Below are 288,358 nucleotides of genomic sequence, written 5' to 3'. Positions count from 1 at the left end.
ATCAACACCATAATGCTATGGGTGTTCGATACATCACAATGTAACCAGATTATTGACTCTAGTGCAAGTGGGAGACTGTTGGAAATATGCCCTAGAGGCAATAATAAAATGGTTATTATCATATTTCCTTGTTCATGATAATCGTCTATTGTTCATGCTATAATTGTATTAATAGGAAACAGTAATACATGTGTGAATAAATAGATCACAATGTGTCCCTAGCAAGCCTCTAGTTGGCTAGCTCGTTAGTCAATAGATGATCATGGTTTCCTGATCATGGGCATTAGATGTCATTGATAACGGGATCACATCATTGGGAGAATGATGTGATGGACAAGACCACATCCTAAGCATAGCACTAGATCGTATTGTTCGTATGCTAAAGCTTTTCTAATGTCAAGTATCTTTTCCTTCGACCGTGAGATTGTGCAACTCCCGGATACCGTAGGAGTGCTTTGGGTGTATCAAACGTCACAACGTAATTGGGTGACTATAAAGGTGCACTACGGGTACCTCCGAAAGTGTCTGTTGGGTTGGTACGAATCGAGATCGGGATTTGTCACTCCGTGTGACGGAGAGGTATCTGTTGGAAATATGCCCTAGAGGCAAAAATAAATTAGTTATTATTATATTTCTTAGTTCATGATAATCGTTTATTATCCATGCTATAATTGTATTGATTGGAAACACAATACTTGTGTGGATACATAGACAAAACACTGTCCCTAGTAAGCCTCTAGTTGACTAGCTCGTTGATCAAAGATGGTCAAGGTTTCCTGGCCATAGGCAAGTGTTGTCACTTGATAACGGGATCACATCATTAGGAGAATCATGTGATGGACTAGACCCAAACTAATAGACGTAGCATATTGATCGTGTCATCTTGTTGCTACTGTTTTCTGCGTGTCAAGTATTTGTTCCTATGACCATGAGATCATATAACTCACGGACACCGGAGGAATGCTTTGTGTGTATCAAACATCGCAACGTAACTGGGTGACTATAAAGATGCTCTACAGGTATCTCCGAAGGTGTTCGTTGAGTTAGTATGGATCGAGACTGGGATTTGTCACTCCGTGTGACGGAGAGGTATCTCGGGGCCCACTCGGTAATACAACATCACACACAAGCCTTGCAAGCAATGTGACTTAGTGTAAGTTGCGGGATCTTGTATTACGGAACGAGTAAAGAGACTTGCCGGTAAACGAGATTGAAATAGGTATGCGGATACTGACGATCGAATCTCGGGCAAGTAACATACTGAAGGACAAAGGGAATGACATACGGGATTATATGAATCCTTGGCACTGAGGTTCAAACGATAAGATCTTTGTAGAATATGTAGGATCCAATATGGGCATCCAGGTCCCGCTATTGGATATTGACCGAGGAGTCTCTCGGGTCATGTCTACATAGTTCTCGAACCCGCAGGGTCTGCACACTTAAGGTTCGACGTTGTTTTATGCGTATTTGAGTTATATGGTTGGTTACCGAATGTTGTTTGGAGTCCCGGATGAGATCACGGACGTCACGAGGATTTCCGGAATGGTCCGGAAACGAAGATTGATATATAGGATGACCTCATTTGATTACCGGAAGGTTTTTGGAGTTACCGGGAATGTACCGGGAATGACGAATGGGTTCCGGGAGTTCACCGGGGGGGCCCACCCACCCCGGGGAAGCCCGTGGGTGTATTGGGCGCATAGGAAATAAAATCAAAGAGGAAAGGGAAAAAAAGAAGGAGGTGGGAAAGGGAAGAAGGACTCCACCTTCCAAACCAAGTGGATTTCGGTTTGGGAGGGAGAGACCTTCCCCCTTTGCTCGGCCGACTCCCTTGGGAGTCCTTGGACCCCAAGGCAAGTCTCCCCCCTCCTCCTCCTATATATAGTGGGGTTTTAGGGCTGATTTGAGACGACTTTTCCACGGCAGCCCGACCACATACCTCCACGGTTTTTCCTCTAGATCGCGTTTCTGCGGAGCTCGGGCGGAGACCTGCTGAGACAAGGTCATCACCAACCTCCGGAGCGCCGTCACGCTGCCGAAGAACTCTTCTACCTCTCCGTCTCTCTTGCTGGATCAAGAAGGCTGAGATCATCGTCGAGCTGTACGTGTGCTGAACGCGGAGGTGCCGTCCGTTCGGTACTAGATCGTGGGACTGATCGCGGGATTGTTCGCGGGGGGGATCGAGGGACGTGAGGACGTTCCACTACATCAACCGCGTTCACTAACGCTTCTGCTGTACGATCTACAAGGGTACGTAGATCACTCATCCCCTCTTGTAGATGGACATCACCATGATAGGTCTTCGTGCGCGTAGGAAATTTTTTGTTTCCCATGCGACGTTCCCCAACAGTGGCATCATGAGCTAGGTTCATGCGTAGATGTCTTCTCGAGTAGAACACAAAAGTTTTTGTGGGCGGTGATGTGTGTTTTGCTACCCTCCTTAGTCTTTTCTTGATTCCGCGGTATTGTTGGATCGAAGCGGCTCGGACCGACATTACTCGTACGCTTACGAGAGACTGGTTTCATCGTTACGAGTAACCCCCTTTGCTCAAAGATGACTGGCAAGTGTCGGTTTCTCCAACTTTAGTTGAATCGGAATTGACCGAGGAGGTCCTTGGATGAGGTTAAATAGCAATTCATATATCTCCGTTGTGGTGTTTGCGTAAGTAAGATGCGATCCTACTAGATACCCATGGTCACCACGTAAAACATGCAAACAACAAAATTAGAGGTCGTCTAACTTGTTTTTGCAGGGTATGCTTGTGATGTGATATGGCCAACGATGTGATGTGATATATTGGATGTATGAGATGATCATGTTGTAATAGTTAATATCGACTTGCACGTCGATGGTACGGCAACCGGCAGGAGCCATAGGGTTGTCTTTATAACTAACGTTTGTGCTTGCAGATGCGTTTACTATTTTGCTAGGACGTAGCTTTAATAGTAATAGCATGAGTAGCACGACAACCCCGATGGCGACACGTTGATGGAGATCATGATGATGGAGATCATGGTGTGACGTCGGTGACAAGAAGATCGTGCCGGTGCTTTGGTGATGGAGATCAAGAAGCACGTGATGATGGCCATATCATGTCACTTATGAATTGCATGTGATGTTAATCCTTTTATGCACCTTATTGTGCTTAGAACGACGGTAGCATTATGAGGTGATCTCTCACTAAAATTTCAAGACGAAATTGTGTTCTCCCCGACTGTGCACCGTTGCTACAGTTCGTCGTTTCGAGACACCACATGATGATCGGGTGTGATAGACTCAACGTTCACATACAACGGGTGCAAAACAGTTGCGCACGCGGAACACTCGGGTTAAGCCTGACGAGCCTAGCATGTGCAGACATGGCCTCGGAACACATGAGACCGAAAGGTCGAGCATGAATCGTATAGTTGATATGATTAGCATAGAGATGCTTACCACTGAAACTATTCTCGACTCACGTGATGATCGGACTTGAGATAGTGGATTTGGATCATGTACCACTCAAATGACTAGAGAGATGTACTTTTTGAGTGGGAGTTCTTAAGTAATATGATTAATTGAACTAATTATCATGAACATAGTATAATGGTCTTTGCGAATTACGATGTAGCTTGCGTTATAGCTCTACTGTTTTTATATGTTCCTAGAGAAAATTTAGTTGAAAATTGATAGTAGCAAAACTTTGCAGACTGGGTCTGTAAAACCGAGGATTGTCCTCGTTGCTGCGCAGAAGGATTATGTCCTTAATGCACCACTCGGTGTGCTGCACCTCGAGCGTCGTCTGTGGATGCTATGAACATCCGACATACACGTTTCTGATGACTACACGATAGTTCAGTGCAAAATACTTAATGGCTTAGAAGCAAGGCGCCGAAAACGTTGTAAAACGTCACGGAACATAAGTGATGTTCTAAAGAGATGAAATTGTGATTTTATGCTTGTGCCCTTGTTAAGAGGTACGAGACCTCCGACAAGATTCTTTGTCCACAAAGTAAAGGAGAAAGGCTCAATCGTTGAGCGTGTGCTCAGATTGTCTGAGTACGACAATCAGTTGAATCAAGTGGGAGTTAATCTTCCAGATGAGATAGTGATAGTTCTCCAAAGTCACTGCCACCAAGCTGTAAGAGCTTCGTGATGAACTATAACATATCAAGGATACATACAATGATCCTTGAGCGATTCGCGATGTTTGACACTACGAAAGTAGAAATCAAGAAGGAGCATCAATAGTTGATGGTTTGTAAAACCACTAAGTTTCAAGAAAGGCAAGGGCTAGAAGGGATACTTCGTGAAACGGCAAAACAGTTGCTGCACTAATGAAGAGACCCAAGATTAAACCCAAACCCGAGACTAAGTGCTTCTGTAATGAGGGGAACAGTCACTGAGGCGGAGCAACTCTAGATACTTGGTAGATAAGAAGGCTGGCAAAAGTCAAGAGAAGTATATTAGATATACATGATGTTGATGTGTACTTTACTAGTACTCCTAGTAGCATGAGGGTATTGGATACCGGTTCGGTTGCTAAGTGATTAGTAACACGAAATGAAAGTTACGGCATAAACGGAGACTAGCTAAAGGCGAGGTGACGATACGTGTTGGAAGTGTTTCCAAGGTTGATATGATCAAACGTCGCACGCTCCCTCTACCATCGGGATTGGTGTTAAACCTAAATAATTGTTATTTGGTGCTTGCGTTAAGCATGAACATGATTGGATCGTGTTTATTGCAATACGATTATTCATTTAAAGAAAATAATGGTTACTCTATTTTCTTGAATAATCACCTTCAATGGTTTATTGAATCTCGATCGTAGTGTTACACATGTTCATAATATTGGTGCCAAAAAGATACGAGTTAATGATGATAGTACCACTTACTTGTGGCACTGCCGCTTGAGTCATGTTAGTATAAATTGCATGAAGAGGCTCCATGCTGATGGATCTTTGTACTCACCTGATTTCGAATCACTAGTGACATGCAAACCATACCAATGGGTACTGAGGCACGCAGTGGATATCATTATGTTCTTACTTCACTGACGATTTGAGTAGATATAGGAGTATTTACTTAATGAATCACAAGTCTGAAATGTTGAAAAGTTCAAATCCGTTTCAGAGTGAAGTTCGTCGTAACAAGAGGATAAACTGTCTATGATATGATCATAGAAATGAATATCTGAGTTACGAGTTTTGGCACGCAGTTAAGACAATGTGGAAATTGTTTCGCAGTTCATGCCACCTGGAACATCATAGTGTGATGATGTGTCTGAACGTCATAGCCACGCACTATTTGTTATGGTGCATACTATGATGTCTCTTATCGAATTACCACTATCGTTTATGGGTTATGCATTAGAGACAACCACACTCACTTTAAATAGGGCACCGCGTATTTCCGTTGAGATGACACAGTATAGACTGAGGTTTAGAGAAATCTAAACTGTCGTTTCTTGAAAGTTTGGGGTTTCGACACTTATGTGAAAAAGTTTCAGTCTGATAAGCTCGAACCCAAAGCGGATAAATGCTTCTTCATAGGGTATCCAAAACAGTTGGGTACATCTCCTATCTCAGATCCGAAAGCAAAGTGTTTGTTTCTAGAAACGGATCCTTTCTCGAGGAAAGGTTTCTCTCAAAAGAATTGAGTGGGAGGGTAGTAGAACTTGATGAGGTTATTGAACCATCACTTCAACCAGTGTGTAGCAGGGCGCAGGAAGTTGTTCCTGTGGCGCCTACACCAATTGAAGTGGAAGCTGATGATGGTGATCATTGAGCGTCGAATCAAGTTACTACAAACCTCGTAGGTCGACAAGGTCGCGTACTGCTGCAGAGTAGTACGGTAACCCTGTCTTGGAGGTCATGTTGTTGAGCAACAGTGAACCTACGAGTTATGGAGAAAGCAATGGTGGGCCCAGATTCCGACAAATGGCTGGAAGCCATGAAATCCGAGAGAGGATCCATGGATGAAAACAAAGTGTAGACTTTGGAAGAATTACTTGATGGTCATAGGACTATTGAGTAAAGATGGATCTTTAAAGGAAAACAGACGATGATGGTGATAAGTCACTATTAAGAAAAGCTCGACTTGTCGCAAAGATGTTTTCGACAAGATCAAACAGTTGACTATGATGAGACTTTCTCACTCGTAGCGATGCTAAAGGTCTGTTAGAATTATGTTAGTTGTTGATGCATTATTTATGAAATATTGCACGTAGGATGTCAAAACATTGTTTCCTCGACGGTTTCCTTGAGCAAACATTGTATGTGATACAACCAGGAGGTTTTGTCGATCCTAAAGATACTAGCAAGTATGCAAGCTCCAGCGATCCTTCAATGGACTAGTGCAAGCATCTCGGAGTTGGAATATATATACTTTGATGAGATGATCAAAGATTTTGGGTTTGTACAAGGTTTATGAGAAACTTGTATTTCCAAAGAAGTGAGTGGGAGCTCTATAGAATTTCTGATAAGTATATGTGGTTGACATATTGTGGATCAGAAGTAATGTAGAACTTCTGTAAAGCATACAAGGTTGTTTGAAAGGAGTTTTTCAAAGGAATACCTAGATTGCGCTACTTGAACGTTGAGCATCAAAGATCTATGGAGATAGATCGAAAGCGCTTAATAGAAGTTTCAACAAGATGCATGCCTTGACAAGTTTTTGAAGGAGTTCAAAATAGATCAGAAAGAAGGAGTTCTTGGTTGCGTTGTAAGGTGTGAATTTGAGTAAGACTCAAAACCCGACCACAGCAGAATAAAGAGAATAGACGAAGGTCGTCTTCTATGCCTTAGCCGTAGAATCTAAAGTATGCCATGCTGTGTACCGCACCTGATGTGTGCCTTGACTCAAAGTCTGTTGAGAGGTATAGAGAGTGATCCATGATTGAATCACTAGCAGCGGTCAAAATTTATCCTTAGTAACAAATGGACTAAGGAATTTTTCTCGATTATGGAGGTGGTTAAAGAGTTCGTCGTAAAGGGTTACGTCGATGCAAGCTTTGACACTAATCCGAATAACTATGAGTAGTGAAACGGATTCATATAGTAGAGTAGATATTTGGAGCATTTCCGAATAGCACGTAGTAGCAGCATCTATAAGATGACATAAAGATTTGTAAAGAACGCACGGATCTGAAAGTTTCAGAACCGTTGACTAAAACCTCTCTCACGAGCAAGACGTGATCAGACCCCATAACTATATGGGTGTTGGATTCGTTGGAATCACATGGTGATGTGAACTAGATTATTGACTCTAGTGCAAGTGGGAGACTGTTGGAAATATGCCCTAGAGGCAATAATAAATTAGTTATTATTATATTTATTAGTTCATGATAATCGTTTATTATCCATGCTATAATTGTATTGATTGGAAACACAATACTTGTGTGGATACATAGACAAAACACTCTCCCTAGTAAGCCTCTAGTTGACTAGCTCGTTGATCAAAGATGGTCAAGGTTTCCTGGCCATAGGCAAGTGTTGTCACTTGATAACGGGATCACATCATTAGGAGAATCATGTGACGGACTAGACCCAAACTAATAGAGGTAGCATGTTGATCGTGTCATTTTGTTGCTACTGTTTTCTGCGTGTCAAGTATTTGTTCCTATGACCATGAGATCATATAACTCACGGACACCGGAGGAATGCTTTGTGTGTATCAAACATCGCAACGTAACTGGGTGACTATAAAGATGCTCTACAGGTATCTCCGAAGGTGTTCGTTGAGTTAGTATGGATCGAGACTGGGATTTGTCACTCCGTGTGACGGAGAGGTATCTCGGGGCCCACTCGGTAATACAACATCACACACAAGCCTTGCAAGAAATGTGACTTAGTGTAAGTTGCGGGACCTTGTATTACGGAACGAGTACAGAGACTTGCCGGTAAACGAGATTGAAATAGGTATGCGGATACTGACGGTCGAATCTTGGGCAAGTAACATACCGAAGGACAAAGGGAATGACATACGGGATTATATGAATCCTTGGCACTGAGGTTCAAACGATAAGATCTTCGCAGAATATGTAGGATCCAATATGGGCATCCAGGTCCCGCTATTGGATATTGACCGAGGAGTCTCTCGGGTCATGTCTACATAGTTCTCGAACCCGCAGGGTCTGCACACTTAAGGTTCGACGTTGTTTTATGTGTATTTGAGTTATATGGTTGGTTACCGAATGTTGTTTGGAGTCCCAGATGAGATCACGGACGTCACGAGGGTTTCCGGAATGGTCCGGAAACGAAGATTGATATATAGGATGACCTCATTTGATTACCGGAAGGTTTTCGGAGTTACCGGGAATGTACCGGGAATGACGAATGGGTTCCGGGAGTTCACCGGGGGGGCCACCCACCCCGGGGAAGCCCATGGGTGTTTGGGGTGCCACACCATCCCTTAGTGGGCTGGTGAGACAGCCCAAGAGAGGCCTATGCTCATAGGAAAGAAAATCAAAGAGGAAATGAAAAAAAAGAAGGAGGTGGGAAAGGGAAGAAGGACTCCACCTTCCAAACCAAGTGGATTTCGGTTTGGGAGGGGGAGACCTTCCCCCTTGGCTCGGCCGACTCCCTTGGGAGTCCTTGGACCCCAAGGAAAGTCTCCCCCCTCCTCCTCCTATATATAGTGGGGTTTTAGGGCTGATTTGAGACGACTTTTGCACGGCAGCCCGACCACATACCTCCACGGTTTTTCCTCTAGATCGCGTTTCTGCGGAGCTCGGGCGGAGCCCTGCTGAGACAAGGTCATCACCAACCTCCGGAGCACCGTCACGCTGCCGGAGAACTCTTCTACCTTTCCGTCTCTCTTGCTGGATCAAGAAGGCCGAGATCATCGTCGAGCTGTACGTGTGCTGAACGCGGAGGTGTCGTCCGTTCGGTACTAGATCGTGGGACTGATCGCGGGATTGTTCGCGGGGCGGATCGAGGGACGTGAGGACGTTCCACTACATCAACCGCGTTCACTAACGCTTCTGTTGTACGATCTACAAGGGTACGTAGATCACTCATCCCCTCTCGTAGATGGACATCACCATGATAGGTCTTCATGCGTGTAGGAAAATTTTTGTTTCCCATGCGACGTTCCCCAACAGTATCTCTGGGCCCACTCGGTAGAACATCATCATGAGCTCAATGTGACTAAGGAGTTAGTCACACGATGACGTGCTACGGAACGAGTAAAGAGACTTACCGGTAACGAGATTGAACAAGGTATAGCTATACCGACGATCGAATCTCGGGCAAGTTCTATACCGACAGACAAAGGGAATCGTATACGGGATTGATTGAATCCTTGACATCGTGGTTCATACGATGAGATCATTGTGGAGCAAGTGGGAGCCACCATGGGTATCTAGACCCCGCTGATGGTTATTGGCCAGAGAGGTGTCTCGGTCATGTGTGTCTGTCTCCCGAACCCGTAGGGTCTACACACTTAAGGTTCGATGACGCTAAGGTTATAGGGAATTGTTATACGAGGTTACCGAAAGTTGTTCGGAGTCCCGGATGAGATCCCGGACGTCACGAGGAGCTCCGGAATGGTCCGGAGGTAAAGATTGATATATAGGACGGATGGTTTTGGATACCGGAAGTGTTTCGGGCATCACCGGTAACGTACGGGGACCACCGGAGGTGGCCCCGGGGGACCACCGAAGGGGGGCAACGACCCCGGGAGGTAAGGTGGGCCAATTGGGGGTGGGAACCAGCCCCTAGGTGGGCTGGTGCGGCTCCCCACTCAGCCCAATGCGCAGGGGAGAGAAAAGGGGGGGGGGCAAACCCTAAGCCAGGTGGGCCTAAGGCCCACCAGATGGTGCGCCACCCCTTCCTCCCCCTTCTGGACGCCGCACCCCCTAGGGTGGGAATCCTAGGGGTGGCACCCCCTCTCCCTTCCCCCTATATATATCGGGCACTTTTGGCCATTGAGAGATAGACTTTTTCCTCTCCCTCGGCGCAGCCCTGCTCTTCTTTCTCCTCCTCTCTGCCGGTGCTTGGCGAAGCCCTGCCGGGAGACCTCGTCTCTCCATCGACACCACGCCGTCGTGCTGCTGGAGTTCTTCCCCAACCTCTCCCTCCTCCTTGCTGGATCAAGGTGCGGGAGACGTCACCGGGCTGCACGTGTGTTGAACGCTGAGGTGCCGTAGTTCAGCACTAGATCGGAATCGTTGCGAGTACGACTCCATCAACCGCGTTCTAGCAACGCTTCCGCTTAGCGATCTTCAAAGGTATGAAGATGCTCTTACCCCTCTCTCATTGCTGGTCTCTCCATAGGAAGATCTGAATATGCGTAGGAAAATTTTGAATTTATGCTACGTTACCCAACAGTTCTGATAGGTGGTGCTATCGTACGCCCACGTTAGTGGAGACTTCAACCCATGAAGGGTAACAACTCTCAGAGTCCATGGATGGCTCCACCCACAAGTGGTCCACGAAGAAGCGGCCTTATCTATTCCACCATGACTTATGTCCACATAGGACAAGCCTCACTTAGGGTAGATTTTCATGAAGTAGGCGATCTCCTTGCCTCTACAAACTTCTTGGTTCAACTCCACAACATGAAGTAGGAGACTCTCAAGCGACACCTAACCAATCTAGGAGGCACCACCCTCCAAAAGGTAATAGATGCGGTAGAACGATGAATCCTTGCTCTTGTGCTTCAAAGATAGTCTCCTCAACACTCAATCACTCTCTCACGGATTTGGCATGGGTAGGAGAGATTGATTTGGTGGAAAGCAACTTGGAGAGGCTAGAGATCAAGTTTCAAATGGATGGATTGAAATCTTTTGATCCCAACACATGAGTAGGTGGCTCTCTCTCAGAAAAATGGATATGGCAAATGTGTGTGTGTTCTGAGTGCTTCATCTAGGAATGAGAGGTGGTGAAGGGATATATATAGGCATCTCCCAAAATCTAACTGTTACAACATTATTGCCCAACTCGGTGACACCGAAATGAATCTCGGTGTTACTGAGTTGCACTAAATGTGGCAACTTTTGAATTCTCGGTGAGACCGATGTATAAATCTCGGTGGTACCGATTTGATGACCTAGGGCAGTTTCCATTTCTCGATGGGATTGATTTCAAAATTCAGAATTTACGATTCTTGAAATCGACATACCATAAAGTTGGTCACTGTCTTTTGGTGGCACCGATATGAAAGTCTGTGGTACCGAGAGATTAGGGTTTGGCAAAGGTTCCGTCTCTCGGAAAATTGATAGGGCAGAATTGGAATTCTTGGTGGCACCAATTTTTGATGTTTAGGCCTTTGATAGAGATTTTGTGGGAGAATGGCTAAATATTTTTGGTGGTTATCTCTAGGCACTTGAGCAACCAATTCATCGTATATACCTCACCTCCCTTTTAATAGTATTGACTCTCCTATGGACTCAAATATGATTTCTCACATATATAAAATGCAGAGTCTTGTAGTTTGAGGCTTAGCCAATCCTATTCCTTTTCTTGGGGGCTTCTCCACACAATCCTTTAGCCAATCATCTCTATGGACTATACCCGAAATATGCTAAATAAAATTGTTATTCCAAAAAACAGTGTATGTTGTCATGAATTATCAAAACCATCAAGGGAGCATATATGTGCTTTCAGCATGCTCTTACTCATAGTGCGCCCCTTCCTTACAGCGCATCACATCACCGTTGACACTCCCTCGCAACATCGCCGACGGCTATGCAACATCGCCTTGCAGCACATCGATTTCTAGTGTCGAATGCTTCCGGCGAGCACATCGCACCACCGGCGCTCTCATCGACGAACGCCTTGCAACACTTGATACTTCCGGTGCAGTCCTTGCAGCATGGGATGCTTCGGCGAGCAACACCGACGTTCCCATGGACGAGTGGCCTTGTAGCATGAGATGCTTTCGGCAAGCATCGGCGCTCCAGCTGGCGAGTGACCTTGCAGCACCAGACGCTTCCCACGAGTAGTGTCGCAACATCGGCTCACAGCACATAAGCGCGTCGCAACATCGGCTCGCGGTAGGTCATCGGTTGTCGCAGCATCAGCATGAAGCACGGCGTCGTTGGAGCCAGGGACGATTCTAGGGGGGGCGAGGGGGGCCAGACCCCTATCAAATTGATTTTTTTCTACTATGATAGTAGTTATTATGGTAAAAAAAAATTCACTTCATATGAATTTTGCCCCTTCATAAATAAACTTACCGTCCTATGCTTACATGCTGGCTCCGTCCCTGGCTGCAGCACTGCCTCGCTGTACGCACTGGTCGTTGTAGCACGGGCGGTGGCGTCGCGGCACCGGCGTTACCGCATCCGGCTAGCCGCTGACCTCCAGCAGCTCGGCCTCGTAGCACAGCTCCGCGAACATCTCGTGTGTCTGTGTAACAAGAAAAGAGGATATGAAAATAAGAGGAGCACGGAGGAAAGGGATAAGAATGGAGATAGCAGGATGTAGGAGATAAGAGAGAACGGGACACGTGGGTGGGACTGACAGGCCACGCGTTGACATCCGATTCTTGGGAAACAATTTCCTTTTTTTTCTAGGAATTACCATTTTTTTAGCATTTTCGTCATTTTGTTAAAGCAGGAGATAAATGAAAACTATGCTCCTTCGGGACCCTCCAGTGTTCTGTGTTCAATATAAAAAATAAAAAATAGAAACAGAAAATCAGATGGTCAGTCGAACATTAAAAGACCACATGATTAGCAGTGCTGCCAGTGCAATTAATAAACAATAACATAAACACGCTACATGCCATGAATGGCCATCAACATCTCAAGAAGCACCGACTATTGATTTTCCAGGAAAGTACACTGTCTCCACTGTAGTAGTACTACTGGGAAAGTAACACAACTAGACATCAGAACACAAGGAAAGAAAAAACCCACAACCGACACATCTTAACCAGGAAAGTAAACCGACTTAACCAGTCGTCGTCACGAAGGATCCAATCCAATACAACCGACAGCAGTATTGTTTATGCAGCAAAGCAAGCCATCGTCGACCATGAATGATTTAGTAGTTTGTTGGTTGATCCGATGGATGCCTTGCCTTGGCGTGCAACCCTGGTCCGCTCGGTGCTCACTCGCGTGGCTGTGCGGCCATGGGCGGGATGCTCTGCTCGTTCCTGAAGTAGTTGGTGGGATCGACGGCGGCCTTCACCTTGGCGAGCTTCTCGTAGTTGTTGAGGAAGTAGCGCTGGCCCCAGAACCTGGCGTTCTCGGCGGCGCCGACCCCGAAGTCGTCCTCCAGCGCGTTCTGCCCGATGTCCAGGTCCCGGAAGTTGACGTACGCCTCCCTCGGGTGCTTGGTCACGTGGTGCGCCATGAACCCGTAGAAACCGTCCAGCCAGCTCGTCGCCGCCGGCCCGCCGTCGGCGCTCATCCAGAACGCGATGTACTGGATCACGTACAGCACCCCCCTCCGGTGCGGGTACGGGGTGGCGTCATCGGGCACGCCGCACATGAACCCGCCGTGGGGCTCCAGCACGATCACCCCGGCGCCCTTCATCGTGAACCAGCTGGCGTAGACCTCCTTCCACACCGCCTTGGGGATGGCGCGCCGGACGTAGTCCGACTTGCCCTTGCTGAAGGTGCTCGGGCTGGCCGGCCTCGGCAGGAGCACGTCCTCCACCGGCTTGCTGTTGGTGAAGCTGAAGAAGGACAGCGCCGCGGACTGCAGCCAGGTCATGGGCTGGCAGTCGGCGCTCGTCATGTTGAGCTCCGGGAAGCGGTCGCGCATCGTCGACGCCAGCGAGGCGCACTCGCCGAGGTACAGGGCCCGGAACACGGCCTGCTGCCCCGTCACCATCACCGTTATCGTGAGGTCGCTGGGGAGCGCCGGCGCCACGTCCTGCCATTTGGTCAGGATGTCGATGGCGCCCTGCTCCAGCGTCTTGGCGATGTTGAACACCGTCACCGTGGCCGGGACCGGCACGAGCTGCACCTTCCACGAGAGCACGACGCCGAAGTTGCCGCCGCCGCCGCCACGGATGGCCCAGAAGAGGTCGTCCCCCATGCCGGATCTGTCGAGGAGGTCCCCGTTGGCGTTCACCAGCTTGGCGTCCACCACCCTGTCGATGGAGAGCCCATACTTGCGCATCATCATGCCGATGCCGCCGCCGCTGAAGTGGCCGCCCACGCCGATGTTGGGGCACTCGCCGGACGGGAACGCGAGGCGGGGGTTGTTCTTGGCGACGGCGTAGTAGAGCTCCCCGATGGTGGCACCGGAGTCGACCCACGCCGTGGACGCCGCCTCGTCGACGCTGATGGCCCGGAGGGCCGCGAGGTCGAGCAGGCCGAACACCTCCTGCCGCGCTGACCGGTAGGAGAGGCCCTCGTAGTCGTGGCCGCCGCTGCGCACGCGGAGGCGCACGCCGTGGCCACGGCCGCACCGGATGGCGGCCTGCACGTGCGACGCGTCGGTGGGCGTCACGATGCAGAGCGGCTTGGCCGTGGCGTTGACGAACTTGGCGTTCTTGATGTAGTTGACAAGCACGCCGTCGAATTTGCTGGAGCACTGCGTGTACACCAGCTCGCCGGGGATCTTGTCCCTCACGCACTGGAGGAAGTCGTCGGAGGATGCCATGGAAATGGAAGGGACCGCGGCCACCCAGACGAAGCTCGCGAGAAACGCCAGCGCCACGCCTCTGCCTCTGCCTCTCAGCGTACCCATCTTTCGCTTCTTCTCTGGTCTGGCAGCGAAGAGAGAGAGCAGTGGTGTGTGTGTGTGCCTGAACCGGCTGCAGCTAGCTCCTCCTTATATACTGCTCTGCTGTGCTCTGCTCGAACACTATCTATATGTATGTCCCACTGGCTCACTGCGTGTGCAAGGAAGGAGCTTGGGATGGTTTTGCGTGCACGTCAGGCGAAGGCGTCGATTCTGGTTAGTTTCTACTACTAACTAATACTCCACATCCTATGGCGCGCACGTTAAACATCTTATTACGAAGAGATTCGCAGCCGATTGATTGGCAATGGCAAGCTTAAGCTTGAGCTTCACTCCGGGGCGAGCTTGCGCTTGGCGTCGACGCTTCAACCGACCGGCCGGCCGCCGCTTTTGGCGATTGATTTCGTTTCTTGGCCACGCGACGGCGCTTGCAAGTTCACAACGACTAAACTGGTTTGGTTTGCTTTCGTTTGGCCGATCTCCAAGCATACTCCAGTGACAGTCCATACACGCACGCTGAATGCGACCCAAGATTGAACCGCTTTTGACGGTGACACATGCTACATACATATATGGTACATGCAGCCATCAGTAAGGACGTTCGTTTTAGATTAAACGAGTTGGATCATCAGGATATTGGGTGACAGAATTCTGGTTGAAGCAGACAGACGCAAATGAATAATCTCTTCTTCTTCTTTTGCGTGTGGCAAATGAATAAACTCGCACGCTAATTGGCTAGCCAAGGCTGCACGAACAAACTATGTGAAACTTCGTTCCAGGTACTGCCAGAGTGCATTAGGTCTGGCGTAGGCACAACAAATAAAGATGACGACGGCCCATCAAAGCTCAGGTCGTGACTACTCTTGCAAAGACAATGCATGGATTTTATGAAAAATCTATATGATGTGAAAGTACATTCAATAATGAACCAATGGTATTTATTTGTTATTGTATATGTTAATAATTTTTCTGTAAACTTTGTTGAAATTCATAAATCTTGATTTTGACCAAAGCTAATACGTGTAGTAAAATAAAAACACAGGGAGTATTATCTTCGTCCACGTTTACTAGCCCCCTCATATTTTGAGTCATATATTTAATCATAACTTTATTAGAAAAATAAAATATAAGTTATACATAGAAAAAATAATATCATCAAAAACTACTCCAAAATAGGAATCCAAAATATAATTTTTGGTGGCATGCATTAATATTTTGCCCTTTAAATGTATGGTCAAAGTTTGACCCAAAATACAATGACGACTAATAAGTCCGGAGACACGAGTTGAAGATAGCATAAATAGCACGGCAACCTCGATGGCGGCACGATGACGGAGATCATGGTGTGGCGTCGGTGACGATGAAGATCATGTCGGTGCTTTGGTGATGGAGATCAAGAAGCACAAGATTATGACCATATCATGTCACTTATGATTTGTATGTGATGTTAATCCTTTTATGCACCTTATTTTGCTTAGAACGACGGTAGCATTATAAGGTGACCCCTCATTAAAATTTGAAGATAAAATTGTCTTCTGCCCGACTGTGCACCGTTGTGACAGTTCGTCGTTTCGAGACACCACGTAATGATCGGGTGTGATAGACTCAACGTTCACATATAACGGGTGCAAAACAGTTGCACACTCGGAACACTCGGGTTAAACTTGACGAGCCTAGCATGTACAGACATGGCCTCAGAACACAAGAGACCGAAAGGTCGAGCATGAATCATATAGTTGATATGATCAACATGGAGAAGTTCACCACTGAAACTATAGTCAACTCACGTGATGATCGGACTTGAGTTAGTGGATTTGGATCATGCGCCACTCGAATGACTAGAGGGATGTGTTGGAAATATGCTCTAGAGGCAATAATAAATTAGTTATTATTATATTTCTTTGTTCGTGATAATCGTTTATTATCCATGCTATAATTGTATTGATTGGAAACACAAGTACATGTGTGGATACATAGACAAAACAATGTCCCTAGTAAGACTCTAGTTGACTAGCTCGTTGATCAAAGATGATCCAGGCTTCCTAACCATAGACAAGTGTTGTCACTTGATAACGGGATCACATCATTAGGAGAATCATGTGATGGACAAGACCCAAACTATGAACGTAGCATATTGATCGTGTCCTTTTATTGCTATTGTTTTCTGCATGTCAAGTATTTGTTCCTATGACCATGAGACCATATAACTCACTGGCACCGAAGGAATACCTTGTGTGCATCAAACGTCGCAACGTAACTAGGTGACTATAAAGGTGCTCTACAGGTATCTCCGAAGGTGTCCGTTGTGTTAGTATGGATCAAGACTGGGATTTGTCACTCCGTGTGACGGAGAGGTGTCTCTGGCCCCACTCGGTAATACAACATCACAGACAAGCCTTGCAAGCAATGTGACTAAGTGTAAGTCACGGGATCTTGTATTATGGAACGAGTAAAGAGACTTGCTGGTAATGAGATTGAAATAGGTATGCGGATACCGACGATCGAATCTCGGACAAGTAACATACCGAAGGACAAAGGGAATGACATACGGGATTATATGAATCCTTGACACTGAGGTTCAACCGATAAGTTATTCGGAGAATATGTAGGATCCAATATGGGCACCCAGGTCCCGCTGTTGGATATTGACCGAGGAGTGCCTCGGGGCATGTCTACATAGTTCTCGAACCCGCAGGGTCTGCACACTTAAGGTTCGGCGATGTTTTTGTATAGTTGAGTTATATGCGTGGTTACCGAATGTTGTTCGGAGTCCCGGATGAGATCACGGACGTCACGAGGTTTCCTAAATGGTCCGTAAACGAAGATTGATATGTAGGTTTGTCTCATTTGGTTACCGGAAGGTTTTCGGGCATTACTGGCATCGTGCCGGGAGTGACGAATGGGTTTCGGGTATTTACCGGGAGGGGGGCAACCCACCGGGAGTGGCCCAAGGCCTTGAGGGTGGCGCACCAGCCCTTAGTGGGCTGGTGGGACAGCCCAAGAAAGGCTAGGCGCCACAAGGAGAAAAACCAAGAGAAAAGGAAAAAAAGGAAAGGTGGGAAGGTGGAGAAGGACTCCACTTTCCAATCCTAGTTGGACTAGGATTGGAGGTGGACTTCTCCACCTCCTTGGGCAGCGCACCTTGGGGTCTTGGACCCCAAGGCAAGCCTCCCCTCCCCTCCTCCTATATATAGTGGAGTTTTAGGGTTGATTTGAGAAAAAACTTTTGCCACGGCAGCCCGACCACAAACACCACGGTTTTTCCTCTAGATCGTATTTCTGCGGAGCTCGGGCGGAGCCCTGCGGGAGTAGATCCTTCACCAACACCGGAGCGCCATCACGCTGCCGGAGAACTCATCTACTTCTCCGTCTTGCTTGCTGGATCAAGAAGGCCGAGATCATCGTCGAGCTGTACGTGTGCTGAACGCGGGAGGTGCCGTCCGTTCGGCACTGGACCGGAGTGGATCGTGGGACGGTTCGTGGGACGGTTCGCGGGGCGGATCGAGGGACGTGAGGATGTTCCACTACATCAACCGCGTTTCTTAACGCTTACTGCTGTGCGATCTACAAGGGTATGTAGATCCAAACCTCCTCTCATAGATGGACATCACCATGACAAGTCTTCGTGCGCGTAGGATTTTTTTTGTTTCCCATGCGACGTTCCCCAACAGTGGCATCATGAGCTAGGTTCATGCGTATATGTTATCTCGAGTAGAACACAAAGGGTTTTGTGGACGGTGATGTTCGATTTGCTACCCTCCTTAGTATTTTCTCGATTCAGCGGTATTGTTGGATTGAAGCGGCCCGGACCAACATTATTCGTACGCTTATGAAAGACTGGTTTTCATCGATTGACATGCAACCTCGTTGCATAAAGATGACTGGCGGGTGTCGGTTTCTTCAACTTTAGTTGACTTGGTTTTGACCGAGGCGGTCCTTGGAGAGGTTAAATAGCAATTTGCACATCTCCGTTGTGGTTTTTGCGTAAGTAAGATGCGATCTACTAGATACCCATAGCAGCCACGTAAAACATGCAACAACAATTAGAGGACGTCTAACTTGTTTTTGCAGGGTATGCTTGTGATATGATATGGCCAATGACGTGATGTGATATATTGGATGTATGAGATGATCATGTTCTAATAGTTAATATCGACTTGCACGTCGATGGTACGGCAACCGACAGGAGCCATAGGGTTGTCTTTAAACTAATGCTTATGTTTGCAGACGCGTTTACTATATTGCTAGGACGTAGCTTTAGTAGTAATGGCATAAGTAGCACGACAACCCCGATGGCGACACGTTGATGGATATCATGATGATGGAGATCATGGTGTGGCGCCGGTGACAAGAAGATCATGCCGGTGCTTTGGTGATGGAGATCAAGAAGCACATGATGATGGCCATATCATGTCACTTATGAATTGCATGTGATGTTAATCCTTTTATGCACCTTATTTTGCTTAGAATGATGGTAGCATTATGAGGTGATCTCTCACTAAAATTTCAAGACGAAATTGTGTTCTCCCCCACTGTGCACCGTTGCGACAGTTCGTCGTTTCGAGACACCACGTGATGATCGGGTGTGATAGACTTGATACGTCTCCAATGTATCTATAATTTTTTATGGTTCCATGCTATTATCTTGTCAAACTTTGGATGTTTTGTATGCCTCCTTTTATATCTTTTTTGGGACTAACTTATTAACTCAGTGCCAAGTGCCAGTTCCTGTTTCTTTCCGTGTTTTTGACCCTTTTCAGAGGAGGATTTTAAATGGTGTCCAAACGGAATAAAACTTTCGAAAAGATTTTTTTCGGAACAGAAGATACGCACGGGACGTGAGAACCAAGGAAGAAGCCACCAGGGGACGCCACAAGCCCCCTAGGCGCGGCTAGGGGGGTCCGCGCCTAGCATGCTTGTGGGCCCCATGTGGCTCATCTGCCCTACCTCTTTCGCCTATAAATTCCCGAAAAATCCAAAACAGCGAGAGAGATCCACGAAAATACTTCTCCGCCGCCGCAAGCTTCTGTCTCCGCAAGATCTCATCTGGGGCATGTTGTGGTGCCCTGCCGGAGGGGGGATTCGGATACGGAGGGCTTCTTCATCAACACCATGACCTCTCTGATGATGCGTGAGTAGTTCACCATAGACCTTCGGGTCCATAGCTAGTAGCTAGATGGTTTCTTCTCTCTCTTGGATCTTCAATACAAAGTTCTCCATGATCTTCATGGAGATCTATCCGATGTAATCTTCTTTTGTGGTGTGTTTGTCGAGATCCTATGAATTGTGGATTTATGATCAGATTATCTATGAATCTTATTTGAGTTTCTTCTGATCTCTTATATGCATGATTTCATATCCTTGTAATTCTCTTCGAGTTGTGGGTTTTGTTTGGCCAACTTGATCTATGATTCTTGCAATGGGAGAAGTGCTTGGTTTTGGGTTCATACCATGCGGTGACCTCACCCAGTGACAGAAGGGGTAGCGAGGCACACATCGTGTTGTTGCCATCAAGGGTAAAAAGATGGGGTTTACATCATTGGTTTGAGTTTATCCCTCTACATCATGTCATCTTGCTTAAGGCGTTACTCTGTTCGTCATGAACTCAATACACTAGATGCATGCTGGATAGTGGTCGATGTGTGGAGTAATAGTAGTAGATGCAGAAAGTATCGGTCTACTTGTCTCGGACGTGATGCCGATGTGTATGATCATTCCCTTAGATATCGTCTTGACTTTGCGCGGTTCTATCAATTGCTCGATAGTAATTTTTTCACCCACCATAATATTTGCTATTTTGAGAGAAGCCTCTAGTGAACACTATGGCCCCCGGGTCTACTTCACATTATATTTTCAGCGTTACACTTTTACTTCGTTGCACTTTCCGCCTTCAGATCTCACTTTGCAATCAATCTTGAAGGGATTGACAACCCCTTTATAGCGTTGGGTGCAAACTCGTTTGTGTTTGCGCAGGTACTCTAGACACTTGGCTTGACTCTCCTACTGGATTGATACCTTGGTTCTCAAACTGAGGGAAATACTTATTGCTCCTTGATGGCCCACAAGCGTATGGGATCGCAGCAGTTTTCGAGGGTAGAGTATTTGACCCAAATTTGTTGATTCGCCAAGACGGGAAGCGAAAGAATATTCTCAAGTATTAGCAGCTGAATGTGTCAGATTCAACCACACCTGAAAGATTAGTGTCTGCAAGCAAACTATCAGTAGCAAGGTAGTATGATAGCAACGGTGCGAGAAACAATCTGTTGACATGACAGACTATTCCTAAGTGTTGTATCAATGGCGCCAGAAAAGGGTACGTGACGAGCAACTATTCTTCCCCGACAACAGTGTCAGAAAAGATCTTGCAACAAGTAACAACGGAGTAGCAAGGAACAGCAGTAGCAGCAGCAGCAAAGTAACAAGTAACAGCTGTAGTGACAGCAGCAGCAAAGTGGCCCAATCCCTTTTGTAGCAAGGGACAAGCCTAGACAAAGTAACATAGCGAGAACCAGTAGTAAAAGACTCGTAGGCAGCGAATAGGTGATGGATGAGTATGACGGATGTAATTCATCATGTAACACCTATAACACGGAGAGATATGTGACTAGCTCCCGTTCGTCAATCTAATGTAGGCATGTATTCCGTATGTAGTCATACGTGCTTAGGGAAAAGAACTTGCATGCCATCTATTGTCCATCCCTCCCGTGGCAGCGGGGTCCTAATGGAAACTACAGGATATTAAGGTTCCCCTTTTAATAAAGAACCGGACCAATGCATTAACACGCGGTGAATACATGAACTCCTCATACTATGGTCACCTCCGGGAGTGGATCCGGCTATTGTCACTCCGGGGTTGCCGGGTCATAACACATAGTAGGTGACTACAACTTGCAAGATAGGATCTAAAACACACATATATTGGCGACAACATAATAGGTTCAGATCTGAAATCATGGCACTCGGGCCCTAGTGACAAGTATTAAGCATAGCCAAGTAGTAGCAACATCAATCTAGAACATAGTGGATACTAGGGATCAATCCCCATCAAGAACTAACTCGATTACATGATAGATCTCATCCAACTCATCACCGTCCAGCAGGCCTACGATGAGATTACTCATGAACGATGAAGAGCATCATGGAATTGTCGATGGAGAAAGGTTGATGATGACGATGGCGACGATTTCCCCTCTCCAGAGCCCGAAACGGACTCCAGATCTGCCCTCCAGATGAAGAACAGGATGTGGCGGCACCTCCGTATCGCAAAACACGATGAAACCTTCTCTCTGATTTTTTTTCCAGGCGAAATGGAAGATATAGAGCTGAGATTGGGGTCGGTGGTGCCACGTGGGCCCCACAAGCCTGCATGGCGCGGCCATAGGGGGTGGCCGCGACCTGTGGGCTTGTCGCCCACTCACACGCCCCCTCTGGTGGATCTTTGCGCAGGTATTTTTCTTTTATTCCAGAAAAAATCTCCGTAAATTTTCAGGACGTTCCGAGAACTTTTATTTCTGCACAAAAACAACACCATGGCAATTGTGCTGAAAACAACGTTAGTCCGGGTTAGTTCCATTCAAATCATGCAAATTAGAGTCCAAAACAAGGGCAAAAGAGTTTGGAAAAGTAGATACGACGGAGACATATCAACTCCCCCAAGCTTAAAGCCTTGCTTGTCCTCAAGCAACTTGGTTGACAAACTGAGAGAGACAAAAGAAAAACTTTGATGAACTCTGTTTGATCTTGTTGTTGCAACTATGCCTAACTCACAACCAGAATTTCAGCAAGATCACAACCAAACCACATAAGAAAATGACATCTAGGTCTCACGGTAAACTCATATCAATGGCATAATTAACTAGCGAGCAAATAATAATAAGCCTCAAATGTCAACACTTCAATCAAAACAACATGAAGCAGTACGAATAGATGGTATCTCGTTAGCTCTTTCTGAGACTGCAAAACATAAATGCAGAGCACCTTAAAAGACCAAGGGTTGACTAAACATTGTAATTCATGGCAATGAAGATCCAGTCATAGTCATACTCAACACATTTAAAAGCAAAACATAAAAATGACAGAGATGCTCTCTAATTGGTGCTTTTGTAAGAGGAGGATGACTCAACAGGAACATAAATAGACATGCCCTTTGCAGAGGGAGGCATTGATTTGGAGAGGTGCCAGAGCTCAAGCTTTTAAAACAGAGATAATAATTTTGGGTGGCATGCTTTCAATGTCAACGCAATGACTAAGAGTTCTCAACATCTTCCACGCTACACATGCTATAGGCGGTTCCCAAACAGAAAAGTAAAGTTTTGACTCCCCCACCACCAATCAATCACACTCCACGGCTAGCCGAATCCTCGGGTACTGTCCATACCAACATCAATCCTGGGGGAGTTTTGTTTGCAATTATCTTTTCGATTTGAGCATGGAACTGGGAATTCCAATTACCGACCCCTTTCTCGTGAATGATAGTGAATAAACACATATCGAGGATAACACGCCTAGCATGGAAGATACCAATAGCCCCCTGTCACCACATGAGAGGTTTGGGCATGCAAAACATATTATTTCTTGAAGATTTAGAGAGTGGCACATACAAATTTACTTGGAACGGCAGGTAGATACTGCACATAGGTAGGTATGGTGGACTCAAGTGGAACAACTTTGGGTTTATGGAGGTGGATGCACAAGCAGTATTCCCGCTTAGTACAAGTGAAGGCTTGCAAAAGACTGGGAAGCGACCAACTAGAGAGCGACAACAGTCATCAAAATGCATTGAGATTAACTAACATTGAGTGCAAGCATGAGTAGGAAACAAATCACCATGAACATGAACATCATAGAGGCTATGTTGATTCTGTTTCAACTACATGCGTGAACATGCGCCAAGTCAAGCCACTTGAAACATTCAAAGGAGGATACCATCCTATCATACTACGTCATAGTCATCTCAACATTCACGTTGCCAACCAAGACAAACCATTATAAGCTCCTAGCTAAGTAAGCATGGCATAAGCAACTATGATCTCTAAGTTGTCATTGCAAACATGTTTCTCTCACAACAAAGCTGAATCAGGCATGATGAGCAAGTCATATTTACAAAAAAAAATAGATCGATTTCATACCAGCTTTTCCAGGCTCAGTCACTTCATCATATATCATCATTATTGCCTTTGACTTGCACGACCGAACGATGTGAACAATAGTAAGAGTGCTCGTGCATTGGACTAAAGCTGGAATCTGTAGGCAAACACAAAGGAGAAGACAAAGTAATATGGCTCTTTGAAAGCTAAAGAGGTATCGATGCAAGAGCCACTAAACATTGTAACCAATATCTTCTACCTTGACCCAAAGAAAAACAAAACTATCTACACCAGAAAGCTCCCAACAAGCAAAAGAAGAAAAAGAAAATCTTTTTATTTTTTCTCAAACTAGACAGACACACGAAAAGAAAACGAGAAAAAGAAAATAAACTGGCATGGATGATACAGTGGCAAAGTGTGAACACCGGCTAACAAAATGAAAGCATAAGCAAGAATGTAAAGTTGGTGAGAACACATACTCCCCCAAGCTTAGGCTTTTGGCCTAACTTGGTCTACTCCCAAGGATGGTCCTGGCGAAACCCAAAATCATAATCAGGGTTATACAGGAGCGCTGCAGCCACTGCCTGAATAGGTGCCTCACGGAGACGAGCAGCCTTTGCCTCCCTCTCATACTCCTCTGCCTCTCCTCTGGTTATGTAATATCTCCGTTTTACCTGAAAGTCAAAGAGAGCAGGAGCAGGAAGGGTAATATGGAAAACACGTTGCCGGTTAAATATCAAACGGTATAGGAGGGATTCGTCATCCCTCTCAAGGAACTGGTAGCGTGTCAAAGCGACGCGGTCAAGGAAAGCTGTATGGAGCGAGGGATCTCCTTCACGGATGGGTACTCCAAGGAAATTTGCTATGCGAGTGGCATAGATCCCACCAAAGAAATCCCCTTCAATAGCATTCTTATTCAGCCTCCTTGCTATAATAGCTCCCATGTTGAAGCTTTTGTCACCCATCACTACGCTCTTAAGGATACTAAGGTCGGGCGCGTAGAGGTGACAATGTTCAATCTTGCCATTAATGCTTCTGCCTATGAAGAGGGCAAAGTAATGCAAGGCAGGAAAATGAATACTCCCCATGGTAGCTTGCGTAACGTCTCTAGTTTCTCCAACCGTTTAATACCAGCGCAAAAATCTCTAACCGAAGATTTAGGAGGATCATTGAGGTTACCCCAAGTAGGTATTTTGCAAATTCTACTGAAATCCTCTAAATCCATGGTATACGATTTATCATAGAGATCAAACAGTACCAATGGCTCACGACCAGCTGAAAATTTGAATCTACGAACAAAATAGGCAGTGAGAGCAACATACTGTTCACATTTATCGGAGATGAATTCTTCGAGTCCGACGTTGCGAACAAATGCATCAAACTCATCTTTGAAGCCTGCCTCAATCATAAATTCATCAGAAGGCCATTCACATGGTTGAACCTGTGCGTCCCTAGGTTGGTAAGGATCAGACCCGAATCGCAAGACAGGGACCTCTCTTGCTTGAGGAACCACCATGAAAGTTTCTCCTGAACATCTTCCTTTTCTGAAATTTTCAGTGACCCAAAGGAAAGGTGAACAAGGTTCAACTAAACTTGTAGCAACTACTCCCACAAGTGCCTAGAGACCATATTACGCATCAAAACTACTTGGGACCAGCTAGAATCAGCATACAAAGCTCAAGAACATGGTCACCAAGGCAGCAAAAATACGCGGAGTATAAGGCACTAGAGCAAAAACTAATTGGACCAATGGAGGTGTCACTTACCAAGGAGTAATTTCCCCCAAAACAGTTCGGAGAACGGTGATTTGAGCAAAGAGATCGAAAATCCCAGCAAGAGGGGCAAGAACACGGGTTTGAGCTGCGAAACAATTTTTTCTGGAGGTAGGAGAAGCAGATGGGAGCAAGAATGAGTGGAGGGGGTGCCTGCGAGCCCCACAAGCCTGGGTGGCGCGGCTAGGGGGTGCCCGCGCCCCTAGGTCTTGTGGCCCACTGGTGTGGCCCCCAGACAGACTCTTTGTCCCAGTATTTTCAAATATTCCAGAAAAAATCATACTAGATTTTCACAGCGTTCAGAGAACTTTTATTTTCGGGGTACTTTTCCACCGGACGCTAAAACAGAAAATAGGGAAAACTAAACTAAATCTATCATTTTTCTTCTAAGCAACCTAAAGTGAAAGCTTGTAACAGAGGTTTGTGACTCCTCAATTCATCCATCCCGTGGTCTTCGAAAGAAATCCGTCAATGGGGTTGATCAAATCCCCTCGACAAAACTTTCTCGAATCGCAAAAGAGAGCGGAGAATTTTTGAATAGTCACTAGGTCACCTCAATGGGGATGTGTATCTCCCCGACCATCAAATCATACTTCATCTTGGCACGAGGAATAGGGCATTCAAAGCTCCCAATAAGAATCGATGAAGTTTTTTCGATAGCATTGATGCAATGTACTCGATATTGTTTCTTCGGAAAGTGCACCGTATGCTCATTACCGTTGACATGGAAAGTGACATTGCCTTTGTTGCAATCTATAGTATCCCCTGCAGTGTTTAAAAAGGGTCTTCTGAGGATGACCGCCATGGCATCGTCCTCGGGAATATCCAAGATAACAAAGTCTGTTAAGATAGTGGTGTTAGCAACCACAACAGGCACATCCTCGCAAATGCCGATAGGGAAAGCAGTTGATTTGTCGGCCATTTGCAGAGAGATTTCAGTGGGTGTCAACTTATCCAGTTCAAGCCTACGATAAAGAGAGAGAGGTATAACACTAACACCGGCTCCAAGGTCGCATAAAGCAGTTCTAACGTAGTTGCCTTTAATGGAGCAAGGTATAGTGGGTACACTGGGATCACCTAGTTTCTTCGGAGTTCCACCCTTGAAAGTGTAATTAGCAAGCATGGCAGAGATCTCAAGATCAGGTATCCTCCTCTTATTAGTCACAATATCTTTCATGTACTTAGCATATGGAGACATCTTGAGCATATCCGTCAAACGCATTTGCAGAAAGACAGGTCTGATCATCTCAACGAATCGCTCAAAATCCTCATCATCCTTTTTCTTGGATGGTTTAGGAGGAAAGGGCATAGGTTTCTGAACCCATGGTTCCCTTTCTTTACCGTGCTTCCTAGCAGCGAAATCATTCTTATCGTATCTCTTAGTCTTAGGCTGTGGGTTATCAAGATCAACACTAGGTTCAATCTCCACATCCTTTTCATTGCTAGGTTGAGCATCTTCATGAACATCACTATTGATATCATCATTAGGCTCATGTTCATCACCAGATTGTGTTTTAGCATCAGAGATAGAGACATCGTTTGGACTCTCAGGTGTAGCATCAACAGGGTTGCTAGCGTGCAGGTTCCTATCATCTTTCTTCTTCTTTCTAGGATGACTAGGTGCATCAGTGCTAACTCCTTGAGAATCTTGTTCAATTCTCTTCGGATGACCCTCAGGATACAGAGGTTCCTGGGTCATTCTACCGCCTCTAGTGACGACTCTAACAGAATTGTCATTCAACTCATTGAGCAAGTCATTCTGAGCTTTAAGTACTTGTTCTACCTGAGTAGTAACCATAGAGGCATGTTTACTCAGAAGCTTAAGGTCGTTGACATTTCTGTCCACACAAGCACTTAAATGACTAAGCATACGAGCATTCTTTTCCAATTGTCTGCTAACATAATCATTGAAACTCTGTTGTTTGGCACCGAAGTTATCAAATTCATCCAAGCATAGGCTAGCAGGTTTATCAAAAGGAATATCACTCTCATCAAACCTACGCAGAGAATTTACTTCTACTACCTGTATCGGGTTATCTAGACCATGGATCTCTTCGATACATGGTAGATTTTTGACATCTTTAGATTTAATGCCTTTCTCTCGCATAGATTTCTTGGCTTCTTGCATATCTTCAGGACTGAGGAATAGAATACCTCTTTTCTTCGGAGTTGGCTTAGCAGGTGGTTCGGGAATAGTCCAAGCATTCTCATTGCACAAGATGATATTCAATAGGATCTCTGCTTGTTCTACGGTTCGTTCCCTAAAAACACTACCAGCACAACTATCTAGATGGTCTTTGGAAGCATCGGTAAGTCCATTATAGAAGATATCTAGTATCTCATTCTTCTCAAGAGCGTGATCAGGCAAAGCATTCAGTAGCTGGATGAGCCTCCCCCAAGCTTGTGGGAGACTCTCTTCTTCAGCTTGAGCAAAGTTGTATATTTCCTGCAAGGCAGCTTGCTTCTTATGGGCATGGAAATATTTTTCAGAGAAGTTGTAGACCATATCCTGGGGGCTACGCACACATCCAGGAGTAAGAGAAGTGAACCAGGTCTTAGCATCATCCTTTAGCAAGAAAGGAAACAGCTTGAGCATATAGTAGTGGCGGATATTTTCCTCACTAGTGAATAGGGTGCCTATATCGTGCAGTTTGGTAAGATGGGCTACAACCATTTCAGACTCGTAACCGTGAAAGGGATCAGATTCGACAAGAGTGATTAACTCAGGGTCGACAGAGAATTCATAATCCTTACCGGTCACACAGATAGGTGAAGTGGCAAACTTCAGGTCGTATTTCATCCTAGCGTTCAGAGATTTTTCTTTCCACTTGCGCAAAAGTTTCTCAACATCATAGCTATCCTTACATGCAAGAAAATCCTCAGCTATCTCTCCCTCCATAACATAGCGTGTATCACACATAACAGGCAATTCAGGCATAGTAGCAGGTTCTACTTCAATATTATCAGTAGTTTCAGAAGTATCATCACATCTAGCAGCAACTCTAGCAATATGTGCATCAAGGAATGCACCAAGTGGCAAAGCAGTATCAGGCATAGCAGGCATAGTATCAAGCATAGCATCATCAGGCATAGTATCAAGCATAACATCATCAGGCATAGTATCAAGCATAGCATCATCAGGCATAGTATCAAGCATAGCATCATCAGTCATAGTATCAAGCATAGCATCATCAGGCATAGTATCAAGCATAGCATCATCAGGCACAGGTGACATATCAAGATTTCTAGCAGGAGGCGAAGTCGCAAACTTACTCAAAACTGAAGGTGAATCAAGTGCAGAGCTAGATGGCAGTTCCTTACCTCTCCTCGTAGTGGAAGGTAATATTTTAGTTCTTGGATCTTTCAGATTCCTCATAGTGATCGGCAGATGTCAATCCCAAGTGACTCAGAGAATATAGGTGTGCTTCCCCGGCAACGGCGCCAGAAAAAGCCTTGATGGCCCACAAGCGTATGGGATCGCAATAGTTTTCGAGGGTAGAGTATTCGACCCAAATTTGTTGATTCACCAAGACGGGAAGCGACAGAATATTCCCAAGTATTAGCAGTTGAATGTGTCAGATTCAACCACACTTGAAAGATTAGTGTCTGCAAGCAAAGTATCAGTAGCAAGGTAGTATGAACGGTGCCAGAAACAATCTGTTGTCACGGCAGACTATTCCTAATTGTTGTATCAATGGCGCCAGAAAAGGGTACGTGATGAGCAACTATTCTTCCCCAACAACAGTGTCGGAAAAGATCTTGCAACAAGTAACAACGGAGTAGCAAGGAATAGGAGTAGCAGCAGCAACAAAGTAACAAGTAACAGCAGTAGTGACAGCAACAGCAAAGTGGCCCAATCCCTTTTGTAGCAAGGGACAAGCCTAGGCAAAGTAACATAGGGAGAACCAGTAGTAAAAGACTCGTAGGCAGTGGATCGGTGATGGATGAGTATGACGGATGTGATTCATCATGTAACAGCTATAACACGGAGAGATATGTGACTAGCTCCCGTTCGTCAATCTAATGTAGGCATGTATTCCGTATGTAGTCATACGTGCTTAGGGAAAAGAACTTGCATGACATCTATTGTCCATCCCTCCCGTCGCAGCGAGGTCCCAATGGAAATGTCACATCCCTAAACCTTAAGCTAGATAGCATTGTGCTCATGTCTTCTTTGCATTTGCATCTAAGAAGTTTCAACAAAACCAACAAAGTGGCAAAGGAAAAACTCAAAACCCTAGCCACCATTTCAATTAAAGGAAATTTCAACTAGTTCAAAATCAATGAACCCAAAATGGCCTCAAGAAATGTTCAAACTTTCTGATAAATCATGAAAGTAAATGAGCATTGGAGAAAACTATTTTCTTGACTCTTTAAGCATTTGAAATAAATGCAAAAGCCACTGGTTTCAAATTTTAAAATTTGAAATCAGAAACTATAATTTTCCAAAAATGTTGAAAGTCTTGGAAATGAGTGGGGATATTATAACAAATATTTTAGGAGGTTTAAAATAGTTTTTACTTTTTGTTTTGGAGCTGAAATAATTAGCAAAGCAATTAATAGCAAAACAGAAAAACAAAAGCAAAAAAAAGGGAAAAGACTTACCTGACGCCCACGCCAGGCCCAGCCCATCTCGCCGCTCGTCCCCTTCCCCGCGCCAGTAGGCAGCAGGAGGTGGCCGCCGCCTCCTCCGGCGCGGCCACGCACCTGCGTGCCTGCCTAGCCGCCGGTTCGCGCTGGCGACGGCGGGGATAAGCTCCCCAGAGCCTCCCCTATCCATTCCCCGCCTCGGTTCTCCTCCTCCGCCCGGATCCCCTCCTTCTCCCTGCTGCCGCCATTAGAGCCGAGCTCGAGCTCGAGCTGGCCGTGCTCCTGGCCATAGGATCTCCTCCACGAGCACGCCATTAGCTCCGCCTCATCGCCCTGGTCGTCTCTGCAGAAGCCGAAGTCCCCTCGAGCCCTGCAACGCCCGTAACGCCATCGACTTCTTCCTCCGGCCGCCGGACCTCTCCCGTCGATTCGTCGCCCCCAGGCCTCCCCCGAGCCGTCTGAGCCCTGCGCTACTCCCCCTGTGAGCATGCAGTGGTTTTCCCTAAGTTTCCCCCCTCGATCCCCTCCTCTAGCCTTAGTTTCACCGGAGCCCGACGAGCACCGCCGCTGTCGCTCGTCGCCGGTAGCCCTCCGATGTCCAGCTCGTCCTTCCGAGAGCACCAGCAGCTCCAGGATGACGCGTAGATGCCGTAGCAGCTAAGATCTAAGCGTGGAACCCTCTGATTCGAAGCCCCCGACGACGCCCGAGCTTCGGCCGCCGCTCCGGCTCGTCGCCGACGCCTCTTCCGGCGACCCTAGCCTCCCCAGTTGGTCCTGCCAGATCGGCCGCTTCGCGAGCTTGCTGTAGCTGCCATCCGCGTGCGATTTGGTGCTGTGCAGCGCCGTCTAGGTCGCCTCCGGCGAGCCCTCCGCCGCGGGTTTGGTCGCCGGCGACCACCCTCCGGTGGCCGTCGACGTGGCCGGCCATTAGGGCCTAATCGCCCTCCTCTGAGTCGCTAACAGAGGGCCCCAGCCTGGTCAAACCCCAATTAGGGGCTGGTCAGCGCGGGATTAGTCCCAGAGAGGCTGACCAGTGGGGCCCCCTTGTCAGGTTTGACCTGCATAGGTCGGCTGACCTGCTGACGTCAGCCTGACGCAATAAAAGGAATTTCCAGTATAAAAATAATTCAGGAAATTGCTAAAATTTGCAAAAATCATAGAAATTAATCTGTAACTCCAATGAAAATAAATTATATATGAAAAAGTATCAGAAAAATTCAAGGATTCTGATTATGCTATTTTCAACTATGTTTGAAAAAGTTACAGAACCCTAAATTGTGAAATAAGGAATAATTCAATTCTTTAATCACTTTATAAATGGAATTTGCAAAAATATCCAAATTTCATTATAAATGCAATGATCACAAACTGCCCTAGATGTAAATCAGTACCATAACATGACATTTCATGCATGTTAACATTAGGTTGATCTGAGCATCAGGTCGAATCAATTAAACCGGTATCCGGGAATACCCGTTTGAATTGCTATTCGAAGGTGATTCAAATCAACGCTAAACCTAAAACATCTTGATTATAATAACCTATCATTTGCATTCTCATGCCATGCTCATGCATCATTTTGATTGCATATGATTGTTATTGAATGTTGCCATTCATTTCGGTAGGCTCCGCACCCCCGGATTCCACCGAATATCCGTCTGACGGATATCGTTCCTCCTCTGAGCAACAAGGCAAGCACCCCTTTTGATCATCCCGATAACTCCTATGTTCCTGCTCCCGCATCTAATTATTGCATTAGGATCAAATGCTTTAACTGCTTTTGCCACGATAGTTGAACCCACTTCCTTTGCATGACTTAACCTTGTCACAGTAAATAGCCGAACCTTGCAACCTAGCATACCTGGTAGTTGCTTGAGCTATGATGTGCCCTATCCTGCTATGCATGCTATGCTTAGAGTTGTGTATGGTCTGTCATCTGGGAGATGAACAGAAATGTGGAATGTGTTCGGTGAGCAAAGGTCGTGTGTTGAACTTGTTTTGGTAAAGGTACCGGTGAAAGGCTGTGTAGGAGTACATGGCGGGTTGTTTCATTGGAACCGTCCTTAGGAACTGAGTTCCGTGTATGTAATCCAAGACTAGATACTACCACATGCTGGGCCCTGAAATATGACCCCGCTCGGCCTATTAATCGCGTAGTACTCGGTCCAGGAGTTGCAAGTAGTTTCTGGTGTTTATAGAAATGCTGGAGGCGGTGCATGGTGCTGACCTGAGAGGTGGGCCGTGATGCGGTAGGCAGTGGCACGGTGTACCAAGTGGCACCCGGATGGTGGGCTTGGGAACCCTGCGCACATCGTTTGAGGCCGTGGCGGAAACCTCGGCCGGACTTCCGTACGGGTTACTCTCAGATAGGCGATAAACCTGGACTAGGTACTAGTGTGGTTAACGGTCGTGGCCGACTCCCTCGCTGGGCTTCCGCTTGAAGGTTGCCGAGGTGCATGACGTGCACGTGGCGATAAGTGGCGGAAGCGTGTGTGACGAAGTACACCCCTGCAGGGTTATGATCTATTCGGATAGCCGCGTCCGCAGATATGGACTACTTGGAGACATATATTGTTCATAGATAACTTCAATGGCTACTCATAAAATTGTCAAGATAAGCGTGAGTGTCGTGGACGGCATTTCCGTATGGAGACGGAATGATTCCACGATAGGGTATTGTTGTGGTGTTAGTGGACTCGTGTGCGAGAAATCGAATTGTCAAAACTAATTACAAAAAGCAAGTTGTCTAGCCACGAGTCAAATGCTGGCTTCCCGCATGAAACCCCACAATACCTTTTGACACCTTGCATGAGTAGTTAGTTCTCCTAAAGTCTTGCTGAGTGCCTTCGTACTCATGTTTGCTTAATAAATGTTGCAGAGGTTGCTAATGACCCTAATGGAGGGTTCTTCGTAGACATCGACGACGACGAGTAGCTGGTGTCCCAGCTACGATCTGGCCCTACGTCGGCTCTGTAGTATAGTCAGGCCATGTGCCTTCTAGTTGCACTGTCTGTACCCAGACAGTTTATAACACTTCCGCTGGCTTGTAATTGTATGACTGCTATTACGGGTCATGAGACCCTTGATGTATAATATTACGTGTGTGGCTCTTCTGAGCCTCTTAAATAAAGGTTGTATGTTTATGGTTATGTTGTGATGCCATCGATGTATCTATACATATCGATATGTCATGCGTACGTGTGTCGTACTTGATATGTATGGGGTTCGATTACCTAGTCGTGAACTTTAGTAGCACTCCTTACAAGGAAATGCCCCTTTGTGATCCAACGAGCCTTGGTAGTTCGCTACTGCTCCGGACACATTGGTTGACCGGCATGTGTCCTTCTTAGCTGCTGTGTCTGTCCCTTTTGGGAAATGTCACGCGACGTAATGGAGTCCTTGTAGCTTGCTACGACTCGTCTACGTTCGTTGATGACCGACACCTGCTTTGTTGGGTCATGTATGCCTGTCCTTGTGCGGAACTGCCACTTTGGTTTATGACTAGACATGTCGATCCGGGTTCTCTGACATTGGGATGCTAGCGACACTATCGCATACGTGAGTCAAAAGACGCAAACGGTCCCGGCTAAGGTAAGGCTGCAGCCGTGGAGTTAACCGTGCGTGAGACCACAAAGAGATGCGATGTGTTACAGGCTGGATTCCTATGGCTTAGGATCGGGGCCCCGACAGGAAACTACGGGATATTAAGGTTCTGCTTTTAATAAATAACCGGACCAACGCATTAACACGCGGTGAATACATGAACTCCTCATACTATGGTCATCTTCGGGAGTGGTTCCGGCTATTGCCACTCCGGGGTTGCCGGGTCATAACACATAGTAGGTGACTACAACTTGCAAGATAGGATCTAAAACACACATATATTGGCGACAACATAATAGGTTCAGATCTCAAATCATGGCACTCGGGCCCTAGTGACAAGCATTAAGCATAGCCAAGTAGTAGCAACATCAATCTAGAACATAGTGGATACTAGGGATCAATCCCCGTCAAGAACTAACTCGATTACATGATAGATCTCATCCAACTCATCACCGGCCAGCAAGCCTACGATGAGAGTACGCACGAACGATGAAGAGCATCATGGAATTGTCAATGGAGAAAGGTTGATGATGACGATGGCGATGATTTCCCCTCTCCGGAGCCCGAAACGGAGTCCAGATCTGCCCTCGAGATGAAGAACAGGATGTGGCGGCGCCTCCGTATCGCAAAACGCAATGAAACCTTCTCTCTAATTTTTTTCCAGGCGAAACGGAAGATATAGAGCTGAGATTGGGGGCGGTGGTGCCACGTGGGCCCCACAAAGCCTACATGGCGCGGCCATAGGGGGTGGCCGCGGCCTGTGGGCTTGTGGCCCACTGGCACGCCCCCTCCGGTGGATCTTTGCGCAGGTCTTTTCTTTTATTCTAGAAAAAATCTCCTTAAATTTTAAGGATGTTCCGAGAACTTTTATTTCTGCATAAAAACAACACCATGGCAATTCTGCTAAAAACAGCGTTAGTCCGGGTTAGTTCCATTCAAATCATGCAAATTAGAGTCCAAAACAAGGGCAAAAGAGTTCGGAAAAGTAGATACGACGGAGACGTATCACTCCTATGCTGCATCACCCTTTCCTCTTCAAGGGAAAAACCAACGCAAGCTCAAGAGGCAGCAGCAGGATTTCCCGCGCCTTTGTCGTGGATTTCTGACGCTGTAGCAGAAGGATTCCTGGCGCTGTTGCCGGGGATTTCTGGCGCCGTAGCAGAAGGATTTCTGGCACTGTTGCCGGGGAGGATCAAGTTCTAGGTGAAGCTCATCCAAGTAAGTGTCGCAAACTCATCTCTTGCATTTACTTTTTTGCCTCTCGTTTTCCTCTCCCCCACTTCTGAAAAACAAAAATTTACAAAAATATTTGCCTTTTTCGTTTGCCCTTTTCTCTCGCTTGCTTTCTGTTCGCTTGTGTGTTTGTTTTCTTGCTGAAGTCGCCATGACTGAAAACACCTAACTTTGTGACTTCTCGAATACTAATAATAATGATTTTATTAGTACTCCGATTGCTCCCACCACTAGTGTGGAATCATACGAAATCAATGCTGCTTTGCTGAATCTTGTTATGAAAGAGAAATTCTCCGGCCTTCCTAGTGAAGATGTCGCATCCCATCTTAATACCTTCATTGAGCTTTGCGATATGCAAAAGAAGAAAGATGTGGATAATGATGTGATTAAATTGAAGCTTTTTCCTTTCTCGTTGCGAGATTGAGCAAAAACTTGGTTTTTCATCTTTGCCCAAAAATAGTATTGATTCTTGGAACAAGTGCAAGGATGCTTATATATCCAAGTATTTTCCGTCGGCTAAGATTATCTCTCTCCGTAATGATATCATGAATTTTAAGCAACTTGATCATGAACATGTTGCACAATCTTGGGAGAGAATGAAATTGATGATTAGAAATTGTCCCGCTCATGGCTTGAGTCTTTGGATGATTATACAAATCTTCTACGCTGGCTTGAATTTCTCTTCTAGAAATATCTTGGACTCTGCCTTAGGTGGAACGTTCATGGAAATCACATTAGGAGAAGCCACAAAACTCCTAGACAATATCATGACAAACTACTCTTAGTGGCACACTGAAAGGTCACCTACTAGTAAGAAGGTACACGCTATAGAAGAAATTAACTCATTGAGTGATAAGATAGATGAGTTAATGAATTTGGTTGCTAGTAGAAGTGCTCCTTTGGATCCTAATGATATTCCCTTTTCTTCCTTGATTGAGAGTAGCAATGCGAGCTTGGATGTTAATTTTGTTGGTAGGAATAATTTTTGCAACAACAATGCTTTTAGAGGAAACTATGTTCCTAGGCCTTTTCCTAGTAACCCCTCTAATAACTTTGGCAACTCCTACAAAAATACTCATGGAAATTACAATAAATTACCCTCTGATCTAGAGAGTAATATCAAAGAGTTTATCAACTCGCAAAAGATTTTCAATGCGTCCATAGAGGAAAAACTACTCAAAATGGATGATTTGGCTAGGAGCGTTGATAGAATGTCTATTGATATTCATGCTTTGAAAGTTAGATGTGCTCCTCCCAAGATCAATATGGATGAAACTTTGAAAGCTATGCGTGTTTCCATGATTGAGAGCAAAGAAAGAACCGCCCAAATTCGTGCTAGACATGAATGGCTTAAAAAGGCATGTTCTCGTGATAAGAATCACGAAGATCTTAAAGTGCTCGGTGTGACTCCCATTGAATCCTTGTTTTCTAGCCCAAACCGAATGATGATGGGGCTGGGTATGAATCCACTTTGGTTGAAAAATGCCCAAATGATTCGGAGTCCATCTATCTTGATGCTAAAAGCATTGAAAGTGGAGTAGAAGATATCAAAACTTTGAGTAGTAATGAAACTACTACTTTGGATTTCAAGGAATTCAATTATGATAGTTGCTCCTTGATTGAATGCATTTCCTTGATGCAATCCATGCTAAACTCTCCACACGCTTATAGCCAAAAGAAGGCCTTTAACGATCATATCGTCGATGCTATGATAAAATCTCTTGGAGAGAAACTTGAGTTGGAAGTTTCTATTCCTAGAAAGCTTCATGATGAGTGAGAACCTACTATCAAAATCAAAATCAAAAACTATGAATGCAATGCTTTGTGTGATTTGGGTGCTAGTGTTTCCGCGATTCCAAAGTCTTTATGTGATGTTCTAGGCTTTAATGAGATTGAGGAGTGCTCTCTCAATTTGCATCTTGCGGATTCTACTGTCAAGAAACCCATGGGAAGGATCAATGATTTTCTTATTATTGCAAATAGGAACTATATATCCATGGATTTCATTGTGCTTGATATTGATTTCAATCCTACATGCCCTATCATTCTTGGTAGACCTTTCCTAAGGACTATTGGTGCTATCATCGATACGAAGGAAGGGACTATTAGGTTTCAATTTCCTTTAAAGAAGGGCATGGATAATTTTCCTAGAAATAAAATAAGATTGCCTTATGAATCCATGATGAGGGCTACTTATGGTTTGAGTACCAAAGACGACGATACGTGATTCCATCACCTTATGCCTAGCTAAGGGCGTTAAACAATAGCGCTTGTTTGGAGGCAACCCAATGAATTTATCCTTTTTATTTATGTTTTATTGCATCCACACCATCATAATTCTGTTATGATTGTGTTTTTTGTGTTTCTTTTTGTGTTTGAGCCAAGCAAAACCTTTATGATTAGTTTGGTGATGGTTGTTTGATCCTGCTGGAAAAAGACAGAAACTTTTCGCTCACGAAATTATTTTTAATTTTTATTAAGAAAGAGATTTTGAGTTGATTCTTTTTTGCTGCTGGTTTATATGCCTTTTTCCCAGGCTGTCGTAATGTTTCAGAATTTTGGAGGTACCAGAAGTATACGAAGTATACAGATTGCTACAGACTGGTCTGTTTTTGACAGATTCTGTTTTTGTTGTGTTGGTTGCTTGTTTTGATGAAACTATGGATATTATCGGGGGGGGGGGGGGGGTACTAGCCATGGAAAAGTGAGAATACAGTAACCTAACACCAATATAAATAGAAATCAAGATTTCTACAGTACCTAAAGAGGTGGTAGTTTGTTTTCTTGTGCTAATGATATCACGAGTTTCTGTTTAAGTTTTGTGTTGTGAAGTTTTCAAGTTTTGGGTGATGTTCTCATGGACAAAGGGATAAAGAGTGGAAAAGCTCAAGCTTGGGGATGCCGAAGGCATCCCAAGCCAAATTCAAGGACACCGAAAATCCTAAGCTTGGGGATGCCCCGGGAAGGCATCCTCTCTTTCGTCTTCAATCCATCGGTAACATCACTTGGAGCTATATTTTTATTCACCACATGATATGTGTTTTTCTTGGAGCGTCTTATATCGCAGGAGTCTTTTATTTTTGTTGTGTCACAATGTTCCTTGCTGCACACCTTTTGATAGAGACACACACTCATCGTGAATTTGCTAGAATACTCATTGTGCTTCACTTATATCTTTTGAGCTAGGCAATTTTGCTCTTTGTGCTTCACTTAGATCTTTTAGAGCACAGTGGTGCGTAACTTGGTAGTCGGCTTGTGCTATGAAATTAGTCCCAAAGGTGATAGGTACCCAAAGAGGATACAATAAAACTTCCATCTTCATGAGCGTTGAGTAGAAAGAGAAGTTTGATTCCTCTCAATTAGTTTTGAGACGTGGATTTGGTAATATTAAGAGTTATGTTAGTAGGGTGTTGTGAATCTAGAAATACTTGTGTTGAAGTTAGTGATTCCCGTAACATGTACGTATGGTGAACCACTATGTTAGGAAGTCGGAGCATAATTGATCTATTGATTGTCATCCTTTGTGTTCCGGTCGGGATCGCGTGATGGTTAACACCTACCAACCCTTCCCCTAGGAGTATGCGTTTAGCACTTTGTTTCGATTACTAATAAAAACTTCCGCAACAAGTATGTGAGTTCTTCATGACTAATGTGAGTCCATGGTATAGATGCACTTTCACCTTCCACCATTGCTAGCCTCTCTAGTACCGCGCAATTTTCGCCGGTGCACAAACCCACCATATGCCTTCCTCAAAACAGCCACCATACCTACCTACTATGACATTTTCATAGCCATTCCGAGATATATTACCATGCAACTCCCACCGTTCCGTCTCATGACTTGTGCCGTGATATGTCTCAAACGTATCTATAATTTTTGATGGTTTCATGCCGTGATCTTGTCAACTTTGGATGTTTTATGTACCTTTTATATCTTTTTTGGGACTAACTTATTAATTCAGTGCCAAGTGTCAGTTCCTGTTTTTCTGTGTTTTTGACTCTTTTCAGATCTGATTTTGGAACGGAGTCCAAACGGAATAAAATCCCCGAAATAAATTTTTCCAGAACGGAAGAAGATCAGGGGACTTGAGGGCCAAGGCAGGAGAGCCACAGGGGGCGAACAAGCCCTGTAGCCGCCACCAGGGGGGTGGGGCGGCGGCTACTAGGCTTCTGGCCTCCCTCGCGCCCCCTGACCCAGCTCCTTCCCCTATATATTCCCTAAAATCCAGAAAAAATTGAAGAATCCACGAAAACACTTTTCTACCACAGCAAGCTTCCGTTTCCGCGAGATGTCATCTGGAGACCCTTCCCGGTGCCCTGCCGGAGGGGACTTTGGAGTTGGAGGGCTTCTACATCAACATCATCGCCCCTTCAATGACTCATGAGTAGTTCACCTCAGACCTACGGGTCCGTAGTTAGTAGCTAGATGGCTTCTTCTCTCTCTTGGATCTTCAATACAAAGTTCTCCATGATCTTCATGCAGATCTATCCGATGTAATCCTCTTTGGCGGTGTGTTTGTTGAGATCCGATGAATTGTGGATTTGTGATCAGATTATCTATGAATTATATTTGAGTCTTTGCTGATTTCTTATATGCATGATTTGATATCCTTTTAAGTCTCTCTGAGTCTTTGGTTTTGTTTGGCCAACTAGAAATATGATTCTTGCAATGGGAGAAGTGCTTGGTTTTGGGTTCATACCGTGTGGTGACCTTTCCCAGTGACAGAAGGGGCAGCAAGGCACGCATCGTGTTGTTGACATCAAGGGTAAAAAGATGGGCTTTTATTGTAGATATGAGATTGTCCATCTACATCATGTCATCTTGCTTAAGGCGTTACTCTGTTCTCATGAACTTAATACACTAGATGCATGCTGGATAGCGGTCGACGTGTGGAGTAATAGTAGTAGATGCAGAAAGTATCGGTCTACTTGTTTTGGACGTGATGCCTATAGATATAATCATTGCCTTAGATAACATCACAACTTTGCGCGGTTCTATCAATTGCTCGACAGTAATTCATTCACCCACCGTCTACTTGCTTTCATGAGAGAAGCCACTAGTGAACACTACGGCCCCCGGGTCTATTCACAACTATCGTTTCCACTTTCGCTTTTACTTTGCTTTGTTTCTTTTTGCTTTCAGTTCTCACTTGGTAAACAATCTATAAGGGATTGACAACCCCTTCATAGCGCTGGGTGCAAGATCTTTGTGTTTGTGCAGGTACTTGTGACAATCCTTCACTGGATCGATACCTTGGTTCTCAAAACTGAGGGAAATACTTACCACCGCTGTGCTACATCACCCTTTCTGCTTCGAGGGAACACCAACGCAAGGCTCCAAGGCCACGGGGGAATCCTTTGCATATTTGCCAAGGAAGTCCCTAAAGGCGTAGCTGTAGCACAAGGATTCCTGGTGCCGTTGCTGAGGAGTATCAAGACAAGAATAGTCTCCCGTCAACACGCTTGTTTCTGGTGCCATTGGAAGGTCTTTAGTTGCAGTAGTAGAAGTATTTCTGGCGCCGTTGCCGGGGAAGGAGATATCTATCCAAGTAGGTGTCACAAACTCAGTTCTTGCATTTACCTTTTTTGCAAGTTGCCTCTCGTTTTCCTCTCGCCCACTTCACATTTACCGTTTTCATTTGCCTTTCTCCTTTGCCTTTTTCGTTTGCCTTTTTTGTTCGCCCTTTTCTTTCGCTTGCTTTCTATTCGCTTGTGTGCTATGTGCCTTAAATATGCTTGCTTCTTCGCTTGCTGAAAATCTAGTGATATGGATCCTCATCCACTTGCTAATCTCTTTAAGAGATCCACTTATGTGGAACCAATTGCTAGTGAATTGAGTGCACTTGACTATCTTTATGGAGTTTTGGTTGAGATGCGTGAATCTGAAAATCGTGATGAAGAAATTTATGAAGTGATTCACGAGGGCTCCTTGAATGAAAAGAATGATTACAATGGTTTCGCTATAAATTCTATTAGTGACAATCATTCTAAAAATATGCAAAACCCTAAGCTTGGGGATGCTAGTTTTTCTATGTCCACTACTTGTTGCAATAATCATGATTGGGGTGATGATCTTTCTTATGATCTTGAAAATTTGTTCAAACCTCATGATGAATATGATATTTGCAATAATATTGAAAGTGGGTTTGGAGAAGTCATGACTTTAGTTGATGATAATCCCACTATTTTTGAAGAGTGTCAACTTTGCATGCATGTGGATCATGAAAAGAATATCCTATGGGATAGCTATATTGTTGAATTTGAATATGATCCCACATGTAATTGCTTTGAGAGAGGAAAATATTGTGGTAGAAACTCTCACGTTACCAAATTACCTCTCGTTATGTTGAGATTGCTATTGTCTCTTTCTTCTTCCTTGCATTTGGTAACTATTGGTTGTCTTGCCAATTTGTTTTCCTATAAAATGCCTATGCATAGGAAGTATGTTAGACTTAGATTCTATCGCCTTATGCCTAGCTAAGGGCGTTAAACAATAGCGCTTGTTGGGAGGCAACCCAATGAATCTATCCTTTTTCTTTCTGGTTTGTGTATTCCACACTTTCATAATTCTGTTATGATTGTGTTTTTTGTGTTTCTTTTTTGCGTTTGTGCCAAGCAAAACCGTTATGATTAGTCTTGGGGATGATCGTTTGGTCATGCTGGAAAAGAAAGAAACTTTCTGGTCACGAAACGAATTTTCATTTTTTTCTGTAAGATATTTTGAGTTGATTATTTTTTCTGCTGATTGCTATGCAAATTCTTCAGACTGTCGGAAGTTTTTAGAATTTTTGAAGTACTAGAAGTATACTAAGTATACAGATTTCTACAGACTTGTCTGCTGTTAACAGATTCTGTTTTTGTTGTGTTGGTTGCTTATTTTGATGAAACTATGGATAGTATCGGGGGGTATTAGCTATGGAAGATTGCAAATACAGTAACCCAACATCAACGTAAGTAGAATTTAAGTTTTCTACAGTACCTAAGGAAGTGGTGGTTTGTTTTCTTATACTAATGTTTTAACGAGTTTCTGTTTAAGTTTCGTGTTGTGAAGTTTTCAAGTTTTGGGTGAAGTTCTTATGGACAAAGAGATAAAGAGTGGCAAGAGCTCAAGCTTGGGGATGCGCAAGGCACCCCAAGATGATTCAAGGATGCCGTAAAAGCCTAAGCTTGGGGATGCCCCGGGAAGACATCCCCTCTTTCGTCTTCAATCCATCGATAACGTTACTTGGGGCTATATTTTTATTCACCACATGTTATGTGTTTTTGCTTGGAGCGTCTTGTATCGTAGGAGTCTTTTATATTTGTTGTGTCACAATCATCCTTGCTGCACACCTAGAGAGAGAGAGACATGCACTCACCGTGATTTTGTTGAGCTTCACTGATATCCTTTGGTAGATAATTCAGCTCACATTTGCTTCACTTATATCTTTTAGAGCACGGAAGCGCGTGGCTTGGTAGTTGATCTATGGTATGAAAGTAGTCTAAAAAAGGGGTAGTTATCCAAAGGGATATGAAAACTTCCACCTTCATGTGCATTGAATAGTTAGAGAAGTTTGATTCATCTCAATTAGTTTTGAGTTGTGGTTGTGGTAATATTGAAGTTATGCTAGTAAGGTGTTGTGGATCTAGAAATACTTGTGTTGAAGTTAGTGATTCCCGTAGCATGCACGTATGGTGAACCGCTATGCGATGAAGTCTGAGCATGATTAGTCTATTGATTGTCATCTTTTGTGTGGCGGTCGGGATCGCGCGATGGTTTATACCTACCAACCCTTGCCCTAGGAGTATGCGCTCAATGCTTTGTTTCGATTACTACAAAAACTTTCGCAACAAGTATATGAGTTCTTCATGACTAATGTTGAGTCCATGGTTTAGATGCACTTTCACCTTCCACCATCACTATCTTCTTAGTGCCGTGCAACTTTCGCCGGTGCACAAAACCCACCATTAGCCTCCCTCAAAACAGCCACCATACCTACCTACTATGGCTTTTTAAAAGTCATTCCAAGATATATTGCCATGCAACTACCACCATGACATGTGCCACCACGTCTACATTGCCATTGCATGATCGTAAGATAGCTAGCATGATGTTTCCGTTAATGTCTATGCCATGCTAGATCATTGTCACGGTACACTACCGAAGGCATTCCATATAGAGTCATCATTGTTCTAAGTTTTGAGTTATAAGTGTGATGATCATCATTGATGGAGCATTTTCCCATGTGAGGAAATAAAAGAGGCCATCGAAGCCCATATACAAAAAGAGGCCAAAGATGCCCACCAAAAAAAAGAGGCCAAAGAGCCCACCAAAAAAATGAGAGAAAAAGAGAGAAGGGACAAGGCTACTATCCTTCCACACTTGTGCTTATTAAGCACCATGATATTCATGATTGAGAGTCTCTCGATTTGTCACCACCATATAGCTAGTGGGAAATTTTCATTATATAACTTGGCTTGTATATTCCAATGATAGGCTTCCTCAAATTTGCCTTAGGTCTTCGTGAGCAAGCAAGTTGGATGCACACCCGCTAGTTTTCTTTGAGAGCTTTCACTTACTCTTAGCTCTAGTGCATCATTTGTATGGCAATCCCTACTCATTCACATTGATATCTATTGATGAGCATCTCCACAACTCATTGATATGCCTAGTTAATGTGACCATCTTCTCCTTGTTTGCCTTGCAACCTCCACCACACTCCATTCCACTTATAGTGCTAAAACCATGGCTCACGCTCATGTATTGCGTGAGAGTTGAAAAGGTTTGAGAAAGTAAAAGTGTGAAAACAATTACTTGGCCAATACCGGGTTTGTGCATGATTTAAATTCGTTGTGCAAGGATGATAGAGCATAGCCAGACTATATGATTTTGTAGGGATAACTTTCTTTTGGCCTTGTTATTTTGAAAGTTCATGATTACCTTGTTAGTTTGCTTGAAGTATTATTGTCTCCACATCAATAGCAAACTATTGTTTTGAATCTAATGGATCTGAACAATCACGTCAAATAAGAGGAGTTACAAAGGACATCTATGCTAGGTAGCATGAAAGCATCAAAAATTCATTCTTTATCACTTCCCCACTCGAGGACGAGCAGGAGTTAAGCTTGGGGATGCTTGATACGTCTCAAACGTATCTATAATTTTTGATGGTTTCATGCTCTTATCTTGTCAACTTTGGATGTTTTATGTACCTTTTATATCTTTTTTGGGACTAACTTATTAATTCAGTGCCAAGTGTCAGTTCCTGTTTTTTCTGTGTTTTTCACTCTTTTCAGATCTGATTTTGGAACGGAGTCCAAACGGAATAAAATCCCCAAAATAAAATTTTCCAGAACGGAAGAAGATCAAGGGACTTGCGGGCCAAGGCAGGAGAGCCACACGGGGCCTACAAGCCCTGTAGCCGCCACCATGGGGGGGGGGCAGCTACCAGGCTTGTGGCCTCCCTGGCGCCCCCTAGACCTAGCTCCTTCGCTTATATATTCCCTAAAATCCAGAAAAATAGGGGAATCCACGAAAACACTTTTCCGCCGCCGCAAGCTTCCGTTTCCGCGAGATCTCATCTGGAGACCCTTCCCGGTGCCCTGCCGGAGGGGACTTTGGAGTTGGAGGGCTTCTACATCAACATCATCGCCCCTCCAATGACTCATGAGTAGTTCACCTCAAACCTATGGGTCTGTAGTTAGTAGCTAGATGGCTTCTTCTCTCTCTTGGATCTTCAATACAAACTTCTCCATGATCTTCATGGAGATCTATCTGATGTAATCCTCTTAGGCGGTGTGTTTGTCGAGATCCGATGAATTGTGGATTTTTGATCAGATTATCTATGAATTATATTTGAGTCTTTGCTGATTTCTTATATGCATGATTTGATATCCTTGTAAGTCTCTCGGAGTCTTGGGTTTTGTTTGGCCAACTAGATCTATGATTCTTGCAATGGGAGAAGTGCTTGGTTTTGGGTTCATACCGTGTGGTGACATTTCCCAGTGACAGAAGGGGCAGCAAGGCACGCATCATGTTGTTGCCATCAAGGTTAACAAGATGGGATTTTATCGTAGATATGAGATTGTCCATCTACATCATGTCATCTTGCTTAAGGCATTACTCTGTTCTCATGAACTTAATACACTAGATACATGCTGGATAGCGGTCAACGTGTGGAGTAATAGTAGTAGATGCAGAAAGTATCGGTCTACTTGTTTTGGACGTGATGCCTATAGATATAATCATTGCCTTAGATAACGTCACAACTTTGCGCGGTTCTATCAATTGTTCGATAGTAATTCGTTCACCCACCGTCTACTTGCTTTCAACAGAGAAGCCACTAGTGAACACTACGGCCCCCGGGTCTATTCACAACTATCGTTTCCACTTTTGCTTTTACTTTGCTTTGTTTCTTTTTGCTTTCTGTTCTCACTTGGCAAACAATCTATAAGGGATTGACAACCCCTTCATAGCATTGGGTGCAAGCACTTTGTGTTTGTGCAGGTACTTGTGACAATCCTTCACTGGATCGATACCTTGGTTCTCAAAACTGAGGGAAATACTTACTGCCGCTGTGCTACATATCCCTTTCCGCTTCAAGGGAACACCAACGCAAGTCTCCAAGGCCACGGGGGAATCCTTTGCATATTTTCCAAGGAAGTCCCTAAAGGCGTAGCCGTAGCAGAAGGATTCCTCGTGCCGTTGCTGAGGAGTATCAAGACAAGAATAGTCTCCCGTCAACACACTTGTTTCTGGCGCCATTGGAAGGTATTTTGTTGCAGGAGCATGCCGTCACTCTCATATTGCCATTGCATGATTGTAAGATAGCTAGCGAGATGTTTCAACGTCATACGCCAAGCTAGATCGTTGCACATCCCGGTACACTGCCGGACGCATTTCCTATAGAGTCATCATCGTTCTAAGCTTTGAGCTGTGAGTAAATAAAAGTGTGATGATCATCATTATTAGAGCATTGTCCCCTGTGAGGAAATAAAAAAAGAGAGGCCAAAGTTGCCCACAAAAAAAGGGAGATATGGAAAGAGGCCAAAGAGCCCACACACAAAAAAAGAGAAAAATAGAGAAGGGACAATGCTACTATCTCTTTCCACACTTGTGCTTCATAATAGCACCATGTTCTTCATGATTGAGAGTCTCTTGTTTTGTCACCACCATATTCTAGTGGGAATCTTCATTATATAACTTGGCTTATATATTCCAATGATGGGCTTCCTCAAAATTTCCCTAGGTCTTCGTGAGCAAGCAAGTTGGATGCACACCCACTAGTTCTCCTTTTGAGCTTTCACATACTTATAGCTCTAGTGCATCCTTTGTATGGCAATCCCTACTCATTCACATTGATATCTATTAATGGGCATCTTCATAGCCCTTTGATATGCCGAGTCGATGTGACCATCTCCTCCTTTTTTGTTTCACAACCTCCACCACACTCTATTCCACCATAGTGTTATATCCATGGCTCACGCTCATGTACTGCGTGAGAGTTGAAAAGGTTTGAGAAAGTAAGAGCGTGAAAACAATTACTTGGCCAATACCGGGGTTGTGCATGATTTAAATTAGTTGTGTGGGGATGATGGAGCATAGCCAGACTATATGATTTTGTAGGGATAACTTTCTTTGGCCTTGTTATTTCAAAAGTTTATGATTACCTTGCTAGTTTGCTTGAAGTATTATTGTTTTCATGTCAATAGCAAACTATTGTTTTGAATCTTACGGATCTGAACATTCATGTCACATGAAAGAAGTTACAAAGGACAACTATGCTAGGTAGCATTCCACATAAAAAATTCAGTCTTTATCACTTCCCTACTCAAGGACGAGCAGGAGTTAAGCTTGGGGATGCTTGATACGTCTCCAATGTACCTATAATTTTTGATGGTTCCAAGCTATTATCTTGTCAAACTTTGCATGTTTTGTATGCCTTTTATATATTTTTTGGGACTAACTTATTAACTCAGTGCCAAGTGCCAGTTCCTGTTTTTTCCGTGTTTTTGACCCTTTTCAGAGGAGGATTTTAAACGGTGTCCAAACGGAATAAAACTTCCGAAAAGATTTTTTCTGGAACAGAAGATACGCACGAGACGTGAGAACCAAGGCAGAAGCCACCAGGGGACACCTCAAGCCCCCTAGGCGCGTCCAGGGGGGCACCGCGCCTAGCAGGCTTGTGGGCACCCTGTGGCTCGTCTGCCCTATCTCTTCCGCCTATAAATTCCTGAAAAATCCAAAACAACGAGAGAGATCCACGAAAATACTTTTCCGCCGCCGCAAGCTTCTGTCTCTGCAAGATCCCATCTGGGGCATGTTCTGGTGCCCTCCCGGAGGGGGGATTCGGATACGGAGGGCTTCTTCATCAACACCATGACCTCTCCGATGATGCGTGAGTAGTTCACCATAGACCTTCGTGTCCATAGCTAGTAGCTAGATGGCTTCTTCTCTCTCTTGGATCTTCAATACAAAGTTCTCCATGATCTTCATGGAGATCTATCCGATGTAATCTTATTTTGCGGTGTGTTTGTCGAGATCCGATGAATTGTGGATTTATGATCAGATTATCTATGAATCTTGTTTGAGTTTCTTCTGATCTCTTATATGCATGATTTCATATCCTTGTAATTCTCTTCGAGTTGTGGGTTTTGTTTGGCCAACTTGATTTATGATTCTTGCAATGGGAGAAGTGCTTGGTTTTGGGTTCATACCGTGCGGTGACCTCACCAAGTGACAGAAGGGGTAGCGAGACACGCATCGTGTTGTTGCCATCAAGGCTAAAAAGATGGGGTTTACATCATTGGTTTGAGTTTATCCCTCAACATCATGTCATCTTGCTTAAGGCGTTACTCTATTCGTCATGAACTCAATACACTAGATGCATGCTGGATAGTGGTCAATGTGTGGAGTAATAGTAGTAGATGCAGAAAGTATCGGTCTACTTGTCTCGGATGTGATGCCTATGTGTATGATCATTGCCTTAGATATCGTCATGACTTTGCTCGGTTCTATCAATTGCTCGACAGTAATTTGTTCACCCACCGTAATATTTGCTATTTTGAGAGAAGCCTCTAGTGAACACTATGGCCCCGGGTCTACTTCACATCATATTTTCAACCTTACACTTTTACTTCGTTGCACTTTCCGCCTTGAGATCTCACTTTGCAATCAATCTTGAAGGGATTGAAAACCCCTTTATAGCGTTGGGTGCAAGCTCGTTTGTGTTTGCGCAGGTACTCTGGACACTTGGCTTGATTCTCCTACTGCATTGATACCTTGGTTCTCAAACTGAGGGAAATACTTACTGCTCCTGTGCTGCATCACCCTTTCCTCTTCAAGGAAAAAACCAACCCAAGCTCAAGAAGCAGCAGAAGTATTTCTGGCACCTTTGCCGGGGATTTCTGGCGCCGTAGCAGAAGGATTTCTGGCGCCGTTGCCGGGGATTTCTGGCGCCGTAGAAAGACTCAACATTCACATACAACGGGTGCAAAACAGTTGCACACGCGGAACACTCGGGTTAAGCTTGACGAGCCTAGCATGTGCAGACATGGCCTCGGAACACATGAGACCGAAAGGTCGAGCATGAATCATATAGTTGATATGATTTGGATAGAGATGCTTACCACTGAAGCTATACTCAACTCACGTGATGATCAGACTTGAGTTAGTGGATTTGGATCATGTACCAATCAAATGACTAGAGAGATGTACATTTTGAGTGGGAGTTCTTAAGTAATATGATTAATTGAACTAATTATCATGAACATAGTCTAATGGTCTTTGCGAATAACGATGTCGCTTGGCTATAGCTCTACTGTTTTTATATGTTCCTAGAGAAAATTTAGTTGAAAGTTGATAGTAGCAACTTTGCGGACCGAGTCCGTAAAACTGAGGATCGTCCTCATTGCTGCACAGAAGGCTTATGTCCTTAATGCACCACTCGGTGTGCTGCACCTCGAGCGTCGTCTGTGGATGTTGCGAACATCTGACATACACGATTTTGATGACTACGTGATAGTTCAGTGCGCAATACTTAATGGCTTAGAAGCAAGGCGCCGAAGACGTTTTTGAAAACGTCCTAGAACATAAGAGATGTTCTAAGAGATGAAATTGAGATTTCATGCTCGTGCCCTTGTTAAGAGGTATAAGACCTCTGAAAAGATTCTGTGCCTACAAAGTAAAGGAGAAAAGCTCAAATTGTTGAGCATGTTCTCAGATTGTCTGAGTACAACAATCGCTTGAATCAAGTGGGAGTTAATCTTCCAGATGAGATAGTGATGGTTCTCCAAAGTCACTGCCACTAAGCTGCTAGAGCTTCGTGATGAACTATAAACAAATCAAGGATATATATGATGATCCTTGAGGGATTCGCGATGTTTGACACTCCGAAAGTAGAAATCAAGAAGGAGCATCAATTGTTGATGGTTAGTAAAACCACTAGTTTCAAGAAGGCAAGGACTAGAAGGGATACTTCATGAAACGACAAACCAGTTGCTGCTCTAATGAAGAAACCCAAAATTGTACCCAAACCCGAGACTAAGTGCTTCTGTTATGAGGGGAACGGTCACTGAAGCGGAGCTACCCTAGATAATTGGTAGATAAGAAGGATGGCAAAGTTGACAGAAGTATATTTGATATACATGATATTGATGTGTACTTTACTAGTACTCCTAGTAGCATAAGGGTATTGGATACCGGTTCGGTTGCTAAGTGATTAGTAACTCGAAATGAAAGCTACGGTATAAACGGAGACTAGCTAAAGGCAAGGTCATGATACATGTTGGAAGTGTTTCCAATGTTGATGTGATCAAACATCGCACACTCCCTCTATCATCGGGATTGGTGGTAAAACCTAAATAATTGTTATTTGGTGTTTGCGTTGAGCATGAACATGATTGGATCGTGTTTACTGCACGATTATTCATTTAAAGAGAATAATAGTTATTATATTTGCTTGAATAATTACCCTCAATGGTTTATTGAATCTCGATCGTAGTGTTACACATGTTCATAATATTGGTGCCAAAAGATACAAAGTAATAATGATAGTACCACTTAGTTGTGGCACTGCCACTTGAGTCATGTTGGTATAAAATGCATGAAGAAGCTCCATAGAGATGGATCTTTGTAATCACTCTTTTTTGAAACGTTTGAGACATGCAAACCATACCTGTTGGTATAAATGCATGAAGAAACTCCATAGAGATGGATCATTTGGACTCACTTGATTTTGAATCACTTGAGACATGCAAAACATGCCACATGAAACAAGAGAGTAACTTGTTGGGAGTAATGCATTTTTGATGTGTGCAGTCCAATGAGTGCTAAGGCACGCAGTGGAGATCGTTATGTTCTTACTTCACTAACGATTTGAGTAGATACAGGAGTATTTACTTGATGAATCACAAATCTGAAATATTGAAAAGTTCAAAGCAATTTCACATTGAAGATCGTCGTGACAAGAGGATAAACTATCTACGATATGATCATAGAGATGAATATGTGAGTTGCGAGTTTTGGTACACAGATAAGACAATGTGGAAATTATTTCCCAATTCATGCCACCTTGAACACCATAGTGTGATGGTGTGTCCGAACGTCATAGCTACGCCCTTTTTGATATGGTGCATACTATGATGTCTCTTATCGAATTACCACTATCGTTTATGGGTTATGCATTAGAGGCAACCACATTCAATTTAAATAGGGCACCGCATATTTGCATTGAGATGACACAGTATAGACTATGGTATAGAGAAACCTAAGCTGTCGTTTCTTAAAATTTTGGGGCTGCGATGCTTATGTGATTTTTTTTTTCTGATAAGCTCGAACCCAAAGCGGATAAATGAATCTTCATAGGATATCCAAAACAGTTGGATACATCTCCTATCTTCATAGCAAAGTGTTCGTTTCTATAAACGGGTCCTTTCTCGAGGAAAGGTTTCTCTCGAAAGAATTGAGTGGGAGGGTGGTGGAACTTGATAAGGTCAGTGAACCGTCACTTCAACCAGTCTGTAGCAGGGCACATGAAGATGTTCCTGTGGCGCCTACACCAATTGAAGTAGAAACTAATGATGGTGATCAGTGAGCTTCGGATCAAGTTACTACAAACCTCGTAGGTCGACAAGGTCGCATACTACCGCAGAGGGGTACGGTAACCCTGTCTTGGAGGTCATGTTGTTAAACAACAATGAACCTACGAGCTATGGAGAAGCGATGGTGGGCCCGTATTCCAACAAATGGCTGGAGGCCATGAAATCCGAGAGAGGATCCATGTATGAAAACAAAGTGTAGACTTTGGAAGAACTACTTGATGGTAGTAAGACTATTAAGTAAAGATGGATCTTTAAAAGGAAGACAGACGATGATGGTGATAAGTCAAAATTAAGAAAGGTTTGACTTGTCGCAAAGATGTTTTCGACAAGATCAAAGAGTTGACTATGATCTGACTTTCTCACTCGTAGCGATGCGAAGTTTGTTGGAATTATGTTAGTAGTTGCTGCATTATTTGTGAAATATTGCACATAGGAGGTCAAAACGTTGTTTCCTCGACGGTTTCCTTGAGGAAAGATTGTATGTGATACAATCAGAAGGTTTTGTCGATCCTGAATATACTAAGAAGTATGCAAGTTCCAGTGATCCTTTTATGGACTGGTGCAAGCATCTCGGAGTTGGAATATATACTTTGATGTGATGATCAAAGCTTTTGGGTTTGTTCAAGGTTTATGAGAAACTTGTATTTCCAAAGAAGTGAGTGGGAGCACTATAGAATTTCTGATAAGTATATGTGGTTGACATATTGTTGATCAGAAGTAATGTAGAATTTCTGTGAAGCATAAAAGGTTGTTTGAAAGGAGTTTTTCAAAGGAAGACCTGGATAGAGCTATTTGAACATTGAGCATCAAGATCTATAGAGATAGATCATTACGCTTAATAGAACTTTCAAATGAAATGCATGCCTTGACAAGTTTTTGAAGGAGTTCAAAATAGATCGACAAAGAAGAAGTTGTTGGTTGTGTTGTAAGGTGTGAATTTGAGTAAGACTCAAAAGCCCGACCACGGCAGAAGGAAGTGAAAGGACGAAGGTCGTCCCCTATAACTTAGCCGTGGACTCTACAGTATGCCATGCTGTGTACCGCACCTGATGTGTGCCTTGCCACAAGTTTGTTAAGAGGTACAGAGAGTGATCCAGGATTGAATCACTGAACATCGGTCAAAGTTATCCTTAGTAACTAATGGACTAAGGAATTTTTCTCGATTATGGAGGTGGTTAAAGAGTTCATCGTAAAGGGTTACGTTGATGCAAGCTTTGACCCTAATCCGAATAGCTATGAGTAGTGAAATGGATTCGTATGGTAGAGTAGATATTTGGAGTATTTCCATATAGCACATGGTAGCAGCATCTATAAGATGACATAAAGATTTGTAAAGCACGCACAGATATGAAGGATTCAGAACCGTTGACTAAAACCTCTCTCACGAGCAAGACGTGATCAGACCCCATAACTATATGGGTCACTACTGGAATTCCTTTATTTGCCGTCCGCCAGATCTTTGCCGTTTGCTGACAGACGGAAAAGAACCTCTTTACCGTGTGTTGGCAGAAAACCGACGATAAAGAGGAGGCTGATGGCAAAATAAACATTTGCCATCAGCCACCTCTTTGCCGTCTGCTGACAGACGGCAAAGGAAGGGATGGCCGACGGCAAAGCTGTCCCACCCCACCCCTCCTCTCTCCCCATCCCACCCCGGCCCCACCCACCCCTTTGCCGTCTGCCTAAGTAGCTTTGCCGTCGGTGGCCGACGGCAAAGGGGATCAGTGGCAGACGGCAAAGGAGATGGACCCCCGAAAAGTTAACGGCGCCGCGCGCCTACCTCTCTCCTCTCTCCCACGCGCTCTCTCTCTCCCACGCACGCCCTGCGCCCCCCCTGCAGGCCTCCTCCTCCTCCCTGCGCCCCCAGCGCCGCCGCCGCCCCACCGCTGCCGCCGCCCCACCGCCGCCGCCCCACCGCCGCCGCCTCCCCCCCACCTCCCCACCGCCGCCCTGCAACCCCCCCTGCGGGCCTCCTCCTCCTCCCTGCGCCCCCAGCGCCAACGCCGCCCCACCGCCGCCGCCGCCCCCCACCTCCCCACCTACACACCCCACCGCCGCCCTGCGCTCCCCCTCCTGCGGCCTCCTCCTCCTCGGTGAGTCCTTTTTTCCTTTTTTCGTTTAATTCATTAATTAGGTTAGTTAGTTAGTTGTTAATTACCTATTGTTAGTTAGGTTAGTTAGGTTAGTTGTTAGTGGTTACGTACTGGTAATTAGGTTAGTTAGGTTACTTGTTAGTTGTTAGTGGTAATTAGGTTAGTTGTTAGTGGTATTACCCCTGGAGCTAGGTTAGTTGTTAGGTTAGTTGTTAATTACCTACCGTGTGTTAGGTTAGTTGTTAGGTTTGTAGTTGACCGTGTAGAGCCCTCCGGTCGCCGCCTATGCTTGCACTAGCCACAATGTTGAGGATATTACAACAGCTCGCAATAGTAGTTGTCGCACCGACACGACATCTCGACGACACCCCTGACACCCGTCACAATGCCCCGAAACCCCGACACGACGCCCCGACACGACATCTCGACGACACCCCTGACACCCGACACGATGCCCCGAAACACCGACACGACGCCCCGACACGACATCTCGACGACACCCCGGCATGAAATATTTTTTTATGGAACCTGGAAAGTTTTATAAAGTAGTATAGGTAACCTGGAAAGTTTTATAGGTAACCTAGAAAGTTTTATAGGTAACCTAGAAAGTTTTATAGGTAACCTCGACCCCCGACCCCCGACCCCCGACAACACTCACCCTCGACCCCCGACCCCCTACCCCGACCCCCGACGCCACTGACCCCCGACCCCCGACGCCCGACGCCACTGACCCTCGACCCCCGACCCCCGACCCCCGACAACACTCACCCTCGACCCCCGACCCCCTACCCCGACCCCCGACGCCACTGACCCCCAACCCCCGAGCCCCGACACCTCTTCCGCCTCTTGTTGACCGAAAAGACCCCAATCCCCGACGCCAGTGACCTTCGACCCCCGATGACACTGACCCACATAGTTATGAGTTAGGTCATATAGTTATGTTAATTACAAAAACATCATATTTGTGTTGATCGGGTGAATTTCAATGTGCAGTTGTTCGACGACCTCCACGTGCGTTGGACGAGCTCCGCCCTTGCATATTTATAACCGCCATCCTTTTGAATTGTCCAACATTATCCATGGACAGCCCGAGTATGTGTAGACTGGGTTCGTTTTCCCGTATGCTGTGCTCTGGATCCGATGCGGAATTTCGTCTGTGCCTCCCTGTTGTTCTCCGGATGCACATCCTCTCTATTTATTGCGGAGACGTGTATCAGGAGAACAGCGGGGAGGTGCTGCCGAAATTTTGCGTTGGATCCGGAGCAGAGCATGGGAAAACGAACCCAATCTACACATACTCGGGTGGGATTAGGACCTATCTTTACCTATTAGCGTGTAGGTTGCCTGGACGTAATAAAAATGGCGAACCTGATTAACCGATGAATATAGATGATGAATTATATATAAATATATTTCTTCTGTCTTTAGTAGCTACGCAAGATGAGTGATCGTGCGTGGATGTATACCGGTCACCCTAGTCAGAAAGAGATGACGAAAGAATGGTTTTTAAAAACAAAGGAATTTGTGAAAGCCGCATTCGCAAATGGCGAGGGAAGAAACTATTGCCCCTGTCCTGGATGCGACAACTATAAAAAGACGACAGAGGCTGTAATGATTAAACACCTGCAGAGGAGGGGTTTTAAGCCTAATTATACGTTGTGGACATTTCATGGTGAGTCTATACAACGCACAAGAGCTGAGGTGGTCCGTCGTCGCACGGACGAGCATGGTACTGGGATCGAAGACATGGTGCAAGACTTTGATGATGCTCGGGATTCGGAAGATGAGATGGAGGAATCTGCAAAGGCCTTTTATGAAATGTTGGAGTCTTCAAAACGTCCTCTCCATGAGCACACCGAGCTCTGTCAGCTGGATGCAATTGCACAAGTAATGGGTCTGAAGGCTCAGTTCAACTTGGGAAGAGAATGCTACGACGCGATGATGACACTATTTGGACGTTTCCTACCCAAAGGCCATGTCATGCCTGCAAACCTGTACTAGTCGGACAAAATACTTCGTGTACTTAAGATGCCCTATGAGAAGATAGATGCATGTGAGAAAGGATGTGTCTTATTTAGGATGGAGTATGCACACTTGGACTATTGTCCCAATTGCGAGTCTTGCAGGTATCTTGTGGTAGACAACGGTATGGGTGAGAAGAGACAGACCAAAATCGCAGTTAGTGTTCTTCGGTATATGCCAATCGTACCAAGGCTTCAACGTCTTTTCATGGTCGAAGAGACAGCCAGACAGATGACATGGCACAAATTGGGCGAAAGAACCGAACTAGATGCGGATGGGAATAAGATGATGGTACACACATCGGATGGGGAAGCGTGGAAACATTTCGATGGATTGCATCAGGATAAAGCGGCAGATCCAAGAAATCCTCGAGTCTGCGCCGCCACGGATGGTTTTAATCCCTTCGGCATGATGGCAACCCAATACAGTTGTTGGCCTGTATTTGTCATTCCACTGAATCTCCCCCCCGGGCAGATTATGCAAAGAAAGAACATATTTCTGACGTTGATAATTCCAGGGCCCAATTATCCGGGGAAGAATATGAATCTGTACCTGCAACCGCTTAAGGATGAATTGGAAGAAGCTTGGGAAAATGGGGTCAAGACATACGATGCCGCTAGAAAAGAAAACTTCAAAATGCATGTGTGGTACATGTACTCTATGCATGACTTGCCAGCGTATGCGCTATTCTCTGGATGGTGTGTGCATGGAAGGTTCCCGTGCCCCCAATGCAAGGCAGCTCTTCAGTTTCATTGGTTGAAGGAGGGTCGGAAGTATTCTTGCTTTGACTTGCATAGACAGTTCATGGATCCTGACCATCAGTTCAGAAAAGACAAGAAGAACTTTACCAAAGGTAAAGTTGTCAAAAACTTGGCACCACATGCGTTCACAGGCCAACAGATCCTGGATCAGTTAAACGCCCTCGAGCCTGATCCAGAGCGTCCAGGGTATTTCAAGGGGTATAATTCAAAACACGCCTAGACTCACAAGCCATGCTTCTGGGATCTGCCGTACTTCAAAGACCTCCTTCTTCCACACAATATCGACATGATGCACACTGAAAAGAATATCGGAGAGGCTATTTTTGGTACATTGTTCGACATAGATGGGAAGACAAAGGATAATATTAAGGCTAGAGTCGATCAAGAGACACTATGTCATAGACCGTTACAAAACATGCGAGAAGGCAAAGGAAAGCAGAAGTGGTCGAAGACAAAGGCCTGGTTCAATCTTGGAAGGCCAGCTATGAGGGAAATTATCTTGTGGGTCAAAATGCACTTAATGTTCCCCGATGGGTATGCAGCGAATCTAAAGAGGGGAGCGAGTCTTGAAAAATTAAAAATCTTTGGTCTCAAGAGTCATGATTGGCACATATGGCTAGAGCCGGTAATGCCGGTGATGTTACGTGGCTTTATTCCTGAGGATGAATGGCTAGTACTGGCGGAGCTGAGCTATTTCTTCCGTGTTCATTGTGCGAAAGGATTGTCGCCTGGCGTGGTAGAAGACATGGAGGAGTTTGCACCGGAGTTGTTGTGCAAGTTAGAGAAGATCTTTCCACCGGGCTTCTTTAATCCAATGCAGCATTTGATTTTACATCTACCGACCGAGGCAAGATTGGGTGGGCCGGTGCAAGATCGTTGGTGCTATGCAACTGAGAGGATGCAGAAGACCCTTCGAGCTAAATGTAAAAATAAGCGTAGAATTGAAGCATCGATGGCTGAGGCATTCATTACTGAGGAGGTGGCAAACTTTGTGACAGCACACTACGAAGCCAAAAATCATCATTTGCATAATCCGAAGCCTCGGCACAATGATGGAGACCCTAAAAAAGGTGGGTCCAACCTCAGCCTATTCAAAGGGAAGCTCGCACCAGCCGGTGCTTCGAAACCAATAACGTTGGATATCGAAGAATGGCGGAACATTTCTTTGTATATCTTCAACAACCTAACAGAAGTGCGGCCGTACATCGAGTGAGTTCTCGACACATTTTCCCGTAACTTCTAATTCATTTGAACTGCTCTTATTCCTGGATATTTCAAACAGCTGTTACGTCGTCAAATTCTCGGATGGAGCGGTGATCGAAAATGATTCCGTCGAAGAGTATGACCTTCTGTCAAAGACAGGAGGCGGCTATCCCGGTTTCATCTCTTGGTTCAAACAAACGGTAATTATCAATAATGGACCATTTCATTCTTGGTCTAACTTGCGGCTAATGCAACAACCGTTTCGTATTAAACTTGTAGGCTAATTCAGAGTCTATGGACGCCGAATTGAGACAAGTCGCTAATGGTTTTGACTATAAGGTCCGTTCATTTGAGAAATACAACATCAACGGGTATCTCTTTCGTACCTTTGGCAAAGATCTATCTATGCCCGACCGGAAATCTACAAATTGTGGTGTCTCTGCTATCGGCGAAGGTGTTATCGGGTATTATGGAAGAGTTGAAGCAATTTATGAACTTCAATTCTATGGTGAAAACCCACCGAACGTCGTAGTCTTCAAATGTTATTGGTTCCAGCCGAAGGAGACTAGAAGGGCTCATGAACATATAGGACTAGTCGAAATCAATCCAAACACCCATTTAGATGTTCCCGATGTCTATATTACGGCTCAACAAGCGACCCAAGTTTTCTACCTACCATGGGCATGCCAAACGGATAAGAATCTGGAAGGTTGGTATGTTGTTTATGAAGTGCCGCCACATGTCAGACCACCTCTCCCAAATGAACAGGATTATGAACCTCACATTAACCCAGACACATATGATGGAGAATTCTTCCAAGAAGCACGTTTTTCCAAGAAACGTTTCAAGAACCGCCGTGCTTCATCCAAGAACATGGAAGTAGACAGCGACAATGAATCCGACTCCAGCCCTGAGCCAGAACCAGAAGACCTGGAACTCGTAGAGGTTACTGATGCGGATGACCTGTCAATGCTTCAACGATTAAAGGAAGGCCTTTCACAAATTCATGCCGTTGAACCCGATGAGCACGTCATTCATGAAGACATGCGTGATAGTGATGATGATGATGCATTTATTGATGATGATTATTAGTTTGTAAGATTCAAAACTTAAATTATATATATTTTAATATTTACTATTCATGTACATATTATTATTCATGTCAGTCATTCAATTTTTTTATGTTGTACTAATTTCTTTTAATCTTTATCATGACAGGTGTTGAAAGATGGTGGGCGCGGGTCCAGAGCCTTCTCCAGGGCAACCGTCTCCAGACGAAGCCGGCGCGAGCAACCGTGGTGTTTCTCCTCCTTGATGACCACTACGGTAAGTTTCTCCTCCAAACTTAGCTTGTTTTCCTCTAAAATGAGATAATTAGCCAATTTAGCTCAAAAAAGACATAATTAGGTAATTTAGCTCCAACAAGAGGAGAAGAGGAGAAGAAATAGGCAAAATGAAAAGAAAGAAGAAGAAGAGATGAAGAAGAAGAGAATAAGGAGGAGGAGGAGGAGGAGGAGGAGGAGAAGGAGGAGGAGGAGGAGAAGGCCTATCCTTCTCCTCCTCCTCCTCCTCCTTCTTCTTCTTGATTTCTTCTTCTTCTCCTCTTCCTCCTCTTTCTTCTTCTTCTCCTCCTCCTCTTTCTCCTCCTCCTCCTCTTTCTTCTTCTTCTCTTCCTCCTCTTTCTTCTCCTCCTCTTTCTTCTTCTTCTCTTCCTCCTCTTTCTCCTCCTCCTCCTCTTTCTTCTTCTTCTCCTCCTCCTCTTTCTTCTTCTTCTTCTCCTCCTCTTTCTCCTCCTCCTCTTTCTTCTTCTCCTCTTCCTCCTCTTTCTTCTTCTTCTCCTCTTCCTCCTCCTTCTTCTTCTTCTTGATTTCTTCTTCTTCTTCTACCATAATAAGCTCAAAATGAGAAGAAAGAAGAAGAAGAGATGAAGAAGAAGAGAAGGAGGAGGAGGAGGAGGAGGAGGAGGAGGAGAAGGGAGGAGGAGGAGGAGAAGGAGGAGGAGGAGAAGGCCTATCCTTCTCCTCCTCCTCCTCCTCCTCCTCCTCCTTCTTCTACTTGATTTCTTCTTCTTCTCCTCTTCCTCCTCTTTCTTCTTCTTCTCCTCCTCCTCTTTCTCCTCCTCCTCCTCTTTCTTCTTCTTCTCTTCCTCCTCTTTCTTCTCCTCCTCTTTCTTCTTCTTATCTTCCTCCTCTTTCTTCTCCTCCTCTTTCTTCTTCTTCTCTTCTTTCTCTTTCTCCTCCTCCTCCTCTTTCTTCTTCTCCTCCTCCTCCTCTTTCTTCTTCTTCTTCTCCTCCTCTTTCTCCTCCTCCTCTTTCTTCTTCTCCTCTTCCTCCTCTTTCTTCTTCTTCTCCTCTTCCTCCTCTTTCTTATTCTTCTTGATTTCTTCTTCTTCTTCTACCATAATAAGATCAAAATGAAAAAAAGAAGAAGAAGAGATGAAGAAGAAGAGAAGGAGGAGGAGGAGGAGGAGGAGAAGGCCCCTGGCCTTCTCCTCCTCCTCCTCCTCCTCCTTCTTCTTCTTGATTTCTTCTTCTTCTCCTCTTCCTCCTCTTTCTTCTTCTTCTCCTCCTCTTTCTTCTTCTTCTTCTACCATAATAAGCTCAAAATGGCATAAGAACCTTGGTTAGCTCATGAATATTATATACTTAGCTTGTTTTCCTCTAAAATGACATAATTGAAATATTTAGCTCAAAAAAGACATAATTAGGTAATTTAGCTCCAACAAGAGGAGAAGAGGAGAAGAAATAGGCAAAATGAAAAGAAAGAACAAGAAGAGATGAAGAAGAAGAGAAGGAGGAGGAGGAGGAGGAGGAGGAGGAGGAGGAGAAGGCCCATGACCTTCTATCCTTCTCCTCCTCCTCCTCCTCCTTCTCCTCCTCCTCCTCCTTCTTCTTGATTTCTTCTTCTTCTCCTCCTCCTCCTATTTCTTCTCCTCTTTCATATTATCCTTGCTTTAATTAACCCAACAATGACATAATTAGCCCATTTAGCTCCAAAATACCATAATAAGCTCAAAATGGCATAAGAACCTTGGTTAGCTCATGAATATAATTTACTTAGCTTGTTTTCCTCTAAAATGACATAATTGGAATATTTAGCTCAAAAAAGACATAATTAGGTAATTTAGCTCCAACAAGAGGAGAAGAGGAGAAGAAATAGGCAAAATGAAAAGAAAGAAGAAGAAGAGATCAAGAAGAAGAGAAGGAGGAGGAGGAGGAGGACGAGGACGAGGAGGAGGAGGAGGAGGAGGAGGAGGAGAAGGAGGAGAATGCCTAGGACCTTCTATCCTTCTCCTCCTCCTCCTCCTCCTCCTTCTCCTCCTCCTCCTCCTCCTCCTTCTTCTTGATTTCTTCTTCTTCTCCTCCTCCTCCTCTTTCTACTCCTCTTTCATATTATCCTTGCTTTAATTAACCCAACAATGACATAATTAGCCCATTTAGCTCCAAAATACCATAATAAGCTCAAAATGGCATAAGAACCTTGGTTAGCTCATGAATATTATATACTTAGCTTGTTTTCCACTAAAATGACATAATTGGAATATTTAGCTCAAAAAAGACATAATTAGGTAATTTAGAGAAGAGGAGAAGAAATAGGCAAAATGAAAAGAAAGAAGAAGAAGAGATGAAGAAGAAGAGAAGGAGGAGGAGGAGGAGGAGGAGGAGGAGGAGGAGGAGAAGGCCTAGGACCTTCTGTCCTTCTCCTCCTCCTCCTTCTCCTCCTCCTCCTCCTCCTCCTTCTTCTTGATTTCTTCTTCTTCTCCTCCTCCTCCTCTTTCTTCTCCTCTTTCATATTATACTTGCTTTAATTAACCCAACAATGACATAATTAGCCCATTTAGCTCCAAAATACCATAATAAGCTCAAAATGGCATAAGAACCTTGGTTAGCTCATGAATATTATATACTTGGCTTGTTTTCCTATAAAATGACATAATTGGAATATTTAGCTCAAAAAGAAGGAGAAGGAAGAATAAGAAGAAGAAGAGAAGAAGAATAGAAGGAGAAGGAGAAGAATAAGGAGGAGGAGGAGAAGAAGAAGAAGGAGGAGGAGAAGAAGAGAAGGAGGAGAAGGAGAAGGAGCCCTCCTTCTTCTCCTTCTTATTCTCTCCTTCTTCTCCTCCTTCTTCTCCTTCTTCTTCTCTTATTTTTTCTCCTTCTCCTTCTCCTTCTCCTTCCCCTTCCCCTCCTCCTCCTCCTTGTTTTTCTTCTCCTTGTTCTCTTATTGCTTCTTCTCTTTCTTCTTCAATTTAGCTTATTTGTCATATATATGTTGTTGTTGTTCTTCTACTTACTTTCTTATTCCCATTTTGCAGATTGGATGTACTACATGCATGGAAGCTGGCGTTGGAGTGCTTTAGTTTCCGTTTTTATTTGAGTTGATGAACAATGTGTTGGTTCTTTGTATGTGTTGATGAACAATATATGTGCAACTATATGTATGTATATATGGATGAAACTTCGTATGTGTTGGTTCTTTTGATATATGGGATGTACGTTGATGAACAAATGGCATTGATGAGCTTTATATGTATATAATATATGTGTTGTGATCTATTTATGATATATGTGCTCTGAATTATATGTATATGTAATGTGAAATAGAAAAAATAAATAAAAAAGAGACAATATAGGCTCTTTGCCGTTTGCCAGCTGATGGCAAAGGCCTTTGCCGTCCGCCGGCAGACGGCAAAGGTGCCATGTGGCGCCCAGCTGTGCAACCTGGGCAGTAGCAGCTGGCCATATAGTCTCTTTGCCGTCTGCCTGATGGGTAGGCAGACGACAAAGAAGAGGGCACAGAGGAGGGGGCAGAATACAAAAGTGGAGAGAGGGGGGAGGGGAGGACACGGCGGACGGCAAAGGTTGCCGAGGAGGCAGGCGACAAAGGTTGCCGAGGAGGCAGACGGTAAAGGTTGCCGAGGAGGCGGACGACAACGGCTCCGTTAACCCCTAACGGAGGCAACGCCTCTCGGCTGCCGTCCCAAACTCTTTGCCGACTGCTCCTCAGGAAAGCTAACGGCAAAGAGCTTTGCCGTCCGCTTTACGGGGGCAGACGGCAAAGAAGGTCCTATGCCGTCGTAGGCTGACGCAGAAAATTTGCCGGCCGTGACAATCTTTGACGTCTGTTCTACGGTCTTTGCCGTCCGGTTATTTGTCTTTGCCGTCTGTGATGGCAGACGGCAAAGAAGGTGATTCCTGTAGTGGGTGTTGGATTCGTTGAAATCACATGGTGATGTGAACTAGATTATTGACTCTAGGGCAAGTGGGAGACTGTTGGAAATATACCCTAGAGGCAATAATAAATTATTTATTATTATATTTCTTTGTTCGTGATAATCGTTTATTATCCATGCTTTAATTGTATTGATTGGAAACACAAGTACATGTGTGGATACATAGACAAAACACTGTCCCTAGTAAGCCTCTAGTTGACTAGCTCAACGATCAAAGATGGTCCAGGTTTCCTAACCATAGACAAGTGTTGTCACTTGATAACGGGATCACATCATTAGGAGAATCATGTGATGGACAAAACCCAAACTATGAACGTAGCGTATTGATCGTGTCGTTTTAGTGCTATTATTTTCTGCATGTCAAGTATTTGTTCCTATGACCATGAGATCATATAACTCACTGGTACCGGAGGAATACCTTGTGTGCATCAAACGTCGTAGCGTAACTAGGTGACTATAAAGGTGCTCTACAGGTATCTCCGAAGGTGTCCGTTGAGTTAGTATGGATCAAGACTGGGATTTGTCACTCCGTGTGACGGAGGGGTGTCTCGGGGCCCACTCGGTAATACGACATCACACACAAGCCTTACAAGCAATGTGACTAAGTGTAAGTCACGGGATCTTGTATTACAGAATGAGTAAAGAGACTTGCTGGTAACGAGATTGAAATAGGTATGCGGATACCGACGATCAAATCTCGGGCAAGTAACATACCATAGGACAAAGGGAATGACATACGGGATTATATGAATCCTTGGCACTAAGGTTCAACCGATAAGTTATTCGGAGAATATGTAGGATCCAATATGGGCATCCAGGTCCCGCTGTTGGATATTGACCGAGGAGTACCTCGGGGCACGTCTACATAGTTCTCAAATCCACAGGGTCTGCACACTTAAGGTTCGGCGATGTTTTTGTATAGTTGAGTTATATGCGTGGTTACCGAATGTTGTTCGGAGTCCTGGATGACATCACGGACGTCACGAGGGTTTTCGGAATGGTCCGGAAACGAAGATCGATATATAGGTTTGTTTTATTTTGTTACTGGAAGGTTTTCGGGCATTACCGGCATCGTGCCGGGTGTGACGAATGGGTTCCGCGTATTTTTCGGGAGAGGGCAACCCACCCGGGAGTGGCCCAAGGCCTTGAGGGTGGCGCACCAGCCCTTAGTGGGATGGTGGGACAGCCCAAGAGAGGCTAGGCGCCACAAGGAGAAAAACCAAGAGAAAAGGAAAAAAAAGGAAAGGTGGGAAGGTGGAGAAGGACTCCACTTTCCAATCCTAGTTGGACTAGGATTGGAGGTGGACTCCTCCACCTCCTTGGCCGGTGCACCCGTGGGGTCTTGGACCCCAAGGCAAGCCTCCCCTCCCCTCCTCCTATATATAGTGGAGTTTAGGGTTGATTTGAGACAACTTTTGCCACGATAGCTAGACCACAAACACCACGGTTTTTCCTCTAGATCGTATTTCTGCGGAGCTCGGGCGGAGCCCTGCAGGAGTAGATCCTTCACCACCACCGGAGCGCCGTCACATTGCCGGAGAACTCATCTACTTCTCCGTCTTTCTTGTTGGATCAAGAAGGCCGAGATCATCGTCGAGCTGTACGTGTGCTGAACGCAGAGGTGCCGTCCGTTCGGCACTAGACCGGAGCGGATCGTGGTACGGATCGCGGGACGGTTCGTGGGCCGGTTTGCGGGGCGGATCGAGGGACGTGAGGACATTCCACTATATCAACCGCGTTTCTTAACGCTTCCTGCTGTGCGATCTACAAGGGTATGTAGATCCAAACCTCCTCTCGTAGATGGACATCACCATGACAGGTCTTTGTGCGCGTAGGAAATTTTTTGTTTCCCATGCGACGTTCCCCAACAGTGGCATCATGAGCCAGGTTCATGCGTAGATGTTATCTTGAGTAGAATACAAAAGGTTTTGTGGACAGTGATGTTCGATTTGGTGCCCTCCTTAGTCTTTTATCGATTTTGCGGTATTGTTGGATTGAAGCGGCCCGGACCGAGATAACTCGTACGCTTACGAGAGACTGGTTTCATCGACTCACATGCAACCTCGTTGCATAAAGATGACTGGCGGGTGCCTGTTTCTTCAACTTTAGTTGAATTGGTTTTGACCGAGGCGGTCCTTGGAGAGAGGTTAAATAGCAATTTTCACATCTCCGCTGTGGTTTTTGCGTAAGTAAGATGCGATCATACTAGATACCCATAGCAGCCACGTAAAACATGCAACAACAAATTAGAGGACGTCTAACTTGCTTTTGTAGGGTATGCTTTTGATATGATATGGCCAATAACGTGATGTGATATATTGGATGTATGAGATGATCATGTTGTAATAGTTAATATCGACTTCCACGTTGATGCTACGGCAACCGGCAGGAACCATAGGGTTGTCTTTAAACTAACGTTTGTGTTTGCAGAAGCGTTTACTATATTGCTAGGTCGAAGCTTTAGTAGTAATAGCATAGATAGCACGACAACCTCGATGGCGACACGTTGATGGAGATCATGGTGTGGCACCGGTGACAAGAAGATCATGCCGGTGCTTAAGTGATGGAGATCAAGAAGCACAAGATGATGGCCATATCATGTCACTTATGAATTACATGTGATGTTAATCCTTTTATGAACCTTATTTTGCTTAGAACGATGGTAGCATTATAAGGTGATCTCTCATTAAAATTTCAAGATGAAATTGTGTTCTCCCCGACTATGCACCGTTGTGACAGTTTGTCGTTTCGAGAAACCATGTGATGGTCGGGTGTGATAGACTCAACGTTCACATACAACGGGTGCAAAACAGTTGCACACGCGGAACACTCGGGTTAAACTTGACGAGCCTAGCATGTGCAGACATGGCCTCGAAACACATGGGACCGAAAGGTCGAGCATGAATCGTATAGTTGATATGATTAGCATAGAGATGCTTACCACTGAAACTATTCTCAACTCACGTGATGATCGGATTGGAGTTAGTGAATTTTGATCATGTAGCACTCAAATGACTAGAGAGATGTACTTTTTGAGTGGGAGTTTATTAAGTAATTTGACTAGTTAATCTCTGATTATCATGAACATAGTCAAAAGGTCTTTGCTAATTTTAGTTGAAAGATTTTATATGTTCCTAAAAAAATTTTAGTTGAAAGATGATAGTAGCAACTTTGCGGACTGAGTCCGTAAAACTGAGGATTGTCCTCATTGTTGCAGAAGGCTTATGTTCTTAATGCACCACTCGGTGTGCTGCACCTCAAGCGTCGTCTGTGGATGTTGCGAACATCTGACAAACACGTTTTTTTATGACTACGTGATAGTTCAGTGCGTAACACTTAATGGCTTAGAAGCAAGGCGCCGAAGATGTGTTGAAACGTCACGAAACATAAGAGATGTTCTAAGAGATGAAATTGAGATTTCATGCTCGTGCCCTTGTTGGGAGGTATGAGACCTCCTACAAGATTCTTTGTCTACAAAGTAAAGGAGAAAATCTCAATCGTTAAGCATGTTCTCAAATTGTCTGAGTACAACAATCGCTTGAATCAAGTGGGAGTTAATCTTCCGGATGAGATAGTGATGGTTCTCCAAAGTCACTGCCACTAAGCTGCTAGAGCTTCGTGATGAACTATAACATACCAAGGATATATATGATCATCCTTGAGGGATTCGCAATGTTTGACACTGCGAAAGTAGAAATCAAGAAGGAGCATCAATTGTTGATGGTTAGTAAAACCACTAGTTTCAAGAAGGGAAAGGGCTAGAAGGGATACTTCATAAAATGGCAAACCAGTTGCTGCTCTATTGAAGAAACCCAAGATTGAACCCAAACCCGAGACTAAGTGCTTCTGTTATGAGGGGAACAGTCACTGAGGCGGAGCTACCCTAGATACTTGGTAGATAAGAAGGCTAGCAAAATCAACAGTAGTATATTTGATATACATGATATTGATGTGTACTTTACTAGTACTCCTAGTAGCATGAGGGTATTAGATACCAGTTCGATTCCTAAGTGATTAGTAACTCGAAATAAAAGCTACGGAATAAACGGAGACTAGCTAAAGGCGAGGTGACGATAAGTGTTGGAAGTGTTTCCAAGGTTGATGTGATCAAACATCACACGCTCCCCTACCAGGGATTGGTGTTAAACCTAAATAATTGTTATTTGGTGTCTGCATTGAGCATGAACATGATTGGATCGTGTTTATTGCAATAGGATTATTGATTTAAAGAGAATAATGGTTATTCTATTTGCTTGAAAAATTACCTTCAATGGTTAACTGAATCTCGATCGTAGTGTTACTCATGTTCATAATATTGCTGCCACAAGATACAAAGTAATAATGATAGTACCACTTACTTGTGGCACTGTCGCTTGAGTCATGTTGGTGTAGAATGCATGAAGAAGCTCCATGTTGATGGATCTTTGTAATCACTCATTTTTGAAACGTTTGAGACATGCAAACCATACCTGTTGGTATAAACGTATGAAGAAAATCCATGCAGATGGATCGTTTGTACTCACTTGATTTTGAATCACTAGAGACATGCAAAATCATACCACATGGGATAAGAAAGTAACTTGTTGGATGCAATACATTTTTGATGTGTGCAGTTGCTACTTCTCAAACAGCAGCGCCAAAAATTGACACGTTGATGGAGACTTGCTTGCGTCGTTTTTTCCCTTGAAGAGGAAAGGGTGATGCAGCACAGGAGCAGTTAGTATTTCCCTCAGTTTGAGAACCAAGGTATCAATCCAGTAGGAGAATCTCGTCAAGTCCAGAGTACGTGCACAAACACAAACGAGCTTGCACCCAACACTGTAAAGGGGTTGTCAATCCCTTTAAGATTGATTGCAAAGTGAGATCTGAAGGAAGAAAGTGCAACGAAGTAAAAGAGTAAAGCTGAAAATATGGTGTGGCGTAGACCCGGGGGTGATAGTGTTCACTAGAGGCTTCTCTCAAAATAGCAAATATTACAGTGGGTGAACAAATTACTGTCGAGCAATTGATAGAGTCGCGCAAAGTCATGATGATATCTAAGGCAATGATCATACATATATGCATCACATCCAAGACAAGTGGACCGATACTTTCTGCATCTACTACTATTACTCCACACATCGACCGCTATCCAGCATGCATCTAGTGTATTGAGTTCATGATGAACAGAGTAACGCCTTAAGCAAGATGACATGATTTAGAGGGATAATCTCAAACCAATGATGAAAACCCCATCTTTTTACGCTTGATGGCAACAACATGATACGTGCCTCACTACCCCTTTTGTTACTGGGTGAGGTCACCGCATGGTATGAACCCAAAACCAAGCACTTCTCCCATTGCAAGAATCATAGATCAAGATGGCCAAAGAAAACCCACAACTCAAAGAGAATTACAAGGATATGAAATCATGCATATAAGAGATCAGAAGAAACTCAAATAAGATTCATAGATAATCTGATCATAAATCCACAATTCATCGGATCTCGACAAACACACCGCAAAAGAAGATTACATCGGATAGATCTCCATGAAGATCATGGAGAACTTTGTATTGAAGATCCAAGAGAGAGAACAAGCCATCTAGCTACTAGCTATGGACCCGTAGGTCTATTGTGAACTACTCACGCATCATCGGAGAGGTCATGGTGTTGATGAAGAAGCCCTCCGTATCCGAACCCCCCCTCCGACAGGGCACCAAAACAAGCCCCGGATGGGATATTGCAAAGACAGAAGCTTGTGGCGGCGGAAAAATACTTTCGATGATCTCCTGATTTTTTATGGAATATATTGGAATATATAGGCGAGAGACCTAGGGCAGGGGAGGCCCAGGGAGCCCACAAGCCCGGGAGGCGCGGCCCCCGTGGCCGCGGCTAGGGGGCTTGTGGGGTCCCTGTAGACCCCCTGCCTTGGTTCTCAAGCTTCCCGATCTTCTTCTGTTTCGGAAAATATCTTTTTGGAAGTTTTGTTCCGTTTGGACTCCGTTTAAAATCCTTCTCTGAAAAGGGTCAAAAACACGGAAAAAACAGGAACTAGCACTTGGCACTGAGTTAATAAGTTAGTCCCAAAAAAGATATAAAAGGCATACAAAACATCCAGAGTTTTACAAGATAATAGCATGGAACCATAAAAAATTATAGATACGCTGGAGACGTATCAAGCATCCCCAAGCTTAACTCCTGCTCGTCCTCGAGTAGGGAAGTGATAAAGACTGAATTTTTGATGTGGAATGCTACCTAGCATAGTTGTCCTTCGTAACTTCTTTCGTGTGACATGAATGTTTAGATCGTAAGATTCAAAACAATAGTTTGCTATTGACATGAAAACAATAACACTTGAAGCAAACTAGCAAGGTAATCATGAACTTTCAAAATAACAAGGCCAAGGAATTTATCCCTACAAAATCATATAGTCTGGCTATGCTCCATCATCCTCACACAACTAATGTAAATCATGCACAACCCCGGTATTGGCAAAGTAATTGTTTTCGCACTCTTATTTTCTCAAAGTTTTTATAACTATCACACAATACATGAGCGTGAGCCATGGATATAGCACTATAGGTGGAATAGAGTGTGGTGGTGGTTGCAAGACAAAAAGGAGGACATGGTCACATTGACTCGGCGTATCAAAAGGCTATGGACATGCCCATTAATATATATCAATGTGAATGAGTTGGGATTTTCATACAAGGGATGCACTAGAGATATAAGTATGTGAAAGCTCAAAAGGAGAACTAGTGGGTGTGCATCCAACTTGCTTGCTCACGAAGCCCTAGGGCAATTTTGAGGAAGCCCATCATTGGAATATACAAGCCAAGTTATATAGTAAAGATTGCCACTAGCATGTGGTGGTGACAAAACGAGAGGCTCTCAATCATGAAGAACATGGTGCTATTATGAAGCACAAGTGTGGAAAAAGATAGTAGCATTGTCCCTTCTCTCTTTTTCTCTCTTCTTTTTTTAATTTGGGCACTTAGGCCTCTTTTTTCTCTTTTTTTTATTTGGGCGCTTTGGCCTCTTTTTTTTATTTCCTCACATGGGACAATGCTCCAATAATGACGATAATCACACTTTTATTTACTCATAGCTCAAAGCTTAGAACGATGATGACTCTATAGGAAATGCCTCGGTAGTGTACCGGGATGTGCAACGATCTAGCTTGGCGTATGCCGTTGAAACATCTCGCTAGCTATCTTACGATCATGCAATGGAAATATGAGAGTGACGGCACAAGTCATGAGACGGAACGGTGGGAGTTGCATGGAAATATATCTCGGAATGGCTATGAAAATGCGTTAGTAGGTAGGTATGGTGGCTGTTTTGAGGAAGGCATATGTGGATTTGTGTACCACGAAAATTGCGCGACACTAGAGAGGCTAGTAATGGTGGAAGGTGAAAGTGCATCTATACCATGGACTCACATTAGTCATGAAGAACCCACATACTTGTTGCGAAAGTTTTTATTAGTAATGGAAACAAAGTGCTAAACGCATACTCCTAGGGGAAGGGTTGGTAGGTGTAAACCATCGCGCGACCCCGACCTCAACACAAAGGATGACAATCAATAGATCAATTATGCTCTGACTTCCTAACATAGCGGTTCACCATACGTGCATGCTACGGGAATCACTAACTTCAACACAAGTATTTCTAGATTCACAACACCCTACTAACATAACTTTAATATTACCACAACCACATCTCAAAACTAATTGAGAGGAATCAAACTTCTCTTTCTACTCAATGCACATGAAGATGGAAGTTTCCGTATCCTCTTTGGGTACCTATCACCTTTGGGACTACTTTCATAGCATAAGCCAACTACCAAGTATCGCACCGCCGTGCTCTAAAAGATCTAAGTGAAGCACATACATCAAAATTATCTTTCTCAAAAGATATAAGTGAAGCACGATGAGCATTCTAGCAAAATCATGATGAGTGCATGTCTCTCTCTAAAGGTGTGCAGAAAGGATGATTGCCACACAACAAAAAGAAAAGACTCCTACGATACAAGACGCTCCAAGCAAAACACATATCATGTGGTGAATAAAAATATAGCTCCAAGTAATGTTACCGATGGATTGAAGACGAAAGAGGGGATGCCTTCCCGGGGCATCCCCAAGCTTAGGCTTTTTGGTGTCCTTGAATATGGCTTGGGATGCCTTGGGCATCCCCAAGCTTGAGCTCTTTCCACTCCTTATCTCTTTGTCCATGAGAACATCACCCAAAACTTGAAAACTTCACAACACAAAACTTAAACAAAAACTCATGATTTCATTAGCACAAGAAAACAAACTACCACCCCTTTAGGTACTATAGCAATCTTGATTTCTATTTATATTGGTGTTAGGCTACTGTATTCTCACTTTTCCATGGCTAGTACCCCCCGATACTATCCATAGTTTCATCAAAACAAGCAACCAACTCAACCAAAACATAATCTGTCAAAAACAGACTAGTCTGTAGCAATCTGTACACTTCGTATACTTCTGGTACCTCAGCAATTCTGAAAAATTACGACTGCCTGGGAAAAAGGTATATCAACCAGCAGAAAAAAGAATCAACTCAAGCTCTTTCTTAATGAAAATTAAAAATCATCTCGTGAGCGAAAAGTTTCTATCTTTTTCCAGCAGGGTTAAACAACCATCACTAAGACTAGTCGTAAAGGTTTTGCTTGGCTCAAACACAAAAAGAAACACAAAAGACACAATCATAACTGAATTATGATGGTGTGGACGCAACAAAACAAAAAGAAAAAGATAAATTCATTGTGTTGCCTCCCAACAAGCGCTATTGTTTAACGCCCTTAGCTAGGCATAAGGCGATAGAATCACGTATCGTCGTCTTGGGTGCTCAAACCATAAGTGGCGTGATCACTCATCATCTTAAGGTCTTCATCTTTCTTACTAGATGATTCACCACTTTTTTTCGGAACAAAAACAGACTTGGTGACCTTATTGTGGGCACAATTTGGAGTATTCTGCACAGCGGCAAAAGTGGAACCCAAGTTGGTTATAACATCCTCTAGTTTGCCAATCTTAGCGGAATCATGACCTAGTTTTTCGTTAACCGTGGGTTCCTTCTCCTTCAGATTTTTCAAAACCATTCCCACCTTGGATCCGTACTGAGTGGTTTGGTTGTGGATCTTTTTATCCAAACTCTCAATGAGTTCGATCGTAACAACTTCATTTTCAATGACGTCCAGCCTACGCATCACATGTTCCAGAGTTAAGGTAGTTCCATTAACCATGAGTGGGGGTGAGCCTACCAAATTTATTACAGCTCCGTAAGAATCACCGGTATGGCTACCCAAGAAATTTCCACCTACGATGGTGTCAAGAATATACCTATTCCAAGGAGAAACACCAACAGAAAAACTGCAAAGCGGGACGGTAGTAGATTGCTTATGAGTAGATCTAGTCCGAGCATTGCAAATCCTATACCAAGCGTCCTTTAAGTTTTCTTCCTCAATTTGTTTGAAATTGAGGACTTCGTTCTCGGTAGTATCGTTCGAAGTGGTGGATCTAGCCATCAGGACAAGTAGACTCTCCCACACAAACGAACAGAAAGCAAGCGGGAGAAAAGGGCGAACGAAAAGGAAAACGAAAAAGGGAAACGAAGAAAAGGGCAAATCTTTTTGTAAATTTTTGTTTTTCAGAAGTGGGGGAGAGGAAAACGAGTGGCAAAAAAGTAAATGCAAGAGATGAGTTTGCGACACTTACTTGGATGAGTTCTTGACTTGATCCTGCCCGGCAACGGCACCAGAAATTCTTCTTGCTAATTCTCAAACAAGAGCGCCAAAAATTAACACGTTGACAGAGACTTGCTTGCGTCGGTTTTTCCCTTGAAGAGGAAAGGGTGATGCAGCACAGGAGCAGTAAGTGTTTCCCTCAGTTTGAGAACCAAGGTATCAATCCAGTAGGAGAATCTCATCAAATCCAGAGTACCTGCACAAACACAAACGAGCTTGCACCCAATGCCGTAAAGGGGTTGTCAATCCCTTCAAGATTGATTGCAAAGTGAGATCTGAAGGCGGAAAGTGCGACGAAGTAAAAGAGTAAGGCTGAAAATATGGTATGGAGTATACCCGGGGGCCATAGTGTTCACTAGAGGCTTCTCTCAAAATAGCAAATATTACGGTGGGTGAACAAATTATTGTCGAGCAATTGATAGAACCGCGCAAAGTCATGACGATATCTAAGGCAATGATCATACATATAGGCATCACATCCGAGACAAGTAGACCGATACTTTCTGCATCTACTAGTATTACTCCACACATCGACTGCTATCCATCATGCAACTAGTGTATTGAGTTCATGATGAACAGAGTAACGCCTTAAGCAAGATGACATGATGTAGAGGGATAATCTCAAACCAATGATGAAAACCCTATCTTTTTACCCTTGATGGCAACAACATGATGCGTGCCTTACTACCCCTTCTGTCACTGGGTGAGGTCACCGCACGGTATGAACCGAAAACCAAGCACTTCTCCCATTGCAAGAATCATAGATCAAGCTGGCCAAACAAAACCCACAACTCGAAGAGAATTACAAGGATATGAAATCATGCATATAAGAGATCAGAAGAAACTCAAATAAGATTCATAGATATTCTGATCATAAATCCACAATTCATCGGATCTCGACAAACACACCGCAAAATAAGATGACATCGGATAGATCTCCGTGAAGATCATGGAGAACTTTGTATTGAAGATCCAAGAGAGAGAAGAAGCCATCTAGCTACTAGCTATGGACCCGTAGGTCTATGCTGAACTACTCACGCATCATCAGAGAGGTCATGGTGTTGAAGAAGAAGCCCTCCATATCCGAATCCCCCCTCCGGCAGGGCATCAGAACGTGCCCCAGATGGGATCTTGCGGAGACAGAAGCTTGCGGCGGCGGAAAAGTACTTTCGATGATCTCCTGATTTTTTCTGGAATTTATGGGAATATATAGGCGAAAGACCTAGGGCAGGGGAGGCCCAGGGAGCCAACAAGCCTCGGAGGCGCGGGCCCCCCTGGCCGCGGCTAGGGGGCTTGTGGGGTCCCTGGAGACCCACTGCATTGGTTCTCAAGCTTCCCGATCTTCTTCTATTTCGGAAAAAATCTTTTTGGAAGTTTCGTTCCGTTTGAACTCCGTTTAAAATCCTTCTCTCAAAAGGGTCAAAAACACGGAAAAAACAGGAACTGGCACTTGGCACTGAGTTAATAAGTTAGTCCTAGAAAAGATATAAAAGGCATACAAAACATCCAGAGATTGACAAGATAATAGCATCGAACCATCAAAAATTATAGATACGTTGGAGACGTATCAACAGTCAGATGAATGTTGAGGCACGTAGTGGATATCATTATGTTCTTACTTCACTGACAACTTGAGTAGATACATGAGTATTTAGTTGATGAATCACAAGTCTGAAATATTGAAAAGTTCAAAGCTATTTCAGAGTGAAGATCGTTGTGACAAGAGGATAAACTATCTACGATATGATCATAGAGATGAATATCTGAGTTGCGAGTTTTGGTACACAGTTGAGACAATGTGGAAATTGTTTCGCAATTCATGCCACCTGGAACACCATAGTGTGATGGTGTGTCCGAACGTCATGGCCACGCCCTATTTGATATGGTGCATACATTGATGTCCCTTAACGAATTACCACTATTGTTTATGGGTTATGCATTAGAGACAACCACATTCACTTTAAATAGGGCACCACGTATTTCTGTTGAGATGACACAGTATAGACTATGGTTTGGAGAAACCTAAGCTGTTGTTTCTTAAAAGTTTGGGGCTACGATGCTTATGTGGAAAAGTTTCAGCCTGATAAGCTCGAACCCAAAGCGAATAAATGCATCTTCATAGGATATCCAAAACGGTTGGGCACATCTCCTATCTCAGATCCGGAAGCGAAATGTTTGTTTCTAGAAACAGGGTCCTTTCTCGAGGAAAGGTTTCTCTCAAAAGAATTGAGTGGGAGGGTGGTGGAACTTGATGAGGTTAGTGAATCATCACTTCAACGAGTGTTTAGCAGGGCGCAGGAAGTTGTTCCTGTGGCGCCTACACCAATCGAAGTAGAAACTGATGATGGTGATCACTGAGCTTCGAATCAAGTTACTACAAACCTCGTAGGTCAACAAGGTCGCGTACTACTACGGAGTGGTACGGTAACCTTGTCTTGGAGATCATGTTGCTAAACAACAATGAACCTAAGGGCTATGGAGAAGCGATGGTGGGCCCGGATTTCGACAAATGGTTGGAGGCCATGAAATCCGAGAGAGGATCCATGTATGAAAACAAAGTGTAGACTATGGAAGAACTACTTGATGGTCGTAGGACTGTTAAGTAAAAATGAATCTTTAAAAGGAAGATAGACGATGATGGTGAAAAGTCACTATTAAGAAAAGCTCGACTTATCGCAAAGATGTTTCCGACAAGTTATAAGAGTTGACTATGATGAGACTTTCTCACTCGTAACGATGCTAAAAATCTGTTGGAATTATGTTATCAATTGCTGCATTGTTTGTGAAATATTGCACATAGGGTGTCAAAACATTGTTTGCTCGACGGTTTCCTTGAGGAAAGGTTGTATGTGATACAACCAGAAGGTTTTGTCAATCGTAAGGATGCTAACAAGTATGCAAGCTCCAGCAATCCTTCTATGGACTGGTGCAAGCATCTCGGAGTTGGAATATACGCTTTGATGAGATGATCAAAGCTTTTGGGTTTCTACAAGGTTTATGAGAAACTTGTATTTCCAAAGAAGTGAGTGGGAGCATATTGTAGATCGGAAGTAATGTAGAATTTTTGTGAAGCATAAACGGTTTTTTGAAAGGAGTTTTTCAAAGGAAACCTGGATAGATCTACTTGAACATTGAGCATCAAAATCTATAGAGATAGATCAAAACGCTTAATAGAACTTTCAATGAAATGCATGCCTTGACAAGTTTTTGAAGGAGTTCAAAGTAGATCAGCAAAGAAAGAGTTCTTGGCTGTGTTGTAAGGTGTGAATTTGAGCAAGACTCAAAAGCCCGGCCACAACAGAAGAAAGAGAAAGGACGAAGGTCGTCCCCTATGCCTTAGCCGTAGGCTCTAAAGTATGCCAAGGTGTGTACCGCACCTGATGTGTGCCTTGTCATGAGTTTGTCAAGGGGAATCAAAAGGTGATCCAGGATTGAATCTCTAAAACAGCGGTAAAAATTATCCTTAGTAACAAGTGGACTAAGGAATTTTTCTTGATTATGGAGGTGATTAAAGAGTTAGTCGTAAAGGGTTACGTCGATGCAAGCTTTGACACTAATCCCAATAACTCTGAGTAGTAAAACGGATTCGTATGGTAGAGTATATATTTGGAGTATTTCCGAATAACGTAGCAGCAGCATCTATAAGATGACATAAAGATTTGTAAAGCACAAACGGATCTGAAATATTCAGAACCGTTGACTAAAACCTCTCTCACGAGCAAGACGTGGTCAAACCCCAGAACTGTATGGGTGATGAATTCGTTAGAATCACATGGTGATGTGAACTAGATTATTGACTCTAGTGCAAGTGGGAGACTGTTGGAAATATGCCCTAGAGGCAATAATAAGTTAGTGATTATTATATTTCTTTGTTCATGATAATCGTTTATTATACATTCTACAATTGTATTGATTGGAAACATAGATACATGTGTGGATACATAGACAAAACATTGTCCCTAGTAAGCCTCTAGTTGACTAGCTCATTGATCAAAGATGGTCAAGGTTTCCTGACCATAGACAAGAGTTGTCGCTTGATAACGGATCACATCATTAGGAGAATCATGTGATGGACTAGACCCAAAGTATGTAAGTAGCATATTCATTTTATTGCTATTGTTTTCTGCGTGTCAAGTATTTATTCCTATGACCATGAGATCATATAACTCACTGGCACCGGAGGAATACCTTGTGTGTATCAAACGTCGCAACGTAACTGGGTGACTATAAAGGTGCTCTACAGGTATCTCCGAAGGTGTCCCTTGAGTTAGTATGTATCAAGACTGGGATTTGTCACTCCGTGTGACACAGAGGTATCTCGGGGCCCACTCGGTAATACAACATTACACACAAGCCTTGCAAGCAATGTGGCTAAGTGTAACTGACAGGATCTTGTCTTATAGAACGAGTAAAGAGACTTGCCGGTAACGAGATTGAAATAGGTATGCGGATACCGGCGATCGAATCTTGGGCAAGTAACATACCAAAGGACAAAGGGAATGACATACGGGATTATATGAATCCTTGACACTGAGGTTCAACCGATAAGATCTTCGGAGAATATGGCCATCCAGGTCCCGCTATTGGATATTTACCGAGGAGTGTCTCGGGTCATGTCTACATAGTTCTCGAACCCGCAGGGTCTGCACACTTAAGGTTCGATGATGTTTTAGTATAGTTGAGTTATATGTGTGGTTACCGAATGTTGTTTGAAGTCCCGGATGAGATCACAGATGTCACGAGGGTTACCAGAATGGTCCGGAAACGAATATTGATATATAGGATGTTTTCATTTGGTCACCGGAAAGTTTTGGGCATTACGGGGAGTGTACCGGGAGTGACGAATGGGTTCCGGGTGTTTACCAGGAGGGGCCCACCCACCCGGGAGTGAGCCCAAGGCCCTAGGGTGGCGCACCAACTCCTTATTGGGCTGGTGGAGTCAGCCCATGAAGGCTATGGCGCCACAAGCAAAAATACCAAAGGAAAGAAGAACAAAAAGGAGAGGGAGGTGGGAAGGAAGGAGTGGACTCCTTCCCCACCAAACCGAATTGGGGTTGTAGTCCAACTCCTCCCCCTTGGCCGGCGCACCCTTGAGGGCCTTGAGCCCCAAGGCTAACCCCTCCCCTCCTCCTATATATAGTGGTGGTTTAGGGCTTTTTGAGACACAACTTTGCCACGTGCAACTCTAGCCTATTCCACACAGTTTTACCTCTTGATCGGATTTCTGCGGAGCTCGGGCGGAGCCTTGCAGGAGTATATCATCACCACCACCGGAGCGCCGTCACGCTGTCGGAGAAATCATCTACTTATCCGTCTTGCTTGCTGGGTCAAGAAGGCCGAGATCATCGTCGAGCTGTACGTGTGCTGAACGCGGAGGTGCCGTCCGTTCGGCGCTAGATCGGAACGGATCGTGGGACGGATCGCGGGACGGTTCATGGGACGGTTCGAGGGACATGAAGACGTTCCACTACATCAACCGCGTTTCTTAACTGTTCCCGCTGTGTGATCTACAAGGGTACGTAGATCTAATCTCCACTCGTAGATGGACATCACCATGATAGATCTTCGTGTGCGTAGGAAATTCTATTTCCCATATAACGTTCCCCAACGCTTACTTGTGGATCTACCGCTTGAGTCATGTTGGTATAAAATGCATGAAGAAGCTCCATGTTGATGCATCTTTGTACTCACTCATTTTTGAAAACATTTGAGACATGCAAACCATACCTATTGGTATAAACACATGAAGAAACTCCATGCAGATGGATCGTTTGGACTCACTTGATTTTGAATCACTTGAGACATGCAAATCATACCACATGGGCAAGATGAATGAAGGCCTCGTTTTCCAGTGAGATGGAACTAGAAAGTAACTTATTGGAGGTAATATATTTGGATGTATGCATTCTAATGAGTGTGAGGCATGCAGAGGATCGGTGTATAAAAAAAGTGTAGACTTTGGAAGAACTACTTGATGGTTGTAAGACTATTAAGTACATATGGATCTTTAAAAGGAAGACACACGATGATGGTGAAAAATCACCATTAAGAAAAGCTTGACTTGTGGCAAAGATGTTTTCAACATGTTCAAAGAGTTGACTATGATGAGACTTTCTCATTCGTAGCTGATGGGGTCATAGTCCTAGGGTAGGGTCATAGGCCTGCCATACAGGTCCTACGCAAGGACTACCCCATACAAAGGACAGGGCCCTAAGTCTGTCCCGACTGGATTAAGGAGTCCCCATCATCCAATCGGTAACAGATCCTCAATCATCCAGTCGAAGACTAGCATTCGGAAGATACCAAACTAACCGATTCGATACACTCGGTACACCATAACCTCTGTGGAGGGAAACTGCCGTACGTTTCCGGGTGCATTTATTAGCATTTAGGGCATACGTTACTTGTAACGTACGCATTCAACCCCCGTTACTCCACCCCTGTACCGGAACCGTTGTGGAGCACGGCCTCTATATAAGCCGCCCTCCCCCACTGGTAGAGGGGTTAGCAAATCATTGTATTCCATATTACACTCGACAACAAGCTCCGAGAGCACTGAGACGTAGGGCTGTTACCTCCACCGCAGAGGGGCCTGAACTCATACAACCTCGCCGTAGCTAGGACTCTGCCCATCTCATTCGTACCCTACACTTATACTGTTAGGCTTATACCCAAGACAGTTGGCGCCCACCGTGGGGCAGGCGTCTAAGCGACTTCCGGCGAGTTTGCGACTACTTCCTTTCATCATGTCGACCGGTGCAGATTCGAGCATGGGTCACCAGATCCTCTTCGGCGCTCTCTCCTTCTTCGTCGACGATTCGGCATGGCTTCGGGATGCGCCCCTTGACGTCGAGGTGCTTCCCCGTCGCGGGGCTACGCACTTCCGTGCCGGCGCTCGCGGCGTCCTTCTTCTTCAACAGTCGACTCCGGTGTCGACGTGCACCGCAGCCACGCGCCGCAGCAAGCGGTCCCGCCGTCCGCGGCTCCAGCGTTGGGTGCAGCACGCCCAGGCACGCCAGAACGCATCTTCGCAAGTAGCAGTTCTTGAGTCCGTTGTGGTTGCCCCGTCGGCCCAGCATTCGGACTCGGTTCCGACTGAGTTTCCTTCCGAGTATGCGGGTCACGGGCCCGCAGCAGAAGTACACATGGCCAACTCCCATGAAGATCCCCGTCAGGCTGGCCTAAACGAGCACGAGATCGGCGAAGCGTCCGGCGCACGTCGTCCACCTCGCCGTTCCGCTAGTCGGCACACTCGGCGGAGCAACGTGGAGCTGTTCCGCACACCCCTCCTCAACTTGGCTGCGGCTGCCAAGATAGCCGATTCCCTTCAGCCGAGTGATTCGGAAGCTGGAAGAGGGATCGAGCAGATCCGAGCCCTGTTGCACATGACGCAGCAGCAGAATTCGGCAGTCTCCCAGTCGCACAACCGGATCTACAATAGTTCCGTCCACGCAAACACGCATCGGTCGGTTCACAGCCCTGGATCCCATCAGCGCCACAGGGGAGGCAGCCGTTCCGTGATTCATGAAGATCGTCGCTGCTCACGCACCCCTCCGCGGGGTGGGCCCTGTGGGTCCCGACATCATGATGATCGGCGTTCAGTCGGCGACACTTACGACCCAAGACCCGACGCAAGAGGACGTATCGCCCAGCGAAGAGTCGACAGAGGTCGAGCCCACCGCGATGGTCGCGATATGGACCGTCCGAGTGGAAGCAGGGCCATCGTGTCTGGTCCCGAGTGTTTTAGTCGAGCCATCCGCTCGGCTGACATCCCGCCCAACTTCCGATTGGCAGCGGGAATCAGTAAGTTTACAGGAGAGTCCAAGCCAGAAACATGGCTGGATGACTACCGAGTGGCAGTCCATATCGGAGGAGGGGACGACCATGTCGCTATGAAGCACCTCCCTCTGATGCTCGACGGCTCGGCGCGAGCGTGGCTGAACCAGTTGGCCCCCTCGAGCATTTATAGTTGGGCGGATCTGGCCCGAGTGTTCATCAGGACCTTCGAAGGAACGTGCAAACGCCCTGCAGGCCTTGTGGAACTCCAGCACTATGTCCAGAAGCCGAATGAACCCCTGTGCGACTTCATCTAGCGTTGGACAACTCTCTACCACACGGTGGAGAACGTCACCGAGCATCAAGCAGTCTGCGCCTTCAAGGCAGGCGTACGGTACAGAGAGCTGTACCTAAAGTTCGGTCGAACAGGCGACATCTCCATGAGTAAGATGATGGAGATAGCGGCTCGCTACGCAAACGGCGAAGAAGAGGACCGCATCCAGAGCGGCAAGCACAAGACAGTCGGCGATGTTGACGGAGGTAACACTCGGAAGCAGAAACAGAAAGCTCCGCCCACGCCGCAAGCAGAAGCTGCAGCCGTGACCAATGCCAAGTTCAAGGGCAAAGGGAAGGCGCAGTTTACCCCCAAGAAGAAGACGTTCAATAATCCCATCTTGGACCAGCCCTGTCCAATTCACACGAAGATGGACGAAGAAGGCAACCCCATATATGCGAAGCATACCACTCGACAGTGTCGCCTCCTGATCCAGGGGTTCAGCGAAGGGCAACCGAGTGAGAAGGACCATGAGCAGGATGAGGAGGATAAGGAGGATCCGTTCCCCCAAGTCCATGCAACCCTGATGATCTTTGCTGACGTCGAGAGCAAGAGCCGACTGAAGCTGGTGAACAGAGAGGTGAACATGGCCACCCCTTCCAACCCCAAGTTCCTCAAATGGTCCCAGATTGCGATCACCTTTGACGAATCGGATCACCTGATACATGTACCCACCCCGGGAAGACAGGCCCTGGTCGTCGACCCGGTGGTAGAAGGAGTCCGACTGCGCAAAGTCCTCTTGGATGGCGGCAGCGGCTTGAACATCATGTACGCCGACACCCTCAAGGGGATGGGCATCCCGATGTCCAGACTCAGCGAGAGCAGCATGCAGTTCCACGGAGTCGTTCCTGGACGGAAGGCCAAATCACTCGGCCAGATCGCGTTGGACGTCGTTTTCGGCTCCGACAAGAACTTCCACAAGGAGAAGCTGACGTTCGAAGTGGTTGACTTCCAGAGTGCTTATCACGCAATTCTGGGTCGCCCAGCGTATGCGCACTTCATGGCCTGTCCATGTTACGTGTACCTGAAGTTGAAGATGCCAGGCCCGAAGGGTGTGATCACCATCGCAGGCAATCGGCAGCGAGCTGAAGAGTGTCTACAGCAGGGATCAAGGATCGCCGACCAGCAAATGGTCGTCCTCGAGCTGGACGAGTACAAGAAAACAGTCGACCCCGCCAACCTGATGCGCTCGAAAAATCCGGCTTCAGAGTCTGCATTTCAGTCGGCGGGAGAGACGAAGAAAGTCAGCATCCACCCGACGGACGCCACTGCTGCCCCGACGAACATCTCCACCACCCTCGATCCTAAATAGGAAGCCGAGCTCACCCAATTCCTCCGTGAGAACTGGGACATCTTCGCATGGAAACCCTCTGACATGCCACGTGTACCCAGGGAGTTGGCTGAGCACCGACTGCACGTGGATTCCACGGCTCGGCCTGTCCGAGAACGCCTGCACCGGTCCGCCGCGCACAAGAGGAAGGCAATCGGGGAGGAGGTGGCCAAGCTGCTGGCAGCCAACTTCATTCGCGAGGTTCACCACTCCGAGTGGCTCGCCAATGTTGTCATGGTGCCCAAGAAGGACAAGTCGCTCCGAATGTGCATCGACTTCAAGCATCCCAATAAGGTCTGCCCGAAAGACCATTTTCCGCTCCCCCGCATAGATCAAATTGTCGATTCGACTGCGGGTTGCGAGCGTCTGTCATTTCTCGATGCCTACTCGGGCTATCATCAGATCCGTATGTATGGTCCCGATGAGTTAAAGACAGCCTTCATCACCCCATTCGGGTGCTTCTGCTACATCACTATGCCTTTCGGTCTGAAGAATGCAGGAGCTACCTTTATGCGCATGATCCAAAAATGTCTCCTCGACCAGATCGGTCGCAATGTGGAGGCATATATGGATGATATCGTAGTCAAGTCACGCAAAGGTTCCGACCTGCTGACTGACTTGCCAGAAACATTCGCCAACCTTCGTAGGTACGATATCAAGCTCAACCCAGCCAAATGTTCATTCGGTGTTCCCAGCGGAAAGTTACTCGGTTTCTTCGTTTCTGAACGAGGGATCGACGTCAACCCTGAAAAGATCGGGACCATCATCCGAATGGATAGGCCGGTCAGAATACACGATGTTCAATGGCTCACAGGTTGCCTAGCGGCTTTGAGCAGGTTCATCAGTCGACTCGGTGAAAAAGCACTTCCTCTGTACCGACTCATGAAGAAATCAGATACCTTCGAGTGGACAGACGAAGCCCAAGTCGCATTCGACGACCTCAAAGTCCTACTTTCCACCCAGCCGGTTCTTACTGCTCCGCTCAGTAAAGAGCCCCTTCTTCTATATATCGCGGCTACAAATCAAGTTGTGAGTACTGTTCTTATAGTCGAGCGAGAAGAAGAAGGCAAAGCATACAAAGTTCAGCGGCCAGTGTACTACGTCTCCGAAGTCCTGACTCCTTCCAAGCAGAGGTATCCCCATTATCAAAAACTTATCTATGGGATCTATATGACTGCGAAGAAGGTGGCTCATTATTTCCAAGACCACTCGGTATCTGTCGTTTCTGATGCTCCGTTGTCGGAAATTCTCCACAATCGAGACGCATCAGGCCGAGTGGCGAAGTGGGCAATGGAGATGTTGTAGTGTGATATCAAGTTTGAGGCCAAGAAAGCTATTAAGTCTCAAGCCCTGGCTGACTTTATAGCAGAATGGGTAGAACAACACCAACCGACTCACATCTACTCGGCTCATTGGACAATGTTCTTCGATGGGTCTAAGATGTTGAATGGCTCCGGCGCTGGTGTTGTGATCATATCACCAAAGGGCGACAAGCTCAAATACATACTGCAGATACACTTTGATTCCTCCAACAACGAGGCAGAATATGAAGCTCTCCTCTACGGATTGCGCATGGCCATCTCACTCGGCGTCCGTCGCTTGATGGTCTACGACGATTCGGATTTGGTGGTCAATCAAGTGATGAAAGAGTGGGACGTCAGGAACCCCACCATGACCACATACTGCAATGCAGTGAGGAAGCTGGAGAAGAAGTTTGAAGGTCTAGAGCTCCACCATGTTCCAAGACTGAAGAACCAAGCAGCTGATGAGTTGGCAAAACTCGGATCCACTCGGAGACCAGTCCCGAGTGATGTCTGCCTCGAGCACCTCCACCTTCCCTTAGTCAAAGAAGATCCCTTCACAGAGGAACCGGTACAACCCAAGAGCACAACAGATCCGACTGAAGTCGATCTACCTGCTGTGGTTGATCTGGTCATGGAGATTCTGGCTGTCATTCCCGATTGGACTGTGCCGATCATGGCATATATCTTGAGGCAAGAACTTCCAGAAGACAAAGTCCAAGCCAGGAAGATAGTCCGCAGGTCGAAGTCATTCACTGTCATTGAAGGCCAATTGTACAAGGAGAGTATCTCAGGCGTTCTTCAACGATGCATCTCCCCAGAGGAGGGGCAGCTGATTCTGGAGGATATTCACTCGGGAACCTGCGGTCATCACGCTTCTTCAAGGGCAATCGTCGCTGTCGTGGTTTTGTCACGGCAGATGTCCTCGTGAAAGGACTTAGTACTGGAGCCATCGCACCTTGGTGGCGACTCAAAGGGGTTAAGCAGGAGAAACATGGCGATTTACCCAGGTTCGGCCCCTCGAGAGGAGGTAATAGCCTACGTCCTGCTTTGTGTGTATTGATATGGATTCGATTACAAGGGAGGCGTAGCTCGCCTAACCTAGCACTCGATCATTTCTCCCCTCTGTCCCCCGGGACTCGCCTTTATATACAGGTCGATCCCCTAGGGTTTACAAGGATTCTTTCCTTCCTACAACAAGTGACCCCTGCGGTTTCTAAGTCGCCATCTTCCGAAGCTTGGAGACCTTCCAAGAGCCACAACCGTCATACAACCTTGATTCAGCCACAACGAGGCCCAACTAAATGTTTGGGTGAATCGCCCAATGGATGACCCGGCCCAGCTAGGGCGGGTCATCCACAGGTAATATCCCCAACATTAGGCCCCAAATTGACTTGAACCTTTTAGCTTCATGCCAATATTTTTTCTCCATTAAAGGCGATTCATTCCCTATTTTTTCCTTCATCTGTCAAAAAAATGCAGACCCGCCATTGCTTCCCGGATATTGAAAATTCCTTGAGTCGCCAGATCCTTACCAATCGGCCTTTTCTTACTCCCCCTTTTTTTAGGAAGATCACCACAACTCCAACGGATCTTTAGCGCATCATTATCCCGAAATTTTTGGCGCACATTTATAGCGAATCTTTTATCCCCCAACGGTTCCCGCCCATGGTGCCTCGATTCCAGCACCTTCCTCGATAAATAGGCCCGGGGGGGAAACAGAACTGTCACTTCCCACCTACCAGTCCTGTCACCTTCCCCCTCACCGGCGCAACGAGGAAACCGCATCGTCCCGAGGAACACGCCGCCGTCCGCGCCTTCAACCTTCATACGAAGAGTTCTGGTGCTACCTGTGGGCGTCCGCCATCGCCCATCCTCGTGCCGGAGTCATCACCTCTACCACCATCTTCTTCAACCACACCACCGTCGGTCACCTTGTCATTCACCGCGAACCTTGCTGCCGCCGGAAGCTTCTTCGCTCGACGGGACGTTCGTGCTTCTTCAACAAACCCCGTCATCACCGGTTCTTCTCACCCGACAGTATCAGGTTAGGCCTTCATTCACTTTTTAGGAGTAGATTCATTCCTCGCTTGAACTTCCGCCATTGCCGTACCTTTGAAGCTTTTCGCTCATAATCGCTTATCCTTTTCGAATCGATTAGCACGAGTGCCGATTGGATAGCCAGTGCCCCGAATACCTTTACTTATCCGCTGTACTCGCGAATCTTTGGACACAATGTCTCCATCAAACAAGGGGCATCACTTCATAATAAACTGTTCGTGCCCAGTTATATTCCGTAGGTTTTCATATTTGTCTGGTAGATCCACTCCTTATTTACTGTTTGCGAAAAGTTGTTTGTAGTCTTCACCCCCTAGCGCTTCAGGACGAAATGACTTTACCATTCTCAGAGCGTAGCCTTTGGGAATAACCATACTTCCATAAGTCGTCATAATAACCCAACTCAGCCCTTTGGACTGGCGGGTTAAATCTTTCTTTAATCAAAGTATTCGGCGGGTTAAATGAACCGATTCTATCCCATATAGTAGGTGTCCAAGATATGTATTATCATACTTTTACTTACTTGTAGCATGGGCGCCGTCTTAAAGAGTGACTGGCTTCCTACCAAGGTTGATGACGCTGTTTTAGCCAATTATGTGAAAGCGGGCTGTTTGGATTCTCAAGATGCCATTGGCTGGCGCACCGGGTTAGGAGAAGATCTCCCTAACCCCAGAGAAGGGGAAATAGTAGTTTTTGTTGAACACCTGGAACGGGGTTTTAAGCCGCCCGGATCGAAATTTCTTAGGGACGCTTTGACCTTTATGAACGTCCGACTCTAGGATTTGGGACCCAACTCCATAAGCAAATTGAGCCAATTCCAAGTTCTTTGTGAAGCTTATCTGCGGATCGAGCCTTCTGTCCCCCTATTTTGGTATTTTTTCCATCTGAATCGCCAGACGGAATTCCACAATGGCCCTAGTTTGGAACTCGGCGGCGTCAACGTCCAGCGCCGTAGGGATAGTCTGTTCCCTTCACTCACCATGCCTAGCCATCCCAAGGGCTGGGGCGAGTCTTGGTTTTATTGTCAAGAGACGTCTCCTTCTGGTGAGAACAAGCTTCTGGGTTACAGGCCAACTCGCCTTCCGGTCAACTTCAAGCTCCCAGACAAGCTTACCGAGGAAGAGGAGTCGGAGTTCATCCCCATACTATCTGAGCTAAGATCCCTGACGAACAATGGTCTTACCGGGGTCGACCTAATCCGCTGCTGGGTTGAATGGCATATTCTCCCTCTGAGCCGCCGAGATGGTCTGATGTGTGAGTTTGACGGCACCCTGGATCATCCTCAATGCTACTTTCATACAGCTTTAACGGAAAAGGACATTGTTACCATCATCAAAAAATTGACTGGCGAGCCTGCGGGAAAATGCGGCCAAATCGGCCTTAAGCCGTTTTGCAAAATTAACCCAGCGCCCAAGGTAACCAAACCTGACTCGCCCTCGGTATTTATCCCTTATGCTTTACTGCTATCGTGGTTTCATAATATTTGCCATTTCAGAAAGGCGATAAGTTCTGGTCCAGGAGACCCAAAAAGCAAGCCATGAAAAATGTCAAGCCGCCTTCTAAGAAAGCCAAGGGTAAAGGAAAATCTGCTGCGGCTGAGCCATCCGAAGTCGACGAATCTCAAGTCGGCGATGCACTTTCAGAGGTACAAATCCGTCCTCTTTTCACTCGCCACCTGTCACCATTTAACCTTTTATTTACATCTTTCCCTTTCCCTGAAATAGAATGAAGATAACGAAAGCCAGGAAGACTCTGTTGAGGTACTTTCCGTTTCCTCCGATTCATCTCCTTCTCCACCTAAGCCGGCCAGGCGAATTGGTGGGAAGTTCCCCTCTCTCATCCAAATGCTTATCTGGACCCGAATTTCCTACTGAAGAAAGCACATCACTCCTCAAATCGGGAAACGTGAAGTCACTCTGGCGACCTGGTATCCGGCTTACCGGCAACAAACAAAAGAAAACCAAGCGAGGTACTCTTTATGAATAGCCATTCTCCATTTCTCTTTGGGTCACGCTTGTAACCCGCCTGTATGATTGACATATAACTCTTTTGCAGAATTCTCCTCCTACCTCGGGCGACTCAGTGATCTCAACACTTCCGCCAATGATTCGAGTTCCGGGATAAGTCTTTTGATAATCTTGTCGTGACCTTTAAGAATAATGAACTTTCCAATTCCTTAACGTGCTTATTCTCCTTTTTTGTAGGCCACAAGCCAAGAAGAGGAAAGCCAGTGGATCAACTCCTGACGCAGCGCCAGACCCCATGAGGGAAACAACTCCAACTCCCGATCAAGCTGAGCCCGCGACTCAAGTAGATCTCCCTGAGTCGCCGAGAGAAGCAATGGACGCCCCCAAGCCGTCGAGCCCATTGACAACAACGGAAGACCCAGATGCCGTGGTTATTACTGGCTCTGGCTTTTCTAAACCGCCGGCGACAGTTTTATCCAAACATGTGGCATCCTCTTCCCATGGCATTCCCGAGTCTGGACTTTGCAAAGAAAAATTGTCCGAATATGCAAATTTGGATTTTAAGGAACTCTGCTCTGGCTTCGCAAGTCGCCTGGAGGCAAGCTATGAGTTGGAGAAAAACCTGCTGCAGATGCTGAACAAAAAACATGAGGTAAGTTTGTAAGCTTTGCTATACTCCATTACTCCCATTAACCCCCAAGGGCCGGGTCATCAATAAAAACGATGAGCCGGGTCTTAAAATTGTTAGAAAAACATCTTGCGACCAGTAACCCCCAAGGGCCGGGTCATCAGTAAAAAGATGAGCCGGGTCTTGATTTTTGTATAATTTAATCTGAAAAAAATTATACATTAGCCCCCAAGTGTCAGGGATATTGCTTTGCAGTAATTCTGGGACTTGCCCTTATCTTAAATTTTTAAATATGAAAATCTTGCTCAGACCGAATCAGCGCTGGGTGACTTAAAGAAGAATTTAGCTAATCAACAAGACGCCCGAACTCAGTCGGAAGAGAAGTGTCAATTGGCTCTGGACGAACTGGTGAAACTCAAGGCCGAGTTAAAAAAGGCTCAAGCTGATCAAAACGCCGCCTTGAAGAGAGCAGAGAAAGCTGAAGCTAAGCTGGCGACTGTTCAACAGGAGTTATCCGGCTTAAAACGTCATATCTCCAACATGACGCAAGCCGTCTTTGGTAAGCCTTACTTAAATCTTCAACCTCATCCCCCTTTTTTTTTCTTCTTTTTTTTACTCATAATACTGATGTTAAGTCGCTAATCATCATAATTCAGGTCCAAGAGCCGCGAACCTGCAAGAAGACTGTGTGTTGATGCTGAAGGCGATTTATACGCTCACAGAGCAGCTGTACACAGGCAGTGTGTTGATCGTCAAAGCTGTGATGGGTGCCAAAGAACCTATTACTTCCATCAAGAAGGTACTTGGATGCTTGTCTACACTTCCCCCCAGATTGGCGAGTTAACTCGGTCAGCCGCCCGGAAAGGTGTTCTGACTGCCCTGAGTGGCTGCTTAGCGTATGCTCCAGAGATTAACTTAGAAGAAGTAGCCGTTGGCTTCCCTCAGCTCAAGGACGATGGATCAGAATTTGTTGAAGAGGATTACCAAAAAGTCGTCATGGATTCTCGGCTGGCTGCAACTCAACTCGCCGCAAGCCTTGATTTAACAAAATACCAGGTGGCTTACGATAGCAGAAATAAGAAAGTCAGCCCGCCAACCTTCGTGACGACCAGCCTAACTCCTCGGCAGCCCAAGAATCCTTTCGACTTGGAAGCAGACTTGGCATCAATTCTGACCGACGAAGACGACTTTGTTGCTTTGGCCAGATGCAATTGGGTATTGGGCGATTTGCAAATCGAAGTTGGCCAGAGCTCACGCCAGGATGATCCCGAGGCGTTAGCGAAGTAAACTTTATTAAATTTGGCCTGCGAGCCATGTAATAGGTCCTTTTTCCGCAAGTCAGTACTGTTTTTGATGATACCTTCTGCGAGAACCCTTATATCGTCCTTAAGGCAATTTGAAATATTTGACCCGCCTTAATGCTTAATTCACCGAGGATGGAACAATTCTTATCACCCTCCTGTCTTAAACTTTGAAAACATCATATGTGAAAACAAACAAACTATGGATATTTTCAACAAGCATCAGAAAGAAAAGGCTTAAAACCTTCAGGACTATGCCACAACGAAAAATAGCAATAGTAATTTCGTCGGCTCATAAGGTCGTGACAGGGGGAGGCGAGTCAGAAAGCTCGTGCACGCACCCTAAATGCAAGTTTCGTCGGCTCATAAGGTCGCGACAGGGGGAGGCGAGTCCGAAAGCTCGTGCACCCACCGTAAATGCAGGTTTCGTCGGCTCATAAGGTCGCGACAGGGGGAGGCGAGTCAGAAAGCTCGTGCACCCACCCTAAATGCAGGTTTCGTCGGCTCATAAGGTCGTGACAGGGGGAGGCGAGTCAGAAAGCTCATGCACCCACCCTAAATGCAGGTTTCGTCGGCTCATAAGGTCGCGACAGGGGGAGGCGAGTCAGAAAGCTCGTGCACCCACCCTAAATGCAGGTTTCGTCGGCTCATAAGGTCACGACAGGGGGAGGCGAGTCAGAAAGCTCGTGCACCCACCCTAAATGCAGGTTTCGTCGGCTCATAAGGTCGCGACAGGGGGAGACGAGTCAGAAAGCTCGTGCACCCACCCTAAATGCAGATTCTGTCGACTCATATGGTCGCAACATGATGACACAACTTGCTTTTTGATAGAGAAGCCCCCAAGTCGGGGAATATTTTATTACTTCATAATGAAACTGAAAAACTTACAAAGTGTAAAGCTTAAGAGCTTAAGTGTAATAAGGCTGCAAATGGGCAATATTTCAGGGGCGAGTTGACTCAGCCTCTGTGGTCGGTCGATTGGGCCGAAGATCCACAAAATAGTAAGAGCCATTGCGGAGGTTCTTGCCGACGACGAACGGCCCTTCCCAAGGGGGTGACAACTTGTGTATGCCCGCTCGATCTTGTTTTAGACGAAGCACTAAGTCGCCTTCCTGAAAGGTCCGACTCTTAACCCGACGACTATGATAACGCCGCAGATCTTGCTGGTAGATAGCCGAACGGGCCGCAGCCAGGTCACGCGCCTCCTCCAAGGCATCCAAAGAATCTTGACGCGCCAGCTCATTATCTTGTTCCACATATGCGGCGACTCTAAGGGAGTCATGCCTTATGTCCGTAGGAAGAACAACCTCTGCTCCATAGACCAAAAAGAAAGGGGTGAATCCCGTGGACCGGTTCGGGGTAGTCCGAATACTCCACAGTACCGAAGGTAACTCTTCAACCCAACACCCTGGAGTCCTTTCCAGGGGAACCATGAGTCGGGGCTTGATCCCTCGCAAGACCTCCTGATTCGCCCGTTCTGCTTGCCCGTTAGATTGCGGGTGAGCAACCGCAGAAATATCAAGTCGGATATGTTCTCGACGACAAAAATCCTGCATCGCCCCTTGGGACAAGTTAGTACCATTATCAGTAATAATGCTGTGCAGATATCCAAACCCGAAAATCAGCTTCTTCAAAAATTTGACCATTGTCTCCGCATCGCAAGCTCCAACAGGTTCCTCCTCAACCCACTTGGTGAATTTATCATCCGCCACCAATAGGTGGGTCTTCTTGTTGGAGGACATTTTAAAGGGACCAACCATGTCCAGCCCCCAAACTGCGAAAGGCCAAGTAATGGGAATCATGCTCAATTCTTGAGCCGGCGCGTGAGCCTGCCTCCCATAACGTTGGCATCCTTCGCACCGACGAAACTATGTCTTCTGCATCTGCGTGAGCCGTCAGCCAAAAGAAACCATGACGAAAAGCCTTTGATACCAAAGAACGTGACCCGGCGTGATGTCCACACTCTCCGAAATGAATGTCATTTAGGATCGCGCATCCTTCTTCGGGGGAGACACATCGCTGAAAAACCCCAGAAGCGCTCCGTTTATACAACTCGCCATTAATGATGACCATGGATTTGCTGCGCCGAATGATCTGGCAAGCCAAAACTTCGTCGGTGGGTAACTCGCCGCGAGTGAGATAATCCAGATAAGGGAGAACCCAATCCGGAATGACACGGAGAGCTGCCACGAGCTGAGACTCGGGATCTGGTATCGCCAATTCCTCCTCTGAGGGTAAGACCACGAATGGCTTATGCAAGATATCCAGAAAAACATTAGGGGGAACCAGTTTTCTCTATGAGCCAAGTCGCGAGAGGGCGTCAGCTGCCTCGTTGAGTCGCCGGTCAATATGGTCCACCTGATAGCCATGAAAATAACACGCTACGTCAGACACAACTCGTCTGTAAGCCGCCATCATGGGATCCCGAGAGTCCCAGGTACCCGAAACTTGTTGCGCCACCAAATCGGAATCGCCAAAACACCTGACTCGTGTTAGGTTCATCTCTTTCGCGAGTCGTAAGCCATGAAGCAAAGCTTCATATTCCGCCGCATTATTAGTGCAGGGAAACATGAGTCGGAGAACGTAACAGAACTTATCTCCTTGAGGGGATACTAACACCACACCAGCCCCCGAGCCTTCCAGCTGCCTAGATCCATCAAAGTAAATAGTCCAGTAGGTAAGGTCAGGCCGGTCTTCCTGAACCTGTAGCTCGGTCCAGTCGTTAACGAAATCAACTAGTGCCTGGGATTTGATAGCTGTGCGGGGAGTATACTGTATGTGATGAGACCCAAGCTCTATCGCCCATTTGGCGATTCGCCCTGTTGCCTCCCGATTCTAGATAATATCACCAAGGGGAGCAGAACTCACCACTGTGATCGGGTGCTCCTGGAAGTAATGCTTAAGTTTTCGACTCGCCATAAACACCCCATAGACCAGTTTTTGCCAATGCGGGTATCGCTGTTTGGAAAGAGTTAACACCTCGCTGATAAAATATACTGGGCATTGCACTGGGTATTCCTTCCCTTCTTCCTTTCTTTCAACGACCACAGCCACACTTACTGCCTTGGAATTCGCCGCGATATACAGAAGCATAGGCTCCTTTTCAGTCGGGGCTGCCAGGACCGGCGGGTTAACCAATTGGCGTTTTAGGGCCTCAAGCGCCTGGTCTGCCTCATTTGTCCACACGAATCGATCAGACTTCCTTAATAATTGATAAAAAGGAATCGCCTTTTCCCCTAGGCGACTCACAAAACGACTTAAAGCCGCAATGCGACCTGCCAGCCGTTGAACTTGATTAACATTCGCCGGCTTTCCGAGAGAGGTAACCGCTTCAATCTTGTCCGGGTTAGCCTCGATGCTGCGCTCCGATACCAAGAAACCCAACAATTTTCCTGCAGGTACACCAAAAACTCACTTGGTAGGATTTAACTTCATCTGATATACCCATAAATTATCAAAAGTCTCCTTAAGGTCTTCAAGAAGTGTCTCCCCCTGGCGGGTCTTGATCACAATATCGTCGACATAGGCATGAACGTTGCGACCAATTTGGTTACGAAGACAATTCTGGATACAACGTTGATAAGTCGCCCCCGCGCTTTTGTGTCTGAAAGGAATGGACACATAGCAAAAGGCCCCGAAGGGGGTTATGAAGGCCGTCTTCTCCTGATCTTCCACGGCCATCTTGATCTGGTGATATCCTGAATAGGCGTCCAGAAAACACAATCGTTCACATCCCGCCATCGAGTCAATGATTTGATCGATGCGGGGAAGAGCGAAAGGATATTTGGGACAAGCCCTGTTGAGGTCTGTGTAGTCATTGCACATACGGAAAGTGCCATTCTTCTTGAGTACCAACACCGGGTTAGCCAGCCATTTGGGGTGAAAAACTTCCACGATGAACCCGGCGGCTAAAAGGCGGGCGACTTCTTCTCCAATCGCCTTGCATCATTCCTCGTTGAATCTGCGAAGGTACTGCTGGATAGGTTTGCATTTTGGGTCAACGTTAAGATGGTGCTCAGCGAATTCTCTCGGTACACCAGGCATGTCAGAAGGTTTCCATGCGAAGATGTCCCGATTCTCACGGATGAATTCGATGAGCGCGCTTTCCTATTTGGGGTCCAGACCCGTCCCAATGGTAAACTGCTTGGATGAATCGCCAGGCACGAAATCGATTGTCTTAGTGTCATCCATCGGTTTGAACTTGAGGGGCGATTCAGAATCTGTAGTCGGCTTCTTGAGTATTGACATGTCAGCTGGGTCAACATTGGCCCGATGGTGCTTGAGCTCTTCCGCCGCATAGGCGACTTCCGCATAAGCCGCGTCCCCTTCTTCACATTCCTTTGCGATCCTTCTATCTCCATCAACCGTGATGGGTCCTTTAGGACCAGGCATTTTGAGCTTGAGGTAGACGTAGCACGGGCGGGCCATGAAGCGGGCGTATGCCGGTCGCCCGAACAGCGCATGGTATGGGCTTTTCAGCTTGACCACCTCGAAGATTAGAGACTCCGACCTGTAATTTTGTGCAGTTCCAAATGCTACTGAGAGCCTGACCCGGCCTATGGGATAAGCCGACTTGCCTGGGACAATTCCGTGGAAAACCGTGGTCGAAGGCATCAAGTCTTTCTCCAATAGATTCATCCTCTCGAAGGTGTCGAAGTATAGGATATTGATGCTGCTGCCACCATCCATTAATACCTTTGATAGGGTGTAACCCCCCACTTGGGGAGCCACGACTAATGCCAGGTCGCCCGGGTTATCTATTCTTGGCGGGTGATCCTCCCTGCTCCATGTTATGGTCTGCTCGGACCAGTGGAGATATCTGGGAATCGCTGGCTCAGTTACACTGTACGCCCGGTGACTTACCTTTTTATCACGCCTGCAAGCATTAGTGGTGAAAACGTGGTACTTCCCATTACTTAGCTGTTTGGGATTGCTGCAGAAGCCCCCATTGTCATCCTGGTCCTGTGGAGCTCCCTGTGGGGGCGGCTGCTGGAAAACTCCCGGCGGGTTGTACCGCCGCTGGTGGTGCACCGAGTACTGGCCGCCGCCTGGTTGCGCGCCTCCCTGAGCCCCTTGTTCGGGAAAGCCGCCGAAGGGGTTCTGCCTTTGGTTGGACGCGGCGAGTTGGTCCTGGCGCCGGTTTGGATCTTCGTTTTGGCTCTTCTTGATTGCCTCCGCCCAAAATTCTCGCATCACGAAATAGTTTTCCCAAGAATGACTCGCTGGGCCGTCAGCCGTGGCGTGGTGCGGGCAAGGGCCCTTGAGTAACTCTTCCTAGTTACGCGGCCTTTTCCCACTGAAGCCTCGGTTCTTCTTTTTGCCATCATTAGCCTTGGTGTTGGCGACCAAGTCCGAGGGCTCCTCCTGCGGTCTACGCTTGCATTGGTCCCCTGATTGTGACGGTTGCGTCCCTGGAAACGGGTATGGTTTTTGGACGACTCGCCCTTTTTGGGCGAGTTAGCCTTGCCATCCTCGCCGGGATCCTTAGTATGATCGGTCTCGGCATACCTAGTGAGGGTGTCCATTAGTTCGCCCATGTCTTGGACCTACCGTTTGAGTCGCCCCAACTTCTGTACTAAGGGCTCTTAATGACAATTGTGCTCGAGGATGAGCACAGCTTGAGCCGCCTTAATACCATCTGACGAATGAATAATTTCTGCCACCCGCCGCGACCAATGGTCGGCCGATTCGTCCGGGCGCTGAACTCAGTGTTGTAGATCGACAATCGTCATTGGACGTTTGCAGGTTCCCCGGAAGTTTTTGATGAAACGCTCTTTTAACTCGGCCCAGGACTGGATGGAATTGGGAGGCAAATTTTTCAACCAGGTGCGTGCCGACCCCTCGAGCATCATAGTGAAGTATCGGGCGCAAACCGCCTCGTTTACGTCGAGCATGTCCATGGCAATCTCGTAACCCTCGATCCATGACGTTGGTTCGAGGTCTGGTCCTCCGGCCCACTCGGGCGGGTTGTCCTGCGGGAAGTGTCGCGGCCCACTGTTTACGGCAGGCTGGTCCTCCGGCCTGCTCCTGGTATAGCTTGCCTGAGGGGTGGAGTGCAACCTCTCGAGGCTATGCGAGAACTGGGCGTTTTGAACCACCGCTGTTTTCAACAACTCGATGCCGTTCGTCGCTTCAATCTCAGCTGGGGTGTTGCCGTGAATCGGAAGGGACTCCACGTGGCGAGTTGCGGCAAGCACGTTATCCACAGGGTTGGAGAAGTGGCCTTGAGGGGTCCGGAAACGAGGAATTTGACCCTCAATCGGCTGAACCGGCGGGTTAGGTGGGCGGCCCGGTCCTCCTGCCGGGGCGGCTCCCATCTCGGGAGTTCGGGGAGTGTCGAACAGACGGGTCGGGTTGAGGTCATGGGGCGGGCAACCCTGGTGTCTCCGCTGATGGACGGCGTCGGACGCGCGCTGCTGTCTTTCGAGCCGCCAGTTGTCAGTGTTTAATCGCATCCTTTCGGCCCTGATTTGGGCTTGTCGAGTCTCGATCCTGGCAGACTCCATCTCAGCATCCTGGTGGGCCTTTGCCACCGCCTCTCTGAGCTTTGCTAACTCTGCGTTTATCTCCTCTTGGTTCTATGGCGTGAGGGCAGTCGCCATTAGTCTCGTGATTTCCGCCGCTAAATCCACCAGGACTGCGGATGCACTTCTGGATGTCCCGCCGGTCCCATCGCCTCCGGTAGGGTTTTGTGCGGGTTGAGTTGCCCCAGCCATGTAGATGGCGATCTGGCGGCGGGTTCGATCAAGGATTTCCGGATCCATGGCCAGCGACAAGCCTCCGAGACCGTCCCCATGGAGAGACCGGATGGAATCTGAATCGCCCATGGATGACTCGTCGTCAGAGTTGACCGGGGTAACTTCCTGAGTCGCCAAGTGTTCTGGTTCCTCCGATCCCTGCGTGAACCCCACAAAGACCGGGCGAGTTAAATTCTGTTTTATGACTGGGCGGACGTACCTGGCCGGCTCGACGATGTCGATGGAGATGTCCGGCTCAGGAACGGATGATCCGATCATGCCGATGAAGATGTTGATCTTGCCGAAGGGGACCCTGTAGCCAGATTCGATCGAATTCGCTTCAGGTCCCCATCGCTGGTTGTCGATGTAGGTTATCCCGCGGCGGCTCCGAGTCATGAGCGCCGTCGCGTAACTCCCAAACCCTGGTAGGGCTCCCTTTGAGAACTCAACTCCACCGTGCGTAGCCAACTGTCGTGGTTTTGTCACGGCAGATGTACTCGTGAAAGGACTTAGTACTGGAGTCATCGCACCTTGGTGGCGACTCAAAGGGGTTAAGCAGGAGAAACACGGCGATTTACCCAGGTTCGGCCCCTCGAGAGGAGGTAATAGCCTACGTCCTGATTTGTGTGTATTGATATGGATTCGATTACAAGGGAGGCGTAGCTCGCCTAACCTAGCACTCGATCATTTCTCCCCTCTGTCCCCCGGGACTCGCCTTTATATACGGGTCGATCCCCTAGGGTTTACAAGGATTCTTTCCTTCCTACAACTCGTGACCCCTGCGGTTTCTAAGTCGCCATCTTCCAAAGCTTGGAGACCTTCCAAGAGCCACAACCGTCATACAACCTTGATTCGGCCACAACGAGGCCCAACTAAATGTTTGGGTGAATCGCCCAATGGATGACCCGACCCAGCTAGGGCGGGTCATCCACAGGTAATATCCCCAACAGTCGCCAAGGCGTTCAGAGCCGGTTTCTTTTGGCTGCAGGCTAACGAGATGGCTAAGGATATGGTTGATCGATGTGAGGGCTGCCAGTTCTACTCCAACAAGTCCCACAAGCCAACGTCCGCGTTGAAGACGATCCCTCTGGTGTGGCCGTTTGCAGTGTGGGGATTAGATGCAGTCGGCCCGTTCAAGAAAGGCCAAGGTGGATACACACATCTGTTGGTGGCAGTCGACAAGTTCACGAAATGGATCGAAGCGAAGCCCATCAAGAAGCTCGACGCTTCGACAGCCGTCAAGTTTGTCAGGGACATCATCTTCAGATTCGCTGTACCTCACAGCATAATTACGGACAACGGGACAAACTTTGACTCGGACAGATTCAAAGGTTTCTGTACAAGCCAGGGCATCCGAGTGGATTTTGCTTCCGTAGCACATCCTCAGTCCAATGGACAAGCAGAGCGGGCAAACGGGCTTATTTTGCAAGGATTGAAGCCCCGACTCCTGCGAGAGATAGGACATGCCGTTGGCGCTTGGGTTACCGAGCTACCTTCAGTGCTTTGGGGACTTCGCACAACCCCGAACAGATCTACAGGGCGATCACCGTTCTTCCTCGTTTATGGAGCAGAAGCGGTCCTTCCGAGTGACTTGCTTCACAACGCACCACGAGTCGAACTCTTCTCCGAAGCCGAAGCAGAACAAGCAAGGCAAGACGGAGTAGATCTTCTGGAAGAGGAGCGCGAGATGGCGTTAACTCGCTCGACCATTTATCAACAAAATCTGCGGTGTTTTCATGCACTCCACGTCAGAAGTCGGACGTTCCAAGCAGGCGACCTGGTGCTCCGAGTGGATCAACAAAGAACTCACAAGTTGGCTCCGGCCTGGGAAGGACCCTTCATAATCTCCAAGGTGCTGAACAACGGAGCATACAGACTCTACAACATTCAGAGGGAGACAGACGAGCCGCGCGCATGGAACGGAGGCCTCCTGAAGCGCTTCTACACGTGATCGTCGACTGAAGCGATGTAAAGAACAAGTATTGGCGAAATAATATAAAGCAGATTGAGTTTTTTGCAGGTTCAAAGTTCTTCCGCGGTCGCAGACTCCGGTCTCAAAAAAAAAAACTTAGCTGCGATCCAGAATCGCCTAAGTAATAACGTTCTCCGAGTGTGTACTTCACGTCACACTCGGGAGCTTAGCTGCGATCCAGCATCGCCTAAGTACTAACCTTCTCCGAGTGTGCACTACACGTCACACTCGGGGGCTTAGCTGCGATTCAGCATCGCCTAAGTACTAACCTTCTCCGAGTGTGCTCTACACGTCACACTCGGGGGCTTAGCTGCGATCCAGCATCGCCTAAGTACTAACCTTCTCCGAGTGTGCACTACACGTCACACTCGGGGGCTTAGCTGCGATTCAGCATCGCCTGAGTACTAACCTTCTCCAAGTGTGCACTACACGTCACACTCGGGGGCTTAGCTGCGATCCAGCATCGCCTAAGTATTAACCTTCTCCGAGTGTGCACTACACGTCACACTCGGGGGCTTAGCTGCGATCCAGCATCGCCTAAGTACTAACCTTCTCCGAGTGTGCACTACACGTCACACTCGGAGGCTTAGCTGCGATCCAGCATCGCCTAAGTATTAACCTTCTCCTAGTGTGCACTACACGTCACACTCGGGGACTTAGCTGCGATCCAGCATCGCCTAAGTATTAACCTTCTCCGAGTGTGCACTACACGTCACACTCGGAGGCTTAGCTGTGGTCCAGCATCGCCTAAGTATTAACCTTCTCCGAGTGTGCACTACACGTCACACTCGGAGGCTTAGCTGCGGTCCAGCATCGCCTAAGTATTAACTTTCTCCGAGTGTGCACTACACGTCACACTCGGGGGCTTAGCTGCGATTCAGCATCGCCTAAGTACTAAACTTCTCCGAGTGTGCACTACACGTCACACTCGGGGGCTTAGCTGCGATTCAGCATCGCCTAAGTATTAACCTTCTCCGAGTGTGCACTACACGTCACACTCAGGGGCTTAGCTGCGATCCAGCATCGCCTAAGTATTAACCTTCTCCGAGTGTGCACTTCACGTCACACTCGGGGGGCTTAACAGCGATCCAGCATCGACTGTTTGCCTTTGGTTCACCAAGAAACGCCAAACAAAACTTAAATCAACATTGCAACAAAAGAGCAAAAATCGGATTCCAAAATCCTCGCAAAGATAGCTAATTTGGTGCGGATCAAGCTTACCCGCACCGATTTAAAAGTATGACGGCCAACAGAAGTGGCCAAAGTACCTTACAGATAAACACTCAGCATACCGAGGATAAAGTTTTTTACGCGTCAGGTGGGCCCGCGCCAGGACTGGGGGGCTCCACGAAAGTGTCCAAGTCGATTCCATTGCCGATGCGGGTAGCACTCTCAAAGAACGTCTCCATGAAGTCTTCGAACCGAAGCTTCTTCGTGTTGGCGACCTTCAGCGTCTTCAGTTTTTCCTCACACACCTCCTTGCAATGGACTCGGACCTGGGACAGAGCAACATCTGCACCGCAACGAGCTGCAGATTTCTTCCACGACTGCACTCTGTTCGGAAGCTCCGGCAGTCGGGTCATCAGGTTCTCCATCTCCCGTCGCGACTCATCTTCTGACCAAAGGTCCTTGTCGATTCGGCCGACGACTTCTCTCAGTCGACCGATGAAAGGACCAACTTTGCCCACGCGGATGTGCGCACGGAGGAGATCCCGATTGGCGTCGTCGCCGAGTGGAACGTTCTCAAGAATCGAACGCTCCACGTCAGCTGCTTCAGGACAAACAGACAATAAGCGTCGAGTGCTACGCGCATAGCACAACCACTCGGAAAAATAAGGACTTACCAGCCAGACGCGTCATCATCTACCGAGCCCAGTCGCTGACATATTTCTCTTGTGCTCTGCATCGTTTGTTCAGCACATCCATCTGACTCATCAGCGCAGTCCTCTGCTTCCCCATCTTTTCCACTTCCTCAGTCAACACCTTGTTCACTTCACGCGCCTGCTCCAATGACTTCTCCCGTTCCGCCAGAGCTTCCTTCATGCCGACCATTGCAAGCATGGCCGCATCAAGTTCACCAGCGAACTGATTCCTCTCTGCCTTGAGAGCCTCATAGGCCGTCCCCATTTCACAAGTTTTCTGCCAACAAGAAACAAGGGACAATCAGAAAGTTCAACAGTTAACAGTCTAAGTTCTTCAGACCCCTGCCGACGCAAGCAGTCGACAGCGGTCTCGGGGACTACACCCAGTGGGTTCACTAAGAGTGACCCCACTGGCATGCACCTCAAGCAGGCCTGCCCTCTTGAAATGCATGTTATCTCCTACGCCTCCGAGGCCAATACTACCCGACCTGAGTACAACTTACTCTCGGGGACTCTTACCGTAAGTGCACTCCGACTGCAACAACTACTCGCACTCGGTAATCCTATCTACAGACACAACCAAACTCAAGGCAAAGTGCATAAAGACAACTGTCGGTGCAAACACTCGACAGAAATCTCGGGGACTACACCCACTGGGTTCACTCAGAGTGAACCATTGCAAACAACAGCTGATATTCAATAACACCCAGTGGGTTACAGGGGAAAAGTAAATACTTACTAGACCACTTACTCGGATATCATCGCGCAGCTCCAAGCTCCGCTGGTACAAGGCCGCAATGGAGTCATAGGCCCTCTTGGCTTCTCGAGTCATCAGCTCGGCCTGCACCATAGCCCCCTTGTCCGCTCCCACCTGCTCCTCCGGAAGACGCTGGATGCTGAATTCAGCATGCGACGAACCTGGAATCGTCGGAGGTTCCTGACGCATCCCAAGGCCCGCCCCAGTCGGCTCCTCCTCCACCAGCACTGGTTCAGTCGGTGGCGGTGCCTCTGTCGGAAGCACGTCGGCGGCGAGAGGGGCAGCGGGAGGAGCAGCCTCAAGAACAGGCTCCACAGCTGGGTCGGCTCTCCCCTGGTCGCCCTCATCCACGCAAATCGCCCCTGATAGGCCGAATGACACGAGGTCTCAGAAAAAGAAAGAAGCACCTGGTTGGGACGCGATGGTATAAAACACTCGACGTTCCTACAACGCACCTGGCTGAGACGAGACGACGTTGTCCGTGTCCATGGGTCGTCTTCCAGACGCGCCGGGGAGGTGGCAGAAGTAGCGACCGTGTCGAGTGAGATCCAGTCGGCCAGTAAACAGAAGTTCACTCGGATATCAGAAAAAACTGAAAGCTGAGTACACTTACATGGAGGTGACGGGGACAGCGACCCTCATTCGCAGCAGAGCCTTCCGAGGTTTATGCCCACTCGGCTTGGGCGCCTTAGAAGATTGGCTCGCACGCTCAGCGGCGGCATCCCTGGTCCTCTTAGCGCTTCGAACACTCGGGACCACTGGAGCAGTAGGCGGAGCACTCGAAGACGTGGGAGGAGCTGAGGGGACAGCGAGCTCGTGTTGGCGCTTGGTCCGATGCTCCAGTTGTGGAGGTGGCGAGTCGTGCCCTCGTCTTCTTCCTCCTCCTCGCTGGACTCTTCCTCCGACTCCCCACTGTCGGAGACATATTCAGCGCTCTCCACGCCGCCCTCCTGGCTGCCCTCCTCCTCCTCGCCCGAGTTCCGGTTCGAGACGGGAGAAAACCAGTTGGTCCACTCCTGCATAAAATTCAGTCGGCGACATCAAACATCACACAGAGATTCAAGCAAACGACAAGATTAAGACAGTTAGGAGCACTCGACAAGAGTCTCTCACCTGATTCGGCGGAGGATTATCCGCGCAGAAGGGCTTCACTCGCCGTGATCCTTTGGGATTCTCGCAGGGCCCGTGATCTGGAGCACCCATGAGGTCACCCTCTCCTTAGTCACGCCCACAACATTGGTCCGAGTGGAATCCTCGGGCCCCGTGTAATGCCACATGGCATGGTCGCGAGCTTGCAGATGTTGGATCCGCCAACCAAGGAAGACTTCCAGCAGGTCTATACCAGTGACCCCCCTCCTGAGGACGTCCACGAGCGCCTCAACCAAGGGTTGTACGTCGTTCTTCTCCGCCTTCGAGAGCGCGAGCTGCTTAGGCGGGTCGGGCCGGTCTAGACTAAAAGGAGGCAGCCTAGTCGATGCATTCGGACAGGCGATATCCTAGCAGTAGAACCACGTCGACTGCCAATTTCTAACCGACTCACTTAACTTGAGAGCAGGATAATTACTCCGACTCTTCTTCTGGAATCCTAAACCCCCGCAGAGCTGGAGGAGGTCCCTCTTATCATCCGACTGGCTAAGTCGTTTGATAGTTTGGGATCGGGCGGAGAAGATGTGTTTAAACAAACCCCAATGTCGAGGACAACCGATGAAACATTCGTAGAAAACTATAAAGGCAGAAAGATGGGCGATGGCATTCGGAGGAAAATGGTGAAGTTGGGCCCCGAAGTGGTTCATGATGCCCTTGAAGAAAGGATGCGGGGGCAGAGAAAAACCTCAGTGGACATGGCTGAGGAGCAGGACGCGCTCCCCCTCCCGGGGCGCTGGCTCGACCTCGTCCTCCGCCGACAGTCTCCAGGACTTGTGCACGAGCACTCCGTGCTCCACCAGCTGCAGCAGATCTCCCTCCGTCACCGTGGAGGGGAGGAAGTCTCCTTGGATCCACCCCGCCGGCAGCAGCCGCTGCCGCCGCTGAGCAGGCGCCGCCGCCTTGCCCTTCTTCTTCCTCGCCTCCATCTTGCTGGTCTGACCCTTGGTCATGGAGGCGACGGCGAACTCTCGAGAGGAAGGAGAAGGAGGGAGCGTTGGAGCGCTAGAGGTGGCGAGGAAGACGGAGCAGGGGAGAGCGAAAGATTCGGCGAGCGTAACAAAGAAGCCTCGCCGCCCAGATTTAAATAGGGTTCCGACTGGGTCACTGGCGAGTGGCCCCGAAACCTTATCCGCCCGACCGGCCGCGGCGATATCAGTGGAGGACTTGAAGGCGCGAGATTCGAGGCGTCAGGCGCTACTCGAGTGCGCTGACGTCGTCCCCGCTGAGCGCGCGGAACCCGAAATTTGAGATCCCGGAATATCCACCGCTGTCAGTTGACCGGTCGCGTCAAAAGATGCCGCGGAAACTCTCGGCTCCCGACAGTCGGTTTCGCAAGCACTTCCACTCGGATCGTTAGTCAGAAAAGATAAAATGGATAGAGGCAAGCAACGCCCAAGCCGAATCTAATCCAGTCGGATCCGAACTTCAAGCACCGCTTCGTCGTTTCAACCCCAATCCATTCGGGGACTAATGATGGGGTCATAGTCCTAGGGTAGGGTCATAGGCCTGCCATACAGGTCCTACCCAAGGACTACCCCACACAAAGGACAGGCCCTAAGTCTGTCCCGACTGGATTAAGGAGTCCCCATCACCCAGTCGGTAACAGATCCTCAATCATCCAGTCGGAGACTAGCATTCGGAAGATACCAAACTAACCGACTGGATACACTCGGTACACCATAAACTCTGTGGCGAGAAACTGCCGTACGTTTCCGGGTGCATTTATTAGCATTTAGGGCATACGTTACCTGTAACATACGCATTCAACCCCCGTTACTCCACCCCTGTACCGGAACTGTTGTGGAGGGCAGCGGACTCTATATAAGCCGCCCTCCCCCACTGGTAGAGGGGTTAGCAAATCATTGTATTCCATATTACACTCGACAACAAGCTCCGAGAGCACTGAGACGTAGGGCTATTACCTCCACCGCAGAGGGGCCTGAACTCATACAACCTCGCCGTAGCTAGGACTCTGCCCATCTCATTCGTACCCTACACTTCTACTGTCAGGCTTATACCCACGACAGTAGCGATGATAAAAGTCTGTTGGAATTATGTTAGCAGTTGCTACATTATTTATGAAATATTGCACATAGGATGTCAAAACATTGTTTCCTCGACGGTTTACTTGAGGAAAGGTTGTATGTGATACAACTAGAAGGTTTTGTCGATCCTAAGGATGCTAACAAGTATGCAAGCTCAAGCGATCCTTCTATGGTCTGGAGCAAGCATCTCGGAGTTGGAATATACGCTTTGATGAGATGATCAAAGTTTTTGGGTTTATACAAGGTTTGTGAGAAACTTGTATTTCCAAATAAGTGAGTGGGAGCACTATAGTATTTCTGATGAGTATATGTGGTAGACATATTATTGATCAGAAATACTGTAGAATTTCTAGAAAGCATAAAGGGTTGTTTGAAAGGTGTTTTTCAAAGGAAAGTCTGGATTAAGCTACTTGAACATTGAGCATCAAGATCTATAGAGATAGATCAAAATGTTGAATAGAACTTTCAATGAAATGCATGCCTTGACAAGTTTTTCAAGGAGTTCAAAATAGATCAGCAAAGAAGGAGTTCTTGGCTGTGCCGTAAGGTGTGAATAGGAGTAAGACTCAAAGTTGGACCATGGTAGAAGAAAGAGAAAGGACGAAGGTCGCCTCCTATGCCTTAGTCGTGGGCTCTAAAGTATGCCATGCTATGTACCGCACCTGATGTGTCCCTTGCCATGAGTCTGTCAAGGGGTACAAAGAGTGATCCAAGATTGAATCACTGAACAGCGGTCAAAGTTCTCCTTAGTAACTAGTGGACTAAGGAATTTTTCTCAATTATGGAGGTGATTAAGGAGTTTGTCGTAAAGAGTTACGTGGATGCAAGCTTTGACACTAATATGAATAACTATGAGTAGTAAACCGGATTCGTATAGTGGAGCAGTCATTTGGAATAGTTCCAAATGGTGCGTTGTAGCAGCATCTATAGGTGACATAGAGATTTGTAAAGCACACACGGATCTGAAAGGTTTAGACCCATTGACTAAAAATCTCTCTCACAAGCAAGATATGATCAACCCCCATAACTGTACTGGTGTTAGGTTCATTGCAATCACATAGTGATGTGAACTAGATTATTGACTCTAGTGCAAGTGGGAGACTGTTGGAAATATGCCCTAGAGGCAATAATAAATTGGTTATTATTATATTTCTTTATTCATGATAGTCGTTTATTATCGATGCTGGAATTGTATTGATTGGAAACTCAAATACATGTGTGGATACATAGACAACACCCTGTCCCTAGTGAGCCTCTAGTTGACTAGCTCGTTGATCAAAGATGGTCAAGGTTTCCTGACCATAGACAAGTGTTGTCACTTGACAATGGGATCACATCATTGGGAGAATGATGTGATGGACAAGACCCAAAACTATGAACGTAGCATATGATCGTGTTCCTATGACCATGAGATCATTCAACTCCCGGACACCGGAGGAATACCTTGTGGGTTATCAAACGTCGCAACGTAACTGAGTGACTATAAATGTGCTCTACAGGTATCTCCAAAGGTGTACGTTGGGTTGGGATGGATCGAGACTGGGATTTGTCACCCCGTGTGACGGAGAGGTATCCCGGGGCCCACTCGGTAATACAACATCACAACAAGCCTTGCGAGCAATGTGACTAAGGAGTTAGTTACGGGATCTTGTATTACAGAACGAGTAAAGAGACTTGTCAGTAACGAGATTGAACTAGGTATGGAGATACCGACGATCGTATCTCGGGCAAGTAACATACCGAAGGACAAAGGGAACACCATACGGGATTAACTGAATCCTTGACATAGAGGTTCAACCGACAGAGATCTTCATAGAATATGTGGGAGGCAATATGGCCATCTAGGTCCCGCTATTGGTTATTGACCGGAGAGTGTCTCAGGTCATGTCTGTATAGTTCTCGAACCCTTAGGATCCGCACACTTAAGGTTCAGTGACGTTTCGGTATAGTTGAGTTATAAGTGTTGGTGACCGAAGGTTGTTCGGAGTCCCGGATAAGATCCAGGACGACACGAGGACCTCCAGAATGGTCCGGACATAAAGATTGATATATAGGTAGTCCTGTTTTAGTCACCGGAAAAGTTTCGGGCTCATCGATAGTGTACTGGCGGTGAAGGGAGGGTGCCGGGGGACCACCGGGAGGGGTGTGACAACCCAAGAGGCTCATGGTCTATGAGAGGAGGTGGATCAGGCCTTGGTGGGCTGGCCTAAGTCTCTCTCAAGGGCCCATGCGAAAAGGATAAAGGAAAAAAGGCAAAAAGGCCAAATTAGGAAGGAGTCCTAATAGGATTCCACCTCCCTTGTGGGAGGTGGATTCCTCCCTTGTGGGTTCGGCCGAACCTCCTTGGATTGGACGCCAAGGCTGCCACCTATCCTCTCCTCCTCTTATATATACTAGAGGTTTTGAGGGTTTTGGTGCAACAATTGCCACGTGCTCCTTCTACTTCTCTCTAGATCTATTCTTCCTCTATATCGGATTTCTGCGGTGCTTAGGCGAAGCCCTGCAGGAATAGATCACCACCACCACGGGCACGTTGTCACGCTGCTGATGAACTCATCTACATCCCTGTCTCTCTTGCTGGATCAAGAAGGCGGAGATCGTCATCGATTTGTACGTGTGCGGAACGCGGAGGTGCCGTCCGTTCGGCACTTGATCGGGACTGGTCGTGGGACGGTTCGTGGGAGAGATTTTGGGACGGTTCGTGGGACGGATCGTCAAGATGTACCACTACATCAACCGCGTTTATTAAAGCTTCTGCTTAGCGATGTACAAGGGTATGTGGATTGAAACGTCTCCGTCGTATCTACTTTTCCGAACTCTTTTGCCCTTGTTTTGGACTCTAATTTGCATAATTTGAATGGAACTAACCCAGACTAACGCAGTTTTCAGCAGAATTGCCATGGTGTTGTTTATGCGTAGAAATAAAAGTTCTCGGAATGACCTGAAAATTTACGGAGAATTTTTCTGGAATTTATGAAAAATACTGGCGCAAGAATCAGCGGAGGAAGTGGAGCCGTGAGCCCACAAGCCCACCAAGCGCGCCCCCTTCGCCGCGTCTCGCAGGCTTGTGGAGCCCACGACGCTCCACCGCCTCCAATCTCAGCTCTATTTAGTTCGTCTCGCCCGAAAAAAAAATCAAGAAGAAGAGTTCATCACGTTCTACGATACAGAGCTGCCGCCACCTCATGTTCTTCATCTCGAGGGCAGACCTGGAGTCCGTTCTGGGTTCCGGAGAGGGGAAATCGTCGCCATCGTCATCACCATTCTTTCTTCATCGCCAATTCCATGATGCTCTTCACTGTTCATGAGTAATCTCATCGTAGGCTTGCTGGATGGTGATGGGTTGGATGAGATCTATCATGTAATCGAGTTAGTTTTGACGGGGATTGATCCCTAGTATCCACTATGTTCTGAGATTGATGTTGCCACTACTTTGCCATGCTTAATGCTTGTCACTAGGGTCCAAGTGCCATGATTTCAGATCTGAACCTATTATGTTGTCGCCAATATATGTGTGTTCTTGATCCGATCTTGCAAGTTATAGTCACCTACTCTGTGTTATGACCCGGCAACCCCGGAGTGACAATAGCCGGAACCACTCCCGGAGATGACCATAGTATGAGGAGTTCATGTATTCACCAAGTGTTAATGCATTGGTCCGGTTCTTTATTAAAAGGAGAACCTTAATTTCCTGTAGTTTCCATGAGGACCCCGTTGCCATGGGAGGGATGGACAATAAATGTCATGGAAGTTCTTTTCCCTAAGCACGTATGACTACATGCGGAATACATGCCTACATTAGATTGACGAACTGGAGCTATTTACTTATCTCTCCGTGTTATAATTGTTGCATGATGAATCACATCCGGCATAATCATCCATCACCGATCCATTGCCTACGAGTCTTTTCCTACTGGTTCTTGCTATGTTACTTTGCCGCTACTGATGTCACTGCTGCTACTGTTACTCTGTTGCTACTGCTGCTATCACCCTACTTTGCTACTGATACTTTGTTGCAGATACTAAATCTTTCAGGTGTGGTTGAATTGACAACTCAACTGCTAATACTTGAGAATAATCTTTGGCTTCCCCTTGAATTGAATCAATAAATTTGGGTTGAATACTCTACCCTCGAAAATTGTTGTGATCCCCTATACTTGTGGGTTATCAAGACTATTTTCTGGCGCCGTTGTCGGGGAAGCACATCTATATTCTCTGAGTCACTTGGGATTTACGTCTGCTGGTCACTATGAGGAATCCGATAGATCGAAGAACTAAAGCCTTGCCCTCAACTACGAGGACAGGTAAGGAACTGCCATCTAGCTCTGCACTTGATTCACCTTCAGTTATGAGTAAGTTTGCGACATCACCTCCTGCTAGAAATCTTGATATGTCGCCTATGCTTGATGATGCTACTTCTGTTGCCCATGATGCTTATGATGATGCTATGCTTGTTACTGCTTTGCCTGATGATGCTATGTTTGATACTGCTTTGCTTGATGATGCTATGCTTGATACTGCTTTGCCACTAGGTGCATTCCTTGATGCACAAATTGCTAGAGTTGCTGCTAGATGTGATGATACTTCTGAAACTGCTGATACTATTGAAGTGGAACCTGCTATTTTGCCTGCTAGAACTAGATCTCCTAGAAATGAATTGCCTGATATGCCAGAGCGTTATGTTATGGAGGGAGAGATAGCTGAGGATTTTCTTGCGTGTAAGGATAGCTATGATGTTGAGAAATTATTACTCAAGTGGAAAGAAAAATCTCTGAACGCTAGGATAAAATACGACCCGAAGTTTACCACTTCGCCTATCTTTGTGACCGATAAGGATTATGAATTCTCTGTCGACCCTGAGTTGATCACTCTGGTCGAATCTGATCCTTTTCACGGTTATGAGTCTGAAACGGTTGTAGCCCATCTTAGCAAACTGCACGATATAGCCACCCTATTCACTAGTGAGGAAAAGATCCGCCACTACTATATGCTCAAGCTGTTTCCTTTCTCGCTAAAGGATGATGCTAAGACTTTGTCCACTTCTCTTGCTCCTGGTTGTGTGTGTAGCCCCCAGGATATGGTCTACTACTTCTCTTAAAAATATTTCCCTGCCCATAAGAAGCAAGCTGCCTAGCAGGAAATATACAACTTTGCATAAGTTGAAGAAGAGAGTCTCCCACAAGCTTGGGGGAGGCTTGTCGAGCTTCTGAATGCTTTGCCTGATCACCCTCTTGAGAAGAATGAAATACTTGATATCTTCTATAATGGACTTACCGATGCTTCTAGAGACCACCTAGATAGTTGTGCTGGTTGTGCTTTTCGGGAACGAACTGTAGAACAAGCTCAGATCCTATTGAATAACATCCTGTGCAATGAGAATGCTTGTACTATTCCCGAACCACCTCCGAAGCCAACTCCTAGGAAAATAGGTATTCTATTCCTCAGTCCTGAAGATATGCAAGAAGCTAAGAAATCCATGCGAGAGAAAGGCATTAAATATGAAGATGTCAAAAATCTACCACCTATCGAAAAGATCCATGGTCTGGATAACCCGATACAGGTAGTAGAAGTAAATTCTCTACGTAGGTTTGACGAGAGTGATATTCCTTTTGATAAACCTGCTAGCTTATGCCTGGATGAATTTGATAACTTTGTTGCCAAACAACAGAGTTTCAATGATTATGTTAGCAGACAATTGGAACAGAATGCTCGTATGCTTAGTCATTTAAGTGCTTGTGTGGACAGAAATGTCAATGATCTTAAGCTTCTGAGTAAACATGCCTCTATGGTTACTACTCCGGTAGAACAAGTACTTAAGGCTTAGAATGACTTGCTCAATGAGTTGAATGACAATTCTGTCAGAGTCGTCACTAGAGGCGGTAGAATGACTCAGGAACCTTTGTATCCTGAGGGTCATCCAAAGAGAATTGAACAAGATTCTCAAGGAGCTAGCGTTGATGCACCTAGTCATCCTAGAAAGAAGAAGAAAGATGATATGAACTTGCACGCTAGCAACCCTCTTGCTGCTACACCTGAGACTCCAAACGATGTCTCTATCTCTGATGCTGAAACACAATCTGGTTGAACCAGTTGATCTTGATAACCCACAGCCTAAGAATAGAAGATTCGATAAGAATGACTTCTCTGCTAGGAAGCATGGTAAAGAAATGGAACCATGGGTTCAGAAACCAATGCCATTTCCTCCCAAACCATCCAAGAAAAAGGATGATGAGGATTTTGAGCGATTCATTGAAATGATTAGACCTGTCTTTCTGCTAATGCGTTTGACCGATATGCTCAAAATATCTCCGTATGCTAAGTACATGAAAGATATTGTGACTAATAAGAGGAGGATACCTGAGGTTGAGATTTCCACTGTTCTTGCTAATTATACCTTAAAGGGTGGAACTCCTAAGAAACTAGGTGATCCCGGAGTGCCCACTATACCTTGCTCCATTAAAGGAAACTACGTTAGAGCTACGTTATGCGATCTTGGAGCCGATGTTAGTGTTATGCCTCTTTCTCTTTATCATAGGCTTGAACTGGACAAGTTGACACCCACTAAAATCTCTCTGCAAATGGCCAACAAATCAACTGCTTTCCCTATCGGCATTTGCGAGGATGTGCCTGTTGTGGTTGCCAACGTCACTATCTTAAGAGAATTTGTTATTCTGGATATTCCTGAGGACGATGCCATGGCGGTCATCCTTGGAAGACCCTTTTTAAACACTTCAGGGGCTGTTATAGATTGCAACAAAGGCAATGTCATGTTCCATGTCAACGGTAACGAGCATACAGTGCACTTTCCGAAGAAACAATATCGAGTACATTTCATCAATGCTATCTAAAAAACTTCATCGATTCTTATTGGGAGCTTTGAATGCCCTATTCCTCCTGTTAAGATGAAGTATGATTTTCTTGTTGGGGAGATACACATCCCCATTGAGGTGACCTAGTGATTATTTGAAAATTCTCCGTTCTCTTTTGCAATTCCAAAAGTTTGTTAAGGAGACTTGATCAACCTCATTAACGGATTTCTTTCGATGACCATGAGACGGATGAATCGAGGAGTCACAAACCTCTGTTCCAAGCTTTCACCTTCGGTTGCTTAGAAGAAAAATGACAGGTTTAATTTAGTTTTCCCAGTTTTCTGCTTTTAGCGTCCCGTAGAAAAGTACCCCGAAAATAAAAGTTCTCCGAATGTCCTGAAAATAAAGTATGATTTTTTCTCGAATTTTTTAAAAATACTGGGACGAAGAGCTAGTCTAGGGGCTGCACGAGTGGGCCATAAGCCCTAGAGGCGCGGGCACCCCCCTGGCCACACCTATGAGGCTTGTGGGGCCCACGTGCACCCCCTCCACTCATTCTAGCTCCCATCTGCTTCTCCTACCTCCAGAAAAAATCATTTCGCAGCCCGAACCCGTGTTCTTGCTCCTCTTGCTGGGATTTTCAATCTCTTTGCTCAAAGCACCATTCTCCGAACTGTTTTGGGGAAATTACTCCTTGGTAAGTGTCTCCTCCATTGGTCCAATTAGTTTTTGCTCTAGCGCCTTATACTCCGCGTATTTTCCTGCCTTGGTGATCCTGTTCTTGAGCTTTGCATGCTAATTTTAGCTGGTCCCAAGTAGTTTTGATGCATAATATGGCCTCTAGGCACTTGTGGGAGTAGTTGCTACGAGTTTGGTTGAGCCTTGTTCACTTTTCCTTAGAGTCACTAAAAATTTCAGAAAATTTCAGAGATAGAAAAGGGAAAAGATGAGGAGGTTCTTAAGAGGCTCTTCAAGCCGTGACCCCAAGGATGATGGAAGTGAGAAGAAGCCCAAGTATCCGGTCCCTCGAGTCGCAGAAGTTCGAGCGTGGGAGTGGCCAAGCGATGTGTTCTTACGCGTCGCCGGAATTTATGAGGACTTTTACCATTTGGTGCAGAACGCAGGCCTTATCGCCTTCGTTGAAGATAAGTGTCCCTAATACCTCCTCCTCACTAATATCTTCGTACAAAGCTTTAACTTCTATCCGAGGAAGAATTCTCCTATGGTTGAGTTCAAATTATATGATATCCCCCAGCGCATGTCACTCCAGGATTTTTGCAATGTTTGCAAATTGCCTTTTGTTGGGGATATTCATGATCCTCGTCCACGGGACTTGGAGGCTTTCATCGATACAATTGCTGTAGGAGAGGAGAGAGGAGTGTCTTGCGCTAGAGCCGCTAGCATACATTTTCCCGTGCTTCGGTACTTCTCACTATTCGTGGGAAAATGTTTGATTGGTCGTGGGAAAGCTGGGTCCCTTAGCTCACCAGATCTTGCGGTCTTGCACGAAGCCCTTTATAATGATAAAACTTATAGCTTGGGCGCTATAGTAGCTCAACGGTTGAACATGAACCGTTCTAAAGGTGTTGTCTATGGAGGTTTTTATGCTACTCGTCTTGCTAGACACTTTGAGATACCTATTAGACTGGACGAGGAAGAAGAGATTCTTCTTCCCAAGAGATATCTAGATTATGCTAGCATGGTTCGCCATGACTTTCTTGATAGAGATATAAATAGAAGGACGATTTATAACCTGGTATTTAGTCAGGGTACTCGTGAGACTATTACTTTGCCTGCTCCTTCTTTGTTCAATATTCATGCAGGCAGGTACATTATTATGCCCTCGGACATCTACGCATATTGGGGCTTAGCCCAACCACAGGTGCCCGTGCCCGAGCCACCAGTCGAGTACCAGACGCCAGTTTATCAGTGGGAGCCATAGGAGCTCACACAACAGTGTCATCCTCAGTCCACTCCAGAGTACCCCGGAGCTGGTTATTTCCCTCCGTGGGAGTAGACCTACTTAGGCCAAAAGCCTAAGCTTGGCGGAGTACGTGTTTCTCACCGACTTTACATTCTTGCTTATGCTTTCACTTTGTTCGTCGGTGTTCACACTTTGCCACTATATCATCCATGCTAGTTTATTCTCTTTTTCTCGTTTTCTTTTTGTGTGTGTGTCTAGTTTGAGAAAACCCAAAAATATTTTCTTGTTCTTCTTTTGCTTGTTGGGAGCTTTCCCATGTAAATAGTTTTGTTTTTTTTGGGTCAAGGTAGAAGATAATGGTTACAACGTTTAGTGGCTCTCGCAGGCATATCTGCTTATCTGTTAAAGAGCCATATTACTTTGTCTTCTCCTTTATGTTTGCGTGCAGATTCCAGCTTTAGTCGAATGCACGAGCACTCCTATTATTGTTCACATCATCTGGTCGTGCAAGTGAAAGGCAATAATGACGAAATATGATGAAGTGACTGAGCCTGGAAAAGCTAGTATGAACTCGATCTGTTTTGTTTTTGTAAAATGTGACTAGCTCACTATTCCTAGTTCAGCTTTGTTGTGAGAGAAACATGTTTGCAATGACAACTTAGATATCATAGTTCTGATGCCATGCTTAATTAGCTAGGAGCTTATAATGGTTTGTCTTGGATGCCCACATGAATTTTGACATGACTATGATGTAGTATGATAGGATGATATCCTCCTTTGAATGTTTCAAGTGGCTGGACTAACGCATGTTTATGCATGTAGTAGAAATAAAATCAACATAGCCTCTATGATATTCATGTTCATGGTGATTTATGTCCTACTCATGCTTGCACTCAATGTTAGTTAATCTCAATGCATTTTGATGACTGTTGTCGCTCTCTAGTTGGTCGCTTCCCAGTCTTTTGCTAGCCTTCACTTAAACTAAGCGAGAATACTGCTTGAGCATGCACTTCCATAAACCCAAAGTTGTTCCATATGAATCCACCATACCTACCTATATGCGGTATCTACTTGCCGTTCCAAGTAAATTTGCATGTGCCACTCTCTAAACCTTCAAGAAATAATCTGTTTTGCATGCCCGAACCGCTCATGTGGTGACAGGGGGCTATCAGTATCTTCCATGCTAGGCGTGTTATCCTCGATATGTGTTTATTCACTATCATTCACAAGAAAGGGGCCGGTAATTGGAATTCCCAGTTCCATGCTCAAATCGAAAAGATAATTGCAAACAAAACTCCCCCTGGATTGATGTTGGTATGGACGGTTCCCGAGGATTCGACTAGCCGGGGAGTGTGATTGATTGGTGGTGGGGGAGTCAAAACTTTACTTTTCTGTTTGGGAACCGCCTATAGCATGTGTAGCGTGGAAGATGGTGAGAACTCTTGGTCATTCCGTTGACAATGAAATCATGGCACCCAAAATTATTACCTCTGTTTTCAAAGCTTGAGCTCTGGCACCTCTACAAATCAATGCTTCCCTCTGCGAAGGGCATGTCTATTTATGTTCTTGTTGAGTCATCCTCCTCTTAAAAAAGCACCAATTAGAGAGCACCTCTGTCATTTTTATGCTTTGCTTTTAACTGTGTTGAGTATGACTGTGACTGGATCTTCTTTGCCATGAATTACAATGTTTAGTTAGCTCTTGGTCTTTGAAGGTGCTCTGCATTTATGTTTTGCGGTCTCAGAAAGAGCTAGCGAGATACCATCTATACATACTGCTTCATGATTGTTTGATTGAAGTGTCGACGTTAGAGACTTATTATTATTTGCTCGCTAGTTGATTATGCCATTGATATGAGTTTACCGTGAGACCTAGATGTCATTTGCTTATGTGGTTAGCTTGTGATCTTGCTGAAATTCTGGTTATGAGTTAGACATAGTTTCAACAACAAGATCAAACAGAGTTCGTCAAAGTTTTTCTTTTGTCTCTTTCAGTTTGTCAACTAAATTGCTTGAGGACAAGCAAGGCTTTAAGCTTGGGGGAGTTGATAAGTCTCCGTCGTATCTACTTTTCCGAACTCTTTTGCCTTTGTTTTGGACTCTAATTTGCATGATTTGAATGGAACTAACCCGGACTAACGCTGTTTTGAGCAGAACTGCCATGGTGTTGTTTTTGCACAGAAATAAATGTTCTCGGAATGACCTGAAAATTTACGGAGAATTTTTCTGGAATTTATGAAAAATACTGGCGCAAGAATCAGCGGAGAAACTTGAGCCGTGAGCCCACAAGCCCACCAGGCACGCCCCTCCCCCCCCGCCTGGCCGCGCTTGGCAGGCTTGTGGAGCCCACGACGCTCCACCGCCTCCAATATCAGCTCTATTTAGTCCGTCTCGTCCGAAGAAAAATCAGGAAGAAGAGTTCATCGCGTTTTACGATACAGAGGAGCCGCGACCTCCTGTTCTTCATTTGGAGGGCAGATCTGGAGTCCGTTCTGGGCTCCAGAGAGGGGAAATCGTCGCCATCGTCATCACCAACCTTTCTTCATCGCCAATTCCATGATGCTCTTCACCGTTCGTTAGTAATCTCATCGCAGGCTTGCTGGACGGTGATGGGTTGGATGAGATCTATCATGTAATCGAGTTAGTTTTGACGGGGATTGATCGCTAGTATCCACTATGTTCTGAGATTGATGTTGCTACTACTTTGCCATGCTTAATGCTTGTCACTAGGGCCCGTGTGCCATGATTTTAGATCTGAACCTATTATGTTGTCGCCAATATATGTGTGTTCTTGATCCTATCTTGCAAGTTGTAGTTACCTACTATGTGTTATGACCCGGCAACCCCAGAGTGACAATAGCCGGAACTACTCCCGGAGATGACCATAGTATGAGGAGTTCATGTATTCACCAAGTGTTAATGCGTTGGTCCGGTTCTTTTTTAAAAGGAGGACCTTAATATCCTGTAGTTTCCATTAGGACCCCGTTGCCACGAGAGGGATGGAATATAGATGGCATGCAAGTTCTTTTCCCTAAGCACGTATGACTACATACGAAATACATGCCTACATTACATTGACGAACTAGAGCTAGTTACTTATCTCTCCGTGTTGTAACTGTTGCATGATGAATCACATCCGGCATAATCATCCATCACCGATCCAATGCCTACGAGTCTTTTCCTACTGGTCCTTGCTACGTTACTTTGCCGCTACTCCTGTCACTGCTGCTACTGTTACTTTGTTGCTACTGCTGTTACTTTGCTGCTACTGATGTCACTACTGCTATTGTTACTCTGTTGCTACTGCTGCTATCACCCTACTTTGCTACTAATACTTTGCTGCAGATACTAAATCTTTCAGGTGTGGTTGAATCGACAACTCAACTGCTAATACTTGAGAATATTCTTTGGCTTCCCCTTGAGTCGAATCAATAAATTTCGGTTGAATACTCTACCCTCGAAAACTGTTGCGATCCCCTATACTTGTGGGTTATCATGGATCCGATCTCCCTCTCGTAGATGATGATCACCATCATAGGTCTTCGTGTGCGTAGGAAATTTTTTGTTTCCCATGCGACGTTCCCCAACACGCCGGTGCTGGGTAGGGGGCGGTGAACGGGGAGGGGGTCGCCGGCGCGGGGGAGGTGGGTGGGCACGGGGAGGGGGTGATACGTTTCTGTCGTATCTACTTTTCCAAACTCTTTCGCCCTTGTTTTGGACTCTAATTTTCATGATTTGAATGGAACTAACCTGGACTAACGCTGTTTTCAGCAGAATTGCCATGGTGTTGTTTTTGCGCAGAAATAAAAGTTCTCGAAATGACCTGGAAATTTACGGGAAATTTTTGTGGAATATATAAAAAATACTAGCGCAAGAATCAACACAGGAAGTGGAGCGTGGAGCCCACAAGCCTACCAGGCGCGGGCCCCCCTGGCCATGCCTGGCAGACTTGTGGGGCCCATGAAGCTCCACCGCCTCCAATCTCAGCTCTATTTAGTCCCTTTAGTCTGAAAAAAAATCAAGGAGAATTCATCGCGTTGTACGATACGGAGGCGCCGCCACCTCTTGTTCTTCCTCTCGAGGGCAGATCTGGAGTCCATTCTGGGCTCCGGAGAGGGGAAATCGTCGCCATCGTCATCACCAACCTTCCTTCATCGCCAATTCCATGATGCTCTTCACCGTTCGTGAGTAATCTCATCGTAGGCTTGCTGGACGGTGATGGGTTGCATGAGATCTATCATGTAATCAAGTTAGTTTTGACGGGGATTGATCCCTAGTATCCACTATGTTTTGAAATTGATGTTGCTACTACTTTGCCATGCTTAATGCTTGTCACTAGGGCCCGAGTGTCATGATTTCAGATCTGAACCTATTATGTTGTCGCCAATATATGTGTGTTCTTGATCCTATCTAGCAAGTTGTAGTCACCTACTATGTGTTATGACTCGGCAACCCCGGAGTGACAATAGCCGGAACCACTCCCAAAGATGACCATAGTATGAGGAGTTCATGTATTCACTAAGTGTTAATGCATTGGTCCGGTTCTTTATTAAAAGGCTAACCTTAATATCTCGTAGTTTCCATTTGGACCCCGCTGCCACGGGAGGGATGGACAATAGATGTCATGCAAGTTCGTTTCCCTAGGCACGCATGACTACATACGGAATACATGCCTACATTACATTGACGAACTGGAGCTAGTTACATATCTCTCCGTGTTATAACTGTTGCATGATGAATAACATCCGGCATAATCATCCATCACCGATCCAATGCCTACGAGCTTTTCCTACTGGTCTTTGCTATGTTACTTTGCTGCTACTACTGTTACTCTGTTGCTACTGCTGTTACTTTGCTGCTACTGTTGTTACTTTGCTGCTACTGGTTACTGTTGCTATCACACTACTTTGATACTGATACTTTGCTGCAGATAGTAAATATTTCAGGTGTGGTTGAATTGACAACTCAACTGCTAATACTTGAGAATATTCTTTGGCTTCCCCTTGTGTCGAATAAATAAATTTGGGTTGAATACTCTACCCTCGAAAACTGTTGCGATCCCCTATACTTGTGGGTTATCAAGACCTTTTTCTGCCGCCGTTGCCGGGGAAGCATAGCTATATTCTCCGAGTCACTTGGGATTTATGTCTACTGGTCACTATGAGGAATCAGAAAGATCCAAGAACTGAAGTCTTGCCCTCAACTACAAGGACTGGTAAGGAACTGCCATCTAGCTCTACACTTGATTCACCTTCAGTTATTAGTAAGTTTGCGACACCACCTCCTGCTAGAAATCTTGATATGTCGCCTGTGCTTGATGATGCTACTTCTGCTGCCCATGATGCTTATGATGATACTATGCTTGATACTGCTTTGCCACTAGGTGCATTCCTTGATGCACAAATTGCTAGAGTTGCTGCTAGATGTGATGATACTTCTGAAACTGCTGATACTATTGAAGAAGAACCAGCTATTGTGCCTGTTAGAACTAGTTCTCCTAGATATGAATTGCCTGATATGCGTGAGTGTTATGTTATGGAGGGAGAGATAGCCGAGGACTTTATTGCTTGTAAGGATAGCTATGATGTTGAGAAATTACCGCGGAAGTGGAAAGAAAAATCTCTAAACGCTACGATGAAATACGACTCGAAGCTTGCTACTTCGCCTATCTTTGTGACCGATAAGGATTATGAATTCTCTGTCGACCCTGAGTTAAATCACTCTGGTCGAATCTGATCCTTTTCACAGTTATGAGTCTGAAACGGTTGTAGCCCATCTTACAAAACTGCAGGATATAGCCACCCTATTCACGAATGAAGAAAATATCTGCCACTACTATATCCTCAAGTTGTTTCCTTTCTCGCTAAAGGATGATGCTAAGACTTGGTTCACTTCTCTTGCTCCTGGTTGTGTGTGTAGCCCCCAGGATATGATCTACTACTTCTCTAAGAAATATTTCCTTGCCCATAAGAAGCAAGCTGCCTTGCAGGAAATATACAACTTTGCGCAAGTTGAAGAAGAGAGTCTCCCACAAGCTTGGGGAGGCTCGTCCAGCTACTCAATGCTTTGCCTGATCACCCTCTTGAGAAGAATGAAATACTTGATATCTTCTATAATGGACTTACCGATGCTTCTAGAGACCACCTAGATAGTTGTGCTGGTTGTGTTTTTAGGGAATGAACTGCAGAACAAGCTGAGATCCTATTGAATAATATCTTGTGCAATGAGAATGCTTGGACTATCCCCGAACCACCTCCTAAGCCAACTCCGAAGAAAATAGGTATTATATTCCTCACTCCCGAAAATATGCAAGAAGCTAAGAAATCTATGAAAGAGAAAGGCATTAAATATGAAGATGTCAAAAATCTACCACCTATCGAAGAGATCCATGGTCTCGATAACCCGATACAGGTAGTAGAGGTAAATTCTCTTTGTAGATTCAATGAGAGTGATATTCCTTTTTAGAAACCAGCTAGCTTATGCTTGGATGAATTTGATAACTTTGTCGCCAAACAACAAAGTTTCAATGATTATGTTAGGAGACAATTGGAACAGAATGCTCGGATGCTTAGTCATATAAGTGCTTGTGTGGACAGAAACGTCAATGATCTTAAGCTCTTGAGTAAACATGCCTCTGTGGTTACCACTCAAGTAGAACAAGTACTTCAAGCTCAGAATGACTTGCTCAATGAGTTGAATGACAATTCTGTCAGAGTCATCACTAGAGGCGTTAGAATGATCCAGGAACCATTGTATCCTGAGGGTCATCCTAAGAGAATTGAACAAGATTCTCAAGGAGTTAGCACTTATGCACCTAGTCATCCTATGAAGAAGAAGACAGATGATAGGAACCTGCATGCTAGCAACCTTGTTGCTGTTACACCTGAGAATCCAAACGATGTCTGTGTCTCTGATGCCGAAAGACAATCTGGTGATGAACATGAACCTAATGATGATATCAATAGTGATGTTCATGATGATGCTCAACCTAGCAATGATAAGGATGTGGAGATTGAACCTGTTGATCTTGATAACCCACAGCCTAAGAATAATAGATACGATAAGAACGACTTCGCTGCTAGGAAGCATGGTAAAGAAAGGGAACCATGGGTTCAGAAACCCATGCCCTTTCCTCCCAAACCATCCAAGAAAAAGGATGATGAGGATTTTGAGCGCTTTGTTGAAATGATTAGACCTGTCTTTCTGCAAATGCGTTTGACAGATATGCTCAAAATGTCTCCATATGCTAAGTACATGAAAGATATTGTGACTAATAAGAGGAGGATACCTGAGGTTGAGATTTCCAGCATGCTCGCTAACTAACCCTTCAAGGGTGGAACTCCTAAGAAACTAGGTGATCCCGGAGTGCCCACTATGACTTTCTCCATTAAAGGCAACTATTCTAGAACTGCTTTATGCGACCTTGGAGCCGGTGTTAGTGTTATGCCTCTCTCTCTTTATCGTAGGCTTGAATTGGATAAGTTGACACCCACTGAAATCTCTCTGCAAATGGCTGACAAATCAACTCCTTTCCCTATCGGCATTTGCAGGATGTGCCTGTTGTGGTTGCTAACATTACTATCTTGACAGACATTGTTATCCTGGATATTCCCGAGGACGATGCCATGGCGGTCATCCTCGGAAGACCCTTTTTAAATAGTGCAGGGGCTATTATAGATTGCAACAAAGGCAATGTCACTTTCCATGTCAACGGTAATTAGCATACGGTGCACTTTGCGAAGAAACAATATCGATTACATTGCATCAATGCTATCTAAAAAAACTTCATCGATTCTTATTGGGAGCTTTGAATGCCCTATTCCTCCTGTTAAGATGAAGTATGATTTGCTTGTTGGGGATATCCAAATCCCCATTGAGGTAATCTAGTGACTATTTGAAAATTCTCCGCTTTCTTTTGGGATTCGAAAAGGTTTGTCAAGAAGACTTGATCAACGTCATTGACGGAATTCTTTCGATGACCATGAGATGGATGAATCGAAGAGTCACAAACCTCTGTTCGAAGCTTTCACCTTCAGTTGCTTAGAAGAAAAATGATAGATTAGCTTTAGTTTTCCCTATTTTCTGCTTTTAGCGTCCCGTAGAAAAGTACCCCGGAAATAAAAGTTCTCTGAATGCCGTGAAAATCAAGTATGATTTTTTTTTAGATTTTTTGAAAAATACTAAGATGAAGAGCTAGCCAGGGGGCTGCAACAGTGGGCCACAAGCCCTGGAGGCGCGGGCACCCCCTAGCCGCGCCTACCAGGCTTGTGGGGACCACGTGCACCCCCTCCACTCATTCTAGCTCCCATCTGCTTCTCCTACCTCCATAAAAAATCGCTACGCAGCTCAAACCCGTGTTCTTGCTCTTCTTGCTGGGATTTTCGATATCCTTGTGCAAAGCACCATTCACCAAACTTTTTTGGGTAAATTGCTCCTTGGTAAGTGATTCCTCCATTGGTCCAATTAGTTTTTGCTCTAGTGCCTTATAGTTCGCGTATTTTTGCTGCCTTGGTGACCTTGTTCTTGAGCTTTGCATGCTAATTTTAGCTGGTCCCAAGTAGTTTTGATGCGTAATATGGCCTCTAGGCACTTGTGGGAGTAGTTGCTACGAGTTTCGTTGAGCCTTGTTCACTTCTCCTTTGAGTCCCTGGAAATTTCAAAAAAAGGAAGATGTTCAGGAGAAACTATCATGGTGGTTCCTCAAGCAAGATAGGTCCCCGTCTCGCAATTCGGGAACCCGATCCTTATCAACCGAGTAACGCACAGGGACAACCATGTGAATGGCCTTCTGATGAATTCATGATTGAGGCAGGTTTCAAAGACGAGTTTGATACACTTGTTCACAACGTCGGGCTCGAAGAATTCATCTCCGATAAATGTGAACAGTATGTTACTCTCGCTGCCTCTTTTGTTCGTAGATTCAAACTTTCAGCTGGTCGTGACACATCCGTACTGTTTGATCTCTATGACAAATCGTATACCATGGATTTAGAGGATTTCAATAGAATTTGCAAGATACCTATTTGGGGTAGTCTCAATGATCCTCCTAAATCTTCGCTTAGAGATTTTTTCTCTGGTATAACTGTCAGAGAAACTAGAGATATTACGCAGGCTACCATGGGAAGCATTCATTTTCCTGCCTTACTTTGCCCTCTTCATAGGTAGATGCATTAACGGCAAGATTGAGCATTATCACCTCTACGCACCTGATCTTAGTATCTCTAAGAGCGCAATAACGGGTTATAGAAGTTTCAACATGGGTGCTATAATAGCAAGGAGGCTGAATAATAATGCTAATGAAGGGGATTTCTTTGGTGGGAGCTACGCCACTCGCATAGCAAATTTTCTTGGAGTACCCATCCGCAAAGGAGGTCCCCCGCTCCATACAGCTTTCCTTGATCGCGCCGCTTTGACACGCTATCAGTTCCTTGAGAGGGATGATGAATCCCTCCTATACCGTTTAATATTTAACCGACAGCGTGTTTTCCATATTACCCTTCCTGCTCCTACCTTCTTTGACTTTCAGGTAAAATGGATATATTACATAGCCAGAGGAGAGGGAGAGGAGTATGAGAGGGAGGCAAAGGCTACTCGTCTCTGTGAGGCAGCTATTCACACAGTGGCTGCAACGCTCCCGTACAACCCTGATACGTCCATTTTGCATCATGCTTTCATGTTGATATTTATCGCTTCTTGGGCTGTTATTTCACTTCATGGTACAATACTTATGCCTTTTCTCTCTTATTTTGCAAGGTTTACATGAAGAGGGAGAATGCCGATAGCTGGAATTCTAGCCTGAAAACGTAGCAAGTTTGAGATGCCTATTCCGCGCAACTCCAAAAGCTGTGAAAATCAACGTGGATTTTTTTGGGATTTATAAAATACTGGCCAAAGAAGTACCGGAGGGGCGCCAGCAGGGGGCCACAAGCCTGCTAGGCGCGACCACCCCCCTGGCCGCGCCTAGGGGGCTTGTGGGCTCCCAGCTGGCCCTCTGGCTCCCCCCTTTTGCTACAAGAAGGGTTTCGGTCTGAAAAAAAATCAAGAAGAGGCTTTTCGGAGGATTCGCCGCCGCCACGAGGCGGAACTTGAGCAGAACCAATCTAGACGATCCTGCCAGAGAAACTTCCCTCCTGGAGGGGGAAATCATCGCCATCGTCATCACCAACACTCCTCTCATCTGAGGGGACTCATCACCATCAACATCTTCATAAGCGCCATCTCATCTCCAAACCCTAGTTCATCTGTTGTAACCAATCTCCGTCTCGCAACTCCGATTGGTACTTGTAAGGTTGCTAGTAGTGTCAATTACTCTTTGTAGTTGATGCTAGTTGGATTACTTGGTGGAAGAGTTTATGTTCAGATCCTTGATGCTACTCATTACCTCTCTCGTCATGAATATGATTATGGTTTGTGAATAGTTACTTTTGTTCCTAAGGACATGGGATAAGTCTTGCTATAAGTAGTCATGTGAATTTGGTATTGATTCGGTAATTTGATGTGATGTATGTTGTTTTTCCTCTAGTGGTGTTATGCGAACGTCGACTAGATAACACTTCACCATTATTTGGGCCTAGAGGAAGGCATTGGGAAGTAGTAAGTAGATGATGGGTTGCTAGAGTGACAGAAGCTTAAAACCTAGTTTATGCGTTGCTTCGTAAGGGGCTGATTTGGATCCACTAGTTTAATGCTATGGTTAGACTTTGTCGTAATTCTTCTTTCGTAGTTGCGGATGCTTGCGAGATGGGTTAATCATAAGTGGGATGCTTGTCCAAGTAAGGGCAGTACCCAAGCGCCGGTCCACCCACATATCAAACTATCAAAGTAACGAACTTGAATCATATGAACATGATGAAAACTACCTTGACAGAAATTCCCATGTGTCCTCGGGAGCGTTTTACCTCCTATAAGACTTTGTCCAGGCTTGTCCCTTGCTACAAAAGGTATTGGGCCACTTTGCTGCACCGTTGCTACTTTTGTTACTTGTTGCTTGCTACAAATTATCTTGTCACACAACTACTTGTTACCGACAATTTCAGTGCTTGGAGATATTACCTTGCTGAAAAGCACTTGTCAGATCCTTCTGCTCCTCGTTGGGTTCGACACTCTTACTTATTGAAAGGACTACGATAGATCCCCTATACTTGTGGGTCATCAAGACTATTTTCTGGTGCCGTTTCCGGGGAATGAAGTGCCTTTGGTAAGTGGAACTTGGTAAGGAAACATTCATATAGTGTGCCCAAATTTATTGTCACTTGTCACTATGGAAACTAAACCTTTGAGGGGCTTATTTGGGGTATCTTCACCTCGAACGGAAGCAAAGAGAGTTGCTCCTCAATCTGCTGCACCTATTGAAAATATTTTCTTTGAATTTCCTTCGGGTATGCTTGAGAAACTGCTGGCTAATCCTTTTACAGGAGATAGAACATCACATCCAGACTTGCATCTAATATATGTAGATGAAGTTTGTGGTTTATTTAAGCTTGTAGGTTTGCCCGAGGATGAGATCAAGAAGAAGGTCTTTCCCTTATATTTGAGGGATAAGGCGTTGTCATGGTATAGGCTATGTGATGATACTGGATCGTGGAACTAAAATTGGTTGAAATTGGAATTTCATCAAAAGTTTTATCCTATGCATTTAGTACATCGTGATCGGAATTATATTTAAATATTTTTGCCTCGTGACAAAGAAAGCATCGCTCAAGCTTGGGGAAGGCTTAAATCAATGTTATATTCATGCCCCAACCATGAGCTCTCGAGAGAAATTATCATTCAGAACTTCTATGCTCGGCTTTCTCATGATGATCGCACCATGCTTGACACTTCTTGTACCGGTTCTTTTATGAAGAGAGATATTGACTTCAGATGGAATTTATTGGAAAGAATTAAACGCAACTCTGAAGATTGGGATCTTGATGAAGGTAAGGAGTCAGGTATGAATTTCAAGTTTGATTGCGTTAAATCCTTTGTTGAAACAAATACTTTTTATGATTTTAGCGCTAAGTATGGACTTGACTCTGAGATAGTAGCTTCATTGTGTGAATCATTTTCTGCTCATATTGATCTCCCCAAAGAGAAGTGGTTTAAATATCATCCTCCCTTAGAAGTCAATGTAGTTAAACCCAATCCAGTTGAAGAGAAAGTTATTGCCTATAATGATCCTATTGTTCCCAGTGCTTACATTGAGAAACCACGTTTCCGTGTTAGGATAAAGGATCATTCTAAAGCTTCAACTGTGATACGTAGAGGCTACATTAGAACACCTACACCCCTTGAGCAAATTAGAGTTGAACCTAGCATTGCTATTATCAAGGATCTCCTGTCCGACAATGTTGATGGCCATAATATTCACTTCTGTGAAGATGCTGCTAGAATTGCTAAACCACACGCTAGGGACAAACATAGGCCTGTTGTTGGCACGCCTGTTGTTTCTGTTAAGATAGGAGATCATTGTTCTCATGGTTTATGTGATGTTGGTGCTAGTGTTAGTGCAATACCTCAATCCTTATACGATGAAATTAAAGACGAGAATTGCACGTGTTGAGATAGAACCTATTGATGTCACTATTCAGCTTGCCAATAGAGATACTATCTGCCCTGTGGGAATTGTTAGGGATGTTGAAGTCTTGTGTGGTAAAATGAAGTATCCTGCTGATTTCCTCGTTCTTGCTACCAACCAAGATAGCTTTTGTCCCATCATATTTGGCAGACCCTTCCTCAATATCATCAATGCTCATATTGACTATGAGAAGCAAACTGTCACTGTTGGCTTTGAAGGTGTGTCACACGAGTTCAATTTCTCCAAGTTTGGTAGACAACCTCATGAAAAAGAGTTGCCTAGTAGGGATGAAACTATTGCCCTAGCTTCTATTGTCGTGCCTCCTACTGATCCTTTAGAGCAATACTTGCTTGAGCATGAAAATGATATGCATATGGATGAAAGGGATGAGATAGATAGAGTTGTCTTAGAACAATATCTTATCCTTAAGAATAATTTGCATGTTGAACTGCTTGGGGATCCACCCCCACCAAAGGGTGATCCTGTGTTCGAGCTTAAACAGTTGCCAGATACTCTTAAGTATGCTTATCTTGATGAAGAAGAGATATATCCTGTTATAATTAGTGCTAGCCTCTCAGAGCATGAAGAAAAGAAGTTACTAAAAACTGTGAGGAAGCACTGTGCTTCCATTGGATATACTCTTGATGATCTTAAGGGCATTAGTCCCACTCTATGCCAGCACAAGATTCAGACTGATCCTGATTCGAAACCAGTTGCTGATCATCAACGGAGATTAAATCCTAAGATGAAAGAGGTAGTAAGAAAAGAAATACTAAAGCTCCTGGAAGCAGGTATTATCTATCCTGTTGCTCATAGTGATTGGTGAGTCCTATGCATTGCATCCCTAAGAAGGGAGGTATTACCGTTGTCCCTAACGATAAGGATGAATTGATCCCACAGAGGATTATCACTAGCTATAGGATGGTGATCAATTTTAGGAAATTGAATAAAGCCACTAGGAAAGATCATTACCCTTTGCCTATTATCGACCAAATGCTAGAAAGATTGTCTAAACACACACACTTCTTCTTTCTAGACGGTTATTCTGGTTTCTCCCAAATACCAGTTGCACAATCTGATCAGGAGAAACCACTTTCACCTGCCCTTTCGGTACCTTTGCTTATAGACATATGCCTTTTGGCTTATGTAATGCACCTGCCACCTTTCAAAGATGTATGATGGCTATATTCTCTGACTTCTGTGAAAAGATTGTTGAGGTTTTCATGGATGTCTTCTCTGTTTACGGGTCTTCTTTTGATGATTGCCTCAGCAACCTTGATCGAGTCTTGCAGAGATGTAAAGACACCAATCTTGTCTTGAATTGGGAGAAGTGCCACTTTATGGTTAATGAAGGCATCGTCTTAGGACATAAAATTTCTGAAAGAGGTATTGAAGTCGATAAGGCTAAGGTTGATGCAATCGATAAAATGCAATACCCCACAGATATCAAAGGTATAAGAATTTCCTTGGTCATGCTGGTTTCTATAGGAGGTTCATTAAAGACTTCTCTAAGATTTCTAGGCCTCTTACCAATATCTTGCAAAAGGATATTCCTTTTGTTTTTGACGATGATTGTGAGGAAGCCTTCGAAATACTTAAGAAGGCTTTGATAACTTCACCTATTGTTAAATCACCTGATTGGAACTTACCTTTTGAAATCATGCGTGATGCTAGTGATTATGTTGTTGCTGCTGTCCTAGGGCAAAGAGTTGATAAGAAGTTGAATGTTATTCACTATGCTAGTAAAACTCTAGACAATGCCCAAAGAAACTATGCTACTATGGAAAAGGAATTTTTAGCAGTCGTGTTTGCATGTGAAAAGTTCAGGTCTTACATAGTTGATTCCAAAGTCACTATTTACACTGATCACGCTGCTATTAAGTACCTCATGGAGAAGAAAGACGCTAAACCTAGACGTATCAGATGGGTTCTCTTGCTACAAGAATTTGATTTGCATGTTGTCGACAGGAAGGGTGCTGATAACCCCGTAGCAGTTAACTTGTCTAGGTTGGAGAATGTTCTTGATGACCCACAACCTATTGATGATAGCTTTCCTGATGAGCAATTAAATGTCATCAATACTTCACGTAGTGCATCGTGGTATGCTGATTATGCAAACTATATCGTTGCCAAATATATACCACCTAGTTTCACATACCAGCAAAAGAAGAAATTCTTCTTTGACTTAAGACATTACTTTTGGTTTGATCCTCACCTTTATAAGGAAGGAGTAGATGGTGTTATTAGATGTTGTGTACCTGAAGATGAACAGGGACAGATCCTACAGAAGTGTCACTCCGAGGCCTACGGAGGACACCATGCGGGAGATAGAACTGCACACAAGGTATTGCAATCAGGTTTCTATTGGCCCACTCTCTTCAAGGATGCCCGTAAGTTTGTCTTGTCTTGTGAGAATGTCAAAGAATAGGTAATATCGGTAAACGTCAGGAAATGCCTATGAAATATTCACTTGTCATTGAACCATTTGATGCTTGGGGCTTTGATTATATGGGACCTTTTCCAAAATCCAACGGGTATACTCTATCCTAGTTGCTGTTGATTACGTCACTAAATGGGTAGAAGCTATCACAACCAGTAGTGTTGATCACAACACTTCTATCAGGATGCTTAAAGAAGTTATTTTCCCTAGATTTGGAGTCCCTAGATATCTGATGACCGACGGTGGTTCACATTTCATTCATGGTGCTTTTCGTAAAATGCTTGCTAAGTACGATGTCAATCATCGAATTGCGTCTCCCTATCACCCTCAGTTCAGTGGTCAAGTAGAGCTAAGCAATAGAGAGATTAAACTAATTCTGCAGAAGACTGTCAACAGGTCTAGAAAGAATTGGTCTAAGAAGCTCGATTATGCACTGTGGGCTTATAGAACTTCCTATAAGAATCCCATGGGCATGTCCCCATACAAAATGATGTACGGTAAAGCATGTCATTTACCTCTTGAGCTAGAGCATAAAGCTTATTGGGCAATCAAAGAGCTCAACTTTGATTTCAAACTTTCTCGTGAGAAGAGGTTATTTGACAATAGCTCACTTGATGAGTGGAGAACTCAGGCATATGAAAATGCCAAGTTGTTCAAAGAAAAGGCTAAGAGGTGGCACGATAAAAGGATACAAAAGCGTGAGTTCAATGTAGGTTATTATGTCTTGCTATATAACTAGCAGTGTCACCCGCGCATTTGCGCGGCTAGATTTAATGGTTTATTCCATTTGGTATTTTAAATATATGTTAGATTATATTGTATTGACGATTAAATATGATAACTTGTTATTAAAATGAACAATTAAATAATTTGCTTGTCAATAAAAATGGAATCATTTATGAATATATGTTTGAATATCAAATTTGTAAAAAAATAATGGCTCGGTTAATTATTGTGCATTAGAGCTCCAAGTGCCCTTATAAGATGAGTGACGTTCGTGTATTCCATTATTTAAATACTTGTGGGTTCTTAATTAAACAATTTTTGTCACATAGTGTAGGCTGCATTTGGGTGAAGCAATCATTTACATCTTCATTTGTATTATATAGATACTTATCTCTGATCGCTATGTTATTACGTGGAAAAAAGCATTTATGTCTCCATTTTTTCAGTAGCAAGACCATGGTCACTACCTATCAGTCTACTATATTTTTGTAGTGACATGAGACACTATATGTTTTCTATCTCAGCATGGATAAATTAATATTCCTACAACAAATCCCATGTGTTTCTTCTCTTTGTCGCTCCTCTCTTGGCTCCCTCGCCATCTGCCTCATGTAGATCATGCTCCTTTTAGCGAAAGAAGTTCATTGTACGTCTCGTGAATTTGATTTTACATTGTTTTTACTTAATGATTTACTCAAAAACTTTACATGCCTAAGGGAAAGCAAATAGTTTGCATGTTTCTATTTTATTTTGCAAGTTTGAACATGTGTTTTCTATTAATGTGTCGGATATTTTTTGCATTCTTATTTGGAAAATAGCCCTCACATCTGAATACTTTTGTTTTCCTCAGAAAAATGGAATGGTCTAGTTGATAAATGTGACCTCATTAATAATGGTTAGGGGAGTAAATATGATACACTAAGAAAATGCTTATGTTATTGCAAACCTTCAGTAGTTGCAATGTAATTTGAAGTATGAAATGATATTGCTCTGTATTGATGTCGAGGTAAGCCTGCAAGACGACATGGAGAGATCATGCAACTGTTCAACTAAGCTAAAGCAAATACATATTTATATAGATCAATCCCACACACTAAAAAATGGACCTGTCATTATAGTTGGTTCATCTATTTTTTTTCTTTTGCATCTAGCAAAAGACAATTGGAATTCCTGTATTCTTCATAGTATTACTTAGCATTACCTATAAGTCAAACAACTAAAAGTGCAACTCATTTTTTTATTTTTTTTCTTGTTAAAAATTATGGCATGTTTGGATAGGGTTTATTTTTTGTGTGCTCCATGATAACATAGTCTAAGTTTAAGGTAAATATCTTAGGGCACAAAATAATACACTTATTATGATAGAGCGTAAGATATGTTAGTAGGTTCATATATTTATTGATAGAGTTGGTTCAACTCAGAAGATAACAGTAGCGAAAATATGTATTAGGGTGACCTACTCCAGCCTGTGGTGCAGCAGCATACTCAGAACAGTGAACCAATGACGATGAGCTATATAAAAAAATGGTGATGCTCCCAGGGGTACAAAGTGAATGCTGGTTCATGGTCACATCATCGTAGTCTTTTTTTGTCGTGTGGATATAATGCAGTTGCGTGACAAATCGAGTTTAGGAGGAGCGAGGCAAATATAATGGATTCCTGATGTACTCAACATTTTAATTTTCATCGCCGGCAGCACCAAGCCATAAATTAAGTACTGCTATATGCAAGACATGAATATCAATCTTTTTGACTAAGCCGGTCGGCCGAGACGTGCTTTGCTCCCAAGCCAATAATTCCAGTAGATATAGTCCCTATGAGAATTGATGGATTGTGTTTATAGTAGTACGTAAATGTCAAGCTTCTTTCCTTTTAAATTTTTTTTCCTAATCAGAACATGACTTCTTTTAGCGGATGATTTCTTCCCAATTTCCTAGTCAATCACTTCTTCCCTAAGAAAATAATCACAGTCGTGGATATTTGGTGTATTAGAAAAATATTGGTGGGCCATACAGAGTCTGTTTAGAATAATTTAGACGTGCATGCAATAGTCTGGTTCTACACCATTGATGCATGCATGCGTGCATGTCCTAGAACGTTTTCCATTAATACGTGTTTAGTTTACCCCTTTCAATGCTTTTTATAGCTTGCACGCGTCGTACTGCGGAAGGAAAGGTCCATCCCCAATATCACAGTATAAAAAAATAGTACGTGTTTCCTGAAAAAAATAGTTCTGTGTACGTGCTTAATCATCACCGTTGATACATCTTTGTTTTTAGACTGTCAAATCTTCATCGTTCGTTTTCTATTGTTTTAAGTATATAATAAAAGATTCTTGTTTAAGATTTTTTGCAGGCAAGCTTCTCTCTAAATGGGAAGGTCCCTATATTGTTGAGGAAGTATATCGTTCCGGTGCTATCAAGATCAACAACACGGAAGGTAATTGTCCGAGAGTGGTAAATGGGCAGAGAATCAAGCATTATATCTCACGTACTCCCATAAATGTTGAAAGCAATATTATCAATACCATAACTCCGGAGAAATACCTAAGGGATATTTATCAGCCTGTTTCAGACTCCGAAAACAAAGAGGTATGTGTTTCTGTAAGTAAACAGACTCCAAAACTTTTCCAGTAGGAATTTTTCTCCGTGTTGGAATATTTAGAAAAATAGAAAAATTGGAAGTAGTCCGGAAAGTGCACGAGGAGGCGACAAGCCTGCCAGGCGTGTGCCACACCTTGGCCGTGCCTGGGGGGCTTGTAGCCACCTCATGTGCCTCCCGGACTCCGTTTTCTTGCGGAGTACTCCTTCTGGTCAGAAAAAATTATTATATATTCTCCCTAAAGGTCTGACCCTTGTATCACGCGAATTTCCTCTATTTTTGTTTCGAGCCTGTTTCTGTTGCAGATCTAGATTGCTATGACGTCCCCAAAAGCTCCGAAGGACAAGATCTTCGAGAAGGTCATCAATCCCTACCTCACGGGAGTGCTGCAACACCCTCAATCTATCGAGATGCGTGAGGGGATGTTGCACATCCGTGATGTTGAGGGGCCTAAGAAGACTGGAAGCGTGGAGGCGAGGCTCGAAGCAATGGAGCAACATGTCTTCAAGTGCCAAGGGATGGTGGAGCGTGGACTCAACGCCAACCACATGATGATCACGGAGTTCACCAACAAGCACAAGATCGATGCCAATGACACCGGGAAGCACCTCTCCAGGCTCTATGACAGAATTGATCACCTCCAAGCCCAGATCTATGACCTGTAGAACCAAAACTCTGAGTATGAGTATAGATTTAAATGAATATGGTTGGTTGTAGATTTGAGGATTCCGGAGACTCGGTCATCTTTCCATGATCACCTATGCCTTGGAAGACGGAGGATCAAACCTATGTTGCAACAACTCCACCACCATCACCTCCAAAGGAAGACAAATGAGCATGGGTATGGGCAATCCCCTTGGCTTGTGCCAAGCTTGGGGGAGTTGCCCCGGTATCATATCACCATCACATCTTTTGCCTTTACCTTTGTTTTAGTTTGTTCCTTTTCAGTTTTCTCTTTCTCTAATATATTAAATGTCTTAGTGTTTTAGTCTAGAGTTTTTCTTTGTGTCACCCCCGATGTATTCGAGCTCGTGATCCATATAATAAAGAGTGTCTTAGTTGAGGGCTTTGCCTCTTGCCATGATCAAAAGAGTGAGAAAAGAACAAAAGCATGAAAGATCATGTAATGATCTTATTGGAAGTGATGGCTTCACATATAAAAATAATGATGATTGAAACTTGTTGAGGGTAGACAAACGTAGACCTTGGTCATTGTTGCAATTAATAGGAAGTGATAAAGAAGGAGAGGTTCACATATAAATATATCATCCTTAACATCATCTATGATTGTGAACACTCACTAAACTATTGCATGCTTAGAAGTAGATATTGGACAAGGAAGACAACATAATGATTTGTGTTTGCTTGGTTTCGAACAATGTTATATGACTAGAGATCCCTTAGCATGTGACGATTGCTTCCACCTCTTATTAGCCAAACCTCCCGCACCAAGTAGAGATACTACTTGTGCATCCATAAACCTTCAACCCAGTTTTGCCATGAGAGTCCGTCATACCTACCTATGGATTGAATAAGATCCCTCAAGTAAGTTGTCATCGGTGCAAGCAATAAAAATTCCTCCCTAATACGTATGATCTATTAGTGTGTGGAAAATAAGCTTTGTACGAACCTGTGATGAAGAAGATATAAAAGCGACAGACTTCATAATAAAGTTCTTTATCACAGGAGGCAATATAAAGTGACGTTCCCCCACACTAAGAGGACACACATCCAAACGTCAAAAGCGCATGACAACCTCTGCTTCCCTCTGCAAAGGGCCTATCTTGTACCTTTACTTTTTTCCCTTGAAAGATTCATGGTGACCTTCACCAATTCCTTATTCCGCCTTTATCTTAGATAACGTCATATGCTAGGGAAAGATATCTCAACTTGGAGGTAAGCATTCATGAGTTATTATTGTTGACATTACCCTTGAGGTAAATGGTTGGGAGGCAAAACTATAAGCCCCTATATTTCTCTGTGTCCAGCTGAAACCTTGATCTCATGAGTACCACGTGAGTTGTAGCAATTGTAGAGAACTAAAAGATGATTGAGTATGTGGATTTTCTTTACAAGCTCTTATTTGACTCTTTCCGATGTTGTGATAAATTGCAATTGCTGCAATGACTAAAGGCTATCAGTTGTTAATTCTCGGTAAGGTTCTTGATCCATGCTTTACCTTGTGAAGGAATTGTCACTTTAGCATAAGAGTTCATATGATGGTATTGTTGTTCTGATCATGATCATGATGCCTGCATGTTCGTATCTTGTTTTGTCGACACCTCTATCCCTAAACATGTGGGCATGTTTATTGATCTAGGCTTTCGCTTGAGGACAAGCGAGGTCTAAGCTTGGGGGAGTTGATACGTCAATTTTGCATCATGCTTTCATGTTGATATTTATCGCTTCTTGGGATGTTATTTCACTTCGCGGTACAAGACTTATGCATATTCTCTCTTATTTTGCAAGGTTTACATGACGAGGGAGAATGCCGATAGCTGGAATTCTGGCCTGAAAAAGGAGGAAGTTTGAGATGCCTATTCTGCACAACTCCCAAAGCCGTGAAAATCAAGGTGGATTTTTTTGGGATTTATAAAAAATACTGGGCTGAAGAAGTACCGGAGGGGCGCCAGCAGTGGTCCACAAGCCTGTTAGGCGCGACCACCTCCCTGGCCGCGCCTAGGGGGCTTGTGGGCTCCCAGCTGGCCCTCTGGCTTCCCCTTTTGCTACAAGAAGGGTTTCGGTCTGGAAAAAAAATCAAGAAGAGGCTTTCGAAGGATTCGCCGCCGCTACGAGGCGGAACTTGAGCAGAACCAATCTAGAGCTCCGGCAGGACGATCCTGCCGGGGAAACTTCCCTCCCGGAGGGGGAAATCGTTGCCATCGTCATCACCAACACTCCTCTCATCGAAGGGGACTCATCACCATCAACATCTTCATCAGCACCATCTCATCTCCAAACCCTAGTTCATCTCTTGTAACCAATCTCCGTCTAGCGACTCCGATTGGTACTTGTAAGGTTGCTAGTAGTGTTAATTACTCTTTGTAGTTGATGCTAGTTGGATTGCTTGGCGGAAGAGTTTATGTCATGAATATGATTATGCTTTGTGAGTAGTTACTTTTGTTCCTGAGGACATGGGATAAGTCTTGCTATAAGTAGTCATGTGAATTTGGTATTCGTTCGGTAATTTGATGTGATGTATGTTGTTTTTCCTCTAGTGGTGTTATGTGAACGTCGACTACATAACACTTCACCATTATTTGGGCCTAGAGGAATTCATTGGGAAGTAGTAAGTAGATGATGGGTTGCTAGAGTGACAGAAGCTTAAACCCTAGTTTATGCGTTGCTTCGTAAGGGGCTTATTTGGATCCACTAGTTTAATGCTATGGTTAGACTTTGTCTTAATTCTTCTTTCGTAGTTGCAGATGCTTGCGAGAGGGTTCAATCATAAGTGCGATTCTTGTCCAAGTAAGGGTAGTACCCAAGCCCGGTCCACCCACATATCAAACTATCAAAGTAACGAACGTGAATCATATGAACATGATGAAAACTAGCTTGACAGAAATTCCCACGTGTCCTCGGTAGCGTTTTACCTCCTATAAGACTTTGCCCAGGCTTGTCCCTTGCTACAAAAGGGATGGGGCCACTTTGCTGCACCGTTGCTACTTTTGTTACTTGTTGCTTGCTACAAATCATCTTGTCACACAACTACTTGTTACCGACAATTTCAGTGCTTGCAGATATTACCTTGCTGAAAACCACTTGTCAGATCCTTCTGCTCGTCGTTGGGTTCGACACACTTACTTATCGAAAGGACTATGATAGATCCCCTATACTTGTGGGAATCAAACCCCCATTATGATTTTGGGTATCACCCGGACCATCCATGGGAGTAGACCAACTTAGGCCAAAAGCCTAAGCTTGGGGGAGTACGTGTTTCTCACTGACTTTATATTCTAGCTTACGCTTTCACTTTGTTAGTCGGTGTTCACACTTTGCCACTGTATCATCCATGCTAGTTTATTTCTTTTTCTCTCTTTCTTCTCGTGTGTTTGTCTAGTTTGAGAAAAACCCAAAAAGATTTTCCGTTCTTGTTTTGCTTGTTGGGAGCTTTCCCGTGTAAATAGTTTTCTTTTTCTTTGGGTCAAGGTAGAAGACAATGGTTACAATGTTTAGTGGTTCTTGCATGCATATCTGTTTATCTGTCAAAGAGCCATATTACTTTGTCTTCTCCTTTGTGTTTTCCTATAGATTCCAGTGTAGTCCAATGCACGAGCACTCTTATTATTGTTCACATCATTCGGTCGTGCAAGTGAAAGGCAATAATGACGATATATGATGAAGTGACTGAGCCTGAAAAAGCTGGTATGAACTCGATCTATTTTGTTTTTGTAAATATGACCAGCTCATCGTTCCAAATTCAGCTTTGTTGTGAGAGAAACATGTTTGCAATGAAAACATAGAGATCATAGTTTCTGATGACATGCTTAATTAGCTAGGAGCTTATAATGGTTTGTCTTGGATGCCAACATGAATCTTGAGATGACTACGATGTAGTATGATAGGATGGTATCCTCCTTTGAATGATTCAAGTGGCTTGACATGGTGGATGTTCACGCATGTAGTTGAAACAAAATCAACATAGCCTCGATGATATTCATGTTCATGGTGATTTATGTCCTACTCATGCTTGCACTCAATGTTGGTTAACCTCAATGCATCTTGATGACTTTTGTCGCTCTCTAGTTGGTCGCTTCCCAGTCTCTTGCTAGCCTTCACTTGTACTAAGCGGGAATACTGCTTGTGCATCCACTTCCATAAACCCAAAGTTGTTCCATATAAGTCCACCATACCTACCTATATGCGGTATCTACCTACCGTTCCCACTAAATTTGCATGTGCCACTCTCTAAACCTTCAAGAAATAATCTGTTTTGCATGCCCGGACCACTCATGTGGTGACAGGGGGCTATCAGTATCTTCCATGTTAGGCGTGTTATCCTCAATATGTGTTTATTCACTATCATTCACGAGAAAGGGGCCGATAATTGGAATTCCCACTTCCATGCTCAAATCGAAAAGATAATTGCAAACAAAACTCCCCCTGGATTGATGTTGGTATGGACGGCGCCCGAGTATTCGGCTAGTCATGGAGTGTGATTGATCGGTGGTGGGGGAGTCAAAACTTTACTTTTCTGTTTGGGAACCACCTATAGCATGTGTATCATGGAAGATGCTGAAAACTCTTAGTCATTGCGTTGACAATGAAAGCATGCGAGCCAAAATTATTATCTCTGTTTTCAAAGCTTGAGCTCTGGCACCTGTGCAAATCAATGCTTCCCTCTGCGAAGGGCCTGTCTATTTATGTTCGTGTTGAGTCATCCACTTCTTATAAAAGCACCAATTAGGGAGCACCTATGTTATTTTTATGCTTGCTTTTGACTGATATTGAGTATGACTGTGACTGGATCTTCTTTGCCATGAATTACAATGTTTAGTCAGCCCTTGGTATTTGAAGGTGCTCTACATTTATGTTTTGCGGTCTCAGAAAGAGCTAGCGAGATACCATCTGTTCGTTCTGCTTCATGATTGTTTTTGATTGAAGTGTTGACGTTTGAAACTTATTATTATTTGCTCGCTAGTTGAGTATGCCATTGATATGAGTTTACCATGAGACCTAGATGTCATTTGCTTATGTGGTTAGCTTGTGATCTTGCTGAAATTCTGGTTATGACTTAGACATAGTTGCAACACCAAGATCAAACATAGTTCGTAAAAGTTTTTCTTTTGTCTCTTTCAGTTTGTCAACTGAATTTTTTGAGGACCAGCAAGGTTTTAAGCTTGGGGGAATTGATGCGTCTCTGTCGTATCTACTTGTCCAAACTCTTTTGCCCTTGTTTTGGACTCTAATTTGCATGATTTGAATGGAACTAACCCGTACTAACGCTGTTTTCAGCAGAATTGCCATGGTCTTGTTTTTGCGGAGAAATAAAAGTTCTCGGAATGACCTGGAAATTTACGGGGAATTTTTGTGGAATATATAAAAAATACCGGCGCAAGGATCAACGGAGGAAGTGGAGCGTGGAGCCCACAAGCCCACCAGGCGCGGGCCCCCCCTGGTCGTGCCTGGCAGGCTTGTGGGGCCCACGAAGCTCCACCGCGTCCAATCTCAGCTCTATTTAGTCCCTTTCATCCGGAAAAAAATCAAGGAGAAGAGTTCATCGTGTTTTACGATACGGAGGCGCCGCCACCTCCTGTTCTTCCTCTCGAGGGCAGATCTGGAGTCCGTTCAGGGCTCCGGAGAGGGGAAATCGTTGCCATCGTCATCACCAACCTTCCTCCATCGCCAATTCCATGATGCTCTTCACTGTTCGTGAGTAATCTCATCGTAGGCTTGCTGGATGGTGATGGGTTGGATGAGATCTATCATGTAATCGAGTTTGTTTTAACGGGGATTGATCCCTAGTATCCACTATGTTCTGAGATTGATGTTGCTACTACTTTGCCATGCTTAATGCTTGGCACTAGGGCCCGAGTGCCATGATTTCAGATGTGAACCTATTATGTTGTCGCCAATATATGTGTGTTCTTGATCCTATCTTGCAAGTTGCAGTCACCTACTATGTGTTATGACCCGGCAACCCCGGAGTGACAATAGCCTAAACCACTCCCGGAGATGACCATAGTATGAGGAGTTCATGTATTCACTAAGTGTTAATGCATTGGTCCAGTTCTTTATTAAAAGGAGAACCTTAATATCTCGTAGTTTCCATTAGGACCCCGTTGCCACGGGAGGTATGGACAATAGATGTGATGCAAGTTCTTTTCCCTAAGCACGTATGACTACATACGATATACATGCCTACATTACATTGACGAACTGGAGCTAGTTACATATCTTGCCGTGTTATAACTGTTGCATGATGAAGAACATCCGGCATAATCATCCATCACCGATCCAATGTCTACGAGTTTTTCCTACTGGCCCTTGCTACGTTACTTTGCCGCTACTGCTGTTACTCTGTTGCTAGTGCTGTTACTTTGCTACTACTGCTGTTACTCTGCTGCTACTATTACCGTTGGTACTGTTGCTATCACACTACTTTGCTACTGATACTTTGCTGCAGATACTAAATCTTTCAGGTGTGGTTGAATTGACAACTCAACTGCTAATACTTGAGAATATTCTTTAGCTTCCCCTTGTGTCGAATCAATAAATTTGGGTTGAATACTCTACCCTCGAAAACTGTTGCGATCCCCTATACTTGTGGGTTATCAGGGGGCGCCGGTGCATGGGAGGGGGCCGCCGGTGCGGGTGAGGGGGTGGAGCACGAGGAGGGGGTCGCCGACGCGGGTGAGGGGGTCGGGGGGGGGGCAACGCACGGGGAGGGGGTCGTCGGCGCGGGTTGGTTGTGGGTGAGAGAGAGAGAGGTAGTGGTGAGTGGGTGTCGTGGGGGGAGCGTCGGTCGTTATGTGCCCAACCCTTTGCCGTCTGGGGCGGAGGGCAAAGAGGTGAGCAGTGGGAGTGCAAACGGTCGTTATGTGGAACTTATTTGACGTCTGCCTTGAGGATCTTTGTCGTCTACTTTGAGATCTTTGTCGTCTGCTGGCAGACGGCAAAGAACAGGTTGACGGCAAACCATCTCTAGGCCATCAGCCTCCTCTTTGCCGTCTGTTTGTGGTAAGCTGATGGCAAAGAACTTATTTGCCGTCCACCAGCAGACGACAAAGACTAGACAGATGACAAATTCTCTGTTTTCTGTAGTGAGACATTCAACTATGTTGTTGGTGAGTGTGCCCTACAATATAGTTAACAACTTGGCAGACTCCATGTTCAACGAAGGCATGGCAAATTTCACCAGCGCATCAGGGTCATCATGCCATGAAACAACCGCTGCTTGCCTATCGGCATCCTGGTAACTAGAAGAAAAAGAATGATCAGGCTTCATTGCCTGACGGATGGCCTTGTGGACATGAGCGTCGCTCCTGAACACATAGGAGATTTCATCGTGCTTCAAGATAGAGGGGAGACATGTGCTTATAAGTGCGTCCTTCGTCATCTTCTTCAGCATCTTGTTCACGTGAGCTCGGGCATGTAGTGTTTTTGCTTGGCGAGGTAAGATGTCAGACGCCAATCCTCTCCACCGGCTTGCGGAAGTTGTTACGGCAGAATTGTTGTCGCCGCACCCGACCTGTGTAGGCTGATCTATTGATGTATTCAACTTGATTGAAAAACCCACCTTGAAAGCATAGCGATTGTAGTGTTCCCTTGAAACAACCAATGTGTTGAACCGCATGCCAACATAAGGTTTTAGCGGCTGTGACCAAGCTTCTTCGTCTTCCTATTGGAAATATGCCCTAGAGGCAATAATAAAGTGGTCATTATTATATTTCCTTGTTAGTGATAATTGTCTATTATTCATGCTATAATCGTATTAACCGGAAACAGTAATACATGTGTGAATATATAGATCACAATGTGTCCCTAGTGAGCCTCTAGTTGGCTAGCTCGTTGATCAATAGATGATCATGGTTTCGTGATCATGGACACTGGATGTCATTGATAACGGGATCACATCATTAAGAGAATGATGTGATGGACAAGACACAATCCTAAGCATAGCACTAGATCGTGTTGTTCCTCTGCAAAAGCTTTTCTAGTGTCAAGTATCATTTACTTAGACCATGAGATTGTGCAACTCCCGGATACCGTAGGAATACTTTGGGTGCATCAAACATCACAACGTAACTGGGTGGCTATAAAGGTGTACTACAGGTATCTCCGAAAGTGTCTGTTGGGTTGGCACGAATCAAGACTGGGATTTGTCACTCCGTATGACGGAAAGGTATCTCAGGAACCACTCGGTAGAACATCATCATGATGAGCTCAATGTGACTAAGGAGTTAGCCACGCAATGATGTGCTACGGATCGAGTAAAGAGACTTGCCGGTAACGAGATTGAACAAGGTATGGGGATACCGACGATCGAATCTCAGGCAAGTTATATATTGGTAGACAAAGGGAATTGTATACAGGATTGAGTGAATCCTTGACATCGTGGTTCATCCGATGAGATCATCGTGGAACATGTGGGAGACAACATGGATATCCTGACCGTGTTGTTTGTTATTGACCGGAGAGGTGTCTTGGTCATGTCTGCATGCTTCCCGAACCCGCAGGGTCTACACACTTAAGTTTTGATGACGCTAGGGTTGTATGGGAACAATGTACGTGGTTATCGAAGGTTGCTCAGAGACCCGGATGAGATCTCAGAGGTAACGAGGAGCTACGGAATGGTCCGGAGCTAAAGATTGTTATATAGGAAGTCCTGTTTTGGTCACAGGAAAAGTTTCGGCCTTATCGGTAGTGTACCGGAAGTGTCGGGAGGGTGCCGGGGGACCCTCGGGAGGGGTGTTACAACCAAAGGACTTCATGGGCTGTTAGAGGAGGTGGTCCAGCCCTTATTGGGCTGGACAAGTCTTTCCTAAAGGCCCATTCGGCTAGGGATAAATAGACAAGGCAAAAGAGGATTTAAAAGGAAGGGATCCACCTCCCTTGTGGGAGGTGGACTCCTCCCTAGTTCGGTCGAACCTCTCCTCCTTGGAAGAGGGGCCAAGGCAGACCTCCCTCTCCCTCCTCCTATATATACTTGAGGTTTTGGCCCTTTTGAGACACACAATTGATCTCTCCACGGCGCAGCCATACTCCTCCTCCTCGTCGTCCTCCGTAGTGCTTGGCGAAGCTCTGCCGGAGTACCACATAGCTTGCTAGTTCAAGGCTTGGAGACGTCATCGGGCTGCACGTGTGTTGAACAGGGAGGTGCCGTTGTTCGGCACATAGATCGGAATCCACCACAATCTGAATCGCTCCGAGTATGACTCCATCAACCGTGTTCATAACAACGCTTCCGCTTAGCAATCTTCAAAGGTATGAAGATGCTCTACCTCATCACTCGTTTCTGGTTTCTCCATAGATGGATCCTTGCATGACGTACGGAATTTTTGAAATTACTACGTTCGCCAATAGTGGCATCCGAGCCAAGGTTCTATGCGTAGATTCTATGCACGAGTAGAACAAAAAAGTTGTGGGCGATGATTTTGTCAATTGCTTCACGTTACTAGTCTTATCTCTTTTCGGCGGTATTGTGGGATGAAGCGGCCCGTACCGACTTTACACGTACGCTTACGTGAGGCTGGTTCCACCGCCTCACATGCACTTGGTGCATAAGGTGGCTAGCGGGTGTCTGTCTCTCCCACTTTAGTCAAATTGGATTCGATGAAAAGTTTCCTTAGGAAGGGTAAATAGCATTGGCAGATCAACATTGTGGCTGTCACGTAGGTAAGAAGCATTCTTGCTAGAAACCAAATCAGTCACGTAAAACTTGCAACAACAATTAGAGGACGTCTAACTGGTTTTTTTAGGGTATGCTATGCGATGTGATATGGCCAAAAGGATGTGATGTTACATGTGTGATGTATGAGATTGATCATGTTCTTCTAATAGGATTCACGACTTGAATGTCGATGAGTATGACAACCAGCAGGAGTCGTAGGAATTGTCTTAATTTATTGTATGAGATACAACGCCATGTGGTTACTTTACTTTATTGCTAACGGTTAGCTATAGTAGTAGAAGTAATAGTTGGCGAGACGACTTCACGAATACACAATGATGATGGATATCATCGTGTGATGCCGGTGACAATGATGATCATGCGATGTCCCGAAGATGGAGATCAAAGGAGCAAAGATGACAATGGCCATATCATGTCACTATATGATTGCATGTGATGTTTATCATGTTTTTCATCTTATTGCTTAGAATGACGGTAGCAAAGGTAAGATGATCCCTCATAAAATTTCGAGATAAGTGTTCCCCTAAGTGTGCACCGTTGCGAAGAATCGTTGTCTCGAAGCACCACGTGAGGATCGGGTGTGATAGATTCTAACGTTGGCATACAACGGGTGTAAGCCAGATTTACACACGCAAAACACTTAGGTTGACTCGACGAGCCTAGCATGTACAGACATGGCCTCGGAATACGGGAGACCGAAAGGTCGAACATGAGTCGTATGGATGATATGATTAGCATGGAGATGCTCACCATCGATGACTAGTCCGTCTCACGTGATGATCGGACATGAGCTAGTCGACGTGGATCATGTTTCACTTGGATGACTGGAGGGATGTCGATCTAAGTGAGAGTTCATTATATAATTTGATTAAGATGAACTTGTTATCATGAACAAAGTCTAAAATTGTCTTTACAAATATTGTAGGTCACTAGCTCACGTTGTAGCCCCTGTTTTAATATGTTCCTAGAGAAACTAGGTTGAAAGATGATGGTAGCAATGATGCGGACTAGGTCCGTATACTGAGGATTGATCTCATTGCTGCATATAAAGCTTATTTCTTTGATGCACCGCTCGGTGTGCTACACCAAGTGTCGACTATGGATGTTGCGAACATCTGCAGACACGTTTTTGATGACTACATGATAGTTCAGTGTGTCATACTTCACGGCTTAGATAAGAGGCTCAAAATGTTTTTTGAAACGTCACAAAACATGTGAGATGTTCCAAGAGCTGAAATAGGGATTTCAGGTTTGTGCCCGGGTCGAGAGGTATGAGACCTTCGACAAGTTATGTCCCTACAAGATGATCGAGAATAGCTCAATCGTTGAGCGTGTACTCAGATTGTCTGGTTACTATAATCGCTTGAATCAAGTGGGACTTAATCTTCCAGATGAGATAGTGATGATTCTCCAAAGTCACTGCCACCAAGCTACTGGAGCTTCGTGATGAACTATAGCGTATCAGGGATTAATATGATGATCCTTGAGTTGTTCGTGATGTTTGACACCGCGAAAGTAGAAATCAAGTAGGAGCATCAATTGTTGATGGTTAGTAAAACCACTGCTTTCCAGAAGGGCAAAGGGTGAGAAGAGATACTTCATGAATAGCAAATTAGTTGCTTCTCTAGTGAAGAAACCCAAGGTTTAACCCAAACCCGAGACTAAGTGCTTCTATTATGAAGGGGGCGGTCACTGAAGCGGAACTACCCTAGATACTTGGTAGATAAGAAGGCTGGCAATGTCAATAGTAATATATTTGATATTCGTGTCATTGATGTGTACCTTACTAGTAATCCTAGTAGCACTTGGGTATTAGGTACCGGTTAGTTGTTAAGTGTTCGTAACTCGAAATAAAAGCTACGGAATGGATGGATACTAGCTAATGGCGAGGTGACAATGTGTGTTGGAAGTTATTCCAAGGTTGATGTGATCAACATCGCACGCTCCCTCTACCGTCGTGATTAGTGTTGAACTAGAATAAAAGTTATTTGGTGTGTGCGTTAAGCGTAAGAATGATTTGATCGTGCAATACGGTTATTCATTGAAGTCACGTAATAAAGGTTATTCTGTTTACATGAATAATACCTTCAATGGTCATGCACCCAATGTGAATGGTTCATTGAATTTCGATCGTAGTGATACACATATTTATAATATTGATGTCAAAGGATGCAAAGTTAATAATGATAGTACCACATACTTGTGGCACCGCCGCTAAAAGGTCATAGTGGTGTAAAGAGCATGAAGAAGTTCTGTGCTGATGGATTTTTGGAATCAATTGATTTTGAATCACGTGATGCATGCAGACCATGCCTATTGGTGTAAAACACATGAAGAAACTCCATACTGATGAATCTTTGGACTCACTTGATTTTGAATCACGTGAGACATGTGAACCATTCCTCACGGGCGAGATGACTGAAAGCCTCGTTTCTTCAGTAAGATGGAACGGGCAAGTGACTTATTGGAAATAATACATGTTGATGTATGCAGTCCAATAAGTGTTGTAGCACATGGTGGATATCGTTATTTTCTAAACTTTCACTAATGATTTAAGTAAATAGGAGGATGTTCACTTAATGAATTACTAGTCTGAAAAACGTTTGAAAGGTTCAAAGCAAACTTCATAGTGAAGTTGATAGTCGTCAAAACAAGAAGATAAAGTTTCTACGATGTGATCGTGGGAGTGTATGTCTGAGTTATGAGTTTGGCACTCATTTAAGACATTGTCGAAATTTTTTCACAACTCATGCCACCTATAGTGTGATGGTGTGTCCGTACGTCATAGTCGTGCCCTATTGGATATGATGCGTATTGTGATGTCTCTTATCGATTTGCCACTATAGTTTTGGGGTTATGCATTGGAGACAACCACATTCACTTTAAATAGGGCACCATCAATTTCCGTTGAGATAACACCGTATGAACTATGGTTTCACAAGAAACCTAAGCCGTTGTTTCTTAAAGTTTGGGGCTGCGATGCTTGTGTGAAAAAGGTTTCAACCTGATAAGCTCGAACCCAAAGCGGATAAAATGCATCTTCATAGGATACCCAAAGGAGTCAGTTGGGTGTTCCTCCTATCTCAGATCCAAAGGCAAAGTGTTTGTTCCTAGGAACGGGTCGTTTCTTGAGAAAAGGTTTCTCTCGAAACAATTGAGTGGGAGGATGGTGGAACTTGATGAGGTTATTGAACCGTCACTTCAACCAGTGTGTGGTAAGGCGCAGGAAGTTGTTCCTGTGGCGCCTACACCAATTGAAGTGGAAACTGATGATAGTGATCATAATGCTTCAGATCAAGTTACTACAAAACTCGTTGGACGACAAGGTCATGTACCGCTGTAGAGTGGTACAGTAATCCGGTCCTGAAGGTCATGTTGTTGGACAAACGATGAACGTACGAGCTATGAAAAAGCAATGGCGGGCCCGGATTCCGAGAAATGGGTGCGGGCCATGAAATCCGAGAGAGAATCCATGTATGAGAACAAAGTGTGGACTTTGGAAGAACTACTTGATGGTCGTAAGACTGTTAAGTACATATGGATTTTTTAAAAGGGAAGACAGACGATGATGGTAAATGTCACCATTAAGATAGCTCGACTTGTCGCAAAGATGTTTCCGATAAAGTTCTCACCCGTAGCGATGCTAAAGTCTGTTGGAATTATGTTAGCAGTTGCTGGTTTTGAATTATGAAATCTTGCAGATGAATGTCAAAACATTGTTTCCTCGACGGTTTCCTTGCGGAAAGGTTGTATGTGATACAACCAGAAGGTTTTGTTGATCCTAAGGATGCTAACAAGTATGCAAACTCCAGCAATCCTTCTTAAGGACTGGAGCAAGCATCTTGCAGTTGGAATAGGAACTTTGATGAATGATCAAAGCTCTTGGGTTTATACAAAGTTTATGAGAATCTTGTATTTCCAAGAAAGTGTTTGGGAGCACTATAGAATTCCTGATAAGTATATGTGGTTGACATATTGCTGATCGGAAATGATATAGAATTTATAGAAAGCATAAGGGTTGGTTTGAAAAGAGTTTTTCAAAGGAAAACCAGGATTGGGCTACTTGAACATTGAGCTTCAAGATCTATAGAGATAGATCAAGACGCTTGATAGAACTTTCAAATAAATACATACCTTGACAAGATTTTGAAAGAGTTCAAAATGGATAAGTCAAGGAAGGAGTTCATGACTGTATTGTAAAGGTTTGAAATTGAGTAAGACTCAAAGCCTGACCACGGCAAAAGAAAGAGAAAGGACGAAGGTCGTCCTTTATGCATTAGCCACAGGCTCTATGGTATGCTATGTTGTGTACAACACCTGATGTATGCCTTGTTATGAATCGGTCAAGGGGTACAAAAATGATCCAGGAATGAATCACTGGACGGCGGTTAAAGATATCCTTAGTAATTAGTGGACTAAGGAATATTGCTCGATTATGGAGGTGATAAAAGGGTTCGTCGTAAAGAGTTACGTTGATGCAAGTTTTGACACTAATTCAGATGACTATGAGTAGTAAGCCGGATTCGTGTAGTGGGGCGGCCAGTTAGAATTGTTCTAAGTGGAGCGTAGTAGCAACATCTTTAGTATGACATAGAGATTTGTAAAGAGAACACGAATCTGAATGTTTCAGACCCTTAGACTACAATCCTCTCTCGCAAGCAAGATATGATCAAACCTGATACGTCTCCAACGTATCTATAATTTTTGATGGTTTCATGCTATTATCTTGTCAAACTTTGGATGTTTTGTATGCCTTTTATATCTTTTTTGGGACTAACTTATTAACTCAGTGCCAAGTGTCAGTTCCTGCTTTTTTCCATGTTTTTGACCCTTTTCAGAGGAGAATTTTAAACGGAGTCCAAACAGAATAAAATCCCCGAAAAGATTTTTTCTGAAACAAAAGAAGATCGGGAGACGTGAGAACCAAGGCAGGGGGTCCCCAGGGACCCCACAAGCCCCCAACCCCGGCCAGGGGGGAGGCCGGGCCTCACGGGCTTGTGGGCCCCCTGGACCTCCTCTGCCCTAGGTTTTGCGCCTATATAATCCCTAAAATACCAAGAAAAATCAGGAGATCATCGAAAATACTTTCCGCCGCCGCAAGATTCTGTCTCCGCAAGATCCCATCTGGGGAATGTTCTGGTGCCCTGCCGGAGGGGGATTCGGTTACGGAGGGCTTCTTCATCAACACCATGACCTCTCCGATGATGCGTGAGTAGTTCACCATAGACCTACGGGTCCATAGCTAGTAGCTAGATGGCTTCTTCTCTCTCTTGGATCTTCAATACAAAGTTCTCCATGATCTTCATGGAGATCTATTCGATGTAATCTTTTTTTTTGTGGTGTGTTTGTCGAGATCCGATGAATTGTGGATTTATGATCAGATTATCTATGAATCTTATTTGAGTTTCTTCTGATCTATCTTATGCATGATTTCATATCCTTGTAATTCTCTTCGAGTTTTGGGTTTTGTTTGGCCAACTAGATCTATGATTCTTGCAATGGGATAAGTGCTTGGTTTTGGGTTCATAACATGCGGTGACCTCACCCAGTGACAGAAGGGGTAGCGAGGCACACATCCTGTTGTTGCCATCAAGGGTAAAAAGATGGGGTTTTCATCATTAGTTTGAGATTATCCCTCTACATCATGTCATCTTGCTTAAGGCATTACTCTGTTCGTCATGAACTCAATACACTAGATGCATGCTGGATAGCGGTTGATGTGTGGAGTAATACTAGTAGATGCAGAAAGTATCGGTCTACTTGTCTCGAACGTGATGCCTATATGTATGATCAATGCCTTAGATATTGTCATGATTTTGCGCGGTTCTATCAATTGCTCGACAGTAATTTGTTCACCCACCGTAATACTTGCTATTTTGAGAGAAGCCTCTAGTGAACACTATGGCCGTCGGGTCTACTCCACACCATATTTTCAACCTTACACTTTAACTTCGTTGCACTTTCCGCCTTCAGATCTCACTTTGCAATCAATCTTGAAGGGATTGACAACCCCTTTATAGCGTTGGGTGCAAGCTCTTTGTGTTTGTGCAGGTACTCTGGACTTGATGAGATTCTCCTACTGGATTGATACCTTGGTTCTCAAACTGAGGGAAATACTTACTGCTCCTGTGCTGCATTGCCCTTTCCTCTTCAAGGGAAAAACCAACGCAATCCCAAGAGACGACAGAAGGATCTCTGGCACCACTGTCGGGGAAGAACTTTTGTTGCCTTAGCAAAACCCCATAACTGTATGGGTATTTGATTCATTGCAATCACATAGTGATGTGAGCTAGATTATCGACTCTAGTGCAAGTGGGAGACTGTTGGAAATATACCCTAGAGGCAATAATAAACTGGTTATTATTATATTTCCTTGTTCATGATAATTTTCTATTATTCATGCTATAATTGTATTAACCGGAAATAGTAATACATGTGTGAATATATAGATCAAAATGTGTCCCTGGTGAGCCTCTAGTTCGCTAGCTCGTTGATCAATAGAGGATCATGGTTTCGTGATCACGGACATTGTATGTCATTGATAACGAGATCACATCATTAGGAGAATGATGTGATGGACAAGACCCAACCCTAAGCATAGCACTAGATCGTGTTGTTCATCTGCTAAAGCTTTTCTAGTGTCAAGTACCATTTCCTTAGACCATGAGATTATGCAACTCCCGAATACCGTAGGAATGCTTTGGGTGCATCAAACGTCACAACGTAACTGGGTGGCTATAAAGGTGTACTACGGGTATCTCCGAAAGTGTCTGTTGGGTTGGCACGAATCAAGACTAGGATTTGTCACTCTGTATGACTGAAAGGTATCTCAAGGCCCACTCGGTAGAACATCATCATAATGAGCTCAATGCGACTAAGGATTTAGCCATGAAATGATGTGCTACGAAACGAGTAAAGAGGCTTGTGGTAATGAGATTGAACAAGGTATGGGGATACCCATGATCGAATCTCGGGCAAGTTATATACCGGTAGACAAAGGGAATTGTATACAAGATTGAGTGAATCCTTGACATCGTGGTTCATCCGATGAGATCATCATGGAACATATGGGAGCCAACATGGACATCCAGACCCTGTTGTTGGTTATTGACCGGAGAGGTGTCTCCATCAAGTCTGCATGCTTCCCGAACCCGTAGGGTCTACACACTTAAGGTTCGATGACACTAGGTTTGTATGGGAATAGTGTACATGGTTACCAAAGGTTGTTTGGAGTCCAGGATGAGATCTCGGACGTCACGAGGAGATCTGGAATGGTCTGGAGGTAAAGATTGATATATAGGAAGTCCCGTTTTGGTCACCGGAAAAGTTTCGGGTCATCGATAGTGTACCGGGAGTGCTAGGAGGGTGTTGGAGGACCCCCGGGAGGGGTGTGTCGACCAAAGGACTTCATGGGACGTTAGAGGAGGTGGACCAACCCTTATTGGGCTGGCCAAGGACTTCCCTAAAGGTCCATGTGGCTAGGGATAAAGAGATAAGGCAAAAGAGGATTTTAAAGGAAGGGATCCACCTCCCTCGTGGGAGGTGGACTCCTCCCTAGCTTGGCCGAACCTCTCCTCCTTGGAAGAGGGGCCAATGCAGCCCTCCCTCGCCCTCCTCCTATATATACTTGAGGTTTTGGACCTTTTGAGACACACAATTGATCTATCCACGGTGCAACCATACTCCTCCTCCTCCTCGTCCTCCGTAGTGCTTAGCGAAGTTGTGCCAGAGTACCACATAGCTCCACCGTCACCACGTCGTCGTGCTGCTGGAGCTCTCCCTCAACCTATCCTCCATCCTTGCTGGTTCAAGGCGTTGGAGACGTCATCGGGTTGCACGTGTGTTGAACACGGAGGTGTCGTTGTTTGGCACATAGATTGGAATCCACCGTGATCTGAATTGCTGCGAGTACAACTCCATCAACCGTGTTCACAGCAACACTTTCTCTTAGCGATCTTCAAAGGTATGAAGATGCTCTACCCCATCACTCGTTGCTAGTTTCTCCATAGATAGATCCCTGCATGACGTATGGAAATTTTGAAATTACTATGTTCCCCAACACTTCCAACTCAGATGTCTCATCAACTATAGCATTAGTAGTCTCAACCAAAGGTGGGGGAGCAGCCAAAGGGGTTTTAGAACATGAGTAGCATTAGAGCCAATGTCTGGGTCAGGAGACTCACCAACACTCTCATCCAAATGCCGAACCTCCTGCTCATAACCTGGATGTAAGAAGGGCGCATCCAACTCAACTGAAATGTTGACAGACTCTACGTCAAGTGGTGGTTCATTCAGATCAATCATCTTCTTTGCACTACTACTTGTCCGTTGTTCACCACATTAACCTGCAACTAACTTTTCTGTTATTGGAAAACATAAACATGCACCATTTTTTGCACAGAAAAAAAATGTTTTTGCGATGAGTAATGGTGGGAAAATTAGTTATATAATATCGGAGCAACTATATGTAGTTTTTTGGGCAACTACATAGTTAAACAGAGGCAACTCTGTGTCTCTTTTTTTCTCACTAGTGTTTATTTTTTCTTTGTAACTTTCTGTTGCTAGCTGTATCACACCCATATATTTGACAACTTTTGTTGTTTTTGTATTTTTTCAGCAGGAGATGACAACTTTTGAAGGAGGAAGAAGATCAACACATATCTGACGTATAGCTTAACATGGGGGGGGCAGAATGCATATCTTTGTTGTAGTTTTCACTTTTTATTTGGAACTTGTGTATCTATCTAAGTACATGACTTCGTGTGTTGCTTGGTTCTTTTGTGGTTAGCGAGAACCGTACTGAACACACAAGTTGTGTTTTTTACCGTACGCATATATATGCACTTATTTCCAACATAAGTTTTATGTCTTACTATATAATTCATGTGTTGTTTGTTTGTTTTGGATTATCGTTATTTTTGGTCTGAATTTCTTTTTTTCTATACGGAGTCATGCGGAAACGTTGATGCAAAATGTAGCTAAATCATGCGCAGGACTTGACTATGTTTAGTACTGGAGTTGCCTTTTATCTATCCTCCTAAAGCACATGCAGGGTATGGAGGTTTCACATTGAAGCTTCATTCATTTTTTCCCAAACAAGTTGCTCCATGCATACCACATAGGTGCCTGAAATTAGAGGATTAGTTGCATATACTTTTCCAAAAACAAGTTGCTCCATTACCAGCTAAACCACAGAGGTGTCGCTTCATTTTTTTCTTCAAGGTTTGATGCTATTTTTCTCCCTAGTTTCTATAAACATACAGTAGGGTTGCCTGAAAACAGATGAACTATTGCTCGTTTTTTTACAGGAAACCACTCCATCTATCTGGGGGACTCTTGCTTTGTTGTTAAATTGGAATTGTGCTACTTCATATCTAAGGAGGGCTAAGAACAAAACTACTTCGTGTTTCTTAGCTAGTTTATGATCAAGTAGGGAGAGGGGGATGCCTAAGAGAGGTGGATTGGGTGGGAGGGGTGGGGAGGGGAGAGGGTGGTGGTGCTTACTGATGTCAGTTGTGCTTCCCCGGCAATGGTGACAGGAAAACTTCCGCTACGGCAACGCCTTAAGGGACTTCCTAGGCAAATATGCAAAGGATTTCCCCCGTGGCCTTGGAGCCTTGCGTTGGTGTTCCCTCGAAGCGGAAAGGATGATGTAGCACAACGGTGGTAAGTATTTCCCTCAGTTTGAGAACCAAGGTATCAATCTAGTGGAGGAGTATCTCAAAATCCTGCACAAAACACATAAGCTTGCTCCCAACACTATGAAGGGGTTGTCAATCCCTTATAGATTGTTTGCCAAGTGAGAACTGAAAGCAACAAAGTAAGAAGGCAAAGTAAAAGCGGAGGTCTAAACGATGGATGTGAATAGACCCGGGGGCCGTAGTGTTTACTAGTGGCTTCTCTCATAAAAGCAAGTAGACGGTGGGTGAACAAATTACTGTCGAGCAATTGATAGAACCGCGCAAAGTCGTGACGATATCTATGGCAATGATTATATCTATAGGCATCACGTCCAAAACAAGTAGACCGATACTTTCTGCATCTACTACTACTACTCCACACGCCGACCGCTATCCAGCATGCATCTAGTGTATTAAGTCCAACAGAACGGAGTAACGCCTTAATCAAGATGACATGATGTAGATGGACAATCTCATATCAACGCTAGAGCCCATCTTGTCACACTTGATGGCAACTACTTAATGTGTGCCTTGCTGCCCCTACTGTCACTGGGAATGGTCACCACATGGTAGAACCCAAAACCAAGGACTTCTCCCATTGCAAGAATCATAGATCTAGTTGGCCAAACAAAACCCAAGACTCGGAGAGACTTACAAGGATAACAAATCATGCATATAAGAAATCAGCAAAGATTCAAATATATATCATAGATAATCTGATCACAAATCCACAATTCATCGGATCTCGACAAACACACCGCCAAAGAACATTACATCAGATAGATCTCCATGAAGATCATGGAGAACTTTGTTTTGAAGATCCAAGAGAGAGAAGAAGCCATCTAGCTACTAACTACGGACCCGTAGGTCTGAAGTGAACTACCCACGAGTCATTGGAGGGGTGATGATGATGATGAAGAAGCCCTCCAACTCAAAAGTCCCCTCCGGCAGGGCGCCGGGAAGGGTCTCCAGATGAGATCTCACGAAAACGGAAGCTTGCGGCGGCGGAAAAGTATTTTCGAGGCTCCCTTGATTTTTTCTGAATATTTGGGAATATATAGGCCAAGGAGGTCAGCGGGCGGCCAGGGAGGCCACAAGCCCTGACACCGCCGCCTCCCCCAGGTGGCGTGGTGGGAGCTTGTGGGCTCCCTGGAGCCCACCTGGCTTGGCCCAGAGGCCCCCTGATCTTCTTCCATTCGGGAAAAAATCATTTCAGGGTTTTATTCCATTTGGACTCCGTTCCAAAATCAGATGTGAAAAGAGTCAAAAACACAGAAAAAACAGGAACTGGCACTTGGCACTGAATTAATAAGTTAGTCCCAAAAAGATATAAAAGGTACATAAAACATCCAAAGAAGACAAGATAACAGCATGAATTTTTGAGACGTATCAAGCATCAAAAATTATAGATACTTTTGAGACGTATCAAGCATGCCCAAGCTTAACTCCTGCTCGTCCTCGAGTAAGGAAGTGATAAAGAATGAATTTTTGATGCTTTCATGCTACCTAGCATGGGTGTCCTTTGTAATTCCACTTATGTAACGTGAATGTTCAGATCCATTTGATTCAAAACAATAGTTTGCTATTGTCGTGGAAACAATAATAATTCAAGCAAACTAGCAAGGTAATCATGAACTTTCAAAATAACAAGGCCAAAAGAAAGTTATCCCTACAAAAGCATATAGTCTGGCTATGCTCTATCATCATTGCACAAAGAATTTAAATCATGCACAACCCCGGTATTGGCCAAGTAATTGTTTCACACCTTTACTTTCTCAAACCTTTTCAACTCTCACGCAATACATGAGCGTGAGCCAAGGTTTTAGCACTATAGATGGTGTGGAATGTGGTGGAGGTTGTAAGACAAAAAAGGAGAAGATAATCACATTAACTAGGCATATCAATGAGCTGTGGAGATGCTCATCAATAGATATCAATGTGAATGAGTAGGGATTGCCATAGAAATGATGCACTAGAGCTAAGAGTAAGTGAAAGCTCTTAAAGAAAACTAGTGGGTGTGCATCCAACTTGCTTGCTCACGAAGATCTAAGGCAAATTTGAGGAAGCATATCATTGGAAAATACAAGCCAAGTTTTATAATGAAAATTTCCCACTAGCTATATGGTGGTGACAAAACGAGAGACTCTCAATCATGAAGATCATGGTGCTTAATATGCACAAGTGTGGAAAAAAGTGGTAGCATTGTCCCTTCTCTCTTTTTCTCTCATTTTTATTTTTATTTTTTTGGTGGGCTCTTTGGCCTCTTTTTTTTAATATTTTTTTATTTTGGTGGGCTTCTTTGGCCTCTTTTATTTCCTCACAATGGACAATGCTCCATTAATGATGATCATCACACTTTCAACTCAAAACTTAGAGCAACGATGACTCTATATGGAATGCCTTCAGTATTGTACCGTGGCAATGATCTAGCATGGCATAGACATCAATGGAAACATCACGCTAGCTATCTTACGATCATGTAATGGCAATGTAGACGTGGTGGCACTTGTCATGGTGGTAGTTGCATGGCAATATATCTCAGAATGACTTTCAAAAAGCCATAGTAGGTAGGTATGGTGGATGTTTTGAGGGAGGCTAATGGTGGGTTTTGTGCACCGGCGAAAGTTGCACGGCACTAGGAAGATAGTGATGGTGGCAGGTAAAAGTACATCTAGACCATGGACTCAACATTAGTCATGAAGAACTGATATACTTGTTGCAAAAATTTTATTAGTAATCGAAACAAAGCATTCGACGCATACTTCTAGGGGAAGGGTTGGTAGGTATAAACCATCGAGCGTTCCCGACCGCCACGCAAAGGATGACAATCAATATACTAATCATGCTCAGATTTCATCACATAGTGGTTCACCATACGTGCATGCTACGGGAATCACTAACTTCAACACAAGTATTTCTAGATCCACAACACCCTACTAGCATGACTTCAATATTACCATAACCAGAACTCAAAACTAATTGAGATGAATCAAACTTCTCAAACTATTCAATGCACATGAAGGTGGAAGTTTTCATATCCCTTTGGATAACTACCCCTTTTGAGACTACTTTCAAAGCATAGATTAACTACCAAGCCAGGCACCGTTGTGCTCTAAAAGATATAAGTGAAGCACATAGAGCAAAAGTCTCTAGCTCAAAAGATATAATTGAAGCACATGTGAGCTGAATTGTCTACCAAAATATATAAGTGAAGCTCGACAAAATCACGATGAGTGCATGTCTCTCTCTCTAGGTGTGCAGCAAGGATGATTGTGACACAACAAAAATAAAAGACTCCTACGATACAAGACGCTCCAAGCAAAAACACATAACATGTGGTGAATAAAAATATAGCCCCAAGTAACGTTACCGATGGATTGAAGACGAAAGAGGGGATGCCTTCCCGGGGCACCCCCAAGCTTAGGATTTTACGGCATCCTTGAATCTCTTGGGGTGCCTTGGGCATCCCCAAGCTTGAGCTCTTGCCACTCTTTATCTCTTTGTCCATAAGAACTTCACCCAAAACTTGAAAACTTCACAACACGAAACTTAAACAGAAACTCGTGATAATATTAGTCTGAGAAAGCAAACCACCACTTCCTTAGGTATTGTAGCAAACTTAAATTCTACTTATGCTAATGTTGGGTTACTGTATTTTCAATCTTCCATGGCTAATACCCCCTGATAATATCCATAGTTTCATCAAAATAAGCAACCAACACAACAAAAAGAGAATCTCATACAGGAGACTAGTCTGTAGCAATCTGTATATTTCGTATACCTCTCTTACTTTAAATATTCTGAAAAATTAGAACAGTGTGAAGAATTTTCGTAGCAATCAGCAGAAAAAGGAATAAACTCAAAAGCTCTTACAGAAAAAAATGAAAATTCTTTTCGTGAGCAGAAATGCATTCCAACAAGGAGCAATTATCATAATTGAATTCCTTGAAATCCAAAGTGGGAGTTTCATTACTACCCAAAATTTTGACTTCTTCTACTCCACTCTCCACACCTTTATCATCAAGATAGGTGGACTCCAAATCATCGGGGCGTTTTTCCACCAAAGTGGATTCATATCCAGCCCATCCATATATAGGTTTGACACGCGAAAACGAAGATTCAAGAGGAGACACACCAAGCACTTTAAGATCTTCGTGATTTGCATCACTAGAACACACACATTTAAACCATTCATGCCTAGCGCGAATTTGTGTGGTTCTTTCTTTGCTCTCATTCATGGAGAAACGCATAGCTTTCAAAGTTTCATCCAAGTTGACCTTGGGAGGAGCGCATCTAACTTTCAAAGCATCAATATCACAAGACATCCTATCAACGCTCTTAGCCAAATCGTCTATTTTGAGTAGTTTTTCCTGTATGGACGCATTGAAAATCTTTTGAGAGTTGATGAACTCTTTGATATTACTCTCTAGATCAGAGGGTAATTTGTTGTGATTTCCATAAATGTTGTTGTAGGAATTGCCATAATTGTTAGAGGAGTTACTAGGAAAAGTCCTAGGAACATAGTTTCCTCTAAAAGCATTGTTGTTGCCAAAATTGTTCCTAGCAACAAAATTCACGTCCAAACTAGTGTTGCTACTCTCAATCAAACAAGATAGTGGCATGTCATTAGGATCTACGGTAGCGTTTCTACCAGCAACCAAATTCATCAACTCGTCCATCTTAGCACTAAGCGAGTTAATTTCTTCTATAGCGTGCACCTTTTTGCTAGCAGGCGACCTTTCAATGTGCCACTGAGAGTATTTGGTCATGATATTATCTAGGAGTTTTATAGCATCTCCTAACGTGATTTCCATGAACGTTCCACCTCAGACAGAGTCCAAGATATTGCGAGAAGCAAAATTTAAACCAGCGTAAAAGATTTGTATAATCATCCACAAACTCAAGCCATGAGCAGGACAATTTCTAATCATAAGCTTCATCCTCTCCCAAGATTGTGCAACGTGTTCATGATCAAGTTTCTTGAAATTCATGATATCGTTACATAAGGACATGATCTTAGCCGGCGGAAAATACTTGGATATGTAAGCATCTTTGCACTTATCCCAAGAATCGATACTATTTTTAGGCAAAGAAGAAAACCAAGTTTTTGCGCGATCTCGCAACGAGAAAGGAAAAAAGTTTCAACTTAATCACGTCATTATACACATATCTTTTCTTTTGCATATCACAAAGCTCAATGAAGGTATTGAGATGGGATGCGGCATCTTCACTAGGAAGGCCAGAGAATTGCTCTTTCATAACTAGATTCAGCAAAGCGGCATTGATTTCATACGATTCCGCACTAGTGGCGGGAGCAATCGGAGTACTAATAAAATCATTATTATTAGTGCTCGAGAAGTCTTAAAGTTTGGTGTTTTCAGCCATGATGACTTCAACAAACAAACAAGCACACAAGCACGCGAGAAAACCGGCAAAGGCAAAAAGAAAACGGCGAAGGAGAAAGGCAAATGAAAACGACAAATGTGAAGTGGGGGTGAGGGAAACGAGAGGCAACTGGCAACAAAAGTAAATGCAAGAGAAGAGTTTGTGAGACCTACTTGGATAGATCTTGATCTCTCCTCCCCGGCAACGGCGCGAGAAATACTTCTGATGTCAGCTGTGCTTCCCTGGCAATGGTGACAGGAAAACTTCTGCTACGGCTATGCCTTAAGTGACTTTCTAGACAAATATGCAAAGGATTCCCCCCCCCCGTGGCCTTGGAGCCTTCCGTTGGTGTTCCCTCGAAGCGGAAAGTGTGATGTAGCACAGCGGTGGTAAGTATTTCCCTCAGTTTGAGAACCAAGGAAATCAGTGGAGGAGTATAATTATTAGATTGATTGTTTGTTTGTTTGAGTGATTGAAACTGGAGTGAAGTTTGAAACTTTTCAAAAACTTTTGGATGAGAGGGAATAAAATGACTTTCCCCTTTTTCCGGTGAATTCAAATTCATCCATTTAAAAATCAATGAGAGAAGATGACATGACTTCTTCAACAATAAATAATTTGAATGAAGGTGGCATTTGAATTTCTTTCAATTTTTGTTTTGCAATTCTATTTTTTTCCCACTCAAGAAATGTCGGGAATAAATTATTGCCAAGCAAGAAAAAGAGAGGAGAAACATGACCCTCCAAACCCGGGGATATTCTTTGAAATATTTGAGCCATGACACCCAAGATTTATTTGAGTAATTATTTGCAAAAATAAATAAAGCATTTAAGGTATTTTCTGAAAAACATTTTTTTAAAAGTTTTTATTTTGGCCGTGGAAAATGTCCATCGTTTAGATTTTATTTTTTTGATAATTTTAGTATATAGAAACTCTATATTCAGAATTTATTTTGTTTCCCTTTTATCATTTACTTTCATGTTTTTGAAAATAGGAAAGAAATATCATTATTGGGAAACTTTGAGCTGGCCCATTAAGACCTTTCCGAATGTGGCCCATTATTTCCTTCTTCTAGCTCCAGAGTTTTCCTTCAATAACCATGGCACGCACCTCACAGGAAGGTTCCTCCTCGGATTTCGCGAGATATACTGCCTCGCCGCACCTCCCACCACCCCTATAAGAATCCCCTCGGCTTCCTCTTTCCATTCCCATAGAAAAGTCTCCATTTCCTCGCCCGACGCCGCCACACCATGCCACGCCAGTTCCCTGCTAGGAGGCTGCCGACCAGGAGCTTGCTGGAGCCCCCCGTCGCCCCAGCGCCACCCCCTCCACCACGTGGACCCCGCTGTCGCCACCCCCCACCCGCCGCACCTCCCCACCGCCGCGCCTCCCTCCACCTCGCCCCTGCAGGACCCCCTCGCCGGAGCCCCTGCCCAGGACCGAGCCAGGAGCTCGCCCAGGAGCGCCCCACGCCCGGGAGTACCCCCGACGCCCCTGGAGCCCGACCGCACCCTCCTCCGCTGTTCCCCCCTCCCCGCCGGTGACCTCCCCCTCGCCGGAGCAGCCCCACCTCGCCGGAGCACCTCCAGCCATGTCCATCCACTCTGAGCTTCAAATAAATCCCATCACAGTTTTTTTCAGAAAAAGAGCAAACTTATAAAATTCATATCTATTAGTCTATAACTCCGAATTAGGTGATTCTTTTTGCGTTAGATCACAATTTTCTTGTAATTTCCGAAAAAATATTATTTTCTATGTTTGAAATTATAAAATTAGATTAGAACAAATTTGATTTAAATCTTGTTTTGCTTATACCAGGAGGTTAAAAATAGCTTTTAAATTAATTATTTTTGCTACTGTTTCCTATTGATCATATATTTCAGTAGTTTAAGTTTCAATTTTTTTTATATTTTTACTTGGGGTTTTTACCAAAACAGATTCTGTTTTAGTTCTTTTAGGATTATGACTATTTATTTTTCTACAATTGTTTTTAAATTAGTTTATTTTATATTTGAGAAAGATTATACTTTGTTTTCTATTAGTTAACAGCAGGTTTTCAACAAAAACAAAATTTTATTTTTATTTGTCATCATGAAATCAATTCTAGTTCTCTAATAACTTGCAATTGATTTCCTTACTAGTTTACTCCCATTTGAAAATACTTTCAAATAGTTTTATGAAAAATACTTTATTTTATCATAGTCAAATTCATATTTTATTCTCTGTTATTTTTAGTATTTTAGTGTTTTATTTTTCAGTTAGAACAAAAACTATTTAGTGTTTGATGTAGTAGAAGACTCCCTAGTTTTCTTTGAAATTGTCTTTGGATTCTTATTCGATCTTTCTTATTGTTTTGATTGCGTCAACTTTTATTGTTGTTTGTTATTTGATTGCTAGAATGGCTGCTAGTGTGAGTGCATATGTGAATACTATGTTTTACTATATAGATTTCATCGGAGAGTGACGAATAGTTCTATCACGTATTTCCGAGAGCGATAATTCTTCTTCATCAACCTCACCAGGCAAGTCACATTGATCATATTATTACCTATGTTTTATATGCATTGTAGTTCTACCTTTCTTCACCCAATTGCATGCAAAGTAGGTACTTGGAAATTTGGATCTTGATGTAGTATCATGTGGTAGACACCCAACACCCTTGTTACTTGGCCCGAGACGATGAACTTTATTCTGCTACGCTTTTAGTAGACGGGGTTTTGGTTGAGTGTTTACCATGAGTGTTGTGAGAACTTAATAATCAAGACCTGAAGACTCCAAGACTTGCAAGACCTCAGAACAAAATATACCTCTGGGTGAAGGGCGGTTTAGATGGGCTCCCTGGAGAAACCAGTGGACGACCCGGGATGCATGGGGAAGCGCCATGACATCTTGCGGAAAGCTTCACCCAGGCTCAAAGAGACGGACGGATATTTTCAAGACCCAAGGCTTACCTGCACAGCCACAAGTCATTATTGGCTCTCGCTTGGTTGGACAACGTGGCGTCTCTGGACAGGCGGTGCTAGCAGATGTAGAAGAACGGTAGGATTGGATGGGCACCGACAGGGGATCAGAGGGACCCGTTGAAAGATCATGTTTTGATCATCCGGTCTTCAAACACCCTGAAGTGCGAGGACATACACGGAGGCGATCAAATCTTGTAGGGAATGTGTGCAAAACTCTGCAGAGTACTCAAACCTAATCGATTAGCCGTGTCCACGGTCATGTTCAACTTGAGCCAAAGGAACTGAAATTATCAGGAGTTCTCAACACCATTATATAAACTTGATGTGGGTAATATTGACAACTTGGGTATGAGAACTGGTTGGCGCTCATTAACAACCAACAATGTAGTAAATTTTGCTTTTAGCCCTCTCTTGATGTAGGATAAAACTTTGCTTTCCGCTAAAAAAAAACTTATAGCCCCACCTGCCATATATGCATATAGTATAGATGATATTTTTACCCTCTCTTTTCTGACTTGCCAGCATATTCAATATGCTGACCTACACGGCTGCAACGTCTTATGTTGCAGATACTTTCTTCGACGAGTAAGAGTACGATTCAGGGTTACGGTCTGCACTCAACTTGCCGTTGGTGTTTATTGGGACTCCACTCCCTTGACTGTTTCCGCTGAGATATTTAAGGTATATATCAGTTTTACGCTATTTTCATGTGATTGCACTTTGATATATACATTGATGTACTGTGTGTGCCGGCATACTGATCCAGGGATGGCACAAATACACAGAGGCTTGACTCGTTTTGAGTCGGGTCGCTACACTCAAGATCCTGCACAAACACAAAAGCTTGCTCCCAACGCTATGAAGGGGTTGTCAATCCCTTATAGATTGTTTGCCAAGTGAGAAATGAAAGCAACAAAGTAACAAAGCAAAGTAAAAGCGGAGGTGTAAACAATGAATGTGAATAGACCCGGGGGCCGTAGTATTTACTAGTGGCTTCTCTCATAAAAGCAAGTAGACGGTGGGTGAACAAATTACTATCGAGCAATTGATAGAACCGCGCAAAGTCGTGACGATATCTATGGAAATGATTATGTCTATAGGCATCACGTCCAAAACAAGTAGACCAATACTTTCTGCATCTACTACTATTACTCCACACGTCGACCGCTATCCAGCATGCATCTAGTGTATTAAGTCAAAAAGAACAGAGTAACGCCTTAAGCAAAATGACATGATGTAGATGGACAATCTCATATCAACGCTAGAGCCCATCTTGTTACCCTTGATGGCAACTACTTAATGTGTGCCTTGCTGCCCCTACTGTCACTGGGAAAGGTCACCACATGGTAGAACCCAAAACCAAGCACTTCTCCCATTGCAAGAATCATAGATCTAGTTGGCCAAACAAAACCCAAGACTCGGAGAGACTTACAAGGATATCAAATCATGCATATAAGAAATAAACAGAGACTCAAATATATAACATAGATAATCTGATCACAAATCCACAATTCATCGGATCTCGACAAACACAACGCCAAAGAAGATTACATCGGATAGATCTCCATGAAGATCATGGAGAACTTTGTATTGAAGATCCAAGAGAGAGAAGAAGCCATCTAGCTAGTAACTACGGACCTGTAGGTCTGAAGTGAACTACTCACGAGTCATTGGAGGGGCGATGATGATGATGAAGAAGCCCTCCAACTCCAAATTCCCCTCCGGCAGGGCGTCGGGAAGGGTCTCTAGATGAGATCTTGCGGAAATGGAAGCTTGCGGCGGCGGAAAAGTATTTTCGAGGCTCCCCTGATTTTTTGCTGAATATTTGGGAATATATAGGCCAAGGATCTAGGTCAGGGGGCGGCCAGGGAGGACACAAGCACTGACACCGCCTCCTCCCCCCTGGTGGCGTGGTGGGAGCTTGTGGGCTCCCTGGAGCCCACCTGGCTTGGCCCAGTGGCCCGCTGATCTTCTTCCGTTCGGGAAAAAATCATTTCGGGGTTTTTATTCCGTTTGGACTCCGTTCCAAAATCAGATCTGAAAAGAGTCAAAAACACAGAAAAAATAGGAACTGGCACTTGGCACTGAATTAATAAGTTAGTCCCAAAAAAGATATAAAAAGTACATAAAAACATCTAAAGATGACAAGATAATAGCATGAAACCATCAAAAATTATAGATACGTTTGAGACGTATCACTTACCATTGTTGTTTTTCTCAGGACGACATTGATGGATGTTTCCAGATCTGAGGAGGAAGGAGGGGGTCCTGCAGGAATTGCTGCTCAAGGAAAAGAGAGGAAGATGGGGAGAGGGAGGCTAGGAGAGCGTGAGGGGCGGGCGAGGGAAGCGTGTGCGTTCGAAGTAGGACTGCGACACATGATCGGCACGTCGGCACGAGTCATATGGGCCTTTTATTTTCTAGAGTGTCCTCACGCGTGCACGATTGGAGCTTCCTCTTATGGGAGTGCGCTCGCGCCCACGAACAGGCGCCCGGGCGCCTGCGAGTCACGTCCATAAAATATTTACCCCAATTCCCGGACTTGCAGTTCAAACCTCAATTCAGGGGGTTTTGAAAGCCTAATTTGAATAAATGTATTTTGGCCCAAATATTTTTATATAATAGTAGTTTTATAACCTTTACACATAGTATGATCATTGGGGAAAGATTTGAATCAAGGAAATGAGTTTTGAGAGTATGAGGATTTTTATGAATTAAACCACAAACAAGCAAGCACATAGCAATCAATCCAAACAACTCATGCACACACACAAAATTTGTTGGTCTAAATTTTTGAGATTTTTTATTAACTTAGTAATGTGATGCAAAACTCATGGTGTGACAATTTCATGTATCAACGGTGCAATTTACTCACGTATTGCCCTCTAACGAACATATCATGCATATAGCACTCGGCGACAAGGCAACTCCGACAAAATGTCTTGCATATCGCCTTGATGCTAGGAAACACGATGACGTGTTCATGTGCAAACACTATGTCGTCTCGTGAAAAAAACAGAAGAGGCGGTAACAGGAAATCAGGTCAATTGAGAACCATATAGGCCAGAAATTGAGAACCATACAGGAAACACGATGGCGTGTTCATGTTTCCACGTTCCAATCCACACCTATAACAACTAATTTATGATCTTTCATGCAAGCTAGAAACATATCACAAGATTCTACCCTTAAAGCCTTTCAACTCCCTAGCCTCATTAGAAATAGGATTCATCTTTGCAAACTCTGAGTCCATGCTGGGATCAAAATAGATGAAATATTTTATCAATGAAGCCATCTTGTTAGAATGATAATGGCAGGATCTGATAAGAAGATCATTCAGAGTGCCATGTGTTCCCTGAGCTATGATCACTAGTGGAAAACGGGCCTTTGGCCGGGACCCTTTAGTCCCGGCCTGCCTTTAGTCCCGGCCACGTCGCCCCAAATCGCAATGTCTCCCTCGAGGCTTTAGTCCTAGCCCGTAAGGAGCCTTTAGTCCCGGTTTGTGTCCCAAACCAGGACTAAAGGGCTATGCGGGCTGCACCCCGCATGTGCGCCACCTTTAGTCCCGGTTTGTGTCTCAAACAGGGACTAAAGTCCTCTGCCTATATATAGCACAGCCCCCCTCTCCCCTCTTCCTTGCATTTTTCTTGGATGGAAGAGTGTGGGTGTGTGCTTGCTCTCCATTTTTTTCATGCACTAGAGGTGTTTGTTGAAATGTGTGTTAGAGCGATGCCGCTTTAGTTCACCGAATACAACTACGATATGAGATGCTTGAGCCACGCTTAAACCTCTTCCTCTTTATTTCTACTTATTCTAAAAGGTTAGCAACTATATTTCCTCGTTTAGACTGTGCGGTACTAATTTTTAGGATCGTGATTGTATTTGATATACTGTCGTATAACGCAGATGAGCCATCCATGGATGTACGGTGATCGACGCACAACCGCTTACAGAGAAGGCGTGCATTCTTTTCGAGATGTAGCCTATGCAAACAAGCATGGTGGTGGCTATATGTTTTCTCCATGTGTTGAATGTCGGAATGAGAAGGATTACACTTCCTCAAGTGTCATTCAGAGCCACCTGCTTCGGTCCGGTTTTATGTCGGGCTATAATGTTTGGACCAAGCACGGAGAAAGAGGGGTTATGATGGAAGACGACAATGAAGAAGAAGAGAACGATGATGACAACTACCGATCTATGTTCCCTGAGTATGCTGATACCGCAATCGAAGACAATGAAGAAGAAGATCAGGATGAAGAACGGGAACCAGATGAGCCCGCTGATGTTTTTTGATGCACGGCGAGGTTGCGACACGGAAAAGGAGAGGTTGCAGTTCGAGCAGATGTTACAGGACCACAATAAATTGTTGTACCCAACTTGTGAATATGGCCAGAAGAAGCTGGGTAGCACACTGGAATTGCTGAAGTGGAAGGCACAGACCGGTGTGACTGACTCGTCATTCGAAAAGTTGCTGGTACTGATGAAGAAGATGCTTCCAAGAAAGAACGAATTGCCCGCCAGCACGTACGAAGCAAAGAAGCTTGTCTTCCCTCTAGGATTAGACGTGCAGAAGATACATGCATGCCCTAATGACTGCATCCTCTACCGCGGTGAGAAGTACGAGAATATGGATAAATGCCCGGTATGCGCTGCATTGCGGTATAAGATCAGAAAAGATGACCCTGGTGATATTGAGGGCGAGCCACCCAGGAAGAGGGTTCCTGCCAAGGTGATGTGGTATGCTCCTATAATACCACGGTTGAAACGTCTGTTCAGAAATAAAGATCATGCGAAGTTGTTGCGATGGCACATGGAAGATCGTATGAAAGACGATAAGTTGAGGCACACCACTAATGGTCGGCACTGGAGAAAAATCGAGAGAGAGTTCCCGAGATTTGCAACTGACGCAAGGAACTTATGGTTAGGTCTGAGTACAAATGGCATTAATCCTTTTGGGGAGCAGAGTTGCAGTCACAGCACCTGGCCCGTTACTCTATGTATCTACAACCTTCCTCCTTGGTTGTGCATGAAGCGGAAGTTCATTATGATGCCAGTGCTTATCCAAGGTCCAAAGCAACCCGGCAACGATATTGATGTGTACCTAAGGCTATTAGTTGATGAACTTTTACATCTGTGGGCCGAACCAGGTGTACGTGTGTGGGACGAGCACAAACAAGAGGAATTTGACCTTCGAGCGTTGCTTTTCATAACCATCAATGATTGGCCTGCTCTTAGTAACATTTCAGGACAGTCAAACAAGGCAAGCATTTCAATGGCAAGGTAGAACCCCGGGGGAAGCCTGTCATCCGTACTGGTGCGGAAGTATTTGATATGGTCAAAGATTTAAAACTAATCTTTGGAAAGGGTCCTGGCAGCCAACCTGTTCCTAACGGCCCTGATAAGCGCGTACCCATGTGGAAGAAGAAATCTATATTTTGGGAGCTACCCTAATGGTAAGTCCATGAGGTCCACTCGGCAATCGACGTGATGCACCTGACGAAGAATCTCTGCGTGAATATTCTAGGCTTCCTAGGCTTGTATGGGAAGTCAAAAGATACACCTGAAGCACGGGAGGACCGGGAAAGTCAAAAAGGAAGAGATGGCATGCATCCAGGGCAGTTTTAAGGGCGTGCCAGCTACGCTCTTACTAAGCAAGAGAAGGAAATCTTCTTTGAAGTCCTTTTCAGTATCAAGGTCCCGACTGGCTTCTCGTCGAATATAAAGGGAATGGTAAATATGAAAGACAAAAAATTCCAAAACCTAAAGTCTCATGGCTGCCACGTGCTTATGACACAATTGCTTCCGGTTGCATTGAGGGGAATTCTACCGGAAAATGTTCGCCTGGCAATTGTGAAGGTATGTGCATTCCTCAATGCAATTTCTCAGAAGGTAATCGATCGAGAAAGTCTATCAGGGTTACAGATTGATGTGGTCCAATGTCTTGTCAGCCTTGAGTTGTTGTTCCCGCTATCCTTCTTCAATATAATGACACACCTCCTAGTTCACCTAGTCGAAGAGATTAGAATTCTCGGTCCTGTGTTTCTACACAATATGTTCCCCTTCGAGAGGTTCATGGGAGTCTTAAAGAAATATGTTCGTAACCGTGCTAGGCCAGAAGGAAGCATCTCCAAGGGCTATGGAACAGAGGAGGTCATTGAGTTTTGTGTGGACTTTCTTCCTGACCTTAAGTCGATTGGTGTTCCTGAATCTCGGTATGAGGGTAGGCTGACAGGAAAAGGCACACTAGGAAGGAAAGAAAAAGTATGTATGGACGGGCATTCTTTCCCTCAAGCACACTACACAGTTCTACACAATTCCACCGTGGTGGCTCCGTATATCGTGAGACACAAGAATATTCTACGCTCCGAAAACCTGGGGAAGGCTGACTCTTGGATTAAAGGGGAACACGAGAAGACTTTCGGCACTTGGTTGCAGACACATCTCATGAATGACGACACCGTTGGGGATCAGCTGTACTGTTTGGCCAGGCCACCATCTTCGACTATATGTACTTTCCAAGGGTATGAGATAAATGGGAATACATTTTACATGGTTGCCCAAGATAAAAAGAGCACCAACCAAAATAGTGGTGTCCGCTTTGATGCAACAGACGAGAATGGGCACTGTTTGGAAACTTATTACAGGTACATAGAGGAGATATGGGAACTTGACTATGGACCTACTTTTAAGATCCCTTTGTTTCGGTGCAAATGGGTGAAGCTGACAGGAGGCGGGGTAGTTGTAGACCAAAAGTACGGCATGCCAACAGTGGATCTCAACAATCTTGCGTACATGGACGAACCATTTGTCCTAGCCAATGATCTCGCTCAGGTTTTCTATGTGAAGGACATGTCTACAAAAACGAGAAAAAGAAATCAGCAAAAGAAGATATCGTCCGATGAGCCAAAATGCCACATAGTTCTTTCAGGGAAAAGAAACATCGTGGGAGTAGATTACAAGACAGACATGTCAGAAGATTATAATAAGTTTCATGAAATTCCGCCCTTCAAAGTCAAAACTGACCCAAGCATCCTACTGAATGATGAAGATTCTCCATGGCTACGACCCAGAAGAAAACAGAAATAGTAGATAGGAATATTGGTGCAATAATGTAATAATGTATTAAACCTTTTATGTAATGCATGTATGGAATGTACTGAATCTCAAACACTTTTCATTTTCATAGTTTTTTCAAATTCTCAAATATGCAAAAAGAATTTTATTAAACCTTTGTAATAGATGAGTTCTCGTTCGAAACGCTGATACTTCGAGAGAGATTGTCCGTTTTGTACACGAAGTGCATCCAGTTTTTGTCGTAGCCCTCTCAACTTTTTAAGACATGCTATGTGGGTGAAATGCTGATAGCATGCCAACTTTCAACATTTTCAGAGTTCATTTGTAGTGCTTTTCAATTTCAGGGTCAACTAGCTCAAAATAAAAAGTAAATGCACGAAGAATACCAAATGAAGTCAGCAATTGTTGCAATTTTGTGATGTGCCTTTGAATGGTGCATTTTGAACACACAAAAAGTATGGAGTTTAAATAAGTTCAAAAAATGAAATCCCTTTGTAAGAGATGAGTTCTCGTTCGAAACGTTGATACTTCGAGAGAGATTGTCCGTTTTGTACACGAAGTGCATCCAGTTTTTGTCGTAGCCCTCTCAACTTTTTAACACATGCTATGTGGGTGAAATGATGGTAGCATGCCAACTTTCAACATTTTTAGAGTTCATTTGTAGTGCTTTTCAATTTCAGGGTCAACTAGCTCAACAAAAAAAAGTAAATGCACGAAGAATACCAAATGAAGTCAGAAATTGTTGAAATTTTGGGATGTGCCTTTGAATGATGCATTTTCAACACACAAAAACTATTGAGTTTAAATAAGTTCAAAAAAATGAAATCCCTTTGTAAGAGATGAGTTCTCGTTCGGAACCCTGATACTTCAAGAGAGATTGTCCGTTTTGTACAGGAAGTGCATCCAATTTTTGTCGTAGCCCTCTCAACTTTTTAACACATGCTATGTGGGTGAAATGATGATAGAATGCCAACTTTCAACATTTTCAGAGTTCATTTGTAGTGCTTTTCAATTTCAGGGTCAGCTAGCTCAAAAAAAAAAGTAAATGCACGAAGAATACCAAATGAAGTCAGAAATTGTTGAAATTTTGTGATGTGCCTTTGAATGGTGCATTTTGAACACACAAAAAGTATGGAGTTTAAATAAGTTCAAAAAAATGAAATCCCTTTGTAAGAGATGAGTTCTCGTTCAAAACCATGATACTTCGAGAGAGATTGTCTGTTTTGTACACGAAGTGCATCCAGTTTTTATCGTAGCCCTCTCAACTTTTTAACACATGCTATATGGGTGAAATGATGATAGCATGCCAACTTTTAGCATTTTCACAGTTCATTTGTAGTTCTTTTCAATTTCAGGGTCAACTAGCTAAAAAAAATAAGTAAATGCACGAAGAATACCAAATGAAGTCAGAAATTGTTGAAATTTTGTGATGTGCCTTTGAATGGTGCATTTTGAACACACAAAAAGTATGGAGTTTAAATAAGTTCAAAAAAATGAAATCCCTTTGTAAGAGATGAGTTCTCGTTCAAAACTCGGATACTTCGAGAGAGATTGTCCGTTTTGTACACGAAGTGCATCCAGTTTTTGTTGTAGCCCTCTCAACTTTTTAACAAATGCTATGTGGGTGAAATGATGATAGCATGCCAACTTTCAACATTTTTAGAGTTTATTTGTACTGCTTTTCAATTTCAAACACTTCTCAATTGAAAATAAAAAATAGTTAATAGTTTGGATAGTCAAAATAATTAGTTTTGAAAACAGAAAATAGTTTTGCATTATTTATTCAATTTCAAACACTTTTCATTATCATAGTTTTGTCAAATTCTCAAATATGCAAAAAGAATTTTAATAAACATAGTTTTTAATTGAAAATAACAAAATAGTTAATAGTTTGGATAGTCAAAATAATTACTTTTGAAAATAGAAAATAGTTTTGAATTATTTATTTAATTTCAAACACTTTTCATTATCATAGTTTTGTCAAATTCTCAAATATGCAAAAAGAATTTTAATAAACATAGTTTCTAATTGAAAATAACAAAATAGTTAATAGTTTGGATAGTCAAAAATAATTACTTTTGAAAATAGAAAATAGTTTTGAATTATTTACTCAATTTCAAACACTTTTCATTATCATAGTTTTGTCAAATTCTCAAATATGCAAGAAGAATTTTAATAAACATAGTTTTTAATTGAAAATAACAAAATAGTTAATTTTGGAAATAGAAAAAAACTAAAACTATATGAGAATTTGTAATGAAACTTAACCCTAAATTCAAAGTGAGCTCACTTTGAATTCAGGTTTAAGTTTCTCCACAATTTCAAATATAGTTTCAATTTTTAAATTTACACTTAGTTTAGGCCCGTAAGCCTGCTTTAGAGAGGAGCTCGATGGAGTAGCTGCGACGGGGCTTATAAACAAGTGTTAGTCCCCCTCGCTGGGCGAGGTGGGACTAAACTTATCGTGCAGCCGAGGAGGGGCTTTAGTCCCGGGTGGAGCCACGACCCGGGACAAAAGCCCCTCGCCTGCCTCCTGTCGAGGAGGGGCTTTAGTCCCGGTGCGTGGCTCCAACCGGGACTAAAGACCCCCTTTAGTCCCGGTTGGAGCTCCGCACCGGGACTAAAGGCCCCTGCTTCCCGCCTTTTGGTCTGCCGGAAAAGGGCCTTTAGTCCCGGGTCGTCGCTCCACCCGGGACTAAAGGGGGTCTTTAGTCCCGGTTCGAGCCCCGAACCGGGACTAAAGATCCACCTATATAAGCGGGAGTTAGAACAATTCCAACCCGAATCGTTCGTTTCTCTTCTTCTTCCTCTCGTTCTTCTGCCCGGCGCGGCACACCGACGACCTCGACGAAGTCGTCAGGCTGCCCGCCGTCCTCCTCGCCGCCGCCTGCCGTCCTCCTCGCCGCCGCCGTCCTCCTCGCCGTGCCCCGCCCTCGTCGCCGCGCGCCGCCGTCCTCCTCGCCTCGCGCCGTCGACACCTCCGGGCGGTAAGCCCCCTCCTCCCCAACACTCCGGCGAGTAGAAGAAAAGAAGAAAAAGGAGAAGAAAAGAAGAAAAAGGAGAAGAAAAGAAGAAAAAGGGAAGAAAGGAAGAAAAAAGGAGAAGAAAGGAAGAAAAAGGAGAAGAAAGGAAGAAAAAGGAGAAGAAAGGAAGAAAAAGGAGAAAAAAAGAAGAAAAAGGAGAAGAAAAGAAGAAAAAGGAGAAGAAAAGAAGAAAAAGTGAAGGAGAAGAACAAAACAAAAAGGATAAGAAAAGAAGAAAAAGGAGAAGAAAAGAAGAAAAATGAGAAGAAAGGAAGAAAAAGGAGAAGAAAGGAAGAAAAAGGAGAAGAAAGGAAGAAAAAGGAGAAGAAAAGAAGAAAAAGGAGAAGAAAAGAAGAAAAAAGGAAGAAAAGAAGAAAAAGAAAAAGATTTTTTTTGTCATTTAATTCCTATTGTTATTAGGTTTGTGCTAGATTATTAGGGTTAGTAATATTTAGAATTAGGTTAGGGTTACAAGAAGAAGAAATATGAACAAAAATAAGAAAATAAGATTAGGAAAAAGGAAAATAAGAAGAGGAGGAGAAGAAAAGGAGAAAAAGGAGAATAAGAAGAGGAGGAGAGGAGAAGAAGTCGAAAAGTAGAAGAAGAGGAGAAGTAGAAAAAGAGAAAAAATTAGAAGAGGAGGAGAGGAGAAGTAGAAGAAGAGAAGAGGAGAAGTAGTAGAAGAAGAGGAGAAGTAGAAGTAGAAGAAGAAGTAGAAGAAGAGGAGAAATAGAAGAAGAGGAAAAATTAGGTTAGGGTTACAAGAAGAAGAAATATATTTTTTTTGTCATTTAATTTTGCTATTGTATAGTGTATATGCTTAAGTGTTAATAGTGTTTCTTAGATTATTGCTTAATTTTGCTATTGTATATGCTTAAGTGTTAATAGTTTAATTTTGCTACTGTATATGCTTAAGTGTTAATAGTTTATTTTTAGCAAGAAAATTAATAGAACTAGTTTATTTTTTTAGTTCATTTTACGATGCCTATCCCGCATCCTCGTCGTCGACTCGGCGGAGGACACCTGCTTGATCAGAGGGGCCCTGTCCGGGACTGGGCTCCGCCCGGCTGGTATTGGGAGGTGCTACCTTTCGGGGGGCATAGGTTGGTGAGGAGCCAACCCGTTGTTGACCCGATCCTTGTTTGGTGGCGGTCGCGTGGGCCAGTGACGGTGCCGAGGCTTCCGGACACCGCGGAGGTGGTACGTCACCGTGTCAGCGAGGAGGATGAGCACGTCTGTCTCTACATGGTTGCGTTGGAGGGCAGGTTCGAGCATACCTGGCAGGTTCTTCGGGGATCTCACTGGATCTATGATCCTGTGATGGTTCCTTCTCTTTGGGTGTCCACCGCCCGCGACGATACCCGTCGGGCGCTACGGTTCTAGATGTATCAGTGATGCTATATGTATGATAGTATTCGAGGAGAATTAGTGATAATATTCGACGATGTACGGACAAAAGAGATGTTGTATTTGCTTATAATTGAATGCATGCTAATTTGAATACTACTTTATTTTACGATTTGGTTTTGCTTATTGAATGCTCAAATTGGAAAAGTACTCCTACTTTGAATACTATGCAGAAAACTAGGAGTCCCGGGTGGAGCCACAACCCGGGACTAAAGTTGTTTTGGAACGGAGTTCTTGATAGAATAATGTGACATATAGAAGGGTAGATGAGATGAGGAAAAATAGGATCATTTTCTACACATCTAGAATGTCGCCATTTTGTTAAATCCTTAAAGATTAAGAGAATCCGTTAGACATATTTGAGAGTTTAGGTTCTAGCCAAGACCCGGGACTAAAGGTCCTCCTATATAAAACGACACTTCGAAGTTTCCAACCCCTCTTATATAGTTTGTTAGTTTATTAGTTAATCAAATGCCCATTTTTTGCAGAACTATGGATCCACATATCAGGAACCTCGAAGAGGAAGAACTTCTCGAAGATATAATCAAAGACGGCCCCGACGTTGAACCAGCTGAATCTCCGTCGTCATATCTAAACCCCTCCGGATATGGAATGGAGGTCGACCGACATGAAGATGAAGACGATGGGGTAGGAGATAGGTCCAATGACGGAGAAGGTGATAGCTCCACTGATGGAGAAGCCGGTGGAGAAGCCGGTGAAGAAATAATAAAGTCTGGCGAGGTATACATATGAAGTTCGACAATCACTTGTAATATGTGCAAAATATTGGAGATAGCTCTATATTGTATACATGTACATTCATTTGACAAATGTTTCTCCCTCTTAGGCCTCCACATCGAGCAAAGCTCCGAAACGAGGCCCGACTAGAAAGTTGGATGCACGGAAGCATTACACCTTTGAGGTGATATTGCGTACGGGCGAACCCAAGCTTCCTAAGAATGCTGCTGACACATTCAAGAAGCAATGCAGAGTTCTCGTTAGGGATCACGTCCCGATCAGCGTTCGGGAGTGGAACAAGCGCAAAGGGGCAGCTGATAGTGACTATGTCGCCGAAAGGTACAAAGATAATCTTTGGAATGATCTCATGTCACATTTCAACCTGCCAGAATGTGAGAATGAAGACACCGCAGACAAACTGAGGGCCAAAGTCAAGCAGTGGACTCTAAAGAAGATGGCCGAACTGTTCCGTAGTTGGAAGAAGAAGCTACGGAAAAACTATCTGAAGACAAAGAAAGTGCGAGTATTCGAGGGGTATCTAGCCAAGCAGGCGAATCATTAGAAGGCATTTCAAGAGTACAAGGAGTCAGAAGATGCCCAGGCATTATCAAAAAAGAACAAGATAAATGCCGACAAGAAGAAATATCACCACAAGCTGGGGCCGGGGGGCTATGAGACTGCCATCCCAAAGTGGGATAAGAAAGAGCAAGATCTGCTAGCTAAAGGCATCGTACCTGAACCACTCCGTGATGAGTAGGAATTGAGAGCAAAAAATTGGTTCCTTGCGCATGGTGGTTCGTACGACGAAGAAACAGGGGACCTCATCTGCAGTGACGGTCTTAGGATACCCAGGGAGAATTGGAAAAAGATAGTGAAAGAAATTAAGGAGGGAAAAAGAAAGTTCACTGCAGATAGAGAGAAAGATTTGCTCACACTCCTCCTCGGCAATGACGAACATGGAGGACGAACGCGAGGCTTCGGTCCTTCTTACCTGTGGTGGCTTGGGTTTGCCAGAGACCAAGACACTTACAGAAGCCGAGCGAGAGCAAAGAAGCGGCAACACGATGAGGAGAATGACAAGTTCAACCAGTTGCTTGCTAGGATTAACGAGTAACAGAAGCAGATTGATGAGCTTAGAGGAGTAGCACGCCACGAAGATCCTGCACTTGATATTACCGGCGCCCCATCTAAGCCGAAAAGCAGCGTGGCTGAATCTGAGGCCCCGCCCGACGATGCACGAAGAATGATAGAGGGCGGTCCCGGCTACCCCGTGGATGGAATCAAGGAGTCAACATCATGTGAACTCAATCAGAAATTCAAGAACATATCCATGAAGGTGGCCGTCGGACAAGCTTTACCTTCTGGCCCTGATGCACGCTGGCATGGCCGTGAGATTCCAGCTGGCTTTTCTAAAGTCGGGGTGGATGAAATCATGGCGGGGTTTCATGATATGGAGCTCGACATAGCTGGACCCGAAGATGAGAGGACACTCGGAGAAGTACTGGGTGGAGTCATCCTATGGGACAAGAACTACATTAAGCTTCCAGGCTCGGCCCCAAGGACAACACCGCCTCCGAGTCGTCGCAGGTCACCTACACCTCCATCACCTCCAAGCCCTCCACATGACGTCGACCAGCACAACACGAGTCCATCTCGATCACCGCCGCCGGGCTTGGGTCATCCGTCTCCGCCGCCGCCCGCTCCGGATACTAAGCGGAAGCGTGCCAGCAAGACCGCTCCGCCGACGATTTCTAAGCGACGGAGCCCCCCAAAGCGCAAACTATCGCCCCTCCCAAAGGTACCTCATGCTAATCTTCCTATCAGACCTTATGATCGTACCCCCAAGGAAAACGCCACGATAGCAAAGGAACATCATGATGCGCAGATGAAAAAGAAGGAACCCGAGCCCCGCCCGGAATACACCGAGAAGCAAATAGCATTTGCAAAATACTTCACGAACCTTCCATCACAGTATGACTTACACCATAAGCCTGATGACTATACACGCACATTGCAGAAGGAAGTGAAAAAGAGCAGATCACGTGCAAGTGCAAGTGGGAGCAAATCAAGTTCAACTACAAGCAAGAAAAAATTAGACGTTCCTCAGCTTGGACAACATGCCAAACAGTCGATCCCACCCCTCAGGGTGTTACCCGAGAATGTCCCCCCTCCGGTGCAGGGGCAAGATTTGCAATTAGCAAAGAAGTGGGCGGATGAATGGGGTATCGCGGTTGAAGACATTCTGGCTTCCCAAGACGACAGGTTACCCAAGGCTGTGGTAGCCCCTAAGCCACAGTTTGTCATGGGAGCGCCTTTGGTCAGCAAAGATGATCTCCCAACAAATATGCGTTACTTGCATACATGGTACTTAAGTGAATCAAAGAATGGGAGAACGATGATCGTGGTGAGTGTCCCACGGGAGTACTACATCCGCCCCGAAGAAATCCATATCGACTTTGATGAACTCTTCCAGATGTACAATGCCGACGCCCTCGACAAATCGCTTATGAGTTGCTATTGTCTGTAAGTTTTTCAATTCGTTGTCTACATATAACTTGTTTAGTTATTTCAATTAATTGTCTATATATAACTTGTACTCTATTATGCAGAATGAAGATTCTGGATTGTAAAAGTAGGAACATCCTAAATATTGGGTTTATTGACCCAGATAAAATACATATAGCGACGCTAACTGATAAACCCAAGGAGACGGAGGAAAACCTTCTAAGGTTTCTAAGAGATCAAACTTTCTGTGACCACATACTGTTTCCATAGAACTTCAGGTGAGAGTCTTTACTCTATTGTGTCCATTCACTTATAAGTGTAATTGATAAGTTACTGACACACACATATATATATACACGTGCAGCTTCCATTGGATTCTGTTGGACATTCAAATTGATAAGGGAAGAGTTGATGCCTTCGACCCATTATCGAGACCCTTGGAACAGTTCCAAAGCCTGCAGGACATGCTCCAAGGGTAATTTCAATCATTCTTGCGCTCTATCGGTCTCTTTCAATGATTTTCTGATATATCAATTAATGAAAAACTTAGCAAATCATTATCCTTGTCGGGCAGGGTTTGGAAGCGGTTCAAGTGCGTGACTCCCGGTATCGAGCCAGAGAAGCTGACCTTTAGAGCAGCTTAGGTAAGTAGTAGGATGATATACTTCTATTTTCAATACATTTATGATGCTAGATTATTATTTTGATTATATATATTCTATTCTCGTCAAGTGCGACCAGCAGCCACGGGGGACGCATCTATGCGGATACTATGTTTGCGAGACCATTCGCACGTTTACCTCTGAGCACAAGGATCACCGATTCGACGTAAGCAATGAACATTCACACCTCTATTTTTACCCGTCATTCTTTGTTATCATGATTGATATTCAAATTCATCTCCTCTTCTTATATAGTACACGACCATGAGGGAGAAGGTCCTACCAGAGCAACGCGCGATTGCTGTTGCAGAGGAGCTTGCGACCTTTTTGAGGATGGAAGCTATAGATGACAAAGGACAATTTAGTGTAGCTAGGGGCCATTACTGATGTTTGTCCATGTAATCGAATAGACGGGCTCTAGTCCCGATAATTCAGATCTCCATATAATTGTATATATATGCTCGCTTGTAAGATAAGTTAATCTTATATATATATGCATAATTATTTCTATTTAGAATTATATGAAAACTAATTCCCGAACACCAAACGAGGCATCACGTTAATCTCCCGAACACCGAAACCCTAAAACCCTAAAACCCAAAAATAAATAAAATCTGAAACTCTTTAGTCCCGGTCCATGTAACGAACCGGGACTAAAGGGCCTGCCCCTGAGGGCGCTACGAGGCGCCCACGTGGAGCACCTTTAGTCCCGGCTTGGAACAAGGCCGGGACTAAAGGTTAGGCCTTTAGTCCCGCCCCTTTAGTCCCGGTTGGCGAACCAGGACTAAAGCCCCTTACAGGCTGGGGCTAAAGGCCCCGTCCCCACTAGTGGATGTTGAAATATTCGTAGCGCCCAGAATATGATTCATCATATGGATGCACAATCTTTGCCCCATTAAATTCACAAGAGAAGCATCGAACTTGCATTAAAACAAAATAAGGAATTATATTATTAAGAAAGCATATAACAGAGCACGCATTTAGACTCTACCATATGTCCTGACTTCGCAGTTTTCACCATTTATAATACAAATTTCATGATGTGTACTTCTATAGAAAAACTGAATGCCACACTGTCATATACTTCCTATGTCCCAAAATAAGTGTCTCAAGCTTAGTACAATTTTATACTAGAGCTAGTACAAAGTTGAGACACTTATTTCGGGGCGGAGGGAGTATTTGCTATCATTCTCATTACCTATAACGACTAAGATGCGGTCCTTTCCGATTTAGGGGGCGATGCCCCAAAACGGAAAGAAACGCATATATGCATTTCGCAAGCAAGATAAACATAGCACATACATAATTAAAGAATGACAAATAGGGAATCGTTTTCCATCTCACATAGATAATATCAGAGTTTACATACACACATTTATACAGACAAGGTAGTTCCGCTACGGACTACATAACATAAGAAAAGGCTATGCTATCCCGCATGCTTGCCCACAATCACGACCACGGCCTCAGTCTTCTGGATAGTTCACGTACAGGCGGTCGTTCTCCTCATCGTATTGCCACGCCAGGTGCGTGCCATCGGGATCACTTGTGTCGGACGTACATGTACCTGTTGGGGTGTTGAAGTAATCTGTGAGCCACGGGGACTCAGCAATCTATGACCTTGGTACCGAAACTAGTCAAGTTATTAGGTGAGGAAGGTTCGGTGTTTAGGTTGCAACATCCTAAGCATTTATGGTGGCTATCTGACATAGAACAAAGATATAGATGTGGTGGTCTACGTGAGCGGTCGAAGACTAGGTGATCACTAAGTGATCCTGAACACCTACTTACGTCAAACGTAACCCCACCATGTTCCCGATCGAAGAGAGGTCTTCGAAAGAGACAGTCACGGTTACGCACACAGTTCGCAGTTTTATTAGTATTAGTTCAAGTTATCTAGAACCGGATGTTAACAAATATTCCATGTTGCCAAATAACCACGGGCATGGCTTTCCGAAAGATTAAACCCTGCAGGGGTGCTCCACCTAGTCCATCACAAACGGTCACGGGCCGCAAAATAATCCTCTATCACGAAGCTCGTGACCTCGTCGGATTCGTTAGAGGAAAACCTCAACTCTGGGGAGAACCAAAGCTTCACCGGGATTCCTATACGCAAGATATATCGCTAAGGTAAGACAAGACTAGCAGGACCTCCCGATGTGTCGACGACCCCGATAAGAGCAGTGTATCTCAGTCTCAGGACACGACGGATGAGCACAGCGTACAGTGGCTGGATAGACATCTCCCGAGTTGCCCCGGTTTGGCCCCGCACACGACTCTAGTTTGGACCAACACTCATGAGGAGCACTGGCCCGGGTTGTTGATTAATTCCTTGGGGTAGCTATTCCCTATGTAAAATATTATTATGTGATTAACAAATTAAAACCAATGTTAGGTCCTGCCGGACAAGTCTTAACACTACACGATTTATCAAGGGGGTCCCCATAACAACCCCGAACATGTTAGGAGCGAACAGTTAGGGAATCAAACACCGGTAGCCGAAAACTAAGGCGGCAATAACGGAACAAATCACCCGGCAAAAGGCTAGGCCTTCCATCATTTACCAAGTATATAGGTGCATGAATTAAATAGCAGTTAAAATCGTAATGATATCAATTCTCATGTTATCACATGAGACAGCTGGCACCTGCAACTAGCAACGCTAACATTAGAAGCTGAGCATGCCTACTTAGCCAAACAACATTAGCTAGGAAAGGGAAGGTGTTTGGGTTTCATGGCAATATCAGGAGGCAATTATATCAGGTGGTAGGCAGCGAGCATATGACGAAGGAAACGTGAATCTAAGCATAACAAAGCTAGATACGGTATCAAGGTCATGGTCATCTTGCCTGTGATATCTTCAGCTTGGAACTGCTCTAGTTCGTCCTGCACGTACCCTCCTGAATCCACGTACTCGTTCTCCGATCCCGGTGCTACCCAAGATAAAAAAATGACAGCCAATGAACACCAACACAACATGATGCAACAAACACATGATGCATGAGATGAGAATGTACCATGCATCTCTATTCTAGTCACTTGCATAAGCATGAGAAGAAAAGACAAACTTCTGGACATAACTTCACTCTAAGCTATCTTGACATGCATGCAGATGACATGAACAGGTGTATCACGAGAAAACGATGCAAAAAACATATAAAGAACGTTCAGAACGGAGCTACGGATCAACCGGAAACTATGAAACAAGATATGGAGTCCTACGAAGCAAATCTACCACAAGCACACTCCAATGGCACACTTCTGGTATTCCCACGTTGCCACATGATCAAACAAACACGTATAGGTGGGGTGGTGCAAATAAACTCACCACACCAACAACTATGCACTCACAAGCTTCAAAACAACAAAACTATGCATTTTGTCCTAAACAGCATCATAGCAGTTTGAGAGCAACAGGCAAAGCACCTACAGCCACACAAATGTGCCAAGCAAGATATGTGGCAAAATCTATTCAAAAGCTCTACAAGCATGAGCAAGAAAATAATACAAAGGAGTTACACACAGAAAGATCTACAGGTGCTAACTTGGACAAAAATAATAGATTTCACGAACTTAGTGAAAATCTCAGATTCTCACCAGCTGTTTATGCTTTGAAGCATTTTGATAGCCCCCAAAACAATATCTACAGGAAGTGAAAGTGCATGAATTTTAACAAAGAGCTAAACAAACACAAAAGCTCCAACTCTCTTGTTGATTTCAAGGGCTGATTCCCAACACATGAACTTTTGCAACCACAACTACAAGGGAAGAAAATAACAGCAGTTTCTCAGACTTAGTGGAAATCACAGATTTTCACCAAGCTGACAATTTGAGCCACATGCCTACTTTGACAAGGCACAAATTGCACATACAAACTCCTAAGCATAAAACAAAACCACCATGTTGTAGAGGGGTTCACCCACTACTTCCACATCAAGGGTTCATCCCCACGGGCTCATCACACCACATGGCACCAAGCTCTAAACATGCATCAAAACAGAAAAATGACTTTCCCAAAAAGTGTTCCAAAGTGAAATCTGATTCCACCAATGGATTCCTGGGAAGATTCTACCCCAGAAACATATATAATACCTAGGTACTTACTTACAACATGTAGGCACAAAGTGGAAATGAAAACAACATGGAATCACAAAGTGCCAAATAGTGCCATATCACATGTGTTTCTCACCATATCATCATCCACAATTGGACATGACAACTTCACAACAACTATGGTGAACATGAGGGTTAGACCTCATGTATGTGTGCCATAGCACATCACCACACACACTCACATACACCCTGAAAGTGCGTTATAACGACTAGAGGGGGGTGAATAGTAGATTTTTAGAATTTCATCACTAAGGAAATTCCTTTTGAGGAAATTCCTCACTGATGACTAACTTACAGCGAAAACAGTAAAGGATCAGGAGTGCAAAGTTTCACTACAACAGTTTTTCAGGATGAAGAATATGAAAACAGTTTGTACAGTATGCAGGCACGCAGAAAACAGATGAGGATTAACTTGCGTGAAGAATTTGGGGTTGAGGAATTTCAAAGAAAGTCTTCAGCAAATTCTTCAAACGGTGACACTAGAAATCATCAACACATAATCTGAGGAATATAAAGAGTTGAGGAAATAGAACCCGTTTCACAGTGAAGACAGTAGTTGATGACCCAGTTCCAACTGCTGTGACAGTTGTACATCTGGTTTGGAGCGGCTTGGAATTGAAACCAAAAGACACACAGTCCCGGGACACACAGTCCTTACCGTATTCTCCTTGGGCTAAGAACTCACAGTCCTCGCCCAACACTCGTGGCAAGTCTTCAGGGCAGACTTCCAAACCCTCACAAACTTGGTGACCTGGCGATCCACAATTGACTGCTGGATTGCTCTAGACCATGACGCCTAACTGTCTGGAGGATGCACAGTCCTCAAAGGTAAAAGGCTTCAGTCCCACACAGGAACAACTTCTTCAGTGATCCTTAATGACTTGGTTCTCGGTTTGTGGTTTGGTGTTTGGGGTATTTCCTCACTGATGAATTACTCTCAAAGACTTTGAGGAATTTGGGTTGGTCTTATGACAAGTGTCGGTTTCTAACAGAGCAGCCAACCAGCAAATGGTTGTGGGCGGCGGCTATTTATAGCCTGGGAGCATCCCTACATGATTTGACATTAATGCCCTTAAATAATATGACCGTTGGTGTGGATAAGACCAATGATGTGGTGTGGCTATCGAAACAGTCGGCACCCTCAACTGTGAGAGTCCTCATGTCACTCACATTCCTCACTTGAGGCTTTTGGTAGGATTAGGCTTGGGTTGAGCATGATGAGGAAATTCATTCCAATGTGTTACCTCGACCCCCTTTAATAGTACGGTGTTCCTATTACTCAAGTGTGAAGAAAACAAAACAGAAAGACTAAATCTTCATGCTTCAAAGTCTTCAGAATTATTTTCTTCAGGACACACCGAATTCCTCAATTTCAATATCTTCATGAGGAATATCAATTTCATCGCAGATTCTTCGCGATTCAATTCTTCAGCTTCAGACCAACTTCTTCAACCGAAGATATACATTTTTAGGGGTCGATATTCATCGATTATTTCAAACTCCTCAGCGACTTATAGATCCTGTGTACACTCGAGAACACATTATATACTTAACCTATAAGTCTTCAAACCACCAAAATCACTAAGGGGCACTAGATGCACTTACAATCTCCCCCTTTTTGGTGGTTGATGACAATTAGGTTAAGTCTTCAACAGAGATAAAAATATGAATTGTAAATAGTCATTTGAGGAATTTGAAATCAAGATTCAGAGAGACTCCCCCTGAAGATGTGCATATCTTGAGGATTTTGCTTTTCACAGCAAATCCACATTGATGATTTAAATCATGGAGATCTCCCCGTGAGTCTTGCAAATTATGCATACATACGACATATAGTATGAAGAAATTGAGGATGCATGATGACAAATGTTATCTGACAAGTTCCAGCGTGCGTGCATTAAAATTTTGACGAATAAGCATGCGAAGAAAAACGTTCAAAAGCGTCAGAGTACCTTCGGGCTTAAGTTACAACTCATTACATAAACACTTGATAAGAGCCAAGAGTTTGTAACTTAAATATAGTTCATAGGCCCCAAAATATCCCGCATGAAGGCCAACTCTCAAGTTTCTCCCTCTTTGTCATCAAGTGACAGAAAGGGACAAACTGAGGACTAACGCCCGTGAAGACTTTCACTCCTTGGTAGTTGATGAAGACGCGTGAGGATTCTTGGGAGCAGTCTTCTTCCTCAGACCGGTGGCAGTGTATTGTTGTTCTTCATCAGATTCAGCAGTGCGAAATGAAGAGAAAGAACTGTCCTCAAGGTCTGGAACTGGAATTGGCCTGAATTTCTTCTTTGGTGGCCACGACCAGTCGAAGTCTCGTGCAAACTCCAATTCTTCAAGTTCTGCTGGAGTCTTTAGCTGAGCCAGTGTAGCCCACGTGCGATCAAAAACCTCATGAAGATAATAGTGGTTAAGCTTGACATCATTCTGCGTTTCATTGAGGGTTTTCACAATGGCGCCGAACTGGCGTTTGACCCACTTGCGATTCCGATCCACCTTCTGGTGAAGACTGAGAAGAATCTCTGTGGTGTTCAGCACCCGAGGAGGAACATGACTTGGAGGGTGAGTCTCAGTGTCATCCCATGAAGAATAAGCTTCGGGCTCTCTGAACTGGCCATCAAGGGGCCTACGGCCTTCATCAATGAAAGACTTTCCTTTTCCTTCAACAGGCTCGAAAGTCTTCTTGTTGACCCTTATAGGAGGCATATAACCAACATGGTTGTTGAAATCAGTGTGATAATTGATGCCTGACCTTGTTCTGATGAATCTCATGATCCATGGAGCATATATCTTGTGGTGAAAAGGACACATTGCATTGTCGCCCAAAGTCCTCAAGAAGAAGTCATGGATGTTGATTGGAATACCATGGATGATGTTGAAGAGGATATTTCTCATGATGCCTACGACATCTTCTTCATCATTATGGCCCTTGATTGGCGCAAGAACATTGTAGAGGACTGTGTAAACCGTCCTGGGTTCATATTTGAGCTCATGGATAAGGAAGGTTGGTCTTGGTGGTTGCCCCTTAGCCAAAGGCTTCATGAGGACTCCCATCATCTTGTTAGGTAGCTCACGTTCATCATAAAGCTTCATGACCTGCTCTGAGGGAATTCACACTGGTAGTTCACGCAGGAGCTCAATGGCAGGAGCCTTGTAGTGTGTTGTTTGCGTCATCGAGTCAAACACCCATGTGTTGATGTCTGTTGGATCTCCTGATATGTGAAGAGTGGCATAAAATTGAAGAATGAGCTCACTGTTCCAATCATAGATATCTGAGCACATTGGGAGGAGTCCAGCTTCATGAAGGACGTTGAGGACTGGAGCAAGGCATGGAATTTCTTCAAGCTCAACATGAGGAATATGCCTGTGTTGGAAAATCTTGTTTCTTCCACACAGCACAGAGGCATAGTAGTTGAGTTGTGTCCTCGTCCAAAACTTCAGATGCCTGATGCGAGTCTTTTCATAGGGATTTTCTCCGATGAAGAACATGCGTTCTTCAAAGAAGGACTCCTTTGGAAACTTTGGCCGCTTGGAGAACGCTGGCGTTGCATTGGCTGAAGGTTTTTTGGCTGGACCTGAGGAGAGACAACTATGGCAGACTCTGGTAAGTCTTCAGCAGGGAATAAAAATATGAAGTGTAAATACTCATTTGAGGAATTTGAAAGCAAGATTCAGAGAGACTCCCCCTGAAGATGTGCATATCTTGAGGATTTTGCTTTTCACAGCAAATGCACATTGATGATTTTGTTGGGTAAACGTAGCATAAATTCAAAAAAATTCCTATGCATGTTCAGATCTTCCTATGGAGAGACCAGCAACGAGAGAGGGGTAAGAGCATCTTGGTACCTTTGAAGATCGCTAAGCGGAAGCGTTTGCTAGAACGCGGTTGATGGAGTCGTACTCGCGGCGATTCCGATCTAGTGCCGAACAACGACACCTCCGTGTTCAACACACGTGCAGCCCGGTGACGTCTCCCGCACCTTGATCTAGCAAGGAGGAGGGAGAGGTTGGGGAAGAAGTCCAGCAACACGACGGCGTGGTGTCAGTGGAGAGACGAGGTCTCCCGGCAGGGCTTCGCCAAGCGCCGGCAGAGAGGAGGAGGGAGAGGAGCAGGGCTGCGCCGAGAGAGAGAGAAAACCGTGTCTCAAACAGCCCCGAGTCCTCACCTATATATAGGGGGAGAGGGAGGGGGCGCAACCCTTAGGGTTCCCACCCCCAAGGGGTGCGGCAGCCCCAGCTGGGAGAGGGGCGGCGGCCAGGGCAGGGAGGAGGGGTGGCGCACCCCTCTGGTGGGCCTTAGGCCCACCTATGCTAGGGTTCCCCCCTTCCCCCTTTCTCTGGTGCGCATGGGCTGGGTGGGGGCGCACCAGCCCACCTAGGGGCTGGTTCCCTTCCCCAGTTAGCCCATCTAGCCTCCCGGGGTCGTTGCCCCCCTTCGGTGGTCCCCCGGGACCACCTCCGGTGGTCCCGGTACATTACCGGTGACGCCCGAAACACTTCCGGTGTCCAAAACCATCCGTTCTATATATCAATCTTTACCTCCGGACCATTCCGGAGCTCCTCGTGACGTCCGGGATCTCATCTGGCACTCCGAACAACTTTTGGTAACCTCATACAACAATTCCCCATAACCCTAGCGTCATCGAACCTTAAGTGTGTAGACCCTACGGGTTCGGGAGACAGGCAGACATGACCGAGACACCTCTCTGGCCAATAACCATCAGCGGGATCTGGATACCCATGGTGGCTCCCACTAGCTGCACGATGATCTCATTGGATGAACCACGATGTCAAGGATTCAATCAATCCCGTATTTGATTCCCTTTGTCTGTCGGTATAGAACTTGCCCGAGATTCGATCGTCGGTATACCTATACCTTGTTCAATCTCGTTACCGGTAAGTCTCTTTACTCGTTACGTAGCATGTCATCGTGTGACTAACTCCTTAGTCACATTGAGCTCATGATGATGTTCTATCGAGTGGGCCCAGAGATACCTCTCCGTCACATGGAGTGACAAATCCCGATACACCCAAAGCACTCCTACGGTATCCGGGAGTTGCACAATCTCACGATCGAAGGAAAAGATACTTGACATTAGAAAAGCATTAGCATAAGAACAATACGATCTAGTGCTAGGCTTAGGATTGGGTCTTGTCCATCACATCATTCTCCCAATGATGTGATGCCGTTATCAACGACATCTAATGCCCATGATCAGGAAACCATGATCATCTATTGACTAACGAGCTAGCCAACTAGAGGCTTGCTAGGGACACATTGTGGTCTATTTATTCACACATGTATTACTGGTTCGTGTTAATGCAATTATAGCATGAACAATAGACGATTATCATGAACAAGGAAATATGATAATAACCATTTTATTATTGCCTCTAGGGCATATTTCCAACAGTCTCCCACTTGCACTAGAGTCAATAATCTAGTTACATTGTGATGTATCGAACACCCATAGCATTATGGTGTTGATCATGTTTTGCTCGTGGAAGAGGTTTAGTCAACGGGTCTGCAATATTCAGATCCGTGTGTACTTTACAAATATCTATCACTCCACTCTGGACATGGTCCTGGATGGAGTTGTAGCGGCGTTTGATGTGCTTCGTCTTCCGGTGAAACCTGGGCTCCTTGGCTATGGCAATGGCTCCAGTGTTATCAGAGAAGAGTGTCATAGGACCCGACGCGCTTGGAACCACTCCAAGGTCGGTGATGAGCTCCTTCATCCAAATTCCTTCATGAGCCGCTTCTGAAGCAGCTATGTACTTCGCTTCACATGTAGATGCTGCCACGACTTCTTGCTTGCTGCTGCACTAGCTCACTGCCCCACCATTCAACACATATACGTATCCGGTTTGTGACTTAGAGTCATCCGGATCTATGTCGAAGCTAGCGTCGACGTAACCCTTCACGACGAGCTCTTCGTCACCTCCATAAACGAGAAACATTTCCTTAGTCCTTTTCAGGTACTTAAGGATATTCTTGACCGCTGTCCAGTGTTCCGTACCGGGATCACTTTGGTACCTCCCTACCAAGCTTATGGCAAGGTTTATATCAGGTCTGGTACACAGCATGGCATACATTAGAGAGCCCACGGCTGAAGCGTAGGGGACAAAACTCATCTTCTCTCTATCTGCTGCCGTGGTCGGCGACTGAGTCTTACTCAATCTCATACCTTGCAAAACTGGCAAGAACCCTTTCTTTGAGTTTTCCATATTGAACTTCTTCAATATCTTGTCAATGTATGTACTTTGCGGAAGACCTATGAGGCGTCTCGATCTATCTCTATATATCTTGATGCCTAATATGTATGCAGCTTCTCCAAGGTCCTTCATTGAAAAACTCTTGTTCAAATAGGCCTTTGTGCTCTCCAACATCTCTATATTATTCCACATCAATAATATGTCATCTACATATAATACGAGGAAAGCTACAGAGCTCCCACTCACTTTCTTGTACACACAGGCTTCTCCGTAAACCTGTATGAACCCAAACGCTTTAATCACCTCATTAAAGCGAATGTTCTAACTCCGAGATGCTTGCACCAGCCCATAGATGGAGCGCTGGAGCTTGCACACTTTGATAGCACCTTTAGGATCGACAAAACCTTCTGGTTGCATCATATACAACTCTTACTTAAGGTTCCTGTTAAGGAACGCTGTTTTGACGTCCATTTGCCAAATTTCATAATCATAAAAGGCGGCAATTGCTAACATGATTCGGACTGATTTCAGCTTCGCTACGGGAGAGAAAGTCTCTTCGTAGTCAACTCCTTGAATTTGTCGAAAACCCTTTGCGACAAGTCGAGCTTTGTAAACGGTTACATTACCGTTTGCATCAGTCTTCTTCTTGAAGATCCATTTATTTTCTATGGCTCGCCGGTCATCGGGCAAGTCCACCAAAGTCCATACTTTGTTCTCATACATGGATCCTATCTCGGATTTCATGGCCTCAAGCCATTTGTTGGAATCCGGGCCTGCCATTGCTTCTTCATAGTTCGAAGGTTCACCGTTGTCTAACAACATGATTTCCATCACAGGGTTGCCGTACCACTCTGGTGCGGAGCGTACCCTTGTGGACCTTCGCGGTTCAGTAGTAACTTGATCCGAAGCTTCATGATCATCATCATTAACTTCCTCTTCAGTCGGTGTAGGCGCCACAGGAACAACTTCCTGCGCTACGCTACTTTCCTGTTCGAGAGGGGGTGTAATTACCTCATCAAGTTCTACCTTCCTCCCACTTACTTCTTTCGAGAGAAACTCTTTCTCTAGAAAGGATCCATTTTTGGCAACAAAGGTTTTACCTTCGGATCTAAGATAGAAGGTATACCCAATAGTTTCCTTAGGGTATCCTACGAATACGCATTTCTCCGCTTTGGGTTCGAGCTTTTCTGGTTGAAGTTTCTTCACATAAGCATCGCAGCCCCAAACTTTAAGAAACGACAACTTAGGTTTCTTGCCAAACCATAGTTCATACGGTGTCGTCTCAATGGATTTAGACGGTGCCCTATTTAAAGTGAATGCTGCAGCTTCTAATGCGTATCCCCAAAATGATAGAGGTAAGGCGGTGAGAGACATCATAGATCGTACCATATCTAATAAAGTGCGATTACGACGTTCAGACACTCCATTGCGTTGCGGTGTGCCAGGCGGCGTCAGTTGTGAACCGATTCCACACTTCCTTAGGTGTGTGCCAAACTCGTGACTCAAATATTCTCCACCACGATCAGATCGTAGACATTTAATTTTTCTGTCACGTTGATTCTCAACCTCACTCTGAAATTCCTTGAACTTTTCAAACGTCTCAGATTTGTGCTTCATCAAGTAGATATACCCATACCTACTCAAATCATCGGTGAGGGTGAGAACATAACGATAACCACCGCGAGCTTCAATGTTCATTGGACCACACACATCAGTATGTATTATTTCCAATAAGTCGGTTGCTCTCTCCATTATTCCAGAGAATGGAGTCTTAGTAATCTTGCCCATGAGGCACGGTTCGCATGTGTCAAATGATTCAAAGTCAAGAGACTCTAATAGTCCATCAGTATGGAGCTTCTTCATGCGCTTAACGCTGATATGACCAAGGCGGCAGTGCCACAAGTATGTGGGACTATCATTATCAACTTTGCATCTTTTGGTACTCACACTATGAATATGTGTAACATCACGATCGAGATTCATCAAGAATAAACCATTCACCAGCGGAGCATGACCATAAAACATATCACTCATATAAATAGAACAACCATTATTCTCTGACTTAAATGAGTAGCCGTCTTGCATTAAGCAAGACCCTGATACAATGTTCATGCTTAAAGCTGGTACTAAATAAAAATTATTAAGGTTTAAAACTAATCCCGACGGTAGATGTAGAGCTAGCGTGCCGACGGCGATCACATCGACCTTTGAACCATTCCCGACGCGCATCGTCACCTCGTCCTTGGCCAGTCTCCGCTTATTCCGCAGTTCCTGCTTTGAGTTGCAAATGTGAGCAACAGCACCGGTATCAAATACCCAGGAGCTACTACGAGCGCTGGTAAGGTACACATCAATAACATGTATATCACATATACCTTTAACGTTGCCGGCCTTCTTGTCCGCTAAGTATTTCGGGCAGTTCCGCTTCCAATGACCCTTTCCCTTGCAATAGAAGCACTCAGTCTCAGGCTTGGGTCCGTTCTTTTTCTTCTTCCCGGCATCTGGCTTACCGGGCGCGGCAACAGCTTTGCCGTCTTTCTTGAAGTTCTTCTTACCCTTGCCTTTCTTGAAACTAGTGGTCTTGTTGACCATCAACACTTGATGCTCTTTCTTGATTTCTACTTCTGCAGACTTGAGCATCGAGTACAACTCGGGAATGGTCTTCTCCATCCCTTGCATGTTGTAGTTAAGCACAAAGCCTTTGTAGCTTGGTGGGAGAGACTGGAGGATTCTGTCAATTATAGCATCATCCGGAAGTTCGACTCCAAGTGAAGTCAGACGACCGTGTAACCCAAACATTTTGAATATGTGCTCACTGACAGAACTGTTCTCCTCCATCTTACAGCTAAAGAACTTGTCAGAGACTTCATATCTCTCGACACGGGCATGAGCTTGAAAGACTAGCTTCAGCTCCTGGAACATCTCATATGCCCCGTGTTGCTCAAAACGCCTTTGGAGCCCCATTTCTAAACTGTATAACATGCCACACCTGACCAGAGAGTAGTCATCACTCCGCGCTTGCCAGACGTTCAAAATGTCCTGGGCTGCCGCGGGAGCGGGACGGTCACCTAGCAACGCATTAAGGATGTAAGCCTTTTTAGCTGCTTCAGGGATGAGCTTCAAGTTGCGAACCCAGTCCGCATAGTTGCTACCATCATCTTTCAGCTTGTTTTTCTCTAGGAATGCGTTGAAATTGAGGTTGACGTTGGACATCTACAATATTTATAAAGACAACTTTTAGACTAAGTTCATGACAATTAAGTTCATTTAATCAAATTAAGTATGAACTCCCACTTAAATCGACATCCCTCTAGTCATCTAAGTGATACATGATCCATGTTGACTAACCCGTGTCCGATCATCACGTGAGACGGACTAGTCACCATGGTGAGCAACTTCATGCTGATCGTATTCAACCATACGCCTCATGTTCGACCTTTCGGTCTCTTGTATTCGAGGTCATGTCTGTACATGCTAAGCTCGTCGAGTCAACCTAGGTATTTCGTGTGTGTAAATCTGGCTTACACCCGTTGTATGCGAACGTTAGAATCTATCACACCCGATCATCACGTGGTGCTTCGAGACAACGAACCTTCGCAACGGCGCACACTTAGGGGAATACGTTCTCGAAATTTTAAGAGGGGTCATCTTATTATGCTACCGACATTTTAAGCAATAAGATGTAAAACATGATAAAACATCACAATGCAATCATATAGTGACATGATATGGCCATTATCATCTTTGCTCTTTCGATCTCCATCTTCAGGAATCGCATGATCATCATCGTCACCGGTGTGACACCATGATCTCCATCATCATGATCTCCATCATCGTGTCTCCGTGAAGTCGTCACGCCAACTACTACTATCACTACTACTATGGCTAACCGTTAGCAATGAAGTAAAAGTAGTAAGCACATGGCGTTGCATCTTATACAATAAATTAAGACAACTCCTATGGCTCCTGCCGGTTGTCATACTCATCGACATGCAAGTCGTGAAACCTATTACAATAACATGATCATCTCATACATCATACATGCAACATCGCAACTTTGGCCATATCACATCACATGTCAAACCCTGCAAAAACAAGTTAGACGTCCTCTAATTGTTGTTGCAAGTTTTACGTGGCTGATTTGGGTTTCTAGCAAGAACGCCTTCTTACCTACGTGACAGCCACAATGATGATATGCCAAAGCTATTTACCCTTCATAAGGACCCTTTTCATCAAATCCAATCCGACTAGAGTAGGAGAGACGATGATATGCCACCTTTATGCATGATGTGCATGTGTGTCGGTGGAACCAGTCTCACGTAAGCGTACGTGTAAGGTCGGTCCGGGCCGCTTCATCCCACAATACCGCCGGAAAAGAATAAGACTAGTAACAGCAAGCAAATTGACAAACCATCGCCCACAACTTTTGTGTTCTACTCGTTCATAGAATCTACGCATAGAAAACCTGGCTCGGATGCCACTGTTGGGTAAACGTAGCATAAATTCAAAAAAATTCCTACGCATATTCCGATCTTCCTATGGAGGGACCAGCAACGAGAGAGGGGTAAGAGCATCTTCGTACCTTTGAAGATCGCTAAGCAGAAGTGTTTGCTAGAACGCGGTTGATGGAGTCGTACTCGCGGCGATTCCGATCTAGTGCCGAACAACGGCACCTCCGCGTTCAACACACGTGCAGCCCGGTGACGTCTCCCGCACCTTGATCCAGCAAGGAGGAGGGAGAGGTTTGGGAAGAAGTCCAGCAACACGACGGCGTGGTGTCGGTGGAGAGACGAGGTCTCCCGGCAAGGCTTCGCCATGCGCCGGCAGAGAGGAGGAGGGAGAGGAGCAGGGCTGCGCCGAGAGAGAGAGAAAACAGTGTCTCAAACAGCCCCGAGTCCTCATCTATATATAGGGGAAGAGGGAGGGGGCGCAGCCCTTAGGGTTCCCACCCCCAAGGGGTGCGGCAGCCCCAGATGGGATAGGGGCGGCGGCCAGGGCAGGGAGGAGGGGTGGCGCACCCCTCTGGTGGGCCTTAGGCCCACCTATGCTAGGGTTCCCCCCTTCCCCCTTTCTCTGGTGCGCATGGGCTGGGTGGGGGGCGCACCAGCCCACCTAGGGGCTGGTTCCCTTCCCCACTTAGCCCATCTAGCCTCCCGGGGTCGTTGCCCCCCTTCGGTGGTACCCCGGGACCACCTCCGGTGGTCCCGGTGGTCCCGGTACATTACCGGTGACGCCCGGAACACTTCCGGTGTCCAAAACCATCCGTCCTATATATCAATCTTTACCTCTGGACCATTCCAGACCTCCTCGTGATGTCCAGGATCTCATCCGGGACTCCGAACAACTTTCGTTCACCTCGTACAACAATTCCCTATAACCTTAGCGTCATCGAACCTTAAGTGTGTAGACCCTACGGGTTCGGGAGACAGGCAGACATGACCGAGACACCTCTCTGGCCAATAACCATCAGCGGGGTCTGGATACCCATGGTGGCTCCCACTAGCTCCACGATGATCTCATCGGATGAATCACGATGTCAAGGATTCAATCAATCCCGTATACGATTCCCTTTGTCTGTCGGTATAGAACTTGCCCGAGATTCGATCGTCGGTATACCTATACCTTTTTCAATCTCGTTACCGGTAAGTCTCTTTACTCGTTCCGTAGCACGTCATCGTGTGAATAACTCCTTAGTCACATTGAGCTCATGATGATGTTCTACCGAGTGGGCCCAGAGATACCTCTCCGTCACACGGAGTAACAAATCCCGATCTCGATTCGTGCCAACTCAACATACACTTTCGGAGGTACCCGTAGTGCACCTTTATAGCCACCCAGTTATGTTGTGATGTTTGATACACCCAAAGCACTCCTACGGTATCCGGGAGTTGCACAATCTCACGGTCGAAGGAAAAGATACTTGACATTAGAAAAGCATTAGCATACGAACAATACGATCTAGTGCTAGGCTTAGGATTGGGTCTTGTCCATCACATCATTCTCCCAATGATGTGATCCCGTTATCAACGACATCTAATGCCCATGATCAGGAAACCATGATCATCTATTGACTAACGAGCTAGCCAACTAGAGGCTTGCTAGGGACACATTGTGATCTATTTATTCACACATGTATTACTGTTTCCTGTTAATACATTTATAGCATGAACAATAGACGATTATCATGAACAAGGAAATATGATAATAACCATTTTATTATTGCCTCTAGGGCATATTTCCAACAGATTTATATCATGGTGATCTTCCCCTGAGTCTTGTAAATCATGCGTACATATAACATATCATATGAAGAAAATGAAGATGCATGATGGCAAATGGTATCTGACGAATTTCAGCATGCGTGCATTAAAACTTGAGGAATAAGCATGCGAAGTAAAACGTTCAAAAGCGTCAGAGTACCATCGGGCTTAAGTTACAACTCATTACATAAAAACTTCAGAAGAGCCAAGAGTTTGTAACTTAATATAGTTTATAAGCCCCAAAAATATCCCGCTTGAAGACTAACTCTCGAATTTCTCCCCCTTTGTCATCAAGTGACAAAAAGGGACAAACTGAGGACTATCGCCCGTGAAGACTTCATTTCTTGGCGGTCGAGGAAGAGCCGTGATGCTTCTTGGGAGTAGTCTTCTTCCTGGGGCCGGTTGCAGTGTCGAGCTGTTCTTCATCAGATTCAGCAGTGCGGAATGAAGAAAAGGAGCTGTCTTCAAGATCTGGCACTGGAATGGGCCTAAACTTCTTCTTGGGAGGCCACGACCAGTCAAAGTCTCGCTCAAAGTCCATTTCTTCAAGCTCAGTCTGAGTCTTCAAATGTGCAAGTGTAGCCCAGGTGCGATCAAAAACCTCATGTAGATAGTGATGGTTAATCTTCACAGAGTTCTGTGTTTCAGTGAGGGTTTTCACAATGGCACCAAACTAGCGTTTGACCCATTTTTGGTTGCGGTCCACCTTCTGGTGAAGACTGAGAAGGAGCTCCCTGGTATTCAGCACGCGAGGAGGAACTGGGCTTGCTGGACGAGTCTCAGTATCGTCCCATGAAGAATATGCTTCTGGCTCTTTGAACTGGCCATCAAGGGGCCTGCTGCCTTCTTCAATCACAGATTTTCCTTTTCCTTCAATGGGCTCGAAAGTCTTCTTGTTGACCCGGATAGGAGGCATATAACCCATGTGGTTTTGGAAATCAGCGTGGAAGTTGATGCCTGTCCTTGTCCTGATGAATCTCATGATCCATGGGGCATATATCTTGTGATCAAAGGGACACATGGCATTGTCGGCCAAAGTCCTCAAGAAGAAATCATGGATATTGATAGGAATAGCGTGAATGATGTTGAAGAGGATATTCTTCATGAGGCCTACAACATCTTCTTCATCGTCATGGCCTTTGATTGGTGCTAGCACACTGAAGAGGATTCTGTAAACAGACCGGGGTGTGTACTTGAGCTCGTGGACGAGGAAGGTTGTTCTTGAGGATTTGCCTGCAGCCAAAGGATTCATGAGGACTTCCATCATTCCATTTGGCAGCTCACTGTCACCATAAAGTTTCACTGCCCCATCTGAGGGAATTGGTACGGGCAGTTCTCCGAGGAGTTCAGAAGCAGGAGCCTTGTAGTGAGTGTTTTAGGTCATCCAATCAAACACCCAAGTGTTGATGTCTTCAGGGTTGCCAAATATATGAAGAGTGGCATAGAACTGAAGAATAAGCTCGTTGTTCCAGTCTGATATGTCTGAGCACATTGGGAGCAAACCTGCATCGTGGAGTACACTGAGGACTGGCTCTAGGCAAGGTATTGCTTCAAGCTCAACATGAGGAATATGCCTGTGCTGGAAAATCTTGTTGCGTCCACAGAGCACAGAGGCATAGTAGTTCATCTGAGTCCTTGTCCAAAACTTCAGATGCCTAATTTGAGGCTTGTCATAAGGGTTCTCCCCGATGAAGTACATGCGTTCCTCAAAGAAATTTTCTTTCTGAAACTTTGGACGCTTGGAGAATGGCTGACGCTGAACTGGCTGAAAATTTTGCTGACGAATGGGGGGGAGACAACAATAGCAGTCTCTGGGTTGAGCACAACTAATGCATTGTCTTGGGCCGGTGCATTTTCTTCAGCATTTTCCTCAGGGTGAGGAATTTGATCAGCTGGTACTTCATGCTGAGGAGATGGTGCTTTCTCTGACTGAGCTTCAGGCTGAGGAATTTCTGCTTCTTTCTCAGTTGGAGGAGTCTGATCGGCCTGTTCCTCATCTTGAGGATTTTTCTCAGAGTTTTGGATTTCTTCAGCTTGAGGATTTTCAGCTTGTTTTTCCTCAACTGGTTCTGTGGCAGAAGCAGTTTCATCAGCTGGTGCAGCTGATGCTTGAGCATTTTCTGTCTGAGGAATATGAGGTTGAGGACTGTCGTCAATCTGAATTTCCTCATCAGTGTGTTCCTTAGGAGAGACATCCTTCATTTCCTCATCTGCCTTCGTAGCTGGGTCATCAATGACGGCCATCTCATAGGAAGGGCGACATTGAGAGGCATCGGGTCCAGAGGAGCAGTTTCTTCAATTTCTTTGAGGCGCTTTGCCTCTGTTTCATCTACTCATGAGGAGGCTTTTCTCTTCTTGGCTTCCTTTTCAGCAGCCCTTGTTTTCTTCACGTCTGATGCAGACCGAATTATCTTCTTCACCTTTGAAGCTTTTGGTGAAGGTGTTCTCTCTTCAGTTTCTTTAGCTGGTACAGAGGAACCAGCTGGAACAAAGTCATCAGCCTGCTTTGATGAAGCAGCTGGAACAGAGTCATCAGCCTGCTTTGATGAAGCAGCTGGATCAGGAGCAGTCTCATCAGTGGCAACAAGTTCATCAACACGGCGCTCTTAGTGTACTTCCTCAGCTTGAGGAGTTTCCTCCTCCTAAGGAGATTCATCTGCTGGCTCCTCAACCAAGGGCTGAGGGGTTGGTGCTGGGGGTGCAGTTCTCTTGTTGTAGTCATCAACATCACTAGTGGCCAGCTGGATGAAATTGCTCTTGAGGCTTTGGCGATCTGACAGCTTGGTGTACTTGTCAGTCAATTTGTGCAGCTCTCCATGTGTAGTCACCAGTGCATCAGGAGTCAGTTTGAGGAGATTCTCCTTGAGGAATTTCTTCTTTTTGATCTTTGCAACCTTTGCCTGCCTGGCCTGCTGTTCTTTCCACTTGGCTTCGTTTATGAAGGTGGCCACCATGTGGCTGATGCCAGGAGGAAGCTTCAAATCATCAATAGAGGTGTTTGGATCCTCATACCAGACATTGATGTAGTCAAGGAGGACCTTGGGGTCCATGGCCAGAGGAATAGCACTGCCTGATGCTTGAGCTACTCTTTCTTGCTTGTTTCTGATGATGGCTTGTAGGGTTTCATCATCATATTCATCGCTTCCCTCTGATGCAAAAGGGACTGCGATGATTTTGCTGGAGCTGGGCAGAGGTGCACGTTCAGCAGTTGCCAAAGTCTTCGTAGGAGGTGTTGAAGACTTTGCCTCCGAGCTAGTTGCAGCTGGGAGTGAGGAGCTGGAGCTGGCGGTCGTAGGCTTCACGACATGCTTCGGTACTGGTTTCTCTTGAGGCTTTGGGGTTGGAGCTGAATATTTTGATGCTGAGGAGATTGGTGCTGAGGGCATTGGCGCTGATGGTTTTGGTGTTGAAGGTTTTGGTAATGAGGGTTTTGTGACAGAGGGTTTTGTGACAGAAGCCTGAGCAGACTTCTCTTGAGGCTTTGGAGCCTTTGGCTTTGATGGCGCAGACTGCATTTGAGGAATTTCTGATCCTGAGGTTTTTGCAGCTGTGGAATTAGCAGCACCAGAGGCAGCAGCTGAGGATTCATTGAATTTCCTCACTACAGCTTCTGCCTGCCTCTTGAGCTTGGCCAGATGCTTTTCCTTTTCATGTGGATAGTCATCAATGGTCTTGAGGCTTGATGGATGTGCTACTTGATGATCCTCAAGTGGGGCCCTTCTGCCGGGAGGTTTCAAAGCGAATTTCTTCGCATATTTGGGAGTCACAAACCTGTACTCCTTCCATTCCTTCGCCCATCGGAGTTCAATCTTCTGCAGCCGTATCTTTCTCTTGGCCATTGTCTCATGTTCATCAGGCCTGCAGTAGTCCAAGTAAATGTCCTCAGGGATATCAACAGCTGTGTTTTTCTCAACCTTCTTTCCTCCCTTCTGTTTTTGGTCTTCCTCCATTTTCTTTAGTTGAGGATTTTGCTGATGATTTTGAACTCTTGAGGATTCTGATGAGCCTTGAAGAGTTTCTTCCAGAAACGCAGCAAATGAGTTAATGTGATGAGAACCGAGAGATTCATCAGCTGACATGTGTGTACCTGTGAACAGAGTATGGTTGCGAGGAATTTGGAGAGGTCATATGCATTCTCAGATTTGAGGAAAATGAAAAAGTTTGGCAGTTTGAGGAATATAACCAGTGGTTGAGGAATTTGCCTAAGCATAGTGTTCTTGGGTTCCAGAGTTGTACAGATCCGAAAATTCGCACAATTGAGGAATCTCGTGATAATCTTAGATGCTTAGCATAGTTCATCAATGATTGTGGTGATATGTAGTGTTTGAGGAATCAAGTGCGCATCATATCTTGAGGAAAAACAGATTTCACATAGAAGATGTAAAATTTCAGATCTAATCTGCTGTAAAAATGAGATATATTTACCCTGGAAGGTGCGTACGAAGAACACAGAAAGTAGTGTTGGAGAGGTTCTTCGTTCGAGTGTCCAATGCACCCTAACTCGGTGACAGAGGACGTCTACGGCGGCGGCGGACGAAGATGGTCCGACTCCGACGAGGTTCTGGCGACGGAGAAGTCGAGGCAGTGAAGCTCTTCCTCACCGACGACAAGACTACCAGCGGTGGCGCTAGTGTTCGGTGGAGTGTGGTGTGGCAGGAGAGTGATGAGGCGAAGAAGAGGATGCCGAGGGGGATAAGGACATATTTATAGCCCAAAAGTTACTGTTTGGCGCGAAAATGTCGGCCAAATAGCCCCTGCCTCTACGTCTCCGCACGACATGTTTAGCTCCCGTACGATGCGGTGGAGATAGTGGAGATCGTGGTTATCCGATCGTGGGAAGTGGGGGTTCAGTTACCGAGTCTTTAAAGAAACAATTTTTGAAGATTTGAGGATTATCGTTACAAAATCATCAGCTGACAAGGACGCAGTGAGGATTTTGAACAAAGTTTCAAATAGAACGCATATGAAGAATTGAATAGACTGGATAAGTATAGAATAGAGGGAAAGTAGGGTCCGATCAGATTCACTTAGCAGAAACATCAACTTGAAGAAATAGCAATAAGTGAATGCTATTGAGGACTAGAAATCACAGTCTATCTAGTCAAATGAAAGTCATCAAGTGTTTTTGAAGATTTTGTAATAAATCATCACAATGAAGAACAACTGTTTTGAAGAAAAACGCATTGTGAGGAAATTGATCATTTGAAGAAAATCAACTTGAGGAATTTCACATAGGGCGGTGGCGTTACCCACCATATAAGAATGTTGATTACAGACGCCGCGTACAATTGTCGTAGGGCCGTGAGAATCAATTTCTTCGTTAATTTCTTCACATTCAGAGTGACATTCTACATCAGTTGAAGAAAATCGATTCATCATGTGTTGCACATCTAAGTCATCAACTTTGCATAAGTGTTAGGATGTGTGCATGTTTTTACAAAACATTTGAAGATTCTAAGATATTCAGCTCACACCGCAACTTGCAAAACCTTTTCTCATCCAAGGGCTTAGTGAAGATATCTGCCAGTTGATCATCAGTCTTCACATGGTCGATGAGGATATTGCCCTTGAGGACATGGTCCCGAAGAAAATGATGACGAATCTGGATGTGCTTTGTCTTCGAGTGATGTACTGGGTTGTATGCAATCTTGATAGAACTCTCATTGTCACAGTAGAGAGGTACATTCTTCATGTTGATGTCGTAGTCCTTGAGGGTTTGCTTCATCCATAGCAATTGAGCACAGCAAGAACCAGCGGCAATGTACTCAGCTTCAGCAGTGGAGAGTGATACACAGTTCTGCTTCTTTGAGGACCAGCAAACTAGAGATCTTCCAAGGTAATGGCATGTGCCAGAAGTTGACTTGCGATCCACATGGTCACCAGCATAGTCTGAATCAGAATACCCTACCAGATGAAGATTGGAGCACTTGGGATACCATAATCCTAGTGTTGGTGTGTAAGCTAAGTATCGAAGAATATGTTTCACAGCCTTATGGTGTGATTCCTTCGGTTTTGCTTGAAAACACGCACACATGCAAACACTAAGCATGATATCTGACCTAGATGCACATAGATACAATAAGGAGCCAATCATAGAACGGTATACCTGCTGATCGAAATCTTTACCATTTTCATCAGTGGCGAGGTGGCCGTTGGTAGGCATTGGAGTCTTGGCACCTTTGCATTCGTGCATGTCGAATTTCCTCAGAACATCCTTGAGGTATTTCTCCTGTGATGTGAAGATTCCATTGCTTTGTTGACGAATTTGAAGACCTAAGAAGAATTTCAGCTCCCCCATCATGGACATCTGATATTCCTCACTCATCATGTAGGCAAATTCATCACTGTATCTTTTGTCAGTACAGCCAAATATAATATCATCGACATATATTTGACACACAAATAGCTCATTATCATAGGATTTAGTGAAAAGAGTTGGATCGAGTGAACCAGGTTTGAAGCCTTTCTTCATGAGGAATTCCTTCAATGTATCATACCATGCCCGAGGGGCTTGCTTGAGGCCATACAGAGCCTTTTTGAGTCTGAAGACTTTGTCTGGATTCTTTGGATCCTCAAAACCTGGGGGCTGAGCAACATATACTTCTTCCTCAAGCTTACCATTGAGGAATGCACTTTTCACATCCATTTGATATAAGGTGATGTTATGATGATTAGCATAAGCAAGTAATATTCGAATAGCTTCAAGTCTAGCAACAGGTGCAAAAGTTTCATCGAAATCTATTCCTTCAACCTGGGTGTAGCCTTGGGCTACAAGTCATGCCTTGTTCCTCACCACTTGACTGTCCTCATCTTGCTTATTTCGGAAAATCCACTTGGTGTCGATGATGTTGTGCTTGCGAGGATCTGGTCGTTTGACGAGCTCCCATATGTCATTCAGCTTGAATTGAAGAAGTTCGTCCTGCATAGCTTGGATCCACCCCGGTTCCAGAAAAGCCTCAACAACTTTTGAGGGTTCTGTGATGGATACAAAAGAAAAGTGCCCACAAAAGTTAACTAAGTGTGAAGCTTTTGAGCGAGTGAGAGGACCTGGCGCGTTGATGTCGTTGAGGATTTTGTCAAGTTCTACTTCGTTTGCAATCCTCGGATGAGCTGGTTGAGGATTTTGTCTGGGCTGAGGAAGTGGTGCTGATGCAATTTCCTCAAGAGCATCTTCTTGGTTTTTATCAGCGATGGGGATCGTTTCTTCATCAATTTCCTCAGATGGGACAATGTATTCAGTAGGCTTGAGCCTTATTGCTTCCTTAGGACACAACTTATCTGGATCAGAAGGCAATTGCTCTCTTTGCGACCCATTAGTTTCATTTAACCGCACATCTACAGTCTCAACAACTTTGTTGTGATAGTTGTTGAAGACTCTGTAAGTGTGCGAATCCTTTCCATAACCGAGCATAAAACCTTCATGTGCCTTAGGTGCAAATTTTGAGCTATGGTGAGGATCTCTAATCCAGCATTTTGCACCGAAGACTTTGAAATAACTTACATTGGGTTTCTTGTCAGTGAGGAGTTCATATGAGGTTTTCTTGAGGAATTTGTGAAGATATACCCTGTTGATGATATGGCATGCAGTGTTGATAGCTTCAGGCCAAAAGCGACGAGGAGTCTGATATTCTTCCAGCATGGTTCTCGCCATTTCAACCAGAGTCATGTTCTTCCTTTAGACGACACCATTCTGCTGAGGAGTATAAGGAGCAGACAATTCGTGAGTAATACCAAGTTCATCAAGATAATCATCAAGACCAGTGTTTTTGAACTCGGTTCCATTATCACTCCTGATATGTTTGATCTTGATGCCAAAGTTCGTCGAGGCCCTTGACGAAAATCGTTTGAAGATTTCCTGCACTTCAGTTTTATACACTATGATATGCACCCAAGTGTATCTAGAATAATCATCAACTATGACGAAGCCATATAGAGATGCTGCATTGGTTAGTGTGGCATAGTGAGTAGGTCCAAATAAGTCCATATGAAGCAATTCGAATGGACGTGTAGTGGTGATGATGGTTTTGGAGGGATGCTTGGATCGGGTCATTTTCCCAGATTCACAAGCACCGCAGAGATGATCCTTGAGAAATTTGATTGATTCGATGCCGATGACATGCTTCTTCTTCGCGAGCGTGTGCAAATTCCTCATGCCTGCATGACCTAGTCTTCGGTGCCACAGCCATCCTTCTGAGGTTTTTGCTAGTAAGCAAGTGGCTGGTTGAGGACCTGTAGAGAAATCAACAATGTACAAATCCCCTCTTCTTACGCCTTCGAAGACTTTGGATCTGTCAGATTCCATGATGACTACACATCTATATCTACCAAAGATAACAATTATATCAAGATCACAAAGCATTGAGACTGACATAAGGTTAAAACCAAGGGATTCAACAAGCATCACTTTGTCCATATGCCTATCCTTGGAAATAGCCACTTTGCCAAGTCCCGATACCTTGCTTTTACCTTTGTCAGCATATGTGATTTGCTTCAGAGGTGATGGAGTTAGAGGCATATTCATTAGTAAGCTTTTATCACTAGTCATGTGATGTGTGCAGCCACTATCAAGAACCCACTCAGTATTCTTGGGTTTGTCATCCTGCAGATGAATTAGTACTGCTTACCATCTCATATACTTCAGATTTGAAGAATATGATACTAATTTCATCAAATCAGTAATTTCATCATAACAGAAATGTAAGGACGAGTGAAATATCTCTATTTCATCAATCATTAGCTTGCGTCCTATCAAGCATTTCTTCAGGTCTCTAGCAAATTCGTCAGATGATGATTTTCATCTGGAGACCTGACCTGCAGAAGTGATTAGTTTGATTTCTTCACCACCCACATCTGAAGGGGTGGCAAAGCGTTCATCATCCTGCGAGCACCATATGGGAACGGTGGCATTGAAGCTAATGCACTTCTCTTAACAGTAGGGGGATTAAAGTACTCATGTGAATATGCAGAGAACTGGTTTGAGGATTTATGAACATAATGATTTGAGGAGTAACGCTCATATTCATATTCCCTGTAGTTTCCCTGCATGTTAGACGCATAAGTATGGGTACGAGCATAGATTTGACCAGTTGAGGATTTTGATCCTCTTGAAGACTTTGGTCCTCCAAAGGAATTTGATCTGGGGTTCAGATTCTTCAGTGGTGGTGTCATGAGGACATTCACCTGAAGATTTTCGAGACAGCTTTTGGGAACCCAGATTTTCCTCAAAGGAGGGCCATTCCTGCAGTTAGTTCCAACATATCGAGCAAATACTTCACCAGATTGATTTTTGAACAGTTTATAGTTGGAATCAAGTGACTCATCAGAGGAATAGGATAGTTCACATGAAAATCCAGTTAGATTAGATGGATCAAAAGGAGACCCAGTAGTAGCAACCCATGAGGTTTTGGGATACTGCTCAGGTTTCCAATAAGATCCATCAGCATTTAATTTCCTCTCAAAGGCAATTCCTTCTTTCCTCGGGTTCGTGTTCAGGATTTGCTTTTTGAGCACATCACAAAGGGTTTGATGTCCTTTGAGGCTTTTGTACATGCCTGTCATGTACAATTCCTTCAACCCTGCATTTTCATCAGTAACATTTGTGTTTTCTTCAAGTGAGGAAATGGACACAACTGGTGCAGTTGAAGAATTTGTAGCAACGGTAGCATTTGATGATTCTGGTGAGGAATTAGCAGTTTTGCATTCAATGCATTTAAGACAAGGAGGAATAAATTCAACTTGACTAGCGCTGATCTGTTGAGCTAGTAATGAATCATTTTCCATATGAAGATCATCATGAGACATCCTTAGCTTCTCAAGATCAAGCTTCCTTTGAAGAAATTCATAGGAAAGCTTCTCATGATCAGTGAGAAGTGTATCATAACGATCCTGAAGATTATCAAATCTAGACTGAAGACTTTTCATGTCATCAGTGAGGATTTGGGTAAGGTTCATTTCATCATTCAACAGATCATCACTTTTGTCTAGCAGTTTCTGAAGCTTTTCAAGAGGAGGTTGTTGTTTAGTGGCAATGATAGCAAGTTTACTGTAACTGGGTTTCTTATAATCATTGGGTTCAGAGTCACTTGAATCAGAGGAGGAGGCATTATTTGGTACCTTCGAACCCTTTGCCATGAAGCAATAGGTTGGAGCGAAGTCATCAGCATAGTCATCAGTATGGATGGTGCAATCATTTTCTTCAAGATTGAAGATTGACTTGCTGACGAAGGTGGCTGCCAGTGCAAGACTAGCCTGTCCAGATTCTGAATCTTCTTCAGACCCATCTTCTTCATCACCTTCCTCTGATTCTGCCTCGGAGTCCATTTCTTTGCCAATAAGTGCCCGAGCCTTTCGGAAACTAGTCTTCTTGTGCGATGAGGGCTTTGAAGATGAGGATTTTGAAGATTTATTATTCTTCTTCAAGTCATCAGAACTGTCATCCTTGTATTTCTTCTTCTTTGATTCCTTTCCCCAACGGGGACAATCAGCAATGTAATGACCTGATTTCTTGCACTTGTGACAGGTTCATTTCTTGTAGTCCTCAGATGAAGATTCTGATTTCCTCATATCTCTTCTTGAAGATTTACTGAACTGACCACGTCGTGTAAATCTCTGGAATTTCCTCACGAGCATTGCAAGCTCCTGTCCAAATTCTTCAGGGTCACAAATGTTGTCATCTGTGTCTTCGTCTTCAGATGAGGAAATTGCTCTAGCCTTCAGTGCACGTGGTCTGGAATAGCTTGGTCCATATAGATCTCTCTTTTCTTCTAGCTGGAATTCATGAGTATTTAGCCTTTCTAGTATATCAGCTGGATCAAGCATCTTGTAATCTGGTCTTTCTTGAATCATCAGAACTAAAGTATCAAATGAAGAATCCAAAGATCTCAGCAGTTTCTTCACAACTTCGTGATCAGTGATGTCTCGAGCTCCCAGTGCTTGGAGTTCATTTGATGTGTCAGTGAGGCGATCAAAGGTGTCTTGGTAGCTTTCATTGTCATGTCTCTTGAAGCGATTGAAGAGATTGCGAAGAATATCAACACGAGAGTCACGCTGGGTTGATACTCCTTCATTTACCTTGCACAGTCTCTCCCAGATCAGTGTTGGAGAGCCCAAAGCACTTACTCTTCCAAACTGGCCTGGGCTCAGATGGCCACATATGATGTTCTTCGCTTGAGAATCGAGTTGCTTGAATTTCTTCACATGAGCTGCAGTGACACTAGCAGAGATAATGGGGACACCATTTTCCACAATATACCAGAGATCATTATCAATAGCTTGTAAATGCATTTGCATTTTGTTCTTCCAGAAGGGAAAGTTCTTTCCCTCGTAGGTAGGACATGCTGCAGTCACCTTAAACATGCCTGCAGTCGACATAACTAAAACTCCAGGTGGTTAAACCAAAATCACACAGAACAAGGGAGTACCTTGCTCTGTTACCAATTGAAAGTGCTTTATATCTACTAGAGGGGGGTGAATAGGAGATTTTTAGAATTTCAATACTGAGGAAATTCCTTTTGAGGAAATTCCTCACTGATGACTAACTTACAACGGAAACAGTAAAGGGTCAGACGTGCAAACGTTCACAACAGCAGTATTTCAGAGTGAAGAATGTGAAAACAGATTGCATAGTAAGCAGGCACGCAGAACACAGATGATGATTAACTATCGTGAAGAATTTGGGGTTGAGGAAATTCAGAGAAAGTCTTCAGCAAATTCTTCAAACAGTCACAGTGAAAGTCATCAACACACAATACAAGAAAAGTAAAGAGTTGAGGAATTAGAACCCGTTTCTCAGTGAAGACTCTTGTTGATGACCCAGTTCCAACTGCTGTGACAGCTGTACATCTGGTTTGGAGCGGCTTGGTATTGAAACCAAAGGACACCCAGTCCCGGGACACACAGTCCCTACCATATTCTCCTTGAGCTAAGGACACACAGTCCTCGCCCAACACTCGTGGTAAGTCTTCAGGGCGGACTTCCAAACCCTCACAAACTTGGTCACCCGGCGATCCACAATTGACTGCTGGATTGTTCTAGACCATGACGCCTAACCGTCTGGAGGATGCATAGTCCTCAAAGGTAAAAGGCTTCAGTCCCACGCAGGAACAACTTCTTCCGTGATGCTCAATCACTAGATTTGGTTTGTGGTTTCGGTGGGTGGTGTATTTCCTCACTGATGAATTACTCTCGAAATCTCTGAGGAATTTGGGTTGCTTTTATGACAAGTGTCCGTTTTTAACGGAGCAGCCAACCAGCTAGTGGTTGTGGGGGGTGGCTATTTATAGCCTGGGAGCATCCCGACATGATTTGACACTAATGCCCTTAAATAATATGACCGTTGGAGTGGATAAGACCAATGACTTGGCGTGGTTATCGAAACGGTCGGAACCCTCAACTGTGAGAGTCCTCATGTCACTCATATTCCTCACTTGAGGCTTTTGATAGGATTAGGCTTGGGTTGAGCATCATGAGGAAATTCATTCCATAGTGTAACTTCGACCCCCTTTAACAGTACGGTGTTCCTATTACTCAAATGCGAAGAAAGTAAAACAGAAGGTATAAATCTTCACGCTTCAAATTCTTCAGAATGATTTTCTTCAGGAACCACCGGACTTCTCAATATCAGAATCTTCATGAGGATTATCAATTTCATCGCAGATTCCTCACGATTCATTTCTTCAGCTTCAGACCAATTTCTTCAACTGAAGACATATATTTTTAGGGGTCGATATTCTTCAAATATCTCAAACTCCTCAATGACTTATAGATCCTGTGTACACTCACAAACACTTAGATACTTAATCTATAAGTCTTCAAACCACCAAAATCACTAAGGGGCACTAGATGCACTTATAGAATCATCTCATAAGATGGAGCGAGGTTAAGAGGCATAGGATCCAGAGGAGCATTTTCTTCAAGTGCTTTGAGGCGCTTGGCCTTAGTGTGTTCTTCTGCAGATGAAGCTTTTCTCTTCTTGGCTTCCTTTTCAGCAGCCCTGGTCTTTTTCACGTCAGATGCAGACGGAGTCATTTTCTTCACCTTTGAAGCTTTTGGTGAAGGTGTTTTCTCAGCAGAGACATTTTCATCAGCTGGCTTTGAGGCACGAGCTGGAGCGGAGTCATCAGCTGACTTTGAAGCATCAACTGGAGCAGGGTCAGTCTCACCAGCTGTAGCAGAATCATCTGCTGGATTTTCCTTGGTGATTTCCTCAATCGCCGGTTCATCCACACAGCTTCCTCGAGGGATTTCCTCAGCATGAACAGTTTCATCAGCTGGTTCTTTAATCAGAGGCTGAGGAGTTGGTACAGGAGGGGCAGCCTTCTTGTTGTAGTCGTCAACAGCTTTAGTGGTAAATTTGATGAAGCTGCTTTTGAGACTTTGACGGTCAGAGAGTTGAGAGTACTTATCTGTCAAAGTCTTCAATTCACCCTGTGTTCACACAAGTGCATCAGGCGTCAGGTTGAGGAGATTCTGCCTCAGGAATTTCTCCATTTTGAGCTTGGCAACCTTGGCCTGTTTCACTTGCTGCTCCTTCCACTTGGCCTCATTGATGAATGTGGCCACCATGTGGCTGATGCCTCGGGGAAGTTTTAAATCATCAAGTGGAGTGTTGGGGTCCTCATATCAGATGTTGATGTAGTCGAGGAGGACTTTTGGGTCCATGGCCAGAGAAATGGAGCTCCCAGAAGCTTGAGCTACCCTGTCTTGCTTGTTTCTGATGATGGCTTGCAGAGTGTCATCATCAAATTCATCACTAACTTCTGATGCAGAAGGGACCTTGGTGATTTTTCTTGGGCTTGGTCTTGTTCCTCTCCCAGCAGTCACTTTAGTCTTCAGAGTTGTTGGTGAAGACTTTGTCTCCGAGCTTGTTGCACATGGGACTGAGGAGCTAGAGACAGTAGGCAATTGCTTCACTATTGGCTTCTGCTCAGGCTTTCAAGCCTGTGGTGCTGCTGAGGGTTTTGGTGCTGAGGGTTTTGGTGCTGATGCTGGAGCTGTTTTCTCTTGAGGCTTTGAAGCCTTTGGTTTTTGTGGCACACACTTCAGTTGAGGAATTGCTGTAACAAAAGTCTCAGCTGTAGAGGAAGTAGCGGCGGTTGCGGCAGCAGCAGATTCTTCATTGAACTTCCTCACAGCAGCCTCTGCCTGCTTCTTGAGCTTTGACAAGTGCTTAGACTTTTCATCAGGATAGTCATCAATTTTCTTGAGGCTTGAGGGATGTGCTTCATGATAATCCTCAAGTGGAGCCCGTTTGCCAGGAGGCTTCAGAGCGAATTTCTTCGCGTATTTGGGAGTGACGAATCTGTACTCCTTCCATTCCTTAGCCCATCGGCGTTCTATCTTCTGAAGCCGGATCTTTCTCTTGGGCATAGATTCATGTTCATGAGGAGTGCAGTAATCCAGGTATATATCCTTAGGGATATCTGCGGCAGTGTTCTGCTCAAGTTTCTTGCCTCCCTTTTGCTTCCTTTCATCCTCCATTTTCTTCAGCTGAGGCTATTGCTGATGAGATTTTCTTCAAGAAATGTTGTAAATGAGTTAATTTGATGAGAACCGAGAGATTCATCAGCTGACATGTGTGTACATGTGAACAGAGTATAGTGCGAGGAATTGGGAGAGGTCATATGCGTTCTCAGATTTGATGAAATGAAAACTTTGACAGTTGAGGAATTTGATTAGTGGTTGAGGAATTCGTCTAAGCATACTGTTCTTGGGTTCCAGAGTTGTACAGATCCGAAAATTCGCACAACTGAGGGATCTCGTGAAAATCTTAGATGCTTAGTGGAGTTCATCAATAGTTTGGTGATAGGCAGTGTTTGAGGAAAAGAAACGGATGGATTCTTGAGGAAAAACAGATTTCACATCTTAAAGGTAAAATAGTAGATCAAACTGGCTGTAAAAATAGGGTTTTTATTTACCCTAGATGGCGCGCACGAAGAACAGAGAAGTAGTAGCAGTTGTTGCTCTTTTGGTGCGTGTCCTATGCGTCCTAACTCGGCAGCAGAGGACGGCTATGGCGGCGGCGGACGAATATGGTCCGGCTTCGGTGTGGTTTTGACGATGGAGAGGTCGAGGCAGTCAAGCTCTTCTTCGCCGGCGTCGAGACTTCTAGCGATGGCGCTAGGGCTTGGAGCTTTGCTGTAGCAGGAGGGCGATGGAACGAAGAAGATTTTACCGAGGGAGATGGGGACATACTTATAGCCAGGCGGTAACTGTTGGCGCGAAAATATCGGACCATATAGCCCCTGTCTCTACGTCTCCGCAGGACACATGTAGCTCACGAGAGAAGCGGTGGAGATCGTGGATATCGTGGTTATCCGAACGAGGAAGGTGGGGATCAGTTACTGTGTATTAATTTTTATGAAGATTTGAGGATTTTGTTACATAATCATCAGCTAACAAGGACGCAGTGAGGATTTTGAACAAAGTTTCAAGTAGAACGCATATGAAGAATTGAATAGACTGGGTGAGAGTAGCATAGAGGGAAAGTAGGGTCCGATCACATTCACTTAGATGAAATATAAAATTGAAGAAATATCTATAAGTGAATGTTGTTGAGGACTTGAAATCACAGTCTATCTAGGCAAACGAAAAATCATCAAGTGTTTTTGAAGATTTGAATGACTTGAGGATTTTGTGATAACGCGTTATGATGATGAATTTCAGTTTTGAAGAAAAACGATTTTGAAGAGCAATTGTTTTGAAGAAAATCAAATTATGAAGAAATGCAGCTTTGAAGAAATTCAACTTGAGGAATTTCACATTGGGCGGTGGCGTGACCCACCATATAAGAATGTTGATTACAGACGTCGCGTACAATTGCCATAGGGCCCTGAGAATCAATTTCTTCGTTGATTTCTTCACACTCAGAGTGATATTCTTCATTAGTTGAAGAAAATCGATTCATCATGTGTTGCACATCTAAGTCATCAATTTTGCATAAGTGTTAGGATGTGTGCATGTTTTCACAAAACATTTGAAGATTCTAAGATATTTAGCTCACACCGCAACTTGCAAAACCTTTTCTCGTCGAAGGGCTTAGTGAAGATATCTGCCAGTTGATCATCAGTCTTCACATGGTCTATGAGGATATTGCCCTTGAGGACATGGTCCCGAAGAAAATGATGACGAATCTGGATGTGCTTGGTCTTCGAGTGTTGTACTGGTTTGTATGCAATCTTGACTGCACTCTCATTGTCGCAGTAGAGAGGCACATTCTTCATTTTGATGCCGTAGTCTTTGAGGGTTTACTTCATCCATAGCAATTGAGCACAGCATGAACCATCAGCAATGTACTCAGCTTCGGCAGTGGAGAGTGATACGCAGTTGTGCTTCTTTGAGGACCAGCAGACTAGTGATCTTCCAAGGAAATGACATGTGCCAGAGGTTGACTTGCGATCGACACGGTCACCAGCATAGTCAGAATCAGAATATCCCACAAGATGAAGATTTGAGCCCTAGGGGTACCATAATCCTAGTGTTGGTGTGTGAGCTAAGTATCGAAGAATATGCTTCACGGCCTTATGGTGTGATTCCTTCGGTTTTTCTTGAAAACGTGCACACATGCAAAAACTAAGCATTATATCTGGCCTAGATGCACATAAATACAATAAAGAACCAATCATAGAGCGATATACCTGCTGATCGAATTCTTTACCATTTTCATCAGTGCAGAGGTGGCCGTTGGTAGGCATTGGAGTCTTGGCACCTTTGCATTCATGCATGTCGAATTTCCTCAGAACATCCTTGAGGTATTTCTCCTGTGATATGAAGATTCCATTGCATTGTTGACGAATTTGAAGACCTAAGAAGAATTTCAGCTCACCCATCATGGACATCTGATATTCCTCACTCATCATGCAGGCAAATTCATCACTGTATCTTTTGTCAGTACAGCCAAATATAATATCATCGACATATATCTGGCACACAAATAGCTCATTATCATAGGATTTAGTGAAAAGATAGGGATCGAGTGAACCAGGTTTGAAGCCTTTCTTCATGAGAAATTCCTTCAATGTATCATACCATGCCCGAGGGGCTTGCTTGAGGCCATACAGAGCCTTTTTGAGTATGAAGACTTTGTCTGGATTCTTTGGGTCCTCAAAACCTGGGGGCTGAGCAACATATACTTCTTCCTCAAGCTTACCATTGAGGAATGCACTTTTCTCATCCATTTGATATAAGATGATGTTATGATGATTAGCATAAGAAAGTAGTATTCGAATAGCTTCAAGTCTAGCAACAGGTGCAAAAGTTTCATCGAAATCTATTCCTTCAACCTGTGTGTAGCCTTGGGCTACAAGTCGTGCCTTATTCCTCACCACTTGACCATCCTCATCTTGCTTGTTTCGGAAAATCCACTTGGTTCCGATGATATTATGCTTGCAAGGATCTGGTCGTTTGACGAGCTCCCATACGTCACTTAGCTTGAATTGAAGAAGTTCGTCTTGCATGGCTTGGATCCACTCTGGTTCCAGGAAAGCCTCAGCAACTTTTGAATGTTCTGTAATAGAGACAAAGGAGATATGCCCCCAAAAGTTAACTAAGTGTGAAGCTTTTGAGCGAGTGAGAGGACCTGGCATGTTGATGTCATTGAGGATTTTGTCAAGTTCTACTTCATTTGCAATCCTCAGATGAGCTGGTTGAGCATTTTGTCTAGGCTGAGGAATTGGTTCTGGAGCAATTTCCTCAGGAGCATCTTCTTGATTTTCATCAGTGATGGGAATGATTTCTTCATCAATTTCCTCAGTGGGAACAATGTCTTCAGTAGCTTTGAGCTTTTTTGCTTCCTTGGGAGACAGCTTATCTGGATCAGAAGGCAATTGCTCTCTCTGCGAGCCATTAGTTTCATCGAACCGCACATCACAATCTCAACAACTTTGTTGTGATAGTTGTTGAGGACTCTGTAGGTGTGCGAGTCCTTTCCATAACCGAGCATAAAACCCTCATGTGCCTTAGGTGCAAACTTTGAGCTATGGTGAGGATCTCTAATCCAACATTTTGCACCGAAGACTTTGAAATAACTTACATTGGGTTTCTTGTGAGTGAGGAGTTCATATGAGGTTTTCTTGAAGAATTTGTGAAGATATACCCTGTTGATGATATGGCACGTAGTGTTGATTGCTTCAGGCCAAAAGCGACGAGGAGTCTGATATTCTTCAAGCATGGTTCTTGCCATCTCTACCAGAGTCTTGTTCTTCCTTTCAACGACACCATTCTGTTGAGGAGTATAAGGAGCAGATAATTCGTGAGTAATACCAAGTTCATCAAGATAATTATCAAGACCAGTGTTTTTGAACTCTATTCCATTATCACTCCTGATATGTTTGATCTTGATGCCGAAGTTCGTCGAGGCCCTTGAAGAAAATCGTTTGAAGATTTCCTGCACTTCAGTTTTATATAAGATGATATGCACCCATGTATATCTGGAATAATCATCAACTATAACGAAGCCATATAAAGATGCTTCATTTGTTAGTGTGGCATAATGAGTAGGTCCAAATAGATCCATGTGAAGCAATTCAAATGGACGAGTGGTGGTCATGATAGTCTTCGAGGGATGCTTGGATCTGGTCATTTTCCCAGATTCACATGCACCACACAGGTGATCCTTGAGGAATTTGACTGATTCGATGCCGATGACATGCTTCTTCTTCGCGAGCATGTGCAAATTCCTCATGCCTGCATGACTGAGTTTTCGATGCCACAGCCACCCTTCTGAGGTTTTTTCTAGCAAGCAAGTGGCTGGTTGAGGACCTGTAGAGAAATCAACAATGTACAAATCCCCTCTTCTGACACCTTCGAAGACTTTGGATCTGTCAGATTCCATGATGACAACACATCTATATCTACCAAAGATAACAATCATATCAAGATCACAAAGCATCGAGACTGACATGAGGTTAAATCCAAGGGATTCCACAAGCATCCCTTTGTCCATATGCCTATCCTTGGAAATAGCCACTTTGCCAAGTCCCAATACCTTGCTTTTACATTTGTCAGCATATGTGATTTGCTTCAGGGGTGATGGAGTTAGTGGCATATTCATTAGCAAGCTTTTATCACCAGTCATGTGATGTGTGCAGCCACTATCAAGAACCCACTCAGTACTCTTGGGTTTGTCATCCTGCAGATGAATTAGTACTGCTTACCATCTCATATGCTTCATACTTGTAGAATATGATATCAATTTCATCATAACAAAATTATAAGGATGTGTGAAATATTTCTATTTCATCAATATTAGCTTGTGTCCTATCAAGCATTTCCTCAGGTCTCCAGCAAATTCTTCAGATGATTATTTTCATTTGAATACCTGACCTGCAGAAGTGATTAGTTCAATTTCTTCACCAACCACATCTGAAGGGGTGGTAAAGCATTCATCATCCTGCGAGCACCATATGAGAAAGGGGGCATTGAAGCTAATGCACTTCTCTTAACAGTAGGGGGGTTAAAGTACTCATATGAATATGCAGAGAATTGGTTTGAGGATTTATGAACATGATGATTTGAAGAATAAAGCTCATATTCATATTCCTTGTAGTTTCCCTGCATGTTACAAGCATTAGCACTGGTATGAACATAGTTTTGATCAGTTGAGGATTTTGATCCTCTTGAAGACTTTGGTCCACCTGAGGAATTTGATCTGGGGTTCAAATTCTTCATCGGTGGTGTCATGAGGACATTCACCTAAAGATTTTCAAGACAACTTTTGGGAACCTGGATTTTCCTCAGGGGAGGGCCATTCCTGCAGTTAGTTCCAACATATCGAGCAAATACTTCACCATTGAACAGTTTATAGTTGGAGTCAAATGACTCATCTGAGGAATAGGATAATTCACATGAAAAGCTTGTTAGATTGGATGCATCAAAAGGACGCCCAGTAGCAGCAACCCATGAGGTTTTGGGATACTGCTCAGGTTTCCAATAAGATCCATCAACATTCAATTTCCTCTCAAAGTCAATTCCTTCTTTCCTCGGGTTCCTGTTCAAGATCTGCTTTTTGAGCACATCACAAAGGGTATGATGTCCTTTGAGACTTTCGTATATGCCTGTCACATACAATTCTTTCAGCCGTGCATTTTCATCAGTGACATTTGTGTTTTCCTCAAGTGAGGAATTTGACACTACAGGAGCAGTTGAAGATTTTGTAGCAATTGAAGCATTTGATGATTCTGGTGAAGAGTTAGCAGTTTCACGTTCAATACATTTAAGACATGGAGGAATGAATTCAGCTTGAGCAGCGCTGATCTTTTGAGCTAGTAATGAATCATTTTCCATACGAAGATCATCATGAGAAATCCTCAACTTCTCTAGATCAAGCTTCCTTTGAATAAATTCATAGGAAAGTTTCTCATGATCAGCGAGGAGTGTATCATGACGATCTTGAAGATTATCAAATCTAGACTAAAGACTTTTCACATCTTCAGTGAGGATTTGGGTAAGATTCATTTCATCATTCAATAGATCATCGCTTCTATCTAGCATTTCTGAAGCTTTTCCAAGGCAGTTTGTTGTTTAGTGGCAATGAGAGCAAGTTTACTGTAACTGGGTTTTTTATAATCATCAGGTTCACAGTCACGTGAGTCAAAGGAGGAAGCATCATTCGGTACCTTTGAACCTTTTGCCATGAAGCAATAGGTTGGAGCGAAGTCATCAGCATAGTCATCAATGTGGATGGTGTTATCATTTTGTTCAAGGTTGAAGATTGACTTGCTGACGAATGTGGTTGCAAGTGCAAGACTGGCCTGTTCGGATTCTGAGTCTTCATCAGAACCCTCCTCTTCATCACATTCCTCTGATTCTGCCTCGGAATCCATTTCTTTGCCAATAAGTGCCCGAGCCTTTCTGAAACTAGTCTTCTTGTGCGATGAGGACTTTGACCATGAGGATTTTGAAGATTTCTTCTTTTTCTTCGAGTCATCAGAACTGTCATCCTTGTATTTCTTCTTCTTTGATTCCTTTCCCCAACGAGGACAATCAACAATGTAGTGACCTGATTTCTTGCATTTGTGGCAGGTTCTTTTCTTGTAGTCCTCAGATGAAGATTCTAATTTCCACATATCTCTTCTTGAAGATTTACTGAACTGGCCACGTTGTGTAAACCTCTAGAATTTCCTCACGAGCATTGCAAGATCCTGTCCAAATTCTTCAGGATCACCAATGCTATAATCCAAATCTTCTTCTTCAGATGAGGAAATTGCTTTAGCCTTCAGTGCACGTGGTCTAGAATAGCCTTGTCCATATAGATCTCTCTTTTCTTCTTGTTGGAATTCATGAGTATTGAGTCTTTCGAGTATATCAGCTGGATAAAGCATCTTGTAGTGGCCTTTCTTGAATCATCAGAACTAAAGTATCAAATGAAGAATCCAAAGATCTTAGCAGTTTCTTCACAACTTTGTGATCAGAAATGTCTCGAGCTCCCAGTGCTTGCAGTTCATTTGATATGTCAGTGAGGCGATCAAAGGTATCTTGGCAGCTTTCTTTGTCAAACCTCTTGAAGCGATTGAAGAGATTGCGAAGAACATCAACACAAGAATCGCGCTGGGTTGATACTCCTTCATTAACTTTGGACAGTCTTTGCCAGATAAGTTTCGCTGAGACCAAAGCACTTAGTCTGCCATACTGGCCTTTGCTCAGATGGCCACAGATGATATTCTTCGCTTGAGAATCGACTTGCTAGAATTTCTTCACATCAGCAGCAGAGATACTAGCAGAAATGATGGGGACGCCATGTTCCACAATATACCAGAGATCATTGTCAATAGCTTGTAGATGCATCTGCATCTTGGTCTTCCAGAAGGGAAAGTCCTTTCCTTCGAAAGTAGACATGCTGCAGTAACCTTAATCATGCGTGCAGTCGACATAACTAAAACTCCAGGTGGTTAAACAAAAGTCACACAGAACAAGGGAGTACCTGCTACTGCAACAAAAGACCTTCCAACGGTGCCAGAAATAGGTGTGTCGACGGCACCAGGAATCTTTCTGCTACGGCTACGCCTTAAGGGACTTCCTAGGCAAATATGCAAAGGATTTCCCCCGTGGCCTTGGAGCCTTGCGTTGGTGTTCCCTCGAAGCGGAAAGGGTGATGTAGCGCAGCGGTGGTAAGTATTTCCCTTAGTTTTGAGAACCAAGGTATCCATCCAGTGAAGGAGTATCAAAAGAACCTGCACAAACACAAAATGCTTGCTCCCAACGCTATGAAGGGGTTGTCAATCCCTTATAGAATGTTTGCCAAGTGAGAACTGAAAGCAACAAAGTAAAAAAGCAAAGTAAATGCAAAATGGAAATGATAGGTGTGAATAGACCCGGGGGCCGTAGTGTTTACTAGTGACTTCTCTCATGAAAGCAAGTAGACGGTGGGTGAACAAATTACTGTCGAGAAATTCATAAAACCGCGCAAATTCGTGACGATATCTATGGCAATGATTATATCTATAGGCATCACGTCCAAAACAAGTAGACCGATACTTTCTACATCTACTAGTATTACTCCACACATCGACCGCTATCCAGCATGCATCTAGTGTATTAACTCCAAAAGAACAGAGTAACGCCTTAAGCAAGATGACATGATGTACATGGACAATCTCATATCTATGACAGAGCCCACCTTGTTACCCTTGATGGAACTACACGATGTGTGCCTTGCTGCCCCTACTGTCACTGGGAAAGGTCACCACAAAGTAAGAACCCAAAACCAAGCACTTCTCCCATTGCAAGAATCATAGATCTAGTTGGCCAAACAAATGACTCGGAGAGACTTACAAGGTTATCAAATCATGCATATAAGAAATCAGCAAAGCCTCAAATATATATCATAGATAATCTGATCACAAATCCACAATTCATCGAATCTCAACAAACACACCGCCAAAGAAGGTTACATCGGATAGATCTCCATGAAGATCTTGGAGAACTTTGTATTGAAGATCCAAGAGAGAGAAGAAGCCATCTAACTACTAACTACGGACCCGTAGGTCTGAAGTGAACTACTCACGAGTCATTGGAGCGGCGATGATGTTGATGTAGAAGCCCTCCGACTCCAAGGTCCCCTCCGGCAAGGCACCGGGAAGGGTCTCCAGATGAGATCTCGCGGAGACGGAAGCTTGCGGCGGCGGAAAAGTATTTTCGTGGATCCCTTGATTTTTTGTTGTATTTTAGGGAATATATAGGCGAAAGATCTAGGTCAGGGGGGCGCCAGGGAGGCCACAAGCCTGCCCACCGCCGCCCCCTGGTGGCGGAGGGGGGCTTCTGGGCTCCCTGTAGCCCTCCTGGCTTGGCCCACAAGCCCTCTGATCTTCTTTCGTTCGAGAAAAAATCATTTCGGGGATTTTATTCTCTTTGGACTCTGTTCCAAAATCAGATCTGAAAAGAGCCAAAAACACAGAAAAAACTGGAACTGGCACTTGGCACTGAATTAATAAGTTAGTCCCAAAAAAGATATAAAAGGTACATAAAACATCCAAAGATGACAAGATAACAACATGAAACCATCAAAAATTATAGATACGTTTGAGACGTATCAAGCATCCACAAGCTTAACTCATGCTCGTCCTCGAGTAGGGAAGTGATAAAGAATGAATTGTTGATGCTTTCATACTACCTAGCATAGATGTCCTTTGTAACTCCTCTTATGTGACGTGAATGTTCAGATCCATTAGATTCAAAACAATAGTTTTCTATTGACGTGGAGACATTAATAATTCAAGCAAACTAGCAAGGTAATCATGAACTTTCAAAATAACAAGGCCAAAAGAAAATTATCCCTACAAAAGCATATAGTCTGGGTATGCTCTATCATCATTGCACAACGAATTTAAATCATGCACAACCCCGGTATTGGCCAAGTAATTGTTTCACACATTTACTTTCTCAAACCTTTTCAACTCTCACGCAATACATGAGCGTGAGCCATGGTTTTAGTACTATAGATGGTGTGGAGGGTGGTGGAGGTTGCAAGACAAAACAAGGAGAAGATGGTCACATTAACTAGGCATATCAATGAGCTCTGGAGATGCTCATCAATAGATATCAATGTGAATGAGTAGGGATTGCCATACAAATGATGCACTAGAGCTAAGAGTATGTGAAAGCTCTTAAAGAAAACTAGTGGGTGTGCATCCAACATGCTTGCTCACGAAGACCTAAGGCAATTTTGAGGAAGCCTATCATTGGAATATACAAGCCAAGTTATAAAATGAAAATTTTCCACTAGCTATATGGTGGTGACAAAACGAGAGACTCTCAATCATGAAGATCATGGTGCTTAATATGCACGAGTGTGGAGAAGTGGTAACATTGTCCCTTCTCTCTTTTTCTCTCATTTTTTTGGTGGGCTCTATGTCCTCTTTTTTTGGTGGGCTTCTTTGGCCTCTTTTATTTCCTCACATGGGACAATGATCCATCAATGATGATCATCACACTTACAACTCAAAACATAGAGCAACGATGACTCTATATGGAATGCCTTAGGTAGTGTACCGTGGCAATGATCTAGCATGGCATAGACATGAATGGAAACATCATGCTAGCTATCTTACGGTCATGCAATGGCAATGTAGACGTGGTTTCACATGTCATGGTGGTAGTTGCATGGCAATATATCTCGGAATGACTTTGAAAAGCCATAGCAGGTAGGTATGGTGGCTGTTTTGAGGGAGGATAATGGTGGGTTTTGTGCACCGGCGAAAGTTGCACGACACTAAGAAGATAGTGATGGTGGAAGGTGAAAGTGCATCTAAACCATGGACTCAACATTAGTCATGAAGAACTCATATACTTGTTGGAAAAGTTTTATTAGTAATCAAAACAAAGCATCCGACGCATACTCCTAGGGGAAGGGTTGGTAGGTATAAACCATCGCGCGATCCCGACCGCCACGCAAAGGATGACAATCAATACACTAATCATGCTCAGATTTCATCACATAGCGGTTCACCATACGTGCATGCTACGGGAATCACTAACTTCAACACAAGTATTTCTAGATCCACAACACCTCATTAGCATGACTTCAATATTACCAAAACCACAACTCAAAACTAATTGAGATGAATCAGACTTCTCTAACTATTCAATGCACATGAAGGTGAAAGTTTTCGTACCCCTTTGGATAACTACCCCTTTTGAGACTACTTTAAAAGCATAGATCAACTACCAAGCCAAGCACCATTGTGCTCTAAAAGATAGAAGTGAAGCACATAGAGCAAAAGTATCTAGCTCAAAAGATATAAGTGAAGCACATGTGAGCTGAATTGTCTACCAAAGGATATAAGTGAAGCTCGACAAAATCACGGTGAGTGCATGTCTCTATCTCTAGGTGTGCAGCAAGGATGATTTTGACACAACAAAAATAAAATACTCCTACGATACAAGACGCTCCAAGCAAAAACACATAACATGTGGTGAATAAAAATATAGCCCCAAGTAACGTTACAGATGGATTTGAAGACGAAAGAGGGGATGCCTTCCCGGGGAATCCCCAAGCTTAGGCTTTTACGGCATCCTTGAATCTCTTGGGGTGACTTGGGCATCCCCAAGCTTGAGCTCTTTCCACTCTTTATCTCTTTGTCCATAAGAACTTCACCCAAAACTTGAAAATTGCACAACACGAAACTTAAACAGAAACTCGTGATAACATTAGTATGAGAAAGAAAACCACCACTTCCTTAGGTACTGTAGCAAACTTAAATTCTACTTATGTAGATGTTGGGTTACTGTATTTTCAATCTTCCATGGCTAATACCCCCCGATACTATCCATAGTTTCATCAAAATAAGCAACCAACACAACAAAAATAGAATTTGTTAACAGCAGACCAGTCTGTAGCAATCTGTATAATTCGTATACTTTTGTTACTTCAAAAAATCTGAAAAATTACGACATTGTGAAGAATTTACGTAGCAATCAGCAGCAAGAAGAATCAACTCAAAAGCTCTTACAGAAAAAAAATCTTTTCGTGAGCAGAAAGTTTCTGTCTTTTCCAGCATGACCAACCGATCATCCCCAAGACTAATCATAACGGTTTTGCTTGGCACAAACACAAAAAGAAACACAAAAAACACAATCATAACAGAATTACGAAAGTGTGGAAAACACAAAACAGAAAGAAAAAGGATAGATTCGTTGGGTTGCCTCCCAACAAGCGCTTTTGTTTAACACCCTTAGCTAGGCAAAAGGTGATGGAATCACGTATAGTCATCTTTGGTGCTCAAACCATAAGTAGTCCTCATCATAGATTCATAAGGCAATCTTATTTTCTTTCTAGGAAAGTGCTCCATGCCCTTCTTTAAAGGAAATTGAAATCTAATATTCCCTTCCTTCATATCGATGATAGCACCAATAGTCCTTAGGAAAGGTCTACCAAGAAGAATGGGACATGAAGGATTGCAATCTATGTCAAGTACAATGAAATCCACTGGTACATAGTTCTTATTTGCAACAATAAGAACATCATCGATCCTTCCCATGGGTTTCTTGACAGTACAATCCGCAAGATGCAAATTAAGAGAACACTCTTCAATCTCGTGAAAACCAAGAATATCACATAAAGACTTTGGAATCGCGGAAACACTAGCACCCAAATAACACAAAGCATTGCACTCATAGTTTTTGATCTTGATTTTGATAGTAGGTTCCCACTCATCATGAAGTTTTCTAGGTATAGAGACTTCTAATTCGAGCTTCTCTTGAAGAGATTTCATCATAGCATCTACGATATGCATGGTAAAGGCTTTGCTTTGGCTATAAGCGTGTGGAGAGTTTGCAATGGATTGCATCAAAAATGCATTCAAACAAGGAGAAATTATCATAATTGAATTCCATGAAATCCAAAGTGGGAGTTTCATTACTACCCAAAATTTTGATTTCTTCTACTCCACTCTCCACACCTTTATCATCAAGATAGGTGGACTCCGAATCATTTGGGGCGTTTTTCAACCAAAGTGGATTCATATCCAGCCCCTCCATAAATAGGTTTGACATGCGAAAACAAAGATTCAAGAGGAGACACACCAAGCACTTTAAGTTCTTCGTGATTTGCATCACTAGAACGCACCCTTTTAAACCATTCGTGCCTAGTGTGAATTTGGGCGGTTCTTTCTTTGCTCTCATTCATGGAGACACGCATAGCTTTCAAAGTTTCATCCAAGTTGACCTTGGGAGGAGCACATCTAACTTTCAAAGCATCAATATCACAAGACATCCTATCAATGCTCTTAGCCAAATCGTCTATTTTGAGTAGTTTTTCCTCTATGGACGCATTGAAAATATTTTGAGAGTTGATGAACTCTTTGATATTAATCTCTAAATTAGAGGGTAATTTGTTGTGATTTCCATAAGTGTTGTTGTAGGAATTGCCATAATTGTTAGAGGAGTTACTAGGAAAAGGCCTAGGAACATAGTTTCCTCTAAAAGCATTGTTGTTGCCAAAATTGTTCCTACCAACAAAATTCACGTCCAAACTAGCGTTGCTACTCTCAATCAAAGAAGATAGTGGCATGTCATTAGGATCTACTGTAGCGTTTCTAGTAGCAACCAAATTCATCAACTCATCCATCTTAGCACTAAGCGAGTTAATCTCTTCTATAGCATGTACCTTCTTGCTAGCAGGTGACCTTTCAGTGTGCCACAGAGAGTAGTTGGTCATGATATTGTCTAGGTGTTTTGTAGCGTCTCCTAATGTGATTTCCATGAACGTTCCACCTGAGGCGGAGTCCAAGATATTGCAAGAAGCGAAATTCAAGACATCGTAAAATATTTGAACAATCATCCACAAACTCAAGCCATGAGCGGGACAATTTCTAATCATAAGCTTCATCCTCTCCCAAGATTGTGTAACGTGTTCATGATCAAGTTACGTAAGGAGATGATCTTAGCCATCGGAAAATACTTGGATATGTAAGCATCTTTGCACTTATCCCAAGAATCGATACTATTTTTAGGCAAAAGAAGAAAACCAAGTTTTTGCGCGATCTCGCAACGAGAAAGCAAAAAAGTTTCAACATAATCACGTCATTATCCACATCTCTTTTCTTTTGCATATCACAAAGCTCAATGAAGGTATTGAGATGGGATGCTGCATCTTCACTAGGAAGGCCAGAGAATTGCTCTTTCATAACAAGATTCAGCAAAGCTGCGTTGATTTCATACGATTCCGCACTAGTGGCGGGAGCAATCGGAGTACTAATAAAATCATTATTATTGGTACTCGAGAAGTCGCAAAGTTTGGTGTTTTCAAGCATGATGACTTCAACAAACAAACAAGCACACAAGCAAGCAACAAAACCGGCAAAGGAAAACGACAAAAGGCAAAAGGCAAAAAAACGGCAAAGGAGAAAGGCAAATGAAAACGGAAAATGTGAAGTGGGGTAGAGGAAAATGAGAGGCAATGGCAAAAAAAAAAGTAAATGTGAGAGATGAGTTTGTGAGACCTACTTGGATAGATCTCTCCTTCCCTCGCAACGGCGCCAGAAAATACTTCTGGTACTGCAACAAAAGACCTTCCAACAGTGCCAGAAATAGGTGTGTCGACGGCACCAGGAATCATTTTGCTACGGCTACGCCTTAAGGGACTTCCTAGGCAAATATGCAAAGGATTTCCCCCGTGGCCTTGGAGCCTTGCGTTGGTGTTCCCTCGAAGAGGAAAGGGTGATGTAGCGCAGCGGTGGTAAGTATTTCCCTCAGTTTTGAGAACCAAGGTATCGATCCAGTGAAGGAGTATCACAAGAGCCTGCACAAACACAAAAAGCTTGCTCCCAACGCTATGAAGGGGTTGTCAATCCCTTATAGATTGTTTGCCAAGTGAGAACTGAAAGCAACAAAGTAACAAAGCAAAGTAAAAGCGAAAGTGGAAATGATAGGTGTGAATAGACCCGGGGGCCGTAGTGTTTACTAGTGGCTTGTCTCATGAAAGCAAGTAGACGGTGGGTGAACAAATTACTGTCGAGCAATTGATAGAACCGCACAAAGTCGTGACGATATCTATGGCAATGATTATATCTTTAGGCATCACGTCCAAAACAAGTAGACCGATACTTTCTACATCTACTACTATTACTCCACACATCGACCACTATCCAGCATGCATCTAGTGTATTAAGTCGAAAAGAACAGAGTAGCGCCTTAAGAAAGATGATATGATGTAGATGGACAATCTCATATCTACGACAGATCCCGCCTTGGTACCCTTGATGGCAACTACATGATGTGTGCCTTGCTGCCCCTACTGTCACTGGGAAAGGTCACCACACGGTAAGAACCCAAAACCAAGCACTTCTCCCATTCCAAGAATCGTAGATCTAGTTGGCCAAAAAAAACCCAAGACTCGGAGAGACTTACAAGGATATCAAATCATGCATATAAGAAATCAGCAAAGACTCAAATATATATCATAGATAATCTGATCACAAATCCACAGTTCATCGGATCTCGACAAACACACCGCCAAAGAAGATTACATTGGATAGATCTCCAGTAAGATCATGGAGAACTTTGTATTGAAGATCCAAGAGAGAGAAGAAGCCATCTAGCTACTAACTACGGACCCGTAGGTCTGAAGTGAACTACTCATGAGTCGTTGGAGGGGCGATGATGTTGATGTAGAAGCCCTCCAACTCCAAAGTCCCCTCCGGCAGGGCACGGGGAAGGGTCTCTAGATGAGGTCTCGCAGAGACGAAAGTTTGCGGCGGTGGAAAAGTATTTTCGTGGATCCCTTGATTTTTTGCTGTATTTTAGGGAATATATAGGCGAAAGATCTAGGTCAGGGGGGCGCCAGGGAGGCCACAAGCCTGCCCACCGCTGCCCCCTGGTGGCGGATGGGGGGCTTGTGGGCTCCGTGCAGCCCTCCTGGCCTTGTCCACAAGCCCCCTAATCTTCTTTGGTTCGGGAAAAAATCATTTCGGGGATTTTATTCCGTTTGGACTCCGTTCCAAAATCAGATATGAAAAGAGCCAAAAAACACAGAAAAACAGGAACTGGCACTTGGCACTGAATTAACAAGTTAGTCCCAAAAAATATATAAAAGGTACATAAAACATCCAAAGATAACAAGATAACAGCATGAAACCATCAAAAAAATTGATACGTTTGAGACGTATTAGTACCTTGCTCCGATACCAATTGAAAGTGCGTTATATCGACTAGAGGGGGGTGAATAGGAGATTTTTAGAATTTCATCAGTGAGGAAATTCCTTTTGAGGAAATTCCTCACTGATGACTAACTTACAGCGGAAACAGTAAAGGATTAGGAGTGCAAAGTTTCACTACAACAGTTTTTCAGGATGAAGAATATGAAAACAGTTTGTACAGTATGCAGGCACGCAGGAAACAAATGAGGATTAACTTGCGTGAAGAATTTGGGGTTGAGGAATTTCAGAGAAAGTCTTCAGCAAATTCTTCAAACAGTGACAGTGGAAATCATCAACACATAATCTGAGGAATATAAAGAGTTGAGCAAATAGAACCTGTTTCACAGTGAAGATAGTAGTTGGCCCAGTTCCAACTGTTGTGATAGTTGTACAGCTAGTTTGGAGCGGCTTGGTATTGAAACCAAAAGACACACAGTCCCGGGACACACAGTCCCTACCGTATTCTCCTTGGGCTGAGAACACACAGTCCTCGCCCAACACTCGTGGTAAGTCTTCAGGGCAGACTTCCAAACCCTCACAAACTTGGTCACCTGACGATCCACAATTGACTGCTGGATTGCTCTAGACCATGACGCCTAACCGTCTGGAGGATGCACAGTCCTCAAAGGTAAAAGGCTTCAGCCCCACACAGGAACAACTTCTTCAGTGATGCTCAATCACTTGGTTCTCGGTTTGTGGTTTGGTGTTTGGGGTATTTCCTCACTGATGAATTACTCTCAAAGACTCCGAGGAATTTGGGTTGCTCTTATGACAAGTGTCAGTTTCTAACAGAGCAGCCAACCAGCTAATGGTTATGGGGGCGGCTATTTATAGCCTGGGAGCATCCCTACATGATTTGACATTAATGCCCTTAAATAATATGATCGTTGGTGTGGATAAGACCAATGATGTGGCGTGGCTATCGAAACGGTCAGGACCCTCAACTGTGAGAGTCCTCATGTCACTCATATTCCTCGCTTGAGGCTTTTGGTAGGATTAGGCTTGGGTTGAGCATCATGAGGAAATTCATTCCATTGTGTTACCTCGACCCCCTTTAACAGTACGGTGTTCCAATTACTCAAGTGTGAAGAAAACAAAACAGAAAGACTAAATCTTCATGCTTCAAAGTCTTCAGAATGATTTTCTTCAGGACTCACCGAATTCCTCAATTTCAATATCTTCATGAGGAATATCAATCTCATCGCAGATTCTTCGCGATTCAATTCTCCAGCTTCAGACCAATTTCTTCAACCGAAGATATACATTTTTAGGGGTCGATATTCATCGAATATTTCAAACTCCTCAACGACTTATAGATCATGTGTGTACACTCGGGAACACATTAGATACTTAACCTATAAGTCTTCAAACCACCAAAATCACTAAGGGGCACTAGATGCACTTACACACCCACATGTATTCATACACTCACATAACCCTACACTTGATAGCATGTCTCACACTATATATGCACACACACACATATAAACATGGGTGCATCACAAGTGCTTATGCACACACACATGCCTCATGTGTAGGTGCACACTTGCACAAGTATGTGGGGGAACCCACACACATCCACACATGCACACACTAGTGCCATGTACTCAAGCACACATACACAAGCACACCCACACCCATGCACACCTACAAGACTTGCCTACACTTGCACACTAGCAAAATAAACAAAGATGCAAACCTACTTGATGTGAGGTATGTACACCTGAACTTTCTGCTCAAGCAAGGTATGAAGTAGCTGAATTGAAAACAGCACAAGCAACAAAAAAATACAAAGAGGGATAGTGGGGATTCGAACCCAAGTGCTCCCTGGTACACCACGAGTGCTAGCACCACTAGGCTAGCAGCTCTTCGTGGACAGAGAAGTTGGAACAGAGCAAGTAAATCTCCCCTGTCGAGCTACTGTGCCCAAAGCCAAGAAAAACAAAAGAGGTCGCCACTGGGTTTCGAACCCACGACGTGTCGAACTGCAACCCGGGGTCGTTCCAGTCGAGCTCGCACGCGCTTCTTTCCAAAAGGGGGGGGTATCTAGCCAGGTAATCAAACAAAAGGACCACCCTAGCTCTGCTTCCGCAGAGAGGCACCGACGACGAGCTCACCGGAGCCGATCGCTTCACACACACACATGCTACTGCGGGGGATCTGCTACTACACCTCGAAGACGGAAGCCTATTCACGCGTCTACGCCCACATGCACAGCAGCTACGCTACACCAACAGCAAGCAACAACAACGTGTAACCTGCCGGTGCAACTCCGGCAGGCCTCGAGCAGGGGCTCGGTCGTATGCTATCTGGGGAGGAAGGACGAAGGAGGACGCACGGTTGCTCACCTAGCTATGAAGGGACAAGGCATCGTCGAGGGAGAGAGAGTTGTCGACGACGAGCGCTGCGGGATGTTGCCGTAGAGGAAGAAGACGAAGCAAAGAAGGCGGCGGTGTCGAGGGAGGGCGTCAGAAGCAGCTCTCCGCGAGATTCCAACGGGAATGGAACCCCGCGGTGCTCCGCTTGCACCTGGACCGCTCGGGGAAGAAGGGGCGGCACTGGATCACCGGCGTTGAACTTACCAGGAGGAAGCCATGGCGTCGAGCTACTCAGGATCGCCCCCGGCGGCGCCAAGAGAGAAAGAGGGAAGGAAAAACGAGGAAGCCTAGAGCTGGAGAGGACGGCGGGCGGCTTATATCGCCTCGGGGGATCGTGGCATGGTGGATCAGTGGTGGAGGTTTGGTTGTACATAGGTGACGCCAGCGGGAGGTAGGGGACGGTCGTGGTGTTGGGCTGGCTAACGAGAGGAGGGAAGGAGATGGGTGTTGGGTAACGTAGCATAAGTTTAAAAAAATTCCTACACATATTCAGATCTTCCTATGGAGAGACCAGCAATGAGAGAGGGGTGAGTGCATCTTCATACCTTTGAAGATTGCTAAGCGGAAGCGTTGCTAGAACGCGGTTGATGGAGTCGTACTCGCAGCGATTCAGATCGCGGTGAGATTCCGATCTAGTCCCGAACCACGATACCTCCGCATTCAACACACGGGCAGCTTGGTGACGTCTCCCGCACCTTGATCCAGCGAGGAGGAGGGAGAGGTTGGGGAAGATCTCCGGCAGCACAACGGCGTGGTGTCGATGGAGAGACGAGGTCTCTGGCAGGGCTTCGCCAAGCACCGTGGGAGGAGGAGGAAGGAGGGGAGCAGGGCTGCTCAGAGATGAGAAGAAACGGTGTCCCCAAACAGCCCCAAACCCCTCCATATATATAGGAGAAGGGGAGGGGGTGCTACCCCTAGGGTTTCCCCCTAGGTGGTGCGACAGCCCCCCCAGATGGGAGTTGTGGCGGCTAGGGAAAGGGGAGGGGGTGGCGCACCCCTAGGTGGGCCTTAGGCCCACCAGCGCCTAGGGTTTCCCCCCCCCTCTCCTGCTCCTGCGCCATGGGATTATTTGTGGGAGGCGCACCAGCCCACTTTGGGATGGTTTCCCACCACCTTTTGGCCCATGCTACCTCTTGGGGCAGGTGGCCCCTCTCGGTGGACCCCCGAGACCCGTTCCGGTGGTCCCGGTACGCTACCGGTGACGCCCGGAACATTTCCGGTGTCCCAAACCATCCATCCTATATATCGATCTTTACCTCCGGACCATTACGGAGCTCCTCGTGATGTCCAGGATCTCATCCGGGACTCCGAACAACTTTTGGTAACCTCGTATAACATTTCTCTATAACCCTAGCGTCATCGAACCTTAAGTGTGTAGACCCTACGGGTTCGGGAAACATGCAGACATGACCGAGACGCTCTCCGGCCAATAACCATCAGCGGGATCTGGATACCCATGGTGGCTCCCACATGTTCCACGATGATCTCATCGGATGAACCATGATGTCAAGGATTCAATCAATCATGTATAAAATTCCCTTTGTGTGTCGGTATAGAACTTGCCCGAGATTCGATCGTCGGTATACCTATAACTTTTTCAATCCTGTTACCGGTAAGTCTCTTTACTCGTTTCGTAGCACGTCATCGTGTGACTAACTCCTTAGTCACATTGAGCTCATGATGATGTTCTACCGAGTGGGCCCGGAGATACCTCTCCGTCACACGGAGTGACAAATCCCGATCTCGATTCGTACCAACCCAACAAACACTTTCAGATGTACCCATAGTGCACCTTTATAGTCACCCAGTTACGTTGTGACGTTTGATACACCCAAAGCACTCCTAAGGTATCCGGGAGTTGCACAATCTCATGGTCGAAGGAAAAGACACTTGACATTAGAAAAGATTTAGCATACGAACAATGCGATCTAGTGCTATGCTTAGGATTGGGTCTTGTCCATCAAAACATTCTCCCAATGACGTGATCCCGTTATCAATGACATCTATTGCCCATGATCAGGAAACCATGATCATCTATTGACTAACGACATAGCCAACTAGAGGCTTGCTAGGGACACATTGTGATCTATTCATTCTCACATGTATTATTGTTTCCTATTAATACAATTATAGCATGAACAATAGACGACTATCATGAACAAGGAAATATGATAATAACCATTTTATTATTGCCTCTAGGGCATATTTCCAACAGTGGGCCAGCGAGGAGGAAGTTGGGCTTCTATTCGTGCCAGATAGAGAGGAGGAAAACCCTTGTGTTTTTCCATTTAAAACAAGCCACAAAAAATAAATACTCCTTGGAAAAACGCATGGACCTAAAAATAAAAACAACATGACCCTGGGCATAAGAGAATTATGCCCGAAATAAATAAAATGAAAAGAGGCATTTTTGGGCAAAGAAATATTTACAAAACAGAATTAAATAATGTTTTTTGTGAATAAATACCCCTCTTAAACATAGTTTTAAAAATCCCTAGACATAGCACCACATGCATCAGAAAACACTCTGAATGATAAACATTTTTGAACCAGGGTTAGAGCAAGTAAATCTTGAGCTTGGGAAATAAAGATGGGGGGTTTGAAACCTAGTTGAAACACTACCATAGTTGAAACCCAACTTTCAAACACCACTTCATCATCACATAGCACATGAACATCACATACCACATACATGGATCAACAACAACAACAAACACAATGAAGGCATGGATGATATGGATGCATGAATGCAAAGGGGAGACAAGGTATGATCACATGAAATAACACAATCATATATCTTACAAGGCAATGACATCATGGACCCACATACATGAAGGTTCCAAATATGGCAAGTTACACTCTCGGGCATTACATTACCAACTTGTAAACTCATTATGTCTGGATATACATTTGCTGATACTTCTAGTGACATGAAAAAAAACATGCCTATTTTTCTAGTTGTACGAATAAACAAAGGGTGACAAACAAACAACTCAACTAGAGTTTGAATACTTCGATGCTATCTCTTAATCATATTAGAAAATTATTATTGTAAATTATCAATGTTCTAATTATCTGGAAGTTATTTCATATCATTATGCGTCTTAAGAAGAATCACAGGGACTTCTGGGGATACCACGAGGCGACAGGCGATGCGCGAGGAGAAACTCTCGCCTCAGGCGAAGCCTCTCAAGGCGGGCGGCCTGGGGATCGATGGGGCGGACCCTCACCAGATCAAGTGTACTGCTGACGGCGATTCCCATCAGCGATGGGTGATCTCTTTCATCGACCCGGATCTGGTTCCACGGGCCATGTGACCTCGGTTCCTATACCTCCATTTGGGATTGCGCTGGATCACGGTGAGAGACAACGATCTTGACATACTAGTTGTCCGGTATTTGTTTCATCAGGAAGATCCAAAGGTTGGTGATGAGTTGTTGATCGATGGCTTCAAGGTGTCTGTGCGCAGCAGATGGATGCAGCCTAAGTTCCACGACGTACCAGCCAAGGTATGTGATCTATCTAATGATTGTAATCGTGTTGGAGGTAGGTTTTGGGTGTTGGCTGATAGGGACGAAGAAGAGGACGATGGGGTTGTCTCCGTAGCACTTCCCGTGTTGATCTCGCAGGTTCAACCTTGATGGTACCATTGATGCCGATGTTGAACGCGCCCAGGAACAGATCAACAACCGATTTTCAGCTCGTTAAGACGAAGCCGGCGGCATCCACCTCCCATGGTTCTACCTGCCCGATGATGAAGGGGATGAAACCATGGATTGGTCCGTTGCCGAAGGTGAATCTCAGTCCATGTCTTCTTGCCGATTTCTTCCATCAGGATTGCTGGAATTTGGTAAAGAAAAAGAAGAAATTTAGGAGCCAGATTGCCCTGTCATCGCCGTCGATATCGGTTCCTTCGGTGATTGATTCCAGGAGGGACTTTTTGAAATCCTTGGGCATTATGGATGGGCCGGTGGAGGTCCATGTAGGGTTGGATTGCGAAGGTCCTGGGTATATGGCCCAGGACATAGCCCATCCAATAGACACTTCCCATACATGCGGTGATGACCCACAAGTATAGGGGATCTATCGTAGCCCTTTCGATAAGTAAGAGCGTTGAACCCAACGAGGAGTAGAAGGATCTGACAAGTGGTTTTCAGCATGGTATTCTCTGCAAGCACTGAAATTATCAGTAACAAGTAGTTGTGTGATAAGATGATTCGTAGCAAGTAGCAAGTAACAATAGTAACAATGGTGCAGCAAAGTGGCCCAATCCCTTTTGTAGCAAGGGACAAGCCTGAACAAACTATTATAGGAGGTAAAGTGCTCCCGAGGATACTTGGGAATTTCTGTCAAGCTAGTTTTCAACATGTTCATATGATTCGCGTTTGCTACTTTGATAGTTTGATATGTGGGTGCACCGGTGCTTGGGTGCTGCCCTTACTTGGACAAACCTCCCACTTATGATTAACCCCTCTCGCAAGCATCCACAACTACGAAAGAAGAATTAAGACAAAGTCTAACCATAGCCTTAAACTAGTGGATCCAAATCAGTCACTCTAGCAACCCATCATCTACTTACTACTTCCCAATGCCTTCCTCTAGGCCCAAATAATGGTGAAGTGTTATGTAGTCGACGTTCACATAACACCACTAGAGGAAAAACAACATACAACGCATCAAAATATCGAACGAATACCAAATTCACATGACTACTTATAGCATGACTTATCCCATGTCCTTAGGAAAAAAAGTAACTACTCACAAAGCATAATAATATTCATGACCAGAGAGGTATTGAATAGCATCAAGGATCTGAACATATAATCTTCCACCGAGTAATCCAACTAGCATCAACTACAAAGAGTAATTAACACTACTAGCAACCTTAGAAGTACCAATCGGAGTCGTGAGACGGAGATTTGTTACAAGAGATGAACTAGGGTTTGGAGATGAGATGGTGCTGATGAAGATGTTGATGGTGATGAGTCCCCTCCGATGAGAGGAGTGTTGTTGATGACGATAGTGACGATTTCCCCCTCCGGGAGGGAAGTTTCCCTGGCAGGACGGCCCTGCTAGAGCTCTAGATTGGTTCTGCTCAAGTTCCGCCTCGTGGCGGCGGCGAATCCTCCCGAAAGCCTCCTCCTGATTTTTTCTGGAATGAAACCCTCCTTATAGCAAAAGAGGGGGCTAGAGGGCCAACAGGGAGCCCACAAGCCCCCTAGGCGCGACCAGGGGGTAGGCCGCGCCTAGCAGGCTTGTGGCCTCGTGCTGGCTCCCCTCTCGTACTTCTTCGGCCTAGAATTTTTTATAAATTCCAAAATAAATCCTCGTTGATTTTCACGGCTTTTGGAGTTGCGCAGAATAGGTATCTCAAACTTGCTCCCTTTTCAGGCCAGAATTCCAGCTGTCGGCATTCTGCCTCTTCATGTAAACCTTACAAAATAAGAGAGAAAATGCATAAGTATTGTATCGTGAAGTGTAATAATAGCCCATAAAGCGATAAATATCAACATGAAAGCATGATGCAAAATGGACGTATCAACTTCTAACGACTAAGATGCGGTCCTTTCCGATTGGAAAGAAGCGCATTTGAGCGTTTCGCAAACATGGTAACATAGCACATACATAATAATAGAGGAACGACAATAAGGGATTCAATTGTCATCTCATAAATATATCAGAGTTACATCACGCATCCAAACAAGGTACTTCCGCTACGGACTACAAAACATGAGAAATGACTATGCTACCCTGCATGCTTGCCCACGATCATGACCACGCCTCAATCTTTTGGATAGTTCACGTACAGGTAGTCGTTCTCCTCATCGTACATCCGTGCCAGCTGCGTGCCGCGGGGATCACCTATCTCGGGGGTACCTGAACCTCTTGGTGTTGTGAAGGAATCTGTGAGCCACGGGGACTCAACAATCTATGAACTCGGTGCCAGAACTAGTCAAGTTTTTTAGGTTGGAAGATGGAGTGTTTAGGTTGCAGCATCCTAAACTTTATATGGTGGCTAACTTACGTAGAACTTGAATTGAAGGTGGTCTAGAGTAGCGGTCGATAATAGATGATCACTAAGTGATCCTGAACACCTACCTACGTCAATGATAACCCCACCATGTTCCCGATCGGAGAGAGATCTTCGAAGGGGATAGTCACGGTTTTTTTTTACCGGCTACTGTAGGGAAAACCCCCCACAGCCTTTTTTATTTTATTCCCATATACAAGAGAAGTATGTACAAGAAGAAGTTAGAATGTACAAAGGGGATGGGTAGCTATGGGTACAAACCTCAAGGAGGAAAAAAGGAAATCCATTTAAGGAGATCATCCCTGAAACTAGCCTTAATCCTATGAGCTAACAGGGAAATGTCATGGATGAAACCAGATCTCCATTTTCCGAACCTTGGCTACTCCTAGTTACGAAGGGGACAGTCACGGTTATGCACACAGTTGGCAATTTTTTTAACTTATGTTTAAGTTATCTATTAGAGGATGTTAACAAAATATTCCAACTTGTCACTTAACCGCGGGCACGGCTTTCCGAAAGATTTAAAACCCTGCAGGGGTGCTCCAACTAGTCCATCACAAATGTACACGGGCCGCACAGTAATCCTCTATCACGAATCTCGTGATCTCGTCGGATTCCTTAGAGGAAAACCTCAACTCTGGGGAGAACCAAAGCTTCACCGGGATTCCTATACGCAATATATATCGCTAAGGTAAGACAAGACTAGCAGGACCTCCCGACGTGTCGATGACCCTGATAAGAGCCGCGTATCTCAGTCTCAGGACACGCCGGATAAGCGAAGCATACAGTGGCCAGAGAAATCTCCCGAGTTGCCCCGGGATAGCCCTGCACGGTGCTCTAGTTTGGACCAACACTCATGAGGAGCACTGGCCCGGGTTGTTGATTAAATTCCTTGGGTAGGCCATTCCCTATTCAGATTATTAAGTGATTAGCAAATTAACACCAATGTTGGGTCCTGCCAGGCAAGTCTTAACACTACGCGATTTATCGAGGGGGTTCCCATAACAACCCCAAACGTGTTAGGAGCGATCATTATGGAATCAAACACCGGTAGCCGGTAACTATGGCGGAAATAACGGAACAAAGCACCCGGCAAAAGGCTAGGCCTTCCGTTATTTACCAAGTATATAGGTGCATTAATTAAGTAACAGATTTAACATAATGATATCAACTCTTGTTATCACATGAGACAAGCACCTGCATCTAGCAACACTAACATTAGTAGCTGAGCAAAGCCTACTTAGCCATTCAAGATTTGCTAGGAAGGGATAAGTGTTTGGGTTTCATGGTAATTCAGGAGGCAATTACTTTAGTGGTAGGCAGCGAGTATATGACAAAGGAAACGTAATCTAGCATAACAAGTCTAGAGATGGAATCAAGGTCATATCATCTTGCCTGTGATATCCTCAGCTTGGAACTGCTCTTGTTCGTCCTGCACGTACTCTCCCGAATCCACATACTCGTTCTCCGATCCCGGTGCTACCCAACATACAAATAGCATCCAATGAACAACAACACCTCAATATGCGACAAACACATGATACATGAGATGAATATGAACATGCATCTCTATTTCTATCACTAGCACAAGTATGAGAAGTAAATACATGTTCCTGGACAGAAATTCACTCTAAGCTATCTTGACATGCATGAGAATGACATGGTCAAATGCGTCACGTGAAAACGATGCAAAAGCATATAAAGAACATTACAAACGGAGCTACGGATCAACGGGAAACAACGAAACAAGAAAATGAAGTGCTACGTGTCAAATTCATCACAACACACCCCAATGGCCTAACTCTGGTATTTCCAGGTTGCCAAGACATAAAACAAACCAACATGGATGGGGTGGTGCAAAGAATATCACCACATCATCAACTATGCACTCACAAACATCAAAATACCAAAACTACACAATCTGCCATAAACAACATCATAGCCTTTTGAGAGCTACATGCAAAGCACCTAAAGCCACCCAAACATGCCAAATAAGATATGTGGCATTTGCTATCCAATAGTAATACAAGCACAAGCAAAAATATAATTCAAAGGAGTTTCACACAGAAAGTTACACGGCTGCTAACTTGGCCAAAATTATCAGATTTCACGGACTTAATGAAAATTCCAGATTCTCACTATCTGTTTATGCTCACAAGCATTTTGACAGCACCCAAAACAATATCTACAGGACTCCAAATGGAATGAAATTTTACAGAGGGCTAGACGAACATAAAAGCTACCACTTCCTAGTTGAAAGCTAAGGCTGAATCACAACACATTGACCTACACAAGCTCATCAACAGGAGAAGAAAATATAAACAGATTCTCAGACTTTGTGAAAATCTCAGATTTTTCACTAATCTGGAATTTCAGCCACATGCCTACTTCGATTGGGCACAACTTGCACATATGGATTCGTAAGCATGAAACAACACCAATATGTGGTAGAGGGGGTTTCCCTCTAATGCCACAACAAGGAATCAACCTCTTGTGCACACCACATCTCATGGAACCAAGCTCCAAACATAGAACAAAACTAAAATAAGTCTTCTCCAGAAAATGTTCCAAAGGCAAAAATGACTTCAGCAATGGATTCCTGGGATGTTTCTACCCCAAAAACATATATAATACCTATGCACTTGTATAGAACAAATGGGCACAAACTAGGAAAGAAATCTTGCATGGAATCACATATAGTGAATAGTGCGTCATGACATGTGCTATTCACTAGAACAACACCTACACTAGCATATGCATAAGTACACAACATCAATGGTGCACATGAGGGGGAGACCTCATGCTCATGTGCCTTAGCACACCACCACACACCACACACATCAAGCACATGCATATAATCACCTACACTTGCTAGAATCACCACCACTAGCTACACACACATCATGACAAGAGCTCCGATATCTCACAAGGTAGGTGAGGGGGAAAACCAACACACACACTCACATCACATATTGCACAAGAGGGGCACAAGCATATCACCCTTGGTGCTTGCACCACACTCATGCACATGAACTCTTGTTCATGTGTGTGAGATGCACACACACACATCACCACAATGCACCACTTGTATGTGTGCCATCACACACACACACACACACATACAACATTACACCTAAAACATGCACACTTACAATGTGTGCTACCACACACATATCTACCATCACCACACACACTCCCACACACACAATACATACAGTTGCATGGCATCAAACCCACATACACACAATACATAACCTGCACATGTAAATAAAGACTACAAGCTAGCAATGACTTGCTACACATGCTGATTAAGGCATAAATAAATGCCACACAATCATCCTAGTAGCTACAGCAAATATACACACATGCTTAGGCAAACAAGAATGTAAAACAAAAGAAAGTAACAAAAAAATAAAAGAAATGGGGTGAGGGTTCGAACCCTGCACCTCTCGAGCCACAAACTGCAGCTACACCACTAGGATACAGCATAAGTGCTCGACAGAGAAGGATCTAAGTAGGGTAACTACTCCGCTTCTACTGCTAGCACCACTGTGCCACAACAAATGCAAAAAAGGGGGGAGTGCAACCCCTGGGACTCGAACCCACGATCTCATGAGAACACACACAATACATACCACTGCGCTACGCTTAGGAAGTCTGACAGAGTAGGGATCTAAAACAAGGTATGCTACCACAACCCTGTACCCTGCTCTGCACCTGCGAGCCGGCGACAGAGAGATTGCCGGAGCTGGTCTCCTCTACTGTAGCCTCTACCAATCCCGCGGGGAAGGGGGAAGACACACCTCCTCTCCGAGGAGAGTCTCTGCTCTACATCTACTCATACCGAGCACACTACACACTACACACATCATCACGGGCATTCACCTGTCGTTCTCTCCCCTGAACAGAGGAGCACGGCTACTCACTCCGGCGGATCCAACAGAGGTGGAAGGGAGGAGGACCGATAGCTCACCTAGGGAAGGAAGAGGGGCACCGATATGAAGGGGAGGAAGCCGGATCGGAGGGGAAGTAGATGTCGTTGCAGTCCTGACGCAGAACCGAGGAAGAAGACGAAGTGCACGGGGACTGCGTTGTTGACGTCGAGCTGGCCATCGGTGAGGTCGCTCCCCGGCCTCACCGAGGTCGGAAAAGGACCGCGGGGTGCTCTCCCGAGACCCTGGACATGACGGCGGCGCCGGAGGCCGACGGGAGTGGGGTAGACGCCGGCGAAGTGCTACTCTCTCTATTTGCCGCCCTAGCTACAGTGAGCTTACCTGAGGGGAAGGAAGAAGAGGAGGGAGATGGTGGAGGCTCGGATGGGGAAGGGAAACCCTAGGGAAAGAAGAGGGCACAGACGCCCACATTTTATGGGGAGGCCTCGACGTCTGTGCCTCACGACGCTTGCTCTCTCTCGGCAAGCCTGACGGAAAGGGGGCGCGTGGTGCAGACGGCGTCTGAAGGTGGAAGGAGGGACGCGCAGATGGGCTATAGCACTGGAAGAGAGGGACAGGGCCACGCTGGAGGGAGAGAGCCCACCAGTGGAGCAGAATAGTGGCAAACATATCTCCTTGGGATTTCTAATTATAAGAACAACCAGAGAAGAAAATAAAGCACAGTAGAAACTACTGTGGATAAAAACAAAACAAAAATACTCCTGGTCATGATAAATCATGACCTAATTGAATAAAATGGAAAAGAAATATTAGGGGCAAATAAATATTTACAAAACAGCATTTGTTTGAACTGTTTTGTAATTATTTGCACCTTTAAAACATGTTTTCAAAATCGCAATCTCACCTCTCCATAACCAACACAAAACCTGCTAAATCATGGGCATTTTTAAAACAGGATAGAAACAAGTGGAAATTGAGCTAGAGATAATTGGAGAGGGAGTTTTGAAACCCATGCAAACCACAATGCACTTCCTACTATCATCTACCTCCACATCATACACACATCCCACAAAACATCAAACATCACATGAATTCACAAAGGCTCAAACCAAGAAAACACACACAACACATGGAATGATATGGAATGCATGCATGCAAGGAAGAATTAAACAAGGTGACACACATGAAATCATAAGCATAGATAGCTCTCATGTCCATGACAAGTTGGACCCACATGAAGAAAGTTCCAAAAAGGGAAGGTTACACACTTGGGGCATTACAAACTCTCCCACACTACAAAAAAGATCTTGCCCCGAGATCTATGCCTGAAAGAACTCCGGAAATTCAAAACGGAGGTGATCCTCGCGTTCCCTAGTAGCTTCTTTATCGGAATGGTGTGACCACTGCACTTTGAGAAATTTGACAGTCTTGTTGCGGGTCTTGCGCTCAGTCGCATCGAAAACCACGACTAGATGCTCACGATAAGATAGGCCAGGCTGAAAGTCGATGTCTTGAAGATGAAAAGTATGCTCGGGGGTCTTGAAGCACCTCCGGAGCTGAGAAACATGGAACACATCATGCACATTTGCAAAGTTTGACGGGAGCTCAAGCTAGTACCTAAGGTCGCCTCTCTTTGCCAACAACTCTGAACGGACTAACGAAACGAGGCGCAAGCTTGCCTTTGTTGCCAAAGCGTTGCATACCCTTGATACGTCTCAAACTTATCTATAATTTTTTATGGTTTCATGTTGTTATCTTGTAATCTTTGGATGTTTTATGTACCTTTTATATCTTTTTTGGGACTAACTTATTAATTCAGTGCCAAGTGCCAGTTCCTGTTTTTTCTGTGTTTTTGGCTCTTTTCAGATCTGATTTTGGAACGGAGTCCAAACGGAATAAAATCCCCGAAATGATTTTTTCCCGAACGGAAGAAGATCAGGGGGCCTGTGAGCCAAGCGAGGAGGGCTCCAGGGAGCCCACAAGCCCCCACTCCGCCACCAGGGGGGAGGCGGCGGTGGCAGGGCTTGTGGCCTCCCTGAGCGCCCCCTGACCTAGATCTTTGGCCTATATATTCCCTAAAATACAGCAAAAAATCAGGGGATCCACGAAAATACTTTTCCGCCGCCGCAAGCTTCCGTTTCCGCGAGATCTCATCTGGAGACCCTTCCTGGCGCCCTGCCGGAGGGGACTTTGGAGTTGGAGGGCTTCTTCATCATCATCATCGCCCCTCCAATGACTCGTGAGTAGTTCACTTCAGTCCTATGGGTCCGTAGTTAGTAGCTAGATGGCTTCTTCTCTCTCTTGGATCTTCAATACAAAGTTCTCCATGATCCTCATGGAGATCTATCCGATGTAATCTTCTTTGACGGTGTGTTTGTCGAGATCCGATGAATTGTGAATTTGTGATTAGATTATCTATGATATATATTTGAATCTTTGCTAATTTCTTATATGCATGATTTTATATCCTTGTAAGTCTCTCGGAGTCTTGGGTTTTGTTTGGCTAACTAGATCTATGATTCTTGCAATGGGAGAAGTGCTTGGTTTTGGGTTCTTACGATGTGGTGACCTTTCCCACTGATAGTAGGGGCAGCAAGGCACACATTAAGTAGTTGCCATCAAGGGTAACAAGATGGGATGTGTCGGGTATATGAGATTGTCCATCTACATCATGTCATCTTGCTTAAGGTGTTACTTTGTTCTTTTGGACTTAATACGCTAGATGCATGCTGGATAGCGGTCGACGTGTGGAGTAATAGTAGTAGATGCAGACAGTATCGGTCTACTTGTTTTGGACGTGATGCCTATAGATATAATCATTGCCATAGATGATGTCACGACTTTGCGCAGTTCTATCAATTGCTCGACAGTAATTTGTTCACCCATCGTCTACTTGCTTTCATGAGAGAAGCCACTAGTAAACACTACGGCCCCCGGGTCTATTCACATCTATCGTTTCCACTTTCGCTTTTATTTTGCTTTGTTACTTTGTTGCTTTCAGTTCTCACTTGGCGAACAATCTATAAGGGATTGACAACCCCTTCATAGCGTTGAGAGCAAGCTTTTGTGTTTGTGCAGGATCTTGTGATACTCCTTCACTGGATCGATACCTTGGTTCTCAAACTGAGGGAAATACTTACCACCGCTGTGCTACATCACCCTTTCTGCTTCGAGGGAACACCTACGCAAGGCTCCAAGGCCATGGGGGAAATCCTTTGCATATTTGCCTAGGAAGTTCCTTAAGGCGTAGCCGTAGCAGAAGGATTCCTGGTGCTGTCGACACGACTATTCCTAGCTCCGTTACCAGGGAAGCACAGCTGACATCAACCCTTCATAGGCGACACCTTGAGATAGCCGAAGTCATCAAGCTCATAAGACATGTCGCGATGCTTGCTATCATAATAGCTCTTCTGACGGGACTGAGCTTCTTTGAGGTTGTCGCGAATGACCCGACACATGTCCTCACCTTCTTCTATCAAATCATTCCCAAGGATCTGACGCTCGCCGGTCTCGGACCAGTTGAGCGGGGTACGGCACTTCCTGCCATAGAGAATTTCAAACGGAGCCTTGCTAGAACTAGCTTGATAACTGTTGTTATACGAGAACTCCGCAAAAGGCAGACAATCCTCCCACTTCATACCAAAAGAGATAACACAGGTTCTCAGCATATCCTCAAGAACTTGATTGACTCGCTCCACTTGACCACTAGTCTGAGGATGAAAAGTTGTGCTGAAGCGGATCTTCGTGCCCATTGCAGACTGAAAGATTCCCAGAACTTGGAAGTGAAGATACTTCTGAGATCCGAAGAGATCATCATAGGCACGCCGTGCAAAGACACAATCCTGGAAGTGTACAACTCTGCAAGCTGAGCTACTGAAATGGATTCCATGACTCGAAGAAAATGAGCCACTTTACTCAACTTGTCGATGACGACGAAGATGGCATCATTACCCTTCTTAGACTTCGGAAACCCGGTGACGAAATCCATCTCAATATGATCGAACTTCCACTCGAGAATGGGCAAAGGATGCAAAAGACCTACTGGACGTTGATGCTTTGCTTTCACCCTTCGACATACATCACATTCATTTACGAACTGAGCAATCTCATGCTTCATACGAGTCCACCAGAAGGTCTATTTCAAGTCCTGATACATGTTGGAGCTTCCAGGATGAATAGAGAGCAGAGAGTTATGAGCTTCTTCCATGATTACCTTTCTGAGATCACCTTTCGGAACGACAAGACGGTCCTCAAAGAACAACGTGTCTCTGGCATCAACACTGAAGCACTTATACTTAGGAAGACTCTTTGCCACACCAATCTTGACTTTCTTCACCATTGCATCAAGAAGTTGTGCTGCTCGGACCTGATCTTCCAAGGTAGGAGACATCTGAAGGTTTGCAAGAAATCCCTGAGGTACTAACTGAAGGTTGAGCTTCCTGAAAGACTCACAAAGACCAGGCTGGAGAGGTTGCAGAATGAGACTGTTTCAGTACGCCTTCCTGCTCAAGGCATCCGCCACGACATTAGCTTTGCCTGACGTGTACTCAACACTCGTATTAAAATCTTGGAGAATTTCCACCCAACGTGTTTGTCAAAGATTCAGGTTAGGCTGAGTGAAGATGTACTTGAGACTCTTGTGGTCGGTGAAAACTTCAACCTTTCGTTCCAACAAGAGGTGTCTCCAAGTCATCAGAGCGTGTACCACAGCTACTAGCTCAAGATCATGCACATGATAGTTCTTCTCTGCTGGCTTCAACTGCCTGGAGGTATAAGCAACAACCATCTTCTCTTGCATCAGAACTGCACCAAGACCCTGGAGAGAAGCGTCGCAGAACACCTGGTAAGGCTTGGAATCATCCGGAGGAACCAATACTGGAGTGGAGGTCAGTTTCTCTTTGAGTGTATCGAAGGCCAACTGACACTCTAGAAACCAGGCATACTTCACACCTTTCTGAAGAAGACTTGAGAGTGGCTTCGCAATCTTGGAGAAGTTCTCAACGAACCTTCTGCAATATCCTGCAAGCCCGAGAAAGCTTCGAAGCTGCTTCACATTCTGCGGAGGCTCCCATTCAACAATGGCCTGCACCTTGGACGGATCAACTTTGATGCCCTCGGCAAAGATAATGCGCCCAATATAGACAACTTCTTTCAGCCAGAAGTCACACTTGGAAAACTTGGCATACAACTTGTACTCTCTCAGCTTATCAAGCACCAATCTGAGATATTCTTCATGTTCTTCCTCAGTTTCAGAAAAGACCAAAATGTCGTCGAGATAGAGCAAGACAAAGTCATTCTTGAACGGAGAGAATATGTAGTTCATCAATAGACAGAATGTCGGAGGAGCATTAGCCAGACCAAATGTCATGACCGTATACTCATACGAGCCAAAACTAGTCCTGAAAGCAGTCTTCAGAATATCTCCTACGCGAATGCGAATTTGATGATAGCCCATTCTAAGATCGAGCTTGGAGAAGACCTGAGCACCTTTCAACAGTTCGAACAACTCAGTTATGTTCGGAAGTGGATATTTGTTCCTGATTGTCTTCTTGTTCAATGGACCGTAATCGACACACAACCGATCCGTGCCATCCTTCTTCTTGACAAACAGAACACCACAGCCCCACGGAGACGAGCTCAGTCTGATCATACCCAAACGCTCCTGCTCATCCAGTTTCCTCTTAAGTTCCTTCAATTCTTATGGACCCAATTTGTACGGCCGTTTGCACACCGGCTCGGTACCTGGCTCAAGCTCAATCACAAATTCAACTTCTTGGTGCGGAGGCATGCCTGGCAGCTCTTCAGGAAACACATCTTCATATTCGCAGACCACTGGGACTTGAGAAATAGGATTGATCTCACCCTTTCTATTCAAAGAGAACAGACGGATTGTATCATCGCGCGCCATGAATATAATCACGTCTTCCGAAGAGTGGGTAAGCTTCACTTCTTCAGCTTCACAATCAATCGATGCCTTGTTCATGGCCAGCCAGTCCATACCAAGGATCAAGTCAATGTCGGAATTGCCCAAGACATATGAAGAAGCCAGAAAAGAATAACTTCCTATCTTGACATTGACATCAGGAACTCTAGATTTTGACCTCATTTGAGCACCCGGAGAAACAACACCCAAAGGTCTATGCAAACTTGTCGAGGGAAAATCATGCTTAATGAAAAATGACTTTGACATAAAGCAATGCGAAGCACCAGAATCGAACAAGACCTTAGCAGGAAAATCATTGACTGAAAGGTTACCCATGATCACATCAGAGGAGTTGTCTGCTTCAGCTGCGTTCACCATGTTGACTCGAGCTGATCTGGGATTGAACTTGACAAGAGCATTGCTTGGAGGTTTGCCTGGAGGAGGAGGTGGCAGACGGAGCTGAGAAGTTCACTTGTTGGCATAATGACCCTTGTGCCCACACTTGTGACAAGTAACCTCTGCTGGCTGTCGGTACTGAGTCTCAGGAGGCCCTTGCTTGTGATGCTGGAATCTCTGCTGAAAGACTGGGTTGGTGGGTGGGAAGAACCACAGCCACCAGAATGCTTGAGCTGCTGCGAGTGCCGAGGAGGAGGAGGAGACACCCAAAACTTCTGTTGCTTCTGAACCACCTGAGTAGAGGAAGAGTTGGAATCTCTGAAGCGCTTCCTAGAATTCTCCACCCTGAGCAAGGCTGCCTCTGCCGTGAGAGCTAAGTTGTAGAATTTGTCGAACTCCTCAGTATCGTGCAAAGCAAGAGCTAATTGCAAATCTTCTTTCAAGCCAACTCTGAACTGATAAATCTTGCTCTTATCATCAGGGATATCCTACAAGGCGTATCGGGCTAGCTCGTGAAACTCAAGTTGTACTTCTACACGGGGTTACCACCCTGCTTCAAGCGCCTGGACTTCTCACGCATTTCCTCCACGAAGCTGGAAGGAATGTAGTGGGATCTGAAGTCACGGCAGAACTCATCCCAAGTGATCACTCTAGCGCCTTTGGAATCCTTCAACTATTGCCACCAGATAGATGCTTGCCCCTTCAGCTGGAAAGTTGCAAATTTGACAAAATCCTCAGGACGAACATTGCTAAACTCGAAATGCTTGTTCATGTCGCGGATCCAATCCTCAGCATCAAACGGCTGGTCACACGAAGTGAAAGCCTTCGGCTGATTCGACAGGAACTAAGTCAGATTAGCAAACTGATTGCCACCATGCTGGAAATTGCCTTGCTGCTCATTAGCCCTCTCTTGCAACAACTATAGCAGCATCTGAGTGTTTGCATTTGTAGCAGCCATCACCGCTTGCCAGGCCTCTGCAGGAGAAGGAGGCGGCGGCGGAGGATTTTCCGGAGGAGGGGGTGGTGGTGGCACATACTCACGCCCTGGGTTCTGACGAGTTGGTGGAGCCATCCTGAAGACGGACAACACATTAGCCCACAGAATAAATTGAAGATATAGCTGAATCAAAATGACAGGAATATCTGAACATGAATATAGCAATTGCATTCGAACAAATCAGTAAGAATGCTTCCTCAAAGTGACGGTCAACAAAATTCTGATTAAGACCACTGCAAACAAATATGAGCTAGAACTGCTCGGAAGAAACATATGATCGAGATTTCATCCGATATCTTCGTGGATAAGATCGCACGGGCTCGAATTTACAGTAGCCATCCTATGCAAGGTAGTGCACACGACATACGAAGTATCGCCGAGTCGTAGCGAGCTACAAGGACTCTTTAAGACACAACGAGAACCGCTGTAAGACGACCGTGAACAAACATACCCACTGAACATCGAATCCCAACCTCACATCATGCATCTCTAGGAAGAATTTCCTATAAGTTACTACTTGATATCCCACCTATGCATTCCCGAAATATCTGGTCATGCAATCTGGTACACGGATACAAGGAGTAATATCACACAACTCCTATACTAACCCGTCACATGTATCACATCCGTCAGCACACAACCATAATCTCGTACCTTCATCTACAGCAGACCCTCTGAGTACCAACATGTAACGACTAAGATGCGGTCCTTTCCGATTTGGGGATCGAGGCCCTGAATTGGAAAGAAGCGCATCTAAGTGTTTCGCAAACATGGTAACATAGCACATACATAATAATAGAGGAATGACAATAAGGGATTCAATTTCCATCTCATAAATATATCAAAGTTACATCATGCATCCAAACAAGGTAGTTCCGCTACGGACTACAAAACATGAGAAATGACTATGCTACCCTGCATGCTTGCCCACGATCACGACCACGCCTCAATCTTCTAGATAGTTCACGTACAGGCGGTCGTTCTCCTCATCGTACTGCCACGCTAGCTGCGTGCCGTCGAGATCACCTGTCTCGGGGGTACCTGAACCTGTTGGTGTTGTGAAGGAATTTGTGAGCCACGGGGACTCAGCCATCTACGACCTCGGTGCCAGAACTAGTGAAGTTTTTTAGGTTGGAAGATGGAGTGTTTAGGTTGCAGCATCCTAAGCTTTATGTTGTGGCTAACTTACGTAGAACTTGAATTGAAGGTGGTCTAGACTAGCGGACGATAATAGATGATCACTAAGTGATCCTGAACACTTACCTACGTCAATCATAACCCCACCGTGTTCCCGATCAAAGAGAGATCTTCAAAGGGGAGAGTCACAGTTAAGCACACAGTTGGCAATTTTATTAACTTATGTTTAAGTTATCTATTACCGGATGTTAACAAAATATTCCAAGTTGCCACATAACCGCGAGCACGGCTTCCAAAAGAATTAAAACCCTGCAAGGGTGCTCCAACTAGTCCATCACAAACGTACATGGGCCGCACAGTAATCCCCTATCACGAATCTCGTGATCTCATTGGATTCCTTAGAGGAAAACCTCAACTCTGGGGAGAACCAAAGCTTCACCGGGATTCCTATACACAAGATATATCGCTAAGGTAAGACAAGACTAGCAGGACCTCCCGACGTGTCGATGACCCTGATAAGAGCCGCGTATCTCAGTCTGAGGACATGCCGGATAAGGGAAGCGTACAGTGGCCAGAGGAATCTCCCGAGTTGCCCCGGGATGGCCCCACACGGTGCTCTAGTTTGGACCAACACTCATGAGGAGCACTGGCCCGGGTTGTTGATTAAGTTCCTCGGGTAGGCCATTCCCTAGGCAGATTATTAAGTGATTAGCAAATTAAAACCAATGTTGGGTCCTGCCGGACCAGTCTTAACACTATGCGATTTATCGAGGGGGTCCCATAACAACCCCGAACGTGTTAGGAGCGATCATTATGGAATCGAACACCGGTAGCCAGTAACTATGGCGGCAATAACGGAACAAAGCACCTGGCAAAAGGCTAGGCCTTCCGTTATTTACCAAGTATATAGGTGCATTAATTAAGTAACAGATTTAACATAATGATATCAACTCATGTTATCACATGAGACAAGCACCTGCATCTAGCAACACTAACATTAGTAGCTGAGCAAAGCCTACTTAGCCATTCAAGATTTGCTAGGAAGGGATAAGTGTTTTGGTTTCATGGCAATTCAGGAGGCAATTATTTCAGTGGTAAGCAGCGAGCATATGACAAAGGAAACGTAATCCAGCATAACAAGTCTAGAGATGGAATCAAGGTCATATCATTTTGCATGTGATATCCTGAGCTTCGAACTGCTCTTGTTCGTCCTGCACGTACTCTCCCGAATCCACGTAATCGTTCTCTGATCCCGGTGCTACCCAACATAAAAATAGCATGCAATGAACAACAGCACCTCAATATGCGACAAACACATGATACATGAGATGAATATGAACATGCATCTCTATTTCTATCACTAGCACAAGTATGAGAAGTAAATACATGTTCCTGGACAGAAATTCACTCTAAGCTATCTTGACATGCATGAGAATGACATGGTCAAATGCGTCACGTGAAAACGATGCAAAAGCATATAAAGAACATTACAAACGGAGCTACGGATCAACGGGAAACAACAAAACAAGAAAATGAAGTGCTACGTGTCAAATTCATCACAACACACCCCAATGGCCTAACTCTAGTATTTCCAGGTTGCCAAGACATAAAAAAACCAATGTAGATGGGGTGGTGCAAAGAATATCACCACACCATCAACTATGCAGTCACAAACATCAAAATACCAAAACTACACAATCTGTCATAAACAACGTCATAGCCTTTTGAGAGCTACGTGCAAAGCGCCTACAGCCACCCAAACATGCCAAATAAGATATGTGGCAGTAGCTATCCAATAGTACTACAATCACAAGAAAAAAGATAATGCAAAGGAGTTTCACACAGAAAGTTACACAACTGCTAACTTGGCCAAAATTATCAGATTTCAGGGACTTAGTGAAAATTCCAGATTCTCACTATCTGTTTATGCTCTGAAGCATTTTGACAGCACCCAAAACAATATCTACAGGACTCCAAATGGAATGAAATTGTATAGAGAGCTAGACAAACATAAAAGCTACAACTTCCTAGTTGAAATCAAAAGTAGAAGAAAATATAAACAGATTCTCAGACTTTGTAAAAATCTCAGATTTTTCACTAATCTGGAATTTCAGCCACATGCCTACTTTGATTGGGCACAACTTGCACATATGGATTCCTAAGCATGAAACAACACCAATATGCGGTAGATGGGGTTACCCTCTAATGCCACAACAATGAATCAACCTCTTGTGCACACCACATCTCATGGAACCAAGCTCCAAACATAGAACAAAACTGAAATCACTACGGGAATCAGGTAATTTGCCGTGTGTTCAGATCTTTGCCGTCAGCTTTTCTTCGTGGATGACGGCAAAGAGCACTTTTGCCGTCAGTTGTCGTCACCTGCTGACGGCAAAGAATGACTGTCGGCGTAAACATATTTTGCCGTCTATAATAAAAAATGCAGACGGCAAAATTATTTTGCCGTCTGTAAAAATAAGTGGATGACGGCAAAGACATAATTTGCCGCCTGTAATAGAAAGTGATGACAGCAAAGAAGAAGCACATCACACGGATCGATCACGCGGATCGATGACGTGGCAAGATCTGAGACACACCAGCCTACCCCATCCCACCACGCACGGACATGGGTGAAAAAATATTTTGCCGTCTGTAAAAATAACTGGACGACGGCAAAGACGTATTTTGCTGTCTGTAAAAATAACTAGATGACGGCAAAATTATTTTTCCGTCTTTAAAAATAACTGGATGACGGCAAAATAATTTTGCCGTTTGTAAAAGTAACTAGATGACGGCAAAATAAGAAGCACAACACACGGATTGATCACGCGAATCAATGACGTGGAAAGATCTGAGACACACCAGCCCACCCCATCGAACCACGCACGGACGTGGGTGAAAAAATATTTTGCCGTTTGTAAAAATAACCAGATGATGGCAAAGACTTAATTTGCCGTCTTGAAAAATAACCGGATGACGGCAAAGAGAAAGCACACCACGCGGATCGATCCCATGGATCGATGACGTGGCGGCCCATCCCACCGTCGCTCGCTCTCCCACCCACTCAACTCGGCTCGTCCCCTCAAAAAAACACCCGGCTGGCCCACCACTCACCTCCACCCGACCTTATCCTCTCCCCACCTCTCTTCTCTCTCGTACCATCCATCTCCCCCGCAGCCCCTATCCATCTCCCCCGCCGCCCCCATCGCACCCGCCGCCCCCATCCATCTCCCCCGCCGCCCCCGTCGCACCCGTCGTCCCCATCCTTCTCCCCCGCCGCCCCCATCTCCCCCGCCGCCCCCGTCGCACCCGCCGGCCCCGACACCTCCCCCGTCGCCCCCGTCGCACCCGCCGGCCCCGACTCCTCCGACGCCGCCCCCGTTGCACCCGCCGCCCCCGACTCCTCCCCCGTCGCACCCGCCGCCACCATCCATCTCCCCCGCCGCCCCCGTCGCACCCGCCGCCCCCGACTCCTCCCTGTCGCCCCCGTCGGCCGCCGGCCCAGACTCCTCCCTTGTCTCCCCCGGCACCATCGGCCTCCTCACGCGTCGCCCCTGGTACTGCTGGCCTATGTGCCCCATCACCCACGGCGCCACCTCTTGGGAGTGGCAGCGGCTGCGCCGGCTTTGCACGGGGGGGGCAGGGCAGGGGCGGGAGCACGAGCGCACGCAGGGGAGCGCTACCGCGCCAGGCGGGCGGGAAGAAGAGGCTGGGCTCCGGCCGGCGAGGTCGATGAGAGCGTGATGCGGCTGGGCGTTGGGCAGTGACGCTCCTGTGCGGGGGCGTCAGGACGGGAGAAGCGGCTGGTTCCGCTCGATGTGGGAGACAGCGTGTGGTTTTTTTTGGCATATGTATTGTGATGCATTATGTGTATTATGTACATTGTAGTGTGTATATATTTTGTGATAATTGATGATTGAGCCTTTTTGATAACTGAGGATTGTTGTTTATATTTTGGGTTTTTTAATAATGAAGATTATGTGTTATGCAATACATTTTTTGATAACTGAGGATTGTTGTTTATTTTTTTTTAAAGAAAATTTCTTTGCCGTCTGGTATTGATAACAACTGATGGCAAACCCGTAATCTTTGCCGTGTTGCATTCCGGTCGGATGACGGCAAAGATTTAATGCCGTCCGGCTGGTTCTGTTAGGTTTTTTGCCGTCTGCCTCATAATAGATGACGGCAAACCGTTTTCACTAACGGGAAATTTTTTGCCGTCTACTCGAAAAAATGCCGACGACAAAATTACCCTTTGCGGGCACATGGTCTGACGAAATTTTTTGCCGTCATGGGCTGACGGCAAAATTTTTGCCGTCTGTAATTCTCTCTTTGCCGTCTTTAGCGTCCTGACGGCAAAATGCCCGATTCCTGTAGTGAATAAGTCATCTCCAGAAAATGTTCCAAAGGCAAAAATGACTTCATCAATGGATTCCTGGGATGTTTCTACCCCAAAAACATATATAATACCTATGCACTTGTATAGAACAAATGGGCACAAACTAGGAAAGAAATCTTGCATGGAATCACATATAGTGAATAGTGCATCATCACATGTTCTATTCACTAGAACAACACCTACACTAGCATATGCATAAGTCCACAACATCAATGGTGCACATGAGGGGGAGACCTCATGCTCATGTGCCTTAGCGCACCACCACACACCACACACATCAAGCACATGCATATAATCACCTACACTTGCTAGAATCACCACCACTAGCCACACACACATCATGACAAGAGCTCCTACATCTCACAAGGTAGGTGAGGGGGAAAACCCACACATACACTCACATCACATATTGCACAAGAGGGGCACAAGCATATCACCCTTGGTGCTTGCACCACACTCATGCACATGAACTCTTGTTCATGTGTGTGAGATGCACACGCACACATCACCACAATGCACCACTTGTATGTGTGCCATCACACACACATACACACCCAGACAACATTACACCTAAAACATGCACACTTACAATGTGTGCTACCACACACATATCTACCATCACCACACACACTCCCACACACACAATACATACACTTGCATGGCATCAAAACCCACATACACACACTACATAACCTGCACATGTAAATAAAGACTACAAGCTAGCAATGACTTGCTACACATGCTGATTAAGGCATAAATAAATGCCACACAATCATCCTAGTAGCTACAGCAAATATACACACATGCTTAGGCAAACAAGAAAGTAAAACAAAAGAAAAGAACAAAAAAATGGGGTGAGGGTTCGAACCCTGCACCTCTGGAGCCACAAACTGCAGCTACACCACTTGGATACGGCATAAGTGCTCGACAGAGAAGGATCTAAGCAGGGTAACTACTCTGCTTCTAATACTAGCACCACTAAGCCGAAACAAATACAAAAAAAGGGGGGAGTGCAACCCCTGGGACTTGAACCCACGATCTCATGAGAACACACACAATACATACCACTACGCTATGCTTCGGAAGTCTGACAGAGTAGGGATCTAAAACAAGGTATGCTACCACAACCCTATACCCTGCTCTGCACCTGCGAGCCAGCGAAAAAGAGATCACTGGAGCTTGTCTCCTCTACCGCAGCCTCTACCACTCCCGCGGGGAAGGGGGAAGACACACCTCCTCTCCGAGGAGAGTCTCTGCTCTGCATCTACTCATACCGAGCACAGTACACACTACACACATCATCACGGGCATGCACGTGCCGTTCTCTCCCCTGAACAGAGGAGCACAGTAACCCACTCCGGCGAATCCAACCGAGGGGGAAGGGAGGAGGAGCGATAGCTCACCTAGGGAAGGAAGAGGGGCGCCGATCTGAAGGGAGGAAGCCGTATCGAAGGGGAAGTAGATGTCACTGCAGTCTTGACGCAGAACCGAGGAAGAAGACGAAGTCATCGGGACCGCGCTGCTGACGTCGAGCTGGCCGTCGGTGAGGTCGCTCCCCGGCCTCACCGAGGTCGGGAATGGAAGGCAGGGTGCTCTCCCGAGCCCCTGGGCATGGCGGCAGCAGCGAACACCGACGGGAGCGGGGTAGACGCCGGTGAAGTGCTGCTCTCTCTCTCTCTGCCGCCCTAGCTACAGGGAGCTTACATAAGGGGAAGGAAGAAGAGGAGGGAGATGGTGGCGGCACGGATGGGGAAGGGAAACCCTAGGGAAAGAAGAGGGCACAGACGCCCACGTTTTATGGGGAGGCATCGACGTCTGTGCCTCACGACGCTTGCTCTCTCTCTCGGCAAGCCTGACGGAAAGGGGGCGCGCGGTGCAGACGACGTCTGAAGGTGGAAGGAGGGACCCGCAGATGGGCTATAGCGTGGGAAGAGAGGGACTGGGCCACGCAGGAGGGAGAGAGCCCACCAGTGGCGCAGAATAGTGGCAAACCTATCTCCCTGGGATTTCTAATTACACGAAGAACCAGAGAAGAAAATAAAGCACAATAGAAACTATTGTGGACAAAAACAAAAGAAAAATACCCCTGGTCATGATAAATCATGACCTATTTGAATAAAATGGAAAAGAAATATTAGGGGCAAATAAATATTTACAAAACAGCATTTGTTTGAACTGTTTTTTAATTATTTGCACCTTTAAAACATGTTTTCAAAATAGCATTTTCACCTCTCCATAACCAACACAAAATCTGCTAAATCATGGGCATTTTTAAAACAGGATAGGAACAAGTGGAAATTGAGCTAGAGATAATTGGAGAGGGAGTTTTGAAACCCATGCAAGCCACAATGCACTTCCTACTATCATCTACCTCCACATCATACACACATCCCACAAAACATCAAACATCACATGAATTCACAAAGGCTCAAACCAAGACAACACACACAACACATGGAATGATATGGAATGCATGCATGCAAGGAAGAAGTAAACAAGGTGACACACATGAAATCGTAAGCATAGATAGCTCTCATGTCCATGACAAGTTGGACCGACATGAAGAAGGTTCCAAAAAGGGAAGGTTACACACTTGGGGCATTACACAACTCCAACAAGCTTAGAACTCGCTTGTCCTCAAGCCTAAGCCGAGATCAATAAATATGCCCACATGTTTAGACAGAGAGAGGTCGACAAAACAAGATACGGACATGCAGGCATCATGATCATAATCAGAACAACAATATCATCATATAATCTCTCATGCTAAACTGATAATTCCTTCACAAAGTAAAGTATGGATCAAGAACCTTATTGAGAATTAACAACCAATAGCCTTTAGTCATTGAAGCAATTGCAATTTATCATAACATCGGAAAGAGCCAAATAAGAGCTCGTAAAGCAAATCCACATACTCAATCATCATTTGGTCTTCTACAATTGCTACAACTCACGTGGTACTCAAGAGATCAAAGTTTCAATCGGACACAGAGAAAGATAGGGGCTTATAGTTTCGCCTCCCAACTATTTGCCTCAAGGGTAATGATAACAATAATAATTCATTAATACTTACTTCCAAGTTGACATATCAATATAGATCTTTCCCTAGCATATGACGTTAGCCAAGATAAAGGCGAAATAAGGATTTGGTGTAGTTCACCATGACTCTTTCAAGGGCAAAAAGTAAAGGTACAAGATAGGTCCTTCGCAGAGGGAAGCATAGGTTGTCATTCACTTTTGAGGTTGGATGTGCGACCTCTTAGTGTGAAGGAACGTCACTTTATATTGCCTCCTGTGATGAAGAACTTTATTATGTAGTCTCTCGCTTTTATGTCTTCCTCATCACAGGTTCGTACAAAGCTTATTTTCCACACACTAATAGATCATACATATTTAGGGAGCAATTTTTATTGCTTGCACTGATGAGAACTTACTTGAGGGATCTTATTCAATCCACAGGTAGGTATGGTGGACTCTCCTGGAAAAACTGGGTTGAAGGTTTATGGAGGTACAAGTAGTATCTCTACTTAGTGCGGAAGTTTTGGCTAATATGAGGTGGAAGCAATTGTCACATGCTAAGGGATCTCTGGTCATATAACATTGTTCGGAACCAAGCAAACATAATTCATTATGTTGTCTTCCTTGTCCAACATCTAATTCTAAGCATGTAGTAGTTTAATGAGTGATCACAATCATAGATGGTGTCAAAGATGATATATTTATGTGTGAACCTCTCCTTCTTTATCACTTCCTATAAATGGCAACAATGACCAAGGTCTACGTTTGTCTATCCTCAACAAGTTTCAATCAACATTCTTTTTATATGTGAAGCCATCACTTCCCATAAGATCATTACATGATCTTTCATGCTTTTGTTCTTTTGTCATTCTTTTCTTCCAGATCATGGTATGAATCAAGGCCCTAAACTAAGACACTCTTTATTATATGGTTCACGAGCTCGAATACTTCAGGGGTGACATAAAGAAAAACTCAAGCCTAAAACACTAAGAACTTTATTCTACTAGAGAAAGATAAGACCAAAAAGGATCGAACTAAGAAAAGGTAAAGGCAAAAGATGTGATGGTGATACGATACCACGGCAACTCCCCCAAGATTGGCACAAGCCAAGGGGATTGCCCATACCCGTGCTTAGTTGTCTTCCTTTGGAGGTGATGGTGGTGGAGTTGTTGCAACCTGGGTTTGATCCTCTGTCTTCCAAGGCATAGGTGCTACATCATGGAAATATGATCGAGTCTCCGGAATCCTCAAATCTTCAGCCAACCGTATTGATTTAAATCTATACTCATACTCACAATTTTGGTTCTGCAGGTCATAGATATGGGCTTGGAGGTGATCAATTCTGTCATAGAGCCTGGAGAGGTGTTTCCCGATGTCATTGGCATCGATCTTGTGCTTGTTGGTGAACTCTGTGATCATCATGTGGTTGGCGTTGAGTCCACGCTCCACCATCCCTTAGCACTTGAAGACTTGTTGCTCCATTGCTTCGAGCCTTGCCTTCATGCTTCCGGTCTTCTTAGGCCCCTCAACATCACGGATGTGCAGCATCCCCTCTCGCATTCCGATAGATTGAGGGTGTTGCAGCACTCCCACGAGGTAGGGATTGATAACCTTCTCGAAGATCTTGTCCTTCAGAGCTTTTGGGGACGCCATAGCGATCTAGATCTGTCTGCACAACAGCTCGAAACGAAAACAGAGGAAAATTGTGTGATACGAGGGTCACACCTTTTGGGAGAATATATAATGATTTTTTCCCGACCATAAGGAGTACTCCGCAAGAAAACGGAGTCCGGGAGGCACACGAGGTGGTCACGAGCCCCCAGGCGCGGCCAGGGGGTGGCCTGCGCCTAGCAGGCTTGTCGCCTCCACATGCGCTTTCCGGACTACTTTAAATTTTTCTATTTTTCTAAAAATTACAAAACGGAGAAAAAAATCCTACTGGAAAAGTTTTGGAGTCGGTTTACTTACCGAATCACATACCTCTTCGTTTTCGGAGTCTGAAACAGGCTGATCAATATCCCTTATGTACTCCTCCGGAGTTATGGTATTGATAATATTGCTTTCAACATTTATGGGAGTACCTGAGATATAGTGCTTGATTCTTTGCCCATTTACCACTCTCGGAAAATTAGCTTCTGTGTTGTTGATCTTGATGGCACTGGAACGATATACTTCCTCAACAATGTAAGGACCTTCCCATTTAGAGAGAAGCTTTCCTGCAAAAAATCTTAAACGAGAATTATATAGCAATACATAATCACCTACATTGAACTCACGTTTCTGTATCCTTTTATCAAGCCACCTCCTAACCTTTTCTTTGAACAACTTGGCATTTTCATATGCCTGAGCTCTCCATTCATCAAGCAAGCTAATATCAGATAACCTCTTCTCACCAGCAAGTTTGAAATCAAAGTTAAGCTCTTTGATTGCCCAATAAGCCTTATGCTCTAGCTGAAGAGGTAAATGACATGCTTTACTGTAAACCATTTTGCACGGAGACATGCCCATGGGATTCTTATAAGCAGTTCCATAAGCCCACAGTGCATCATCGAGCTTCTAAGACCAATTCTTTCTAGACCTATTGACAGTCTTTTGTAGAATTAGTTTAATCTGTCTATTACTTAGCTCTACTTGACCACTGGACTGAGGGTGATAGGGAGATCCAATTCTATGGTTAACATCATACTTAGCAAGCGTTTTACAGAAAGCACCATGAATAAAATGTGAACCACCATCGGTCATTAGATATCTAGGGACTCCAAATCTAGGGAAAATAACTTCTTTAAGCATCCTAATAGAGGTGTTGTGATCAACACTACTAGTTGGGATAGCTTCTACCATCTTAGTAACGTAATCAACAGCAACTAGGGTATGAGTATACCCGTCTGATTTTGGAAAAGGTCCCATATAATCAAAACCCCAAATATCAAATGGTTCAATGACAAGTGAATAATTCATAGGCATTTCCTGACGTTTACCGATATTACCTATTCTTTGACATTCTTCACAAGACAAGACAAACTTACGGGCATCCTTGAAGAGAGTGGGCCAATAGAAACCTGATTGCAATACCTTGTGTGCAGTTCTGTCTCCTGCATGGTGTCCTCCATAGGACTCAGAGTGACACTTCTGTAGGATCTGTCCCTGTTCATGTTCAGGTACACAACATCTAATTGTTGGGGAATGTTGCATGGGAAACAAAAAAATTCCTACGCGCACGAAGACCTATCATGGTGATGTCCATCTATGAGAGGAGATTTGGATCTACGTATCCTTGTAGATCGCACAGCAGGAAGCGTTAAGAAACGCGGTTGATGTAGTGGAACATCCTCACGTCCCTCGATCCGCCCCGCGAACCGTCCCACGATCTGCTACGATCTAGCGCCGAACGGACGGCACCTCCGCGTTCAGCACACGTACAACTCAACGATGATCTCGGCCTTCTTGGTCCAGAAAGCAAGATGAAGAAGTAGATGAGTTCTCCGGCAGCGTGATGGCGCTCCGGTGGTGGTGAAGGATCTACTCCTGCAGGGCTCCGCCTGAGCTCCGCAGAAATACGATCTAGAGGAAAAACCGTGGTGTTTGTGGTCGGGCTGCCGTGGCAAAAGTTGTCTCAAATCAGCCCTAGAACTCCACTATATATAGGAGGAGGGGAGGGGAGGCTTGCCTTTGGGTCCAAGACCCCAAGGGTCCGCCGGCCAAGGAGGTGGAGGAGTCCACCTCCAATCCTAGTCCAACTAGGATTGGAAGGTGGAGTCCTTCCCTTCCTTCCCACCTTTTTTCCGTTTTCTCTTTAATTTTCTATATCCTGCGCATAGGGCTTGTTGGGCTGTCCCACCAGGCCACTAAGGGCTGGTGCGGCACCCCGATGGCCTATGGGCATCCCCGGGTGGGTTGGCCCCCTCCCGGTGAACATCCGGAACCCATTCGTCACTCCCGGTACATTCCCGGTAATGCCCGGAAACCTTCCGGCAATCAAATGAGGTCATCCTATATATCAATCTCTACGGACCATTTCGGAAACCCTCGTGATGTCCGTGATCTCATCCCGGACTCCGAACAACATTCGGCAACCACACATATAACTCAACTAGACTAAAACATCGCCGAACCTTAAGTGTGCAGACCCTGCGGGTTCGAGAACTATGCAGACATGCCCTGAGGTACTCCTCGGTCAATATCCAATAGCGGGACTTGGATGCCCATATTGGATCCTACATATTCTCGGAATAACTTATCGGTTGAACCTCAGTGTCAAGGATTCAGGCAATCCCGTATGTCATTCCCTTTGTCCTTCGGTATGTTACTTGCCCGAGATTCGATCATCGGTATCCGCATACCTATTTCAATATCGTTAGCGGCAAGTCTCTTTTCTCGTTCCATAATACAAGATCTCGTGGCTTACACTAAGTCACATTGCTTGCAAGGCTTGTGTGTGATGTTGTATTATCGAGTGGGCACCGAGATACCTCTCCGTCACACAGAGTGCCAAATCCAAGTCTTGATCCATACTAACTCCACGGACACCTTCGGAGATACCTGTAGAACACCTTTATAGTCACCCAGTTACGTTGTGACGTTTGATGCACACAAGGTATTCCTCTGTTGCCAGTGAGTTATATGATCTCATGGTCATAGGAACAAATACTTGACACGCAGAAAACAATAGCAATAAAATGACACGATCAATATGCTACGTATATAATTTGGGTCTTGTCCATCACATGATTCTCCTAATGATGTGATCCTGTTATCAAGTGACAACACTTGCCTATGGTCAGGAAACCTTGACCATCTTTGATAAACGAACTAGTCGACTAGAGGCTCACTAGGGACAGTGTGTTGTCTATGCATCCACACATGTATTTGAGTTTCCAATCAATACAATTCTAGCATGGATAATAAACGATTATTATGAACAAGGAAATATAATAATAACTAATTTATTATTGCCTCTAGGGCATATTTCCAACAGTCTCCCACTTGCACTAGAGTCACTAATCTAGTTCACATCACCATGTGATTTCAACGAATCCAACACCCATATAGTTCTGGGGTCTGATCTCGTCTTGCTCGCGAGAGAGGTTTTAGTCAATGGTTCTGAAACTTTCAGATCCATGTGTTCTTCACAAATCTTTATGTCAACTCATAGATGTTGCTACTACGTGCTATTCGGAAATACTCCAAATATCTACTCTACTATACGAATCCGTTTTACTACTCATAGTCATTCGGATTAGTGTCAAAGCTTGCATCAACGTAACCCTTTACGACGAACTCTTTCTTGTGGCAAGGCACACATTAGGTGCGGTACACAGCATGGCATACTGTAGAGTCTATGGCTAAGGCATAGGGGACGACCTTCATCCTTTCTCTTTCTTCTTCCGTGGTCGGGCTTTTGGGTCTTACTCATATTCACACCTTACAACACAGCCAAGAACTCTTTCTTTGTTGATCTATTTCAAACTCCTTCAAAAACTTGTCAAGGCATGCATTTCATTTGAAAGTTATTTTTAGCATTTTGATCTATCTCCATAGATCTTGATGCTCAATGTTCAAGTAGCTCTATCCAGGTCTTCCTTTGAAAAAGCTCCTTTCAAACAACCTTTTATGCTTCACAGAAATTCTACATTACTTCTGATCAATAATATGTCAACCACATATACTTTATCAGAAATACTATATTGCTCCCACTCACTTCTTTGGAAATACAAGTTTCTCATAAACCTTGTACAAACCCAAAAGCTTTGATCAAGTTCATCAAAGTGTATATTTCAACTCCGAGACACTTGCACCAGTCCATTGAAGGATCGCTGGAGCTTGCATACTTGTTAGTATCCTTAGGATCGACAAAACCTTCTAGTTGTATCACATACAACCTTTCCTCAAGGAAACCGTCGAGGAAACAATGTTTTGACATCCTATGTGCAATATTTCATAAATAATGCAGCAACTACTAACATAATTCCAACAGACTTTTAGCATCGCTACGAGTGAGAAAGTCTCATCATAGTCAACTCTTTGATCTTGTCGAAAACATCTTTGCGACAAGTCGAGCTTTCCTTAATGGTGAATAGTCACCATCGTCGTTTGTCTTCCTTTTAAAGATCCATCTTTACTCAATAGTCCTACGACCATCTAGTAGTTCTTCCAAAGTCTACACTTTGTTTTCATACATGGATCCTCTCTCGGATTTCATGGCCTCCACCCATTTGTCGGAATCCGGGCCCACCATCGCTTCTTCATAGCTCGTAGGTTCATTGTTGTTCAACAACATGACCTCCAACACAGGGTTACCGTACCACTCTGCAGCAGTACGCGGCCTTGTCGACCTACGAGGTTTGTAGTAACTTGATCCGAAGCTCAATGATCACCATCATCAGTTTCCACTTCAATTGGTGTAAGCGCCACATGAACATCTTCCTGCGCCCTGCTACACACTGGTTGAAGTGATGGTTCACTAACCTCATCAAGTTCCACCACCCTCCCACTCAATTCTTTCGGGAGAAACCTTTCCTCGAGAAAGGACCCGTTTCTAGAAACAAACACTTTGCTTCCGGATCTGAGATAGGAGATGTATCCAACTGTTTTGGATATGCTATGAAGATGCATTTATCCGCTTTGGGTTCGAACTTATGAGACTGAAACTTTTTCACATAAGCATTGCAGCCCCAAACTTTCAAGAAACGACAACTTAGGCTTCTCCAAATCATAGTCTATACTGTGTCATCTCAACGGAAATACGTGGTGCCCTATTTAAAGTGAATGTGGTTGTCTCTAATGCATAACCCATAAACGATAGTGGTAATTTTATAAGAGACATCATAGTATGCACCATATCATAATAGGGCATGGCGATGATGTTCAGACACATCATCACACTATGGTGTTCCAAGTGGCATGAACTGCGAAACAATTTTTACTTTGTCTTAACTGCGTACCAAAAACTCGTAACTCAGATATTCATCTCTACGATCATATCGTAGACAGTTTATCCTCTTGTCACGACGATCTTCACTCTGAAATTGTTTTGAACTTTTCAATATTTCAGACTTGTGATTCATCAAGTAAATACTCCTGTATCTACTCAAATCATCAGTGAAGTAAGAACATAACGATATCCACTGCGTGCCTTAGCACTCATTGGACTGCACACATCAAAAATGCATTACTCCCAACAAGTTACTCTCTTGCTTCATGTCGCATGTTTTGCATGTCTCAAGTGATTCAAAATCAAGTGAGTCCAAACGATCCATCTTTATGAAGTTTATTCATGCATTTATACCAACAGGTATGGTTTGCATGTCTCAAACGTTTCAAAATGAGTGAGTACAAAGATCCATCAGAATGGAGCTTCTTCATGCATTTTATACCAACATGACTCAAGTGGCAGTGCCACAACTAAGTGGTACTATCATTATTACTTTGTATATTTTGGCACCAATATTACGAACATGTGTAACACTACGATCGAGATTCAATAAACCATTGAGGGTAATTATTCAAGCAAATAGAATAACTATTATTCTCTTTAAATGAATAATCGTATTGCAATAAACACGATCCAATCATGTTGATGCTCAATGCAAACACCAAATAACAATTATTTAGGTTTTACCACCAATCCCAATGATAGAGGGAGCGTGCGATGTTTGATCACATCAACCTTGGAAACACTTCCAACACGGATTGTCACTTCGCCTTTAGCTAGTCTCCGTTTATACCGTAGCTTTCATTCCGAGTTACTAATCACTTAGCAACCGAACCGGTATCTAATACCCTCGTGCTACTAGGAGTACTTGTAAAGTACAGATCAATATCATGTATATCAAATATACATCTGTCGACTTTGCCAGCCTTCTTATCTACCAAGTATCTAGGGTAGCTCTGCCCCAGTGACCGTTCCCCTCATAGCAGAAGCACTTAGTCTCGGGTTTAGGTTCAATCTTGGGTTTCTTCATTAGAGCAGCAACCGGTTTGTCGTTTCATGAAGTATCCCTTCTAGCCCTTGCCCTTTCTTGAAACTAGTGGTTTTACTAACCGTCAACAATTGATGCTCCTTCTTGATTTCTACTTTCGTAGTGTCAAACATTGTGAATCGCTCAAGGACCATCATATCTATCCTTGATATGTAGTAGTTCATCATGAAGCTCTAGCAGCTTAGCGGCAGTGACTTTGGAGAACCATCACTATCTCATCTGGAAGATTAACTCCCACATGATTCAAGCAATTGTTGTACTTAGACAATCTGAGAACATGCTTAATGATATGAGGTTTTCTCCTTTACTTTGTAGGCAAAGAATCTTGTCGGAGATCTTATACCTCTCAACAAGGGCACGAGCATGAAATATCAATTTCATCTCTTAGAACATCTCTTATGTTCCGCGACATTTTCAAAAACGTCTTCGGCGCGTTGCTTCTAAGCCATTAAGTATTACACACTGAACTATCACGTAGTCATCCAAAATGTGTATGTCAGATGTTCGCAACATCCACAGACGACGCTCGAGGTGCAGCACACGAAGTGGTGCATTAAGGACATAAGCCTACTCCGCAGCAATGAGGACAATCCTCAGTTTTACGGACTTAGTCTGCAAAGTTGCTACTATCAACTTTCAACTAAATTTTCTCTAGGAACATATAAAAACAGTGGAGCTATAGTGCAAGCTACATCGTAATTGGGAAAGACCATTAAACTATGTTCATGATAATTAGTTCAATTAATCATATTACTTAAGAACTCCCACTCAAAAAGTACATCTCTCTAGTCATTTGAGTGGTACATGATCCAAATCCACTATCTCAAGTCCGATCATCACGTGAGTCGAGAATAGTTTCAATGGTAAGCATCTCTATGCTAATCATATCAACTATGTGATTCATGCTCGACCTTTCAGTCTCATGTGTTCCAAGGCCATGTCTGCACATGCTAGGCTCGTCAAGCTTAACCCGAGTGTTCCGCGTGTGCAACTGTTTTGCACCCGTTGTATGTGAACGTTGAGTCTATCACACCCGATCATCACGTGGTGTCTCGAAACGACGAACTGTAGCAACGGTGCACAGTCGAGGAGAACACAATTTCGTCTTGAAACTTTAGTGAGAGATCACCTCATAATGCTACCGTCGTTCTAAGCAAAATAAGGTGCATAAAAGGATTAACATCACATGCAATTCATAAGTGACATGATATGGCCGTCATCATGTGCTTCTTGATCTCCATCACCAAAGCACTGGCACGATCTTCTTGTCACCGCCGCCACACCATGATCTCCATCAATGTGTCGCCATCGAGGTTGTCGCGCTACTTATGCTATTACTACTAAAGCTACGTCCTAGCAATATAGTAAACGCATCTGCAAACACAAACGTTAGTTTAAAGACAACCCTATGGCTCCTGCCGGTTGTCGTATCATCAACATGCAAGTCGATATTAACTATTGCAACATGATCATCTCATACATCCAATATATCACATCACGTCATTGGCCATATCATATCACAAGCATACCCTGCAAAAACAAGTTAGACGTCCTCTAATTGTTGTTGCATGTTTTACGTGGCTGCTATGGGTATCTAGTAGATCTCATCTTACTTACGCAAAAACCACAACGGAGATGTGCAAATTGCTATTTAACCTCTTCAAGGATCGCCTCGGTCAAAACCAATTCAACTAAAGTTGAAGAAACCGACACCTTCCAGTCATCTTTATGCAACGAGGTTGCATGTCAATCGATGAAACCAGTCTTTCGTAAGCGTACGAATAATGTCGGTCCGGGCCGCTTCAATCCAACAATACCGCCGAATTGAGAAAAGACTAAGGGGGGCAGCAAATCAAACATCACCGTCCAAAAAAACCCTTTGTGTTCTACTCGAGATAACATCTATGCATGAACCTAGCTCATGATGCCACTGTTGGGGAACGTTGCATGGGAAACAAAAAATTTCCTATGCGCACGAAGACCTATCATGGTGATGTCCATCTACGAGAGGAGATTTGGATCTACGTACCCTTGTAGATCACACAGCAGGAAGCGTTATGAAACGCGGTTGATGTAGTGGAACGTCCTCACATCCCTCGATCCGCCCCGCGAACCGTCCCACGAACCGTCCCACGATCCGTCCCACGATCCGCTCTAATCTAGTGTCGAACGAACGGCACCTCCGCGTTCACCACACGTACAACTCGACGATGATCTCGGCCTTCTTGATCCAGCAAGCAAGACGAATATGTAGATGAGTTCTCCGGCAGCATGACGGCGCTCCGGTGGTGGTGAAAGATCTACTCCAGGAGGGCTCCGCCTGAGCTCCGCAGAAATACAATCTAGAGGAAAAACCGTGGTGTTTGTGGTCGGGCTGTCGTGGCAAAAGTTGTCTCAAATCAGCCCTAAAACTCCACTATATATAGGAGGAGGGGAGGGGAAGCTTTCCTTCGGGTCCAAGACCCCAAGGTTCCGCCGGCCAAGGAGGTGGAGGAGTCCACCTCCAATCCTAGTCCAACTAGGATTGGAAGGTGGAGTCCTTCCCTTCCTTCCCACCTTTTTTTCCTTTTTCTCTTTGATTTTCTATATCCTGCGCATAGGGCTTGTTCGGCTGTCCCACCAGCCCACTAAGGGCTGGTGCGGCACCCCTAGGGCCTATGGGCTTCCCCGGGTGGGTTGGCCCCCTCCCGGTGAACATCCGGAACCCATTTGTCACTCCCGGTACATTCCCGGTAATGCCCGAAAACCTTTCGGCAATCAAATGAGGTCATCCTATATATCAATCTTCGTCTCCGGACCATTCTGGAAACCCTCGTGACGTACGTGTTCTCATCCGGGACTCCGAACAACATTCGGTAACCACACATATAACTCAACTATAATAAAACATTGTCGAACCTTAAGTGTGCAGACCATGCGGGTTCCAGAACTATGCAGACATGCCCCGAGGTACTCCTCGGTCAATATCCAATAGCGGGACCTGGATGCCCATATTGGATCCTACATATTCTCCGAATAACTTATCGATTGAACATCAGTGTCAAGGATTCAGCCTGTATGTCATTCCCTTTGTCCTTCGGTATGTTACTTGCTCGAGATTCAATCGCCGGTATCCGCATACCTATTTCAATCTCGTTACCGGCAAGTCTCTTTTATCGCTATGTAATACAAGATCCCATGACTTACACTAAGTCACATTGCTTGCAAGGCTTGTGTGTGATGTTGTATTACCGAGTGGGCCCCGAGATACCTCTCCGTCACACGGAGTGATAAATCCCAGTATTGATCCATACTAACTCAACGGACACCTTCGAAGATACCTGTAGAACACCTTTATAGTCACCCAGTTACGTTGTGACGTTTGATGCACACAAGGTAATCCTCTGGTGCCAGTGAGTTATATGATCTCATGGTCATAGGAACAAATACTTGACACGCAGAAAACAATAGCAATAAAATGACACGATCAATATGCTACGTATATAATTTGGGTCTTGTCCATCACATGATTCTCCTAATGATGTGATCCCATTATCAAGTGACAACACTTGCCTATGGTCAGTAAACCTTGACCATCTTTGATCAACAAACTAGTCAACTAGAGGCTCACTATAGGGACAGTGTGTTGTCTATGTATCCACACATGTATTTGAGTTTCCAATCAATACAATTCTAGCATGGATAATAAATGATTATTATGAATAAGGAAATATAATAATAACTAATTTATTATTGCCTCTAGGGCATATTTCCAACACTAATAACACTATCTACTCCTTCCTTATAAAGGTGAGGATCATCCCAGAAGTAATGTCTCAAATCAAAGAAGAATGTCTTCTTTTGCTGGTATGTGAAACTAGGTGGTATATATTTGGCAACGATATAGTTTGCATAATCAGCATACCACGGTGTACTACCTGAAGTGTTGATGGCATTCAATTGCTCATCAGGAAAGCTATCATCAATAGCTTGTGGGTCATCAAGAACATTCTCCAACCTAGACAAGTTATCTGCTACGGGGTTATCAGCACCCTTCCTGTCGACAACATGCAAATCAAATTGTTGTAGCAAGAGAACCCATCAAATAGGTCTAGGTTTAGCGACTTTCTTCTCCAGGAGGTACTTAATAGCAGCGTGATCAGTGTGAATAGTGACTTTGGAATCAACTATGTAAGATCTAAACTTTTCACATGCAAACACGATTGCTAAAAATTCCTTTTCAGTAGTAGCATAGTTTCTTTGCGCACTGTCTAGAGTTTTACTAGCATAGTGAATAACATTAACCTTCTTATCAACTCTTTGTCCTAGAACAGCGCCAACAGCATAATCACTAGCATCACACATGATTTCAAAAGGTAAGTTCCAATCAGGTGGTTGAACAATAGGTGCATTTATCAAGGCCTTCTTAAGTATTTCGAAGGCTTCCTCACAATCATCGTCGAAAACAAAAGGAATATACTTTTGCAAGAGATTGGTAAGAGGCCTAGAAATCTTAGAAAAGTCCTTAGTGAACCTTCTATAGAAACCAGCATGACCAAGGAAACTTTTTATACCTTTGATATCTGTGGGGCATGGCGTTTTCTCGATCGCATCAACCTTAGCCTTATCAACTTCAATACCTCTTTCAGAAATTTTATGTCCTAAGACGATGCCTTCATTAACCATAAAGTGGCACTTCTCCTAATTCAAGACAAGATTGGTATATTTACATCTCTGCAAGACTCGATCAAGGTTGCTGAGGCAATCATGAAAAGAAGACCCGTAAATGGAGAAGTCATCCATGAAAACCGTAACAATCTTTTCACAAAAGTCAGAGAATATAGCCATCATACATCTTTGAAAGGTAGCATGTGCATTAGATAAGCCAAAAGGCATACGTCTGTAAGCAAAGGTACCGAAAGGGCAGGTGAAAGTGGTTTTCTCCTGATCAGATTGTGCCACAGGTATTTGGGAGAAACCAGAATAACCATCTAGAAAGCAGAAGTGTGTGTGTTTAGATAGTCTTTCTGGCATTTGGTCGATAAAAGGCAAAGGGTAATGATCTTTCCTAGTGGCTTTATTCAATTTCCTAAAATCAATCACCATCCTATAGCCAGTAATAATCCTCTGAGGGATCAATTCATCCTTATCATTAGGGACAACGGTAATACCTCCCTTCTTAGGGACGCAATGCACCGGACTCACCCATTCACTATGAGCAACAGGATAGATAATACCTACTTCCAGGAGCTTTAGTATTTCTTTTCTTACTACCTCTTTCATCTTAGGATTTAATCTCCATTGATGATCAGCAACTGGTTTGGAATCAGGATTGGTTTTAATCTTGTGTCGGCATAGAGTGGGACTAATGCCCTTAAAATCATCAAGAGTATATCCAATAGCAGCACGGTGCTTCCTCAGAGTTTTTAGTGAATTCTTTTCTTCATGCTATGAGAGGCTAGCACTAATAATAACAGGATATATCTCTTTTTCATCAAGATAAGCATACTTAAGAGTATCATGCAACTGTTTAAGCTCGAACACAGGATCACCCTTTGGTGGGGTGGATCTCCAAGCAATTCAACAGGCAAATTATTCTTAAGGATAGTATGTTGTTCAAAGATAACTCTATCTATCTCATTCCTTTCATCCATATGCATATCATTTTCATGCTCAAGAAAGTATTGCTCTAAAGGATCAGTAGCAGGCACAGCAATAGAAGCTAGGGCAATAATTTCATCCTTACTAGGCAACTCTTTTTCATGGGGTTGTCTACCAAACTTGGAGAAATTGAACTCATGTGACAAACCTTCAAAGCCAACAGTGACAATTTGCTTCTCACAGTTAATATGAGCATTGACAGTATTGAGGAAAGGTCTGCCAAATATGATGGGACAAAAGCTAACTCGTGTGGTAGCAAGAACGAGAAATCATCAGGATATTTTGTTTTACCACACAAGACTTCAACATCCCTAACAATTCCCAAAGGGCAGATAGTATCTCTATTGGCAAGCTGAATAGTGACATCAATAGGTTCCATCTCGACAAGTGCAATCTCGTCTTTAATTTCATCATATAGAGATTGAGGTATTGCACTAACACTAGCACCCACGTCACATAAACCATAATAACAATGATCTCCTATCTTAATAGAAACAACAGGCGGGCCAACAACAGGCCTATGTTTGTCTCTAGCATGAGGTTTAGCAATTCTAGAAGCATCTTCACAGAAGTGAATATCATGGCCCTCAACATTGTCGGACAGGAGATCTTTGATAATAGCAATGCTAGGTTCAACTCTTATTTTCTCAGGGGGTGTAGGTCTTCTAATGTATCCCCTACGTATCACAGTTGAAACTTTAGAATGATCATTTATCCTAACAGGGAAAGGTGGTTTCTCAATGTAAGCACTAGGAACAATAGGATCATTATAAGCAATGACTTTCTCTTCAACTGGATTGGGTTTATCTAAGGGAGGATGATATTTGAAGCACTTCTCTTTATGGAGACCAATATGAGCAGCAAATGATTCACAGAATGAAGCTACTATCTCAGAGTCAAGTCCATATTTAGCGCTAAAATCACCAAAAGTATTTGTTTCGACAATGGATTTAACGCAATCAAACTTGAAATTCATACCTGACTCGTTACCTTCATCAAACTCCCAATCTTCAGAGTTGCGTTTAATTATTTCCAATAAATTCCATTTGAAGTCAATATCTCTCTTCATAAAAGAACCGATACAAGAACTGTCAAGCATGGTGTGATCATCATGAGAAAGCCGAGTATAGAAGTTCTGAATGATAATTTCTCGCGAGAACTCATGGTTGGGGCAAGAATATAACATTGATTTAAGCCTCCCCCAAGCTTAAGCGATGCTTTCCTTGTCACGAGGCCAAAAATTATAAATATAATTCCGATCACGATGTACTAGATGCATAGGATAAAAGTTTTGATGAAATTCCAATTTCAGTCGATTGTAGATCCATGATCCAGTATCATCACATAGCCTATACCATGTCAATGCTTTATCCCTCAAAGATAAGGAAAAGACCTTCTTCTTGACCTCATCCTCGGGCAAACCTGCAAGCTTAAATAAATCACAAACTTCATCTACATAGATTAGATGCAAGTCGGGATGTGATGTTCCATCTCCAGTAAAAGGATTAGCCAACAGTTTCTCAAGCATACCCGATGGAAATTCATAGAAAATATTTTCAGTAGGTGCAGCAGGTTGAGGAGCAAGTCCTTGTGCTTCCGTTCGAGGTGCAGATACCCCGAACATGCTCCTCAAAGGATTAGTTTCCATAGTGACAAGTGACAATAAATTTCAGCACACTATATAAATGTTTCCTTACCAAATTCCACTTACCAAAGGCGCTTCACTCCCCGGCAACGGCGCCAGAAAAAAGTCTTGATGACCCTCAAGTATAGGGGATCTATCATAGTCCTTTCAATAAGTAAGAGTGTCGAACCCAACGAGGAGCAGAAGGATCTAACAAGTGGTTTTCAGCAAGGTATTCTCTGCAAGCACTGAAATTATTGGTAACAAGTAGTTGTGTGATAATATGATGCGTAGCAAGTAGAAAGTAATAATAGTAACAAAGGTGCAGCAAAGTGGCCCAATCCCTTTTGTACCAAGGGACAAGCCTGGACAAACTCTTATAGGAGGTAAAGTGCTCCCGAGGACACATGGGAATTTCTATCAAGCTAGTTTTCATCATGTTCATATGATTCGCGTTCGCTACTTTGATAGTTTGATATGTGGGTGCACCGGTGCTTGGGTGCTGCCCTTACTTGGACAAACCTCCCACTTATGATTAACCCCTCTCACAAGCATCCGCAACTACGAAAGAAGAATGAAGACATAGTCTAACCATAGCCTTAAACTAGTGGATCCAAATCAGTCACTCTAGCAACCCATCATCTACTTACTACTTCCCAATGCCTTCCTCTAGGCCCAAATAATGGTGAAGTGTTATGTAGTCGACGTTCACATAACACCACTAGAGGAAAAACAACATACAACGCATCAAAATATCGAACGAATACCATATTCACATTACTACTTATAGCATTACTTATCCCATGTCCCGAGGAACAAAAGTAACTATTCACAAAGCATAATAATATTCATGACCAGAGAGGTACTGATTATCATCAAGGATCTCAACATATAATCTTTCATCGAATAATCGAACTAGCATCAACTACAAAGAGTAATTAACACTACTAGCAACCTTACAAGTACCAATCGGAGTCGTGAGACGGAGATTGGTTACAAGAGATGAACTAGGGTTTGGAGATGAGATGGTGCTGATGAAGATGTTGATGGTGATGAGTCCCCTCCGATGAGAGGACTGTTGGTGATGACGATGGCGACGATTACCCCCTCCGGGAGGGAAGTTTCCCCAGCAGGACGGCCCTGCCGAAGTTCTAGATTGGTTCTGCTTAAGTTTCGCCTCGTGGCAGCGGCGAATCCTCCCGAAAGCCTCCTCCTGATTTTTTCTGGAATGAAACCCTCCTTATAGCAAAAGAGGGGGGCTAGAGGGCCAACAGGGAGCCCACAAGCCCCCTGGGCGCGGCAAGGGGGGTAGGTCGCGCCTAGCAGGCTTGTGGCCTCCTACTGGCTCCCCTCTGGTACTTCTTCGGCCCAGTATTTTTTATAAATTCCAAAATAAATCCTCGTTGATTTTCATGGCTTTTGGAGTTGTGCAGAATAGGTATCTCAAACTTGCTCCCTTTTCAGGCCAGAATTCCAGCTGCCAGCATTCTTCCTCTTCATGTAAACCTTGCAAAATAAGAGAGAAAAGGCATAAGTATTGCACCGTGAAATGTAATAACAGCCCATAAAGCGATAAATATCAACATGAAAGCATGATGCAAAATGGACGTATCATTCGGTAACGTGGTAGATCTTGGCGGTGATTAATCGACCATGGACTCTCCTGACGTAGGCTCTAATCCATGCACACAGCCGCCAGAACCTAGGGTTCTTCGACGACTTAATCACGGCTTCCCTAAGTTGGGGACAAGGAGGGCAGCTCGGGTGCCGCCCCCCTTCGGTATTGCCTCGCGGTCTATGGCGGGCAGAGGTAATCCCAAGCAGCCGCCGGTGTTGCAGCCTTCACCACGACCGCCGGGGCAGGGGAGCAGACCCCCTACCAACGCGAGTAAAGCAACAGCGCCGGCTAGCGCACAGATGGGGAGGCCGCCTAATGCTTCTGCGCAGGCGGGGAGGCTGCCAAGTGCTGCCGTGTAGTCGGGGGCTCGAGGGACCGCTGCTGCAAATCGGTTACAGTCGCGTGGGCGGTGGGGCGATGACGGAGTAAACGCGTATGGAGACGGTCAACGTCGTGGTTCCTCGTCCTCAGGAGGTGGGCGAGGATACGCGTGGCACAACAATGGTGGTAGTAGCAATGGTTTTAGTGCACCTCCGGGCAAATTTGTTCCGGGGACTTCTGGTCCTCCTCATCCGAAGAGAGGTGGTTTTAGATAGAACTGGGGCGGCAGAGGGGGAGGAAGGAAGCCGAGGCCTCCTATTCCTACTCAAGATGCGCTGGCAGATTTTGAGGTGTCCACCATGGCGAAAGTGAAGGAGCCAATCAAGGAGGTGGCTGATCCTGCTCTGGCTGATCAGAGCCTTGATGTTGCCAAGGGAGATGGAGGTGATAGACCCTCCAAATGGGCACGTAAGAAAGAGAAGATGACGTGTTATCGTTGTAGTGAGACAAGTCACTTTGTTTCTGAATGTAAGGCCGAGCTTTATGAGTTTGTCTTGAAGCCTACGCGTGGTTCAGCTAAGTGTCCTCTTACGCTTGGGCCTATGTCGGTCGTGATCATATATGGTGTTTGTAGTCAAGAATTGATGTTCTTTGAGTCGCCGCCTGTTACGGCTACACTTCATACACCAGATGCAGGGTTCGCTGGCACAGTTACGGTGACTCGGGGGAATTTGACCGTTGAGCAGGTGGTGTAGCAGCTTAAGGAGCTCGTATTCTCAACTTTCAAATGGGAACCTGTTTTGATCTCATATAACGTTTTTAAGGTCGTTTTCCCTACTAAGGAGGATTTGGCTCGCCTGCTTAAGTTTGGTATGTGCAGAGTTGCTAGCACTAGCTATGTGCTTGAGTTTGGTGCCTGGAAGTGTGAAGAGCCTAAAGGTGTGCCTCTCCCCAAGATTTGGGTGCACTTTACAGGAGCTCCGTCCAGGGCAATTAACGATTTTCGGGTTACGTAGAGCTTGGGGTCACTTATTGGCAAAACAGAGGAAGTGGACATGGTGTTCACTAGAGCCAAAGGTGTTGCAAGGGTGCTGGTTAGTGTGCTTGATATCGAGCTCGTTCCGGATGAGGTCATTTGGACTCATGCGGGGATGCGATATACTCTCCAGCTGGAAATTGAGAGCCCTACACTGTTTGATGTACCCGGCACGGACAACGACACCCACATGACTGATGGGGATGATGCGGATGGTTCCAAGGATGATGCGGATGGTTCAAAGGAGTCAGAACCTAATCATTCTTCTGAGCAGACTAGGCAATCACAGGTCCAACAGTCTATGCCTAGCTTAGGTCCTGGTGGTAAGCACTCGGTTTCTGCACCTTCTCACGAGTTGCGGTTTGGTTCTTTCGAACCCGCTTCTGCGCCGGCTAAAGTTGGTGGAGCGAGTAGGTTGACGCGCAAGGACGGCCAGCCGCGGCCTAGACTGCCGAGGTTTCTAGGGAAGAATCCTCGGAGCAACGTGGATCTTACTATTGCGCAGTCTAACAATATGTTGCAACTAGTGTCTCTGGGGGACTATTTGGCGGGAGCAAGTCGACTAGCAGCCGGCCATGCGTTGGGGGCTCCACTGCTTTCGAACCTGAAGCAGTGCACGGCTTCGCCATGCTCGAGGGCGGGGCTGTGGCTTTGACGCTCGCCTCGGCACGTGCTGAGACCGTTAACCAGGCCAAGCATGTTGCTACATTGGACGAGGCTGCGTTGGTTGAAGGTGTACCAGCTGGAGCTGGTGTTTCCTTGCTTTCAGCGGACGGCGGGACAACACCAGCAGGAAGACAGCCAGCAGGGGACGATGATGGCTCGCTGCCGGCTGGCAGTGGGTTGTGCACAGGGGGAGGCTATGCGGCCGAGCTGGACGCGTCCTTGGGCAGTGCCGAACTGGAAGGAAGAGCGCAAGCTGTTGGCTTTACGATTGGTGATGATTCCGCCTCCTTGGCTGAATCAGCTTTTGTGCCCAAGGTGGGTATGGATTCTGCTCATGTGATTGCTTCTAGACAAGATTCTGCAACAATCTCTGTTGACGAAGTCATACCTTTTGAAGGAGTTCCGAATCCGATGGCTCCGGATAGACGGGCTAGTCAGCGGGTACAGTCTCAGCCAGATGCGGATGACTTGCAGATGGGACGGGCTATGTAGGCTGCAAAAATGAAGGAGGTTCAAAATTTGAGAGGTATGTCTATCAATACAGAACATTCCATTCTTCATTTTTCACCGCAAGAAATCTTAGATAATGCTGCCTCCGTGGGTGTCAGCTTGGGTAACACTAGCAAAGAAGTTTCGAAATCTATTAACGACTTACTCGACTTAGAAGTTGATAGGGCTTTAGATATTATTCAAAACTTAGTTGCAGTACAACCAATGAATGATGCGGAGATATCTACTATGGGGGTCTGAATTTGCTTTGTGAAAATTTAGTCCCACCTCATGATCTAGAAGAGCCTCAGGAAGTACTCTATGATAACTATCAACTTAATAATCAACTTAATGATGGTGGCAAAGATATTCCTGGCTATATGGACCGGGAGTATGCTTCTGAAAAGCCAAAACGAACTTCGAAACAGAGGGTATATCCGGTTTCTGCAGTACATCGGAGTGCTAGATTTAAGACTACTATAAAATTTTATGATGAAACAGGAGAGGATTTTTTTGGAATAGCAGAGGTCTGAGAGACTTGGCTAAAATTCAGTTCCTTGCAGAGGCAATGTTAGAGCATAGTCTTGACTTTATCGCGTTGATGGAGACGGGGCGGGATAACTTCACATCGCAATTTCTAAACTCTTTTCAGGAGGAGTTGATTTTGACTGGCATTGTCTCCCTCCAAGAGGAAGGTACGGAGGGATCTTACTTGGAGTTCGTTGCGACAACCTTCAAGTGCGAGAAGTGGTGATCGGGGATTTCTCGGTCAAATTTCGAATTAGATCCAAGGGAGATGGGTTTCAATGGGCTCTTGTTGCAGTTTATGGTGCCGCCCAGACGGAGCATAAGCCAGCCTTTCTTGCTGATCTGGTTCGGATTTGCGATGATACTCTACCATTGGTGGTAGGTGGTGATTTCAGTATCATTTGGCGTGTTGATGAGAAAAGCAACGATAACTTTGATGGCAGATGGCCCTTTTTGTTCAACACGATTATAGGGAGCCTAAACCTACGGGAGATTGAGCTCTCAGGTAGGAAATATACATGGGCCACCTCTCTACATAATCAGACTTTTGAAAAATTGGACAGGGTACTTACTAGTGTTGACTGGGAAGAGAAGTTCCGGTAGTCATAGTTTGTGCACTTCAGAGGGCTATATCTGACCACACTCCACTTCTGCTAGATTCTGGCAATGCCACTCACTGGGGGAAAAAAGATGCTTCCTCCTTTGAATCAAGTTGGTTCACAGGTGAGGGCTTTATGGACATGATTGCTAGGGAATGGAACAAGGATGTGGGTGGGAATTCTAAGACATGTGGCAAAATAAGATCCGGCACCTTAGACAATTCTTGAGAGGTTGGGCTAAGAATGTCTATGGGATATATAAGGATGAGCAAGACCGACTGCTCCAATTTATAGATACTCTGGATCGTAAGTCAGAGACCTGCATGTTGGATGAAAATGAAAGGGCGTCAAAGAACGAGGCAGAACAACGAGTTCGAGTCCTCCTTCGAGAGGAGGAAATGAAATGGGCTCTTAGAGCCAAAGTTAGGGTAATTGTCCAAGGGGACAACAACACAAAAATATTCCACTTGATTGCATATGGCAAGCATAGGAAAAAGAGAATTTTACAGCTAGAGCAAGATGAGGGAACAATAGTAGGTCATGATAATCTAAAATTGTATATCTCAAATTACTATAAACGGTTGTTCGGTGCTCCGGATCACAGTTTTGTGTCTATGGACGAGCATCAGGTCGCGGATATTCCTCAAGTCGGAAAAGACGACAATGAGAGTTTATGCGCCCCATTCCTAGAGAAAGAGGTGCTACAGGTGATTGAGGGTATGAAAAACGGTAAAGCTCCCGGGCCGGATGGGTTCCCAGCTGAGTTTTATAAGAAATGTTGGCATATTATTAAGAAAGATCTTATATCTCTGTTTCATGACTTGTTCTCCGAACACCTACAACTCTTTCATCTCAATTTTGGTACTATTGCGTTACTACCAAAGAAGGAGGGTGCTTCGCGAATTGAACAATTTCATCCGATTTGTGTGCTGAACGTTAGCTTCAAAATTTTCACAAAGGTGGGAACTGATAGGCTAACTAAGATGGCACATTTTGTGGTGCAATCTTCGCGGACAACCTTCATGCCTGGTCGGAACAATCTTGAAGGGGTTGTTGTACTGCATGAGACTCTACATGAATTGCACTCCAAGAAACTCGATGGAGTCTTATTTAAAGTAGATTTTGAAAAGGCTTACGACAAAGTGAAATGGTCTTTCCTGCAATAAACTTTACGTATGAAGGGGTTTGGCGAGATATGGCGTAAACATATCGATTGTTTTATAAAATAGGGAAGTGTTGGTATTAAAGTAAATGATGATGTGGGTCATTTCTTCCAAACACTTAAGGGACTTAGACAAGGGGACCCTATGTCCCTTATTTTATTTAACATCGTTGCGGATATGTTGGCGCTCATGATCAGGAGAGCTAATGAGAAAGACCTAGTAGGGGGACTAGTACCACATCTAGTCGATGGGGGTGTCTCTATCCTACAATATGTGGATGACAAGATCCTTTTCATGGAACACAATCTCAAAAAAGCTAGAAACATGAAACTCATATTATGCTTATTTGAACAGCTATCTGGGCTGAAGATTAATTTGCATAAAAGTGAACTCTTCTGTTTTGGGAATGCAAAAGTAGAACAACTCATTTATAATCAACTTTTTGGTTGTGAGGGTGGTAATCTACCTTTTACATACTTAGGGATCCCTATCCATCACTGAAAGTTGACCATTAAGGAGTGGAAATGTATGAGGATCGTTTTGAAAAAAAACTGAGATGCTGGAAGGGCAAGCTATTATCCTACGGAGGACGTTTGGTTCTTGTTAATTCGGTATTGACAAGCATGCCAATGTTTCTTCTATGCTTTTTTGAAGTACCAGTTGGGGTGCGGAAAAGGTTGAATTTTTATCGGTCTTGATTTTTCTGGCTGAGTGATGAGGTCAAGACCAAGTATAGGATGGCTAGATGGGATATTATTTGTAGACCGAAGGATCAAGGAGGTTTGGGGATTGAAAATTTAGAGGTTAAGAACAGGTGTCTGCTTAGCAAGTGGCTATTCAGACTATCTGTGGAATCAGAAGGTATGTGGATACAAATTCTGAAGAACAAGTATCTACGGCAAAAGACCTTAGCTCAGGTCACCGCGAGACTGGGTCATTCACCTTTTTGGAAGGGTCTCATGAGGTCAAAGACTGTTTTCTTTAACAGGACTAGATTTATCATAGGTAATGGTGAATCAACTAGATTCTGGGAGGATACTTGGATAGGAGACGAGCCCTTCGCTCTCAAGTATCCGCGGCTTTACAATATTGCCCAACGCAGACAGACGTCTGTTGCGGCAGTGTTACGTGAGATTCCTCTAAACATTTAGTTCCGTAGAGCTTTGATTGGTAATAGATGGGTTAGATGGCTTCATCTAGTTAGAAGGCTGATGGATATTAGCCTCTCTGACTGCCCTGATAGTATTCGTTGGAGGTTGACCACCAATGGTACATTCTTAGTGAAATCAATGTATGAGCACATTATTAATTCTTCACCTATTCCAAAATCCATGCATATATGGAAGGTCAAAGTTCCCCTTAAGATAAAAATCTTCATGTGGTTTGTTTACAAAGGAGTTGTTTTAACTAAAGATAACTTGGCCAAGCGAAATTGGAAAGGAAATCAAAGATGCAACTTTTGTCAGACTTATGAAAATATTAAGCACCTCTTTCTGGATTGTCCTATGGTTGAACTCTTATGGCGCTCGATCCATATTACATTTAACATTGCTCCACCTACTAGTATTAACATGTTATTTGGGACGTGGCTGCAGGGGATTAATGTTATTTACGCTAAACTTATTCGAGTTGGAACCTGTGCTCTTCTGTGGGATACATGGAACTGCAGAAATAATCTAGTTTTTAACAGACAACGTTATATTAACTTTTTGCAGGTCATCTTTAGGACTACCGCCTTGAACCGCACGTCGTCCTTACTCACTCCCGTGAAAACCAGGGAGCCTTTGGTTACTAGGTGTGCCCGATGGGAGATGGTAGCTCAGGGTATCTTCAACCGATATGGATGGCGGCATACTGATAGGATAGGTGGATAGTAATCTAGGCCTATTGATATCATCGGTGTTGGCGTTATGGTCGCCTTGTAACTCCTTTTTCCTTTTTTGGGACTACTTTGTACTTGTTTCAGACTGGTTTCATACTTAATAAATGGTTGCATGCATCACTCCATGCAGAGGCCGGGGCGATGCCTCCTTTTCGAAAAAAAGAATCCTATGTGTAGAGGGAAACAAAAAAGGAAGATACAGTTCTATTTGGCCAGGTCTTCTAAGCCCTACCTCTATTATTCTAATGCAGCATCCATATTAAACCACATCATCTTTAAACTAGCAGCCATCATATTGAGTTGGTCATCAATCTAAGGCTTTGGATCATAAATTGCCAATGGGAGTTCAAACCAAAAGCCATCTTCCATAATAATATGGAAGTTGAAGGAACTACTAAGACCTTTTGGCTACTCCTGTGGCTCAATATAGGGGCGAGCGCTGGCGCATAAATAATCATGGTTGCATCCATCCATGGCTGCAGGTGAGTACACCGACTGACATGGTTGCATTGCCAGCGATGTATACTGTTTTTTTTCTCAGGCTGGCCATAGTGGGGGTATCATAGCTAGTAACATAGTCTTGGGACTAGCAAACATGGTGATGTGGCAAGTAATTAAAGAAGAGAGAGAGGGTTATAGTAACATAGGTAGATATTGTATCATGTTAAATGATATGCTACTATGTGTCATGCATGTCAATAAATGAGAACATCTATCATACTAGTTTATGATACTATGCACTATGAAGGTAGTATCATACAATAGTAACATATGCATGATACTATTATATTTTACTCCCCACTATGAGCAGCCTCATAGCGCAGCTACATATAAATGCATTAACAGAAAAGTTAAGAAATTTCACCAACGCATTTTCGCAATTCGGCTGTGATAAATGTTCCCTTCCAGTTTTTAGAAACAACATTTAATTCATTTATATGAGGGGCTTGATTGCGCCTACTAATCAAGCTTTGTGATAGTACAAAAAAAACTATTGTCCAATTTGTATGACAGTAATGATATACAGCTAGTAGTGCAAGCATAACTAATTCGACCAACTATTTTATGTCTTGCAACTGTTAAATATACAGGCAATAATGACAACTTCAAATTGCCACCAAATACCAGTATGTTCATGAAAAGAGAGAGCTGAGAGCATACCATTATCTATGCGAGAATCTGATACACGGGAGGACTAGGATGGTCTCTTCCGCCTCTCTTTGACACTATTGCTACATTGAGCGAGGAACAGTTGTGGAGCAGCAACAGGAGAATTTGGTCCCTTGGCTGTTGCCAAGAAGTTGATATGGAAGTACTCAAATGGGAACCTCTTCTTAAAAAGAGCAACACTTGATCCGCCTGGTACATTAGGATTCACACCGCAGATGATATGAAGTTTATAGTCCACCTATAAGTAACAATGCAGAAAAGGGCAGGCAATATGTGAAAAAAGGTTTTGACCAAATGAAAGTAATTGGTGCATGTTAGAATTCACAAGGAAGAAAACAAAAAACAGAAGCAAATGTACCTACCCCATTTTGCTGAGAGTAGTCGCTCAATGCCGCCTTGACCTTTCTGACGTAGAAGTTTTGGTCGCGACGAAATTTTTTCTGGAACTCCGAAATGAACCTTTTCTGTTTTTTTCTCAAGACATGTGAGTTTGACGTCGGCTGGGTCACTTGCTGAGCCTGCTCCTCAGACATGGTAGGTGGATATTTATGTGGCAGAGCCATGGTGAGGCATTAAACTCTGCCGTCGGTGAGTGTGCCCTGCAATATAGCTAACAACTTAGCAAACTCCATGTTAAACGAAGACGTGGTAAATTTCACCACCACATCAGGGTCATCATGCCATGAAACAACCGCTGCTTGCTTATAGGCGTCCTGGTAACTGCCAGACACAGAATGATCATGCTTCATTGCCTCACAGATGGCCTTGTGGACATCAGCATCACTCCTGAACAGATACCAAATTGCATCGTGCTCCGAGATAGAGGGGATACAGGTGCGAAGGAAGGCAACAAGGCCGTAAAGAGAACAGCACTCAATGCGTGTAAGCATGTCTGTGCATATCATATCCACCTTAAACTGTAGCTCAAACTTTTGGGGTGTGGGAAACATGGAGCCATACCAGATGGTGTTGAGTATGATGTTGGAGACCAGATCATTGGGGCCATAGCAATATCCACCCCTGAGGAGGCTGCGGTGGTGATGCTTGTGCAAGCCATCCCAAGGCAGCTTGGCAAGTGCTTGCAAGTAGTGCCCATGGATTTTGCCTAAGAGCAAAAGCTTCAGAGCCAGTGTGTATCTGAACGTGAACTCAGGCCCAAGCTTTTCCTGTGCCCTGCTCCCCTCTATGGTGTCTGTTGTTTGCCCGCTTCGCTTCCTCTTCTTATTCCTCTTGTTCTTCTGCTTACCACAAAGATGATCCATTCCAGTGATGGGTTGGTTTCTGTTGTTTGCTCGCTTCTCTTTCTCTTCTTGTTCTTCTTGTAACCACAAAGATGATCCAGTGATAAGTTGGTGACAACATCCATGATCGTAGGCTTTCTCGTGAGCAGCTTGGTGATGCTCCTGATAGTTGCAAGCGAGAGAGGGCCTTGTCCAGCAAGAACTGCGGTGACATCGGTCAGGCAAGAGGCCATAGTCAACGACGCTTTCACCAGGACGTCTGGTTCAGGATGCCTCACTGACACAGTGGCACATTCCAGGGCGATCTTGGTTGTAGTGGAGGAAATACTAAAGGAGTTGCACCTATTGCCACGATCTCGCTCGATTAGGCGCACAGCGGTGAGAAGATCGGCCCTGGCCAGGAGCAAGTAGCTCATGGCTTCCCTACCGCATAGGTAGCGGTAGTGGGAGGTGAGGAAGCTGACAAGACCGTCAAGCGACAGCTGCGCGACGGTCGTAGACTGGTGCCCGGAAAGCGGCAGTTCAAAGACAAATAAGTCATTGGTGTCGGTGATGATTTTGGAGAGGATCCAGTCTGACGACGGTGCCTCATCCCCCTCCTCGTTGTTGTCGAAGGATCCAGGCGTCGGTGAAGGGATTTAGGCGATGGTGTTGGCGATGATGTTGGAGACTGGGTAGAGGAAGCCGATGGGCATGCCGGCCTTGGGGAGGCGCACGGCCAGCGAGGGAATCGCCCCCAACGGAAGCCGGTCGAGCACCTCCTTGTAGAAACCATGGATATAACCAAGCAGACGGCATGTATCCTGCTTCTGATCTGTTAGGATGGAAAGACAACGGTCGCCGATGAGGCGGTCTCGCTTGCCATGCATTGTCAATCGAGTTTCTTTCCTCGCCGGCGGTTTCTTGTGGGTGTGGATGGGAAGGGCAGCGGCAGCGAGTAATGTTGGGGAGGATGGAAGGAGAAGACCTAGGGCATCCACGCATCAAAGTCGCAGACCAAAGTCGTCGACCTCCGGCTGATTGGGCCGGGCCGATTATGCAGGCCTCAATTCGGCTTCCACTGGTGTCAGCGGCTACCCGCTTGTACGTAGAATAGCACAGAAAATAGCCCACGTACTTCTAAAAACAAAAACAAAAAAGCCATGTGGTGCCCTCTTACACGAGTCGTTCCGATCTTAGAGCATCTACAGCCCAACTTGCAAATCTAACACGTCCGCGAGTACTCACAAGCACGTCTAAAAAAACTACTACATGTGAACATCTCATGTTAATTCTTTGAATCCGTACAAAATCATGCAAACATATAAACATATGTACTACATATAAAATGTATATCCTTTGTCGAAGATTTTGACGATCTCCATGTCCTCCGACGGATAGATGTGCGGCAGCTGCAGCTGCAGCTCCATCCCCTCCGACGCCTCTGCTGTTGCCCCCTCCGACCCCTCCGGGTGCTCCGCTGCAGCTTCCTCCGCCGCTATGTCTGCCTTGAACTCGTCGAAGAGGGCGTCGACCTCCGCCTCCCTTTGTCGGATGAGCCGAAGGTTGGCCTCCACATCGGCCTCATCTCGGATGGAATCCAGGATGGCTTGCTGCTACACCATCTCCTCGGCTTGGGCGATGATGAACTCCACCTCCGCCATGTTTAACTCCGGAGCATCGTCGTCCTCCATGGCCTCCGACACCTCCTAATTTGGTTGTTCCTCCTCCTACTCCTCCTCCGTTTTTGACGAGTTCACAAGGAGACCCGCAGCGATGTGGGTGACGCGTCGAGCCTGGATCTCTGCCTCGATCGACATTCGACGCTTCGGCATGAGTTGAACGTAGGTGGTGACCCTCTGACGGACCATACTGAAGCCGAAGAGTGGGGGAGAGGATGCGGATGGGCTCGGGTGGCGGCGGGGGAAGGGGGGAGATGGATGTGCTAGGGTTCGGGGAACTGTTGGAAATATGCCCTAGAGGCAATAATAAAGTGGTTATTATCATATTTCCTTGATCATGATAATCGTCTATTGTTCATGCTATAATTGTATTAACAGGAAAGAGTAATACATGTGTGAATAAATAGATCACAATGTGTCCCTAGCAAGGCTCTAGTTGGCTAGCTCGTTGATCAATAGATGATCATGGTTTTCAAATCATGGACATTGGATGTCATTGATAACGGGATCACATCATTAGGAGAATGATGTGATGGACAAGACCCAATCCTAAGCATAGCGCTAGATCATGTTGTTCGTACGCTAAAGCTTTTATAATGTAAAAGTGTCTTTTCCTTCGACCATTAGATTGTGCAACTCCCGAATACTGTAGGAGTGCTTTGGGTGTATCAAACTTCACAACGTAACTGGGTTACTATAAAGGTGCACTACGGGTACCTCTGAAAGTATCTATTGAGTTGGTACGAATCGAGATCGGGATTTGTTACTCCGTGTGACGGAGAGGTATCTCTGGGCCCACTCGATAGAACATCATCACAATGAGCTCAATGTGACTAAGGAGTTAGTCACGGGATGATGTGATACGGAACGAGTAAAGAGACTTGCCGGTAACGAGATTGAACAAGGTATGGAGATACCGACGATCGAATCTCGGGCAAGTTCTATACCGGTAGACAGAGGGAATCGTATACAGGATTGATTGAATCCTTTACATCGTGGTTCATCCGATGAGATCATCGTGGAGCAAGTGGGAGCCACCAAGGGTATCCAGACCCCGCTGATGGTTATTGGCCGGAGAGGTGTCTCGGTCATGTATGCCTGTTTCCCGAACCTGTAGGGTCTACACACTTAAGGTTCGATAACGCTACGGTTATAGGGAATTGTTATACGAGGTTACCGAAAGTTGTTCGGAGTCCCGGATGAGATCCCGAATGTCAGGAGGAGCTCCAGAATGTTCCGGAGGTAAAGAATGATATATAGGATGGATGGGTTTGGACACCGAAAATGTTTCGGGCGTAACGGGTAGCGTACCGGGACCACCGGAAATGGTTCTGGGGGTCCACCGGGAGGGGCCACCAGCCCCAAGAGGCAGCGTGGGCCAAAAGATTGAGGGCATCCAGCCCAAAGTGGGCTGGTGCGCCTTCCATATAGAGGCCCAAGGCGCAGGAGGTGGGGAGAGGGGCAACCCCTGTCTCAGGTGGGCCTAAGGCCCACGAGGGGGTGCGCCACCCCCTCTCCTGCCCTGGCCGCCGCCCCACCTCCCATCTGGGAGGGCTGCGCCCTCCTACCCTTCCCCCTATATATATTGCTGGTTTTGGCCATTGGAGATACGACTTTCCATCTCTCTCTCGGCGCAGCCCTGTTCTTCTTCCTCCTTATCTCCCTAGGTGCTTGGCGAATCCCTGTCGGGAGATCTCGCTACTCCACCGCCACCACGCCGTCGTGCTGCTGGAGTTCTTCCCCAACCTCTCCCTCCTACTTGCTGGTTCAAGGCGCGGGAGACGTCACTGGGTTGCACGTGTGTTGAACGCGGAGGTGCCGTGGATTGGCACTAGATCGGAATCACGCCGCGATTCGGATCGCATCGAGTACAACTCCATCAACCGCATTCTAGCAACGCTTCCGCTTAGCGATCTTCAAAGGTATGAAGATGCTCTCACCCGTCTCTCGTTGCTGGTTTCTACATAGGAAGATCCTTGATGGCGTAGGAAATTTTTTTGATTTTGCTACGTTACCCAACAGTGGCATCCGAGCCAAGGTTTTCTACGCTTAGATTCGTTGCACGAGTAGAACACAAAGGTTGTGGGCGCTGATCTTGTCAATTGCTTACCACTACTAGTCTTATTTCTTTCTGGCGGTATTGTGGGATGAAGCAGCTCGGACCGACTTTACACGTAACCACGTGAGACTGGTTCCACCGCCTGACAAGCACATGATGCATAAGGTGGCTAGCGGGTGTCTGTCTCTCCCACACTAGTCGGATTGGATTTGATGAAAAGGTTCCTTATGAAGGGTAAATAGCTTTGGCATATCAACGTTGTGGCTGTCACATAGGTAAGAAAGCGTTCTTGCTAGAAACCCAAATCAGCCACGTAAAACTTGCAACAACAATTAGAGGACGTCTAACTTGTTTTTGCAGGGTATGAAAAATGATGTGATATGCCCAAAGTTGTGATGTTACATATGTGATGTATGAGATGATCATGTTATTGTAATAGGAATCACGACTTGCATGTCGATGAGTATGACAACTGGCAGGAGCCATATGAGTTGTCTAAATTTAGTGTATGAGATGCAACGCCATGTTTTCATTACTTTACTGCATTGCTAATAGTTAGCTATAGTAGTAGTAATAGTTGGCATAGCAACTCCATGGAGACACAATGATGGAGATCATGATGATGGTGATCATAGTGTCACGCCGGCGATGGTGATGATCATGCGATGCCCCGAAGATGGAGATCAATGGAGCAAAGATGATAATGGCCATATCATATCATTGAATGATTGCATGTGATGTTTATCATGTTTTACATCTTATTGCTTAGAACGACGGTAGCTAATAAGATGATCCCTCTAAAAAATTCAAGAACGTATTCCCCTAAGTGTGCACCGTTGCAAAGGATCCTTGTCTCGAAGCACCTCGTGATGATCGGGTGTGATAGATTCTAATGTTCGAATACAACGGGTGTAAGTCAGATTTACACACGCAGAACACTTAGGTTGACTTGACGAGCCTAGCATGTACATACATGGCCTCGAATACGAGACACCGAAAGGTCGAACATGAGTCGTATGGTTGATATGATCAGCATGGAGATGCTCACCGTCAATGACTAGTCCGTCTCACGTGATGATCGGACATGGGTTAGTCGACATGGATCATGTAACACTTAGATGACTAGAGGGATGTCGATTTAAGTGGGAGTTCATACATAATCTTATTAGATGAACTTAGTCTAAAAGTTGTCTTTACAAATATTGTAGATCGAATGGCCAACACACCTGTCAACCTGAACTTCAACGCGTTCCTAGAGAAAACTAAGCTGAAAGATGATGGTAGCAACTATGCGGACTGGGTCCGCAACTTGAAGCTCATCCTCATTGCATCCAAGAAGTCTTATGTCCTTGAAGCGCCGCTAGGTGACCCCCCTGTTCCCACAGTAGCCCAAGATGTTCAGAACGTCTGGCAAGTGGGGAATGATGACTACTCTCTGGTCAAGTGTGGCATGTTATACAGCTTAGAACCGGGGCTCCAAAGGCGTTTTGAGCAACACGGAGCATATGAGAAGTTCCAGGAGCTGAAACTAGTTTTTCAAGCTCATGCCCAGGTCGAGAGATATGAAGTCTCCAACAAGTTCTTTAGCTGCAAGATGGAGGAGAGCAGTTCTGTTAGTGAGCATATACTCAGAATGTCCGGGTTACACGGTCGTCTGACTCAGCTTGGAGTCGAACTTTCGGATGATGCTGTAATTGACAGAATCCTCCAGTCTCTCCCACCAAGCTACAAGGGTTTTGTGCTGAATTACAACATGCAAGGGATGGATAAGACCATTCCCGAGTTGTACTCGATGCTCAAATCTGCAGACGTAGAAATCAAGAAAGAGCATCAAGTGTTGATGGTAAATAAGACCACCAGTTTCAAGAAGGGCAAGGGTAAGAAAATCTTCAAGAAATACGGCAAAGCTATTGTGGCGCCTAGTAAGTCAGTTGACGGGAAGAAGAAGAAAAATGGACCCAAGCGGAGACTGAGTGCTACTACTGCAAGGGAACCGGTAACTGGAAGCGGAACAGCCCCAAGTACTTAGCGGATAAGAAGGCCGGCAATGTTAAAGGTATATATGATATACATGTTATTGATGTCTACCTTACCAGCGCTCGTAGTAGCTCCTGGGTATTTGATACCGGTGTTGTTGCTCACATTTCCAACTCAAAGCAGGAACTGTGGAATAAGCGGCGGCTGGCTAGGGACAAGGTGACGATGCGCGTCCGAAATGGTTCCAAGGTCGATGTGATCGCCGTCAGCACGCTACCTCTACCTTCTGGATTAGTTTTAAACCTTAATAATTGTTATTTAGTACCAGCTTTGAGCATGAACATTGTATCAGGGTCTTGCTTAATGCGAGACGGCTACTCATTTAAGTCCGAGAATAATGGTTGTTCTATTTATATGAGTGGTATGTTATATGGTCATGCTCCGCTCGTGAATGGTTTATTCCTAATGACCCTCGATCGTGATGTTACACATATTCATAGTGTGAGTACCAAAAGATGCAAAGTTGATAATGATAGTCCCACATACTTGTGGCACTGCCGCCTTGGTCATATCGGTGTCAAACGCATGAAGAAGCTCCATACTGATGGACTATTGGAATCTCTTGATTTTGAATCATTTGACACATGCGAACCGTGCCTCATGGGCATGATAACCAAGACTCCATTCTCAGGAGTAATGGAGCGAGCAACCGACTTATTGGAAATAATAGATGCTTATGTATGCGGTCCAATGAATGTTGAAGCTTGCAGTGGCTATCGTTATGTTCTCACTCTCACTGATGATTTGAGTAGGTATGGATATATCTACTTAATGAAACACAAGTCTAAAACATTTGAAAAGTTCAAAGAATTTCAGAGTGAGGTTGAGAATCAACGCGACAAGAAAATAAAGTGTCTGCGATCTGATCGTGGAGGAGAATATTTGAGTCACGAGTTTGGCACACACCTAAGGAAATGTGGAATTGTTTCACAACTTACGCCGCCTCACACGCCGCAACGTAACGGAGTGTCTGAACGTCATAATCGCACTTTATTAGATATGGTGTGATCTATGATGTCTCTTACCGACTTACCGCTATCATTTTGGGGATACGCTTTGGAAACTACAGCATTCACTTTAAATAGGGCACCGTCTAAATCCGTTGAGACGACACCATATGAATTATGGTTTGGCAAGAAACCTAAGTTGTCGTTTCTAAAAGTTTGCGGCTGCGATGCTTATGTGAAGAAACTTCAACTAGAAAAGCTCGAACCCAAAGCGGAGAAATGTGTATTCATAGGAAACCCTAAGGAAACTATTGGGTATACCTTCTATCTTTGATCCAAAGGTAAAATCTTTGTTGCCAAGAACGGATCCTTTCTAGAGAAAGAGTTTCTCTCGAAAGAAGTAAGTGGGAGGAAAGTAGAACTTGATGAGGTAGTTGTACCTCCTCTCGAACCGGAGAGTAGCGCAGCGCAGGAAATTGTTCATGTGGCACTTACACCAACTGAAGAGGAAGTTAATGTTGGTGATCATGATACTTCAGATCAAGTTTCTACTAAGCCTCGAAGGTCCACAAGGGTACGCTCCGCACCAGAGTGATACGGCAACCCTGTGATGGAGATCATGTTGTTAGACAACGGTGAACCATCGAACTATGAAGAAGCGATGGCGGTCCAGGATTCCAACAAATGGCTTGAGGCCATAAAATCCGAGATAGGATCCATGTATGAGAACAAAGTATGGACTTTGGTGGACTTGCCCGATGATCGGCGAGCCATAGAAAATAAATGGATCTTTAAGAAGAAGACTGACGCGAATGGTAAAGTGATCGTTTATAAAGCTCGACTTGTCGCAAAGGATTTTCAACAAATTCAAGGAGTTGACTACGATGAGACTTTCTCTCCCGTAGCGAAGCTTAAGTCAGTCCGAATCATGTTAGCAATTGTCGCTTTTCATGATTATGAAATTTGGAAAATGGACATCAAAACAGCGTTCCTTAACGGGTATCTTAAGGAAGAGTTGTATATGATGCAACCCGAAGGTTTTCTCGATCCCAAGAGTGCTAACAAGGTATGCAAGCTCCAGCGCTCCATCTATGGGCTGGTGCAAGCATCTCGGAGTTGTAACGTTCGCTTTAATGAGGTGATTAAAGCGTTTGGGTTCATACAGGTTTATAGAGAAACATGTCCGTACAGGAAAGTGAGTGGGAGCTCTCTAGCTTTTCTCATACTATATGTGGATGAGATATTATTGATTGGAAATGATATAGAGTTATTGGAAAGCATAAAGGCCTAGTTGAATAAGAGTTTTTCAATGAAGGGCCTTGGAGAAGCTGCATACATATTAGGCATCAAGATCTATTGAGATAGATTGAGACGCCTCATAGGTCTTTCACAAAGTACATACCTTGACAAGATATTGAAGAAGTTCAATATGGAAAAGTCGAAGAAGGGGTTCTTACCAGTTTTGCAAGGTATGAGACTGAGTAAGACTCAGTCGCCGACCACGGCAGCAGATAGAGAGAAGATGACTACTATCCCCTATACTTCAGTCGTGGGCTCACTAATGTATGACATACTGTGTACCAGACCTGATATAAACCTTGCCATAAGTTTGGTAGGTCGGTACCAAAGTGATCCTGGTATGGAACACTGGACAACGGTCAAGAATATCCTTAAGTACCTGAAAAAGACTAAGCAGATGTTTCTCGTATATGGAGGTGACGAAGAGCTATCGTGAAGGGTTACACCGATGCTAGCTTCGACACAGATCCGGATGACTCTAAGTCACAGACCGGATACGTGTATGTTCTGAATTGTGGGGCAGTGAGCTGGTGCAGCAGCAAGCAAGGGGTCATGGCAGCATCAACATGTGAAGCGGAGTACATAGCTGCTTCAGAAGCGGCTCATGAAGGGATCTGGATGAAGGAGTTCATCACCGACCTTGGAGCGGTTCCAAATGCGTCAGGTCCGACGACACTCTTATGTGATAACACTGGAGCCATTGCCATAGCCAAGGAGCCCAGATTTCACAGGAAGACCAAGCAAATCCGACGCCGCTACAACTCCATCCAGGACCAGGTCTAGAGGGGAGTAATAGATATTTGTAAAGTACACACGGATCTGAATATTGCAGACCCGTTGACTAAACCTCTTCCACGAGCAAAACATGATCAACACCACCATGCTATGGGTGTTCGATTCATCACAATGTAACTAGATTATTTACTCTAGTGCAAGTGGGAGACTGTTGGAAATATGCCCCAGAGGCAATAATAAAGTGGTTATTATCATATTTCCTTGTTCATGATAATCATCTATTGTTCATGCCATAATTGTATTAACAGGAAAGAGTAATACATGTGTGAATAAATAGATCACAATGTGTCCCTAGCAAGCCTCTAGTTGGCTAGCTCGTTGATCAATGGATAATCATGGTTTCCTGATCATGGACATTGGATGTCATTGATAACGGGATCACATCATTAGGAGAATGATGTGATGGACAAGACCCAATCCTAAGCATAGCGCTAGATCGTGTTGTTCGTACGCTAAAGCTTTTATAATGTCAAAGTGTCTTTTCCTTCGACCGTGAGATTGTGCAACTCCCGGATACCGTAGGAGTGCTTTTGGTGTATCAAACGTCACAACGTAACTGGGTGACTATAAAGGTGCACTACGGGTACCTCCAAAATTATGTGTTGAGTTGGTACGAATCGAGATCGGGATTGTCACTCCATTTGACGGAGAGGTATCTCTGGGCCCACTCGGTAGAACATCATCACAATGAGCTCAACGCGACTAAGGAGTTAGTCACGGGATGATGTGATATGGAACGAGTAAATATACTTGCCGGTAACGAGATTGAACAAGGTATGGAGATATCGATGATCGAATCTGGGGCAAGTTCTATACCGGTAGACAAACGGAATCGTATACGGGATTGATTGAATCCTTGACATCATGGTTCATCCGACGAGATCATCATGGAGCAAGTGGGAGCCACCATGGGTATCCAGACCGTGATGATGGTTATTGGCCGGAGAGGTGTCTCGGTCATGTCTGCGTGTTTCCTGAACCCGTAGGGTCTACACACTTAAGGTTCGATGACTCTAGGGTTATAGGGAATTGTTATACGAGGTTACAGAAAGTTGTTCGGAGTCCCGGATGAGATGCCAGACGTCATGAGGAGCTCCGGAATGGTCCAGATGTTAAAGATTGATATATAGGATGGATGGGTTTGGACACCGGAAATGTTTTGGGTGTCACCGATAGCGTACCTGGACTACCGGGACCACCGGAAATGGTTCCTGGGGTCCACCGGGAGGGGCCACCAGCCCCAAGAGGCAGCGTAGGCCAAAAGGTGGAGGGCAACCAGCCCAAAGTGGGCTGGTGAGCCTCCCACATAGAAGCCCAAGGCGCAGGAGGTGGAGAGAGGGGAAACCCTGGCGTAGGTGGGCCTAAGGCCCACAAGGGGGTGTGCCACCCCCTCTCCAGGCCTGGCTGCCGCCACACCTCCAATCTGGGAGGGCTGCCGCACCCTTAGGGGTGGGAACCCTAAGGGATGCGCCCTCCTACCCTTCCCCCTATGTATATCGTTGGTTTTGGCCATTGGAGATATGGTTTTCCATCTCTCTCTCGGCAGAGCCCTGTTCTTCTTCCTCCTCATCTCCGTATGTGCTTGGCGAAGCCCTGCCGGGAGACCTTGCTACTCCACGCCACCATGCCGTCGTGCTGCTGGAGTTCTTCCCCAACCTCTCCCTCCTCCTTGCTGGTTCAAGGCGCGGGAGACGTCACCGGGCTGCACGTGTGTTGAACGTGGAGGTGCCGTGGTTCGGCACTAGATAGGAATCACACTGCGATTCAGATCGCATCGAGTACGACTCCATCAACCGCATTCTAGCAACACTTCCGCTTAGCGATCTTGAAAGGTATGAAGATGCTCTCACTGTTGGAATTATGCCCTAGAGGCAATAATAAATGTATAGTTATTATTATAATTCCTGTATCAAGATAATAGTTTATTATCCATGCTATAATTGTATTGAATGAAGACTCATTTACATGTGTGGATACATAGACAAAACACCGTCCCTAGCATGCCTCTAGTTGGCTAGCCAGTTGATCAATGATAGTCAGTGTCTTCTGATTATGAACAAGGTGTTGTTGCTTGATAACTGGATCACGTCATTGGGAGAATCACGTGATGGACTAGACCCAAACTAATAGACGTAGCATGTTGATCGTGTCATTTTGTTGCTACTGTTTTCTGCGTGTCAAGTATTTATTCCTATGACCATGAGCTCATATAACTCACTAACACCGGAGGAATGCTTTGTGTGTATCAAATGTCGCAACGTAACTGGGTGACTATAAAGATGCTCTACAGGTATCTCCGAAGGTGTTAGTTGAGTTAGTATGGATCAAGACTGGGATTTGTCACTCCGTGTGACGGAGAGGTATCTCGGGGCCCACTCGGTAATACAACATCACACACAAGCCTTGCAAGCAATGTAACTTAGTGTAAGTTGCGGGATCTTGTATTACGGAACGAGTAAAGAGACTTGCCGGTAAACGAGATTGAAATAGGTATGCGGATACTGAGGATCGAATCTCGGGCAAGTAACATACCGAAGGACAAAGGGAATGACATACGGGATTATATGAATCCTTGGCACTGAGGTTCAAACGATAAGATCTTCGTAGAATATGTAGGATCCAATATGGGCATCCAGGTCCCGCTATTGGATATTGACCGAGGAGTCTCTCGGGTCATGTCTACATAGTTCTCGAACCCGCAGGGTCTGCACACTTAAGGTTCGACGTTGTTTTATGCGTATTTGAGTTATATGGTTGGTTACCGAATGTTGTTCGGAGTCCCAGATGAGATCACGGACGTCACGAGGGTTTCCGGAATGGTCCGGAAACGAAGATTGATATATAGGATGACCTCATTTGATTACCGGAAGGTTTTCAGAGTTACCGGGAATGTACCGGGAATGTCGAATGGGTTCCGGGGGTTCACCGGAGGGGGGCAACCCACTCCGGGGAAGCCCATAGGTATTTGGGGGGGTCACACCAGCCCTTAGTGGGCTGGTGGGACAGCCCACCAAATCCTATGCGCCAAGGAAGAAAAATCAAAGAAAGAAAAAAAAGGTAGGGGAAGTGGGAAGGGGGAAGGACTCCCTCCCACCAAACCAAGTAGGACTCGGTTTGGGGGAGGAGAGTCCTCCCCCCTGGCTCGGCCGACCCCTTGGGGTTCCCTTGGACCCCAAGGCAAGGTCCCCCACCCTCCTCCTATATATATGGGGCTTTTAGGGAAGATTTGAGACGACTTTCTCACGGCTGCCCGACCACATACCTCCATAGTTTTTCCTCTAGATCGCGTTTCTGCGGAGCTCGGGCGGAGCCCTGCTGAGACAAGATCATCACCAACCTCCGGAGCACCGTCACGCTGCCGGAGAACTCTTCTACCTCTCCGTCTCTCTTGCTGGATCAAGAAGGCCGAGATCATCGTCGAGCTGTACGTGTGCTGAACGCGGAGGTGCCGTCCGTTGGGTACTAGATCGTGGGACTGATCGCGGGATTGTTCGCTGGGCGGATCGAGGGACGTGAGGACGTTCCACTACATCAACCGCGATCTCTAATCGCTTCTGCTGTACGATCTACAAGGGTACGTAGATCACTCATCCCCTCTCGTAGATGGACATCACCATGATAGGTCTTCGTGCGCGTAGGAAATTTTTTTGTTTCCCATGCGTCGTTCCCCAACAGTGGCATCATGAGCTAGGTTCATGCGTAGATGTCTTCTCGAGTAGAACACAAAAGGTTTTGTGGGCGGTGATGTGCGTTTTGCTGCCCTCCTTAGTCTTTTCTTGATTCCGCGGTATTGTTGGATTGAAGCGGCTTGGACCGACATTACTCGTACGCTTACGAGAGACTGGTTTCATCGTTACGAGTAACCCCCTTTGCTCAAAGATGACTGGCAAGTGACGGTTTCTCCAACTTTAGTTGAATCGGATTTGACCGAGGAGGTCCTTGGATGAGGTTAAATAGCAACTCATATATCTCCGTTGTGGTGTTTGCGTAAGTAAGATGCGATCCTACTAGAAACCCTTGGTCACCACGTAAAACATGCAACAACAAAATTAGAGGACGTCTAACTTGTTTTTGCAGGGTATGATTGTGATGTGATATGGCCAATGATGTGATGTGATATATTGGATGTATGAGATGATCATGTTGTAATAGAAATATCGACTTGCACGTCGATGGTACGGCAACCGGCAGGAGCCATAGGGTTGTCTTTATACTAACATATGTGCTTGCAGATGCGTTTACTATTTTGCTAGGATGTAGCTTTAGTAGTGATAGCATAAGTAGCATGACAACCCCGATGGCGACACGTTGATGGAGATCATGGTGTGGCGCCGGTGACAAGAAGATCGTGTCGGTGCTTTGGTGATGGAGATCAAGAAGCACGTGATGATGGCCATATCATGTCACTTACGAATTGCATGTGATGTTAATCCTTTTATGCACCTTATTTTGCTTAGAACGACGGTAGCATTATGAGGTGATCTCTCACTAAAATTTCAAGACGAAATTGTGTTCTCCCCGACTGTGCACCGTTGCTACAGTTCGTCGTTTCGAGACACCACGTGATGATCGGGTGTGATAGACTCAAC

At 44.7% G+C, this 288,358-nt stretch overlaps 1 protein-coding gene, 1 long non-coding RNA gene and 1 pseudogene across 2 annotated transcripts; all 3 read right to left on the bottom strand.

Annotated features, from left to right (window-relative positions):
* Window positions 1-11,547: 11,547 nt before the first annotated feature.
* On the bottom strand, window positions 11,548-12,395 carry LOC123413240. The gene is made up of 2 exons (XR_006613699.1): window positions 12,168-12,395; window positions 11,548-12,046 (listed from the first exon to the last, which is right to left on the bottom strand). It is a non-coding gene; the product is annotated as an uncharacterized LOC123413240 (long non-coding RNA).
* A 270-nt stretch (window positions 12,396-12,665) lies between these two features.
* On the bottom strand, window positions 12,666-14,755 carry LOC123411501 (berberine bridge enzyme-like Cyn d 4). The gene has a single exon (XM_045104460.1). It carries the CDS (start codon window positions 14,635-14,637, stop codon window positions 13,045-13,047), a length of 1,593 nt encoding a protein of 530 aa, XP_044960395.1. The 5' UTR covers window positions 14,638-14,755; the 3' UTR covers window positions 12,666-13,044.
* Window positions 14,756-161,883: 147,128 nt separating this feature from the next.
* On the bottom strand, window positions 161,884-275,840 carry LOC123409274 (annotated as a pseudogene).
* Window positions 275,841-288,358: the final 12,518 nt, after the last annotated feature.

This window comes from Hordeum vulgare, chromosome 7H (assembly GCF_904849725.1).
Source record: "Hordeum vulgare subsp. vulgare chromosome 7H, MorexV3_pseudomolecules_assembly, whole genome shotgun sequence".
Taxonomy (NCBI): Eukaryota; Viridiplantae; Streptophyta; class Magnoliopsida; order Poales; family Poaceae; genus Hordeum; species Hordeum vulgare.
The sequence above is the reverse complement of the archived record's forward strand: the minus strand, read 5'-3'. Positions and strand labels throughout refer to the sequence as shown.

Coding starts and splice junctions, on each gene's coding strand:
- LOC123411501 (XM_045104460.1), bottom strand. CDS start 14,637: ATGGGTACGCTGAGAGGCAGAGGCAGAGGCGTGGCGCTGGCGTTTCTC.